Genomic DNA, 288358 nt, shown 5'->3' on the forward strand with positions numbered 1-288358 from the left:
TCAATCCCAGCTTGTTTGACTCTAATAAGCACGTGCAGATCTTCACTGAGAAACTACTAGGTGCGGTGAAAAGAAAACAGACATGCCCAAATCAAGACATATGTCAATGAGCTTAAAGCTTAGAAAACCAGCATGAAAACCAGTAACCAGGATAGGCTACAACAGATTTCAGGCCAAGAAGGGAGGATGTAAAAGGTAGCTTCTGGAGTGAAGCTTGGGAAGAGGAAAAAGTTCCCTTTTCTTACTGAAATCCTGTTCTTCCTTCCAGGCTCAACAGGGTTTGATAGGTGAGACAGGGCATTTCAGATAAATAAATAACATGAGGATAACACACAAAAAATGAAGCTCACATGTTGGTCAAATTGCAACCTCTCCAGGTTAGTGGAGATGTAAGTACGAAGAAGGAAGTATAAAGGTAAAACCATACAGATGGGATTGGGCCAAGAGTGCTAACAAGATATGCTTTGGAATTGTACTGACCTCTTCCAGATCACTGCCAAACTCCATCAACTTTTACCCTTCCATCCACAGGCCTTTTCTCCCCCTTAGACTTCGCCTCATGCAAAGGCCACCTGGTCTCCTACTCGTTTTCCAGTACTCGGGATCTCCTTGAAATACAGCTCAGGTTCTACCACTATTCCTCACCTGCAGACCTGACCTCCCACAGAGCATTCATGGTCATTCCTGACTCAGTCTCAAGCCTGTCTCCTGCTCCATCTCTCCACGTACTTAACACTTCTTAAGTTCAAGTTAGGTCTCCTCCCAAAATGGCTTTAATAATACACCATTAACTCACCTCCTCCCCTAACCCTGTTTTGCCCTCTCTATTCCCCATCTCAACAAATTAACAACGAGTGTAAGACATGACCAAGTTAGAAATCTCCTCATCAGTCAAAACCCCTACCATTCCTTTGCTCTGATTTTGAATGTAATTTTTAAAAAGATTCTATGGCCACTAATTCCTAACTGGATAGGTTTTAGAATTGGATATCATCTCTCATTAGCTTTACAGCAATGGTATAGCTGATCTCCTTTCTTCATATCCTCCTCCCAGCCCCTCGTCCGTATTTTTTGTAACGATCAAATCTAATCGTTATCGCTCCCATTTAAAACTTTTTTTTTTTAAGGTATCCCATTGGCCCTAGAAAAAAACCTAATCTTCTAAACATAGTATAGAAAACCTACCAAGAGCTGGCCTCTGTTCATATCGGTAAGTCTTGCCTCTCATTACTCTCTCCCTTGTCCCTATTCTGTCATTAAAATAAACTATTGGAAAGTTTTGTAACTCATGTGGGTTTTTTCCTGATCTCTAGACAGTCCAGACTCTGTACATGGCATGTCTCTCACTGCTTTCCGAGTTTCAGCTTATATGTTACTTCTGCCAGAAAGATAGATCTGTCTCTTCAAGTCTAAGGTACGAGCTTCTCTGTTGCTACTCTACAGCACCCTGATACACTCACCCTCACCATTCTGTATTGCAATTGCCTTTTTGTCTTTCTTGCTCATTATCGTAAAAAGTTGTAGAAGATCGCATTAAACTCCTAAAATCTCACACATGAAAAAGTGAACTTTTCCATAATAAGCCAATACTACTGAATTTACTCATTTATATATGATTTATTTTTCACACTGGTTCCTCAAATTTTTTTTTTTTTTTTTTTTTTTTTGAGACAGAGACAGACCATGAGCAGGGGAGGGGCAGAGAGAGAGGGAGACACAGAATCCGAAGCAGACTCCAGGCTCTGAGCTGTCAGCACAGAGCCCGACTCGGGGCTCAAACTCACGGACTGTGAGATCATGACCTGAGCTGAAGTCAGACGCTTAACTGACTGAGCCACCCAGGTGCCCCTGGTTCCTCCAATTCTAAAGAAAATACTAAGGGGAAAAAAACTATTTCCATGTAATTTTCTCCACTCTCTTCCTCTTACTTCCTCTGCTTATAGAAAGCAACCCTAGCTACTGGTCCCTTTGAAAACATCACAAACATGTCAGTAGGAGAAGGTGAGTTAACATAATACACAAATGAGAATCTAACAAGCAATCAAGGACTCCATGTACCATTTTCCACAAGACAATATAAACTCCATTAACATCAATTAATGGTATCTGGAAGCTTATAGTTCTCTGGATTAGGAATAAGATGGGAAAAAAATATCAGTACTTTTTCCTCTCACTACTATTCCTTACATTCTTTATTTCTCATTCATTCTTCTCTGTTGACAGTGAATTCACCTAGTAAAACTGAGCTCTTGGGTACATAATTGTATCTGAGGCTTCCATTTACCTCCAACAAGAAGATGTTTAAGTGGGACCCAAGTAGTTGGCCAGCTGTTTGACTCATCCAAAAAACATTAAGTCTTAAGACCAATACAGAAATATGAATACTGCCTTTCAGTAGCAAAGAGGTCAGTACCTGTCCCTTACTACACATTCCTGATGAAAACTAAAAAGGCAAATGCTGCTTGTGTCTAACAAGGCAGTATCTCTTTAAATTGGGCAGTAAAAGCAGAATTTTCAGATGGGCACAATTACAACCCCTTCCCATGGAAAACAGAGAGGAAATGACACAAAATAATGCAGAAATATTTGACTGGTATTCACATTCTAGCTTGTAAACAATTTCCAATTCACTTGCCTACACAGTTAGCCATCAGTCTAGATGTAAAGAATTTAAGCCCAAGAAACAGGAAGCATCAGTTCTGACACATGTGTGTTTATTTTGGTGGCTCACATCTGCAGCTTTTCCCCCTCAATGTATCCTTTCAGAGCCAAAATGGGAGAGTTACTGGGCCCACATCCATCACTGTGATTGTGATAAGCCGAACCACCCACAGCATCTTTGGAAGGAAGTTATTAGTTTTATGATGAAGAACTCCAACCCATATGGAGGCAAAGTCTAGAAGTAAAGGAAGTCTATTCAGTATGATTGACCTTATTCAGCATACCCAATGGTGTCCCAGGATTGAACTAGTCACATTCAGTTTAGAAGCAGCATATTCAAATGGATGTGTTCAGACTGATGTTCAAAGGCATCTGGTGCTCTTCTCGGAGTCCAACATCAGCAAGAGATCTTCTTGAAGTCATCTTGTGTTGATGATGAAATTACTTCCAAATAATCAGGACCTCCAATAAATAGTGAATAACACAGAAGTGGAGGGCAAAATTGCCATTACCAAATCTACAAATCTAAGGGTATAAACTTCACAACATCAGCCTTGACAACTACACTGCATGAACCCGAATCCTGTGATGGAAAAATCTCCTATATATATTGAATTCCTGGGGTCTAGAACAGGGGTTGACAAAAACTATGGCCTGCTGGGCAAATCTTGCTGACCAATAAAGTTTTTGTAAATAAAGTTTTATTGAGACACAGCCAGGACCACTCATTTATGTGTTATCTACCACTGCTTTTGTGCTACAATAAAAGAGTTAAGTAGCTATGGCAGAGATCATAGGGACTGCAAAGCCTAAAATATTATCTTGCTCTTTACATAAAAAGTTTGTAGGATCCCTGGTCTAGAAGATGGATTATTCACCAATCCTTGCTCAACAAAACCAGGTTCTGGATCAAAATTATTTTGTCTTAATTCTATAATTCTTTACTTAAAAGACCCTAGCACTTAAGGCTTTGGGTTGGCCCAAAGACAACCCAACCCTCCACTTGGAAACACTATAGGAATGGGTCCAAATGGCAACCCTACAGATCTGAACAGATGCCTATTTTTCTTCTGCCCATGAGACAGATGGTCCTCAGAGAGGGGAGAATAATTCGTCCATGAGAGAGAATTCTCTGTGCAGCACTAATTTTGGAAATTTATCCCTGATCCATCTGGCCAAAAAGGATTCCTTAGGAGTACCTTTGCTATTTGAATTTGCTTAACATTCAGGAGGGGAATCCTAAGTACCAAGGCTAGAATATCAGGTATTTTCCCTCTAAATGTCAGTAAGGCTTTCCAAGTCTGCCCTTATGAGGAGAAATCGCAAATACTTACAAGGACAGAAGATGATCGTAAGGATGAAGAACAGCTAACCACTCAGGGGCCCCATTTCAAAGAATTCATTCACTCCTCTGATAGTAAATAACCCCTCTGGTAAGGAAAGTAACACCCAGATATTGTTGCCACATGCAGAAAGGAGAAGGAGTCATATGTACTTTCTGACCCTAGATACCACAGCGCTTCTCATTCTCATTAACCACTCTAACTCATCTTTGATATTCTGACTGTGTTTTCCTAAAGAGCATTTCTTCCTGGGTAAAAACCATATATTTGGAAAGGTAGTTAACTCAGATGTGATGTTTTTTCCCCATTTCATTCCTAATTCTGCTTCACAGCATAGAGCGTTTATTGGGTCTATTGCATCCATAAATAAGGAGGAAACAAAATTAGGAACGGACAAAAAAGAAAAGTTAGGCAAGGGGGCATGATGGAAAGTAACTGTGGAGTTCTTTCCATTCAGTCTCTGTTGAAAGGCTTTTAAAGTCTGATGGACTTGAACTTCTACCATTCACTACCTAGGTAATCTCAGGGTCCTCACCTATGAAACAAATAATATCCTAGTTACATGAGGAGTTATCATAACTGAATAAAAATGAATGTAAGTCATTTAATAGTGCCTGGGTAGCAGTAAGTCCTTAATATGTACTTAGGTTTTTAATATGTATTTAACAATCTTTACTGAGCAAAGTTTCTGCTAAGAGGATAGTTGCTGTCAGAAACAGAAACAAAGGTAGACTAGGGGGAAAAAATCAGAAGGGAAAGGTATCTTTCTTGACTTTCTTCTAAGTCATAAAAGGAAAATTCTTAGAAGAAGAGATGTCATTAAATTCTATATCTATGATTCGTATCATTAGGAATATAATATAATAACAACTCCTACTTTTAAAGTGCTCTTGGGCCTAAAACATCTGTGGAGTTGCTTGTGAGCCTGATAGGCCATCCAACACTGCCTCACCCAGTCACAACATGAAGGGGATAGAAGATACTACCTCAAATGACTGGAAGTCTCCGTAGATGTTGCTATGCCATATAAAATCAATAAAGAAATAGTTACATGCCCAGAATTATTCAGGCAGAGTGGGTTGTGAAGAAAAGAGTTCCTTCTACAAAGAAAACAGCTATAACATTAGGAAAATAAGATCACTGACCCTGATATGGTAAAACACTTACTTTAAATTTAGTCTTACAAGATTTTAAGAACCTGTTTATCTGTGTAAAAAATTGTAACACCTTTTATGTGAGATCCCAACACTTGTACAAAAATGTAGGAACAGAGACAACGAACTAATAATAAACCAAGGAGCGAGAGTCGATTTTCAAGAAAACTAGTCTGGGGACAAAAAGGACAAAGGACTTTATAAATGAAAATCAATACCTGAATTGTATCTGGAAGCAAATGGGCAGCCAGGACGGACCACTGAACAAAGATACAATGACTTCTAGCTGCTGTTACTCTTCTAGAGCTCACCTCTGGGGCAACTCCCTGAAAGCCAAACAAGATTACCCGGCTACTCTCACCAGATGCTTCTCTTTTTCCAAGCTCCACGGATTTAGGTTACATCTGAGCTCACTTTCACCCGTGTTGCGAGCTAATTACAAAGAATCCAGAAATGTGGGAATGACCTGGGAATACTGTAGGCTGCTTTAACAAACCCTGGCACCATCTGCTGAAATATTAAGATGCTTGTTTAGAAAGCTGGCTGCCAGAGAAGGAGGTCACAGCGCTGACAGTGGGGACGCTCTCTTTAATAATTACTTTTTACCTCTCTTTCCGGCACATAAGCAGTGGGGCACTGAGCCAAAGGTGAACAGTCCAGAGATAAAAGACCATCTTTGCTTACCTTCTTCTCCTGGTCCAGGTGCCAGCGGGAGAGAACCTAGAGAGCCTTGGTCATCAAAGGATAAGAGATACGGTCAAAATATTGTAGCATGTTTATGTATTTCAGTGAACACCAACAGTTATTTGGGAAAATATGTAAGAATGCCATTAAAATCCTTCTCTTTTTTATAATGAGTTGGCAGAGAGACATGTAAACTGTGCATGTATTTATGGAAGGCATCATGTACATATGGTTTTATCCAGGTATAATCATCCCTCTGATACTCATGGGATTTGGGATTTCCTTTGCATGCTAGATGTTTCTCTCTCACAGGAGCAGTCAAAAACAGCCTCAGGTTTGTGGACAAAAATCAGGACAATAGAGTTCTAAGGGGCTTAGGGAAGGGAAGAAAAGAGAAAGGAAAGGAATCATACCAGTGGACAAGAAGTGAACAATAATAGCCCTGGCACTTCATAGTCTTTCAGCAAAGAATATTCATCAGTCTTTGGGTGATAATGATGACGACAACAACAACAGTAACAATGACATCCAACATCTCTTGAGCACATACCATGTACTAGGGTACTAGGTACTATGCTGAGGACTCCATCTGTTATATATTAATTCTTCTAACACTCTGAGGCAGGTACTGTTATCTCATTTTATAGGGGAAGAAAACTGATGCTTCAGGCGGTGATAACCTCACCCACGAATTCATCAGCTAGAAATGGGTAGAGCTGGCATGGAAGCCAAGCTTTCTGACTACGTGCTGTGCTGTGCTCTAGTGCCCATGGACATGGTGTCACAGAGGTCAGTTCACATCAGCAAGTATCCTCATAAGGTATGAGTGGTAATGAGGAAGACAGACATCTTACAAGAGTTCGACTACATGCTTCAGGGAGACAGTAAGTGGAGCTGAAGTCACTAGACATGTTCAAGAATCTTCACTCTTGCAGCCGCAATTACTGGGACTCAGCTGCTGTCCGCCTCTCTGCTCTCTACCAACTGGCTTCCACTCTGCAACTGGCCCAAGTCACTCACTGGCTAGACTAGACGTTAGCTGTTCTTGAGTCAGGTACCAATGGTCCAATTAGCAGAGGCCAGGTACAAAAGCCTGGGCCACAAGGGCCACACACAGCCATGATTTTGCACGAGTTACCAGAGAGGCAGACAACCGTGGAAGGAGCTGGGAACATAGCAGGGCCCAGAGAGCAACTCTGCAACCCTACTTGGATCCTGACTCACATCTTTGGCATTTACAGAGTTTAGTTATACCCAAAAAGGCACACAGGATTATTTCTTGGTCTCATTAGTCTCCGTGCAGTGAATATATAGATGAAAAAGTAGGTATGTGAAGATCTCCTACTAGTAAGTGCAGAGAGTATCAACAAAAACAGACTGGTAACCTGTGAAAGGTTTTTCTCTCTCTTCTCCACTTTGTGTTTGTTTCAATGTCCTGTTTGTCAGGATTAAAGGTGCATGGGTTCTGATTTCCACTTACCAGGAGGCTGGTCATTTTTCATCATTGTGTAGAGGGGTGGCTCCGAGTTTAGCTCAACCATCTGTCGTCCCTCACAAGCCTGAGGGATTCACAGCAGGACCAGGAGAGTCTGCCAATCCTCTCGAGCAGGCTCTCAGGGCAGTGTCGACAAGTCACTTCCCAAGCCTGTGTTGACCAGACAGGAAGAGCACATGACTAGATAAAGCCAGACGTGGGGACCTGATAGGTCATAACAAAAGCAAAGTAACCCTGCAGGAGGAAAAAACCCACCAGTGCAATATTCACTACCAAAGCCACAAGTGCTCACACTGGTCACTGCCTTCAAACTCCAAATGTCTCTCAAGCAAAGAAGCTAAAAATGGTCTTATGGTAAGACCTTTTTATGCAAACAAAAATTAATGAGGTGAACATTAACTAGCAACATAAGCTAAAAGATGAACAAACCTCTATAGTAAGCATAATCAATCCACTGGAAAGAATACTTAACTTTTAAAGGGGCAGGACATTTCAAAACTTTTTCCTAAGAAAACTAAGTTCTGAAGCCATGGATATTAAATATTATTAGAGTAGATCCCCAACTATTAACACATTTAGGATTGTAACATCCTACATTGTGCTGCTGACAACTTTTCCAAGAAAGCCTATCAGGTCTGGAGTTCACACGAGTATCTGACCAGATGTGCCTGCCATTTACCAATCTTGTTAAATTCAACAAGCCCTTCTGCCTGGCTGAGGTTTAGATTCTTACCTATCCACCCCAATCCCACCTATAAATGAGCAACATTGGCACCTGCCTTATCTATTTCCCAAGATTATGAATACTTTTATAACTTTAAAACCTTGAGGCAGGCATACAGCATTTTCATTTTTAATAGCTGGATGGACTCATATCTGTTTTACCCTAGCTTTTAATAAAATAAGGTGAATGTTGAGGTAGGCTCCAGACTCCATGTTCAAATCCAAATTTAAACCTCAGCTCTGCATATAAATCTTGGGAATTTATTTAAGGTTGTATCTCCTCAGCTATAAGAGTGGAATGCACAACAACTCATTTTATGGAATTGTGAGGGGCCTCACACAGCACTCGGCTAATGGTGGATACTTGATGAAACACTGGTTGTCTTCTAATCCCATGGCCCCTTCCAGGTAAAATTTCTCAAATTACCTGATGGCTTTGTGATACCACAATTTCCTGTAATATAGTAAGTGCATATTTATGCCATGCCCGAAATGAACACTAAACCCCATTTTTTTTCCTATTTCCCAGAAAATAACCTTCCAACTTTCAATTCTTTGTTCCAAAAGCACAAAGAATTGAAACAAAAGAAATGACAGGGAGCATGAATTTTAAAATCCTGATCCCTGTCATATAGGAAATACTACTCTTAGCAGTTACTTTATAGATCTACAATGAGTCATCTTGTATTATTACAGAAGTAAGTGGAAAACTAAGGGCAAATGAGCAAAACCCCCACATACCCAAACTTCACCTACAAATTTAAAAAAGCAAAGCTTGCAAGTATCACACCCACAAGTAGTGAAGCAACTTTTTTCTTTCATTAGGACATATCAACAACTTAATGCCAACCAAGGAAGATCAACAATGGTTTAAATGTTGCATAAAAAGAATCCTCTAGAAAATTTTAAAAATTTCATGACACGAACAAGACTATAAATTCCAAGAGTTTTCCTTTTGAGATGAATATAAACATACCTATTAAAACCCATCCAACATCCATGTCCCTGCAAACTCAGCAGTCTTACAAGGGTGGGGCTCACTACTTCCTGACCACACTGATCAACTGAGTCATTTATAAGCCTTAAAGGTACCAAGGCTCTCAATGGATAAATGCAGGAAAACACCTTGAGGCAAAGTAGTAAGCAGCCAACCCTCCATGCACAAGATCAGCCTTAAATCATTCAAAAAAGGAAAGACTGGCTGGCCATGTAGGCTGCTGAGTTCTGATCAGTGTTTGTCGTCCTTGGCAAGAGGAGCTATGAGAAATTATCAGTTTTTAGAAGGAAGTGGAACCTTAGAAAAGCTGAGATATGTAATTTTCCTTCTAGACAGATAAAGAGGGCAATGCTTCTGGCCAACTCATTCAGTGGCTTCCTTAAAACTGTACAAACATTATTTCCCTGTTCTGTTTATCTTTATATATGAATAGACACACACACACACACACACACACACACACACACACACTCCCTTCTCACAGTGACCACGGAACACTTTTCCATCAACCTCAGTCCTTCACAGGGTAACTTTACATTAAGTCGGTGTAGAGCTGTTGTGGACTCTACCTTCAGTCTTTGGTAAAAGCACCCAGAGAAATGGCTACACAGGTTCTTAACTCCATGGAGTTCAGCCATCCAAATGGTATGGAAATAACCCAGCACCAGGAGCCAGCCAACCACTGTTGCAAGGTATGCAGAGACAGGACAACTCCCAGTGCTTACATCCCAGACCTACTGAACCAACCTCTGGATCCAGCAATCTTGTGTTTTAACAAGCTCTCCAGGTCCATCTTAGGAATGTTCATATTTGAGAAACACTGTCTCAGAGTACTTCCTTCTCTAACTTTAATGTGCAACCTGTTAATGCTGCAAAAAATGCAGATTATGGTTCAGTAGGTTGGAGGGCAGAGACACAGTATGTCTGCATTTCTAACAAGTTCCCAAGTGATGTCAAGTTCCCCACTGATCCACGGACCATATTTAGAATAGTGTGACATTAGAGAACAGAGTCCAATACCTTACTCTGTGTACTGTAATAATTTATTAGCGGTCTAATCTGGGAACCAAAATTACATGATGTTGAAGGGGGAAGAGTGGTAATGGTAAGTAATCAGACACAGCCTGAGATACTGTGCATTCTAGAAGAACCCATACCTTCCATTTTTATGCACTTCAATTTAGATAGTGAGTGCTAATACAAAATGTATTTCCAAGTGTCAATTCACCTGATACTGCTCAGTTTCTAAATTACGGCCTGGTACCTGGAGGTCTGCAATTCTAATCACATAGCAAGTGCTCGTCATTAGTCAAGCCAATCACTTCTCTTTTACCCAAGTTCCTCACCTGCCAAAGGAAGGCCTTTATACCAACTAATCCACAGGCTTATGCACTCCTTACAGGTACAAAGCATGCATGACCAATAAGAAACATGAAAAACAGAAATATCCACAACTGCTCTGACATAATTTTCCACACACAGAAAGCAGGAGGACAACAGTGTATGTTAACCACCAAAAGAACAAATGTTCTCTGGTCTCTGAAGGCAGAAAAATAAACACTTAATCCAAACTAGGTTCCATTAAAACTTGTGAGCTTCCGGATTTGTTAGAGGTGCATGTCTCACAACAAAGGGAATAATTGGGGTTCCAGTCCCAAAATGGATTCCCCAGATCATACTTTAGTTACCAAATACATAATTTGGGGCACCTGAGTGGCTCAGTCAGCTAAGCATCTGACTCTTGATTTTGGCTCAGGTCCTGATCTCATGGTTGAATCCCAAACAGCATGGAGCCTGCTTGGAATTCCCTCTCCCCCTCCCTGCTCACTCGCTCTCTCTCTGACTTCTCTCTCTCCCTCTGTCTCTCCCTGCTTGCTCGCTCTCTCCCTCTCTCTGTCCCTCCCTTCTCTCTCTCTCAAAATACACTTAAAAAATTAAAAAATACAATATTTATCATTTACCCATCCATTTTATTTAGCAATAATGAAAGAAGCTAAAACTTTTTCTTTTCTTCTATCCAGGGTTTGTCTCCTCAAGCCTTGGATTTTCCTATCTATAAAAGGGGTATAATATAATGAACCTTTCAGAATTATCATGGAAATTAGCAACAACTCATATGAAATGCCCAGACTCATGACTGCGTCATGGCTGACATTGAAGAGAAGAAAGCCATTATGACAAGACAGTTTTATATGCTGAGAGTCCACAGGAGACAGAAAGATATCTGTCCATATACAATCTAGAACTCCATGCACATGTTGGAATCTAATCTCCAGTATGATGATAATTGGAGGTGGAGTCTTTGGGAGATAATCAGATCATGAGAGTAGACTCTCAGGAATAGGATTACTGTCCTCATACAAAGAGGCCAGAGAACTGGCTTGCTCTCCCTTCACTATGTGAGATCACAACAAGAAGTTGGCAGTCTGTGATATGAAGGAAGGCCCTCACCAGAACCTAACCATGCAGGCACCCTGCTCTCAGATTTCCAGCCTCCACAATGATGAGAAATACACTTGTTGTTTATAAGCCTCCTCATCTATGGTATTGTGTTAGAGCAGCCTGAACTAAGACACCATACTTAACGTCCTCATATTCTTGTATGACTCTCTCAGGACTTGGATTTAGTCAAGAAATGACATTAGTCAAGCTATAAACTCTAAGCAGGGAATATTCTATTACTTAAATTCAAAGAGGCCAGGTTATTCTTCTTACTATTAACACCATAAATATTTCCATAAAAAGGGGAAGAGCTGTGAAATCTTGTGTTTATGAATGTATACCACGCCACCTGGGACCCCTGAGAAATACAGCCAAAGACATTTCAACTTCTCCTCACATTTCTGCCTCATTCTTACTAATACACACACTATATAGACATAGGACCAGCTTATACACTGTTCAGGAGAAAAGACATTAACTGCTCATATCCCTAACATTCACATTTAGATGGCCTTTTTATCCAAGGAGAAGAGAAACAAAACGTGTAGAGCAAGTCCCTGGGAGTACAGACCTGCACTTTCTGCCTGGGCACTGTAATTCCTTTCCCATGCTTTCCCTGGAGTCACCATTTTACAATGTGGGTATTGTTTCCAACCCTGACTCTCCCTCAAAACAAGCAAGCAAACCTGAAATGTTTAAAAAACAGATATTATAAGCATTAATTTCCTGATAGAGAAAATACACTTAGGAATAAACTAGGTCTCACACCAACTCTAATTCTGAGTAGGGAACAGCTCCTCAAACTTCATTCTTCCCCTTTATCTATCCTCCAAGTATGCTGAATTGCTCATAGTGTACAAGGTGCTATGGTGGACAGAGAAGAAAAAAAACACTAAGCCAAATTACAGAAACATCCCAGCCTAAGGAATTTCCCAGTCTAGAAAGTGAGTGAAAACACGAACAAACCTATCTATATATTATGGACTTCATACATATACACCCCCTACCCCAGCTGGACTGTTTTCCAAGAGGAGATGTATTTGCAGCAGCAAACCCAAACTACCTCATGTTAGGGTAAAATCAAGTTATTTCCAACATGGCTGCCCACTATTAACCATCACAATAAACAGTGTTATTAAGACTACAGTGAGCTGTAGCCCTCACTCAACTTACTAACTGTAGTCCTTGGACAACTTACTTTACTTGTTTTTATACACACACACACACACACACACACACACACACACACACACACACACTTTTTTTAAATTTTTTAAGGTTTACTTATTTTTTGAGAGAGTGAGTGAGCAGGGGAGGGGTAGAGAGTGGGAGACAGAATCCAAAGCAGGCTCCAGGCTCTGAGCTGTCAGCACAGAGCCTGACACAGGGTTCAAACTCACGAACTGTGAGATCATGACCTGAGCTGAAGCTGGACACTTAACCGACTGAGCCACCTAGGCGCCCCAACTTCTCTGTATTTTTTGAGAGAGAGAGAGAGAGGGAGGGAGGGAGGGAGGGAGGGAGAGAGAACAAGTGGGGGAGGGGCAGAGAGAGAGAGAGAGAGAGAGAGAGAGAGAGAGAGAGAGAGGGAGGGAAGGAGGGAAAGAGAGAATCCTAAGCAGGTTCCACACTGTCAGTGCAGAGCCTGAATGGGGGGGGGGGGGGGGGGGGGGGCAATCTCATTAACCATGAGATGGTGACCTGAGCTGAAATCAAGAGTCAGACGCTTAACCAACTGAGTCACCCAGGAACCCCGAGTTTCTTCTTTAAATCTCCTTTTATTCCTCTGATAAACAGGGATTATTAGAGAACTTCTCTTGTGATGTTAAGATTGAGATACTGCATACAAAGTGTTTAGCCTGGTGCTTGGCCCAAATACGCAGTCAAATATAAGTTTTCTAGGTGAAAAATGAGGTAGGAACAGACAACCACAGGCTTCCTGGAACCTGAAAAGAATACAACAGAAAAGGAAGAGGAAAGAGTCAGAGTAGGAATAACTTGCATTCCTGTATCTTCTACGGCTCATTAACCATTATACCAAGGTGTTTCTATCTTGGCTGAAAAATCTCCCTACACTATGAAGCCCATATGGGTCTTGCCCTAGAGCCAAAGAACCAGAATCTAGCGGTGAGACTCAGGTATTAATGCCCCTAAACTAGTAAGCCCAAAAGTGAGTGTCCTGCACACCGGAGCCTGAGAACCACTGTGGAAGACAAAACATTTTATAAGTGTCACAGTTTGTTTGAAACATGTTTCAGTTAAGATCTGATGCTTTACTTTGAGACTAATAATATGCCAGCTGTCTGGTCTTCAAAATCTTAGGATCACTGTGCTAAATTCCATCAGGAAGTCTTCCTATGGGGGTTTTCACTGATTCACCAGCACAACCTCACCCCCACCCCCCCAACCCAGGGCTTCCATTCATTTGTGACAGAAAGGAGAGCGTTGTCCTCACTCCTCCGTCTGGGCATTCTGGCCAAGCTGTCGATCCATGTTTCCACATCCATTTTTTCTCACTTACCAGCATCTTTGTTTAGTCTTTAGTTATTCAAGATAATGCTACCACACTGCCTTCAAATGGATTCATAATCAAATATGAGTATTAATAAAATCTTTGTCCAATAAATATACTTCAATTCTAATGGTTGTCGTGCCATTATACACTGGTTAGGTTTCCAAAAGGTTTAACAACATAAGAAATGGTCTCAAGAAGTTTGTGTAAACAAGTTTGCCCCATCAATAATTCATATTACAATTAATCTTATTCAGAAGGGAAGAGAGGACAATGTCTTGTATTTTGCTGACATTTTCGTGTGTTCAATTCAAACCATGATAGTTTAGTAGGAGACTATAATAAAACTGAAAAATAAAGTCACCCAAAGAGATAGAAATTTCATGGAAAAATTTATTAAAATTAATAGATTAGGGGCACCTGGCTGACTCAGTCAGTGGAGCATGCGACCCTTGGTATCAGGGCCATAAGTTCAAGCCCCATGTTGGGCATAGTGCTTATTCAAAAATAATACTAGATTAATTTTTAATTCATCAGTGTTCATACCTCTACAATTATATGACAAATTCTATTGGAGGGAGGGTGTGATTAAAGAAGAAATACTCCACTTGACCTAGTAACAGATCGAAGCTGGCTGATCAGATTGCCATCTGGTCAATCAATAGCCATTTGAAAGGCTGCTCTAAAAATATCTTCATGTAAGTGTCTAAATCTCAACAAAATGTAATGATTCCTAATTAATTTATGCTAGCCAGAAGGAAACAAACTTTCACTGCATGTTTTAGATTCCCACTTACAATACAATTACCAAAACCATCCGGTATTCCCAAATTATTTCTCCAAATAAAGATGAAAAAAAACATATCCTGGTTTCTCCTCTACCTTTCTGAGAAGCCACTGTAAACTAGTCTTGGGCACTAAAGCAATCTCTAACAGCCTTTAAAATAAAGCAGAGCCCATCAACCTGCTGTAGCTCAGTATACTAGCAGTAAAATACAGCAAATATATATTTTCTTATTTACACCAAGGTAAATGGCTACAGTAAAGTAAGCAGGTGGTTGGCTACCCACTAACTCTGAGACTACCTACTCTTCTGTAAAATGGAGACAATACAGAATCCCCTGCCTCACAAGTTATTAGAGGATTCAAATGTGAAAACATATGTAAAAGCATATGGTGAATTCCAAAGCAATATGATTATTAAATACGTACACACATATACACTCTTCTATCAAAACTATAATCAAAGGCAAAAGTGCAGACACTCTACCAACAGTGAAACCCCCGATCCCTTCATTTGAGCTGCTGTGTTGGAAAGTGTCAGGTATCAAACTGGAGCCAAGGTTCTCTAAGAAGCCACTCTTTCCTCAAGATATAATAAATCAGAGGCACCAGACTGCTCTGTGAATCTCCCTCTCATACCTGCCCATGTAGATTATCCCACAAAAGCCCCAAAAAGTCAAGAGCAACAAATAAGGAGTAAAAGCAAAGGACAAATTATGGAGAAAACAGCATGATGCTGGAGGATAAACCGTCTTCAGGTTTGCATGCAGAGGATTCAGAAAGAAAGGAGTGGTAGAGCTTGTTTCTGCATACAGCCGACACAGCCCTCCTGGCTTCCACATAGCAAGGTGTTTAAGTGACTCTGATCAGCACAGCACGCTGACGATCCCATTGTACATTCGATTTGGCTCAGGATCACCCAATCGAATTTGCTAACACAGTAGACTCCAGAAGAATCACCCATTAAAAACAATCCAAATACAGACTCTAAATGTGCATAAGGCCTTTTGTGATCTCCGCTGGAGCTTATAGTATCTAACAGCTGCAACTGTGACTGTTCTAGCTAATTGCTCTCAGCAACAAAAATAAACAATCGCTCCAGGAAGAAGACTGTACCCGCCAAATATTAATGAATTTTTTAACAGTCAGAAATCTCAAATCTTGGTTTAAAAGCCCTGCTACCAGTTAAAAAAAAAAAAAAAAAAAGTCTCACAGAACAAACAGGGTTGAGGAGGCCCAGACAGAAAGTCCTTATTTTGTATTTAATCCTCCCCCGCACTCCTGCCCCCTCCCCCCCCAAAAAAGGAAAAAGGAAAGTGCCTGGTGTCTGGAAGAATTTAAGCAATCTGAGATATTTTAACTCATGTATAACTTTTTAACATATGGGGGAAAAGAGTCGTACTGATTGGAGCTATTTTTAAAGTGCAGCTCTACCATAAAAATAGACATTTACTCATAAGGATGCTTGAATAGAGAACAAGCCCAATCTACGTCTCATTGTTAAGAAAGGGGTGAAAAAAGGCTGCTGTGCTTTCTGGAGAGCCGTTTATGGTCCGCCTGTGATGTCATGGCAGGATCCAGGTGCACTCTAACAAGCATCTTTCAGCCTCCTCAATCCTTTTAAAAGTGCCCTTCTGCCATCAGCTACTTCTCTGAGCACATGCAGTAAGAAGCTAGTGTTTACTCAGACCCTTGCAAGACAGATCACTGCAATCAGAGATGCATGGAAGAAGGAAGAAAAAAATTACTCACCCACAATTAGGTTCTTCATCATCCTCTCCTCATCCGGATTCCAGAAGGAAGCATTTCCTTTTGCTAAGGAAAGAAATGGTAAAAGCAGTTGACTTATCACTGCTCTGGGACAGCTACACGTCCTCCATCCGTAAGGAGAGGTAACTACATAGTTCTCCTCTCCCCATCCAGACCCTGCTGCTTAGTTGAGGCTTACAACCAAATATCCACCTTACACAGTGGCAAGCAGGCACTGAGGCATCTCTACAATCTGAGGCTTAGAGACATCACCCCAGTGTCTGGACCTCAATTTGTCTTTAGCCTGGAGGAATGGAGTTGTAATGGGAAACCATGTAGAAACCCTGAATTTTATATACCTCCCTGGAAAAATGTCAGCGACAATCAATACAATAAAAACCAGGCAATGGCCTTCACGTGCCTTGTCTTAAACCAAAATCAGAATGCATTGGTTTATGTCTGTTAAAAAAAACACTTTCAGGGCGCCTGGGTGGCTCAGTCGGTTGAGCGTCCGACTTCGCTCAGGTCACGATCTCACGGTCCGTGGGTTCGAGCCCCGCATCAGGCTCTGTGCCGACAGCTCAGAGCCTGGAGCCTGCTTCAGATTCTGTGTCTCCCTCTCTCTCTGGCCCTCCCCCCATTCATGCTCTGTCTCTCTCTGTCTCAAAAATAAATAAATGTTAAAAAAAAAAAATTAAAAAAAAAAAAACCACTTTCTCCATATACACGTGAAGCAAAACCAAAAAAAGGAAAAACATCCTTATAAAAAAAAATGCTATTTGAATGTTTAAAATGTTTACAAGAAACATTAGATATATAATCATGACTTTAGAAGTGTCAAAGAGGGGTGCCTGGGTGGCTCAGACAGTTAAATCTGCTTCTTGATTTTGGCTCAGGTCATGATCTCATGGTTCATGAGATCAACCCCCGCGTGGGGTGGTGCGCTGACAGAGAGGAACCTGCTTGGGATTCTTTCCTTCACTCTCTGCCCCTTTCCTGCTCTTTCTCTCTCTCTCTCTCTCTCTCTCTCTCTCTCTCAAAAATAAACAAACATTAAAATAAAAGTGTCAGAGAAAAAAGTGCTCAAATATCTTTTTCAGAAGAGTCAGTTAATTCTGATTTGTGTTTTTTATACTTTGTAAATTTTCTACAGGGCTATATTACTGTGGACTTGAAATATTCCATAGGGATTAAAATAATACTGAATGCCTCATAATAAAATACATGTATTTACCTATGTTCAACTTCTAGATGCCATATATATCCTGCAGGACTTAAAAAATCTGATTCTGAAAAAGGACACAATTTGTAAAAGTTAATTTAGTGTGACTCAGTGATAGCGAAGGGCAAACATCCAAGAGTTAGAAGAGGACTGGGTTCAAGTGCCAGGTCTCCCGTTAGCAAAAGAACCTTTGAGAACTTTAACATCTCTGGGACGGACTCACACATCTGCTGAACAAGACCTCCGAAGTGTCTTCCGGCTCAAAATCTGGGGAAAAACTAGACATAAATTAAATGTTCCGCCCAGAAGCACAGAACAGCTACTGGTACAGAGCAGGTGCTCAATGTATATTTAATGAAAGAATTACCAGAAGACAAGTTTAAAAAAAAAAAATTAAAACGGAGCATCCCAACCCGTGTGCTGCCATGTCACAAAGGGGTTACAGGTGTGTCGAAATGTGGATCTCCTCAGGACTACAACCCATAAAACAAAAATGTTTGTGAAGTGTAACTTTTTAAGCATACTACCGTTACACCAAATAGAAGTCCTCCTTATTAGGATTAAGTTTCAGATCAACGTAAAGAAAGTGCTCACAGCCCTTCATTAGGAAAGACAGCACATGTGCCTCTAACACCTGATACTCAGGCTACTTCATCTTAGAAAACATGAGTAGCAGTTTACTTGAAGAAGCTTTGAAAGGGATTTCACTCACACAACATATGGGTGTAAAACAGGTACCTCTCTAAGAGTAACTTCTGAAAACCGGAACACTTTCAACATATACCTGGGTACATATGGAGAACACACAGCAGCAACCATTCTCAGAAGATGAAATTCTGCTAAAGAACAAGTAATACAGTAGCGACTGCAACGCATGGCCTGACATTTATGGCAACAGCTGCTTATCCTTTCTGATAGTAACTCGGAAATTTTTGGTTGTGAAAGTCAGCATTATTTCTTGCCATTATCAAAACCTGCAACTTCCTAAAACCTATTTTTTTTGAGAGAGAGAAGATCTGGAACATGCCTGTAAACACGTGGCAGTTTACTTTCAATGAGGTGCTCAACAGGACTTCCCAATGGGCTGCTTTTCCTTCAGCATCCAACAAATAAAAGCTCTCCGTGTTTTGGATGTCCGACCACTTGTATTTATGCGTCATAAACTTCCCTTCCCCCATCTCACCTCTGTCACTTCCCCTTTGCCCCAAGTGCAGTGCAATCCACAGAAGAAAGCCACCTTGACAACTGCACTTCATTCCAAAGGGTGGATCACTCAGAAGGTGGCTGCCAGTTTCTTCACAACTGCAAGGAAGTCCACAGTGGGGCTGGCTGCTTCTGAAATTGTCCAGGGAGGATTCTCGGAAGGAGTGCACAATGAAAATCAAAGTTAGAGATGGCATGTCTGTCCGTGATCCGTAGGTCAGAGGGTCCTTTAGAATAAAGAAACAAACCCTCCCCCATTCAAGGGACATTTAAATGGTCTGCGTTTCCTTCCTGTGGCTCTTCATTGAAAGGGAAGGTGTGGCTATTAACTGAGCTTCCAAAAAAACAGAAAGGTAAAAAGCTATCAAACTAAAACTTCATCTTGGAAAGACCTGAGGAATACTTGGATTTTATAATGTTCCCCTCATCTTCTATGAAGGGGATTCTGGAGTGATACGGGTTAAGGAAAACAAACTACAATCCAACATTAAGAGTAAAATGGGTACTATAGTCCTAGAAATAGTATAAAAACCAAAGAAGGATCACTTTACCACCTAAAATCATGGGGTTTGAAAGGTATACACTGTGAGAAATAGACTGGGTCCAGTATTCTGGGGAGATTACTGGGGAAATTTTGTGGAGGGGTGGGGGTTGTTTCTGCATACACTGAACAAAATGCTCGGAATAAATGAAGGTCTCCCTTAAAAAGAAGGCACTATCCTTCCTAGGAACTCCAAAAATCACATATTGTCTGTCATAACAAGTATTTTCAGTGTTATAATAGAAATGGGCAAAGGAATATGACCAAAGTTTTGTTGAGATAGTTTGTATTTCATTATGGACTCAGATTTCTGACTCATCTGAGATTTAACTAGTCCTGGACACAAAAAATATTTAATCAACTCACAGGCCTATACTGAATGATTTAATTACCCAGAAAATACTACCCATAGATAGAAGCTTACCCACATGTCTTTGGTCAGCGTTCTCTTCTTGACTTTCCTCCCCCAATCTCTTTCAAATCCCACTTAATCCCCCAGCTGAATTGCTACTACAGTGTGGCTTCCCATTCCCACCCAACTACCCACCCAACACACACACACACACACACACACACACACACACACACACACACACAGCACTCTTGCTCTTCTTTGTACTGTATAGCTACTTGTAGACGTGGACAAATCTTCTGGAGCACAAGACAGACTGTGTGAGAACAGAGAAGCAGATGTCATCCAAACATTTATGTCTGGCCCTCTGAGACACTGTACATGCTTGGTTGCTAGAAGGTATTTGAAAATGTTAACACCCATGTAAGTATTTCTGGGGGTTAGTATAAACTACTACATCTTAACCTACATCTTTAGGTAAACTAAAAGTAATGTTAATATTGAATCTGAGGCCCCAAGATTGTGATATGTCTTACTTCAAAGGAGAGTAACACCAGTCAGCATACTTTTAATATTCAGGGTATTTTACCATATTAATGCTTTGCACGTTGTCACCCCATATATTATATGTTTAGAGAGGTCAAGAACAACCAGCGAAATTCTTTCATCAACCCAACTCTTCAGATAAACAGTGTCTTATTGTATAAAATAACTTTTATTTTGCTTCAGAAAGGTATGGACAACTTAATGCATATGAGAGCACTTCAGATTCACTCAATAATACTGAAGTTAGATTAAAAATCACACAAATGAGCTAATAATCAAATCTGAGGAAGGAAAAGCAGAATCTAGAAGAAGGGAAAAGCTGGTTCAATTTTGCAAGTTGTAACTGGGCTTATAAAAACTACAGCAAGCTAGCTTGAGACCTGTTCTGGGCTCTCACAGCACTTAGGACATTGCGGTCGTGGCCTTGTGGCTTGTCTGTCTTCCCTTCCAGATGACAGTTTCCAAGAAGTTAACAGCCACATCTTGCTCATTTTTATAGACTGGGGTACAACACACAGTACACAGATAACCAATAAACCTGTGTTCAACAACCAAAAAATCTTGTTTATTTCTATAAGCCAGAATTCTGGAGAGGTGAATTTCAGTAACCCTACATCAACTGGCTGCCTGTATTAAAGGTGTAGATGTTTTTTAATCCTTCCAACTCAAGGGAACTGAGCCCACTTCTGGGAATTTCCAGAGAAAGAATACAAAGAATAGTAGAGAAAAATGAACCATTTGCAGCAATGACTGAGGCTACAAATGCTCTTCAAACAATAATTATGATTTTAGCAATACTGTTTTCTTCTACTGTTTGAGGTTTCAATATAGCAACAGATACAAAGGATCAAAACCAATGCCTCCTAAATATATCTTCTCCCAATAAAAGGTGTATGTATATTGTTCTGGAAGTATATTAAAATTTCAACATATTTAAGATAAATGCATTTTCTTATTTCAAGGTAACCTTTCTGAGCAGGATGTTACAAGCTTCCCCTACATTTTTGATCCTCTTAGAAAGTAAGGGTAGGACTCTTAAAGTAGGTTTATTAAAAAAAAAAACAAAAACAAAAACAAATCAGAAAAGTTAAACTGCTAACACTTTTCCTAAAATCAGACAGATTAATGAAAAATGGGGGTGCTGGGTGGTTCAGTCTGTTGAGCGTCTGTCCTTGACTTAGGTCATGATCTCACGGCTCGTGGGTTTGAGTCCCACATTGGGCTCTGTGCTGACAGCTCAGGGCCTGGAGCCTGCTTCTGCTTCTGTGTCTCCCTCTCTCTCTCTTTCAAAAATAAACATTAAAAAATAAAATAAAATAAAATGTAAAATGATGTTAAGATTAAAAATTTATGTTGGCAACCCTAACACTGAATTGTAATACTCTAGACAATTTGCAAGCATAAGGTGGAAAGGATACTAAGGAAAAAACATTTCTCCTCCAGTATACCAGTAGTCTCATCAACCTCCTTTCCTGAGAATTTTTCCACTATCTGCTCAAATATAAAAGAACTGCTGACATGCAAACCAGTCAAAATACAGATAAGCATACAGGAAGAGAGGGGTGACAGGAGGGTGTTCTGACATCACAAAATTAGAGTATTAAATTCATATAATAAAGAAGGGGGTATGGAGATTTGAGATTAATTGCATGTTGGAAGAAAAGGAATTGTCTTGTCACTCAGCTAATCTCTTGACTACTATATTGTGAATTCAGGACAATTACTCTTAGAATGGCTTTTTACAAAAAAAAAAAAAAAAAACAAAACCCAACCCTGACAGATACAATCAAATCTAAAAGAGCCATTTAGTATACTATTTAGTATACTTTGTAAGGCGGGGGGGAAGTACTTCATTATATCAAATTTTCTTAAGCTCTATAGAAGTAGACTGTTCACATAAAAGATCAGTAAGAAGAATTTATTTTCCTCCACAGATCTGGTAAGGATGTGTTACAAGAACTGAACATGTATGAACAACACAGGGTTGGTACAGTTCAAGATTTGGACACATATGCTACACACATCAGCCTTAACCTAATGAAAACTGAGCTTCTGATTTCTGAGAAGAGTCTCTTGACAATCTGGCACTAGGGCAACAAGAATAACTCTCACACACCAGAAATTAATCCCATGGGTGAATTAAACCTTGCTGGTAGAAGCAGAATAAGTTATCTTCCTTCTCTGGTTTTTCTTTAGCTCACGTAAATACGTGAGGACAATTCCCATTTGTTACAAAAAAAAAAAAAAAGGTGGTGATTATTAAATCAGAGCAACAAAATGATGTCAGCATCCAATCCAATTACCCAAATGTTACCACTGATAGTAGCATGTATTCCTATAAAAATTACTCATTAAGTAATATTTGAAAGCTATCAGAAGTGTCATTCAAAAAAATTTTTTTGCACATTCTACTTCAACTAACATGCTTTTAGAATTCTTACTTTGGATATAACACTGCTTTCAACTAAAGCTCTGAGAGAATCTCTTAACTCTAGAGAGTAAGTTTATCAGCCTGAGCACAGGAGCCCCCAAAATGTGTATAAAGACCTACTCACCACACTGTTCTTTCCCTTCAACTTTGTTTATTGATGTACTGAACATGAAAAAGTACAAAGAATCCAAACACAAAAGAAAACATGTACAGCCTCTTAAATACTCAACAGAATATATTTTCTATTCCAACAGATGTGAATTAAGTCATACTGTACAACTTCAAATAAATACCAGCCTTACATTTTATTAAGTGCTCTGATAAACACTGTAAAGTGAAGCACAATTTGCATGCCCTCTCATCAATGCCTTGGTTTGCTACAGTAGTATAGGAAAGAAGCACGTAGCTGCTGTTTTCCCGTGAGGGAAACCTTATTTTTTTTTTTTTTTAAGTATATACATGTATTTTGTTTTTTAGTTTTTTTTTTTTTTAAACGCAGAAGGTTAACTCTGACAATCTAAATGCACCTAAGGATATGAGAAAGTGCTAAGCCAATTGATTTCTGAATAGCATTGAGTGGGTCAGCATGAAAACTCGCTTATTCACTTTAGCACGCGCCTCACAGTATATGTACTGTACTATACTGAAAAATTTTATAACTACAATTTTTAAATAATAAAAAATAAAATTCAACGCAACCGCAAAGATAATGTACAACTATGTTATGCATAGCACATTGCCTGTTCTAAGGGGAAGCATGTGAGCATCTCAGTTTATACAAAAAGCAGGACGTAACTATATAGTTCTCAGTGCATCCTGATGAAGGCATTTTTGCCTTCAGCTTTTTTGAAAATTTATTATAAGCTAGATGCTAATCAGAAAATATTTTGTATTTTTTAAAATTTCTTTCATACATGGTAAAGACTTATTTTATTATTTCCCCAAATAGTGGTTTAAGCATCATACAAAGTTAAATTTCAGTAGCATACAGATATTTATGATTTTTGTATGAAAAATGTAAGGAAATTTGTTCAAAACCTATGGTTATACTCATTTTTTTTACCACAAACATATTTATAAACGAAAATGTAGCATCACCATAAACAGCTGAAGCTAGACTATCTACAGACAAAATTAGCAACAAATCTGATGCACTGTAAATTCAAGTCCTCAGGACAACGAAAGTGATTAAGCAAGACCTCAAGTAACAATGTTAATGCCATTTACAAAGGAAAAAACTGATACAAAAACATTCAAAACCTGAACATCACTTGGCATGTAAGGGAAAAAAAAAATCAAATTAGCTGAAAGGTTCATAAACACAAGGTCTTATTTACATTACACAAAGCTCAGGTGTTAGCCTTGAACGTAACTTTCAAAATACCTTCAAATATATCCAACTCAGATCACTTTTGCCGATTTGCTGCAGTACAAATCATGTGCAACATCTTTTTTCCTTAAGACAAAACAATTCTTCAAACAATACTGCAAGTACATCACTAAACACCATGAGCTCTATCTGAAGGGATTTCTTTAGGAAGAACAGATTTTTTTTTCCCCCATCTCTTGGTAATTTAAATTTCTTGCCTGCTCTTATATATTCTTTTGTAAATTTTTTTTATTTGTTTCAAAATCACAAATCAATGTGAGCCACCTATCACATAATAACCAGGATGATCAGACGCTCCACTGGTGATTACAAAAATGAAACCAGCAGTGTTTCCCCCATTGATTCTACTCCTTTCATACAAAGATCTCAAAAGTAGTTTTTCTACATCATAAATCTTTCTAAATTTTCCAACCACTGCAAATTTCCTGGTAAATTTTAAAAGCTCACTAGGTGTCATATGAAGAGATTTCTCAAAGTATTCAAGTCAAAATATTTGTTCCAGGACCAGTAAAAAGTTTCTCCAAATTTTCTTTTTTATAAAAATAGATGCTTTTTTTAAACCCACATCAAAGAGGCTCTTATCTCTTTGGCAAGGTACTGCTTTACGAAAAGTTCTCCAGTATTCTTACAATAAGCGTTTATAATGTAGCCCCCCCCTTCCCCAACCCAAATCATAATTACAAAATAAATACTGTTTTTAACTTCATAAATAAAAATGTAAACTTCAAAATACTTTTCTTAGACATAACAGTAATGCTTTAAATGTAAACCAAACACAAAGCTAATTAGGAAAAGAAATAAAAGGGGGAAAAAAAAGACACAACCAACTGAAGAATTACAACACAAAGCCTCAATATTTACTCACAGGTTCAAGGCAGTTATGTAAAAAGAAAAGAAATGTCTTCCCTTAGCTGAAACACTTTAAAAGGTCCACCTTCTTCAAAGAAGGCAATAGAATGCAATGTGACAGGTAAAAACCCTGTACCTCTTGTCCATATTCAAACATAAAAGATATTTAAGAAGTTTTAATTCAAATACTAGCAATAAAAAATCTCACATATTTCTTAGGATGCTAAGTAGTCGTTTTATCCCCATCTCAACACTGACTTACAAAGACATTTACTAATGTATAAAGTTTCTCTTAACTTGCCTTTGTTGTATAGTTTTCATATATAAATGGACTGAGGACAAGAGCTCATTAGGCTTTGTGCGTTTTGTTTGTCTTAAAGGAGACCTGCAGTACTCTGTCTCCCAGACGGTATCCATTGAGGCTAGCTATCGCCATGGCGGCCTCATCATAGTTGGTCATAGTCACAAATCCAAAACCTTTGCATTTATTGGTGTTAAAGTCACGGATGACCTTCACGTTGGTGACCGCTCCAAAAGGCCCAAACATTTGCCACAGGATACTCTCATCTGCGTCAGGAGCCAGGTTGTACACAAAAATACACCACCCTGTTCCTGGGTGCCCAGGTATATTAATTCCAGCCAAACTGGTCATTCCATCAATGGTCATTGGAGAAAACCTACTAAACAAAACAGGAAACACACATACACACGCGCGCGCACACACACGTGCACACACACACGTGCACACACACACACACACACAAATAGAAACAGAGGTTGGTTACAGCAATGGACGTTATTTCTTTTCCCTCTCCCATCCCAAGAGTTTGAGTAAACCTCCCCCCATCAAAAGATACATACAACCACTTGATGTTTCAATCAAGGCTTGCAGTGACATGCTCTTTTGACAAGGCATTAAGTTATGAAATGGCCATTATATGCTATATTGGATAATATGACCCACAATAGCAAAGAAATATATTTAGAATATATTTAGAAGTGGCTTCATGAATTGAGCAGGATTGGGGAGGGGAAGGTACCAACACATACATAAACATGCTATAACGTCGCGATGCAATACACAACAAATAATGGGGTTTTTTAAAGACCGGGGTTATCTATCCAGCAGTATAAAAATATTCCTTCAGTCAACCGTGCTTCAAAAAGCAGCTTTTCATTAGGTTGTACATGCAAAAGAAAACTGAACACAAACTTATGAAGGGGGACACTCCCAAAATCAAAGAAACTAATCAATTATGGGAAGGGATTATGAGTATCATGAACCTCTGTCATTACCTCTTTACTCCATAAGCCATATTGAGCAGATTGTCCAACCTGCAAAACACACATTTAGCAAACTTCAGTTTCTCATTTTCCCCTGGACGTTCAAAAGAGCTGGGTTTGTTATTGCCATCTTCCAAGGGGATATCTGCACATTAATTCTATGTGAAGTCTCAAAACTTTGGGTCTCAAAAGTTGAGAGAATGGGTTCCCACTGGCATTAAGACACTACTTTTCCCAATGGATAGTTTATCACTACAGTGTTTAGTGCCACATAGAGGAAATGCTGGTGGTCATCTGAGCAAACCAGAAAGGAAATGTGGAGGCTGTGGAACAGTTAATCTTTGGGCTCTCACCTACTGCCAGGTAAATTCTAAGTGCTTCACATGCACCTACATGTATTTTACACTGCTGTTAAAAAAAAGAAACAGGCCCCAAATGGAATCGCCTGTGCGGAGCCCCATGTCAGCAAACTAAGACTTGGTATCTACTAGTAGGTTTAAGGATATGAACTTTAATCAGTCAATCTGGAATTACGTGGTCAAATCTAGTGAGGTAATCTGCTGGAAAGACCCTTCCCCCAAAGGAAGGTACCTGGCCTGAAACAATCCACTCTTTGTTAAAAACCTCTCTTTTCCTGTTCCCTTCTGCCTATATAAGCCACCCGTTTTGTATATAAAAGCCTTCCATTTTGTACATCTCCTTGGAGCTCTGTCTGCTAGGTAAAATGCTACTTGATTCATGAATTGTTCAATAAAGCCAATTTCATCTTCACATTTACTCAGCTGAATTTTTTTAGCATTAATTTTCATAGCTCTGTTGGTCCCTGAATATACCAAGGCACACAGATTAAGTGACTTGCCCAAGACCACAGGGCTAGTAAATGGTGGCACCAATATTCTAGGATTTCCCTTCAATCTCCCAATTCTGAAGGACTCTCATTTCTTACAAAGTGGTGTTTTACAGGCAGAAAGAACCTTACAGACAGTATCAGCTAAGTCTGTCATTTCTCAACGTGCTCAACGAAAGACCAGAGAAAGGCAACAGACTCATTGCTCCAGCAGGCAAGAGGGCAAAGAGTTCAGACCCTGAGACTGATGCCTATTTTGATTCTGCCACAGGAACTGTAGCCCCACTCAAGGTGTAAGAAGCCAGGTAGAAACAAACCAACCAACTTGAGCTTCCCTTAATATTTTTAAAACTCAATAGTTGGGGGTGGGTAGGTACTCTTTAAAACTCCCCATCCCTTTCCTATTTCAAAACTTAAGTTGATTTTATAATACTTGATTTTTCTTGTCAGTTTTAAACGGACCACTCTCATGTTTGAATTTCCAGAATGCATACCAATTAATTATATGTGTTCAGAGGATGTAGGCATAACTTAACTCACTATAGACAGAACCACCTTCAACTGCTGCAATGTTCAATACTGTCCAAAGTAAGATCGTGAGGCAGGGGGAACAATTTTTTTTTTCCTTCTTATAACACCTATGAAAGGTTAAGTCTGAAAAATGACTCAACATTATTGTCTAACCTGTGGCCTCAAATGAGTCTAGGGCACACATGAGAAAGCAATTCCCTTTTGTTTTATAAAAGCCAAGAAAACATCTCTTTCTAGTCTTTTAGAACTGGAAAAAGAACCTTTATACATTCCTGTTCCCAATCACCCCAGGGCATTTTGTGTGTTTCGTGAAAACAGAAAGAAGTAACTGAGCTGATGCAGTGCAAAGTGTAAGGGAAGAGAACAAATCACAATGACAAAAGACCTTCATCTGTGTGTGTAGGTCCTGTCCCAATACCCTCTCAGGAGCAGGGACATGTTCATTCCCCACTGTGCCACTGTGCATAAACACAGGCCTGGATCGCTGCAGGTTTACAACTATCTGGTGATAAATAAAGCAATAAGGTTACCAATACTATCCTTAACTACTTAATCCAGAATGAAAACTATCAGGAGGGCTGCTTGGGGAGCCTATTTGTATATGCAAGGAAAAAGCACATGTGTGGAAAGAGTACATAGGTGGGAAGGCTTTGCTTTCTGCAGAGGTGATAGTCATGCCTTTATACTCCAAAAAGGGAAGGCCACCAACACCAGATATAAAGATGCATACAAATTAGTATCACCAACCCTCAAGTAATATGATACAAATAATTTCATGCAATTGCTAGAATGATCAATGAAGAATGCACTTGGCAGAGGATACCTATAGAAAAGAAGAGCATATTGAAGTCTCCTTCCAAAGTGCTGAAGGGGCCAGACGCAGAGACACCTTATTGATTCAAAGTAGTGTTATGTCGTCTCTGCCAGCCCAGGTAGGGACTGTTACGCTCTGCCACTATCAGTTCAGTATACCAACCCACAACCTGAAGTCCAGAAATGCAATCTTCTAAGCAAATTTTCAGTATTTTCAAGACAGGGTAGAAACCAAAACTGCCCCAGAAGTGAATTACAGGTTTTAGAGAATCCAAGGATTCCCCATGCAGGAGTTCTAGGCCTTTACACTAGGATCTCGGAGGGCTCTCTCAGTGGGCCTCATATTTGCCCCACCTGTGAAATCCTAGGACACACTGTGATCCTGACCACTTATTTCTTTACTTACACTTTGAGGAAAAATTCAGTCCTTTGGAACTTAAGCCAAGTTCTTGGTCAACCCCCACTGGCCCCCTCCCACCATCTCCCTCCTCCATCCTCTCCCACATCGTCCTCTCCCACATCCTCCATTCACAAGGAGAGCGAAGAGGAACATGGGATCTAAGAAACAGGACCTAGGCAATGCTGAAAACTCCAGCCTGCATGCAACAGTTGGTGCCACACACCCACTATTTCTCATGGGAGTTGGGAGTAATCAGTGGGCACTTCACGTGGGCACTGTGCACCCCAAATCTTGTTTGTAGCAGTTGGGAGACTGTAAGCTAGGCATCTTCTCTTGTAATTGCCTAGTTTACCGGTCAGTCAGACACATGACCACTATTTTACTCTCCAGAATTATACATCTTTGCTGGTATGTCCAGAGCCCAAGGGCAGACATCTTTTAATAGGTGCTCATTTAAAAACAGAAGCCTATTTTTAATGGAGACCTAACAAGTTAGTAGCCTCCAGAATGACCCAGATGGGTGTGAATAATGATTAACTACAGTCTGACAAGAAAATATTAAAATGCCCATTAAAAATATGCTTTTAACTTTAAAAGTATTCTTGGGGCACCTGGCTGGCTCAGTTGGAGGAAAATGGGACTCTTGATCTCAGGGTCTTATAAAAATTACTTACATAAATAAACTTAAAACCAATATCCTTTACTCAAATTTAACTGAGGCACTGCACCCAGTACCCTTGCTCAGTCCCCATACTTTCCTGAGGGAAGACTGAGTAGTCCTCAAAAGGGACAGTGACACTCTTCCTTTGTTCTTTAGCTTGGACATAATCCACTTTACAAATAACACATTAAGTGGATTTGGAGGATTAGATAGGGAAACCTAGCTTTAATTAAAATAACCCTTGAAGAAGATGTAGCTTCAGAAAGATTTCTATACAAATCCTCATCATCAGAGTGAGGATGACACCAGTAAGGGAAGCACAAGTAAACAAAAACAGGGAGAGCAGATTATTTCTCCTACTCTTAGTACAAAGTACATTATGAGGTTACACACAAGATAACCCAACGTGTCTCACTTTCATGAAATCAGACATGAAGTTCAAAATTACCAAGATAATTTTATGAATCTTGCTTTAAAGGCATATTTATTATTAAAATACTGGGTAAATGAAATGTATAGTAAGTCAGCATGATAATAAGACATTTAATATATTGTTTCATCTTTATTTCCTGTGTTTGACTAGTGTTTATGAGTTAATGAATGTAATAGCAGAAGCCCATGTTCATATAATTTATAAAAACATATACTGGGGATACAGGTACAAACATTTTTCTATCAGTACAAATACAACTCATACGAGGCCATGTTTTGAACAGAACCCTATATTAGATAGAGCATTCTAATTTCAAAACTAGAGGTTTTTAAGTAGAGAACAGAAAGAAGACATCTGCTTAGCTTCCAAGAAAATTGGCCGACAAGACTACAGGAAGGCCTATACAAGTAAAAGGGGAAATGTGACTTTAATTAAAGTCAGAAATAAAAATATAGAGAGATTACTAGTGGTTAAGAAAGTGACACTATGAAGTCTACAAACTGGTTCTCAAAACCTCTCCAAAGCACTTGCCCAGATCTGCTCTGAAGTTAAACCACAAGATCATCAACTTATCCCCTTGTCCAATTAGATGGCATCATCTATCCTCTACAAGAAAAAAAAAATTACTCAGGAGGACTGATACCAGTTTATTCCAAAAGGAAATCATGGTAGTGCCATCAGCACTTGCCTTAAATGCAACACGAGTGCTGATTTAAATGGCTACTTTACAAATGCATAAAGGCTTATAGAAGCAGGCACACAGGCCATTAGACTAGATCACATTCAATAAAATTAAAGCTGCTCCACAAGAAGAGAGATGAAATATTTGGCTGAAAGCTTAATTCGGACATGGTGTCCCAAAAACATACTTAAGGGGCTTGAATTATACTATGTTTCCAAATAAATAAGGATGGTTTTATTTTGAAGACTGTAGTCAATTAAATGAGCACTTGCTCACGTTAAAATAATTCTCTAACTATTCATATGGGTTAACTGGGTCATAAACGTCACAAGCCCACTTTTAAACTTAACCCTGGGGCGCCTGGGTGGCTCAGTCCGTTAAACATTCAACTTCAGCTCAGGTCATGATCTCATGGTTTGTGGGTTTGAGCCCCACATCGGGTTCTGTGCTGACAGCTCAGAGCCTGGAGCCCATTTCAGATTCTGTGCCTCCCTCTCTCTCTGCCCCTCCCCACTCATTCTCTGTCTCTCAAAAATAAACGTTTAAAAAAATTTTTTTTAATAAAAATAAACTTAACCTTTATGGCATGGGTTTTAATTTTCCTGACCTTAAAAGATATGGTGCATTTCATGAATATTAAAAATATCCTTGACTATTGTTATACTTATAACTTGTATCTTCCAATCTCTCTCAACTCCCAAGGTACTATGACAACATAAAAAACAGAAATTTTCTAAGTGTCTGCTGGAAGGTGATAAACTGAAGGCTATGAGCATTAGGACACAGACGTTAGGAAGAAAGTATTTCTGTAATGATCTAGATTTGAACAAGAGAAGAACAAAATACTAGCAAAACAAGCAAGTCCTTAATTCCACGGTCTTTATGAAGAGAAGATTCAATGTTAATTCAACTGGGGGGGGGGGGGGGTAGTCAAGGTAATGACAACCAAGTTCTTAAAATACTCAAGAAAAGCAACCAAACACACATCAGGTTAAACCTGAACCCTAGGGATAGGACTCCCGATTTCTTCTAACACTCAGTCTAGACCAAATGCTTTCACTGAGCTCAAAGACTAGTTCATAACTTATTATCTAGACAGAGATTATGGGAGGAAAAGATCATAGGGCGGTAGAGACTAGAGTCAATAAAAATCCTGGACAATAAAAATCACCCTCAATTTCTAAAACCGAGTTTTCCCTATAACAGACAATTCTCATTCCCCTTTTTTCAGAATTTCTTTTTCTAGGAGTCAGGGAAAGGAAGAATTTCAAGTTGGTAACATATGGAATAAAAAGATAAAAGCAAAGGATGGGCAGAAATATATTTAGCAAGATAATAAATTTGACCATCATAACATCCTGGAAAGCTTTACAGAACCACAAGTAAGAAGCAGAGAACATGCAGGGAGTGGGCTGGGTGGGGCTGTGAGCAGATACAGTAGTCATCAGCCTAGTCTCGGGAGTCCCCTGCATGCCTGGCCATTTCAGTAATCAGGCATTCTCCTGAAGATCCTGTCATCTCAGTCCTCTTGCCCAATCTTCCTCAGAATTCAATCTTGACTCTCAGAACAGAGTTTTACTTAATAACTGCCATAAAACAAATCGAGAGCTTAAATTGGAAAACACCAGAAATAACCAACAATTTAAAACGAAAACAGCTTTCTATTAACATCAAACATTTTATTTTATTTTCACAGGGTTGAAATCAACCTGTAAGTCTCAAAGAACCTTCCTCTCTGTAAGCTCAAAACTCTTTTCTAGGCCCCAAAGAGCTCTGAAGTCAACTGGATGGGCTGTCCAGGAAACACCTCTAAAATCCCTCAAATGTGTCTGTGCAACATTTCCAGAAAGTATTATTTGCTTTAAGATGCCACAGAGGAAACCCACAGGCAGAGCTAAAAAAAAAAAAAAATGGTTTTATGAGATTTCTTTCTCCACAAGGGCAAGCATCCAGCTGCTTCGCGCACCTCTCCCTGAAGCCATGGCCACTATCATCCACCAAAGTCAAAGGTACCAGGTGTGCTTTCTGACAATGCTTTTTTTTTTTTTTTAACCTTGCCAAGTTAAAACAGAGAGTGAAAAAAAGGCTCAATCGACTGGGTACCCAGTCATCCAGTTCCAAATGGAGCCTTTTGATAGTACCACCTCTACTCCCAGGGCAAAAGCTACCCTAAGTAGGAAGTGACCATACTGTTTATGGCAAATTTCCTTCTCACACCTCAGGTGACACAAGTATTTTTTTAAAAGCAGATATCTGACCGATTTTATCTCCACTCTTTTCAGTACTCTCAATACCCCAAAGAAAAAAAACGCATGTGATTTAAGTTCAAAAACATAACTCTTCATTAAGCTACATTTGTGATCCTATTTTTAGTAATTAACTATTCTACCCCTGCAAGGGAAGAAAGAAAACTGATATGCACTTGGGATTAAAAAGAAAAAAAATTAGCATGGGGTTAGATGGAATTATGGCTGCAGTATACCATATGGCCAAAAGGATATTAAAAAAATGTTCTGGGGAAAAAAAAAAAAAACTGGGTGACTTTGCTTATGAAACCAGAAGTTCTTTGTGCTGTGTTTAAAGTCTTAAAGTCACTGTTCTCACATGCAGATTAGAGATGTTTTTAAAATGACTCTTGATTTGATTGTTATCCCAAGTTTAAAATAAAACTTGAAAAACTGAAATATTTATGCTTGTCTACAAGATAGAATGCCTTCTTTGGGCTGAAGATGCAGAGTCATTCTATGGACTATACAGGGGTCTGAAAACTACCACCCACAGGCCAAATCCAGACTGCCATCTGTTTCTGTATAGCCCAGGAGTGAAAAATGGCTTTTACATTTTTAAAGAGTTGTTAAAAAAAAAAAAAAGTATGCAACAGAAACCATGACCCATAAAGTCTAGAGTATTTACTATGTGGTCCTTTACAGAGGAGGCTTGCCAACCCCTACAATACAAGAAATAAAATTTTAAAAGGTGAGGGGAATCCATTTGTAGAAACAATGTTTTCACATAGGTTATATATCCTTAGTGGTGTACATATTATAAAGCAAAGTAACTGAAAGAGCTTGACCTAAAAGCTGAAATACAGGAATAAAATCTTATCAAGAAAAAAACTAAAAAGGAGAAATCAGAAGTACTGGAAACAGAAACAACCCAGCATTCTGCCGGTCGGAGTTTATAACCTTGCACTATGGATGTCTGGGGCTATATGATTTGTTGCTGTTGGAGGCTATACTGTGTACTGAAGGATGGATGTTCAGCAGCATCCCTGACCTCTACCCATTAGATGCCAGTACCACACTGCACCCAAGTCATGTCCACACAAATGTCGCCAGACACTGCCAAATGTCCCCTGAGGGGCAAAATTACTCCCCAGTTGAGAATCACTAGTACAGCTTATCGTCCCTTTTTGTTACCACCTTTAATATTAGCATAAGACACTGCACCTCAAATAGGTTTTCTCTGTGCCCGTAAGAAAAAGAAAGAAAACAACAACAACAGAACAGCAAAGCAAGAGATCCTATCAATAAAAGTACTGCACAGTGAACCTGAGAGTTCTGAGTTTAGTAGCTGGGCATAAGAACCAGACCAGACTTACCTAAAACGCTGTGCCTGCTGAGCTAGTGGTCCTGGATACCTTCTGTTTGGAGACTGGTACAGCTGGGAAAGGATGGCCTGATTGGTTTTTTGGCTTGGATTATTAGCAAACTTTACAGTGATTGGCTCTGTGGCACCAGGCGGTTTCTGGCCATTTAGGCCTTTGATAGCTTCTTCTGCCTCAATTCGCTTGTCAAATCGAATAAAACCTACACCCCTTGATATGCCTATTGGTAAATTTGGGTAAGGATTTGGGAAAGAGGGAGCAGAAGGAGAAGGGAAGGAGAGAAGAAAGGATAAATTAATTTCTCCTTAAAAACACGTTTTCACCTACATATAACATCTGCCACAAAATAACAGGAGGAGGAGAGTTTTACCTTACCTCTGTAGCAATTCAGTCTAGAATCACAATTTTGTATTTTTTTAATGATGTCATCTACACAATCTGAATACCCATTATCACCTGCCTACCAATAAGCCAAGAAAAACAGCACACCAGTATGCCCATGTTCTCCCTACCTGCTGTCTTCTCTCCGCTCCCCCCCCATATGCTGACGTTCTTTAATAATGTCAACAACAACATGCTTGAGCTCCAGTTCTCTTATGCTGTTGGATAAGCAGCTCAGAAATGAAGGGCACAGTAGCTTCCTTTCTTGTAAGAAGAACAGAACCAGGCATTTGCTAAAAATGCTACAAAGCTATGCTAAAAATATATTACAGGGGTAGAAAGATATTACATCCAACTTTTTAATAATAAAATTCTACTTAATATTACATAGGACACTGGCCCTTTAAGAAAGTGTCCAAAGAGGGTTTTCTCGTTCCTGGAAACTTCCCCCACAGCTTTTAACTATTATAAGCTGAAAAAGGGATAAAAGAGGACCTACATTTTTAAATAAATAAAATAGAAATAAAGTCTCAAAGCTTTCTGGCTTTAGCAGTATTACTCCAATGGAAATGCCATTCTCTGTCTCATGTTCTTCCCACTCTGACAGACAAGAATAGGAAAGCAGAGGGATGGCCAAATACCTGTCCAGCTTCTGAAAAATGGCAGACAAAAACCCAACCCATTCCATTTAATTAGCTTAAATGGGCTAGCTGAGGTCAACCCATAGCCGGCCATCTGGAGATAAAACAGTAGCAGGGAAATACTTTTTGGGCAAGCAAATTGGTACTAGACATACCAGCTTGGGAAAGATAGCTAGACGAGTCTAGAATGAGAGGTTATTGAGACAGGTTGAGAAAATGTACTAGACCATCACGATTTACAGGAACCTTAAAAAGGAATGAAGTTCTACTTGCTTTGTAATTAATACTGTGTAAATTCAATGGCTTAGAATTTTATTCTAAGTGGATAGGCATTTCTTCCATATACACTTATGTCAGCCCATACCACTTTTCCTTGCTGATTTAGGAAAGGAATCAGTTGCACATTACCACCTGATGGCTGAATAACAAAATTGCAGGGTTTTATTTTTCATTTCAGATAAAGTGAATAATTTCACCTTGAAAGCCGTAAGTATGAAGATACAATGGTGAAATGACAGCAAATATATTCTTCACTAGCATGAAGAATTAATAACCCCCAAGAACTTAACTATTCCACGAGGAAAGCATAAGATGAGCAATGCAATAGCCTCTACACAGACTGAGTCATCTCAAGCTGAGGTCCTCAAACTTGAGCATGCACCAGAATAACCCAAAGGGCTTGATACAATGCCCATCCTCAGAGTTTTATTCATTAGGTGCTGGATGGAACCCAGAAATCTGCATTTCTAGTAAAGTTCCAGGAGGATGCTGATGCTGCAGGGGTGGGACCACACTTAAGAACCAATGACTAACCCCAGAAGGGATGAAGTAAGTCTCCTTGGGAGCCAATGTACTCAGGATGGATTTGCACCTAAGGAGATGGGCATTCTATAGCAGAAGTGAAATCTACTCTCAATTCACCAAGTCCTCATTAAGAATAATTTAAAAAGTTTGGGGCGCCTGGGTGGCACAGTCGGTTAAGCGTCCGACTTCAGCCAGGTCACGATCTCGCGGTCCGTGAGTTCGAGCCCCGCGTCGGGCTCTGGGCTGATGGCTCAGAGCCTGGAGCCTGTTTCTGATTCTGTGTCTCCCTCTCTCTCTGCCCCTCCCCCGTTCATGCTCTGTCTCTCTCTGTCCCAAAAATAAACATTGAAAAAAAAAATTAAAAAAAAAAAAAGAATAATTTAAAAAGCATAAATGATATGAACAAATAAAAGGGCATTTCTATTGCTTTAAGCCAATTTATCTGGATTGCTAAACCTCGATTTCTCTTTTCCTGGTTAGCAGTCTGTGTGATACAGCACAGAATGAAAGAACATGTAAGAAAGATTATAAAACACAGTCATCATGAAAAGACCTTATTTTTACCTTCCTTCCCTAAATTTTCTTCACAAAGCACAACCTATTAGCCATTCTCCCAAGCATATGTGTATGAAGGTAGATCTCTCTCTACCCAAAACTCTAAGTGTGGTGCCTCCTATGGATGAGCCCAATTAACAGTACAGAAGAGCGTAACATGGGCTGCTTCCACTCAAACTCACATCAACTCAACTGAGCTTCACTTGAAGAAATAAAAACTTGGCCTGATTTTATTCTGTAGTTAATCTAGTGCTTCCTTTTTTTTTTTTTTTTTTAAAGATTAGAACAGAAATGATATAGAAACTAAAACAACAACAGAACAGATCAATGAAACCAGAAGCTAGTTCTTTGAAAATATCAACAAAACTGATTAACCTCTAGCCAGACTCATTAAAACAAGAGAGAGGCTCCAATAAACAAAATGAGAAATGAAAGAGGAGAAATAACAGACACCACAGAAACACAAAGCATTATGAGGATGTCCACTGCTTACTTTAAAAAGACAACAGACGTTGTAATACATAATGAATCTCTTCCGGTGGTATTATGACAGAGAGAGAAAAGGAGAAGGAAAACCAGAAAAGTAAAAGAGAGGAAAGAAAAGGAAGAAACATGAAGAATATTAAAGAGGAAAATCTGTCTACATTTTCCCCCAAGCCTTAATGTGACTGCTTGAGTATATGGCCTTAAGGTTAATTTTCCCCCCTCCTTATCATGTTGCTCTATTTTCAATATGTTTTTAAAAAATAAACATTATTTTCATAATAGAAAATTACCATTTATTTTTAAAATCTGTAATCAAATCAGTATTGCTTTTCTTAAAGGCTTTGGCAAAAGAGCTCCCTTACCAACAAAAGTTTTAATACACCTATCAGTCCTCTCATTTCAGTTCGTCAAAAGATACACCAGGCATAAAATATTTTAACATTCAAAAAGTCAACCTTTTACACATGCCCATACAATCCAGCATGGACCTGGAAACCAGCCTGAACAGCTAGTGCGGACATGGTGTCATCCTCCCCTAGAGAACTAGTTGCATTCTGCTGTATTAAACTATGCTTTTTACAAAAAAAACAAGACAGATTAGGAAGAGTACTTTATGGAGAATGGGGGCTTTTTTCACGCAGCAGCTTAGAAATGAGGATTATTATCATCTACAAATTTATTACATGCCATAAAACAGGCTTCGAACCTGCCCCTTCAGGGTGGAAATGACTCAAGCTCGCTCACTTCACTCCACAATCTATTTTTATCCATGCATATTTATGAACAATTCCAGCAGAAAATTGCATTTTCTGGTCCACATATACCTTTGATATGTTCTAGAGGCAAGACTGCTGTACAGAAAGGCAAAATATTTCACGATCTGCCACTCAGAAAGTGTCAAAGACTGTGTAGAGCAGCTGCCGACTTACCAGTGACCTGGTCAACAAGAATACGAGAAGTAATGATGCGTCCATATTGTGAAAAAAGCTGCTCCAACTCCTTCTGGGTCATTGTTTTCGGAAGTCCACTGACATACAAATTCGCATCTCTGATAGAAGCTGAACTTGGGCGAGCATAGGAAACCTGGGAAAGGAAAATGAAATTAAGCATCTACACACACTCAGTTACCTCCCTTCAGAAACTCAACGACTGCCTAAAGTTAGTCAGCAGCTTTTCCGTATGGAGCACATAACAAACACGGATGTTAAAAATAAGTCCTGCGTTAACCATTTTACTCCTTTCTGGAGAAATGATCAAGAAATAGAAAATGCCATTCCCCCAGGAGGAGAAAAGAGATCACATTTATCCCTAGGTTTGCAGGTTTTCAAAACAAACCAGTGGTGCACATAGCACAGTACTACTTAGGGTAACAGGATGTCCTCACTGGGGCCAACCCCCTAAGCTACAGATGTAGGCTGAATCGAGTAATTCAGTTCAAGAACTCTAAATTCATCCAACACATTTTTGTGACCTGTTTTTGAGTCTCTCCCATCTCTGCAGGCGATGGTACAAAGTTTCTAAAAATTTACCATATTATCACTAAGTATGCCTTTTTGATTCATTTCAAAATAGCATTTTATCATCCCTAAACTTCCGGACATTTAAGTATGTGAACAAGCTATATCTCTAGCCATTCCTTGTCTATTGTCTTCTTGTCCACAAGTGTCTGTAACATTTATTTTCCAAAAGGTCTTAAGTCCCTTTTATTGGCTTTAACTACCATTTTATGTATCCTTTCAAAAAGCTTCTAAGATATAATGTTCAAAATTCTACAAGGATAGAAGACAAAATAAGTCTGCCTGTATTTGTTGATAATCAACATTCTTCATGTAAGCTCCATGCACTAAGGAACTACCTCTCACTCTTATCACTGTTATCCTCAGTATCTTGGCATATGATAGATGCTAGAACATTTGCTGAGTAAAACCAATCTAATAACCAGTGATCCTGTGGGCCCTGAGCAAGCTTCCTAGACCACAAGATTTAAGGGACAGTTCATGCAGTCATCGAGAGCTTGCCCAAAACATAATCGACAGCTCTTTGCCTACACCTATCTCTGCCAATTTTCAGACAGCTCTGAATCTCATATGCTATTCCTGACCACATTCCCTCTGGTTTAATTCTAAGCTTTTTTGGACTACCTAACTACAAGGTCACAATATAGCCTTCATCTTCCAGACCATTCATAAAAATGGCCAATGGGTCTAACTCATATTGATTTGCTCAGGTACTGTAACATGGTAACTTCTGCTTGCTACTTTCATCTGTAAGTATCCACCTTTAAACTAGTCCACTGCTCATTTCAAAAACAAAAGTAAACAAAACAAAACAAAAAAAAGAGGTCTTCAATTTCAACAAGCTCTTGGTATTTTCAAACATATTCTCCATGGTTTAAATTATGCCCACAGTGTTATCACCATTTCCTTTTCGGCTTTTCACAAAAAAAGTAAGCCAGATTTATATTACTTTATAAAAAGGTCTTGCTATCTTTCATCCCTGCCCCACTAGTGTTAACATTTAATACTCTTATCTTTTATTCAACAAGTTTGCTCATTAACAAGTGAAAACACACCTCTTGGTCCACAGGCTATATTTGAAGTTGCATGAACACTGTCCTATACTACAGACACAAGGAATTTGGAAGAGTGGTGGAGTGCTGAGAGATAATTATGCACGTGCACTTTTTCTCTATGCCTCACCACTTAAGAATGAAGATTGAGGAACTTAAATGTAAGTGAAAAATATGAAGGAAAATTCCAAGTGATCAACAAAATAATTCAAGTGGAACCTAGTCTTGGGATTGCTATAAACTGAAGGAGAAAAAAAAGGAAAAAAAAAAAAAAAAGCAAATGAATTACAGATACCCTCAGTAATATGAAAACAATGAATATCCCACTTCTTTTCTAAAGCCCAATTCTCAATTAACAGCTACAAATCCCACCACTTAAACTCTTGCTTTCGGAGACTGAGAACTCTCAGCAAGGCAGCTGTAGTCTGCTCAGGATCATGTGACTAAAGCATTCCCTTTAGGAAGAGCCACTTCCCACGGGCAGCAGAGTAAGCATATGTACATTCTCTCTCCCAAGGACTGATGAAGGAGGCCATGGAGGCAGACAGCCACTCCAGGAGCTCAAGCAAGGCGTGAGGCAGTATAATGGTAGTTTTAGGTGATGGCTTTCCAACCAGTGTGCCTGGGCTCGAAACTACATTCAATTCATTAAGGCTCTGGGAACTCGTGCAAATTTAAGTCTATTACCACGTGACCGTACCTCCATTGTATGATTAGGAATCTTAATAATTTCTAATGTACACAGAATTCTTCGCACAGAACCTAAAAACCTAGGTGACTATAAACATTATTTACCTCTACATGCATCTGAGAAAGACACAGACCATTAAAACTGAGAGTAACCTGAGTCCATTACTGTGTTCCAGAATAATTTACTCAGGCAGTGACATTTACTGCTCTGTGCATTTCGGAGGAGTGTGGGTGGAGTGTTTTAAAAGTTATCCTAAAATATATTTAGGAAAACGGGTTTATATTTAGTGCTTATATAAAAGCTTTGAAAACATACTTGGGTCAGTTATGTTATCTGCTTTTGTTTTTCTTCAATGTCCGGTCTCAAGTTCACACTGCTGCTTTAATTTCTAGCCTGTATTGACTAGATTTTATTTTCTGTATTCTTGATGCTCTAGCATCTGGGGCCTGGATCCTGAAGACTGCCCCTCCCAGAGATAACTACTTCTTGGAGATAGTAAATGACTCTCCTGTGAGCCTGCCTTTGATATATAAACAAACCAATCCCACAACTTTTCTCATGTATCAAATTCTCACACACCAAGCCTATATTCCCCACCCTAAATCACCCCAGGGCTGGGTGTCTGACAACTAGAAACTCCCCACCCCCAATCTAGAGCCCTCCAAAATTATTCAAGCTATCCAATGCTAAACTCAGCATACCTAACCCGCCTCACTCACCCTTTCCTTCCCACTGGGAATTTCAATAAAGGCTCTGGACCATACTCTGCCTTCATCTCTCTGCCTCCTGATCATCCTTGATGCTTCCCCATGTGGCCCTACATGTCATGGAAAACAGGGCTGTTTCCTTTTAAGTCTGAGAGAAAGAAAGAGAGGGAGGGAGGGAGGGAGGGAGGGAGGGAGGGAGAACACACAAGCGAGCAAGCAGGTGAGGGGAAGAGAGAGAGGTAGAGAAAGAATCCCAAGCAGGCTCTGTGCTGTCAGACCAGTGCCTGAGGCAGGGCTTGATCTCACAAACCCCAAGATCATGACCTGAGCCAGTCAGATGCTTAACTGAGCCAACTAGGCCCCTGTTTCTAAAGATCTGTAACTATAAACTTCTTCCTTCTAACAATAATGTCCATGTCAGCATATCCTACCATAACTGATTAAAACAAATCCAAGGTACATTTTTAGAACACAGCCACATTAAAAGGACTCCTAGAAGCAACAGTAAATCTCCTCATGAGTATTTTTTTTAGTAACTTTCTCAAAAAACTGGTTCCAGTCCCAGGACAGAGATGAACTACCACGTATAAACTCATGGTAGTAACAAATATTTCCATTTAACTTATACTTAGGGACTTACGAGACTTTACCACGTGCAAAATAGAGTGTTTTGTCTGTGGTAGGTAGAGCACACATTAGTATTTTATAGCTGGGCAAATAGTATAGACAAGGTAAGTAACATATCACTGGATCCAAACTCTGAACACGGGATCCTTGTATCCTTGTCCAATTTTCTTTCTACAATTTACTACAGTAACTTTTGTTCTTAAAGTTTGGAGGAATTAAATCAATCTGGGTCGTTTCTCACACTAACACACACACACACACACAGTGAAACTGAGCTAAGGCAGCAGAAAACAGGATGCCACCAGATATTAAAGTTATATCAAAGTTATTTTATTTCATCTTTCATTAATATGTTCTCTAAAAAGTAACTTCTAGCAAGAAAGAATGAGTGGCCACAGATTGAGACTCACTGGAGAAACTTCACATGATACTTAGGATTTTTACGTTTGTTTATTACTTTCTGAGAATGTGATTAAATGAGCAATGTATCCCCCCTCTACCCCTCATGAACTTCCAAGAAATAAAAGTGTAATGAAGGGCAACCGTCCTTCACCCAGACCAATGTGTCATGTCTTGCCCCTACACCTGTTTCTTACGATTTGCAGGCCCTTCTCCTGCTCTATCAAGGATGTCACTGTCAGTAACATCCTCCCTTCCAAGAAAAGCAAAATATTTCTTCTTCTATCTCAAAGGATTATAAACAGAATGTACTTAGATCAAAGTAGGAAGAAGACTCTGCCAGTAGGATAAATTTTGTACCTGGTAATTATCAGCAACCTTCTCCATTCTGATTTTTCTGGATGTGGAGCCTGCACTGGTGCCTTGAATAATGCTCACCTACAGGAACTCTTGGTCTATCATAAGCCTCAAAGTATTAAGTCTATTTTTACGGTCCTTCAAGGTTAATACCCCTTGGAGAAGACCCAAGAAATGGCTTTGTCTTATGGCAAATTATGTATTAGAAATACTTCAATATAATAGCCCTGCAGCATATGATCCACCGGAGTCAAAATAGATTCTTCTTTCACCAACTGCAAGCTCTTCTCCAATCTACATTCACTGGATTAACAGAATGAGTTTGGACTTTAAATTTTCACTGCCATTTAAACAGGTGAATATTTAATGCCTGAGGAGCAAGGTTATGAAATGTCAAAACTACTAAGTGAAGGATCTAATTTAAGAGGCAGCCAGAGAGTCTGCAATTTAAATATTTAAAGATGATACAGAGAGTACAACACTGAACACCAATCTACTCCAAAGATAGCAATTTAAAACTCAGGTTTATTCTGGAATTTCTCACAACCCTACAAGTGATATAATAAACAAAGACAAGCAATACTGAGATTACATGAGGGGAAGTAAGGAAAGCAGTTAGAAGTACCAGGCAAATAAATGCTCTAGCCAATGGCTTCTCAAATTGTTCTTCGTAAATGAGATCACACCGGACAAAATAGAGATAAAAATAGATTTATCAAAGTAATTAGGTCTTGAAAATGGAATAGTTTGAAACACAATATATTCCTTGTAATTAAAAACTCATTTATTCATCAGCAACTAAAACTAATTATACATTAAACATTCAAGGACAAGTAACACATATACTAAGAATAGGCTATCAAAACACAAGTTAATCAAAATACACAGAATTAAAAGGAATGAAGATATCTATGGATAAGAATTAGCACTTCATTACATGTACATAGTAGAGTTTAAAATCTCACTACATCACGTTCAATAGTAAGTCCATCAAAATGCCTTTGCCCAAAAAACACAACTGCTCTCATTTCTCTTAGACTCATCAACAAAAGATCAGTGACAGTGGACATTAATACCAACAGATTAAAGAGATAAGGTCTATAAATGAACAAAGCAATTCCTTCTTTATCAAACTAAGGACATTTGAAAAATCTCCCACTGGCAAGATCAGCATTGAACAACTTCTATCATTTGTCAATTACTGACCCAGGACTATCAACATTAAACCTGAAAATTAGATGCTTGCCACTTCAGACTTTTTTGAAAAGCTCTGTTCATTCTCTTCAGCTGGGAGGAATAGATAAGATCATGGTTGTGCCTATTTAAAATGAGAATTAATTGCTGTTCATATCAAAAAGCTGAGTCTTGATAGGGCTGTCTGAAAAGTGACACTATCACTAAATAAAAGCTCTGGTTCTGGTAGGCAGTAGCAAAGGTCCTGTGACAGCATTAAGGCTTTACAGACAGGTGGTTACACCAGAGCCTCCAAAGAGCTGAGAAGTACACAGAAGAATGTGATCTCCAATCACAATTCAGGCCAGAGACCTCAAAATGCATCCAAAAGGAGGAACTATACTTTTATCTGCTTCTAAATGCAAAACCCCACCAGGAACGAGTCTCGAAAACACATCAAGGCATATACATATCACAGTGTAAGTTTTTTAAGGGCCAGCATGTTTCACAAAGGGTGGCAAATGAGTAAACCTGAGAGAACAAAGCATACAGAAATAAGTCCATAAGAAATTAAAGATTAGCTGTAGAAAAGGTGTTAGAGTTCAAAGCAACAATCACCCCTAGCAGGAAGGCTTTAGAAAGGGGTATTATAGATTAGGGGAGTTACCTTTAATAGGTATTCCAAAACATGGAATTTAGAAAACTCCATTGGTGGAAAATACAGATGAAACCTCTGCTTTAAGTCTCATAAAGATTGTTTTAATTCAAACAACACCAGGAAACACATTTGATTGTGTTACTCTCAGCTTCAAATCCCTCAGGGACTCCTTAATGCTTTAAGATTAATTTCAAATTTCTTAGTCCTTTACGCTTAGGGCACTGACTCCCTTTCTATATAAACACTCACAACCTTCAGTAGTTTTCCAAACCTTCCTCTCTCTTACTTCCCAGTGTGAGTATAACCTGCACCTCCCACTCAACTAAATGTGAGTCACTTCAGACTCTACAATGGCATCACGAGTGCCTAACATCCACTCTCATCCACCTTCAATTGTCTGAGTTAGTACCTTTACCAGTACCCACATGCCTGGTTTCTCATCCACACTGAAGAAACCAAGATAAACTCATCTCTTATCCTCTCTTACAACTGCCTTACGTCCTTGAAATAAGAAACCTTGTCTTTATCCTATTTTGCACACCCTGGTACCTGCCACACATTACCGTAATGAAGAGGATTTATAATCACAAAGTGGAGAAACTTCATTTTGGAAATCTTATGTAAAAAGTTAAGAAGGGCCATAATCTACTTCGTAAATAAAGCAAAAATCATATATGATGGCACTCTGTTCATAGACTAGACTGTAGATGCCATTAAACATGTCAAGAATGAAGTGTCATTTCACAAACTGGGGATTCAAATCTCCAGAGGCAATAAAATCTTTGACAGAATAATATGTTGCTGGGGGGAAAGGTCTTAATATTGGAACAAAAAGGAAACAGATCATTTGGCCCAATTTCTTTTTATTTAGGAAGGAGGGAGACTGAGGCACACAAAAATGAAGTGATTTGTCCAAAGATGCAGAGCAAAAGAGTGTAGGATTCACAGGCCTTGACCCTTCATCAAGAGATTTTCCAATACACCACTGCCTGAGACACAATCTGAAATCATACAGGTTTCTAGCAAAATGACAATTATTGGGAGGATGATGAGACATATACAAGGAAAAAGATATATGCAAGAAGGTAAGAACTTTAGCTCAGCAAAAAGGTTTCTTCTATACACGTAAGAAAATCCAAAATACATCAAAATGGGTCTAGTCCATAGGACACTTACTATACTTCTTCTACTAGTATAATGCCTGAGAACTATTTAGGAGATGTCTGACAAAAAGCTAAGGGGAGAGAGGTGGGGAGAGGGGAGGACAGTTGAAGAGGAGAAAAAAAAATATCAAACTAAGAAACTTGAAACTATTGCTTTATACCAAGTTAAAACTTACCTAGAATAGAATATTTTAGGTATTAAACATGCGTTTAAAAAACATTATGTATCATTTAACAGAAAGGGAAAATAGCAACTGGGTGTATTATACTAGAGAGACTACCTAGCTTTACATCATTTCCAAGTTTTAATGCAACATTAAATAAAATTCAAAGCAGTTGACTCTTATACCCAACTTAAAATTGGACCAAAGAATAAATAATGTCCTAAGAGTTTAAGTGATCACATACGACATTATTAAAAACAATAGAAAAAAAGCACACTAGTTCTAAGTATCCTATTAAGCAACTAATCATAAACTGGACACTTGAAAAATTAGATTTCCTTTTACATACATCTTAAACTCAGCATCTGAAAACTACACTGAGCATAGTCTATTAAATACTACCCACATCTGTCTCATCCAACATTTATCAATTAAATGAGGGTCCAAGCAGACTGTCCTGACAGACATCTTTATATTTTATTGAAGTACAGTTTTATTAAAGTATCAAAGTATTTACTAAACCATCAAAGTTTTTAGCAGATCACATCTGCCCTTCTATTGTCGCTTCTGCCTGGCTACAGAACCCCGTTGGTTCAACAAGGACTCTCACGCTGGTAAAGGTAAATAGGGAACCCATGGTAAAGCATTCCTGAAATGCAACTTAAGCCAACAACGTCTTTCAAATTCCTAAGGATCTGTGCATGTAAAGAATCTAACAAAAAATAAATAAATAAATAAATAAGAAAACAAATAGAGTAAGTGGTAAATGTGGCATCCAAAGGGGGTTGAGGATTAAACTGGATCTACAATTGCAGTGGTGGTCAATCAGTCATCCCAAGGTCTAAGCAAGAATCTGCCAATCAAACTGTTCCATATTCCATTCCATACCTTCACTTAGCCCGTTAAAATTTTAGTAAGTGATTACCCTAAAGTGGCTTGGAAAAAAAAAGAAAAGAAAAGAGATGGGAGTTTCAGCTATAACCACCAGAGTTCATTCCTAACCTCTCTGCACTGGGAAGTTTTCAAGAGTGGCTAGGAAAAGCAGACTCCCTTATTTTCAACATTAAAAAATGAGAAATGAGCCTGTATTTATTTGTCCACATATCTTTAGAAGTAAGGGGTACCTGGCTGGCTCAGGTGGTAGAGCATGGGACCCTTGATCTCAGGGTCACGAGGTTCAGGCCCCACACTGGGCATGGGGCTTGCTTAAAACAAAAAGAAGAATTAAGTAATATAAATAGGCTAGAATTAAGGCAAACAGGAATTAGTGTATTACTATGTCAAAAAAAACTTAAAAGGCAAAAAAAGAATGTATTATCACTGGTGAAGTTCTGGCCGCAACAGGGCATACTATGAACTAGTGGCCAGAAACTGATACTCGTACCGGAGCCCTCCAAAGTTATGAAGCACTGAAAACACAGGGCTTGGACGTGCACAGAGCCAAGTTCAGGTCTTGGCTCTGGTGCCTTACCAGTTATATAACTAGGGAATAATTTCCTTAGGTTCTCTGAAGCCTCTATTTGTTCGTTTACAATCTGATGTAAATCAAAGTCCTCACCTCACAGGTACCTTACAAGGATTAAACGGAAAAATAAAACTATTAGCACAAAGCTGGAGAACCATAATAATGTTTCAATCATACCTTAATGATTTCATACATAGAAAATCATAACAACATAGATAATGATAGCTCCAAACACTTACTAAGCACTTACCATGTGCCAGACACTGTTCTTGGTATGTTACATACCTTAATATTCAACTGATCCTAATATCAGGGTTATAAATTGGGTGTTATCACTAGCATCCCTAATTTATGTAAGAAAAAACTCAAATTATCACTATTATCTCTGAGATCAGATAAGAGGACACAGAGGAGGCATTTGATACAAGAAGATGTATGTACTTTAACAGAAAAACAGTTCAAAGATTAAATAAGTCTTTTTCCAAATCCATTGCAGTTATTATCAAAATTAATCCTCACTAATTATTACAGTATTATAATACAATCTTCCATGTATTTTGTAAGACAATAGCAGATAAGTGTATGGGAGAGCCCAAGCCCCCGTTGAAGCCTAAGGAAAAGGCTGTTTGTCGTATAGAAGGTCAACATCCAGCAGCTTTAAATGAGCTGATAGAAAAGACCAACTTGATTTTAATATTCTTTCCCCAAAGTACTGCATATTAAATACTCCCACTTCCTTATTCCCTCTCATAAATATCTATTAGAGCCTAAAATGAGATGCAAAATGAGAAACAGAATCATCTCCGTTTTGGGGAGACAGTGGCAGAAATCATAAATGGGCTTTGGGGAATAGTGCCTATTTCAGATGAGGGGCGCATGTATGCACTGAATGTGGGATGGGTTACAAAACACCATTCAACCAGTGCCTAATGACTCAATGTGATTTCACACCAGGAAAAAATACCAAGAAGGCTATGCTAGCAGAGTACTGTGACAGTTTTTCACTTTGGACACTCACGAAATATACTAGGAGGATGTTAGACATAAAGAATAAGGAAAATATCAGTACTCAGTACTCAATATTCGGATGGGTGTAGGGCCTGTTCAACACTGCCAGAGCAGCAGACTACCTCAAAGCCACCTCCCAGGGTAACAGCACTGCAATTCACTTACAAAGCTTTTATATTATTAGGCTGTACGTTTCCTAGAGGGTTGAAACTAATTCTTATAGGTATTCCTATCTTACACCCCCACCCGCAAGTGGGTGCTCCGATTCTTACAGACTGAAAATACTCCATGGCCTCCTGCAGAGGCTATTTCTGAAGTATCTTTCAGGCAAGCTGATTAGAAGGTGTGATGCTTGTCCAAACAATCTGGCTTTTTGTGCTTCACTGGAAACAACAGAAGTTAAACTGGCTTACAGAAAAATAGATGTACTCATTCAGTTCTTAGAAAACCATTCTTCACTAGTAGCTTCTTAAGGGTTCTTTCAAGTTTCTGAAATTTGATCAGATGCAATCTCCAACAAAAGCTACACCATCAAGTTCCCTGTTAACAATTTTACGTGTAAATATAAACTTAAAATGTAATTCATGTAGTATTTGACCACCTAGTAGATCTAAAGCACTGGCAGCAGATTAAAATGCTGAGTTAGAAAAAGTTAAACCTAAAGAAGGTCACCAGAGTACCTGGTAGAGGTAAAATGGAGCTGTTTAACAATAAAAGCTAATTACCACTGGTTGGTAATGTGTAGAAAAAGAAGGTTCTCAACAAGCCAATTTTGGTGGGTTATATACCCGAGAGTTTTTGCATACTTCATCTAAGGTTTGAAATGGAAAACATAAACACACACACATCCCACTATTTCCTATCTCTGAGCATACAGAGCACATCTCCATTATCTCTTATAAGCACTACATAAAAACTTCCTCATTCAGAAATTTTAATTTTTTTTTAATCTTTATTTATTTTTGAGAGAGAGAGAGTGAGACAGAGCATGAGCAGGGGAGGGCCAGAGAGAGGGAGACAGAATCTGAAGCAGGCTCTAGGTTCTGAGCTGTCAGCACAGAGCCTGACACAGGGCTCGAACCATAAACTGTGAGAACATGACCTGAGCCGAAGTCGAATGCCTAACCGACTGCGCCATCCAGGAGCCCCCTCATTCAGAAACTTTAAATAAATGCTTATATATTTTGTGAAGTGCTCTAAAGACAAAGATGCCTGCCCTCTGAGAGCAGACCACCAAAGAGAAGAAATGGTAATGTAGAGTGAAAAATAAATGCTTTAAAAAAATGTTTTTAATGTTTAGTTTTGAGAGACAGAGCACAAGCGTGGGAGGGGGAGAGACAGGGAGACACAGAATTGGAAGCAGGCACCAGGCTCTGAGCTGGCAGCACAGAGCCCGACGTGGAGCTTGAACTCATAAACTGTGAGATCATGACCTGAGCCAAAGTCGGACGCTTAACCATACTTAGCCACCCAGGCGCCCCGAAAAATAAACACTTCTATGGCCAAATAAAAGTTGGTAAGTAATGACAGTGGTATAAGGCAGTACAGGCAGAGAATGAACCAAGGCAGGAGATAAGAATTTGGCATGCATATTCAAGGAGGAGGAGCCCAGCTGAGCCAGAATAAAATCTCTGTAGAACAAAGACAATGCTGTAGTAGGAAGCTGGGGCAGATTCTGGAGCCCTTAAATGTCATAGTGAGGCTTTTAGAACCAAGGAAGTGACAGTCTACAAAAATGTGTGTGTGTAGGTCAAATACATATACAATGTGGAGATAATTTTCCCATAAGCTAGGTGAACAGAATAGTCAAAATCAGCGTGGCAATTTAAAAGGCTATTTTAAATACCATCTACAATAAGTTTCCTTTTGTTCTGTAACTAGAAGAAAAACCGCTTCGCCACAATGTTGGTTCAGATATCCAAGTCTTCTTTGACCTACTTATATATACAGTAATGAAAATATAATGATCCTATTTCTGTGTGTACACTAAATACTCCACAGAGAAATTTCATCTTGGTACCATTTTTAAACATCTTAAATGAGTCTCATAGGTTACCATGAATCTCTGCAGAACAGGGCAGATATGTGACTGTGAACAAATGCCCAAAATTCATCCCCATAGTTCCTTTTATGAATTAGGTCTTCCTAAAAAAGAATAAATGTAAACTATGGGGCTAGGTTTAATCAAATTTGCCTACCAATCATTTTCATAGAAGGTTAATACTTGATTGAATAAATACACTTTATAGTTTCCAGATACAAGTTTCTTCCAAAAAGTACATGTCACATAAAGGCCTTTGTGCCTTTGCATGAGACATTCCTTCATGTGTAATACGTGTCTTCTTTCTCTATGTGATAAACCCTATCTTGTAAAACTCTATCACTTCTGAAACCACTGCAGGGGCCTCTCGACAGCCAGTGACATATCCATTTCCACTGTACTCTGCATTCGCTTATCATACATCAAAAAAATGGTCATATAAAGTCAGTGCTGTCTCTTCCTACTATACAATGGCATCAGGGACAAGACTATATCTTGTCATGTTTTAGCACGGCTCCAACATTTAGCAAAGTGGACCTATATGTGCTAGACATTCAAAATGCTTACAGAATTAAGTACTTACAGATATTCCCTATCCAAGACTGTATAACCAGGATTGTATCGTCCTTAAAAAACAATTTGCAATTAAACATTTTTTAATATTAAATTTGAGAGCTTTGACCTTGGGGGGGGAGAGGAAAAAACACATGTTATGATAGAAATTAGTAACTTTTATTTAGTAATTGTTTTTCATGTTTATTTATTTTGAGAGAGAAAGAGCACAAGCAGGGGAGGGGCAGACAGAGAGGGAGAGAGAAAATCCCAAGCAGGCTCCATGCTGTCAGTGCAGAGCCCAACACGGGGCTCAATCTTGTAAACCATGACAGCATGACCTAAGCCCATGCCTAACTGACTGAGCCACCCAGACACCCCAATAACCTTTAAAGCATATGTCCCTCCATACAAACTTGGAAACTAACCACTGGAATTGCTAGGATTTCACATAATGTAAAAGGCCCTAATGGCACAAGACTATTGAAGATGAAATAATCACTCTTACTAAACCTTTAATGTACTTAAAAAATTATTCCTCAAACATCCAAGGGAAAATTTCTAACAGTCTTCCTTCAAACACCTGTTGTAAATGTAAAAATAGTCTGCACCCATATCTCTTACAATTAAAACACAACAGTCAATATTTAATGTTTTCAGGCCTGATTTAATCCGATTGTCAGGAATCTAGTGTGTGTGTGCGCATGTATATACGTACACACGCATATGCACAAAAAGTTAGGAAACCACCTCACTTTCCTTCAAGGAGAGCCTGTCTTTGCTGAGCCTTAATGAGTATAAACTATACACCATTAAAAAAAAAAAAAGGCAATACCAAACATTTTGGATTGCCTATGGCATTTCTCTCTCAAATAGACTAGAAGGAAATTGTGTGAGAGACACATGTATGACATATAAGAAAGAGAGATAATAGGAATGTTATTATAAACCCTCCCCAAGGCCAAAGAAAGTCTTACCTATATATTTTTTGTGGACCTGACATAAATTATACAACTATAAAAAATTTATTCAATAGATAATTCAAAAGGAATAACCCTTGAAATATTACTGAATGTTTTATAACTTCAAACCTACCAAGGTATTTTTCTCTCAACATGATTAGACATTAGAGAATAATCACAGGGAAAGCTTTTTAAATGAACTGATTTGCAGGACTAATAGTCTCATTCAAAGACAATCCCTCATTCTCCAAATATCTATTAGACACCTGAGCTGTATATCCCCCAAACAGCTTTAACAAAAAGTAATTACTATATTCCTAAAGCCTTTTGTATGCTAGTTGTGAAGGCCTTACAAGAAAGAGGGTTTTTAAGGAACACACCAACAACCTTAACTGTACACAATGAACAGACCATATCACTGCCATTCATAGACTCCTCCAGAAATTTAAACAGGAGCAGTAAGAGGGGATAACCGCCTTTACCTCTGTTGCAGGACAAAGCATTCTCCTGCTTCAGATGTGCAGAAGCACCTCACTTTACCTTGAGAATCCAGTCCTGCGGTATTTAATTACACTGTCGGGAGCACCGAATAGTCTGGCACAGTGCCCTTTCCCTGGGTCTTGCTGATTGATAGCATCAATAACATTCACTGGCTGTAATTAAACCGCCAAATAGTACCCCCTTTGCCACTTGGTAGATCAATGTTCTTTAATACTCAAAGAACAAAGTACAAAGGTGAGAGGGGTGTTCTTAGCCTTCACCTTCACAGTTCATTTGACTTTGTGCACCAGAGCGGTCTGCAGACAACGCATATTTCACAATTCCCCCAAGACACTGGTTAATGAAGGAGAACACTATGGAAAATGCTGTAAGTTGGTGACAATTACTTATTAACCCATTTTTGCAAATCTGAGAACAGAGACATTCTAAGCCTTTTGGTGACAGTATGCACCGCTTTCACATAGCTTCGGAACAAAATTCAGTTTATAGGTCAAAAGGCTTCCAAATTAAGGTGGCATACAGTAAATAGTTTTTTTTTCTTTAAATATTTATAACATGCTATGTGGGCAAGTTCTTGTGATAGTAACGCAAATTCCCATTTATTAAAACCCGGACTAGAAAAGTTCAAACATCCAGATACTGTGGAGGGGTGGAAGAGGGGTGTGGTTGGAAGTCTATAAATAGGAGACAAATTTTTATTGCATTCTAAAAGCAACTTCCATATTCTAAGGATTCACAACCATCCTGAACCATATAATTGAACTCTCAATCTCTATACTAATATGAAATACCCATTTTAAATGAATGGGCCCCAGAAGAACGATACTGCAAATTCCCTATACTCAGAATCAAATATTAAATGACATTTATATACTTGTAACACTAAAAGTATTTAATGGCACTGAAATGCCCTGAAAATGACTACTGTGAGTGTGAGTGTGTGAGTGTGTGAGTGAGAGAGAGAGAAAGAGAGAGAGAGAGAGAGAGAGAGAGAGAGAGAGAGAGAGAGAGAGAAAGAATACTATTCAGGTAAGTCCAGCATCATATTCATTAAAAGTACATCTGTTAACCACAAGCATTCCAGATACTTTATGACAGAACCTACAAATGAAAATTTCATTAACATGTAGGTTCATTTTGAAACAAGCACCACAGACCTATCCAAGTACAAATCATTAAGGTCCACCAAACAATGGTTCTCAGGTCAGACCACCACCTATTAAGAATCACCTGTGGTAGCTGGTTAAAATACATTTTTTGGTCTCACCCTGCAGATATCAGATTCAGTAAGTTTTGGGGTCCAGAACTATGCATTTTATCAACCACCCCCCCTTAGTGATTCTTTTTTTTTTTTTTTTTTTTTTTAATTTTTTTTTTTTTTTCAACGTTTATTTATTTTTGTGACAGAGAGAGACAGAGCATGAACGGGCGAGGGGCAGAGAGAGAGGGAGACACAGAATCGGAAATAGGCTCCAGGCTCTGAGCCATCAGCCCAGAGCCCGACGCGGGGCTCGAACTCACGGACCGGGAGATCGTGACCTGGCTGAAGTCGGACGCTTAACCGACTGCGCCACCCAGGCGCCCCCCCCCTTAGTGATTCTGATGAACATTTTAATGCTTTGGCAGTCCCTTATGTAGACAGACTTTAAATAGGTAATCCTCAAACTCTGGGGATATACTTGGATTCCTAGAAAGCTCATAAAAATTACAGATGTCAAGCTCTCTTCCTGGTCACCCACCAATCCTGGTTTCCAAATGAGTAAGAATGAGTAGCTTGAAAATAAGGTATATATGAATAGAAATAACCAATAAATACAAAAATGTAAAGGTAAAACAAAGCCCATAAAAATTCATCCAAAGGTATATCCAAATATCAGCCTGGCTGGATGGGGCTCAGCTGGATTAGGGAGCTCATCAGCCTGACTGGTCTGTGGAAAAGATTTAATTCTATGAAGTCAGAGCCACTCTCAAGGACTCCAGAATCTTTCTAAGAATATGAGCAGGGTCGTTTGTGTGAAGGAAGTGGGAACAGTCGAATTTCTAAACAGTCATTTAACAAAATTGTAAAAATGAAAGCTTTTTCTGAATGATCAGTTTCCAGGACCATGCAGGTGCTGCCTTTCCTGCTGCTTGCCTGAGGGTCAGTGAGGGTCACTTCAAGACTCATTAGCAACCTCAGAACCTACGCAGGAAGGATTACACTTCCCAATTCCTGTGGGAGGAGGTAACCTTATACTAATGACCAGAAAACAGAGCATATTAGCATGATTTATTGATTTTTTTTTTCCACCATCCGCTTCTCTGTAACACAAGGTAACTACGGTAGTTTTAAATATCCAACAAAATCAAACTAACAAACTAAAACAGTGGGACTACTTACTTTGGAGTAAAAGCAGCTTTTTCATTCCTCCCCAACTAGATTTCTAAAATACCACTTTAATAGAGCAGGACATAAATCCAGGACTTGTGGCTCTTAAACCTTGATGCAGCATTCAAGGAGTTGTTCTCATTCGGGGTGGGGGGGGCACACAACTAGCAGACCGCTTGTACAGTTTTCAAAATAGAGCCCTCTCTCTCTTGCTTAATCACAAGTAGTACGTCAAGAAACTTCCAAAGTAAAACCCCCACAAGTCTGATGTCATACTCAGGGCTTAGAACTGATGCTAAGGGCAACGACAGGAAAATCAGGCAGAGATGGGAGTAAAAGAAAATGGACCACACGTGCTTTCGTAAAGAGTCCACACAAACTTAAAGAATGACAAATGCACTTTCTGTAACTTTTAAACTAGCATCTAAGACTCACAAGAACTTACCAGAAAAAGACTCCTGCATGGGTCATCTCCTACAGAACAGAGATCCAGAGCGTTACTGTAATAGTAATTCTTTTACTCTCCAGTTACCATCAAAATACTTAAACCTATGTGATCCTGCCCATCTTCTAGACAGGACCTCCAGACACTAGTTTTATTCTCAAAGTGGGTGTCTGGCTATCTCCAGCATTCATCCTGACAGACAGCAGTTTTCTGGCCACTAGGAACAGCTCCAATTTCTCACATCTAACAGAGATCTGAGCCAGAAAGTCTCAAGACAGTAAAGGACCCAAATTAAGGTTCCCAAGACAATATTCCATTTGTAGTGGTATCTATAACCTGGTTCTAAATGAAACACCTAAATGTCAAAAATATGAGGTGAAAAGAAAACAAGAAAAGCCACCAGCATCAGCCAACGTGTCCCTTGTGGTACTGTTAGTTACAAGGTGTTTGAACAAGTCCCTTAACCTGAGCTGCATCTCATTGGTCAGAGGGAGTATTTGCCTACAGGAATATTGCTTTTGCCTAAGTCCAGTCAAGTAACAGGATAAAAGTCCTATGTAACTACTATAAAAAGTAGATAGAGCAAGGAATTGAGGGACCCTTTTTCAGAAGTTAGCATATCAGTCTGTGCTGACAGCTCAGAGCCTGGAGCCTGCTTCAGATTCTGTGTCTCCCTCTCTCTCTGCTCCTCCCCCACTCACACTCTGTCTCTCTCTCAAAAATAAACAAACATTAAAAAAAACAAAATAAAAAAAAGAAGTTACCGTATCTGTCTTAACCTCTCAAGCTAGCTTGGTAGAACAGACAGAAGCCACCAACCTACCTAGTACTACTTCTCCCAAGTCACAAATAAAAAGCGACAAAAGCCCTACCCTACCCTTTAAAAGCAGTAGAAAAGATAAGCAGACAAGTGTTAACAGTGCTTTGCAGAAATGCCTTTGCTGATGCACATTTATGAAACAGGCAGAAAAGGTAGAAGCTTGAATAATAAAAGGATCTATAAACTCCCTCCTAAGAAAGTTGGGTTCAGTCAACTGCCCAGACGCTCCCCACCATCCCATCTGTGGTTCACAAGCAGGTAAGGGCAGGAAGCAAGCTGAGACAGTGCTACCAGGAACCCTCCTCCTCACCCATCACTCTGTGCAGGCTCAGCCTTTGTGCCAGCAATTGTCCAAAAATGTCTACGGAAAAGCAGTTCAGAAAATGCCAAGTTACTGCCCTCTGGGAATTTCCAACTGTCTCAATCCCACTTTGGAGGGAGCCTTGAAGGAGCAGGAGTGACACAAATAGGCCTGAGTTGGGACAATGAAGTTTTGGACTATCCTAGGCCACCTACCCACACTCTTGAGGCTACCCAAGATAAGTAACAACCTATAGTGGCTTCTTTTTGTGTGTGTAAATAAATAAATAAATAAATAAATAAATTCACAGCTCACAATGGAGTATTCTGCAAACACATGACAGGCATTATACAAATAATACCTTATTAAAAAATCTTACTCATTTCAAATAAGGGCTGTGTATACTCAGCTCAATATAGATATAAGAATTTTATTTAAATGTATTGAAGAGTTTTTGATGATCAGATGTAGCAATATACTATTAAAACTCAGCACACGGCTCTAGAAATTTCCAGACCATGGGTTAAAAATGAAGTTATAATACATTCAGTCTTTATTTTAAAAAAGGCAAAGAAATCATTTACTCAGCTTCCATTTTTGCTTCCACTCCTGCGATGTACTTTTTCCACTTTTTTTGTCCCTCCACAATCTAAAGTCTGACCAGCCAAATAATAATTTAAGTTAACATCTCCAAAGTTGTCAGTTAATTTGAGGCCTGTCCTTCAGACTATTACTCGCAAATTTTCCAAATCTAGTCAAGGTAAAAAGATAAATGATGATCTATATGCAGCAGCATTGAAATAAGGGATACCTTGGGGTGCCTGGTGGCTCAGTTGGTTAAACGTCCGACTTCGGCTCGGATCATGATCTTGCAGCCTGTGAGTTCGAGCCCCCCATCAGGCCCTGTGCTGACAGCTCAGAGCCTGGAGCCTGCTTCGGATTCTGTGTCTCCCTCCCTCCCTCTTTGCCCCTCCCCTGCTTGTTTTCTCTGTCTCTCTGTCTGTCTGTCTCTCTCTCTCTCTCTTCTCTCAAAAAAATAAACATAGAAAAGAAAGAAGGGATACCTTATAGGAGATGCTTTTACAAGTTTGTAAAGCCCACCCTTCTCCTACAAACATCTACACTTTGTACCTACACAGAAAACAAAATGAACTACATAAGCTGAAAGAATACTAGCATAGCCTGAGATGCTCAGAGATGTGGAGTCTGTACTAGAGAGACCTTCCCTTCATAACAAATACTTAAGTCCAATCCATTGTTGCTCTGCTCAAAACACTTTGGTGGTTCTCCCTCACCTACACTATAAAACCCTGGCACGGCACACCTGCCTTTAATAATCCCCAAATGCTCTCTGCTCCTTTATGCATTCCTCCCCCTGCTCACTGCTCTCCCTAATTCTAAGTGGTTCCCCTAACAGCTGCTTTCAAACTTCCCTACAAAAGCATGAACTCTCAGCATTACTGCCATTTGAAACCCACTGGTCTCAAATACCCCAGAATGATGCTGTAGATCTTTTAGCGGAGCACCTACCAGGTGGCAAGCCTAACGTCACTTCTGTTTCCACATCCATGCCCTTTCCTTCTCTAAAGCGCGGAGCTGATTTACGCATTTCCTAATGGGCACAATTAAACTTCATAAAGGAATGGGTTATAATGATAAGAATTAATCCCTTCCCCAATAATTCTGGACCAAAAAGAGGGCTAGGTGATGTGGAGAATTGTTTCCCCACACAAATTTTACTGTGGCTGCAAAAATTTTCAACAACCACAAAGAGAAAGTATTAACATGTTGTCTCTTCAGGATGGGGTGCTGCATTTCACCACTAACTAAATCATTCCATGATAACCATGAGTTGACTAAAAATCTATTAAGTAGCTACACCTTTTTGTAATATGCAATTTGGTAGACTATGGAAAGTTAAAAAAAAAAGGGGGGGGCAGATAATAAACATTCTCAAGATGAACTAGTTTTACAGATAAAATGGAAACCTGAATGATTACTGTCCAAGATCACACAGCCAGTTAAATCATGTTATCAATGTCCTGAGAGAGTAAACTTTCAGAAGTGTGGTTCTATATTCTTCCTATATTAAGGAAATAGTTCATGCTAAACAAACAAAGTCTGTGACCATGAGATGTACTGGGAAAAAGGATAGGCTAGTTAGGAAAAGGTATAAATGTAACAAGTAATTTAAAGCAACATGATGGCTTAGAATAAAGGTTTATTATCTTTACTTAATCGTTCTCTAACAAACTGAACACTTTAAGAAATGGATACTATTTGTACTTAGTATTTCAATTTTTATAAGTTTTTCCATATGCACTTAAATGGTGGTTTGGTTATTTTAATATGAGAAATTTCACATTAATGATGTCAATTAATAACTTTTAAGCAAAGGTGAAATTTAGGCTGGCCTATGTCTGAACGATGAATCAAAAACAAATTTAGGCAGTTTTTTTTCACGCTAGTAGTATTTCAAACAGAGATCCCCCACCCCCACCCCAGTGGGGCAGAGAAGGCATGGATTTGTAGGGGTATCTATCAATAATAACAAAAGACTTCTATTCCTTGAGGTTAACAGCTCCCACTTTCAGAGAAACCTAGGGACTAACAAAGCTTCCTACACCCTTTGTAGGAGGGGAAAAGCTAGGAGTGACACTGAGGGGCATGACCTCCATCACCTATTCACAGTACTTGCTGGGGGTGGAAAGCATGTAAGATCTTTTGGAAATGAAGGATTTTACTCTGCTAATATGAATTTAAGTCTGATACCATTAACCTGGGCAAAAAATACATTTTCTCTGGGTGGGGGGAGAGGGCACGAGGACTGGCTGGAACCCATAAATGTTTCATACACCAACTTAGATTTTATCAATACTAGAGACTCCCTAAAACCAAAATGAGTAGAGAATATGAAGACTGAACACACTAGTCACAACCACTGAGAACCCAAAGGATCCACAGAACAAAAGGTGCCCATGGGGACCAGGACCAGAGGGCTCTTGATGAGATCCGCCCCCCAGCATACAATTTTTGACACTGTCATGAGGAGATTCCCGTCCCCCAGGGCTCAACTGTGCGTATACTACCTTTTCATTACTTTCCCTAAGATCAGAAGTTAAAAACATCTGGTCATCATCACACTTCATTAACCATCCCAATATCAGGGACAACATGGACAGCCTTTATCATAACTGCCTCTGTGCAGCTCAGAGATGGTATGACATCACCAGTTAGGTAAGCTGCCAAAACCTCGAACCAACCAAGGAAAAAAGTGACCCTTAGGAGAAGAGAATAACCACTTTGAAACTTTAACCTATGAATGCTGCTATTTTTAATAAAAATCTTTCTAACATAAGGTGAAGATATTAAGTTTTTCTAATTTCTAAGCCACACTTTTTAAGAAGTGAAGATGGTATGAACCACTTTTTACTCTGAACGTTCAGCTATCATTCAGCATGCTCAGGAGAATTATCCACAAGACGATTTTCAAGATAAAAGACGAAAACAAACTGAACTTAGCATGCAAAAATACCAATATTTAGAGAACCCACCTATTCAGAAAAGGTACATTTTGGTGGCTCCTAAGTGTTAGGCCTTAGACTTGCTGTCACAAATTACCTGGAAAACATATTAAAAAGCAGATCCCTGCATCTCACCTCTGGACACTGATCCAGAAATTTGAGGTGGGCCCCAGAATATGTATTTCTAACCACTTTTCCTTGTGATTCTGATGCAAACAAGTTCAGGAACAACTGCTTTAGGATTTCACAGTGCCTGAGGTGCTTCACTCACTGCAAAAATACTGAATATTTGTCATGTATTCAACACACCATCCGTCTATCGTACAAAACCTTACTCGGCTAATGCTATTAGGGAGCCCCAGGAGAAACTACTAAATGAACCACCTTCCACGGCACTTGATTTCAGTTTCAATATTCCAATTACTAGGAATTCTACCAAATGCATACTAAATACTAGGTATCTTGGAAGACTTAACTTGAGCACACAAACATTTGTACACTTGCATATGACGTATGTATTAGTCTACTGCAGCCGTCTGAAGGGAGTTTTGCCACATTAAATGTAAGAGTTTTGTCTTCAAAAGCCCTGTCTTAGCTAAACTCTATGAGCACTAAGGTCTCAACTCTTTTTATTGGAGGCATGCCCAGGTAGGCAGAGGCTGAACGAGGAACTTCAGATGGGCTCCAATAGATAGGGAGGCTGCTATTCAACTAAGGTAAGTGGGAAAAGGTATGCCAGGAAGCAAGGCCTACAGGAGCATACGTGCAGAGCCTGAGACGATGATCATGTGCCAGAGAAGAGCCAGTCTGACTACTGCGGAAAGCAGTAACAACAACAGTCAACTCCAAATTCAAATCAAATGATAAGGTAAAAGATTAGGGAGATATAAGAGAAGTTTGAGAAGTAACATGAAGAAAATGCTGTTGTTGTTTTTTTTTTTGTTTTTTTTTTTAAGTTTAGTCCAATAACCACTATCAGGATAGACTGGAAGAAGGGTAAAAAGGCCAATTTATGGAATGGTATCTCAGGGAATGGAAAGGTATATACATGCAGCTTCTAAAAGGTACTTAAAACAGCAAACATGTGAGAAAAAAAAAACTGGCTCAAGATCTTGTGTAAGAACACAAAACATGTCTAATTGAAAATAAGACAAAAAACACACAAAGAACAGACAAAAATGGTGCTCTGTAGTTCTGGAAAATGGTCTGCTTTGCCTCTCAGAGAAATCTGGGCCAAACTGAGGATACCAGCTGTTATCTGATATTTTTACAGGAACCGAATGGGGGTGGGGAAAAAAGGAGCCTGCTGCTTCCCCACCACTCCCACCCCCATTTCAGAAAATCAGAAGAGAAGTAGCAGATGTCACAGTTTAAAAGCCACAAGGCATTACTGTCCTTTCTTCCGCATATTCTGCCTGGGCAGCTGGGCCCTGAAGAGAAAGCTGGGCAACGCGCAGTGAGGAAGCAGCCATCATCAATGGTCTCCTTGCAAGCCACGGAAACCACTGCAGAAGAACTTACAGCTAAAGAACTGACTCACTAAAATAAGGATGATTATTTCTGGAATGGAGAAAAGGGTATGTTCAGGAATGAGCCACCCCAACCATCCCTTCCAATTTCTTCGTAACCACAACTCAGGACGTCAACACTAAGATAAATTAGCAGCAATTCTGGAAATCAATTTAAAATGGGGAGGCCTTCAAAAATCCACAGAACAGAGAACACACAAAACAATCTGAAAATAACTGGATATCAGATTTTTTTTAACAGCATTTGATTATTACCTAATAGTAATAATGTGGGGCACCTGGGTGGCTCAGTCAGTTAAACAGCCACCTATTGATTTCAGCTTGGGTCATAAACTCACGGTTCATGGATTCAAGTTGGGCTCTGCACTGACAGTGAGGAGTCTGCTTGGGATTCTCCACACCCCCCTTGCTTTTCCCCCATGCTCACGGTCTCTCAAAAATAAAATAAAAAAAAATTTTTAAAAGAGAAACATGTAGAATTCTTGGACATCTTACATCCAAGTATATTTGGGAGCTACCCCATACAGTTCCCTTTAGATAAGACAGAGCTGGGAGGCATTCTTCCTACAGGCCAATAAAGAATGAGGTGTCAAAACTACCCAGAGCTAATGAATTACTTTAGTTAACAATTCTGAGAGAAGCAACTTTTAAGCACAAAGATGACACTGCATTTCCAGATTTCTGAAAAAATGAGCAGAATCTAGACAAGTCTGTAAGCAAGATGGATGCCACAGTCAGCCTTGACTAACTTACCCTCACCACTTCAGGCTATCGTCTGAGCTGACTTCTTAAATCAAGGGTGGGAAATAGGTTCCAACTTGAGTCAATTGACAGAGGTTGTCTGGAACACTATTTTGAAAAATATTTGGGAGCCACATCTAGACTGAGTGGAGAAAGACTGCCATGATTGATTGGCAATGTCTGCACTGGGCAGGAGAGGGGAAATTGATGGCACGTGCACTAAGCGTTTGCCAGAAGCAACATCCCTTTTATTCTGTAAAGGAAAAGAAATCTATACTGCAAACTGGATTAAATTCTTATCCAGATACAATCTACATTGGCATTTCGAAAATTCACAAAAGTGGGAAAATATCCACAAATTATTTACCATTTGTCTTGAAAAGAAAAATGTAACAGGAAAAATAACCTGTGTGGCAAGTAAGCTCATCTAGTCAGTCTCCTCAAAGTCAGAGCAGAGTCAAACTACAGCCCAAGGACTACACCCAGCCTGCCAGCTGTTTTTTATGGCCATGAGCTAAGAATGATTTTTATATGTTTCAATGACTGGGACAAAAGAAAAAGACTATTTTGTGACACATGAACAGTACATGAAATTCAAGTTTCAGCTTCCACAAATAAAATTTTATAAGATCACAGTCACATCTGTTCGTTCACATTGTCATTGGCTATGGCTGCTCTCACACAAGGGCAGAGTTGAGAAGTTGTGACAAAGACTATATGACCCACAAAGCCTAACATAGTTACTACCTGGCCCTTTAGAGAACAACTCTGCCAACCCCTGAGCTCAAAGAGCTGGCCTAAGGTTTCCCCAAGTTATATGGCAAGTAATTCACTATAAAGGAAGGAGACTTAATTCAGCAGGCTTCACAAAGTACTTAGCTAAGAAAGTTGCTGCTGCCGCCTTGTTAATAAGGAGTGATTACATGAAGTCCTCGTGAACAGGTTCCCCCGTCATGCAACAAACAAAAAATTCTGCTATGTCTCCCAGAGAAGTGTCTATGTGGGCACAAAATGAATAAAGGAAAGAACTACACGAAGACTTCAATTGTTTTTAATCTCTGTTCTGCAGGTAGGTATGAAGAAAACTGAAACATACTTTTATTGTTTTGGTTTGAAGTCTCAATCCATTCAGGGTGTTGATAGCTTTCTCTGCATCCTTAGGGTCAATGTAGTTCACAAAGCCATATCCCAAGCTCTGCCCTAATGAAAGGGAAGGAGAAAAAGGCATACATTAGTTCTACACCACTGATGCCAGCGATCCACTCTCATTTTGGCATATGGTCTTGTCATTAACACCAGCACATTTTCTCAATAGTAAAAAGAAGTCTACGTTAATTCTTCTAGAAATATACACGTGTTTTTTTTCATCTCCTGTCTACTACATTTGCAAGTTTAAACATCAGTTAGAACTCAGCAAGCTGTGCATTTAAAGTGCACACGCGCACGCACACACACCTCCAAAGCATTCCATCAAACATGTCCTGCCTGAGCCAGAGCACCCCTCAGCAAATGCAACGTTCAGCTTCAGAGACTGTGGGTGCAAGTCTCTGCCGAGCTGCTGAGTGGGTTTCACGGGCATGACTTATTCAGTTTCGTTTTCTTTACCCAAGAAATGGGAAGGCATCACACATCAACCCAGAATCTGTCAGTGTTCTGTACTTTGTACCCTGGCAAATTTACAGCCTTTACCAAATACAATTATTTCCATTTAAAAGGTGAAGAATCGTGTGTGCACATGGACATTTATTTTATAGGAGGGCCTCTTCAAATAAACTGAATCTAATTTTCTAAAAAAGATTTGATGACCTAGATAAGGAATACAGGGAAATCTGAAGATTTACACTGAGAACATCCAAGCCAGTAAGAACAATGAGAACATGTAGGAAGGGAAGAAAGTATACACAAAAATAATAAAACACAGTTACTCAAGTAAGAGCTGCTTAAAAATCTTGTTTTTCCCTATCATCTGAGCTCTCTAACTCCTGGCTCAATGATGTCCTAACTCAAAAAAAAAAAAAAAAAAAAAAAAAAAGGAAGGTATTCAAGAGGCTGGAATCAATGGAATGCACAGGTAAGTAAAGCCAATCTGAAAGGTCTCAATTTTTCAACTACGGGAAAGTTTCACAGTTTCAAAAAAATGCTACAGTAGAGTAGGTAACAACAGTGGACATAAGAAAGGTTTAGTCTATTAAAAGTTAAACCAAACGAATTGAGGGTTTCCAGGAAGATGTTCGGTAAAGGTCCAAATACTTTTTATTAAGTATCGCTTCTGTATGAATTTCACAGCAAACTAAGGGATCTTCATCCTTGATGGGGCACTTTAGGCACATATGGTTATGAATACAGGTATTTAGGACAGCCACTCCGGTTATCCAAATGTGGTTCCCTAGAGCTATATAAAAAAGAGAGAGAACACTAAATACAGTACCTAAGAACTATGAAAACTTGTAATTATATTTTGGGACCACTATCAGAATTTGGGTGTTGTACAATACCCACAACTAATATGTCAGTTTACCTCAATAAAAAAAAAAAAAATTGGGGTAATCATCGCTAAAGTATCCCTCTAATCAAATTGCATTTTTTTCCTGTTTTTAAAAAAAGAGGGTGAAGGGGGTTCCTGGGGGGCTCAGTCAGTTAAGTGTCCAACTCTTGATTTCAGCTCAGGTCATGATCTCAGTTTCCTGAGTTTAAGTGAGCCCTGCAATGGGCTTTACACAGTGCAGAACTTGCTTGAGATTCTCACTCTCTCTGCCCCTCCCCTGCTCACACTCTCTTGGTCATTCTCAAAAATAATTAATAAATAAAAAACTTAAAAAAAAAAAGGTGAGGGATGAGCTAAAACTAACTCATTATTTTTTTTCTCACAATAATCACAGAAGTTTTGTTTTACTCACAGGTCTATTTTTAAAAAGTTCCATGTGAAGCCACTGTATTTTAAGCATTCATCCTTTTACTAATTTGACATTTACCATGTGTCTATAGCATGCACAGTGCCCTCTTAGAAAATGTGCTGCAGCTCTATTGTCAAATGGGATGAACATGAAAGCTGCTCAAGGAAGCAGTTAAGATGGAAAGAACATGGGCTTTGGGAACAGACACACAGGAGTTCTAAGCTTGCCTCTGCTGTTTATTAGCTATGTGACTTTGAAGAAGGCTACTTAACTTCTCTGAGCCATTACTTCCTAAATTCTAAAATGATAGTAATTTCTATCCAAACAAGGCTGGTGAGGCAGTGATGAAAATGTTCGCTACTGTTGGAAGTAGATTATTTTAGTCAAAAGATAAAGTAAGGAAAAATAACATGTATCTACTACATGTTAAGGAGTTTCCACGTATTCTTTCAAAATTAAATCAAGAAGATGCTACAAATATAATGGGGAAAAGAAAGGCAAGCCAAACATTGTGCAGTTTTGTCACATTGCTTTTCTCTAACTAAACAGGTCAAATAATCAATTATACCAACGTTAAGAGTCTATTTCTCCTATCTCCTGACACTATCCTCACACCTGCATTTAAATAGCCTCTAATCAAAGTGCTTTTTCAACCCTGGTTGCACACTGAAATCATCTACAAAGCTTTGCGGTGGGGCGGGGGGGGGGGGGGGGGGGGGGGGGCAAACAGATGCCTAAATCCTATTCCCAAAGATTTTTACTTTATTAGTCTATTATGAAGCATTGGTAACAGACTTAAAAAACCCTGGCGATTCTAACAAGCAGCCAAGTTTGAGAATCACAGTTTTAATGTGAGAGATAATCGGGGGCTACAAATCTGGCATCTGGGAAGCCCTGAGAGCGGCCACGTGCTGAGGGGTCCAGGCGTGGAAGAAACTTTGTGGGAGGACTGTTTTTTACAGATCTGTTTTCAGGTAGAAGTGTTTCAGATGTCTTCCCTCTAAAACCTTCATCTTATCCAACACTTCAGAGAAACTGTTTCTTGGCCTGTGGGGTCACTCTCAGGCACAGCAGTACCTGCTGGAGGTGGGTCACCGGGGAAGGTAAGCCTGCCCTGCCAGTCCCTGCTTAGCTGTCTCCCAGGCTGGTTACTCCTAAGCACAAGGTAGGCACTCCCAATGTTTGCTAAATGAATGAGTGAGAAACACAGTGGTGTTACGTATTTAACCAAAGCTATTATCACCAACATCACATCAGATGGTCCATCCACTAAATGGGTCTTTGACCTGACCCCACACAGCAATCATGGCTAGCTGTAATGAGTCAGCCAAGTTTCTAGTACCTGTGAATTGACTACACTCAAAATATTTATCCCTAAATGACCTCTCCTCCACAAACAAAGTTTCTAATTTGCTCAGTGGCATTATCAGGAAGAGCACCACCCATCAATTAGAATATGTTTGAAGTAAGCAAAATTTTACTTTTATTCTAAGGAAGATAATATGAAAGGAGAGATTTGCTGCAAAAAGGCTGCATTTCTAAATCCACTATAGTAGCTGAATTAGCATGTTGGCAGTGAAGTACAAGAGAGTTAGGAACTTCAGAGATTTTCATTTTAAAATGTTAGTCAAGTCAGCAAATATTTATTGAATGCTTATAATAATTTAAAGCTTTCAAAGATGATACCAACATAGGCAAGACTCCCTCCAGTCTCATCTTTCAGCTATGTGGTATTTTACTATTTAATTTTAGCCTCACATTTATCATATGAGATACTCATTTTCCTCTCCTGTGAAGGAGACAGGAGGATATTTGAAGCTAGGCAACGTCAATCAGCTTCCTCAAATCAAAAAAGCAGGTAGGAAGTAAGGGTCAGGACTTGATTCCAGGACTCTCAAATGCTATGCTCTTCTCAGCTCAATTCACAGCTGGTTAATATATGAACCCAGACCACCTTCAATATGCATGAAGGGTAATGTTACCAGGCATTTTCTAACAGGGGTCTACCACAAAAACTGTTCTGAGACAGCTGCTCACTGTCTCAAATTCCTATACTTTATGTGCAAATATCTGTTTCTGTATATATGAATTTCAATGCTATTATTCATTCCTATGACAAAGTAAATTGCCTCTTATTTATATAGTGACTACTTTACTTCAGGTTATCCTAAGTGAGTGCAGATTTCTATAAAGTAAAAGCAACACTGAGTCAAAATCAAGAAAAATTATTTAGCCTGGATCCACTTTTTCCACTCTTGTATTCATCAGCTAGTAACTAACAGTCATAAACCACCAGGGAAGGCATGGAAACCAAGCATCATTTATCCAGATCATCCAAATCTGGTTTTCAAATCATTCTGAATTTAGAATGTGCATATTGATAAACCCAAAACCAAGAATCATTTTCTTTAAAAATAAAAATTATAAAGCTCTACATTTAAATTCCAAGTATAAAAGCAACCCAGTGTGATTAGAACTGAACACAATGACAAAGCTAAGGCTCTCCCAAAAAATCCTTCAAGACAAATAAATCCTGTCTTTCAAGGCTAAAAAACTTCTGGTAACTGGATATAAAGAATAACGTCAAAGCACTTGTCCCCAACTATCTATACAAGCTACCTGTGGTCCCAAGGCTCTTAGGGATTTTGGAACCATTAATCCAAGCCTTAGTCCTAACAGGGAAGAGAAGGATTCTAGAATTTCATTACAGAGGAAGTCATGTGAACAGTTATATGGCCTAAGACCTCCATGCATGTACTGAAAACTCTGGGTCAATACCACACTTCAGTCCATGCATTCTATACACTGTGTGTGCGAATGCCTTTTGTTTTGCATCCTCCTTTTTAACCTAACATACATGCCACAGAAGATCCCTTCTTCACAAGAGACAGAAAAATCACTTGTAAACTGCTCCCGGCATAAGGAGAACAGTTATAAACAGGCTCCTTAGAACCACAGTCAAGTGGTCTATAGCACAGAGCTGAAGCACTCCACAGGCCTCTGAATGGGACCGAGGCCCATCAAGAGCCACACGGGGATCAGAACAGGAAGAGGAAAACAGGAAGAGTCCTTTTAGTAACAAAATGCTGGTGGGAAACACAGTAAACTCCAATTTATCCCAAACTGTGCGTAATTCAAAGCAGCAGCCATTCCCTTGCCACCTACATTGCTTTTAATAGCATACTTTAATTAAAAATTTAATTGCATATTTTAATTAAAAATACACAATCTTCTGGACCCATTTAATTCAAAGGTCACTTTACTTAGTCTTTTCTATTTCAAATTACTACCAATGTGCAGAATATCAAATTACCCCCTCAGGTTTAAAGGTAAAGGTAATAGACCTCCATAATTCTTGATTATAAAACCTGGTACATTAATTTTATCCAACCAATATTAAGTGAGACCCTTCTCAACATGGAACTGTGGAAAGTAAAATTCTGCATTAAAATAAGTCATCCTACACATTTCTCACCAACATTTAGAATTCATTTGTTCAACAATTATAGAAAGTCTACTTTTTGCTAGTCCCCAGGGACAAAAAGTTCCTCTTTATAAAACCTACATCCTGCTAGGAGACAAAAGAACAAGCTCTACAGTGTATTAGAAGAAAATAAGGGCTAAGGAGAGAAAAAGGAGAGAGGAGACTGTGGGGAAGAGGGACAGGGACGCTATGTAAATGGAGTGGTCTCAGAGTGGGCCTCACCCTGAAGGTAACATCTGATCCAAGACCCAAAGGAAGTAATTCATAGTCTAACAGGAAAGCTGTGTAAATAGACCAGTTTGAGTGTAAGTTCTTCCATAGGGGTATCGCATCCTGCCAGTTCTACCAGCTAAATCTGCCCCTCCTTCCCCCTCCTCTGATTAACACAGGTCCTTGTGTACTATTCTAACCCAGATTACTGCTACAATACTATAAGCAACCACCCTTCCCCTACACTCCTGTCAATTCCCAAACCAGTTGTCCTCCACCATGATGCTGTCCAGATAATCTTTTTTTTTTTTTTAAGTTTACTTATTTTGAGAGAGAGCAAGCAAGCAGAGGAGGGGCAGAGAAAGGGAGAGAGAGAGAATCCCAAGCAGGCTCTGCACTGTTAATGCAGAGCCTGACGCAGGGCTTGAACCCGTGAACCATGAGATCATGGCCTGAGCCAAAGTCAGGAGTTGGACACTTAACCAACTGAACCACTCATGCGCCCCCAGATGGATCTTCCTCAAAGACAAATCCAATTATGCTCTGGTTTCCAAGGTCATCATCGGCTTCTTGCAAACTTCTACTTCACACATACCCTAAAATGGACATTCAGTTCCCTGCGCACATCTCTAACTGGCCAACTCCCACATATCCTTTGAGACTTTCTCTAAGACCCTTTTCCTGACACAACTTGCCCCACTCCCAATACACACTGTTCAATCCTCCTCAGTCCTTCCACAGCCCTTATATTATATACCTTTATCTTAGTACACATGGGTAGTGAGTCAATTTGGATACCTCCCCACCCGAACCCCCACTAAACTGTTGAGCAAGGGCAAGCCACACAGAAAAACCTAGCACAGATTATTAATTACATGTTCACTGAACAAATAAACGAGCTAATGAACAAAGAAACAGCTGTCTGCCTTTCACGAACTTAGGTTTAGAGGAGAGATGCCCTGCTGCCCATGTCCCTACATTGTTCCAGATGGATTACAGAACAAAGGTGCTCAAATGTTACAGTGTTCTGTCCTTACAAGGGAGCGATGTGAGATATTTTTTTAAATAGTTCATGTAAGATTTCTCATGAAAAAATTCTACAAATACCTTTTAAATGAAATCTCAATTTTAAAAAATAATGTCACCTACAGTAATTTGATAGATTTACATAAATCTGTTTCACAAATCTGTAAGTATGAATTATGGGATGTCAGCATATAATTTTGTTGAAAGTGCTTTTTCACTAATATAATTAAGTCTGCCGAGACTATTCATGTACAAGTCAAATAAAATGCAGAGTGAATTCTGTAAAAACCTGGTAGTTGAATCAACAATAAAAGGTGACTACACTGATTGATGTGTATCTATTATTTCATTTAGAGCAGTAGCAATGTTTTATGAAATAAAAAAGGACAAAAGCAGCATGAATCTTTTCTAAACCTCACAGTTAGCAGAAACAGGTCACTATGGTCCTCTCTGACAAGCAAGACTATTTACAATCTAAGGTTAAATAATGCAATAGTTTAAAAAAAAAAAAAAGGCAAATTGAAAAGATTCATTCTCCAAACACAGCCCCTATATAAAACTTCACCCTTTAATTTAAAAAAAAAAAAAAAAAGCAAATAATTTGAATTAGGAAAACAAGTTAATTCCGGGCGACGGAGGAGGGAGGAGGTGCGGGGGCGGGGAGGGTGGGGAAGGATTTTTTTTTTTTTTTTTTTTTTTTTTAAAGACCCACCTAGCCCTCCCTCCCCCAAACACACAATAAAGTTGCCAATGTGTTGTGTTTCTTCAGATGGACTTTCTGTTCTTAGGCATTGGTTATGTGTGTCTGTTCAGACAGGCTGTGCACTGCGACTCTGGCACCAAAGCAAGCAGCACCAGACTTTACAAAGGAGCTTTCTTAATATCTCAGATCTGATATGTAACAAAACCATGTGGACACCACACACATCAGGGTAAAGGTTTGAGAGGATCTTAGGAGAATGGAGGGATGCAACCCTTTCTAGTCACGTTTTTGCTCCAAATTTTAATTCCTGACTTGGCCTGAGTCTCCTCAGATACAGAATGCCAGATGCAGCAAGACCTTTCATTTAAACACTCAACTAACTCAGGTCAAATTAAACAGGTCCTCCTCACTGCCCTCTAATGAGGAAGATCAAATTGTGAGGCAGAGGACTAGTGAGATCCTATTACTACAGAACACACGCCAGCCTCCCTGAAAGCTCAGAGCATTTTTACCAGCTTCCCAAAGGACATTACCAGGGATTAGCACAAGGAAGGAGAATTCAACCTAGAAAGCTCACATAATACAGAAAACAGATGGCTCATTCGGAGACTTATCTTCCACCCAAATGCTAATAAAGCTGGCCTAAGACTAAAATGCCCCAATATTTTAAAATGGTTTTCTGGACTTCACAGATATGTTGAGATAAGACATAAGAGTTTAAATTGTAACTTTTCTGCTGAAATCCAAGTTGTAAATAGTGATCATTTGGTAAATATTACCTAAGCAGCCTAATTCTAGAGGGAGCTGTTAACATCCCTAGCACCAAGGCATCTTCCTTTCAAGTTACTTTTAATGGCCATATCTGTCCTCTGATTATGCAACTGGTAGAGCTCTATTTTCCTATGGTTCCAATCCCAGTAATTATGAATCTGCTGGCAATGCAGCGTGACCTTGCTTAAGTTGGTGAAGCCCTGGATTCTTAATACATCACAATTTCAGACAACGTTAAGAACTCCCACACGATTCAGTCTTAGGCTATCGAGAACAGCAACAGCATATTAAATTCTTGAGTACTGCACATGGGTACTAAGATGTCTTTCGTCCAAGACCAGGAAAATTAAGGAAATATGATCTTTATCCAAAGTGGGGAAAAGAAACTAATTGCTCTAGCATATACAACTTAGGATAAGATTTTACACTGGATGTTCCCCAACCAGAGACAGAGTGAGATATTGTAGCATCTCAACACCACAATAAAAACAAAAGCCATTTCTCATCACTTACTGACAGCAATTAGTTGCTGTCAAAGAAAAATCAGCAGTCCTACCTGAAATACTGGAGCGGCCCCTGGCCCCATGATGAGAACAAAAATGGGAGAAAAAAAAAAAAAAAATCTGAGCTAAGGCTCAGAAAAACTGAAAACTATTTTCAGTTTAAGATCTAGGTCTGCTGCCATATTCTCATTACTTTGTTAATTATAATTAACTCTGTACACATTTCTTGTAATTAATTTTGTACACACACAGAGGCCTGTGTTATTTGCTTTATCTTGTGCTTTCTTAAAAGGCAATGGCATTATCCGAGCAAATATCATCTGAGATGAGGGCAAAAGAACTATACATCACAAAATATTGCTGGGGCAAAGAGAGAAACCAGTTAACAACAGCAGTAGTAAAAAGGGCATCTGCTATTGCTTGCACTACCAGCTGGTATCAATCTACACACGTGCATACACACATACACACACACACACACACACACACACACACACACACACACACACATATATACTGGTAAGCAGTCCATCAAAAAGCAGTACAGCTTCTTAATCTGTTTTTCTCTCTGTGTAAGACATTATTTTTTATTCTGATATTGCAAGGAAAAAAATTAAAGGTCCTAAAGCACTATAATTAACTCAGTGCCCTTTTTGAAACTGTGTCAAAGAATCTTGCAAATCACTATGGTGAGCTCCTGTTTTGTCCGGAACAAGGGGAAACATCAGTCTACAAATTCCACCACGTCCTCCTGATTAAAAAAGAAATCTTATTAGAGAAATATTTTCTTCTTGAATACATAATAATTTGTAAAATAAATAAATAAATATAAATAATTAATAAAATAAAATCTCTCATCCACAGTTAAAGGTTCACCAACCCAACCCTTCCCATTCGAAAAGCTCAGTGAAGTCTATGGGAAAGTCTGCTCCTACTTCTCCATACTTGCTTTTATCTAAGCTTTCTAGAAGCAAACAGTACCACTGCCTAATTATAAACTGCCATCAACTTATTAGCCTTACATTATACATATTCATATTTAATTCTCACAATAAAGCTCTGTACAGATACATCTGTACCAATTTTATGATTATAAATTTAGAGGCCCAGAGATGCATATTAACTTGCTCAAAGGCACACAGCTAGCTGGTTGTTCAAAGCCAGGATTGACCTTTCTAAAGTCGGTCTTTCCAGCATACACTTAACCGCCTTTGGCGAAGTTTGGGCATAATACTGAAGCAGAGTGCTTTGCATTCAAAGTTCACAAGTTTTCAACTAGGATATTCATAATCTCCAAATATACCTGCAATTTTTTTTTGTTCCGTCGTGTAATCGATTGACTAGAATTTCACCATTCTTTCTTAATCCATCAAGATTAAAAAGAAAAAAGAAAAAAGAAAACCCTTAGAAAAAAAGAAAAAGAAAAAAAAGGAATGGCATCCTGCAGGTGCACAAACCATTTAAATCCTCAAAACAAATCCATCATTACAAAACAGATTAGAGATATCCACATTATAAAAAGATTCATTTAAAACAGGACTTGATTTGCATACTCTTTTTCCAGAAACTCAGAAAGCAATTCTTATGGCTAAAGCCAAACATGTTTGCTACTGCCAAAATTGTCTCCCACACAAGACACTTCTCTCGTCAGCAGATTGCATTAAAATGCTTTTATACGCACAGTGTGGTTTCCTAGCTAAAGAAAAGCAGGTGGGATCAATGCCACATGCTCTCTGCCCTCTTAATATCTTTGCTCAAAAATTTAAAGCAAGACAATAAACAAGGGAGATGCAGGCACCTAGTGAACATGAACACCTAATGGTTAATCACGGAGTTTCAGGCTCAACAAGGACAAACTTGCAAAAGATATATTTAGTTGACTGAAACACAGAAGAAGCTAGGAGTTTCTTGACAGAGAAATTAAGGAAATAGGCATATGGAGAAGAGCTAATGTGTAGAGAACAGAGGAGATGGTTGATCCAACGGCACAATGACTGAACAGCACGTGGGGTATGTAGAGGTAAGGAAGCCGACTGAGAGCAGGGCTGCCCCACACGAACGTCAGTAGTGGTCATACTGCAGCACCCACCCACCCACCAAGCAAGGAGGGACAATTAAGAAAGAGGAGAGAGAAACTGAGAAATGTAGGGAGGTTAACTTTGGGAGCCTGGAACAATCAGGACCTACAGATCTAGGATCAAGACCACCGAGGAAGAAGTTTTTGACAGTCCAGAAAAGGGACGTGACCCAAATCCTTTTCAGTCAAATCCCCAGAGATCTCTAAAAAAACAAAAGTTACAGGATAAAAACCCACAACCTCTTTCAAAAGGCCCTAAAACTGCCCCAGTCTGAATCAGCTAACCTCCCATCTATTCCTTATTTTCCTATTCCACAAACCTTTTGCTCATGCTACCATTTTCTGAGCCTCTGCACCTCTACTCCTACCGTAGAGAGTAAAGCATGATCAACCCTTGAGGTGCCTGGGTGGCTCAGTTGGTTAAGTGGCCAACTTCAGCTCAGGTCATATCTCACAGTTCATGAGTTCGAGCCCCACATCAGACCCTGCTGCCATCAGCGCAGAGTCTTCTTCGTTTCAGATCCTCTGCCCCCCTTTCTCTCTGCCTCTCCCCTGCTTTTGTGCACTCTCTCTCAAAAATAAATAAATATTATGAAGGAGGAGGAGGAGGAGGAGGAGGAGGAGGAGGAGCAGCAGCAGCATGATTAACCCATTCCAAGTCTCCTATCCTGAAAATTGAACTTTTGGACAAATTACTCTCTTCTTTCAGTGGGCATTCCATAATAAGGGCCAGAAATGTAATCAAAGGCAACTCCTCCTACTCAACAGCTCAGTACTTCTATGGCATAACTTCTCACCTTCATAAGAGTAACAAGAGACCAGGAACCTCCTGAACCTTAATACTCAGCACTCAACACAGAGTACCAACCCAACAGCCTCTCTAATATATTCATTCACTATGCACCTAATAGATACGGAAAACCCCACGCACCAGAGAGCAAAACCAAACATGACTACCCAGGCAACTCTTAATAATTTTCTAAGACCTCTTCTACACAGCTGTAAAATATATATACCTGAATTCCACTCCCCCCAGTTTAGCTGCTCTTATGAATGGACAGAAAGTGTTACTAATTACCACAAATGAACACAAAAGTGTTAAACCTTATTTTGAAATTTTGTGCAGCTATCACAAGGTTATACATGAATTCTGAATGCATACACGCACATACCTAAGTCCTACACGTATAAACAGTAAAACAGAAAAAAAAGAAAGGGGATAAGGCTAGATCATTTAGAAGGGGACCCTGGATAGCATCACATCATGGGGGGGGGAGGGAGGAGTTTCAAATAAAGTAAAAACATGGATCATTTCACCTTATCTATATCATTGATCAAGTATCCACAATATATGTAACAAGGCTTTCGCTCAGGGACAACTCTCCACTTCATTTTATTTCAAAAACAAAGACCATAATTAAATTAGAGATATTTTTAGCAAAGACAAAGGAAGTAAAATTCCAAAGGACATCCATTGTCCCCAACTGACACAAAGATTTAGGTATAAATAACATGTGATTTTCTTTCTCTTTGTACAGCACATTTTGTTTAGTTTATATTTAATAAAGGCAGGTTTTCAAGAGGATATGAGGAACATGTTTTTGTTTTTCCCTCGCCCTCTCAATTTAAAATAGTCACATAAAAGCACTAATTTTTATACTTAGGAACCCCCAAACAGACCAATTGTGTTTGGTCAGGTTCAGATATAAATGCTGACTATAAAGAAAACTTATTTAAATACTGCTGACACAGCTTCAAGGACCTCAAGAAAGCCCTCTCTGAAGCAGTAAGGAGAAAAGAATCCCAATACAACATAATCTGTAGAGGAAGCCAGCAGTACAATGTCAAAGTTTAAAGGCTACAGATCAGATGGGAATGATGGCTACAAATTAAGTCAACGAGGTACCAGACAAAAATATCCATTTTGTTTTTGCTAAGGGACAGCTACGAAACAGCAAACCACTCTGAGACCGTAGGGCAATTTGCCTGCCAATTAACAGATGGCTTCTAAAAAGAAATACAAATGGTCTGGCTCCCATGATTGCCACATTCATATCACACATAGCATCTCTGACAAAATAACCTAGTTTAAAAGTTGAAAAGAGGAACTATTGTAATCCTCCAAATTTAAAAGTCACATGAACACTTTACAGGGCAAATGCTTAAAAGATTTTGTTTAGACAATGCCTCATTAGCACACAAAAGTGATGTGGTACTGTCCACATCAGCATCACAGTAAATGCACCACAATACTGACCTGGAGAAGCACAGAGGCTTCTCTCTCACCACTGACTAGAAAGTGCATTGAAAATGAAATATCCAAGTCATATACTCCACAACTTAGTATATCTGACCATTGCTGCTAACTCTGGATACAATTTCCCCACGAAACAGGAAAAATCTAAACATGAAAATAATCTTCTTAGCTCACTGTCATTTTATTGTCTCAAGTATCCATGAACCTGTAAAGCAGGATGGTGGGGAAAAGAATTTTAGGGTACTTGGCTGGCCTGGTCGAAGGGCACGTGACTCTTGATCTCAGGGTCATGAGTTCAAGTCCCATGTTGAGTGCAGCGATTACTAAAAAAAATTAAAGAAATAAAAAGTACCTAAACTAATTCATTTTAAGGACTTTAAAATGATGCTTTCTTTCATCTGCTATTACAGAAGTTACTTGAATACATATCTGAAGTTTGTTCACATATCGGAGGCTCATTCTTGGGGAAAATGCTGTGTTTTTATGGCACCATATTAAATATTAAGCACCATCTGATGTGGGAAGCAACTTCTACAGACAGAACTTATAGGCTATTTGGGTCACATCATACAGCAACTCTGTAAACACATTTCAAGAGAAGGGCAAAGACAAGTGGCAAAAGTCTTCTCATTCAGAAAAATCCATCTTTTTGCCAGAAAGTGTCCCCTGAAGAAAAAGGGGGCTAAGAGCGTAAGGCCTCCCTGCTAACTAAACCCTAAGATGTAGATGTGTTAAATGATACCTCATCCGTGAATAAAGCTGGGCTAAAGGGACTCTAATGTTCACCCCCTGTGATTCTACCATCCACCTTGCCCTTGTCAAGTTAAGTTACACAAATATATTCATACCAGAACATTCCAGTCAGTCATGTTAAAGAGCCTCCTACGCTGTAAAGTGCTATACAAAACGCCAGGTATTCAATTATAAGTACACCACTCAAATGAAGATTTCACTAAACACTAGTCTTTCAGCTCATTCCAATATTCAATAGCCTTTAGTGTTAAGGAGTTTTCTTAGGTGGTTGCTGACAATTTCTTCCTTGCTATTTATAAAAAAAAGGAGGCGATTAAATAGTTATATATCATAAACTAATCTCCTTTATTTCATTAAAACTTGAAAAATCTTATGCATTGTGCCAGATCACTTACTCAGTAGTCAAACCCTATCCCCAAACAAATCCATAAATTAAGGGCTTATACTAGTTGTCCTCATGAACACCAACATTATTAAGGTATTCCACTTATATCTAGATTACCAATGTTATCATCCTCAAGCCAGAATATTTCCTAGCAAGAAAACACAGGGACACATGGGTGGTTCAGTCACTTAAGTGTCTGACTTCAGCTCAGGTCATGATCTTGCAGCTCACAAGTTCAAGTCCTGGGTCAGGCTCTGTGCTGACAGCTGAGCCTGAAGCACGTTTCAGATTCAGTGTCTCCCTCTCTCTGCCCCTCCCCCGCTAACATTCTGTCTCCCTTTCAAAACTAAATCAACATTAAAAAATACACACACACACACACACACACACACACACACACACGCACACACACACACACACACACACACACACACAGATACGAATCTCTTTAACCCAAAACCTTCTATACTGTATCTGGGTTCTTGATCTCTGCTCTTCTCTAAAAGTATTACATCTGAGACTAAAAGGAAGTAGAACTTATACAGTGTTTAAAAAATTCTATCTTCTACACACAGTTGTAAGTTACAAAGGTGTAAAAACTACAGATACCTCTGAGATCAGCTGAGATTCAGATAAAGTTTGACTCTAAACAGCATTCTTCTAAAGAAAGAGAGAGGGACACATTCTTTTTCGTAAGCCTCCAGAATATGAAAGATTAAACATACGATTAAAAATTTCAATTATGCTATTCCATGCTACTTGCACATCTTCATTTTTAGCCCTTGCACTCTTAAAACATGGAAATTAACCCAGAATTTCTTTTCCTTCCCAGCAATTCTCAAGGCTTTTGACTGAATATCCAGAAACAAAAACTAAAGGTTAATCACAGTGATAACTACATTAGCTATCAAATCTTATCAAATGATTGCCCACCAATTTAAAATCTTACATTACAGTCAGACATAATGACTTGCCTCTTGCCCCAAGACCCTGGATTCCATTATTCCTCACAGAGCTAACCTGTCCCTTTGCTTCCATTCTGTCATTTTCATCTATGTTAAAACAGGTAAAGCAAAATTCCAAAGGAAACACAAAGTGACCAGGAGCTACATGAGACTATTACCGTCCCCAAAGCAACTGTTTTCTCTGGATGTAGAATCTACAGGCTAATGAAGGTGTAATTCAAAGGCTTTCCATATCATTTCCTAAAACCTAGTGATACCCTGGCCACGCCATCCCCTTCCCAAACTCCATGCCTTGTTTCCACTTAAAGCTACTTGAACAGATATCCCATTGTAATCCTTTAAGCTTACATAAATATCTTAACAGGTTGCAGGGTGAGAACATAAAACCAACTGGATATTCTTTCAAACAATTACAGTTAACAACTCTGCATCAGTGACTAGTGAAAAAATAAAAGTAATATAAAAAAGAAAAAGATAAAAACAGTTATTTGATCTTTTCAAAGAAAACTGAAGACTGCCCCCAAACCATTGATACTGATGATATGTCCCACAGACTCCCTGGGAGAACTGATTTAACACACTATAACCAGCCTACTCAATACATTTTAAAGTAGATGAAAAGCAAACTATTAATTCCTTTCAGAGGTATGAAAAAAGCTCTCAGGAACCAGTACCAGGGTTAGGAAAAAGGATTCAGAAAACAGTGCCTTGGAGGCCACTGTGTTATTGACCCGGTGGCTCCTTAAGACTGGATTTAAAGCATCAAAATGTGGGGAAATAAAATTGTTCCCTCAGGCTCCAGTGACCTTGAATACAATGAAATGACTCAGGTTTGCCTGTTTACATGCTGCTGTGCCTCCTTTAAACCTTACTTTAAAAGGAGAATTTGACTTTCTCAGGATAAAGCCCAAAGGTCAAACAGGTTGTGGAGAGTCAAGGACATCACCGCAACTAGTCTACAAAGTAAAAAAAAATAAATAAAGAGATCACCTCAAATGCAAAAATGCAAATTTCTGTTGAGCTGGACAGGAGGTTGGGGGTGGATTACAGGACTTGTGAGCCATATACACTCCCCCTTCAAAACCAAAGCATTATGTAGAAAACAGAGTTCCAACAAAAAGTACAATGATGAGAAAAGAACTCATTAAGAGCTAAAAATAAACTCTAATTCACAATATGCATACGGATTTAACAAAAAAAGGAAAACACGATGTAAAATTGCATCTGCTAAGTTAACTGTGCCCTCGTGGAAATCGCCACCCCCCTTACACAAACTGAAATCTGTAAAGTCTGTGGTGACTGAATAAAACCAAGGCTTTAAATGTTTTCAATGAATATTCCAACAAAGAGAAAACAAAGAGATAGCAATTTTTTGTCTTCAAGTCCTCTGATCTGCTAACACTATAGGAATACTGGGCTTCTTAACATTCAAACATACAGGTCTCTGCATTTCCCTACCTGAACGTCTTATTTTATGAAATCAGAGTATTTGGTAATAGTGTTTACAACTGATATTAAAGGGGTACTAATTTTAGGGAAGAAGATGTCCATAACAGTGAAAATAAGGCTCAGTTACTTTTTATCTAACCAGTACCTCATGACTCAATTTAACAACTTGCTGACCTTCCACGCCAGTAATAGACCACTGGGGAAGCTCAGCAAGAGTACCTTCCTATTTTAAGTTAAGCTCATTCATTCTGAATAACACGCACACAATACCACACAGAGCAATAACTCCACACTCCATCACTCTACTTCATGGAGACTGATGTAGTATCATGAATCCTCTTTCTGGGCTCCCAAGTCTTGCCTTGAACTTCCTTTTCCCACTTTGTCCCACCCCTAGAAAATCAATTATCTTGTTCAAATCACCTAGAAAGTGAAGAACAAGACATTAGCTTTGGATTCTTCTTCCCATGTGATGTCTGAGAAATCATAAGACTTCAGATCTCTCTGAAGATTTTTTTCAAAAATTGTTTTACCTAAGGAAAAACAGTCTGCAACTGTCATATAAGTGAATGTGTATTAACTGGTAAGAAGGAGACAAGAGAAACAGTATGCCTGTATGCTACCCACTCTATAAGAAACTCAACTTGAGGCAAATGGCTCACATAAGGCTACATTACGTGGCTAGACTAGTAAGTGGTTAGACTAGGATATGGACTCAGTGTACCGTGCTCTTTCTAAACTAACACTTCTAAAATAGCCTCATTAGGCCAACTCCCTAGCTGGGGAGTAGCAGGCATTTTGTTTCAATGTTAATCCTGAGAACTTGATCCCAAGCTAAGCAAATAACAACCCTAGTGTACATAGGGGTTTGGTAAATCCTATTACCACTGCATTCAAGTCCATTTCACAAGGAAAGATACAAAGGAAGGCAATGAACACAGTTCAAATTGAATACTTCCATCTTGCATCCCCCCGTGCCTCACCCCCCTTGTGAAGGAGGTATACAGCATAAGAATCTTTGCTCTTATTTGGAACAATGTAGAATGATCGCCCCTCAATGAACTAAATATGATATACAACATAAGGTTGAGTAGTTGGATCACAAAAAGATCGTTTTAACTGAGATCTGTTTCTTCACAATACTTGGAAGAGCTGCCAATGCTGCTTTACAGCTTTAAAGCTCCTCAGAATACAGTTGATGACAGAAACCATCACCAATAAAAGGACATTCAAGGGTGTCAAAATATTGACACTGTAAAACTTTAAAAAGCGAAACCACGTTTTAAGGAGTAAAACATGCTAACTAAAGCCACTGCATCAAATCAAACGACACTCACAAGTAAAATGCCAGGAAATATTTTTTAAAGCTGACCTTTTTAGTTGAAAAGGCAAGCGCTGAGGGTTTCCACAGCTCTCAAAATTCAGTAGTAGCAATGCACTCCCCTGAGTCAATTAACTTAGAACAAGCTCAGAAGAAGTTGGTGAATTGTAAAGCACAGTTTTAGCTTCAATGACCAACTATTGTGTTCAGGAAATATTTAAAAAGAAATGTTCCAACAGGTGCAAAATAAAAATGCTTTGCTCTATTCATAATTTACAAAGTTAAAAAAAAAAAAGGCTATTACAAAGGTAGTGCAATGGATAAGATGATAGTGAAGTTAAGAACCATGAAAAGAAAAACAGGTTTATTTTGTAGTATATCATAAAGGGAGTCAATTTCACACCGGAAGATAGACAGGATTTTAACATTGTATGGATTACAAAAGGAAGAAGAAATCCTGTATCAGAATTTAAAAACAGCTCTTCTCCCATTGCGTTCACCATTTTCTTTCTCATCTATATTATCTGTCCATCATTAGTAGGACAGCCACTAAATAATAAATTGAAAGTGATTTCTATTCTATGCTACCAATCCCAATGCAGAAGTAAACAAAAACAAACAAACAAAAAGTGTGAAAAGATTTGCAATAGCAAATAGCACACAAGCATGCACACTTCGCTGAATTTGAAGGGGAGAACTCTTTTTATTTAAAAAAAAAATTTTTTTTTAATGTTTTCTTTATTTTTGAGACAGAGAGAGACAGAGCATGAGCAGGGGAGGGGCAGAGAGAGAGGGAGACACAGAATCTGAAGCAGGCTCCAGGCTCTGAGCTGTCAGCACAGAGCCCAACGCGGGGCTCAAACTCAGGAACTGTGATATCATGACCTGAGCGGAAGTCAGAGGCTTAACCGACTGAGCCACCCAGGCGCCCCCAAGGGGAGAACTCTTTACAGAAGAACTTCAACCACATTTTCTATTAATTTGAATGCATTAACAATGTTTGTGTTTTGTATCAAATTAATAAAGGAATCAAGTCAAAGGCACTGAACACATGCTCTTAATCTACTGACAAGACAAATACGATCATAATTCTAGAAGCCCCAATGAGGATATGGGTCAAGGAGGCATGGAATCGAAACTCCTAAGCCTCATTTGCACAACAGATTCAACCTCATTCTCCCAGTAAATATTCTTAAAAAGCTGCTGAAAAATGTGTAATCAGCTCTAGGGAGTTGCAATACTTTTCTTCATTTTCTTCTAATGGAATAAAACAAAGTGACATAAATATCAACATCAAGAAAATCAGAGAAACTGAAATCTCAATGACTGAGAAGTTAATCAGCCATGATTTTGTTTCAAACTCTTCTATATCCTCACAACAGTTATCTTTTCTTCCCAGCAACTAGCCATTTCAGGTTGCACTACCATGGGACATCCATCCCAAGAGCCTTTTCTGTTTAGGTTTGTTAACCAAGAGTTAATTTATTGTATGATAAGAGGGCCCTAGACGATATCACCCCAAATACACTAGTTTTGCCTAAGGAGTATTCCAAACAGAAGACAATTAAGAACCAACAGACACAGAAAAGAGTTCTCTACCCTATTCTTTTCTGCCTAAAAAGCAAATCACAAATTTCCCTTGGGCAGAGGTCCCCCTCCTCTGTGCCAGAAAGAGCAGAGAAACTTTCACCACCAGAGATGGAGAGTTGGCACCAAAATGAGCAAACAAACCTTGCTAAAATATAAAATAGCTCAGTACCTTCTGTTAGTTTCCCCCTTGTAAATTCCTGGTCACTTCCTCACAATTTATCATGCCTCAGAACCCAAACCCCCTTTCCTTTGTTAAAATGGTATATAAGCCCTGAGTCTAACCACTTATTTTTCTTTTTTTGTGAATACCAGTGCACGTATAATGCTAATAAAAATTGTGTGCCTCTTCTGTTAAATCTCTCCCCTCCCTGTTTCATTGAGATATAACTGACATAAAACACTGTATAATCTATCCTTTGTTAGGTTCAATCCCTGGGGGTCTGTGAATGTAACTAAGAGAACTAAGAAAAAGTGTCTCTTCCCTGATAATGGTAAAGAACCATATTTAATTCCCTAAATTTGATAAATTTTTAATTTCATCATCCTGAAATTCATCATCTACATTAATCAATGCTGACACAGAAATATGTTCTATAAAACACCTCCAGTTCAAGGTTTGAGTGGAAAAAAATGAACATAGAAGAATTTTAAAGTCTTTCCCCCAAAACTTTAAAAAAGCTTCTACAGTAATAACATCAAATTTTTAAATGACTGATTAGCCATGACCATTGGAAAAGACAAAGATGCAATTAAAAAATTAGGCTTAAATATATACTGATAAATATACATAAAGTTTCTTCAGCACCACCAAAAACAACAAAAAAATCACTTTATACAAATTTAGTCACTAAAATCTAAGAATAGCTATATTCAAACGTATTGCATTCCATAGTTAATACTTTAGGGACCACCAAAGCATCTACCTTGTAGAGCCAAGTTCTCTTGTTTTTGTGAAGACCTGAGCACACAACAGCCTTTCTGCTAAATCTCTAATTAAACAGTACCCAGAGTCTGCAAAGTGAGGTGTTTATTAAGCTACCACCAGCCAGCCACCCACTCTGCCCTCTTCAACTATCTGTCTGAAAGAATCAGAATTCTTAATCTCTTGATACTACTGACACTGAACAACTAACCTTAGGATTGTAACTGACACACACAACCACCTTTTCAAATTAATGTTCAGCAAAACAGCCTGAGGCTCACTCATTCTGATTGACTTCATCACAGTAATAAGTGCTATTAAATTTGAAGGCATGCATTAGAAAAATAAAATACCATTTATCTGTTTCAATTCTGAGAAGCTAAGACTGTACTTGTTTATGGAAAAAAAAAAAAAAAAGGAGGGAGGGGCTCCTAGGTAGCTCAGTTGGTTAAGCATTGGACTCGATTTCAGCTCATGTCACGATCTCACAGTTCTTGAGTTTGAGCCCCGCTTCCGGGGGATTCTCCCCTGGATTTCTCTGCCTCTCCCCTGCTCGTACTCTCTCAAAATAAATAAATTAAAAAAATAAAATAAGGGGCGCCTGGGTGGCTCAGTTGGTTAAGCGTCCGACTTCAGCTCAGGTCGTGATCTCACGGTCCGTGAGTTCGAGCCCCGCGTCGGGCTCTGTGCTGACAGCTCAGAGCCTGGAGCCTGCTCCGGATTCTGTGTCTCCCTCTCTCTCTGCCCCTCCCCCATTCATGCTCTGTCTCTCACTGTCTCAAAAATAAATAAATAAAATTTTTTTTAATTAAAAACTGTCAGTTATTTGATAAACAACAAACAAATAAATAGAGAAGGGAAGAATACAATGGCATTACAATGAAATTTGAAAAGCACATTATTTTGATAACAAAAACCACAATCAAAACTAACTTCAATGTTCTCAGGAAGCAACAGACATAACTCAAATCTGGCTAAGAACCTTCATGTTAAAAAAAAGATTTTACCACACAGGCCCTAAGGCGAAACAAGGTGGGAGGAGTCTGTGTTTCCACAGATGGTACTGCCTATTGAGAGGTAATCAATAGTGGCAAAGTCCCTCTTGGGTCACCTATACTTTGTATATGTTTCTTTGGGCCTTTTTTTTTTTTTTTAATGTCTATTTATTTGAGGGAGAGAGAGAGCACGTACGCATGTGAGAGAGAGAGGAGTGGGGGAAGGACAGCGAGAGAAGGAGACATAGAATCTGAAGCAGGCTCCAAGAACCGTGAGATCATGATCTGAGCCAAAGTGGGATGCTTAACTGACTGTGCCACCCAGGTGCCCCCCTTCAGGTCTTTGTTTTTCCTTTTTGTCTGAAAGATTCTAGTTCACAGCTGATGGGGTCGCCACAGGACCCACCTCAAACAATTCCTAGAATAAGAGTGAAGCCATCACACCAAGACAAAAAAGAGTACCACTCATGACCTGAGGTCTTCAACTAACTAACTTCCCTCTCTTCTATTAGAAGAAAGGAAAAGTAACAATGACAGAACAAGCTCTCTTAGAATTCTGAAAAATAATTACACATGTACACACACCCTTTCAGGGACAGGTCAGGTGTTCAGTAAAGACACAGCCTAGTGACTTTGACATCTCTAGTGACTGAATACTAGGAGTTAACGCATTAGAAACCAATGCTGGGGAGGGGGCAGCGCCTGAAACTTAGTTTACCACAGAATTAGGCACTGTGGTTGTAACAACTCTCCCATCTCCAGCCAGAGTTCAGATAAACCTGGTTAATTCTGGTTCTATCTCCCTGAAAAATGTTCAGGAAAAGAACTGGGTAACTCCCAGGTAAATGGAGCATTCCGGGCCCTACACCACAAAGATTCTGATTCAGTAGGTCTGGGCATGGTCCAGGAAGCTGCGTTTCTAGTAGTCATCCCAACGGATTCCAATGCAGGTACTCTACTGACTACTTTAAAAGGCTGATTCCCAAACTGCTTGCTTGTCCGTCAAAATCACCTGGGGAGATTTCTGACAACAGATTCCCAAGGTCTCCAGAATCTCTATTTTTAAACACTCCCTCATAGGAGGATGTGCAGCCAGATTTAGGAATCACTGGGCTATAATATCCAAATTCAAAACTACAGATTACGAAGTTTCTAGAGAAGCATGGACGTTCTTCATTTTATGTATCCCTCAGTCCTTTACTCTCAAAAATCTCTCCTTCCCCTTCTGAAGATGACACATACACCAGAAGATGCCCCTTGGTGAATGTATACAAGTTAGAGGTCTCACTATAAATTCATCAGTTAGTCCTGAAGTTAATTTTTCATGAGTTCTGGCCTCCAACAAAAGGCGAGGAGGAAATATCCCAGGAAAAAATAGAAAACCAGAATTCTGGTCCCTACTCTACTGCGTAATAGCCATGTGGTTTTGGACTAATTAGTCATTTAAACAAACCTGGGCTTCAGCTCACCTGTTATGTGAGGGAGCTGCCTAAGGTCACCTCAAGGACTTTTCTAACATTCTATTACTGATTCCTTGCATCCTAAAATCTATTTCACTCCTCTAGAAAGCAGCATCAGCAGGTGTCAAGGACTCTGAAGTGCATAAACTCAAAAGAGATGGACCGACATCAGCTAAACTATACAAGCAGCAGTGGCTTCTCATGACGAATGCCTAGAGACAGGAAATGGGATGAAGCATAAAGCTGGGCACAAAACCAAAGAAAGGGCCTGAAAAACAACATAATAAATAGAATGTAGGCCAAAAAGAAGATTACTATATTTACTACTGAAGAGGTTTCTCAATGTATTGCTCTAATCCTCATCCTATCAAAATAGTGACATTAATTTGCCAACACCAAAACAATCTAAAAATTATACACTCTTTTTTAGGACTTAGGAAAGAGGCACACACTTTCCTCCTAGACCTTTTTTTTTTTTTTTTTTTTTTTTTTTACCTGAGATACAGTTTCCTAAATTCGGCATTATTTAAATAAGGGAAGATTTAAGAAAAATGACAAAGAACAACTTAGATGTTTTTCCCAAAGAGTTATCTCATAGTTTTCTTACAACCCGAACAATTAAAGCCCGCCTCTTACAAAAACAGAATACAAAGAGCTGGCCTGGCAGCTCCCGGGGAGGTAGGATAAATGGGATAATTAGACCCAGGAACTCAAATTTAACCCTAAAAATGTGTACTGAGAAACTACAAAAATTGGCTAATGCTAAACACCACAGGGCAGAGTCCAAATCCTCACACATTCTTTCAATCTTTCTAGATGTATTAATAGTAGCTTCTTAGAAATATAGGCCCACTTTGTAAAGTACAACCATTCAAACTCCAGTTTTAGAAACCTACCATTTACTGGACTATTTTGTTCTATACAAATATTTACTAAGACACTCAGAATTAAAAACAACGTATCTGAGGTAATCTATGCTTGCAGCTAAATGAGTCAGACCCTTCCAAACACTGTTTTAACCCATACTAAGATGTCAGTGGGCTAAGTCAAAACACGGCCACTAGAAGAGTTCCTTTGTGTTCTTACCTGCCCACTCAACTTTTTAATCCATTATACAGCTCATTACCATGGATGTTCATATTTGAAACCTGCACATACTTTACTGTTATCAACAGGTTACAGAGAATTTTCAGACTGTCTGATAATTAAATGAAAGCTTTTATATGCTCAGTGTAAATCCAGTATTAAGGAGATATCCCCTAAAACAAGTTCTGTGGTCAAATAAGGCCAGAAAACTAGTTTCTTTACTGCAGGATTTTAATATGTGGTTTGTAATATGCTGATGATCTGCAGTTTGGCTCTTAAATAGGAAACTATCAAGGGAAGCATTTCTCAAACTTGTCTGTCAATGGAACATTCGTTTTAAAGAACAAGTACGGCTGTGTCTCATGAAATGAAGTTTAGATAACATCTTTTTTCCCTCATGCTCACTATGGATTTTCCTGGGTACTCCATTTGCTTACCAGAGGTTTTAAACAGAAATTTTACCATGGTGGAAAACTTAATTGGCCCCATCTTACTGAAAAGACAGGAGGGTGTTGGTGAGGGGTCAAGGAAATGGACAGCAAATACTAATGCACTTTGCCAGTATCTACCCATGTACTTCAGATCACCATGCACTACGGCTCTACCACCACTATTTATCACACTAAAGACAGGAAGGCAAAGGGTATAAAAACACACAATTCCAATTTATCCACCTGCACCATAAAACAGTTCTCGTAAAAGACTTCAGAAAAAATAACACAATTCAAGACTGACCAGAGATGAGAGATAAAAGTCTTTGAGATGTTTTCTGTAGTAGATGCTTAATACAAATAACGTAGGATTTGTTTCATACTTTCATAAATTCTCAGTATCATAACAAAAAATGCAACTTTTATATACCTAATTCATGCGTTTTTTGTTGTTTTATTTTGTTTTGTTTTTTAACGGTAGGGATGGCTACTAAGCAATCAAACCAGAAATCACATCCTTGATGTCATGGCCTTTATGCCATTTAACACATAGTCATTTATGTCAAAGAGGTTGCAAAACTCACATATAAAGATACTGTTTTGCTAAAAAAGGTAGTAATAAAACTCAGTGTCAGGACAGACAAATCTAAGAGCCAGTTGTTCTATACTGTTTCCAACTTTTCAAAAACTGTTTCTTTATAAATTTCACATATGAGGCTCAGATGGATTTTGGAAAAAGAAATGGAAAAATACTATCCATTTGATTATCAGCATTCAAAAACAAAAAAACAAATCTTCCTGATGATATCGTGGTGAACAACTAAGTAATGTAATTAGTTAAAATAGAATTACTCTGTATGGACTGATGACAACCAGATTTTACTTAAATAAGTTCTCTCTGTGAGCCTCAATTTGTATGTGAGACCAGGCCCAGATGACAGCTCTAAGAACTTACTCACCTTGGAGACAGTAAACCCTGCTGTCTTGAAAAAAGAACAGCTAAAGGTACTAATTCAGACAAAGTAAAAACTGACCTCAGAAATTCCCTAGGTGTGACCCCTTTTCTCTGCCCTCTCCCTCATTTTACCAAGGGAGACCTGAGGCCAAGAGCTGACTTGTCCACAGTTACATGACTAAAGTTCAGACTCCCAGTCCAACTCTTCACACTGCCTATAGGTATTCTTTACCCTTTTCAAATATTTAGTTTTATAGTAGGAGTTACAAGCCATGTAAAGCAATTTCATATACACCATCACCCAATTTTAACATGAGCATGAGAAAGCCTTTGTACACTTCACATATTTTCCATGTTTGAAAAAGACTCCTGCCGGAAGCATTAACTCTTGTATCCCAAGAACATGTTCCTCATTTAGGTTTTGGCTTCTTCTAAGAATTTAGTTGAATCTTACAAAATTCTAAGGATATTTTCTACTACCTAATATTCCAAATGTAGTATCAAAGGCCAAATTACCCATCCTTTCGTTTTTATCTTTAGGATAAGAGAAACACTCTTACACCACCTTTTCCTTTACTTATCAAGGAACAAAACATTAGATCCTACTGCACTCGAATTATATCAGTACAAATATTTATACATTGACAATGTGAACACTACCATTTACTCTGTCATATATATTATAAGCAGGACTATACAGACTTAAGGGAAAAGACATTTTTAAGAGGTTTCTTCCTTCTTCCAAACAGAGTATTCTTCTTAGAACTCATTGTTAAAATGCTAAATCATATAAGCTCAGGAAATAAAACTAAAGGTCAACATGACACTTTCTGTCCCATACACACATTCTTAAAACAGTTTTCAAAGATGTTATTATACAGTTCAGGGTATATGAAAGTCTAGTTATAACATATACTGCCCATAAAAAATATTTTATGCTTTAAAAGGAAAACAAAACTCTAAAACCAAAGTTTCATGCTGCTGATGTAGTCAGTAACAGAGTATCTAGACGTGTAGAACTGCATCACTGAATGACCCACTAGAAGAAAACCTATTATTTTCTCACACCTTGAAACATAATCCTTTAAAGGTGAGTAACCTATACAAAACTGCATACCTGTTATTTTGTCTCTTACAAGTTTACAGGACTCTATCTCACCGATGCTCCCAAAGAGACTCTTTAGTTCCTCCTGTGTCATGTTCTGAGGAAGGTAGTTGACTATTAAGTTGGTCTTGCTGTCCTCTGTGTTCCCAGAGTCAACCGGTGAGGAGCAGTTGTTGTTTATGGTGGTTGGACCATTGGCTGTGTTATTGCAAGTTGGCCCATTAGACAGTTGTGTTTCCATGGCAGCAATTACCTGCTAAAAACAGAGAAAATAAGAAATGTCAGAATTCATATTTCATAAACTATTAGAGATTCCAACCAAGAATGTAAATATGTGTCACTAAATACAAGTCGTTCTGCTGAAATTACAACAAAGCTTCAACAAAAAGTGCAACGCCTACACTAATTTCTACTTCATATATTAAGCTAGTCAATTTAAGTTCACAATTATACTTTCACATACATATTCCATACATGCACATAAAAGCACAATTTAAATGTTAAACATTCTCTAGAACCACATTCTGGGTCTACTCATATACCCTTACTCACCTGCAATGTCCACATACTCGAGAAAATTTAGTACCAAAGGGCATGGAATTAAACCCTGACTATATAATACATACTACAAGACAGAAGTGTTTAACATGCTATCAGAAAAACAAACCAAAAAATGGTCTTCCTCACTTTGAAGAGATTTTCAAGTTAGCCTAAGAGTTTCAATATTCTAAAACTGACAGACATCCATTAACTTAAAATCAAGGAGTAAGAGTATTTTAAAAAACATAAATTTGTCAACATGTACTGTTTTGGTTACATATTGAAAATGTTTTTGATTGACAATATCTTATACCTCTTCTGTTGGTAAGAACTAAGAAAAATATCAGATGTTAAGTGTTAGGGCATGAAAAGGATTTGTAGGATAACTTGGAAAAGAAGCTAGGCATACTTAGTGTACCTTGTAGAATCTAACAAGCCATTCTTGTCAACCTTGGCAGCTAAAGATCACCAACAAGGCAACTGATCTACAGCATCAAAATAAAATCCCCAAACAATGCAGTATGGCATTCTGCCTCAACTGTGACTTTAAAAGGGAAAAAAACAAAAACCTATCCAGTCCACCAAAACAACAATATAAAGATTTCAACTTTTGCAAACAGACCAGCCCAAGGAATTTTCATTTGAGCACATAAGCCTGTTGAAATGCAGGTAATAAAGTATCTATAAACTCCAAATACCGGATAAGTAGCAGATTTGGGGGAAATGGCCTCAAACTGTTCAGACTACTCTAAAAATCTACCATTAATAAGAAAATCTGGATCTAGTTTCCTAAAAATCAATGCTATGCTCTTTAAGCAAAAGAGTCACAAACCACGGCCCCAAATTTTCTAAAACCATCTTCCAATAGCTATCTACTTTGGACAGCCAAGATTGGGGGAAATCCAAAAATCAAAGCATCACTAAAAGAATTATCCTTTATATTTCATCCAATGCATCTCTCATCTCCACAAAGAACAACTTCTCAAAACTGACAATTCTGAAATGATGGAATGCTAGTTTTAGGGAACTTCTTTACATATAAAAGGCAAAGAATTTAAGGCAAAATTTTTTAAAAAGCAAAGTAGAGGGAAAGAGTGTTACAAGAGAAAAAAGTTATTTTTTTTTTTTTCTTAAAAAGCATATTGTGTAAGAAAAATAAAAGGGCGCAACAGTGGAGCATACAGGAAGAAATCTCTACTGCCAAGAGATGTTTATAAAAGAAGGCAGCATAGGACAGATTGAGATTGGTCAACCGACCAGATTAAGACTGGTCAGACTGGACAAGAATCAGTGCTATCATGATAAAAAATCAGAGACAAAATCCAGGCCACCTATGAAATATCAAACAAACTAACTCTCTGTGACTTCATTTCCTTTTCAAAGAAATGGGTTTTTCTACAAGTTGCATGCTACCTCTCTTGGTTAAGTGTTCTCAGGGAATACTTAAAGGCGTAAGGGAAAATAAATCTTTGGAAACCTGTAAGAAAAAAAAAATCTGAAAAAAAAAAGATATGCATTTTATTATAATTAACAAATTTATCTGAAACTGAGAAAGGAGTTTTCAAATTTCCTAATAAAGCATAACTGTTCCAGTCGGCAGAATATTAGCTGTGGGTCACTTTCCACAGCACAACTCTTGTGGAATTTACCTTTGCCCAGCATTTATGAAGACAAAAGAGTCTCAAGATTAGAGTGGCCAAAGCCAATTAAAACAAATCATTATTCAAAAGTTAGAGTATGTGTAGAAACTATGTGAACCCCAAATATGAGATTTGGACTTAACTCATTGGGATGGCATTTGAAATATAAAGTGTTCATTGACTGAAATTAGCAGGATTTAGCAAGGACAACAAACACTCCTCACTTAATTGCACATTTATTTCCATGTTCAGGTGGCAAGAATGAGCTCCTAAGCCAACATTCAAGTGAACAGCTGCAGTAGGCTGTGTGTGCTGAAAATTACAGCATCTCTCAGCTATAGGACCATCTGCTCAGAATAAAATGATACTAATGTGCTATATTTTACAAATAATGCATATTCCATTGATAGGCTCAACACAACTGTTCACAGAATGCAAACTCTTTCAACGGTTACTGGGCAAATAATTTTCAGCCAGATTTACAATTTCAACAATTTTTTTTGAGCATCAGGAATTGTAAATAACTTCAAAATTTAGTAACCAAAAAAATACATAGTAAACAGAATGTAAAGAATTACGGTAACTTAGTATTCAGACCATACCAAAACTTTTTTGTTTTGTTTTTTTTAAAAAAGCTTGTCACTCTTTTCTTTGAGTCTGCACTAAATCCTAATTTTGATTATAAAAAGTTACATACAAAAGCATGGTTCTGATGCTACATATACCACTGTGGTTAAAATTGCAATGTGCTTTAAATCCTAATGATGGCCATACCGCAATAGGTTAAATGTAAGAATAATTAATATGCCAAATGAAAAGTTCAAGTGTTTGGTATGGCCTCAGCACTCCTGCAACATGCTAAAAAAAGTAGCCTACAGAATTTAAGAAAAATCCCACAGACCCCAGTCCAAGGCTCTGCTGCCCACGAACCACTTCTAAGCAGAGAAGCCACATCACACAGTCTGACTGCCATGTTAGTTTGGAGTTGCCGTCTGCAATATGGACACAAAAAGTACCGTATGTTAGATGAGCAAGATAATGCAACAAATCAGTTTGTACAAAATTTACAGTGATTGTATTGATATTCCCAGCACGTCCATGCAGTGTGGCTTAATTGAATTTGAGGCAATTCCAATCTAATCTTTCCAAATTCATTTTAACATGTAGTTTTCTTGCACAAATTAAGCATTTTTAATTAAGAGCCTGATTTTCAAACAGCATTAACTAGTTACCTTGACATCTATCCTCAAGAACTACCTTAAACCACATCTCAAAAAAAAATTTTAGATAAAATGAAGCAAAACACTGCATGCTGTCCTGTCTTTTAAGAATGTGGGAGAAGGAAGGAAATGTGAATGAAATTTATAGTGAGAAAAGGCTGTCATGCAATTCGTAAGTGAATGCTTTGACTAAAAGTGCTTTTTCCCCAAAATATCAGAGAGGCATTAAAGGAAGCTATATTTGCCCACACTGTTACATTATACTATAAATGATCCTTAATCCTGGGACTCAAAATTAAAAGTGAATTGAAACCCTGTGAGGTTATTCTGCCACTATAGTCCAACTGATCTCTAACAGTTTCACTGAGAATTGTTCACATATACTAAAAGGCAGTAAACCAGCATCTTTCAATTGAAATAATTGGACCAATAAATAGGATTGTTTGGAGTAATGCTTATACAGGATGTCAGCTTTGTCCCTGAACGAAATCAAGTGAACATTTTTTAATATGTAAATTGTAAACGCAGCACGATTTGAAATTAGTGCTGCTATGAGGCCTCCAATATAGTTAATGAGCCATTTACCACTTATTACAACTTGCCCAAATACTAAACAGAACCACAATATTGGCACAAAAGCCAAAGTTTACATTTTAGCCATATATGCAGATCCTTTAAATGGTCAACAGAATATTCAGAAAAACTCAAGTCTCTGAAAATAGACAATGAGTAACAAAGGAGGGCCAAAAACATATTTTACTTGGGTGTCTATGAATATAAAAATTTCATCCATAGAGTTAAACCTGGCTGTACAGTGATTTACTCTTGATGTGAGTGATGACATTAATTAACATGTAACAATGGATTCCATTTTCTGGCATCTACGAAAACAGTTTAACATGCACTTTACAGGATGCCATGAAAATGTTTTACACTTCTTCCCTTCTCCCACTGTTACCAGGGAATTCAGTTGGATTCTATGTCTTTTATTTAAAAGAAAAAAAGCCTACTTATAGTTGAACTAATCTGTGAAAAAATAAAGTGCTTTTTATACCCATGAAATATTTTGACAAGAACCTAATTGTAGTTAGCCCACATGGTAGAGGTAGGACCACACCCAAAAGGTTCAACCAGGCTTAAATTTATGTCCTGAATACCCTTGGGAATTAATATCTCAACACTCTTCACTACATAAAACCATAGATTCACATTTAATGGCCTCAGTCCCTTCTATCCCATAGGAGGCGACGCTAATAAGCTAAGCTATTGACACCCCTCTTTCTGAAAGCCCCAGGGATGTGAACAATCACTTTATTGCACCAACTAGCTAGGAAGGCTGTGTATGGAAAATGATTCTACTGCACTTTTACATTTCAAGCACCCCAGACAGTTTCTCTGCTTGAGGCAGACACATACCTTTATGGGAAGTTATAAATAAGTTGCTCACATGGCCCTTACCTTTATGCTGGCCAACAATTCAGTTACTAAAAATGTAAAGCTACTTCCCCTTCACTTAAGGACAGGCGATTCTGCTCTACTCAATCTACCACAGACAACCGGCCTGCACTATTTATAGATTCTATTGGCTCTGAAACCCTTTGGAAAGGGGGAGGGGGGGGAGCCACATTCCAGTATCACAAAACCATTCATTTTAAAGCTTAAAAAATACTGTTTCAATATATGTTCACATCTTAATTTAGACATCAATTGTGCCAGTTAAGACTGCTTTTTCTCCTGTTATTCTCCATGTAATAATTTATGAAAAGGCACCTTCGCAAAGATCAATCTAGAATATTCTAAACTTTTCCCTGGGCTCCAAGAGATAGAGGAGGTGTTAGTTTGGTGGAAGCATGATTTTACGGGGGGGGGGGGGGGGGGGGGGGGGGCAAGAAGGACGACCTCTGTCTTTGCATTCACTGTTATTTCCAAAACTCCATAAAGACTTTTTTTTTTAATTGATTTTTTTTTTCCCCTTTTTACTTAAATTGCCTTCTGTGTACTTTCATTTCTAAAGTTTCTTACACTAATGGCTTTTAGGAAACCAGTATTATCGCTCCATTTCTCCTATCTGGGAACAACAGTTTTCTGGTCACGTGAGAGAAAAGAAAAACTCCCTATTTTCCAAACTTCCTAATACAAAGTTCTGAAAACTAAGGTTCATCAGTTTCTTTCCTATTTTCAACCTCTTGCAGACAGCCACCAAACAAGATAGACTTAATCAAAAACATCCTAAATATATTTTGAGAATTCTTCATTAAGTACAATGTCTGCAAGGGAAAAAAAGGGTTTCTAAGACCTAGATCCCAACTGATTTGGGGACCATACCTCAGGTTAAAGTCACAGCAGGACCACTGAAAGACCACTGCACATCCCCTGGTGAGGCCTGTCCAACTGCCTAGACTCCTCCACTGTCATAGATTTCTGTCCACCTCGGGCCCTCATGTTTCATCTGAACCACTGAATTACAACCTTCCCAAAGGTCCCTCATGAGGCTAATCCACACTAACACTACTACTTCCTAATGGATTTTCCTAAACCCTCAATAGCTCCCTGCTGTCTATCAAAGTAAGTACAAACTACTTGTGGTATCAACAGTATAAGCATCTGGGACCTTCTACAACTGCTTTTGCCAGCCAATGTATTCAAGCACCTAAGTATCTGAACCACTCCTCGTCCCTCAAACAGTCGCAGTACATGCAAAGCCATACATTCTCTGGCTTTGCTCATGCAACTCAATCTGTCTAGAAGGCCCCCAGCCATACCCACCACACATCCACATCACTGGTTGTAAGCATTTGAAAATATACCTAAAGGTAAGAACAGTTGTTTTTTTTTTTTAAAGCTGAGCATGAAAGGGCAATGACCTCCCTTAAAGGCATACAAACTTAGCTTTTTTTCTCTCTCTCACCTCAAGTATTTCAAACCAGAGATAATTATGAAAGCATATTTTCAATTTTTGGCGCACTCCATCAGCCACCCTTACCCACTACAGTCCAAGTTCTTATTAAACGGCATAAAAAGAGAAACCACCTTGATCAGTTGTGTACTTTTATTTCAAGAGTCTATCGTGCCAAACTGCCAACTACAAAAAAGCTGGAAGCCAAGACAAAAACATGGAATAAATGTGATCCAAGCCTCTGGCCAACAGGATTACAGAGATGCGGCGTCTGGAATCTGAGTGTAACTTGAGGAAAATGGCAGAAGCAGAGGTAGATGTGAGGAAAAATAAACAGACCTTCTAACACAAAGGTGCTTTAAAAAGCATCAAAACTAAGTTATGGATCTCAAATGGTTTTAATCTGATACAGACTAGAAAAGTTTAAGCAAATATAAAAGGTAACATCTCTAAAAAGAATCATGGCCAAGGTCAAGGGCAAACATTTCTCTCACACCTTGAAAGATCCAGCTTGGATAAAGTGACGTTGGTCTGGACACTTATTTGCAAACTAGCAGGTTCTCAGTAGCATAGCACCAGGGGAGAAATCAGGGTAGTGCAAAGCCTTTCCTCTGACCACAAACCTCTCTGAAGACCAAGTTACAAGGTAAGCAGAAGGCACTGGTCTCTAAAGTTTAAGAAAAGCAACTACCAAAATAAAGACAGAAACCTTGGCCCTAAAGCATTTTCTTTTGGGGAACTCCAGGCAGGGAGCTAAAGCACTCAAAATAGTGGAGTAATGAGAACTTACAGATAAGCGTGGGTAAGCAACTGATGGGGCCATCTACCTAGCAGATATATGCCCACATAATAATTTTCATCTTTACCACTAAAATGGCATTTTCAGGATCTATTCCAGCTTCAGGATATATTCCAGGATATATTCCAGCATTTCAGGATATATTTAAGCCAAGGGAAGAACTCACCCAAGCATTAAGATTATGGGGCTGATGTGTCAACTACAGGAATGAGCCATTAGTTTGTTTTCTTTAAACCTCTTTACTTTCCTTTGTGGTTCCTAAAATAATACAGGTTTGTGGTTTTAAACTTCATGTGATTTCCTCAATCCTAAAATCTCTGTCAATTCCCCACCCCACCCCCATACCTGTTAGCTGCCTCATAGGCTCTATGGATTCCTCAGCCTTGTCAAGCTCAGATTTTTGGCTTTTGGGCTAACAAGGGTCCAAGAGCTGCCAGAGACAATACACTGAACAGCTGCAGGAGTCACAGGGAGAATGTTCTTTGGCAATGAACACCAACATTTCTCTGTCTCTTGGCCCTTTATGGCTCCTACAGACAACAGAGTGTTTCCGACGCCACTCTTTCTGAGGTTTTGTAGTTCTAGAGCTGGCAGGACTAAAACCTTTGAGGTTAGAAAGGAAAGCTAATGAATGTAGGAGTCCCAAGTCCTTCCCTTCATTCTACGTCCATTTCAGGTATCCATGCTGGGCAACAGAAAAGTAAAGCTCTGGTGAAAAAGATTTGCTTAAGATTCACACACTGTTCGTTCGTTCGTTCATTCATTCATTCATTCAAACATTTGTACACAAGTCCCATGACCTACGACTGTCCTAGGTACTTGAGATACAGTAATGAAGATGAATCCTGGAGTGTACATTTGCAATAGGAGGTGTGTGCAGCAGACTGAAAATGAACATATAAAAGACAATGGTATAACAGCTATAAGGAAGTGAGGAATGGAATTAAAAAAAAAAAAAAAAAAAGGTAGAGCCAAGTAGGGATTGAGAATGAAGAGAGGGGTAGTTTCCAGCATTAAACAGTAGGCATCCTTGAGAAGGTGAACTCTGACCAAGATCTGGAAGAGATATGAATTAGCCACTGTGCTGGGCAGAATAATGGCCCACCTTGGCTGTCCACATCCTAATCCCTAAAATTGGTGAAGGTTATGTTTACATGACAAGGGGGATTTAAATTGCAGACAGAATTAAGACTGCTAATCAAATGACTCTGAGTTGGGGAGATTATCCTAGATTACCCACGTAGGGCCAGTGTAAACAGAAGAGTTGTTATAAATCGAAGAGGAAGGCTGGAAGGTCAGTGTCAGAGTAATGCAGCATGAAAAAGACTCAAATGGCTTTGAAGATGGGAGAGAGCCACCAACGTAAGAGTACGGGCAGCCTCCAAAAGCGGGAAAAGGCAAGGAAACAGATTCTCCCCTGGAGACTCCAAAAGAAATGTAGCACTGCCAACACCTTACTCATAGCCCAGTGAGACCCACTTTGGGGGAACTCTGACCTTCAGAACCAGAATAAAACAAATTTGCATTGTTGTAAGAAGCAAATTTATGATTATTTGTTAGAAATGTAATAGTAAACAAATAAATCCCCGTGGGGATGTCCAGAGAAGCACTCCAGGCAGAGACCAGCTAGGCTGAAGCTAAATGTAGTAAAAGGGATAGGAATCAATGAGGCAGTAGGGCCAGACCATAGAAGCCTTTGGAGGTATAGGGAAAAAGAAAGGTTTCTTTGACCCTCTTAGGGCCCCTGACTGGGTTTGAAAATTAGACTAGCAAAGACAGAGTAACAGGAGAAAAACATACAAATTTTATTGAACTTTTTACATGTACGTGGGAACCTTTGCAAGAAAATAAAGACTGAAAGAAGTGACTAGAGCAGGAAGCTTTTATGCCTTTTAGACAAGGAGTACTTTTGTGAAGACCTGACAAGGCAAAGGGTTAGTTGAACAAGGTTTGTCTGTACTATTTCTCAGCCCCCAATTCCCAGTCCCTGGTGCTTGGTGCTAAGAATTTCTTCCTTCCCAGGACTATGAGGATACCTTTCACAGAAGAGTTTTATGACCTCTTTCAGGGAGGAAGGGGGGGTGGTGGGCAGGGTGACCTTTCTGCTTCTGTGTTCTCAAACTCCTGCAACTTCAGACACTCAATATGCCAAGGTTCCCTATTTTCAGGGAGTGTGTCCTGAACCCCATCAGAGACCACCATAAGAAGATTTTGAGAACAACAGCATGTGGCTCTTATAAAAACAAATCACGTATGATTGTCTAGGAGGACTCAGCCACTTTGGAAGCAGGAAGACCTATCGAGAAACAACTCCCATTAACCCTGGTATAGAATGACAATGACTCAGGGTGCCTGGGTGGCTCAGTCGGTTAAGCATCTGACTCTTGATTTTAGCTCAGATCATGGTTTGTGGACTACAGCTCTGCATCCGGCTCTGTGCTGGCAGCAGAGCCCTCTCTCAAAATAAATAAAACATTAAAAAAAAAACAAAAAGAATCCACCCAGAATGGCAGTGACTCCAACCAAGGTGATACTAGAGGATATATGGTAGGTATATGGTATATGAGGATATACCCAGAAGGAAATTGTTACTAATGTGTTACTTTAATTACATTATTAAACTGTTTAAATCCATGATCAAGGAACTGGTTTGATTCTAGACGCTCACAGGCTCACCAACCACCAATGCGTTTATTAAGATGTGGGCACTAAGAATACAAGATGACTAAGCAACAGAAGGGCTTTCTATAGAAAGGGCAGGGGTGGGGTGAGGGGGAGTCTCCTTAAGGACATCCAACACATGAAAACTGAGTTTACAAATATTAAATCAAGAGTTATTCATTCTATATATGGATTCACTGCAAAAGAGTTCAGGGATTAATTCAGTATGTTAAACTAAGGAACTAAAAAATGGGAGTCACTTGTGCTATGCCCCACATCAGCAAACCAAAACTTAATTCTTAATCTGATGTAGTTTCAACCTCTCCCAGAAATGTAACCTTAAACCAGTAAATGTGGAATTGTCCGTTCGGCACTAGTGAGGTAATCCACCAAACAGACCCCTTTTATCCCCCAAAGAAGGATGAGGTAACCCACGCTTTTCCTTGTCCCTGTCACTTTCTGCTTATAAAAGACTCCCACTTTGTTCAGCTCTTTGGAGCTCCTTTCTGCCTGCTAGATGGGATGCTGCCCAATTCAGAAATAGCTGAATAAAGCCAGTAAGATCTTTGAAGTTTATTCAGCTGAATTTTTTGTTTGTTTTGATTTGGTGGCAGTACAAGATGTGTAAGCGAACTTCTGATGACACGCAGGGACTACGAGGAACACAGGAGTAGCACCTGCAAACCCCTGAGTTCTAGGTCTTTCTCACCATTCCTAAAGGCCATGGGTAAGTTCCTCTTAGTTCTGAACATCACTCCCTGCATCAAGCTCCCAAACTAACTGGCTTTTCAGTTGGGGGCAGGTCGGCTTGTACCAGCAGATGGTTCCACCAGGAACCCAAGCCCCTTCCGCTGGTTCAGTCCACAATTTCCCTTTTTGGAAACCCAGTCCAGTACACATTCTCATTTTTAAGGTCTGCTGGTTTAGACCGTTCTCCAGTTCCAGGTTGGGAACTGCTGGTGGTATATTGCAGCTGTCTCTTGGCCAATCTGCAAGAACATCCCTTGGCTACTGCCAGTGTGTTAAGGTGAACCTTTGTCCTGTTTGTATAGATAAAGGCTACTGCTAACAGGAATCTCGGGGGTTGGGGGGGGGAGACCACAAAAATTGGTGTATACAGGTGAAGCACTTGAAAGCCATTAAGAGCCCTCACCACCTAACTCAAAGACTCCTAGCTTATGTTAAGCTGGTTAAATAAATGTTTGGATTAACGGTAGGTCACCTGCTAACCTCAAGAAAATTTCCATGTAATGAGGAACACTGTAAGACATCACAAAATTCCCAACCAAGCAGCACATACCTTTCAGCTATTAGTTTGGCTCTAAGAGATCTAAAGGCTTAGATAAAAACAAAATTTAAATCAAATTTAAAAAACTAAATTATAAAGAGATCATTACATTCTAAAAAGTGAATCAAGACACATTCTAGCATACCTACTTATTTTAAGTTCTAAGAACTATTGTCCCAGAAGCTGTAAAGACCTACAAAAATGAGAAAATCTTACTAAAAATAACCTAGAATTAGGAAACCTCATTGTGTGTTATCCAGAGAACTTAGCCTGATAACCATCAAGTTGGGGGCCCCTAAATACCACAGAGCAGAAATATGGGCTGCACACACTCCATCTGAGGCAGATATGGCTGGGCAGAAATGTGGTTTGCACTCCACTGTGGCAAAGGGTCCTACCAAACTGCTGTCAGTCCCAGCAGGGAAACTCCAGTGGCCATTATGAAAAATGTTCCAATCAGTAAAATCACTTAAGAGGTGCACTTAAAAGTAAGGGCTCCCAGATTAAGCAAACAGAATGAGATACCTATTTTAACTCCTGTGCAGAAGCCTCCAAAGATTTCAAGATTCCAAAATAGCTTCATTGAAAGATTCATTGTAAAATGCTAATGACAAATTAAAGACACAATAGGTATCTATCTAAAACACAAGACCACAAGAAGAATGCCAACTCCTACTGCTCCCCTATCCTTCCTAATGCAAGTACTCATTCTAGTAATCCTGTCTCAACTGTCTTTCTACCTCTAAAAAGGTTCCAAGACCCTAAAATAAAACAAACAAAACTCTGCCAAGTTAATGGACAAATTTCAGGAAGGTTATTTTTATCAAACAACCACCACAAAAGAGGAAAAAGTCAATTAAAACTTGGACAAAATGAGAAATTCTTTCACAGGTTTTCCCAGCAAATATTAGTAAAACATTTTAGCAATCTGAGCAAGTAATCTCAATTTATCTTACCTACCAGAACAACTTAGATCCAACTTCTTTCATAACTACTGAATTTTGGACTATTACATCTGATTCACAGCAGTAATTTTAAAATAGAAGCTGTATGGGTGGCCCAGTCAGTTAAGCATCCAACTTTCACTTAGGTCATGATCTCACAGCTCGTGAGTTCAAGCCCCGCATGGGACTCTGTGCTGACAGCTCAGAGCCTGGAGCCTGCTTCGGATTCTGTGTCTCCCTCTCTCTCTGCCCCTCCCCTGCTCATGCTCACACTCGTGCGCGTGAGTGATTTAGGCTCAAAAATAAACAAACATTAAAAAAATTAAAAAAAAAAAAAAGCTATATGGTCTCTGTTTGCATCTGTCTATATATGTGTCTACACATTATACACGTGGTATTTTCTACCTCCAGATGATAGTGCCAAAAATTAATTTGTAAAAGAACTCTATTTAACTGACAAAGAAAACTACACACTTATATGAATTAAAGCATTCTTAAAATTCTCATAAATATAACAAGAAACTGACTCAATTATTTTTCAGGTTCATGGATCTAGGAAAATATTCAGTATTAAAGCTAATTGTAAGTTTCTTTAAAATAAACACATCTTTAGAGTTATCAACACTGAATATAACAGAGACATACAACTTTTATTCTACCTGGATTTGTCAAATAAGTTCATTGTTTTCTCGGTTTTAAAACCTGTCAGCAAGAGAAATAACTTGGTATGATGAAATTTTCGTAAGTAACCTAAACATAATTATTGACAACAAGTAAATTAAATAGATGTAAGCAAGATAAACATTCTTAGGTAAATTTTTTAATAGTCTCCCCAAATCTTCTTGGTAACCTGAAATCTTACAGTTTTGCTAAACTAAATTAAGTGATGAGTGGTTAATATCTAAATCATTTGTAAATATGATAAAACACAAGAACATTAATTACTAAAAATAGGCTTATCCACTTTTGGCTTCCTTTACAGAGGAACTCAAGATATTTTGGGTCTATTAGTAAACACGTTTTGTGCCATGCTGAGAAATTTACTATGAGAAACATATGTTTCCAAAAATTATAAAAAGTATTTATAAGTTTGCCAACCCACAGAATTCTAATGCTAAAAGACAATTCACAGTTGTGTACTTCTTTATTTTTACTAGAAATTAAGGCTTTTAAACATTAAAAATTCTAACATATGTAAGTAAATCTACCAGAAATAATAAGGAAAACAACTAACATATTCAAGGAAAATAGGATGCGGGTTTTGTTTGTTTCGGTTAGAAAAGGCATGAGGTTTGAAAATGGGTTTCTGGGGGCGCCTGGGTGGCGCAGTCGGTTAAGCATCCGACTTCAGCCAGGTCACGATCTCGCGGTCCGTGAGTTCGAGCCCCGCATCAGGCTCTGGGCTGATGGCTCGGAGCCTGGAGCCTGTTTCCGATTCTGTGTCTCCCTCTCTCTCTGCCCCTCCCCCGTTCATGCTCTGTCTCTCTCTGTCCCAAAAATAAATAAACGTTGAAAAAAAAAAAATTAAAAAAAATAATAAATAAATAAATAAATAAATAAATAAATAAATAAATAAAAGAAAATGGGTTTCTGTGAAGGGAAAATGAGACAAATTTGTCCCAAAGTAAAATTGGTTATTTAAAAATGGAATAAGGGAAAATAAAGGACAAATTAAATAGAAAGTCAGGAAGAGAAAAAGTGAATCCTATCTTGTTTGGATCAGTTGATTAAAATTAAATGAATTTATTATAAAGGTTATAAAATTAAGCTTTAAAACAAGTAGTGTCTTATACAAAACTAAAACTTATTTTCTTTCAACTGATAAAAAGGCAGTTTTCTTGGACTACTGGTCTTCTCCTGATAAAGAAAAACGTTATCAAAATTTCTTACCTTTTAAGCAGACTGCCTGAAAAACAAAAATTTCATGTCTTGGCACAGTAATTTTCTGTTTCAATGTCGTTTTTATCAGGTCCTTGATTATTTCTGAAAAGTCAGTCCTCCTTATTAAAAGAAAGCTAAGGTTTTTTTTTGCAATCATTTAACTTTCTGTATTTGCACTCAAAATCTTTAATCACCACTATGGTTAAATGGTTAAGTATTGTTTCAAAGTGACCTATGATCCTACGTGACCAAATGTTTTAAAACCTTTTTGATATTTTTGATAAACTCCACAAAATCAAATTCTAAATGAAGTCTTTTTGACCTCAAACTAACTTGGGATTTTTCAGAGGATCCCTGGAACATCTCAAAAGATATGGCTTCTGTCCTTATAAAAAGAGAGATGTTAAACTAATTAGACTTACATGATAAAATTACATGGGAAGCATTGTCAAGAATACAAAGCCTTTTTATGTTGTATTTGTATAGACAGGATGTTAGGACTCCCGAAATCATACGAAACTCCAAGAAATCTGATATATCTTAGTATGTTATCAGTCATAATTCCAGTTATTATTGGGGCACCTGGGTAGCTCGGTCAGTTGAGCATCTGACTTTTGATTTAGGCTCAGGTCGTGATCCCAGGGTTGTGGGAACAAAGACTCCATCGGGCTCTGCGCTAAGCATGGAGCCTGCTTAAGATATTCTCTTTCTCCCCCCGCTCCCACTCGTGCTCTCTAAAATAATTAAATAATTCCAGGTATTATCTTAAATGTTGTATATCACAAAAATAACCAAATTTCCTTGCATTCCATCATGATGGAATACTCAGATCTATAAAACATGAAATCATTTTTAAGACTTTTGTCATTTGCAGAGGTACTGTTTTACTCTGATGCTTCTGCAAAAGAATTCCTGTAAAGTGCTTCATCTTCAAGGAGATTCATGGAAAGCACTTTGACAAGTACAAGTTTCTGTTAACTTTAAGATAAAACTTAACTGGGTAAAAATCACCAGAACTAATGGGAAAACTGGATTCAAACAGAACAAGTATTAATGAAAGGTGACTCTAATTTTTATGATTTTTGTCCCAAAATATTGTTGGTTCCTTATTATTTTGATTTTGTAGATTTAAGGAAAACTTTATTTTCTTAATCTATGACTTACAGCAATTTGGTAAAGCGTACCTTTGTAAACAAAGAGAAAACGTTTATTTTTTTCTCCCTACCTAATCTCTCCAAAATTCAGAAACTTTGGAGTATCCTTTTCATGGCAGCATAGAGATTTCCATGAATTCAGTAAGAATCTGTTCCTCCTTGCACCTGAACACAAATGGAAACACTAACCAAATTACCAAAGCAATGGGTGGAACGGTATTACAGGTAAAATGTGATGAGACGAAGAGTCCTTAGAATGGCTTCTTGGTCACAGGTTTTTCAGAATCTAATAGAAGATTGCTTAAAAGTTCCAGCAAAGGAGTCTTAAAAAGAGTTCATATGGTCAACCACTCTCCTTGCTGCACTTATGTCAGGCCAAGTTAAACACAAATAATGAGTTTTACTGTAATAATCTCTGCCGGGGCAGAGGGGATAGATAGGGGTAACTATAGAGAGAAAAACTGTTTACACCTCTGTTGATATTAAATTCTAATCCCATTATTGTCTTTGAGACTATAAACATGTAGAACGGACTAGATCCTAAATTCTTCTAGTTTCCTCAAATATTTGGCTATGACTCTCCAAACCAATGTTTCAAGTCGCCCCTCCACTCTTTCTGATTTGGAATCACTAAGAACAAAGACCATCCCTAAAATCCCCTTAGAAAGAAAAGTATACCAGGTCCTCCTTACTAGCCAGATAGCAGCCAAACTTCAGGGACTGAAACCTCAGGCGCATATTTCACAGCTAAAGGCAGCTTTACCTGACATCTGTGGTCCTGTACAAACACTGGAGACCTTCAAATCAAATTGCCGAGGAAGAAAAGTAGCTGACATCAATGTAGACTGCTTCCTCCCAAGACACTGAATCAAGACTTCATACTTTAACTAAACATGAAACCCTTTCGTCTTCTCTTTTCTTTACCCTGGCATTGGGCTGGAAAGAGAACACCATCATCTCTATCTCCCAGGCCACTGCTAAGGGGGTTAAACTTTCAGACTGCTGGATTTATCAAGAAAAACTCCAATCTGCTCTAAGGACCCCCCCCCCGCCCTCGCCCAAGGCCATTTCCCAGAACCTTGGGTCCAGCTCTGCGTGAAGAAAGGGCCATAAAGGCAAGGCTAACCAGAATAAAACCACCTGTGTGGTCCAGACTCTAAAATTTTACAGGCCTCCATGGTTGTTACTTTTCCTGTCCTAGGCCACAGACTCAAATGGGAATTACCAAGAGGCATTCATGATTCAGAATTAGCTTCCTTTGGCAGATCAATGCTCCACTGGCTAGAGATAAATGTAAATGAGGCTATGGTCAGTACCTCCTCCTCAACTCTTTAAAGTATTGCAGAATCTGCTGCTAAAACAACAGGTGCCCAGCAAAAATCCTTAGACTTTCTGGCCAAAGTTGTTCTTGATAGTTAAGACAGCCCTTAATTATCTTTGAGCTCAGCAAAGAGATATCTGTGCTATAGCTAAAACCACCTACTAATCTTGGATTAACACTTCTTGGGAAGTTGAAACTCAGTGACATAAGATTATATGAGCCCCATGACTTAGAAAAATGAATCCTTCGATCCCTTGTTTGACTTAACTTGATTTTGATTGCTTTGGCTCTTGGAAACCATTGCTTCAAAGTACACTCCAAACATGGGAATTTTTCTGCTTATAATAATCATAGTAGTCTCCCTAGCATGCTATATTCTCTGAAAAGCTATAAATGCCTGTCCACAGCTGCTAAGCACCAAGAGAATGATCTCCCTAAGACAGGACCATTAAAGTAAACAAGAGAATGACCAACTTAAAAGTTGTGAACCTGAAGTAATGGTTTGTAACATCATAGCAATTAAAAGCAAAAATCATCATGGCCATGAATACCACACAGATGTTCAACAAGAAGTTCAAGAACTTCAGAGCAGTAGCTGAGAGTGGTGGTAATCATTTAATTTTCTTTCTTTCTTTCTTTTTTTTTTTTTTGAGAGAGAGCGTATGCACCAGCAGGGGAAAGGAGCAGAGATGGAGAGAGAGGGAATCTCAAGGAGGCTTCACACTCAGCTTCAAGCCCAACTCAGGGCTCAATCCCACAACCCTAGGATCATGACCTTAGTCTAAATCTGAGTTAGGATGCTCAGCTGACTGAGGCATCCAGTCACCCCGCCTTGAATTTGTATTACACTTTTCCTTTCATCACTTGAGAGTGTGATCAAAAGGGGGGGGAGGGGAGGAGGACATTGTTAAAAGAGAGAAAAAAACAGGCCCAAAATAGTGTCACTTGTGCTAAGTCCCGTATCAGGAAACCAAGACTTAATACCGAACCTAATTACAACTTCAACCTCTCCCAGGAATGTAACCTTAAACTTGCAAATCTGCAATTTCCTGGTCAGCACTAGTGAGGTAATCCACCTAATCTACCCCTTCTGTCCCCCAGAGAAATATGAGGAAATCCACTCTTTCCCTATTCCTGTCCCCTTCTGCCTATAAAAGTCTCCCATTTTATCCAGTTCTTCAGAGCCCTTTCTGTCTCCTAGATGGGATACTGCCCAATTCAGGAATCACTGAATAAAGCCAATAAGGTCTTCAAAGTTTACTCAGTTTTGTTTTTTTTGCAAACAGCAAATGAAAAAATTTTTTAAATCAGAGAAACTTAAAAGACACAACTAGTGAACACAGTACATCAGGAATTGATTCATAACCCTTGAGAGCCCCCCTTAAAGCTGTCAGAATTCAAACTAATATCTCAACATTCCTCCCAAAAGTTTAAAAACAAAACAGATGACAGTAATGAGAGTAAGTTACGCTTTGTGCAATGGAAATAGGCTTCACAATACATATTCTTCAAAAGAGCCATTTATTCACCTCCAGAACAGTGCAAGTTAAGCCAGGGGTTAACTCAATGCTGGTTATAGGCTGGAAAACACTACCTTCCAGTGATGAATCATTCCAACCTCATTCTTTCATCCTAACCTCAGTGGGCCTAATTAATTTCCATGCCATTATTTGGCTATAGAACCTAAAAAGAGATATGAGCATAATAAGAATAAAATCAACTACTCCCACAGTTTTGTAGCAGGGTTCTTGTTTGGTATAGGCAGATAAATTTGAATTGCTAAATTAAGACAGTTAACATAGTAATCAACATAGAAATTGGATTAACTTCACATTCTTCCACTAAAGTCACTGGCTAAAGGGAACCCCTCAGGGTAGTAACAAATTGTGAAAGGCTGATTGGAAATCCTCAAATTAATCCCAGTAGTTGAGGGTTTTCATTAGGTAGGTTAAAAAACACAGCTCTCCTGTAGGATACAGACACTAAAATACAGTCATATTCAAACTCCAAAAGAGAAACTATGCCTAGTCTTAAGAGGAATGAAGACAAGGAAGGTTTATGGTCACAAATATTTTTAACTCACAAGTGTTATAAAGGGCCACAATACTCCATCTGGCCACTAAGGTTAACATTTTACTCTTCACTGCCATTTAACAAGACTTATGACAGAAAGCCAGAAACTGTAGTTAGTATTTAATCCCTACTGGCTTATACCAAAATAAAGGCATCTAAAATGTCAACAAAACAAGGTACATTTCCCTAATAATGTTGGGAGGCTACAAATGTTTCTGTTGGACTTCAGAAAAACTGAAAAAAAAGAGCAGCTATCCTCGGACATAGAAATCTTGTAATTCATTACTGCACTGTGCAGAGTAGAACAAGGGTTCTCAACCTGCCCCCTGTAGGACAAAGGACGGTGGGAGCATAAACCTTGATCAATACAAAGGGCCAGCTTCCTTCCTCTCTGAAATGGAGATCATCTCACTGGTATTCGCCTATAAAATATTTTTCTTTTAAACTGATGTTTAAAGTACTGACATTCCCAAGAGATACATACTTTTGATTTAGAAACATGACTATGAATTATTTAGTATGGAAAGTTGAAGCATCTTAAAAAACAAGATTCACACTAAGAAAGATACTTTATTTCCTTTGGTCCACCTCTTCCCCCTCCTCCCTGAAAGACAGCTTTCTTTAAAAGCTACATCCCAGCTGGAAAAGGAAAAAACAAAAAACAAAAAAACACCACCTAGGTACATCTGTGGCTTCTTACGGTAATTAAACTCCTAGTTATTTATTACATTTCAAGAGGAGATTTGCGGGGTGGGAGGCTGCTAGGGTAAGAACTGACATTCAGTTAAAGTGTTATTTTTACTCCTAGTGATTCCAACTAAGAGGTGGGGGTGCTGAGGGAAAGGATCACAAAGAAATTTCTGGTTAATCTCCTGCCCAAGAATGTGTGTAAGAGCTAATACTTGAGAAGAGAACACAAAAACTATACACTACAGATCAGTTAAGGCCTTTCTTAACCTCAGACCCAGTCTGTGTATTATATCCAAAACAGACACATACGCCCAATCCCAGATCTCAGATACCTCTCCAACAGGGAAAGGAGTCAAAAGTCAAAATAACTTTCGCAAGTTATTTTAAGGTCACTAAAGTAATGCACATTAAAAAAAAAAATTTTTTTTTTAATGTTTATTTTAAAGAGAGAAAGAGACATAGAGACAGAGCATGAGCAGGGGGAAAGAAAAGAGAATGAGGGGCAGAAAAGCGAGTGAAACACAGAATCCAAAGCAGGCTCCAGGCTCTGAGCTCTCAGCACAGAGCCTGACAGGAGGCTCCAACTCACGGACGCAAGATCATGACCTGAACCAAAGTCAGATGCTTAACCAACTGAGCCACCTAAGCGCTCCAAGTAAAGCACATTTTAAATAAATGCTTAAGGATTTCTAAAAGTACACTGGTGCAAGTCCCCTCGTTGTATAAATGAACAATGAGGCAAGTATGCGAACACATACATGCATATAGAACCTATTTATGTATGTACATATATATTTCCAAGAGTTAATGAGAAGCAGTATAGATCTCCGATAGGTTGAAGTATTGAAAGGGGGTACATATGAAATCACAGGCTACATTTTAACATAGAAAAATTCTTAAGACTCAAACCACAAAGACATCTAGCCTTTAAATTATTTACACTCTAGTAAGGGGATGGGGTAAATGGGTCTGTTTTCTTTAAAAGCTTTAATTATATACATATTATTTAGTCACACAAACTCCAAGGTGCCAAGTGAATACCAATTATCGTTATTGTTAGACAAAGGAAAATATCTCTATGAAATTGTTACCATAGAGAATTGTCTATCTGTCTTTTCGGTTAAAGGTTAGGCTAAGCCATGTCTAAAAAGGCAACAAAAGGGTACACAGTTTTGTTGGGAGCTTCTTCACATGAAAAGAGAACACTGTGGACAGAAAAGTGCAATATGTAGACTTTGCCCAATCATGACTGTCCGCGCCTATGCAAGGCCTCGGAAGCAGATGCTGTGTTAAACTACATTTAGCACAGTCACAAATGGTGACTAAGGAGGAGAAGAATTTTTACTTGACATGCTGCAATTTTTAACCCCAGACCTCTAAAGACTACATTTACATATACGAGCGCCAATAGCCTAAGTGTTGCACATCAGAATTAGAGCTTGGTCTATTTTAATTTACCTTACTTTAAAAAGTACACACACACACACACACACACACACACACACACACACAGGAGTGCAAATGCCTTTCATCCTTCCCAATTCAGTCTTTTCATGCTCAGCTGCTCGGTCTCTTGGAATTTTAATATTTAAAATTAGAAACTGCTACCTCACTGTTCCTTTGGCTAAGAACTCTAAGGATGACACAAGCATCTTCCACTTTTATTCAGATTTATTATTTACAACACAAGAGAGAATGGGCATGCCGAAGCCTCAGCCATGAATGTACTCCAGAATCTAGATTGATAATGCACACACTCAGATGTGTCACATGGTGCCAGTTTCTACAACCCACAGATCAAAGAAATGATCCATACACATCCACACACAACTGTTTAGTCTCCTACCATCTTTCTCCCATCATGATTTTCGAAATGACCTGAATTTGGACATTGTTTTTCTAAGTTGGCCCTAACTTCAATTTTAAAACAATGTTTAGTTTCAAAACTAATAATAAAATTAGGCAAGGCATCCTCCTAAACTCTTCACAGGATTCAGTTATATCTTTTGCTACAGGAAAGAGGTTCAGATTATCTGACTGCCTCCTATAGTAGTTTAGTGAATCCTACTACCGACAGAAGGTAGGAAAAAGTAGGAAAGGAAAAGAGAGCGTTTATTGATTCCTTATTCCAGACAAGGCCTCAAGCTAGCTATATTACAAACAAAATCCCATTTAATCCTCTTGTGCACTATGAGCTATACACATTATCTTTAACATACAAATGAGGATTTAAAAACTTCAGGAGAACATACAGCTACTGAGAAGAGAAACTGGGATTTGAAAGCAGTGCTGAGACTCCAGCTGAACGCTCCTAACCGATGTCTCTGCTTCCAGGCTTACCCCTTCTCCAGTCCAACCTCCATTCCACAGCTACAGTGGTCTACCTAAAACAGTCAGCATCCCATGACCATTTATTTTTTCCAGGCCTTCAGTGACTCCCTGCTGCCTACAAAGCAACATCTCAGCTCTGCAGTGACACGCCCAACCTGACCCTGACCTGGTTCCCACCCAGCTCTGCCCAGAACGCCCACCACTCCACGTCACACACGGGAGGCTCTAGGAAACTGCCAGCAGTCTCTCCCATGCCCAGGCTGCTTCCCACAGCCTCACTTTACTGCCTTTCCTCTCCTAGTAATAGAAACATCCTCAGCACGCGAAAAGGAGGCACAACATCTCCAGGAAGCTTCTATAAACCACGGAGTTGGGTCAAATACTCCTGTGTGTGCCTATCAGCCCATATACTCACCTTTACCTGCTCAGCAATAAATGTAAACAGAGATCTCTAAAGAGAGCATCAGTGCTACCAAGTGCCATTAAAGATGGTGAGAGAAAAAAAAAAAAATCCCACTAATTCATGTGGCTTTACATTGCCTGCCAAGCAGGAAACCTTCCAAGATAACTCCATATATCTTGAGAGGCCAAAGTCACCTCAGGCTGTTAATAAAGGGGAAGGTCGACTTAGAGCAGGCTGTCAGGGCCCACCACCAACACACACATCCCTTTCCAGATACACCTAACTCTTGCTTATAAGCTAAAGCTTCAAGTTGAATCTGCATTTTTTTTTTAGTTCCTAGGTACAAGCTTTTGTTAAAACAACCTAAGCCTCAGGGAGGAAGTGAGAGAGGGAAAGACAGATATTGTCACCACATCCCAGTTCAAAATAAGCAAACCTCACCACCATTGTGAAAAACCAAGACCATACCAGAAGTTAATACTCCTCCTCCCAGGGTAGCCAAGGTCTGGTATATAGAATAACATTAAGAGAAGCAGATAAAAAGCCACCACCCAGGGCCAGAAAAGCAACATCCCTGGATTTACAGGACATGACAAGCACGGCGTACAGATGCACTAGAACAAAGTGCACAAAGCCTCCTCATATTCCACCCCTCATGGAGCTTCTCCAAAACACACCTGCACCCAGAGGAGTCAAAGGTTTGCAAGCCAGTCTTTAAGGATCCACAGCCAGCAATAATAATCTCTTTGGATGACCTATACTAAATACTGTGCTATCTAAGAAAAAGATAGAAGGCAAAGTCATTGCCATGGAAACTAGCACCTGTAACTTAAACATCTGAACTGAGACACGTATTTGAGGAAAATGAACCATTTTGCTTACCAGTGTTTAAAATGCTAGAGAATAATAAGAGATTGTGCAGTTTTCCGGTTTAAACATTAAACTGGACTTCTGCCTCAATATGAAAATTTGAAATTAACAAAGTTGTTCTGATTTAGGACTGCTAAGAACTTCATCACATTTATCTCTTGCCGTAACGTTTTCCCATGTAAACAAATTTCTTTAACCTTCTCAGCCCAGGAGCCTTTACATGTAAATCGCTTGGCAGTAAATATGTAGTACTTTACTGTTCACAAGACTTTCAGAAAGTACCCGCTATGTAATAGGCAATATGCTAGTCCAGTGCAGTTAGTTCTACAACCTCTTTTCAGATCAGCCTAAAAGGAAAGAAACGTTTTACCATCATTTACTACTTTAATCTCAGATGAACTTGGCGGGGGGGGGGGACAGTGAGGGAATCCTCAGGCTATTTTTGAGGTCATGAACCCTAATTTTTTTACTCTTTTTCTGAAGGCAAAAAAAAGGCAGAGATCTACAAAAGCACACTCTTTCTTAGACACATTTTAAAAGACTTCATTAACTTGATTTTGATTGCCAATCTCTGGTTGAAGCAATGGTTTAGAAATATGATTTTACTATACACCCATACCCCACCCAAGCATGCTTTTTAAAGCCATCTTAGGTTGGGCTAAAGCCCAGGATTCACAACAAACGCCTGGGGACTACAGGCCTTGGAACAGAGTTGAGGAACCAGAATACTGTTTTTCATTTTCTATTTCAAGAACATGGAAAGCAAGAAGCAGTAAGGGAATCAAGGTAGAAGCAGAAGTAGTAAATTAAAACTGGAGAAAACTTCCACTGCATAAGAACACTCATGAGAACAAATTTCACTGCCATCAGATCAAGAAAGAACAACTGCTATGCATCACTGGCCAAGATACGGTGGTATGTGGCCAAAGTAACTTAATGGCCTAAACTGAAAATGACCCATATCTTGACTTGCTAATACTAAAGACAGTTGGCTTCCTATATTAAGCACTGACCAAAATGCAAGCAAATGAATTCTCTTATTTTATCTTCAAGGCTGCCTGCCTACACATTAATCAAGACCTACTCAACATTGTCAACAGAAACAACAGCAGCCAGCTTACCATTTTTGACATCCTTCATGTATAAAGCTCATCATATACCTAATGACATGGTGAACAGAACCCAACAATGCCTCTGACCAGCAGGAAGTAAAGCTGGACCAAGGGAAGAGTGGTAGGGTGTAAGGACAGAGGGTGTCACAAGTCTTCCTGATTCAACTATTATGCATTTAAATCTGATGCCCACAGTTAATAAAACCAAAAATAAAGCTCAAAGACCACAATGGACTTTGTTTAAATAATACATGCTAAAGTGGAAAAGGGGTTACAAAATCCAACTTGAAAGGAAGAATAAGGAAACGTAAGAAAAGTCATGTGCAACCACACAAGATGATGTACTGCCTCTTGGAGGAAAGCCAAGAGATAGAGGGGACAAGCTGAAAGTCAGTGAACGCTCAAGATCTCTAGGCCAGAGTCAAAACTGGAAGCCAGAGGGCAGATTTAGTCTGCAAACGTGTAATTTTGTTTATCCAATGTATTTTTAATTAGCACTGCCCAACATTTAAAAACACCAATTTGCCAAATGTGTATGTGTGTGTAAATAAACGTATATACATGTACATATACTGTGTGTACATATGTACATATATATATATATATGTGTGTATATACATATATGCATACACACACACAAAATTCCTACCTTCTCTTAAAAGGAGAAAGATTGGCAACAGAGGCCCCATTCCCACAGACCTATTAGCCAACAAGCTGCCCTTTAAAAAACATTTTTTTTAACATTTAGTTATTATTCAGAAACAGAGAAACAGAGCATGAGCATGAGGGGCAGAGAGAGGAGGAGACACAGAATCTGAAGCAGGCTCCAGGCTCTGAGCTGTCAGCACAGAGCCCAATGTGGGGCTCGAACCCACAAACCGCAAGATCATGCCCTGAAGCGAAGTCAGACGCTTAACCGAATGAGCCACCCAGGTGCCCCAACAAGCTGCCCTTTAAATGAAGTATGTTCTCTGCAGTTCTCCCAACACCAGCTTTACTCCTTTGCCTGGTTTCTGAAAGGGCTGGATCTCAAGTAAAACAACATCATAGCTTGAAAGTAAAACATGCCAAAGGGTGTACAGCTTTTCTACCATGGTGGTAGAGAAGACCAGAGTATTGGCACATAAGTGGGAAAATAGAAACAAGATCCCTAGTACAAAATGCTTGCCACCTTCACTGTAGATATGGCACAGAGGGGGTGAATTAATATTAACTGCTTTTGGCAAGTCATTTTATCTAAACTCAGGATTTTCCATTTCAGACCTAATTGTCTATGAAATTTTCAAAGGAATAAGCGTATCAAAGAATAAAGCAAAAAAGCATCATTTCGGTGTTACTACACATCCCAATATGACCACCACATAACTTTCAAAGCACTCTGAGATCCATTTTGGCATGTTACACTACTCTAAACTGGGACTAACTAGAAAGCCATCATGTCCAAAAGAAAAAAAGAAAAGAGAAAGAGAAGAAAAAAGAGAAAGAAAAAGAAGAAGAAAAGGAAGGAAGGAAGGAAGGAAGGAAGGAAGGAAGGAAGGAAGGAAGGAAGGAAGGAAGGAAGGAAAGTATATCCTTTTCCTTCTGGAAGGTGAGGAGAAAGTTAATTCAGACCTAAATAAATATTTTAATACCAGAAAGAAGGGAAAAAGGCACACATTGAGTGTTTTATATTCGGGGGTAGGGGGAGGCAAACCCACGAAAAGATAAAAATCACTTTCATTATACCAGAAGCCCTTAAATTAATATAAACAAATGTGAAGGTCAAACTGCCTAAAAACTGTCAATAACATACCACAAATTACATTTCCAAGGCAGAACAGAGTAGGCAGGGACAAAAGTAGAAAGAAAAGAATCTTACTTAAAACTCTTCCTGCTGCCCGCAGCTTACCCAAATAGACTTATGAAAACCTGCCTCAAAACCGAAAAGAGTGGGCAGGTCCTGGGACAAAGGAGATCCCTGGGCCTGCAGGAAGTCTTCCAAAACAAGAGTAGAAAGCAAAACCCTTTCTGAAGACTGGCCAATTTACTACAGGGTGAACATGCAAATTGGGAGGTGGTTGATGGAAAGAACCACTAGAGGGTGGGCCTGAAGCAGCTATTTTGTTTCTGATCTAAGTTTTCAAAGTACTGCAAAACTGTCCCTAGGTCCATTTGGCAATATCAGAACAATTACAATTTGGTTAAAATCCTGGGTAATTAACTCACCATTCTTTCCAACTCTCTAGAAATAGAGGTCTAAACAAAGAGCAAGGGACACCATCCCCCAATGACAGAATAATGGTCACCCAAGAATCTCAACTAAGAAATCTTCCAGCATTGTAAGTTTCAGTAATTGAGGCAAAGATCAGGAGAAAACTATACTTTTCACCTCCTCTTGTTAACTGAAAACCACAGGTAAAAATAAAAAGCCAGAGGAACTCCAAAATTGAGGGTTTTATAGGGCATATTAAATTATTCTCTATCAATTGCAAATCTTTAAGGTTGCAGAGTATTACTTTAATGCTATTGATTCCCTGCTTCCCCCCCCCCCAAGAATCCATGGTAATCTTCCTTGGCGGGGGGGGGGGGGGGGGGGATCTTCATGAACTTCCAATCTAAACTCTATTAAGAGAGAAAGAGGTAGTAGTTCCTAAATGTGCACAGCATACTGCCTATTCTGCAAAACCTCACATATAACTTAGGTCAATTCTTTCTTATTCCAGGGCTGTATTACCAAACATGAACTGGGAACAGACCAGTATGTGACATTAAACAGCAGTACTGCATTAAAATAATCCTTTTACATGTTTACTAATCTAGTGTGGGAGTTTCCGAAACAAAGTGGTCCAACAATAGAGACCTTACTAAAGGGAATCTGAAATTCTCATTTTATTTTAAACATTGACAAGTATTTAGTTCTCCCTTTGACACCTGATTGTTACTAACCCTCATGTTATGTTTTCAGCCTAAATAAACTTAGGAAAATGGCTTTCCACATACTAAATACCTCCTATTTTACAACAATTTATAACCACTGAATATTATTGGTCTTTGTATTAATCACTTTCTCACGGTATTTTTTTGGTCAATTTACAACAACCTTGTAAGAGTTAATTCTAAAATATATGAATATCAGATAAGAGGTATGGTATACATCTTAGCTCATATCATTCATTATGGTGGCCCACACCAAGATTCTTACTATATTCTTAACTAAGGGCTCTGGTTACAAAAATAAGTGCACCGGATCAGTCTACATTCAAATCAAAATCATCATGTATAATATACAGTAGCTTTCAAATATAGCTACTATCTCCCATATACAAAACATAAGCACGAAATGCATCCATTTGTATTAAAAAGAAGGCTTCAGTTCAATTCCTCAGAAGAGTTAAGAGACGGCCAGGTACAGCAAGGTCAAGAAAAGACAAATCTTAGTACTGCATCGCATGTGGGGGAGATGGGGATTTTACGCTTTCACATCAACCAAAGTTAGGGCTGGGAAATGATCTCAGAGGAAACCATCCCTGTCCCAGGTGCCAGTCAAATAAGACAACTAAGGAGGATATGGAAACAGGAAAATAAAAGTAAAAGCCTAGGGGCGCCTGGGTGGCTCAGTCGGTTGAGCGGACATCCGACTTCGACCTGGGTCATGATCTTGCAGTTTGTGAGTTCAAGCCCCACATGGAGCTCTGTGCTGACAGCTCGGAGCCTGGAGCCTGCTTCGGATTCTGTGTCTCCCTCTCTCTCTGCTCCTTCCCCGCTCATGCTGTCTCTCAAAAGTGAATAAACGTTAATTTTTTTATTTTTAAAGTAAAAGCCTACATGAAGTAAAGAAGCTGGCAGCCAGTCCTAATTGTATTTCTTAGTAGTTCTGTTGATCTTCAACATATTTTAACCTCAGTAACTTCCTTTATCTATGAAGTATAGATTTTTCCCACTCTGCTTATTGTGCAGGACTATTACATGAAATAAGTTAACTAGGTAAAAGAATGGCTTATGAAAATAAGACACTAACCATCTCGAGAACAGTTTTCGGCTCCCACTTTCTCCCTCCTAACAGTACATTTCTACTTTATGCTAAGGTCAAGTCCCACAATCATGGGACCTTGGAAAATTCAAATTAACAAAGATAAACGTACACTCCTGCATTTGGACCAGGCTGGCTGTGCTTTCCTCAGTCACCAAAAAAAAAAAAAAAAAAAAAGTCATTTTCTACTTTAAACTTACCTATAACAAGCTCTCATATACTAAGTTCCAAGTACCAAATATTTAAACCACCACAGCAGATGGTATAGACTATTTGAGTAGTTTTCATAACATAAAATGTTTAAGCAGATACTGATTCAAAACACTTTCAGGCTGAAAACAAACCACTTTATTGCTAAATAGCTGACAGTGATGTTCAGGTGCCAACTGAAGAACCACTATAATAAACTGTGATTCTTAAAACCACGATTTAAGAACACTATAGATACCCTGTGAGAATTCACAAAGTACACAGTAGGTATCTGCTTGCAGCCTGGCACAGGATTTAAACAAGGTCCTAACGTGATCAACAAATGGACCAGCTCTTTGAAAGAGCTAGATGCATGAACTAAAATTAAGCCTGAAGATGATTAGTATGTACCAGACCAAGAAACCACTTTACAGAGCCAATACCTCCTGGCATAGTCTGCTGATGAAGTAATCCTACATGAATTTACTGATAAACTAGTCACAAGCCTACCAAAAAGACTTGGGTACAAGGGAAAGGCATAGCTGAAGATAGAAACCCAAAACTTCAAAGGTGAAGGTAGCATGCAGGGGACTAGGAGAGGGACAAGGAAGAAAGGCAGGAAGGAGGCCAAATGTCTTTGATAGTCTTGTACATATCTTATCAGCCTTTTATTTTCCTCCTAGCTTCTCATCTCAGCCCCTCATCCCCTCTTCCATTTGAGAGCTCAGCTGGGTCCTGAAATATGCCAAGATGCTAAATATTTGGCCAGTGAGAGAGAGAGAGAGAGAGAGAGAGCCCATTTCATTTTCTATGCATCCAACTAACTCATACCTCAAAAGGGCAGGGAGTATCTGGAATTTTGTTCCTCTGCTTGTGAAAGGTACTCTCTGGAGCATGGAATCATCCTCCTCCTAAATGATCCATTTGGGTAGAATTACCCATAACTCAAATGTTAACCTTTACTGTTCAAAAAAAATTAGCCAAAGTGAACATAAATGCTCAAAGCACCAAGGATGGAAGACAGTAAGGTCTCAGTTTACAATGCAGAGCTACTTACATGGAGTGACTACAAGCAAAACCAATTAAGTTAAACTGCAGAAACACACATAACTTCAGACGGCATGGCATGCTGTACAATTCTGGACACTACAAAGGGGCCATGCATGAACCTGAAAACAAGGAGGTTCATTACTGAAAAAAAGGCATCAGGGATCTTTTGAGATGGAGCTTTCAAAAGAGGCTTAAGTCACAACAACTAAAAGGACAGAGAAAAAAATAGATGTGTCTCAAATATCAACACATTTGAAGGACAAAGACATTCACATTCATTCTAATATGCAAATCCTATAACATTCAGGGCACTGTGCTGGATACTCAAGATGACTCAGATAAGGAGTTCCCATTTAGTGTCTAGCAAAGAACAGAACGCATGCAGAACCACAGCACAGGACACAATCTGCTAAGTGTTAGAAAGAGGGATTATATCCGGATGACAGGGAAAAAAAGAAAATCACAAAGGTTCAGGGAACAGAGAAAGGACATATGCACTAGAGGCCATCCATTATCCTATGTTCAAACAGAGGATAAGCCATGCATGGATTCAATCACTTAATAAATAAATGCCCGCCATGAGTAGCCCACAAAATAGGCACTCAGGGAGGGGAACTTAATGGGAGAAAGACATTACATAAGCAAAAGAACAAAACTATTATTTAAAAGTGCAATGCATGACATGAAAAGAAATAAGAATCTACGTGTATAAAATGGGCAAGATGATCAGAAAAGTCCTCTCTAGAGAGTGACATTGAAATTGAGACCTAAAGATAAGGAACACATTTAGTATACGTAATACGTCGTCTTTCAAGGGAGGGGATGTTGCCATGCAACGTGCCAGCGCTTGGATGGTGAGTAAGATACAACCAGTCCCCCGAGGAGTCTCATCCTAGGGTAGCAGTCATATGGAGAATGTGGAAGGCCAGTCAGTAGAATTTTACCATTATGGAACCTTAAGAACCTAGAGAGATCCTGAAACCCATCCAGCTCAACCATGCCTTTTTTCAAATAAAGGAAATGAAAGGCCAGAGATTGGCTCAGGGTCAATTAACTAGGTAGGGGCAGCAGTGGGGTGCCAACCTATCAATTCTCATTACTCCCCACTGCCCATTAGCTTTTTAATCAGAAAATTCATTTGGAAAACTGGAACTCAACAGATTATAAATGTATAAGGAACAAAACATCTGTAGGAAAAATAAGCAAACTCGGGCCTAAGTGCCAAGCAGTTCACTAGACTTTGTAGAATAATCTTCTCTGGTTCAGGCAGTATAAAAAAATGTAGTGAGTTTTTTCTAAAGGGAAATATATTCAATTTCTCTTCTAAAATTATGTGCATCTAACTTCTGGGTGTCTGAGCATCCAGGAAATGATATTTGATAATGGAGATTCTGTCAGATTTTCTTAAATGACTTTCCTTGGTAAAACGGAGTTGGCAAACCTATGAACCCTCCCCGCCCGCCCCTCCCCCCTCCCCACACACACTTTTATATTTTATTGTACTTGCCTGAGAAATACAAACATTAAGGTATAAGTGCTGGGGTGCCTGGGTTGCTCAGTTGGTTAAGCATCCGACTCTCGGTTTCAGCTCAGGTCATGATCTCGCAATTTCATGCACTGGAGCCCTGTATCAGGCTCTGCACTGGCAGCCCAGAGCTTGCTTGGATTCTCTCTCTCCCTCTCTGCCCTTCCCCTAGTCATGCTGTCTTTCTCAAAATAAATAAACTTAAAAAAAAATTTTTTTTAAAAAGGAACTGTTACAGAGAGAGGGAGGGGAATGGGAGTAGGGGAACTTAAGAAGGAGTTCACAGCAGTAAGATTCCTCAGAGCAAAAAAAAAAAAATAACTCCAGTGCTTATCAAGGAAGACATGAAGATAAATAAATGGTCACAGATTCACACAAATCAGTATTATTCAACAGCAAAATAGAGCCTATGCAAAGACCAAACTATATTATACACTGAGAATTTTGATGAATTCAATGTTGTGTCCTGCTGGACAAAAAAAGGACTCACAACGTTGTAAGTTATTATAGCTGCCCCAAGATATTAAATGTAGTCAAAAAGAAAATATTAATTTTTAATCACGTATTTTCCAAATCCTACATTATAATTTTTTACGGACAATGTGGAAAGAAATATAACAAGGAAAATGCCCTTTAGGTTGGAGCCACTATAACTCAACCCTCGCTGTCTCGCATCTGGTTAACCCAAAACTCCTACTACACACACTACTTTACTAATTGTCTGCAGCACAGAAACCCAAACTTACTCTGCCAATTAGCAGCTGCTCAAGGTCAACCTGTAAACAGGTACTTCTAAAGCCTACCATCAGATTTGGCCTGAAAGGGCACACAGTGGGAAAAACAGTGAATCACTTTATGGAACTGGGTAGAGTTGACCAGACACTAGCTCTGACTTGAAGACTTATCTCAATTTTTTCACTTAATTTATAGTTCCAAAGAACAAACAGTGACCTAAGTAATAATTCCAGATCTTTGTGTCCTGAAGGTCACCAGATGAAGTCACCCTGAAGGGGAATCCTCCCAGAATGCTGATTGATCTACTGGAAAAAGCAGACTGGCTCATCTTCACTGATGCTACACTCTATTTTGGACACTGTCTCAAGCTAGCTGAACTTGGGAGATTTTTAAGTCTTTCCAAGGACATCAGAAACGTTTGTGTCTGTACCAGAGCATTTATCTCTGTTACTGAAGAAAAAAGTCACCTTCCAGAAAAATTGCCGTGAAAGCCCACATCATGTGCATTAAAAAGAAAAGAAAAAGTAACATAGAAAAGGAAAAGTAGTTTAAAAACACAATTCTATTATACACCAGGAATGTCAAGGTGAACTTTAAGAAAATTAAAACCCTGATACCTAATTTTACCAAAATCATGTAAGCAATAAAGATCTAATTTATACTGAGACACACTACACAGTTCAAACTATTTCAGACAAGGAATTCAGAAGAATGCTTACTTCATACCAAGATTTGTAAGACATGAATGATTTAGAAATATACATGGACCTGAGCTACTAAAATGATAACAACCTCAAGGTGATTACTGACATATCAGAACAATAACAACAGGAGTTTTGACGGACAGAAAAGTTCAATATAAACCCATCTTTTAAAAATAGACAGCTATCCCTTTCAACTGATGTTGATCTGCCCTTTATCACTGGAGATAGAATATATCACTCAAAAAGTCACCTTGAAGCTAGAAAGACGCTTGGGGGAGGGGGGATTAAACTTTAGGTAAGGATAGGGCTAGCAGCCTACTAAGTCAAAAAACCAAGACATAAGTGTTCAAAAAAAGGCTATTAGCAGGAAACCTGCAGTGGCTTCAGCATATAGTCTTCAGTGCCAAGAAAAAAAAAGGATGAAAGAAAAGAAAGATTAAGAAATCTAAGCCACTGAAATTAAAAAAAAATTTTTTTTTTTCAACGTTTATTTATTTTTTTGGGACAGAGAGAGACAGAGTATGAACGGGGGAGGGGCAGAGAGAGAGGCAGACACAGAATCGGAAACAGGCTCCAGGCTCTGAGCCATCAGCCCAGAGCCCGACGTGGGGCTCAAACTCACGGACCGCGAGATCGTGACCTGGCTGAAGTCGGACGCTTAACCGACTGCGCCACCCAGGCGCCCCGAAGACACTGAAATTTTAAAATGACACCCACAGACCCAGTTTACTTTTCTACTCATAAATTTTTTCAACTCAGTATGTTGTACACCTGAAACTAACATAACATTGTATGTCAACTATATTTCAATAATAAAAATTCTTTAATAATATGGAAAATGAGGGACAGGAGGAAAAAAAATAAATTTCATCTTCTCTCACAGTTGGAAATCAACAGATTTGCTCCAAAGTTTCAAGGAATGAAGATAGAAATTACAGTCATCTTAATCATAATCACAACAGAAATATAAGCTTTTCATAGTAAAGAAACACAAAAACACACATCACACACACACAAAGAAAGTTAGGGGAAAAAAACAAATAATAAAAGATTTAAAAGTAGCAACAACATCAAAAAAGCATCACATTAAATATAGGACAAAACTAAAACCTAAATCTGTTATGTAAAGAAATTCAAATGGAGTGAACTCATCTATAAGGAGAAAAGAATCTGCTTAACTTACAAATAAAAGCCAGCAATATGCTACATACTAGAGACATTTATAAATGTATGTCAAATTTATAAAAATTTATGTTGAATTTATAAAAATTTATTTTAAAAATCTGTTACAAAAGTATTTTATAAAATATATGTCTAAATATCCCAAAAAGGTTGTAAATTTTTTAAAAGACAGGAAAGGGGCAGCTGTGTGGCTCAGTGGGTTGAGCATCTGACTTCGGCTCAGGTCATGATCTCACAGTTCATGAGTTTGAGTCCTGGTCGGCCACTCTGTGCTGACAGCTCAGAGCCTGGAGCCTGCTTCGGATTCTGTGTCTCACCTTCTCTCTGCTCCTCTCCTGTTTGTTCTCTCTGGCTCTCTCTCAAACATAAACATTTTTAAAAAATAGATAAAATAAAAAATAAAAAAGATGGAGAAAAAAGCATACCAGGAACACATAAACAACACTAACAAATTAGACACTGGATCTTAATTCAGACAGTATCAAATTGCAAACTTTGGGATAAGCTTTAAGGCATTAAATATGATTTTTTAAAAGACTACAAAATGAGGAAGTTTCTCATCAATAATAAAAATTAAATTATAAAGTCTGTGTGGTAGTAAGAATTTTAAGATGTCCCCCAATATTCCTGTCTCTCAATATCCATCCATACCTTGTGTAAATTCCTCCCATTGAAGCTGGGCAGGGGGATGGTGGGGGGGGGGGGGGAATGATGCTACCTATTTTTCTTTGGAAGTTTTTCATGTCTAATATTTTTTTTTAATTTTTTTTTCAACGTTTATTTATTTTTGGGACAGAGAGAGACAGAGCATGAACGGGGGAGGGGCAGAGAGAGAGGGAGACACAGAGTCGGAAGCAGGCTCCAGGCTCTGAGCCGTCAGCCCAGAGCCGGACGCGGGGCTCGAACTCACGGACCGCGAGATCGTGACCTGGCTGAAGTCAGACGCTCAACCGACTGCGCCACCCAGGTGCCCCATGTCTAATATATTTTAAAATGTTACATCATTAACCTATAAACAAATTTTAATGAGAAAGAAAAGTTCAAACACAGGAAAAAGACAATATATAAATGGCAAATATGAGAAAGAACATGGGCATTTGGAAAAGGAAAAAAGCACTGTTGGATGGATGAAAAAGATAATAGCTATTAGTTTAATTTAGGGTGTGCCAGGCAGTGTGCTAAACTGCTTAAGAGGCAGTATCCTCATGTGATCCTACCAACAAGGAAATGGGTCATTTTAGCCCTATTTTGCAGATGAAGAAATGAGCTTAAAAAAGATTAACTTGCCCAGAACTACAAAACTTGCAAATCCAGGTCTATCAGACTGTAAGCACATGCTCTTTGCACCACATCAATAAAGCAGTTAAAATAACCAATGCCTGGCTTCACCACAGACCAATTAAGTAAGAATCTCTTATAAGGGCCCAGACACTGGTATTCTTTTAAAGCACCCCATTTGATGCTAATGTGCAGCCAAGATTGAGAGCCTTGCAAGGCAAAGACCTTCACAATACAAGTGGAATATCAGCTGGGTCATGCAGAACAAGCAGGAGTCAAATCATCAAAGATGGAGAAGGCATCCAGCTTTTAGGGGGAAATGACAATGAAATTCAGAGGCAGAGTCAGGCAAGAAGATGGCCAGGGAAAAATCTCACCAGAGCAGTGACTAAAAAGGCAAAGAAAAGTCAAGTGGAATCTTTTTGTTGAGAGCACAAAGTATAGGCCAGGAAATTTGTACTATAAAGATTGCAGATGAGAAGGGGGAAGGGGCAGAAAATGATTTTTATAAGTTACGTGACAAAAGGGATATGCATTTTAAGAAGGTAAGGAAGGAATAACAGTCAATGGGCAGAGACTCAAATTAAAGGAAAGGACAAAGAGCAGGGCTTGCTGAGCCATCAGATGTAGTGTAGTGGTTACAAACATAAACCCTGCGGTGCCCCCCTTGCCAGCACCACCCCATTCTAAGACTTGATTTCCTCATTTAGAGAATGGGGAAAACAGGGGCGTCTGCGTGGCTCAGTTGTTTGAGTGTGCCACTCTTGATTTTGGCTCAGGTCATGATCCCAAGGTTGTGGGATTGAGCCCTGCGTTGGACTCTGCACAGAGCATGGAGCCTGTTTAAGATTCTCTCTCCCACTTCCCCTCTCTCCCCCAGCTTGTGCATGATCTAAAATTAAAAAAAAATTTTAATGGAGAAAATAATCACATCATCTTGCTCACTCACTGGAAGGAATGAGAGAGAATCCAAATAAAACAAAATCAGAGCTTCTATATTTTAATAGAACACAATATAAAGAAAATAGTACCCCAATTTTTCCCTCATCATTACAGCTGTAGATGGCCTTGACAGTTTTAAAGACACCGCAAATGTAGAGTGGAACCTTGACCTGCCTACTCAGTTTCTATTTTCAATTACTCTCCAAATCTGTCCAGTCTAGTACCCAGAGACTAGATGCAGCCATGAAAAAAAACAGATATTCTTCCTAAATGGGAAGATGGAATGTACCCTCCCATTCCAGAAGTGATTGTCATTTCACAAATGGATGGTAAAAATTTGTATTATGGGACATATTCAATTTATATTTTATATATAAATTCATATACAAAATTATATTAAATGATACTGTCAACTGATTTCTTGGGGCCAAATATTATGTAGGAAACAACTCTAGTAATAGGATTAAACTTTCAATTATTAGTCAAAATAACCCACACAACTTAAAATCTGACATCTGCCAAGTGATAAAGCTTTGCAGTCTGTACGAGTTCCTATTTAACTTTCATTTTCCCATACTTTATTTTGCCATAAGATGATTTCTTTAAATTTTTTTTTAACGTTTATTTTTGAGAAAGAGAGAGAGAGAGAGAGAGAGAGAGAGAGAGAGAGAGAGAGAGAGAGAGGGAGGGAGGGAGGGAGGGAGAAGATGCGTGGGGGAGGGGCAGAGAGAGAGGGAGACAAAGAATCTGAAGCAGGCTCCAGGCTCTGAGCTGGCAGCACAGAGCCCAGCACGGGGCTGGAACACACAAGCCATGAGATCATGACCTGAGCCGGTATCAGACACTTAACTGACTGAGCCACCCAGGAACCCCATTTTTCTTTTTATTTAAGATAAATTCAGGGCGGGGGGGCGCCTGGGTGGCTCAGTCAGTTAAGCGACTGACTTCAGCTCAGGTCATGGTCTTGCAGTTCGTGGGTTCAAGCCCGACATCAGGCTCGCTGCTATCAGCCTGTCAGCACAGAGCCTGAAGCCTGCTTCAGATTCTGTCTCCCTCGCTCTCTCAGCCTCTCCCCTGCTCGTGCTCTGTCTCTCAAAAAAATTAAAAAATAAAAAATAAATTTTTTTCATGTTTATTTTTGAGAGAAAGAGAGAGTGTGAGAAGGAAAGAGGCAGAGAGAGGAAAACACAGAATCCAAAGCAGGCTCCAGGCTCTGAGCACAGAGCCCAATGTGGGTCTCGAGCCCAAGAACGTATGATCATGACCTGAGCCAAAGTCAGATGTTTAACCGACTGAACCACCCAGGAACCCAGCCTGAAGATGATTTCCCACACACTTAGTAGGTAATCCTTTAACTAAGTAATCTTTAAACTCACTCTCTGAATGGCAAGAAACTGCTTCCTGAATAATTTGCTACATTGTATAAGCTATCACTCCAGTCATTATGATGGAAACCTGAGTCTCTCCTTCTCCAAGAAAATAAACATTCTCAAAAAGAAGGGAAATAGGGAGTCAACATAGGAAAAAAGAGTACAGCTGTAAAGAGAGTCAACTTCTCACATCTTTCAAGCCTTTTATTAAGTATACCTTACAAAAAGAGAAAAAGATACTCCAAGTTGTTTCTGAAAGAACACAGTGTTCTTTTAACCCTCTCTTGACTATACAGAGGTAGGGCCCTCAAAGCCAAGGGGGAGTGGTGGGGAAGGAATACTGCTAGAGTAAGGCAATAACATTAATTTCTAATTCCTAAAACCAACTTCCAAAGGAAAAACTGTTATAATGCTTGGATAGCCCATTAAGACACACATAAAACAGCAATTGCTGGTGAGGAGGGAAAAAAGTCTTTTCAGCAAATGAGAAATTTCTCCTAAATCATTCTTTGGCTGGAGAACCTCTCTAAAAGAAGTGAAGGGTCCTACATCTGTCCTCTTGCTTTGTACTGGAAACAAAATAGATCTAACCATTATAATGAATACCAGGAAGAGATCAGAGAGGAACTCCTGAAATTGACAAACTTCTGTGTAAAAAGGACAGGAGAAGGCACAAAAATATACTGAACTACTCTTGCTTGGATGAAAGGACAGTGGATATTTTCACCAAACCGCTGGAATCCACATTCTCAGAGATGCACACTTCCCCTTTCCCATTCTGTACTTGCACAGGTAAAGCAAAAATACCATTTTGGCTTTGGAATGGACTTTCTACCTAGGATAAATTAGAAGCATATCGGCTATACTGGGAGTTCACTCTCCAACAAAATGAGGCCAACTCTAAAAAACCTGACTGAAGGAAAGATTATATACATTTCAGACTCTATCCCATCTTCACAACTCTGTCTCAAATACCTATCTCAGCCTAAAGAAAGCTAAAAATCTCGCCGTGTTCCCTCAAAGAGGAAAGTCAAAAGGTCTGAACATCTGGTGATTACCCAGAAGAGACAGCAAAGCAACAGTTTAGCTAGATTGGGGCCAGTAACTATAAACTGGCTTGGCTAGCCACTGTAGCTAAGGGCTACAGCCCTTCATCCCAGAGCTTTGATTTTACATTTTCTGTATTAGGGTTTCACTCCTAATTTTGTCTTTAAGTTTGAGAATCAGAGACTTATTAAGAAGTTGTGACTTGCAGGGATACCTGGGTGGCTCGGTCTCCTGAGCGTCTAACTCTTGATTTCATCTCAGGTCATGATCTTGGGGTTGGGAGATTAAGAGCCCTGCATCGAGCCCCGTGCTGAACATGGAGCCTGCTTAAGATTCTCTCTCCCTCTGCCCCTTTCCCCCACTCCCGTGCGCACGCGCGCTCTATTTTAAAATAAATAAAATAAATAAACAGTTGTGACCTGCAGACATGTGCTCTGGGTTAAGTACACAAAGCAAAAGAAACAAAAAATACCACAAACCTCACATTTCTTAGCATTTCCAACACAACACAGGTTCCATGATGAACACTTGACCTCTTGTTGTTCTCCAAGTAAAGTGGGACCACAGGGTCTCAGAGCTGCACAGACACTACAGCAGACATTCAGGGAAAACACTGCCAAGACCCTCTTGACATCCTGGCAAAAGCACCGTGTCTTCTAAATATATGTTCTATATAAGTGGTTTTTAAAGCATAAGCACAGTACCTTTAAAAGCAGTTTGTAACAAAAGGTCAAACTATAAAATTGAAGAGAAGAAATCAACTGTATATCAATTGTGAAAACCCAACCTGAAAAGGCAAGAGTTGGTCAGAAGCTGTGGTACAGAGTCACAGGGGGGAAAAAAAATCACATTGGAAATGCCCAATCGCTGGGGTAGAACAAGGAGCCTTTGACCAGTTGTAAAAACCAGACAGCATTTCTCTTCTGCACTGAAGAAAGGAAAAATATATATCAGAAGTGCAGGGAAAGACTAATTTCTCGTTATCCCTGGAAGAATTAAATACCTTTGCCCCTGCTGTGGGCTGGATAGGTCACCTAAAATCCATAGGTTAGGTTCAAGTCCTATCCCCCAATGTGACTTTATCTGGCGACAGGTCCTTTAAGGAGGTAATTAAGTTTAATGGGGTCAAACAGGTAGGTCCCTAATCTAATAGGACTGGTACCCAATATGAGGAGGAAGGTTCACCAGGAGCATACACACCTAAATGTCCTCAGATGGTGACAAGGCAGCTACAAGCTGGAAAGAGGCCTTACCAGAAGCCAACCTTGTCAGCACCTTGATTGTGGACTTGTAGCCGACCCCCCCCACCACCCAACTGTGAGAAAACACACTTCTTTAGTGTAAGCAACCTAGTCTGCAGTATTGCTATGATAACCCAAGGAGACTCATACAGCCTCTAAACCAATTCCCTCAATTATCATCTCCTTCTTGACACTGCCATCCAGCCTTCGGAAACCTCTGGGATCCGAACCTCGGGTAATACATCCACTGAACTATATACACATCCTTACTTTTGAATCCACAACCATTAATTTTTCCTTCACTATCACCAACACCCACCTTTTCATCTTCCAATTCCCATGACACAACGACAAGCGTTTAGCACCATATACATTACCTCCTGTCCCCCGGCCCTGACCACAGCTCTATCACTTCTACTTTGTTCCAATCTGGCTAACTTCAACTTCCCAGGAGGATCTCGTTCAATCACTGGCTCAAACACCACCAACTGCATAATGCAGACCTACATTCAAGGACCTTTTCCATTTTTTTTAACAACTTACCACGTGTCCTTCCAACTTCTCAGGCAAAAACTCTAAAACACAAGGTCAAAATGAACTATAACCATCCCATGAATCTCTCTTGCATTTTCCCATTTCCTTGTTTTTATTCTCACTGTTGCAACAACTTAGAATGTCCTCTCTGCTCTATTTCTTCTTTCTAAATGATGGCTCGGAGAAATTACTGAAGAACACTATATAATCACAAGGGGCCGTGCAAAACTTGAACCTCCAAATGCTGCTCTGCTCTACGATTTATTTTATTCAAATAAGCTTCTGGCCCCACCAAGGCATCATGCTAGGTTCTTACCTGACAGCTGAAAGATGGTACCATCTACTAAAACAGAAATAGGAAACAGAAAGTCACAAATTCCGTAACATGTCCAGACTATTTCTGGCTTGAGAGAAGGGAGGAGAAAATCCATGAGGTTTCAACTGGCTCTAGAAAACAGGCACATGAAAACAGACTATGTACTCTTAGGGTCAATGATGTTTAACTTCCACAACACAGGAAAATCTCAACTCTGCATAAATAGGAAATGGGGGAGATCATATATAAATGAAAAGCAGAAAGTTTTCAGAGACCCTCACCTCCCCCTAGATCTTACCCTAAGCATTGTATAAAGTCTAGAGAGACAATGAGGTACCAAAAGGCCTGACTGCTCAGAGGTCAACCACTTCTCCCCTCAAACCTACTTTATTTCTAAAGCCATGACCTATATCCCAACAATAAGACTTGTAACTAATGAAGACTTTCAGATTTTCCAAATTTTCAGTGATCCCCTCCCCTAGCAATCCTCCAAAGAACATCACAAGCCTTTTCAACACCCCCCACTTTTGGGGGGGACATAACTGACTTTACGACCTACACTACACCCTTACTGATTTTCATCGTGTGGGTGACAAAAAAAAAAAAAAAAAAAAAAAACAGTAATATACAAAGGTTTCCACAAATATAATGCTTGGATGTTAATTTCATATGCTCCCCAAACAGTCTCTGGCCCACTCACTAGACTTCCACCTCCATAGCTTCATAATTGCAATTTTATCTACTTGGCATCTTCTCTCCCATAGTTCCAATTCACACACTCACTCATCACCTATCAAAACTTCACTCACCTTCAAATCCCTCCTTTTTCTTTAAAACCAGTCCACCAAGAGTTCTTCCCTGGCAACTTAGCATGCACTACATCACCCAGATGCCTTTAAGACCCCACCAATAACGACCTCACCTGTATGTGGTCGATTTTATGTGAAGACCTAACTCGGGGAAAGACTTAAAAACAGCCTTAGTGCTATTGCTCCAACCCCAATGAAAGTACAGTGGTACTCAGAGATACTCCAGTGTCACTGACTGACACACCAAGGGCATGCAAACCACTTGATGGGCTTATCTTTCTCATTCCAACTTACAGGGAAATAACACCAAGCAGAATCAGGACCAGGATACAGAAGGAAACTGGTAGTATAACATTCAAGTACTTCAGTGACTGTTTCACGTTTTCTTGTTTCTCAGAACACCAAGTGCCCAAGAGGGCTGGGCCATCAGCTTCCCATCAAAAGGGGAAAAGAACCACCCACTTTCTAAAACAGATTGACGGTTAAACACATGTACAGCAGGCCTCTTGCAGGAGAAAAGGCAAGCTGTCCTACCAGAGTTCTTAAAAGCTTCTGAGGACAACAATTTTTTTAAGAGATGAAAAGATATATTCTAACCCATACTGGATAGATAGCCCCCTTTCTCAAATTCAATGCTTAGTAAGATACTTTTTCAGTTTTAAAAATTCCTAGAATTTGAGAATTCCAAAATACCAACCTTTTTCAGATCAAATACTTACAGTAGTCAAACCAGACTAACTGCCAAAATTACACAAGGTTTGTACAATCAATCCCTACTTCTAGGGGTGCCTGGGTGGCTCGGTCAGTTGAGCGTCAGACTTTGGCTTAGGTCATTATCTCAAGGTTCATTGAGTTTGAGCCGCCATGTCAGATTCTGTGCTGACAGCTCAGAGCCTGGAGCTTGCTTTGGATTCTGTGTCTCTCTCCCTCCCTCCCTCCCTCTCTTTCTCTCTTTCTCTCTCTCTCTCTCTCTCTCTCTCTCTCTCTGTTCCTCCTCTGCTCATGCTCTGTTGCTCTCTCTCAAAAACAAGAAGAAAAAAGAAAAAAGAGAAAAGAAAAAGACAAGACCTGTATACAACACAACCTAAAAATTAACAACTATCAAAATAAACTACAGGAATAAAATGACATTATTGCTTTTTAGACATTAAAACATTTCTAAGTAATATTTTCATAGCCAAGAAGCTTAAAAAATAAATTAAGCCCCTACCTTCATAGATAAGAGTCTCAAGAGTCTCATGATTAAAGAGGGTAATTTGTTTATATTTCATATAAAGATTCTCAAAGAGTCCAAGATCCCACCAGTGACTATTTAAGACACTGAGAAGACAGAATTTAAGAACTGGACAATAATATGTCCATAGGCATTAATAGCATATAAAATGACCCCAGAAAGAATGGGACACATAAAATACAGAACATCTTACACAGAAATTTTAAATTGCCTATATTAAAATAGACTTTAAAATCTCAAGTTGGCATATTACACAGTCATTAAAAAAAAAAAAATGAGAACTTGTCATTTGTGAAAACATGGATGGACCTAGAGGGTATTATGCTAAGTGAAATAAATCAGACCGTGAAAGACAAATACTATATGATTTCACTCACATGTGGAATCTAAAAAACAAGATAAATGAACAAACAAAAAGCACAATCAGACCTATTACAGAGAACAAACTGATGGTTGCCAAAGGGGAAGGGGGGGGGGTTGGGCAAAAGGGGTGAAGGAGAGTGGGAGATACAGGCTCTCCGTTATAGAATGAATAAGTCATGGGAATAAAAGGCACAGCATAGGGAATATAGTCAATGATACTGTACTGGCGCCGTAAGGTGACAGATGGTAGCCACACTTGTGGTGAGCACAGCATAAGGTACAGGGATGCTGAATCACTATGCTGTACACCTATAACTAAAGAAACACCGTGGATCAACTACACTCAAATTTAAATCACGTTTCCATGTATTTAAGAACATTCCTTTGTTCGTTACAAAGCTGACACAAAAGCAAGAGTTGTTTAATGGCAACGGGTCTCCTCTCCGAAGGCTGATTTATTGTTATTTAGCATTTCCAGGAAAGTATTTCCAAGAGCTAAGCCATAGTTTTTAATACTGACTCCTCTTCACAACCTGTTCTGTGGCACTACCACCTTTTCACAGATTGAGGAAAAGGCTTACATGGATGTTTACATGACTTACTGGATCTCAAGATTTTTTCCCACCAGATTGTGGAATATCATAGAAAGGAAGTATACTCATCTTCATCCTTGGGTTTTCTACAGTCTTAATTTTACAAGAAACAAAATTATAAAGTGTAAAATACTTCAGCAACATAAGAAAGAAAGATGAACTATCTAGGTCCCACCACAGAAGGTGTGCCCACAACAAGACTCTGGTGTTGGAAAGGTGATCAAAGTGAAAGCACATCTCTGGTTCCAGCCTTGGTCTCCGCATTTCACTGGGTTATTACAGTTCCAGTGATTTATAAATGTGGAAGCTTATTACATATAAAAGCTCTCAGTCCCAATAAGCTCTGTGTAACTTGCTATCTACATTTTAAAAGCCTCTTCCTCACAATTACCATCCATTTGAAGAGTGATTTGACCCATACGCTGTCCTTTGAGACATTACATGAAAGGACTCTCACCTACTCAAAAATCAATCTTTTCAATTAGATGAAAACTTAATGAAAGCTGGGATCATCTTGATGAAAGCAAAATACTGCCAAAAGGCAAAAACAGTTTCACACTCTAACAGTAAACGACAAAGTTGCCAAATTATAATTCTGCTATATAGTTGTTATGGTCCAAAGATCTGTTATTTACCTCAGTAAGGCAATGATTTTTCTCTAAGCAAGTTATTCAGAGTGTACCATCCTTATAGGGAGCCATGACACCATCATCATCAAATCTATGTACAGATTTGGCTCCCTGAACAAGAAGATATTTAATCATACTTCTATACTTCAATATCTTTAAAATAAAAATATACCAAATACTAGAAAGGTATTATGAGAACAACTGCACTTTCCTATGTCCTTTGCATAGTTCGCCCTATGTCCTTTGCATAGTTCATTATCATCATGGAATACAACAAGGGGAATTAATTTAGGTTTGCTTATCCACTCAAACCCCATTCTCCTTATGGCCAATAACAAGGTTGCATTGGACAGAGAGCAAACCATAAAAGATGAGGAATGGGAAGATGGAAAGCAAAGCTGGTTGACGTGGAGTCCAACTCACAAGAAGGACATGGCAGCCAATTTAGCTAAATGGACTAAGGTTGAATTAACCTAACCTTTATGCTTCAATGTCCTGATTTGTACAATACTATCTGTCCAGCTGAGTCCTGGGCTAACAATGGGACTTCAACAGTTTAAGATTTGAGAAAAACAAACAAACAAACAATGAACCAAAATCCAGAATGAATCCCACTTTTATTTAAACCCAACAGTGAACCGTCATACTGTTTAAAAAAAAAAAAAAAAAAAAAAAAAAAGCATTTTCCAAATATGTAGCCAACAAAAGCTCTTCAAAAGAGAACAATTTTCTAAAAATCATTACATTCAATCTTAAAATATAAGCAGCCCAAAATAAACACATGATCCCGAAGTCCCCACTACATTGCTGGAGCAGTGTAAATATAAACAAAAACTAAGAAATGCCTAGGTCATCTTCATGTTATAAGGTAAATCTCATGTAATACACACTTAAATGAGCCCTGAATGCCAGGCACTGGGAACTGAAAACTGAAAATTAGGGTGCTGCCAGGGAGGAGGAGTTAATAACAGAATGAAAGATGAGAGGACATGAAAAAAAGGATATCATGTATAAGATTCAGGGTCGCCTGAGTAATGATATGTGTGAGTGAACAAAAAGTATGGGCTAAGAATTCACTGACCATGTTCAAGGGGAAAAAAATGTATCTTACTAGTTCAAAAGTGGACATTACATTTGGGAAAGAACAGAGAACTCTGAGTACCCAAAAGAGTTTGAAATCTGTTCTATAAGCCATAGGGAGCTGAAGGTTTCAGGCAAGAGTGACAGAGCCAAAGCTGTCCTTTACCTGTGGTCTCTTCCATACAAGGTTCTAACACAAATGTGTCTAAATCCTACAGGTCTATTTGTATCCATGGAGATGGTCATAAAAATCAATGCTAAAAAGGTTACAAAAGCAAAACAATATTCCAACTGATCCACAATTGAGGTCTAATACCTGGGCACAGAGAATTCCAGTATAGGTAAAACTGTGCACTCTCTGCATATGCCTTCTAATTCGAGCTCTGCCATTTCCTGTATCTTTGGGCCAGTAACTTAAACCTCCCTGGTGCTGCAGTTTCTTATCTGTAAAATGGGGGAAATTTGACTTACCTACACCTCAGAGTTCTGAGAACTTGAGAGAAACAAAGTAGCTTGCTTAGAACAGTACGTGGCACCAAAAAACAACAACAACAAAGCAAAACAAAAAGCTTCCCGATGATGCTGATACAACCACTTCTATGCCATATCCTTTTGACATCTAATGTTATTGTAACATTTCACGTAAAATGAAGGAATGCTGATTCAGGAGCTTTTGTAGAGATATGTGAGTATGGGGAGGGAGATGAGAGGGGGAGTCTGATTTTTTCTGTTCTGATCCTTTCAAACACACAAGCTAAAAGCTACATACCTAAGTGAACACTTTTCTTTTTCAATATGCCTTGTCCATTTTTTCCCTTTTCAATGGCTTAAAATGGTTCCCAGGCACACATATGTAATTAAAATTCATTACCTTAAAAGACTGCTTTAGGAAACCCCACAATGAAATCTGCTATCATCCCTTTTTTATGGATAGATATAATTACAACCTAATAGGCATCATTTAATCAAGACTTAACAATTAGGTTCTTAAATCCAAAACTTGATCATTTTCTTCCTTGAAAGGTGCACTAAACTTTCTCCCAGGTGGTGGCCATGTAAAGTGAAAGGCAGAAGAACTATTAAAACCCTTATAAAGGCCTTCTGAAGGGCTTTTTATCCAATTGTGACAGGCATAATCTGAAAGTAGAGACCCTAACACAATCTCACAGCATTTTTTTTTATTTGTTCACCTCCATCTCCAAACAACTGTTCACAAAAAGCCCAAAACCAAAAGTTGTCCCTAACTCTTACTTATCACTTCTAGACAAGAAAATATAGTCATCAGTAACAGCGTCCAACCCTTTGCCTGGTTCTAACATCAGCAAATCAGATCTCTAAAGGAGAGATGCTTGTTTCTCATCCCACAATTTGGATATAAAAAACTACAGACCCTGAGAAGTGACATGCTCTCCTAACACACTCAGGGTCAAATTGGCACTAGAACCCAGGTCTCACCCAATACAAAACAAGATTTTGTACTCTACCTCCACTCTACCATGTGGGGGTGAGGAAAACAAATATTTTTGAGGGCCTACATTTTCAAGTATAATAGCTGTGTCTGGCCTATCTAATTACAATATCTATCCACATTTCCAGCTAAATAAGATTAATTCTTAGTCACTGATGCTTAATAGTAACCCCTGCTACTCCCAGCAGCCAACACCCTAGTTTGAAAGGGATGCAGATCACTAATTAATGCATCATCTATTGAGAGGCTATAATTGCCTTACCACACCCAAGTCCCTTCTGGCTACACTAAGCTTCTTTACAGACCTAATACACCAAACAACAGACACAGTTGGGCAAGAAATCTATTAAGAATTAGAAAACCCTGAAAGGGCCCTATTTATCACTGAAAAGAGAAATCTAAGCTCTTTGGTGTTTCATTCTTTTTCCTTTTCCAAAAGCTGTGAGAGGTTTCCCCACAAATCTAAACCAAGCCCTTGTCTTTAAATTTAGTTGTTCAAGGGCTCTATAGATCAGAGGATAGGTCCGATCTGTATGCAAGATGCAAAGGATTCTAAATACTGCAGAAACAAAACTTAAAGTCCAATAATTTCTCCCAAAATAACCTCATTAACATGAGTATTTTCAGTCTTACAAAAAATTCTAATTCAAGAAAGAGAAAATAGCTACTGTTTTTGAGAGTTTACTACGGCATCCCAGTCAACCTTTTGTCAAGGGTATCCACTCTCATTCAGTAGATCAGAAACATTAAGACGTGGAGAGGCTAAGTGACTTGAATAAGGACCCCTGTTGTTTGGTGTATTCCTAACCTTGGCTGTGACAATCAAGTTCTAAACAGAAGAGAGTTCTTATTCCTTCCTTTCAATTTACCTAATACTGGCAGGTGTCCCCAGGTTGTCAGCTCCTAGGGGCCACTTCACAACCCAAGATGGTACAGCCAAGAGAGTGACTCTGCTAAACTAGAATATGCAAAGGGCAGCATGCTTCAGCCACACAGGTAAAACTGCAACCTCTCTTGTAAGTTCTCCCCTGCCTTTCCTCTCATCCAAGGGAAGTGAAGTGGACCACAGCCACATAGGCTTTCTAAAAAAAAAAAAAAAAGAAAGAAAGAAAAGAAAAGAAAAAAGAAAAAAATTTTAAGAGCCATTCAAAGGATGTAATCTTGACTAACGCAAACTAGTAGTCTAAGCAGTGTAGGAATCAAAAGCTACTTTGGACTGCATACTGCTTTCTCTGAGTGCAGGATCAGTATAGAATCGCTCTTAGTAAATGAGCCTACAAAATTATGAAACTCAACTTGTTACAGTAAAAGTTTAAAACTAAATTTTAAAATTAGTTTAAGGAAGCATACAATGACAATTCTTATTCAAATACTAATTGAGATCTATCTTCTCTCAATTTGGGTGCCTTCAAGAGCAATGTATATGCTTTTTAAAATCTCCTCAGAGGATCTCATCCTCATTTATTAAACAGAAGCCACAGGAAAACTGGCATTGACATCCTCTTCCTGCTCTTCCAAAACAAAAGCACCTCATTTGGGCTTTCCAGATCAAAAATACATTACAGGGCGCCTGGACAGCTCAGTTGGTTAAGCATCCAACTTCCACTCAGGTCATGATTTCACAATCTGAGAGTTCAAGCCCCACACTGGGCTCTCTGTTGTCAGCACAGAGTCCGCTTCAGATCCTGTCTCCTGCTCTCTGCCCTCACCAGATCACACACTCTCAAAATAAATAAACATTTAAAAAAAAAAAAAAAAAAAAAGATTAGGAAAAAAACAGATTACATACCAATAAACCTTACATACAGCCTGACCCAGTTTCAAGCCTAAATATTGTGATTTGTATACCTTTCCTTCCATTTGTACTTTGCACCTCAATTTGGAGCTGCATAACACAGACACAGTCACCCTGCAGACTTTATATCTCAAAACAGCCCTTTCCCTTTAGAGATAACCTTACCCAGAGACACCTCAAAGTATGAAATATAAAAGCCCAAAAGAAAGATAAAAGCAACACTACTGGAAACAGTCTCAAATATACATAGATATATGTTTTTTTAACTGCTGCCTTTATTTCTTTTAAACTAGGTAGAAATTTTCTCAGGTTGAAGATTTCATTTTTTTATAGTCACAAGTGATTTCCAAAATAAAAAGTGATTAATGTTCTTAATCTTGAATTTTGTTTTGAAAGGAAATAAAAGTTTTACTTTCATTCAATAAATATTCAATTCTGTGCACAAGGAATTACTAGAATATAAAAGTGTCTTCTCTGTTCTCAAGGACTTCAGAGTGTTCAGAAAAATTTCTTACAACCTGAAACTCCAAAATACCAATAATTCTCACCACCAGCACCCACCAGAAATATCTTGGCAAAGCGACATTTTAAACAGAGATCAACATGATTAAGAATGCTAGATGCCACTAGTACAGAGATCTGGTGATCAAGTAACAGCACATGAAGGTCTCAATATCAGACAACCTGATGTTAAGGAATCTATTAGCCAAATTAAAACGCAGAAAAGGTCTAAATAAGCAAATTTGAAACTTAGAAGACATTAGTGCTATCAGAATATTAAACAAATGTGGAATCATACACAAAAAATGAATGGGCACCTCCTCATCACCAGCAACCCCATCTTGCAATTTAAGAGAGAAGGGACTACTGCAGCATTTTCTTCTCCCAACAACCTGGAACGGACAAGGAGAGCCCTGCCTGGTGGTAGTCTGGAGGACATCTCACCTTCCTCCTCCTTACCCACCTAATCCTAGGACTCAATGGGGAGTGGGGGTGGTAAGTAAATGCAGTGGAAGGTTTAAAAAAGAAAAAAAAAGTAGTCCAGGTGTGTTCAACAGCTGACAAAAGAGGTTAAGATTCTATATACACCCACAGTACCATTTAGTCAACTTCTATTTAAGAAACAAACTGGGACAATGATTCCAATGTAGGAAAAAGAAGATGCCTTGGGTGAACTACTCCAAGGTGCATTTTTAGCTCATGTGACCTTCCAAAGTGCTCCAAATGTGTGTATCTAGATGTGTAGGCATGTGTGTATTTATAGAGTGTTGAGAGCACTATAAAAAAAAAAAAAAAAAAAAAACCCAACACATGAATAAATCATAAAATGTTAGTGCTACAAGGGACTTCTGAGAGCTAGTCTACGGCCTCCATTTTTAGGTAAGAAAAAGAAGAACCAAGACGTGGACCAAGTTTTTAAAACTTAACAGCACTGAGATCTTCATTGCCAGCAAAATCTCACCTTCAATTATTCTAATTCCATGCCTTTATTCTTAAATGTACACTTCCCCTGGAAAGAGGACTGTCTACTCCTCTCTATAATACAGATTTTAAATTGTCTTTTAGGACTCAAATAAGCTTTGTCCTATTTCTCCCAGGCAGGCCATTAATCCCACCCAGTGGTTCTCAAATTATGGCCTAGGAACCCTAAGGGTCCCTAAGACCTTTTCAAAGATCCAAGAAGAGAAAACAATACCTTTTTCTCATTCTCTCATAAATGTACAATAAAGCTTTCCAAAGGTTATATGATGTGTGAAATCTACATCTGCGTTCAGTCTGGTGCAATATGAGGATACAATGGACTCCTATTAAGTCACACATTAAAGAGGTGAGAAATGTGAAACCATGCCACTCTTATCACAATTTTTCTTCTAGAAAAATATATGAATCTTTCATTTTTAAAACATTTTTGTTATTTTATAGGTTTATTAATTTTTAACTAAACTATATTTTTAAACATTTGCAACTTAATTTCTAATAAATATTGACGAATATAACCTACATAAACAAGAGAGCTTTTGAGTTCTCAACTACTTTAGTATATATAAAGGGGTCCACGGGGCGCCTGGGTGGCTCACTCTGTTAAGCATCTGACTTTAGGCCCTCATCAGGCTCTGTGCTGACAGCTCAGAGCCTGGAGCCTGCTTCAATTCTGTGTGTGACTCTCTCTCTGCCCCTCCCCACTCGCACTCACTCTCTCTCTTGCTCTCAAACTTTTAAAAAAAAATTTAATAAAGGGGTCCTAAGACCAAAAAGTTTGAGAAACACTAGTCTAACTCACTGATAAATAACGTTTTTTGGTTGTTTTTTTTTTTAAAGGAATTTATGGTGAATTCCTTTGGCCCCTATGGATGAACCTCAGAAAAGCTTCCTATTGCTCTCCCTACCTTCAAAGGGATGTTCCTCCAGCCTTGGAAGGATGTAAACTACTTCTTATGCCCAATAGTTTTTTAATCACATCAACTTCCTTTGATAGTGAATTTTTATAAACCCACAATATGGGAATCATGAATATACCTTTATATTCTGGTTCCCAGAAGAGACACTTTATAAAGAAACATACATTATGTTAAGTGTTGCCTACTTAAGTTGCTTTAGAAAATGCTTGTGAATGTTACTATTATCTCCTAAAAAGAGTACCGAGGATGCCAAGAAGTGGTTTTTCATTTGGTGGATTCCATCATAGGCAGAAAATCGTGTTGTCTTCCTCCTGAAGCCGCACTCCTTCCTTCCCAGGGCTGCTTCAGTCCTGTTAGCCCCTGACCTTTACTTTAGCTTTCCTCCCCCCAGGCCAATCCTACAAAATTGCCCCCAGTCTGATTTCTCTCAAGGCTTCTACTACCCCTTTAATATGAAGGCTTCATCGTGCCCGTCACAGAAATGAAAACATTTTGGCCTGATTTCAAGGCCCTCTAGAAACCCAATTATCCTCCAATAGTCAAATTTATTTCCTCAACACGCTATCCGTGTATCATGTGCAATCCCTCTCTTTTCCTCCTAGAAAAAAAAGTCATCTTCTTCTCTATAAAACCTCCTTCAAAGCGCCACTCACATCTACCTACCTTCCCAACTACGGCAGCAGCCTTCACCAAACCCACACTCCCATACTCCACTCCTCACGTTTCCTGCCTGTGGGCTGTCAGCCAGACTTCAACAACTGGGGGACAACATCCATATGCAGATCTTCTAAACTCCCAGAGTCCTGGCACAACACAGGCACTGAACAGTTTAGATGGTAGACAATATTAAAAATTTATTAAAATGCTCTGAAAACTATAAGGAGGATTATCTTTTGATTTCGTAATTACATATTAATACTTTTGTGAATTAAAAAATATATGGGTGATGCAAAAAGATCATAACTGCTAAACCATATAAAATGAAAGCTAGAAGTCTTTAATTCTTCCTTCCAACCCATACTCCAGAGGTTAACAGTTTCATTAGCAATCTGAACACTGTCAAAGTGAAGACAAATGTATACCAGCACATAGGAAAGCAAATACTTCAGTACACACAGAGATAGATCCTTCTGTGATGCTCTTTGCACCTTGCTTTTTACACTTAAATATCAGCACATGGAGAATTCTTTCTTTACAGAGGACTATAATAGAGATACATTAACCAATTAATTAACCAATTTAATTTAACCAGTTCCCTACTGAAACATTCCAGGGTTTTGCTACTTCAAACAATGCTGGCAACAAATAACTTATACAAGAGGGCAAAAATATAAATTTAAAGATAGAAAATGCTGGTTCACAGTCTGTTTGCATTTTTAATTATGCTAATTGCTGCCAAAAAGCCCTCTAAAAACTCAGCAATTTGTGATTCCTCCAAGGCATCGCCTGCATTTTTAAAATGAAACCGAAATAATGCAACGGTGTAAAGGACAGGGGACTGGGAGAAGGAAAGAGAAGCCAGGCACCAGCAATGGGTCTAGAGCCTCCAACCACTCACTCCCTATTCATAAGACATTAAAAGCAACAGATCTTTAGCATTGGTTCTGCTTGTATAAGATCAGGGCATTGGTCAATATTGTGGGCAAGGGCCCCTCAAGCTCTAACTTTCTTTGATGCCCTTGAATTTGCTGAATGTAAGAAACACACATTAAATACGAAGACAAAATACTTACTCTCTTGTGCTGCCCAGAAATAAACAAACAAGTGCTGGGAAAGTCAAACTGCTGCACTGGGAGAGTAAATGCTCTGATAAAACCCCTGCTAGGAATTTAAAAATGGGAGTGAGATTGAGACTGGAGGAAATGGCTACCTAAGAAGAAAGATTAAAAAACCATTTCAAAAATAAACAAAAAAAGGATGATTTTAATCATTTGGGGGTTTCCTAGTTTAGGACAGGCTGCATCTCAGTAGAAAAAATACATAGCTAAACAGCTATCACGAGCAAAGACCAAAGCAACCTGATGGTGACTAATTAATAAAAAGTCACAAACATCCCTTTCAAGTTTACCATCTGAAAAAGTGTATGTTAACAGGAGATATGATTTGCTAAGCTAAATAAAAGCCTTCATTAGCAAGGAGTGACAGGATCACAACCCTGCTGCTGATAAACTGCCAACATACCCGAGGCCTTCAACGAAGGGCTGCCCATTTAACATACTGCAGCTTTAAAATGAGTTGCTCTAGAACAAACAGTTCTATGTCAGGGCATACCAGATGGAGCTGCTCTTGTACCCTGGATTGTGTGTGCATGGGGCGCAGGAGGGGAGTGGCAGGATACCCCACAGGAGTATCCAGTCTAGTAACCCTTCCTAAGGTTAACCATGATTAACCATGATTACAGCATCCGCCTTACCCCCCAACTTCTCTGCTTCCGAAAAGACTCAGTGCTGAGCAGAAAGCAGCCATTCTTCCAACATTAGGAAGAGGTTTCACACTGCTATTAAATGACTGGCCCAGCGGTCATCTCTAGAGCCTGCCTCCTTAATCCCAGCAGACACAGCCTCTTCAGACCAGTCCTGAAGCGGTGAGGTCTTTTTAATATAGCATGCTTTGAAACTGTATAAAATAGGTCATAAATACATGTAGAAGGCACAGTCTCCATCTAGTCAGAGTGGTTACAGAAGCATCACACCAGATCTTTCCCTGTGTGGTCCAAGTAAATTGTTAAACTCACCAGCTCAGAGACTACAAATAGATACAGTGAAATCTTAATTATGGGGATGGATGAAGAGACACAGCACATCATCCTAAAATATTAAATTATCTATTATCCAGCACTTAGACATTACTGTTGTATAGTAATAACTAATACCCATTTAAAAATATCAAGATGCTCAGTTTAAACATTAAAAATTTTTATTAACTCCAATTGGTAAACTTTGTACGTTAAACATGGCATCTTCATAGTAACCAGGGTACCAAGACAGAGTATACCCCCTCACACACACACACACACACACACACACACACACACACACAACTGTGTATACAGTGTTTACCTTCAGCACATGTAATTCCATAATTGTAATCTTGATTTTGATATAAGAGGACCTACTACATTCAAGGAATACAGTTGTGAGACAGGATCACGGATATCAAAGAAACAATTCAGTTGAAAACAACACTTAAAGTGTCCCAAAAGTGGAAACTAATTTAAAGAGCAATTAAGAACAGAACAGACACCCAAGGCCACCCAACCCCCTTCCCTCACCAGCCCCTTAACTCTCAACTCTGCTGTCCATAGAATACAAGAAGTACCATTAGAATTCTCCTCCCTTGAACTAAAACTGGTTTTACTTCTCTCCAACCTTCCTCAATCAAGAGTTGAGGCTGTTGCATATATATATATATATATATATATATATATATTTTTTTTTTTTTTCTAATTTTCTAATGTTTATTCAGAAAGACACAGAGCACGAGCAGGGAGGGGCAGAAAGAGAGGGAGACACAGAATCCAAAGCAAGCTCCAGGCTCTGAATTGTCATGACCCCACAGAGCCCAGTGTGGTGCTCAAACTCACAGACCACGAGATTATGACCTGAGCGGAAGTCAGATGCTTAACCGACTGGGCCACCCATATTGTATATATTTTCAAAAGCTTCATTCTGCACCTAAGGAAAAAGGGACTGAAATCTAAAAAGGAGTGACAAAAGAAGATCCAACAAGAAAAAAAAAAAATGCTATAGATCCATATTACACAATTCTGGGCGATACTAACTAAAAAGGATTCAAAGTTTTGATTGCCTTCCAAAAAAAAAAAACAAAAAACAAAAAAACAAAAAAACCACACAATATTAAAAAGAGAAATCAACTGTTTTAGCCATCAGAGTCCACCTCTCTGAGGAAACTAATGAGTTAAAAATATATTCTAATAAGTATAATACGCAGGTAAGATACTGTTTTAAGATAGCATGCCATAAATTCACTGTACTGTTCTGTGTGTGGATAAGGAAACTGAGCCACATGGAGAATTTGCTTCCTCTTCGTTTTGACTCTTGGTTTCTTGTCTTTTTCTGATTGCTTAGAGAAATCTCCCAGTCTTTACCAATCTCTTACAAACATACACAGCCCTTTAGGATGAAAGGACTGCCCAAAAACCATTCAGGTTTTTTCAATAAATGTCTTCAAGATTTCCACAAAGAAAACTACCCAAGCCTCCCGCATCCCAACAAATGCTTTAAAGACAATCCCAAATTTTAGTTTAAATATGAATGAATACAGAGAGGAAAACAGCATTGTGAAGAAATACGGAGGGTTGTCAAGATCTGGTAGAAAAAGAGTCTATAAAAGTTTATTCATAAACTAACCAATTAAATCAATGACAACTACAATTTTGAGTGAGTTAGTATAGTCCTTTAAGGCAAGCAAAAAGCTTAACAGACATTTCTCTTTAGTTTTTACCAGCTCCATCAATAACCTGGAAAAACACTATCAAAAAAATACTGATAAATTAAACTTCAAAAATCAGAACATTTTCAAAGCCATGAATCAAGAGAATAAAGGATATAGACAACACAAATCTCCCTGCTGGAGTTGGCATTCGTTGTATAGTTTTTAGTGTGAAAGCTGGCTAATTATTGTTGTCCTAAAGAGAACATTAAAATTTGTTTCTCAGCTGTTTAAAAAAAAAAAAAAAAAAAAAAAAGCCAGCTCTACAGCAGAATACAAGCAAGGCAGATCCAGGTTCCAAAGTTCACTATGAATTAACAAGCAAAACAGGGTTCAACTTAAAACCCTTTTCTAATATGCTAATGCCTATAAAATTAAAAACTAAAAAGCCTGCCTTCATGTGAGTAACCACAGGGAAAAGGTAGACAGGAAGAAAGATAAAATTAACAAAGGAACTTTCCTGACAACTCTACTTTAAGTAAGGAGCCCCAAACACTTTTCCTTCAGAGCACAAATCACAATTACAAACAATAACTTTTAGAACTTTAACACGTGTCTCCCCAAATAAACTCTTAAGTTTCACATCAGCAAGAATTGTATCACGTTTACTACTAAATCTCCATATGTAAGACAGTGTATAATGTACAATATGAATACAAATGTTTACTAAATGAACTTTTGCATAGGAAACCAAGAAACTTTACACATGGGGTAGAAAAATAATTGTTTTTTAAACTACTGCAGAGCAGAAAAGGTTGATGAATAATCAAACAAGTGAACAAGCAAGCAATCAAAAACAGCAAAATACCATTAAGATCAGGAGGCTAGGCAAAATAAATCATAAAAGTGTAAAATCTATGAAAGTGTAGGTCTAGAGAAAAGCTTCAAGTTTCAAAGAAGCCACTAATAAAAACTAGATTTTGCCAAAGAAAAATACAGTGAACATTTTCAAATATTCATGAGCTATTTAATAAACCATCACCAAATCTGCTTCATTTTGTTAGACAATAACAAACAGGAAATAATCATGAGGAATGAAAAAGAGAAAGGACGAATAATGAAAAAAATTCCTATGGCTAAATCTCCATACAACTCTGTAGGGAAACAAATAAAATAGGACACCCACAGCTTGACAACAGGTCCCTGGATCTCTTTAGGTTTCTGAATTTCTTAAAGAACTGAGGAACTATAGAAATATTTAACTCCGAAGCTTTGGTAGTCTAGGCTAACTTTAAAGAGAGGAAAAAACACAGAAATTAAAGAGAAATGGTACATATTCATTAAAGTCATAGGTTAAAATTGTACTGTCCTATAAGTTGAAATGACATAAAAAGCTATTCAGCTCTGAATTCTGAACACAGATCTTAAATTTGTTTCTCCTTGTGATGTCCTAAATCGTGGCTAAACAATAAGGAGCATCCTTGGCAAGACTGCACCTATAGGCTTCTACTCTTTGCTGTGTGTATTGCTGTGTGTATTGGCCTATGGGGCCAATTTTACACTAGAGACACCTGCTTGTAAGGTAGAGACAATTTGATTGTTTTATTTTTTTATGGCTTATACCAGCTTCACAGAACACAGATGTTTATGATCAACAAGGAGTAACCCATACACAGGGATAAGAAACCAAAGAACATGCTAACATGCAGCTACTTCAGCTTCTCAACTTTAAGATCTCACAGACTGAAAGATCCACCACTACTAACTTCTCAGCTTCGAGAGAAATAAAAATCACTGCATTATGCAGACAGATTTAGGAGACTCAAAATCACTGTAAAAAATTTTTACATCTAAGATTGATGAAATACAGCACTGGTTAAAGCGGTAATTTTTACTAATATTTTCTCGTAGTAGTTAAAATTTTAATAAGATCACCTGTCATTGTGATTTACCTAGAGATTCAGATAAAATTTTCTCAACTGACAGTAAGTTTCAAGTACTGTATTATCTTACTTTTCCTATAAATTATCTCTATTCTAGGGGCGCCTGGGTAGCTCAGTTGGTTGAGCATCCGACTTCAGCTCGGTCATGAACTCGCAGTTTCTGAGTTCGAGCCCCGCATCGGGCTCTGTGCTGGCAGCTTGGAACCTGGAGCCTGCTTAGGATTCTGTGTCCCCCTCTCTCTCTGCCCTTCCCCTGCTCATGCTCCGTCTCCCTCTGTCTCTCAAAAATAAATAAAATGTTAAAAAAAAACTTTTTTTAATTATCTCTATTCCCAACTTTGAATTCAAGTGAATCAAACAAATGTTCCCTAAGTTTTTACTACAAATAAGTAGCACACTAGATGCCAAGAGAAAAACGATAACAATAATGATGATAAAGTCCCTTTTCCAGAGAAGATCAAAAGGATTACTCTGAACCTATATTTTTCCCCATCCATTCTCCAACCAATTTTTCTGACAGTTAAGTTGGAGAAACAAGGTGAATCAAGTACAATCTTTACTGGGTGTGTATTTTGTTTGATTCAAGTTTGGACATCATACATCCTACTGAACACCTGACCTGCAACTATTTTTCTCAGAACAAAAATAGTGGTGTTTCTAAAAGCCCACCAGACTTGGAAAATATTAGTTTCAGAAACTTAACAAGCTTAATAAGGAATAACTTTTAGATTCTACACTACAATGAGCCAGGGTTACATGAATGTCACTTTCACTGGGAATAGAACATATAGTATTTCCATCTTTTTTCCTGATTTTAGCAGCATCCAAAAATAAGTTGGAGACAGTGTCTTCATTCCCTTGCTTATAGAAAATAACCAATCCATACTTCATATGCTTCCAAAAAGTAATCCTGCAAGTCAAGACTGCCAGCTGGCATCCGGAAGACACCAGCCTGTGACAGCCTGCGATGGAATCCTTCCAAAAGTCACCTAGCCATGGGCCTAAAATAGTGCAAGGTCAGAATCATGCGCCGGGGGAAACAAGTGGGCATTTTGCTGGGAGTGTTACAGGGACCAGAGTGAGGCTTTTAAAACAACAGTAACAACAGCTCTACCACTGAGGAGCCAAACATTATAGCCTGGAGATGAGATACAGTCTCTCAGCTGCCTCTTGGATCTGAAACTCTGGCCTTAGCAGTCTTAAACTACAACCAGCAGAACTATGCAAGGTAGAAAAAACATCATTTTGGAGTTCATGGAAAAGGTACTGAACAAAGAGTCACAGACCTAGGTCCTACTTCCCCACTCAGGAGGTTGAATCCGTAGGCAAACCACCTAACCTCTGAGCTTCATTCCTCATCTATAAACTGATTATCCCTAGGAAGCTGTGGTAAGTTTCTGAAAGAACAGATACACTGGGCACCATCACTGCCACTAGAAGAAATGCTCTCATCTTCTGGTTTCATGGTTCCGGGTGGTGCACCACCTTCAATTACTGCTTCTCCTGTCCTAATAGGCCAACAACTAAAACCAGGCAGCTCTTTGCTGTCCCCTCCAATACACTGTCAAATTACCCAACACAAGATTTCTTACTCTGATTGCATTCTTAAGAAGCAATAATTTAGAAGTTACTTTAGAAGTTGTACAAAAGGGAGACGAAATGTATCTCTTCATTCTTCTTCATGAGATCACCAACTATGTTGCTCACCATCAAATCAAACTTTGCCCCTTACTGTCCACAAAATAATGCCCATAAATTAGCCAAACTTTTTTAAAAGTCCAAGAAGAACAAGAATTTGTCTTTAACAGTTGGCTCCAACTGAAGGCCTGAGGCTCTCCAGAAAACCAAGGAAATGAAATAGCATATAATAGTCTGTTTGATCACCTCTCCGAAGAAAAAAAAAAAAGTAACGTAAACGCCCTTAATGCAGAAAAGCAACAGGCAGACCTGAGCCACAAAAACTGGCAAGAGAAAGCTACAATCAGCATTCTGGAGAACCCATAACCCCGCCAGATATGGTCTTAGGCATGAGGAAGACTCAAGGAAAAGGTGCACATCACTGCTGTTAAAAGCATTCCAGCTTCTGACCTGTTACCTGCTTTCTGCTACTGGAACTATACTAAGAGGAAGGAGCCGAATAAACATTATAATCTTTACGACTTTTTCTCAGGTGTTTTGAAAAATGTTATTTTTGATGCTGGTACATCATGCTGTGGAGAGACTATGGGGGGAAAAGAAAGGCTGGGGCTTCATGCAGTACACACACGCATACACACACCCTGCCTGGGATCGTTCTGGGACAAGAGCAGAATTAAGACCGTCACAGCAGCATCTCTGTCCAGCCACAACTTAAAACTTGGCAGGTTCTGCATTGCGTAAATATGCTTCACCAGTGACTGGGCTCCTGGCAAACTAGGAAATATTCATACCACAAAAGAGAATCAAAAGGAATAAAAAGGACATGGGAGGAAGTGAAGAGAAGGGAGGGACACAAAACTAAATAAATATATACCCAAAACTGACCAAGAAAAGCTACACCCTCTGGTCCCCAAAGCAATATGCAGCAACCTGGCAATATCCTTAATGTCCAGACTACAGAGTTCTGTCCCTTTTCTCAATCCCTCAAACACTACCAAACTGAGGGGCAGGGCAGGGTGGGGACCACAACATCTTCTAAATTATCATTTTCTGTCTCATCTCCTTAAGCAGACAAACCACATGGGAAGACAGGATGTTTTAAAAACCTTCTCTAAAGCACTCTCAGTATCTACCATTTACAAATAGCATCTCATGAAATAGTAAGTATTATATAACATTCCTGGCTTCTAAGCATGGTCCCAATACAAAAAACTTGAAAAATGTTATAAATCCTGGGGTGCCTGGATCAGTTAAGTGTCTGATTTTTGATTTCAGCTCAGGTTATGATCTCATGACTTGAGTTCAAGCCGCACATCAGGCTCTATGCTCACAGCATAGAGCCTGCTTGGGATTCTCTCTTTGCCTCTTCTTCTCTCCCCCTCCCCTGCTTGTTCTCTCTAAAAATGAAGAAACATAAAATTAAATTAAAAAATTTTTTTTAATCCTTTAACAAAACTAAGAAAACTTTAGATGAATTTGTTAAGGATCTAGATGCCAAGTTAACCACCAGCCAGCCCACCTATACCAAAGCCTTTATCATACAGAAGTAATCTCCATGACAATGGTTTTCAACCTTGAAGGAAATAAAACACTCTTTTTCCCAGTTCTCAATTCCCCACTCCAAACCAACAATCAAGACACTGTAAAAGCTCCTCAACCAGGTGACCCAGGGCACACCAAAATAAGCAACAAATTCATCTTAAAAAATCATATAATCATGAAACAGGATTGGTACTCTTGGTACCAGGATTTCTTTTCAAACACCTCTTAAAAATAATATACTTATGAGGGGTGCCTGGGTGGCTCAGCCAGTTAAGCCTCTGACTATTTCAGCTCAGGTCATTGTCTCATGGTGTGTGAGTTCAAGTCCCACATCAAGCTCTGTGCTGACAAGCGGAGCCTGCTTGAGATTTCTCTCTCTCTCTGCCTCTCCCGGGCTTGAGTGCTAAGACAAATGAACAAACTCAAAAAAATTTTTTTTTCAATGGGGTGCCTGGGTGGCTCAATTGGTTAAGTGTCCGGCTCTTGGTTTCAGCTCAGGTCATGATCTCACAGCTTTGTGGGTTTGAGCCCCACGTCGGGCTCTGCACTGACAGCACACAGCCTGCTTGGGAGTCTCTCTCTGCCCCTCCCCCACTCATGCTGTCTCTTTCTCAAAATAAATCAATTAATTTAAAAAAAATCACAATCTTAAAATTTTTTTAAATACTTCTATAATTTTTTTCAATAAAACTATATACAGTTAATTCAAAATTAGTTTTTTTTAAAGAAGCATATACTTTTACTCACACCCCAAGTATTAAAAAAATGAAACTTGGAGGAGCTGCAGACCGCACCAATTTTTAAAACTGCCAGCATAACATGCCTCTTATTCAGAAGAATTTCGCTAAGATGTTCAATACAGGGACATAATCCTAATTCCTCGTTATGACTGGTCTCCCTCAAGTGGCTGCCAGGAGAGCAGGGCTTTACAGGCATTGTTCTAACCTTAGATGCTACATTAATGCTGGTTGATCAAACAGATCTTTGGATCTGTTTGCCAGGCTGAACAAAAAGTTAACTAGAAATGTAAGTGCTTAAAGTCACCAAAAGGAAGGCTCTACACTGACATTTTCTACCTACTTATCATTCATCTGTATTCATCTCACTAGACATTAACACACACCAAAGATGCTCTCTGCTATTCAAATTGTGCTATTATGCTCAGAACTAGATTAATGATATCCACCATACTCATTGCAAAAAAAAAAAAAAAAAAATTACAGCATTGGTCCAACATATGTGGAGCCTCTTTCTACTTCTGCTGGTCCATCAGCCTGCTATACTGCACACGTGGGACAAAGCTTCGCTAAAGCTGTCCTGCTGTTTCTAGAGCAGAGCAGAAAAGGCTGAAGTCTGAAAAAAACAAGGGAGAGAAGAGGAGAGACAACACACATAAACCTCACACCTGGTAACCTCTCATATCAGCTCTTTTTTACAGCATTCTGAAGGGAAAATGTCTTTTCTAAGCTGACACCATCAGCAAAGCTGTTAGCAGGTGGGCCACAGGCCTCTTTTAAACAGCTCATAACATCCTATTAGTTTTCACAGCACCAAGCAACTTCTGATGACCCCAAAGCATGTGACAAATACAAGCAGGTGACCAGCAGGAAGAAATTCCTACTCCCAGTAAGGGCAGGTCTAAAATCCCAGGGAGAGGGAGAAAAGGTAAGATAAAACTGCTGGAAGGACATCTTATAATGAAAAGAGAAACTCTCTTTAGGCCAGAGATTAAAGGAGACTTCTTTAAATGAGGTAAAGGAGAGATCTGCATTTATACAGAGTGATCTAATATAATTCAAATATTTGCAAGGACAATCAAAAGCATATGAAAACTTAAGAACCCCCACTTTTGTCTTTATATTTGAGTGAACTTTTTAATTCCCATGGCTTTAGGAACCGTCACAAAATCACGACTCTAATATCCACAAAGGCCAGGCAGTAATTTATTCCTAAGTGAAACAAATTAGGCTCCACATAAAAGATGCAGTTGACAAATATTGGCTCCGTGTTGCTCCACCCTTCCAACTTTTCAAGAGACATGAAATGTGGCTCTATATCTTTATATGGTATTTCCTAGTAGTATTCACTACTTTTTTGAAAAAAACAGGTTTAGGGGCACCTGGGTGGCTCAGCCAGTTAGGCGTTTGGCTTTGGCTCAGGTTATGATCTCTCGGTTCATGAGTTCCAGCCCCACGTGGGACTCTGTGCTGACAGCTCAGAGCTGGGAGCCTGCGTCGGATTCTGTGTCTCCTTCTCGCTCTCTGGCCCTCCCCCACTTGTGTGCTTGCTCACTCTGTCTCAAAAATAATAAATGAATAAACTTAAAAAAATAAATAAAATAAAAATATGGTTTAGGCAAAATAAAACAGCTACAGACCAAATACAACCCTGGCCTGATCTGGAACCTATGGCAGAAACTATTTGTCCATGGATACTCATTTCTTCTTTTTGTCCTCTAATGTCAGCAATTCACTTGATCACAGAAGATATTCTTCAGGGAGTAAAATGTAACAAAATGCTTAAGAGTCAATACAACTGTTCAAGCCAAATGAAAAAAATTAATACAGGGACAAATGAGTAGGTTGTACCTGCCCCAGAATTGTCAGGCAAGAGGAAGAACTACTACCCCAGGGCTCAGAAGCATGGACAGGTGACTAAGAGACAGAGGGCTAGCACAGAGGTGTCAAAGAGAAGAGAGGAAGGCTGTGGGTAGATCAAGTTCCTTGCAGAGACAATGGGAGCAAAGGGATAAAAGTCAAAAGCACGGATGACCTAGTATTTGAGAAAAGTCCATGAGTCATTCACAGCTATAGGCCAGAAAGGACCCCAGAGGTTTAAACAAAATAAACCAGCCACCAGTAAGTAGCACCTCCGGGAAAGAAAGTGGTGTTGAGTAAACTCATACAGCAACAGGCCTTAACTGGGAATAGGTTATGAAAACTTGCTCGCTCTATAATAAACTCTGTATACTTAAAACGGTCTAGCTAGTTCCGCAATAAAGGCGGGTGATCCTCACATCACCAGAGGGGCCTCCAGTAGGGAAGCAGGATCAGTAAGATTTTAAAAAACTGACTTTGGAAAGTAGCTCAGAGTAAACTCAAGATCAAGTACAATCGGTTCCAGGAATATTTTACCCACCTTACCCAATTCACTGAATTTATTTTCAAATACATGGTGATTTATTTGCTTCGAGAAATACCTCTTGTACTTCTGATACACACAAATGATGCCTAAAGAATAAAAATGTGTTAAACATGCTTTAAAAACTGAACAAGTGAGCAATTTCCAATAACTTACTTGACAGGGCATCCATCAATGACTTCACTTAGGGTGGTAAGAGGGTAGTGAAACAAGCAGGAAAAAAATGTATTCCTATGTGAACTCCGTTTTGTGATGTATAGGAACAGATTCTTGATAAGAGATTAAACAAAATTCAAATCAGGAAAATAGGGACTATTTTAATTTAAATGCTTAAATTTAAAAATTTGATTTCTCATTGAAAAAAAGATGTAATATTTAAATTAAGACATTTATATTCCTGGAATGTTAGCTGGCTTAATTCTCATAATTTCACATGTAATTTTTTAACATTATTTATATTTTCAAGAAAAAAAATGCATCTTAAACTTCCCTTCCAAATCCCATCATCATAGATATATTTATACCTATTTCCATACTAAAATGTTCAAAGACACCATTCTCCCAAAAACTCCCTGCAATTTGGGAATTTTCTCTTTCTCCATGGCAGAAATATACATTATATGATGGCATGTTATGAAGAATTACTAAAAGTTATTGTTCTTAATAACACACTTGAATCCAAATATATAAAACTAATCAATGGGAACCACCTATCACTACCTTTCCAACTCAGTAAACATGGTCAATCCACTCCCAAAAATCTCGTATTTTCATAAGCTCATCTTTACCTCGTCCTTGACATGTGGAGGGTGAGGTTTTATAGTCAAGGAAGTTAAAAAAAAAAAAAAAAAAAAAAAAAAAACAAGGACATAGTAATTGAGCAAAACCAGACAAGGGAAACTTCAGACTTCCAGCTTAGCATATTGTACCTGGCTCGGCTAAATTAAGAATTTCAACTTAAGTGACAAAACCTACTGAGGCAAGACAACTCAGTAGCTAAACTGGCAGCACTGTGCTCACCAGAAGACCTTACATGTGTAATATTTGTTTACAAAATCAGAATGGATTTTAAAACAAACTATGAGAAGACAAGGAAGCTTAGAATCTGCCTTCGATGAAAGCTAAAAGCCCATATTGGTAAGGCTACTGCAGAGAAGAACTGATCCGAAAGGCTTCGCCCTGCCCTCACTAGTATATGACAACAACTCCAATTTTCAAAGTCCTATTTCCCAAATATAACCTCATTTTATCGCTCTTTAATCCTGAGGGCAAGATGGTAAAAACTATACAGAAATTTCGGTGTATGTACATTTCTCTAGGGAGAGAGCACCCACAGCTTCCTTCAGATGCTCGAAGAGATCAGAATTTGATTATTAGCTAGAAATTTCCATTTTATAGGGACTCCGTAACGAAGATACAGGAAAGCTGAGAATTCTAAAGCAACTACTGTGCCTCTTCTTGTAAGGAAATAACACTAGTCAAGAAAATGTCTAATAAAGCTTGAACTGAGTTTGACCACGGCTAAAAGCAAAATGAAATAAAAACTCATCCTGAAATGTTGATCTGCTTGATATTTATGAAAATATGGATTTTTGTGATATTCTGTTAACACAGTCTTTACGGTTGCTGAAATAATCTCCAGTAACTAACAGCCTGCAACAACAAAAATTCTACAGGAAAAGAAAAGCTAGTCATGTAGAATACAAATTCCTTTTTATGAGACAGACTCCTTTAAGTCAAGGGGAAAAGGCTGATATGAATCTATCACTATTAGATTAGGCAAAGGAAAAATATACAGATACCTCAACCTAGGAGTTCAAAACTTATCTGACCTAGAGCAAACCTTCAACATGTTTAAAAACAAAAAAAACAACATCAGAAAAAACCCTATCATTTTACTGTCTCACAATAAACAAATTTATTGAGAAAAAAATGTCAATTATTTTTCCCAAATAATTTCTAAAAGTGGGTAAGGGGGCCTTGCCTGTCAAAACTTATTTCCTATATATACATTTTTAGTCAAATTGACATAACGGAAGTCAGATATGGAAATACACACAAATACTATGTGTAAGTTTAAAGAAAGAAAAAAAGTTACTTGCAATTAATAAGGCAAACTCCAAGTTGGTTTAGTTTTAATCTCATGACACCTATTCCTATGACCTTGGTTATTTCACCTATCCTACTCCTTGCAAGAGCACCCATCCTCTTCTATATGAAGATTTATTACAAGCAAAACCTGTATGCCATCATCCAAAACTATTCAGCAACGCTCAAAAGGGAAACATACAATTAAGAGTATCAGTAAAATTGATGCATTCAAAACCTAGCCTATAACTCTGAGAAAATAACACCTTTACCAAAAATAGGTATCTAATATAGCCCAATCCCTGGACAGATAGTACTAGTATTAAAAGGGGAAATATCTATAGGAATGCACCCAGTACAGGGTTACTCAGAGAAGAGTTGTCTTTTGTTTTATACAATAAAATACAAGGCTAGAGATACAGAAAGTCATATTCTCTTAAAAAATATTTTCCCGGGATCTTGCTAAAATTAAAATTATGATATACATCATGCATGCTGAAATCTAAATGTTTGTTAGTGAAAAATGTCCTAAATATTCCATAAAACATCCATAGGATTTTACCATCCTAAATTCCTATTTTTTAGTTCAGATTCTGAAAGTTACCAATGCTACTTAAACCACAAAGCATGTATCTTTTAATACACAAAAGCCTTAAAACATAGTATTGCCTTTTAAACTAAAGCACCTTCTGTTTCTGCCTAACAAATTTATATTGCTCAAAATCAAGAAAGAAAAATCAACATTGCAAACCAATTAGTACCTAGAATCAAATAAATAGACCTTAAATGTCCTGCCCAAATCAGAAACATAGAACAATGAGTTTGGCATTAAAGTACACGACATGTAGGTTCTGTAAGTAACCAGAACCAGTGAAGACTTCCACATCTGTAGAATGAAACTGGCCAAAGCAAGTGAACATTCTGTGTGTCTAAGTGTCCTCTACATTGTTAATTCAAGAGTTGGGTGTGGCATCACCAGTGCATAAAGCCATTAAATTTCAAACAGTTCTGTAATATATTAGCATAAAGCAGCAATATTGGCAACTAAAAATATTAACAAACAAGAAAGACTTTAGCCGGAATAAGCTGCATAATCTGTGGATCCCCATGCGAAATCAAGGTACAGAGTCCCCTTGTTAAAAATTTAAGAATTTCAAGGGAGAGCGGTTAATACTGTATGGGTTATATGTCCACAAAGCAGTTCTACTTCCAAACAACTACTTGTGCTTAAAAACAAAACCAAACCTCAAATGTGGTAGTTTACCATGATTCACGGCCTGTCCAGCGGAATATGCAAAGAATAAGAAAGAGATGAGGTAGAAGGTTACGGGCTGGTTTTCCATAGGGTGACATACCACTTCACCTATATACAGCCCCCCAATACCATCAAAAAAATAATAACCTGACCAGGCTAAAGATCATGGATCTCTAGGCTCCCTTATTCCAAATAAACATTGGTGACAAAGGTGGCAAAAAGAATGTGATATGGTAACTTTAGTAAGAGTTCAAATGAGAGCAAAAGAATTGACATTACCAAGCAGACCAATCTACCAAAAAGGTTACCGGTAAAGTCAGTCTTAATAACATGCTATTTTGGAATATCCAGTTCTTTGGGCAAAAAAGAACATGAAGGGTGGTGCTCTGCCATGCTAATGCCGGAAAAGATCCCAGGTTTAAAAAAATCTATTTTTTTTCCCATCAAAGAAAAGCTGACCCCAGTTTAGAAGTCAGGGTATCCTTCGTAGCTTTGTTGTGTCCTTAAGAAAACTTGGGACTTGCTTCTAGAATGAAAGAAAGAGGTTGGGGGGAGGGGGGAGGCAGTATTTTTAAAAATTATAATCATGTTAACAAGCAAAGCATGGAAGGCTAGAATAGCAGGAAGTGGTAACAACGATTCGGCAAGAAACATCTGTCTGCATACAAAGATTGAAAAGGCTGGATTAAGGAACGGGGCAGTAGAAATGCCACCTACAGCACTGTTGTTCCATATCTCACTGGGAGATAGGTCATAACTAATAGCGCAAAACCCCAGCAGAGAAGGACTTTGCTTCTCTGGTAAAAAAGAAATAACCAGAACCAACCAACCCTCCCCCCACCCCACCCCCAAAAAAAACAAACAAAAAGGAACTCTTAACAACTCATGCATTTTTAGTCTAGAAAAAATTTTTTAGTCTAAAAATAAGGTTCAGTAGTAAAATGACAAGCCCAGCCTACACTCACCAGTTTGGCGTACCTGTTCTATTCCAGGAGCATACCCTAAAAATTCTCTTCAACCACAGGGACAGTGTGTACAGCTTAAAAGAGCTGACCTGATTCCTAAGAGTAAACACTACACAATGGAGCAAACACCTAAAGAAGGGGGGGGGGGGTGGAAGGGGAGGGGGGCTTAAATGCCTCAGGCTGTCTTTGAGGGATAAATAAAAAAACCTCATTCCCCAAAAGGTGGCAGCACAAAGTTACCCAAAAAGGAATTAAGGGGCCAGTTTTGATCACACAAACACAAAAATTCTCTCAAAAAGGAAAAAAAAAAAAAAAAAAAGGCAGAGGAATCATATAAAATTGGATATAATGTAATAATTTAATTTTTCCTGCCCCACCCTAGCTATTATCTTCTAGACAGTTTTTTTTCTTGCCCCCTCTTCCCCTTTTCTCCCCCATTTTCAAGGGAACTTTCTCTAAGTACGAACACCCTCTCCAGCAGTATTATATCAACATTCCTACAAACCTGTTATAAAGAATAACCCAAAAACAAATGCAGTAATGTTCCAGTCCATCCAGCAGAACAGTCATCATTTCTAGACCAAAAGGTCCAGATGAGAAAGTAGATCCAGAAAAGCTTTTCTACCCGCTTACCAAAATGGAGACTCTGGGTCAGCTTCCGCAAGAGCGAGCGAGCTTAGCACAAATGAAAAATTCAAAGGACTCTCGGGAAACGATTCTCGAGAAGATTGTCTTCAAGGGCAACTAACCAGTATTTCATACAAACTGATTTTCTAAGGGGATGGGGAAATCACACCCCAACTGGTATTCGAGTGGTTTTAAATGGACTTATTTGTCTCAAGTTTGGGACTGAGGTACATTTTTATGAAGACAGGATTATTATGGGTAGGTCCACCAGAAAATTAAGTTTTAAAAAACTCTTTGTCCTTGACGGAGATCTATTCATTTGGCATTGCTAAGCATCATTCCTTGGGGAGAGAATAAAAGAGAATAGATACCGAGTAACAAATTCTCCTTTCTCACATTCTCGGAAAATGTAGAAAGAGTAAGAGATGAAATTTTTACCATAAAGATGATCATTTTAAATGCACACTATTTTAAATGACCATCTGGACAACTACAACTCCATGCTCATAGCTCACATCTAGAGACGAGGTTTTGCGCTCCAGCCCTCCAGGATAACAAGTAGGCTTTTAAGACAACGCTGTGGAAAGACTGCTTGCTGGTCATTGTCAAGACCACTGGAGAGGCACCTGCTGGTGAATCGATGTTGGTCTGAGCGAGACCACCAATCGCACCAGTGCACGCACACACATCCGTGCACGGGGGCCGCAGCTGGCCAGCCCTCCTGGCAGAGCTGAAGGCGCGACTGCCGCAACCTACCGGAGCGAACCAAAGCCCCGGGTCCACCTCGCCCAGCGATTCCCGCCCAGAGCACCGCTCGCGCGCAAACCCAGGATGCCACCGCGAGCTGCGACCTCGCGCGGCTGCGCCCGGCCTCACCTAATACCGAGCAAGAGAACGAACGGCCCGCGGGATCCTCTTTGCTCTGCCCCGGCCACCCCCAGTCCCATGCCACCTCCGCACATTGCGTGGCCGCTGCAAGTCTCCAGACGCCCGGGAGCTCCAAGGACCACACGCGAGGAGGTGCCGTACCAAGTGGGCACGCCACCAGACACCATCCGGCAGAGGAACCCACCGCACACAGTCTCCCGAAAGGCGGGGTTGTCAGTTCGCCACAGGAATCTTGCCCTTTTTCTAGAAAAGCCCCCTCCCCCGCTTTCCCTCCAAAGCACTCACCTGCGTCTCGGCGCAGTTCCCCTCGCACTACACGCGGCCGTACCGGGGCACGTCCAGGCCCTGAACACGCTGCCTGGACCGACTGGCCCCGCTCGGCTCCCGCCGCCCCCAACCAGCTAGTGCCCACAGGAGGGGCGGTGCCACCTCCCGAGGCGCCCAATTCCCTCTACTCCCGCCGCAAGGGGCCGAGCTCTAGGAACTTCGCGTGCACAACCTCCGCCGCCCCCACCGGCGTTCCCGCCCGAGGCCGGACTAGGGCTTCCCACTAAGCGGAGGCCGGACTCCGCTCGGCGTCGCGGCGCCCGCACACAACCCTTAGCCTGGGCGTCCAGAACAGACCCCGGGCCAGGCGCGGCGTGCCCGTCCTCCCCGCCCCCACTCCCACGCCCCCCGCACTTGCCTGCTACGACTCGGAGCTGCAGCTACTACGGCTTGCGCCGCCAGCCGTCAGCACAGCCGCGGAGGAGTCGCTCCGGGCGGGCTCCGCGGAGAGGCGGTGGCGGCGGCGGCGGCGTCCCCAGTCCTAGCGAAGGCAAGAAGGCGGACTGGAACCCGGCGAAACCCCCGCCCTGCCCGCGTCGCGCCCGCGACCGGCCTCCTCACCCGGCCGGCAGCTGCCTCAGTGACGCCCAGGCGCCGCGGTCCCGCCGTTTGTAGCGGGGCGGGGAGGAGGGGCTTGCTTGGAAGAGCGCCAGGAGGCGGGGCCGGCGGCGAGTTCGCGGCGCCGCGGCCGCCGCCGCCGGCGCGTGCCCTGCCCGGCCGCCCGCCGGTCTGTGCCTGCGAGAAGACGCCCGGCTGCGGCTGCTCGGCTGGGTCCCTCCCGTCTTCCGATTCCGAGCAACCTCCGGGACCAGGTTCCCCTGGCAGCGCGGAAAGCGTCGCGCGCCCAGAGGCGGTAGATTCCAGGTGCAAGTTTGCAAACCCCAAGGTTCCAGGCGCTAACGGGGAGCCAGAACGACTCGCGCAGGGGTTACTTTGATGTATATGTATGTGTATCAAATACATACACATACATACATACACATACATAGCCAAGTACAGTTAAAAGGCTTTTCCTCTACTTCATAACCGAAGGGTCCTGTCCCTTGGCAGAAAACTAAAGGCTTAGCCCTGGCTGCCCCTCTATGCCTCTCTAGATGGAATCTGACGTTCAGATAAGCCCGAGTACCTGTGCGGGGTGCTATACTCTGCTTCAAACGCAAAGTAGGAAATCCTGCACTCGACTATACAAGAGCCTGTCGCTCGCCGCATCCTTCCAACGCCCCCCCTACGTTAGCCCCGAAATGGCCAACTCTTCACCGAGGGGGCGTCACATAGCTACCTAGCCTTGGCCCGCCCCCACGCCCAGCTCAATCGCCTTTCCCCAGAAAAACCTGTGTCTGTCCTCAGACTCAGCCCCGCGACTGGGAGTCAAAATCGACCCCGAGCCACGCGGTGGGAGCACGTTTTTACACCTGCTCAGCCGCTTAATTACGAGAGCACCTGTCGTGTTGTGGTTTTCATTGCAAAGGCTTCTGTTTTAACCCTTACCCCATAAAAACTACATTTAAAAGATCACCTGTCATACCTACCTGAAATCGCAAGAGGTAAGAGAAAGGAACTGAGCAGTGGGCGACTGAGTCGCCGCAAGAACGTGACCGAGGTTACAGCTTCAAGGGCATGATGCGGGTTTGATGCAGCAAGGTCCGCTAAGGGCGCCCAGCGCTCCCCGCCCCCACGCGACGGGCGGGGCGGCGGGGGGGGGGGGATGGAGAATGGAGGAAGGACTCCTCTAACCCATGGCGGGGGTGGAGGCGGCAAAATTGCCCTGTTGGGCGAAGTCAAATCAGGCATAGTAAAGTAAGGGGTTTAACCACATGGAAATAGAGACAATCCATCCCTCAGTTTGGGGAACCCAGACTGGGGACACCAGAAATAGCTAATTGATTCTATATCAGCATTTCTGTTGTCACCCTAAATCCGATTAGCAATTAAATGACCTTAATTGACTTTGTACGGGGTTACTGGGAAAACCGCTCAAAGCGCCTGCGCCTCTTTGACCTCCCTCTAAACAGTTAATTACAATATTCCCATCCCTAGCAGGCGGGATTGCTAAAAATGCCTGTTTCCAAACGTTAGGCAAAACTGGGCCTACCAAATTTGCCAATCGAAGCCTAAAACTCTTAGAATGCCCTACGCCCTACTTCCTGAAGCTGACTTCTTGAAGTTATGGGAGATCTCTCTACAGAGTTCCCCAAGTCTTCCAGTCCACTTCAACCTGCAAAACGTTGCGTTTTTCGTGGAGAACTCCAGAAGAGGTTAAAATGGGGTGCCCAAGCACTTGGTCAAACCATGGAAGGAGAACCCAGGAGTGCTTGGTGTAAGACATACTCAGGGAATGACAATAATAACTGAGCAATAGTTACTTTTTTAATCCTCCAAAAGCGACTTTTAAACACTCAACATTTTTTTTTTTTTTTTTTTTTTTTTGCAGACTTATCTGTTCAGATTCGTGACAAACCTTTCAGATGTCCCATTTAAGAAGCCATTTTGCAAAGGAAGTCTTACAGGCTCAAATAGATTTTCTACTCTACCATCTCTAAAACATGCACACTTTTTTCTTGACCTTTAGGAACTTATTTCCAATTAGGAAAATAATTTATTCGGTTACTATTGTCTTTTCTGTACTCTCCCCCCACCCTCGACTTTACGCCTGCATTTTATAGGTTGCAGTTTAGGCCTAAGAAATAAACCACCTCCATCTCCCTCCTATTCCCAATATCCAGAGGATGGGTATATATATAAACTGAGATGTGGGAAAGGGCTAAACGTTTAGAAGCTTAACCAACAGGAGTGGCACATGAGTGGGGGCGGGGAAGAACCCGTGCATTTCGGGGAGAAAGTAAGAGATTCATCTCAGCCCAGCAGTGTTAAGAGTAAATACTAAATGCTTGACTATTTCTCTCACTCTGGCCACAATAAAGCCAGATCTGCAGCTGGCAATTAGATGAGAAAATACCCAGACTCGACATCAGTTTCGCTAACCCGTATTTGAAAATGGCAAACGGGGAACGTATCCAACCTCCAATTTGCCACAGTTGTATAGCTCTCATATTAATTCTTTACAGACGTGAAATAGGTGGGTACGTAGCAACGTGCTGGGCATAAATTAAGCAACAATGGCCACGCGAGGTCCTATTCGCCGCGGAGCTCCCGTGCTGGGCACTGCCACCTTGCTATCCCCAGATCCCACCGCCCCGGAGATGGCAGAGTCCGGAGGCTAGCCCCAAGTTGGCTTTTAGACCCGGGAGGGTGGGTGGGGTGGAGAGTACCCTGGCCGTTTTTGTACCTGTCCCCCATTCTCTCCATCTCAAGCACCACACGGGCGTTCTCACGCACACTCACCCACACCCCCTCGTGCCAATAATTTAAACTTCTCTTAGGCAAAGGCAGCACCTCGTTCACCGCCACCACCTCCCTCCTCGTCCTCCCCGCCCAGCGAACACCCTCCCCCTTTCCCACATATACCCTGATTTCTCTTTTTCCGCAGTAGAAAGCCAGCTGGTTTCCCCCAAACCCTGAGAATTCACAAAAGTTAAAATGAAGCATGTGTCTGCCCAGCGTCTCACCCCCAACCATCTTTCTCCCGGCGTCAGATTAACAATAGCTATTCGAGAAGGGCGGGGGGGGGGGGGGGGCGGTAAGGAAGGGGGTGAGGGCAACGTAGCTGAGTTGGCTCCTGGGGTAACTGTGAATTCTCGGGGCTGAGAAGGGGTTCCCCCCTCGCCCCGAAGGCGAAGTCAGCCGCGTAGGACCAAGGACAGGGCTTGGAATCCACTTCCCAGCGCCGTGCACAACAAGACTCCCAGGCAGCCGCCACTCCACAGACACAGCTCCAAGGATCTTATTTACGCTTTTCTGAACAAAGGGAATCTCATATCCGGTACAGGCTTAAGAATTCGGCCCTAAATTGGCTACCTTCTTTTAAAAAATAATCACGGTAATTGGCGCCCAAGAATTAGAGCCCGCACACCTAGCAATGATGAGTTTTGACAGCTTCTACCCACCCCAGCCCCAGCCCAGCCCTAGCCCTCAGGCGGCATGTACTTTTTTCAGTCAACTACAACTAGCAGCCTGGTGCAGCATCTAAATTCCATCTGGCAATCCCATCTCCCCAGCACATGTTATCTGGTTAATGCAATTAAGTGTGGGGTTTTCGCTGGTCTAATCTGCAAGTCCAGGCTTCTGATTCCCCTCAATAGTATTAACGCCTCTCCAGTCCTTTGGTTGCTGTGCGAAAGTAGAGGCATGCATCCCCCAAAACCGAAGTTATCCCTCTCTTCCCACGAAATGAACTTCCAACCTCAATCCCGAAGCTCACTCAACATCTAGACTTCTATTGTAGCCCTGCTCTACTCTACCCACATTTACCACTTAAGTTACTGCCGCTGACATTTACGAAAATTCAGTACGTCAAGCATGCGTCCACCGTCTTTTAGTCTAGCTCTCTAGAATTAAAAAGCAGAACAGTAGCTTTGAAATGAGACAAACATGTGCAATTAACTTCATATTCTGTATTCCGCTCACTTACAGGTTTTCTGGGTTTGCCAGCGCATCGCTGCAACTAATGATTAAAGAAACCAAACCGAAACTTACCTTTCTCCCTTAAGGTTTTTGTGTATGTGTGTTTTTAAAGTAACGGTGCAGTTCTCCCAATAAGGATGAGCAAGAAGCTGCTGGATAGTTCTCTTAAGACAGCACGAAACCTAAACTGTGCTCGGCTTAAAAGAAGCAAATAAAAAGAAATGCTTTCGACCCCAAAGTCCAACGCTAAAAGAAATGGCGAAAAAAAAAAGATGAAAGGGGAGGGGAAACTTAAAAAAGAGAGTTTAAAAAGGCGGAGAGACTATCCTCCTATTGCCGTTCAACTAAACAAAAAGGGGCAAGAAAAACAAACGAAGGAACAAAGAAAAGAGACGAAAGAACGTTTTTTCAAAAAGACGATGTCTTTCTCCTTGTTGCTTTTTAGTAGGTCGCTACAGGAGTAAGCTGCTGCATCTCTAACTGAGAACAGAAATAAGGGGGGAGGACGTCTTAAAAGGGAGGTGGACTGGACCACAGATTTATAGCACCGTATCACCAACCCCTTCTCTGCCTCCGCACTGCCGTGTGTGCAGCTGCTCTGCCAGGCTCCTATCCCGGGCAGCACGCGCGGAAGTATACGCCGAGTGGCGCCACAACGTAACTTGCTCATCTCCCCAGGACTCTGATTGGCCTAGATGCTCCCATTGAGGCCGCCCGGGCGAGCTTGCTTGATATGATTGGCTAGAAGCTTGTGTCACTCTCAAGAGCTCAATGGAGTCCCGTTTCAAGGTAAGTTGTGCGGGGAGGTACACACTTAACACTGGCGGCGAAGGGAAATGCAAGAAGCAAAAAGAGATGGAAAGAGCAACGTGGGAGGGTTGGAACTGTAGTATCAGAGTTTGCGATATGGCATGATCTTCTTTCCTCTTAAATCTTTCTGCTTCCGAAAGACTCATTTTCCTTGCCACCACTGCCGCATCTATGGCACGTTTCTTTATAACATTAAACTCTGTCCGGTATGTATGAGTCATTGAGAGCTCCCTCTCTTTGATCTGAGTGAAAGGAATGAATGTACATCCATTACTTGCCCGCATGCCTTTCTCGATGTGTGTTCTAGTATTCTGTATCAGATTTAGGCAATTTTATGTCTTTCTCTATTTTAATATATGCATATTGCAGCTCTCTTGATTTTTTTTTTTTTAAAGCATCCTTTTAGGATAAGAATGAGTTCAGAAATGCTTTCAAATAAAGGTGGACGGTTTGAATTCGCTTCTATTTCATGTTAGAAAAGTGTAGGATAAACATCCTGTCAGGAAAAGAGGTACTAAGTAGAGCTAAGGTCCTTCACTTTAAGGTACATGGTGATTCAAAGAGCATCTGTATGAAAATTAGAACAAGCCACTCCTCTGTATTTGCTGGCAGTACAGTTCTTGGACCACACATGTATTGCTGACAGTAAAGATTAGTCGAACCTTTATCTAGGTTTTTTTTTTCCTCTGAGGATTTAGAAAGTTTAGCCAGAAGACCAAGTGCTGTCAGTGCTTCTGCTTTATAGATGAAGACTACTTTGTTAAACACCGTATTTTAATGACGTTCAGGAGGCTGAGGTTTTGTTCATGGTGTTTATTTCTTCCTCCAGGTGAAAGTGTGGTCCTCAGGATCGACTTGATATATAAGTAGAGACAATATTAACTTGACCTAGGTTCTTTTCCAGCCTGAATATCTTCTTTTAATCTTGACAGTGCAACTTACTAGATAGTACTTAATGTTTCTTACGCAATGTAACGTATCTTCTCTAGATGCTCATGCCTTTCTAAAAGGAATTCCTTTACCTGTTTACTGCTAGTGGCTATCTTTGAAAATTCGGAAAGAGAAGGCACAGGTAAGAGTTAGAGATTGCAGGAGGGCAGGGTGGGCTGGAGGGTAAGGGACAGATAGTCACAAAGCAGAGTGACTACAAAGTGAGGGGTGAAGTAATTCAGAGTTCCTTGAGAGTGTCCTTGAGTGTTGATAAATGATTAATGGCAAAGAACAGAAGACCTGTTTATCTCCAATATAGTCTGTATAATATGTTCAAATTCTATTACTTTGCGTGACAATAACAGGGGGTTGGAAAAGGGGGCCTGAATCTATATGTTATCTTATAATAGGCATTGTTATCTTATAAGTTATAATTATCATGTCCTAATCCCCAGCCCCACTTTTTATATAACAACAAGACTGGGGTCCTAATTTCAACTTAAAACTATTCTCTAGACCTGGGTGGAACAGGTCTAGAAAGAAGGAAAGAAGAAAGAAAAGCAATTTAAGGAAATGGAGTCAAGGGGCTGAGGGAAGGACAAATCAAGGAAAAAGACAGAAAGACTCCACCTCACCTAAAATAGAATAATCACTGTATGAATAAACAGTTGGAAAGTTGTGTTTGTTATCATCTTCCCTCAAGCCCTCCCCTTACCCCCAGGTCAGTACAGAGAAATAACTCTTAAAGTAATAAATATAATTTAAGTAAAAGTAAAACATTTTTTAATCAGACTTATCTATGAAGTGACTTGTCTTTGCTCCTGGTTAACGTGCTCTTAATATTGAGTTAGTTGCACCTATTCATGTAATATCCTTGGCACTTTGTAGAAAATCTTTACCAATAACTTACAACTACATAAGTATCTTCTAACTGGGTGGAAGATAATACTTTGTTTCATTTTTTGATGTGTGTTTATTTCCACAAGGAAGGCTTTTTGCAGATTACAGTGGTATATTTTCCCAAAGGGGGGCGGGGGAGGGCTGATATGGAATCCTGGGTGTGGTGTGGTGTGATGAAATCTAGCATGTGTGTTCTGTAGTTAAAGAAAACACTATTGGAAAATAGTAAACTTATCCATTCAAATGCAAATGCTAAATTCTGTGGATTCAGTATATAGGCTTTCTTTAGTTTGGGCAGAGAAGCAAATGATTTTCAAGATGTTGTCATCTTCAACATGTTGTGTTTCTACGCAGGTAAAATGGAGTTAAATTACTTAAGATATTGAAAATATCCTAAAATACTAGTTTACTTCCTCAATAAAACAGGTGTTTTTAAATTTAAAAACTTTTACATGGATACATATACCATAAGTTATATGTATTTTTCCAACTTTTAAAAATAAAAACTGAATACAGCCTATTTAAAATAAAGGATATCTGCATGTAGATTTCACTTTGAAATTCATGTTGTCATAGCCTGAAATACTAACATATTCTATCTTGCAACTAATAAAGACTATGTGTGTGTAAACATCACACTCCACATTAAGCAATTGTAATCAACCCCTTTTCATCCATAGTTAGGTAAAGTATTATCCACAGCCTATGAACTTGCATTAGAAAAGCATTTAAAAGATATCTGGGTTATGATTGTCATGTTAGCTCTATCTTCAAAGTCCTTGGCATTATTTTAAACTGCAGTAGAAAATGGATGGATCTAGGGGTTCACTCACTGAAAGTTTGGAGGAAAAGTTGGATGTGGAGAAAGTTGCAAAAAGAATAGTTCTCAAAGCTGAAAAAGTAATGGATTCAATAGATTATTTTGCTTAAGTTTGTATAGGAACATTCATTCATAGGAATACTAATCAGCTATTGTGGGCAATGTCTTTTAGAATAAATAACTCTCTTATACTATGTGAGGGATGTGATTTTGGCATTTCATGATGAAGGACGATGTAAACTACTATTGTGACTTTTTTTAAAAAAAGTAAATAAAGCAGTAAAGCTATTTAGATGAGTTTACAATGTTTGGCTTATGGGGGTAGTTCCAAATATTATGCCCTCTCAGATGAATAAAAATATTCTGTGTTAGTTTGTTGGGCAGTTTCAGGTGGGGGTGGGGTCTGTGGTTCATACCATCTGAAATGTGACAGTTTAATGCCTGCGTGACAAATATAGAAATTACATAGCTTGTTGATTACTCTTTTATTTACTCTTCTTAAAGAAGCATGTCGACTTTCCTTCTACAGTTTAGAAAACAGGCAAAAAGTTGTCAAGAAAATTAACACCAACTTGAGTTTAGAGCGTGGCAACCGGGCTAGAGAATGAGGCAGGAATTAGCACCATGGACAGAGACGAGCCCATCCAGAATAAAGGTTTGCAAAGTCCCCTAGTGTTTTCTGTCCCTCCCATGTAACAAACGGAAACTGCAATTCTTGGGACAGACTTTAAGGAAGACGCTGTCCTACTTCATAGAAACACATTCATGTTGAATTAGGCTGGCTTTTGCTAGGACTCGGCCTTGGTGACAAACCGCATGTATGGTTAGAGCCGCGAACTCGGGTCGCACCCTTCACTGTGTTTCTCTTCTCATACACTCCCTTGCCCTAGTGAGCCTGCATTTCATCAGTGTTCATGCAAAATAAATGCAAATCCAGGTAGTCATCGAAAAGTCTGCTAAATCTACTCCAGAGTTTTTAATCCTCGAAATTCCCAGCGGGAATCGCAACAAAACCGCCTACCCGCTCCCCCTCGCTCCCCCCCCCACCCCCAGTTCTTCCCTGGCTCCTTCCACGTACTGGCAAAGGGGCAAAGCCTTTTATCCGAAGATAAGTGACCTCCGAGAGACTATTTTGCAAAGGACCCTTTATATTGCAAACACTTTCCATCAGGGACAGTGCCAGAGGCGGCAGTGAGCAGGATCACAAACATCCTTCACTTTCTCTTTACATTTTGTCTTTAAACTACTGTTCGAGGGAAAAACTGTAAAGACAGCACACTCGGCGAGAATTCCCTTAAAACCTTAGGTTACTGCTCACACTTAAAAGATATGTGAACTGTTTAGTTAAATGTTTAAATTTTTTTCTAAAATGTAATCTAGTGTCGCGGTAAATCTTTTGAGACCAGCTTAGATTGTTCTCCCCACCGCTACACACACGCCTTTTTTTTTTTTTTTTTTTTTTCTGGGCAAAATTTGTGTGAAGTTCATTGTCCTTTAGGTGATTTGACTGCAGATATGCAGATTGAGACTAAGATGTGTTGCACGTGCCCCAGAGTGTCTCAAAAAATATATTTGCAGCTTCGGATTGACGATCATTTATGTAAAGCTTCCCACAAATGTCCTCAGATTTCTTTTCTTCCCCTCTTTTGCTCAGTAGCAACTTTTAGCAGGATAAACTCAGGTCTTTGCTGAGCATGCAAAGGGAGGTCTAGATGACCAGGAGAGGGTTAGGTAAGAAAAACTGGAGGTGAGAAAAGGCAAATCAGAGCTTTGTGTCCGTTTCTTTCAGGGATGCTAACAGCTTTCTCTAAGCTTTCTCCTGGAGCCGATACATCTCATGCAAAATTAATACAAGTAATTAAAAATACCAGTTTCCAAAGTTAAAGGAAACCATCTGTCTCAGCTGGTGGCAATCAGTCTTTCCGTCGGCCCCTTTACTGGGACCTGGGAAGAAACGGTTTCTCTGCTTCGGAGGCTCGGAGGCTCTTTCTTATATTGAAGATTTATGTTTCCACTTGTGTGCGATGCACGTTTAATTTGAAATAATAAAGCCGGGCTGAGAGACCAGTCAATCAGAGCTATCAACTGTTCTCCGTACGCTGCCCTGCCCCCACCTCCCTCTGGTTTCTAACCCTCTTTCCTTTCTTTACCCTCACCACTCTACCCTCCCCCTCCCTTTTCCTCCGTCCCCAGCTCACTCACACACTCGCACTTTCCCCCCACGTGTGTTCAGATCAAACCCTTGCCCCATAGAGCAAGTGACCGCAACGGGGCACGGTGACAAAGGCGGAGTTTGTATCAGAAGAAGACTGAGGCCCGGGGAGACACGGCGGATAGAGAAACAGCTGTCTTATCAGCCCGCTGCAGAGATGGAGATGGCTCGAGAGGTCCTCAACAGATAATCACTTGAATAGGTTTGCAATGCGCCAAACTTCACGCTTGATAAGGCCAACCCAATGTAGAGAGCAGCCCGGATCCTGCTCCATTCTGTTTTATCTGAGCTGTAAATTAAGAAATTGAAATTCAGGTGGCAAAGGCAGCAGTCTGCTGATAGACCGCTAAAGTAAACTGTCATTAAAATGCTTGCGGCAGGCAGAGAGGGGGCGCCTGGAATGGGATATTGTTTTATTTTTTAATTGGGGGGTGGGTGGGTGGTGGGGTGGCAAGCCAGGAGAGAAAAAGCCCACCGGTTTTTAAAATTATTTGGGGAGGGGAAAATGAGATTTAGCAAAGGGACACAGCATCTTGATCATGATTCTTAGTCGTAGATTCCATGCATAAACAATTTGAAAAGTATAAAGTTGTGGGAAGTTTGGTGAAAGAGGAAGGAACAATTTTAAAGCAATCTGATAGAAAATAGAATTCTGTCTTTATCAGAACACGGGGCAATGGGAGCTCTCTGATGACAGTATTAGAAACTAATTCTAAATGGAATCTAAGGTTTTCCTTTTATTGTAAGAAAAACAGATCAACCGGATACAGAGGAGTTACCATAAACTGAGGTTAACTTGACCTTTTTATTGATGTGATAGGGCCACCAGAGAGATTCCAGGGTGATTTTTAGAACAGCCTAAGAAATTATCGACCACATAAGAGAATCATCTTAGCTACTTACAGGAATAAGAGCTGTATTTCACCCACTTCCCCTTTACCCAGATTATTACTAGGAGGTAATTCAGAAAACTAAAAATATTGCACATGTGTATTTTGACACCACGTGGTTCCTACAGCACACTTTATACCTACACTCTTATGTTTGCTTTTATGGATAGGAGGCGTGAAATTCTATGCATTATTTGAATCAATGTTTCACAAAAGTTTAAAATGTATAATGACCAGAATATAGCCAGTGACCTTGCTGCCTAGATTCACTAATGACTCTGCACTGTACCTTGTTCTTTTTGTCACTGAGGAGATTGTAAATTCACTGGTGTGCATTTATGAGAGTGTATGACAGGATGCATTTCATTTTCCACAACAGCGTTTATATCTTAAGTTTTAGCAACATTTCTGAAAAGATACCTTCTGGTGATAACACAAGTTACTGCAGCTTTAGAAAATCAATCATTTTTTACTTTGTTTAACCCCAAAACTTTAATCAATGTTAGGATGCACTTAATTGATACTATTAAGGCTGCTTAAATCACAGTGGGATGTGGAAGAATTAAAAATGAATTTGTCAGGAAAAGTAGTTAGAAAAAATTAAGGTGTGAGTATACATTTCAGTACTTATTAAACTATTTAGATGTATTAGACTATTGTTTTAAACTTTGCATTTATCTGATTACTCATAGGGAGATGAGCAAATAAATATAAATAAAGGAATCTCAAACACATTTTTGTTCAATTCTTTATGCAAAAAATCCATCATATCTTCTAACCCAGAAAGCAGGTGTTATTGTTGCTAAATTCAAGTATATGGATGAATGAGTGCTGTATGTATTTCCTGAGAGAGAAATTTATGTTTATGTAAGCTAAATTTTCCCTTCTGTATCACCATTTTCCATAATGTGACATTGGTTTAAATAATGGCTGCTATATAAGCATTTTAAGAAATATTCTCTTAAATTCCAGCCTTTCAGGCACTATTATCTTCAAATAATCATACAACAAGATATTTTTCTGCTTGTTACAAATACTCAAGTAAGTTTGAACTGCCAGCCTTAATGAGTCTCTTAAGCTATGTTTAAAAATTTTTATCTTAATTAAATTGAAAATATGCATATAATGGACAGCTTAAGCTATTATTTGCAAAACAGGCAGGACTTTTTAAAGATGAGAATTTACAGAAGGGTTAAAGGGTGTACTCTCACTAAGTTTGAAATGTAATAAAATGATATTTTATAAATGTACATTATAATGTTTCACAACTAAAAGATAATTTTAAAAAGAAAATTACATTACTGAACAGAAAAGTCTTTTAGCATGAATTATAAAAATCTCTCCTAATTTTTGTCACAAATAAATATATATGGCATTATGAATGATGAAAAATAATTTAAAAATGTTTTAAATGCCAATTTTATTTTTAAAGGGATTCCCCATTAATTCTTCTCTGTGGGAAATGGGATAATAGATTTTTAAGGAAAACATTCTTTTTATGATGTATGAAGGTAAAAATATTGGAAACTTTAGAAATATGTAAAATTTGTAATATTTTTGTTCAAAACTGATTATAAATCTATTACCAAAGAAAAAACTCAGACAACTAATAGCATCCTTACACATATAATATTTATCTTCAGGTGAAGGTCAATATAACCAGTTCCTATTTCTAAGTATTTATTCCTGATCTTTGACAAAAGAACCATTTTGGTTTGATTCAAGCATCTTTTATAAGCCTATATTTGTACAATATCTCTTTACAAGTTTTTAATGGTAGAGCCTATCAAAAATTAGTCCTTTAAATAGAAATTGTAATGTTACTCTACCATGAGCTACAGCTTGGCAAATTGTTAAGAGTTTGGGTTTGTACTTCAGATATATATCAATTTGAACCTGACTCCATCACTGTTAGTCCTTAGACAATTAGCTTACTGTCTTCTAAGAGTTGATTTCCTGATCTGTACAATGGTGATAATAATGCTTAATGTAGGATTACTGTAAGGTCAAATGTAATTGTTGAGTGTAAAATATTCAAACTTCCTAGAATAGAGGAAACAGCTGATACAAGGTAACTATGATAATGGTAACAATACTGGTGACTTAGCACATTTATTTGATGAAGCAAAAATTAGAGTCCCTCCTTTTACATACTGTCTATTAAATATTTTCATTTGCTGTTATTAATATCCCAACTGATATACCCTATAGTAAATATCTTCTCACCTTTCTAATTGTAACCAAGTTTAAAAGGCCTCAAAAAACATAAAATCTTCTGTCTGCCCTCTCATGTGGCTTCAATATATTTCCCAATACAATTTCATGCGCCCATAAAAAGTTGTGGGTCTTCAAAAAGGAACTTAGTCTGAGATCCCACTTGATTGATATAATAATAAAAACACCTTAGATTTTTATAGTACCTTTTATCACAAAAAGCTCAATGCATTTTTACATATTTATCATTGTAACCAGAAGGTAAGGAAGGACATAAATTATTTTTCATTTTCAGGGGCATAACAGAGGCATTAAGAATATGAGTTACATTTCTAAGATTAATAGGAATAAAGAGCAGCTTTCCTGAATGTCAGTCTTTCTACAACGTGTTACTCACTTTGGCATTTATTATGACCATTGTTTATTTAGGCTCAAAATGTTAGTGTTTGCTATTAAGTGTAAGTTATAATTCAGCTAATTACTTGCTGAAATCAAGTTGAATCAAATACATACCATCACAGTCTAATCAAATTAAAATATTTTGATTTTATGCCAAGAGACACTTTTATTATTGAATTACATATATGCATATATTACCCATCTTTATTTACCATTCTGTGTTAACGCTAAGGCAAGAATTTAAAAGTTACTAGTCATTTATGGCCTTGGAAGAAATCAGTTTCAATCTCCTTATCACTGGCCTTTCCCCAGGCTCATTCCCTCTCTCCACATTTTTATAGGCTATAATATTTATTCAATTTACATAGGCTAACAGTACTTTCTGCTCAGTTTTCTATTTCTTAGTTTGTCTGTGTTTGATAAATCTATCAAAATAAATATCCAAAGGAATATAGAGGTAGAATATATAAAGGGCACAAGAGAATATGCTTTCTGTAATAGTTTTTGTTTGTTTTGAATGAAACAAAATGGAGAAATAATGTCCACTTAACATTGTAAATATGCTATGGTTTATAGTTTTGCAGTTCCTTCCTGGGCTAACGTCTCTGTGGATTGATACAGATTCAGCTACAGATGTGGACTCTCACTGAATAAGTACAATGGAAGGAACCAAAACTTTGCAGCCTGATAAAAGAATAAATCTTAAACTTTTTGATGTCTAACTTCATAGATTATAATGAAAAAAAGCAGACATGACTTTTATTTTAAACTTCAATGAGCATCTATCTGTATCCTAAATGGATTTTATAAATTTGGTAAGACTGAACCACACAAAGTCAAGTCCAGTCATGTGACTGCCAGACTTATAGGTGGAAGTGCAATTAGCACCAAGAAGAAACACACGTGCATACACAGAACAGCCAGAGCTGCTCTTTAATGCCACCTCACCAACCCCTTTTAATCCTTCATGTTGATGTGGCTAAAGGGGAAATCTGCTTCTCTGATTGAGCATATGTATGTGCATTTTAAGGGAATACTGAGAATACTGTTACAATAAAAATAATGTTCCGTTCCTTTGGTCACTGTCATTCTGGTATGAGAAATTAGAGAATATGGTTGTTTGAAATGTCAGTTTTTATAAACATGAGTTGGAAGATCTAACATAGATGAATGGTGTTACAGACTGTTTAAGCTGTTTGAGTAACAAATAGACATTTCCTTGAATTATTTTGACACGATTTACTGTGAAATTTCTTTTTTTCTTTTGCTGACATTTCTAGATTTCTTGTGCAGACAATAAAAAGGCAGGCCTTTCTTTTATGTCGGTGCTCATCATTTAACTCATACAGCACCGATATTTTCTAGAATACAGATATTTCCTGGATATCAAACGAATGCTAAAAGAAAGGTATGTTTCCATATTAGCCACATCAAAAGGACAAATGAAGATTTGAGCTTCTTTACAAAGTTTTATAAGAGAGGAAAATACAAACATATATTGTGGTGCTTTAGTCCTTCATTTTAAAAAATCTTTATATACATCAACCTTATTGGGCTGTGTGCATGTGTGTGTTCAGAAAAAAATGCAATGAGGTTCAGAGGAAAAAAATAAGGCTTTGGTCAAGGAGATCAGGCCAACTGTGGTGAAGGAAGTGGGCTGGAGAGCAAAGACACTGGGTTGGTTAGGTCACATCACGGAGGGCTTTGAAAGCCAGCAGAGGAAAGGACTGCCATAAAACTACTGGATACAGGTTATATCTATTGATAGGTGTAAATTTTGGACATGATAAGTGGAAAGAGATGCAAAGGTACAGAAATCAGAATCAAGACACATGGAGGGTTAAGAAGTTTTTTGTCTAAAACTCTAAGACCCCTTGGAATGAGACGGCAAGGTCAGGGGATAAACAGAGATGGGGGAAGACTGTAAGTATAGAAGAGGGGTTCACTGACGATAATGAAAATGTTTTGATGGCCAAAATATTTATAGCATGCCCTGAGAAGGTGACAGGGTTCTAAACAAATAATACTTTTAAGGAAAAAAAACAAACAAACAAAAAAACCCAAGACTGCCAGTGAGCATGAGAAACCGGGAACCAGAGCCTATACTCTGATGATCTGTGAACGCCTCTAAGACACCTCTGTACCCCAGAGGAGGCTTTAAAAACACTGCTAGGAGGAATACATTGAGCTAAGAATCCTAGGCTGGGAGAAAGGAGCATGGGTCTGAGTGTTATTTCCCCCACTAACTAGCTGATTCCCTTTCAGCAAATCACTCTGGCTTGTTATAATGATAATGAGTAACAAGTATTGAGTATGTACTACATGCCAGGCAGCATTCCAATGCTTTATATGCATTAAATCATTTAATCCTCACAATAATCCTGTCATTTTAAAGAGGAGGAAACTGAGGAAATTGAGTAATTTGCCCAATATGGCACAACTAGAAACCAACAGAGGTGTGATGTGACCCCAAGTAGTTCATTTCTCTTTCTTTTCGGTTTATTTATTTATTTTTTGCAGGGAGGGCTGAGAGAGAGGGAAAGAATCCCAAGCAGGCTCCACTGTCAGCACAGAGCCCAACACAAAGGCTTGATTTCAGTCATGACCTAAGCAGAAATCAACTGACTGAGCCTACCAGGGATCCCCCAAGTAGTTCATTTCTATGTAAAATCCAGTAATCCTAAAGAAATATAGCAGAAATTAAAGATGATAAAACACTTGCAAAAAGAACAAGAGTACAGGGAAAATGGAGACTACAACGAACATCAACAGACAAACTCTGTTTTCCTAAAATGAAATACTCATACTCAAGTCTTGACATGCCATCTATTGCTGACAAATGGAAGAGAGATAAAAGTGATATTTGGATGATTTGCTTCTTTAAAATGATTCAGATAAAATATAATAGGATTTTAAGAAACATAATATATGATGCCCTAGGAAGTCCTAGGGCAAATTAAAATTAAAATAATTTTAATTAGTTTTGTAAGTTTTAGTTTTCAGAAGTCTATTCCATAATCATAGTAAACAGAAGCCATTGAAAAGGATAGTATATATTTGTAATTTAGTGATATGTAAAGATTTTCATGAAATATTGTTGAGAGTATTCAATATCACATAAAAAATAGTCACTAGAACATTATACAGGGGTTATTTTGAGGTAGTAAGAATTGAACCTTTAGTTTTCTTAATGTTTTCTGAATTATTTGGTTTGCAAAAATTCTGAGCATGCATTCTTTTTTATAAAGCAGGAAAATGGGTAGAGCTCAAGCTTTGGCCCTGTAGTCAGCAGGTGGAAACTAGTGATGAAGACCAGTAACCTCTTAAAAGACAAGTTAGATTCCCAGAGAGAACAGATTAACAGCCCTGGACTTTATAAACAAAATAATATTCACACACAGAAACAAATCTTGAGATTTAATACGTACGAAAAATACATATATAATAGAGCAAGATGAGAAAAATTTTAAAAATTGTTCTACCAGTTTCTTAGAAGAATACAATATAAGATAATAACTATCCTGCCCACTTAGAATTGCCTAATATTAACTATACTCAGTAATATCAACTATTCCCTTTACTTAATGCCTATTTATATTATGGCCAAGGGATGTTCCTTCCATTTAATTAATCATTTCTTTTTCCCTATTATACCCTTTCCTGCAGTTGCTAGAGAATCTCATAAAACACACCTTTATTCCCAACTAGCAAAGCCCTTAAAGTGATTTGCTTGTATTTCTATGGCATATAAATAAATGAAAACCATAACACAGTAAATAATTATAATGAGATTGAACAAAAACTGGCTTCCTGACAGGTACCATTTAGTGAATTGCTGTTTCAATGCCCTAAACAGTCACCTGAGTTAATTCAATTTTCATATTGTTTAAGATTTGTCTTTAAAATCACTCTGCAGAGAATGGGAAACTGGCTCAGTCTCAACTCTACAGGGTGGTACAGTCTGAACATTCTCATTTCTTTAATTTTGCTGTTGAAAAACATTCTAATATTATGACCAAGAATCAACAAACAGTATTATTTAATTTTAAAGAAATATAATGACCAAACTCATAGTCTTGGTAGAACTGGAAAAGAAGATACTAAGACATAATACCAAATTAAGATAAATTTATTTTTTAATGTGAATTCTTTAAAGTGGCTCTGCTACTGTCTTCCAAGCTCTATAAGTTGTGAACAATATATTAACTTTTAGATATGAATTATGACCATTTTGAGAAAACGTTACTTGTCATAAACAGAGGGCATAAAGTGCCGCTGCCCTCGATCATGCACTCATTTGACTCATGGCGCAGTCTTGAATAATTTTAAACCAAACATGACTGCGGCAATCAATTTTCGTCCAATTTATTGGGCATGAGTTAAAGCCAATTAAAAAACCATTTTTGGTGCAATTCAAGGGGAAAATGTATAAACCCATGAAAAACAGATTTCAGTCCTAGACATGAGTCATCACTATTCTAAATAATGGTGTCAGCCCCAAATCAGAAAGAACAAATCCTAAAATTGCATATTCCACACTGGAAACTGCATTTCTCAGCAATGATTTTATATAGTTTTTAATATTTTTAATAAGAAATTAACCGGGAAGGAAAAGCATGCTCTTCTAACATTGTGTCATTTCTGAATATTGTTTAGCCATGAAATTAAAAAGTAGTTTACAGCATCTCCTAAGTTTCTGAATTAAGACTTAAGGTAGAAAGTCATCTGAAATTTTCTACAAAGACAGCAAGACGTTTTACCTATAAAGTATCGTTTACCTTTGACCATATCTCCTTCCACACATATATAGTAGCTCTCTTTTAAGGCCATACAATGAAATAATCCGTGTACACTCTGGATAATCTTAGGATAATCAAAGCAGCAAAACAGAAGCTTCTAGGTAGGAAATTATAGCTGTAAAATACAGCCATACATTTTTAATCTGTATATTTAAAAGGTCTTTTCAGGACTGTAGTGGTTCATAGTATTCAAGCTGACCTAGATTCTGGTTCTGCCTCTCTCCTATCTTTTTATTTATTTACTTATTTATTTTTATGTTTATTTTTGAGAGAGAGAGAGAGAGACAGACAGACAGAATGTGAGCTAGGGAGGGGCAGAGAGAGAGAGGGAGACACAGAATCCAAAGCAGGCTCCAGGCTGTGAGCTGTCAGCACAGAGCCCAATGCGGGGATGGAACCCATGAGCCACGAGATCATGACCTGAGCTGAATTTGGGCACTTAACTGACAGAGCCATCCAGGCGCCCCTCCCAAAACCTTGGTATATGATGTGAAGCACGTTGGTTGACCTCTCAAAGCCTCAGATTTCTCATTGGTAAAATGAGTACTATAAGAATAATAGCCACCCTTTATGGTTATTGCGAGCCCTAAGTGAAAAATTATTTGCCAAGGGCTTAGGAGAATGCCTGGCACAGAGTGAATCTTCAGTGAATGTTAGAATTGGTAAGAGGAAAGCCTGGTGGTTCTCACACATAGCTATGGATCAATGCCTTGACCTCCCTGGGAGGTTTTTTTCTTTTAAAGTACAGATGCCTGGTCTACATCCCAGGAGATGTTGCTCAGTAATTTTGAAGTGAAGTCTAAGCATATGTGTTTATACAACCCTCCATGGATGTTTATGACAAACCACTGATTTAAATAAAAAACAGTACAACTTCTTCAGTTGCTCAGTTAACTTGGAGTTAAAGTCTGGCTTGAACTATTTTGGTGCGGCGCTCTGTTGAGCAGATTAATTAGAATAATTGCCAAATTTGTACTTTGTGTTATGCTGAAAGGGATGTAACCAGGAGACTTTTAAAACATTTGATTTACATTCAGGGCACCTGGGTGGCTCAGGTAGGTTAAGCATTCTACTTCAGCTCAGGTCATGATCTCAGGGCAGATGAGTTTGAGCCCCGCCTTGGGCTCTGTTCTGACAGCTCAGAGCCTGGAGCCTACCTTGGATTGTGTCTCCATCGTTCTGCCCCTCCCTTGCACACTCCTTTCTCAAAAATAAATTAACATTAAAAACATTAAAAAGTAAAAGATTTGACTTACATTCATATGACTGTGAGATCACAGAGTAAACATGATTTTTCACAATTTCCTGTCACACTGAAGAAGAGACATGTAAGATGACCCTGGGAAATTGCATTGGCATGGATATATTTTAGTGTTTACTGTATAAGTTTTTATTTTTTATTTTAAAGCGAGAGAGTGTGAGCGCAAGCAGGGGAGAGGGGTGGAGGGAGGGAGGGAGGGAGGGAGAGAGAGAGAGAGAGAGAGAGAGAGAGAGAGAATCTTAAGCAGGCTCCATGTTTGCCATGGAGCCTGCTGTGTAACTGGATCCCATGACCCTGGCATCATAACCTGACCCTAAATCAAAAGTCTGATGCTCAACCAATTGAGCCACCCAGGTGTCCCTATAGCTTGTAGCTTTTATGTCTATTTAATAAATATAGGGAGATAAGATAATTTTTTCAGTTACATTTTCCTATTGAGTTACTTCATTTCTAACTGCCCTATTTCAAAATAAGCAGGCTCCTCAGTGATAGAGATCAAGGAGCACCAACATGGTTAAGAAAAGCATAATTCACCATAATTGTTCATTCACCATAATTGTTTGACAAAAATGCAGACATTTTCCTTGGGAGTAACTTTTCAATATTAACTGAAAAAAAAAGGACTCTCCTTAATATCTTCCCATTGGTGAAGATTAATTCATTAGATTAACAACCTGTCACATTGGAAGGGAAAGAGGTATTGTCCTACTAGACCTTGGGTTGTAACAACATGAGGAAAGGGTTGGCACAGCCCTAGGGGAACAGAAGGTGGCCATGTCCTAGAGGTATCAAGAGAAGGTGAAGGAGACATGAGAAAAACAATCACACAGGTTTTCACCATTTTCTGCCTAGAGCAGCTCTAAGTGCAGCTGGTATATTCTCAGACTTGTGGCTTTTACAGGCCTTGTTGGTAGGAAATCAGAGTTATTTATATGCTGGTATAACTCCACACAGGAATCCAAGAAAATTCTAATACTGTCACCCTAAAGGATTTTTTTTTTTTATTTACAGAGTTTTTAGAGAGCATGCCATTGATATACAATCTCACTGGATCTAAGAATGAAAATTGCATAGATTGGGAAAAAAACTCCTTGTCTGGGAACATTTTTATTCTGACCCCTGGAGTTTAGAAAAGACTAGAGTTTAGAAATTGCCTGAAACTTGCTGAACTATTATTATGGAACATGAAAATGAAAATCTGTATAAATAAATAAATAAATAAATAAATCCTCCCATTTTCTTTGTTTATGAATATAATGTTTTATCCAAGTCTAGCCTTAGACAGTTGGTCTCTAAAACATGGCTCTTTGAAATTGTAGAGGCGAGAACCCTTTCAGAATTTTTCATTTAACCAGCAGAGAATTGCTTTCTCACAGCTGGAAGCTTCAACAGCTGTTGATTCGGGGTACTTTCCTATTCTTCCAGGTGACAGTTCAAGGACCCTCACTGCCATTGTGACAGCCAGCAATGTATGTGGTCAGGAACATGTTCCACTACAACCCAATTCCAAAGCGACCTCTCCATACACCCCCAAGGACCAGGGCACAGATAACTCAGAGCCCCTGTGTTACCTGAATGGGAAAGATTTCTCTGTTGAGGAAAATCAACCTTTATAAGAATCTACTTTCTGACCCATGGTCAGATCACAAGGCTTATTTATATGACCATGAGGATTCTTTGAAGGATTTGATATTTGGAACCTATCGATATTCCTTCCCCCACTTTTTTTTTTTTTTTACACGTTGTGTCGGAAATGTCTCTTTCATTTAGGATGCATTTGAGTCTTAGTGGAAAGCTAAATAGCTAAGTTCATTTTTAACTTTCAGGAAGAACAAGCAAAAAGAGTATTTCAGCATAGCTGCCATTGCAGTACTATTTATTGTATCCACTAGAGGACTCCTTTCAGAATGGCTCAAAATATCTCCCCTCTCATTCTCCGTGGCCTCTGGCATTTGATGCTCAACTAACTCTTGAGTTGGGCCACTGGCTACATATCAGTGTTAGAATGAAAACATTCCCCCTACTTTACACCTCCTGCTAGTTCAATAAAGTGATGTTTAAATAACTGAACTGGCTTCAATGAACTGTATTTGCCATTTTTTCCTGCTTCTTAGCTAGATAAAATGGAGATAATTATGAAGTGGATGAGCAGGTTTAATGAAAGCCAGTTTCTTTTGGTATACTCCTGAAGCAGCAATCATCATCTGTTTGGCTTTTGAAGAGCAACAATTATAATCACTTAAACCCCCAAGGGGAACAAAAATAGAATTTACATTAGCATATAAAATATACAGCTGGATTGGGCAAGCCTATAAAATTCTGGGGAAATCATTCTAATCTGAATGCTATTCAAACTCACAAGTAAAATGAGTTCAAGAGTATTTTACATGCTTCCTTCCTATAAAATAATACATATAACAATATTGAGAGGATTTTCCTAAAAATGAACACAAGGAAATAAAAAATTGTTGCCAGGAGAGAATCCCAGGGAGAATGGGATAAACTGCATTGTCAAGATATCAGAAAGCAAAATGCATAACGCTGTTCACATGAAGTCCTAATCCGAAGTGCAGATTTTTCATGCAGTTAGGAGTTTAAGAAAAATAGGGTGGTTTTAGTCTGATCAATGATGAAACTTAATCATAAGTAAAGAAAATTTCAGATTAATAGTACCTCCCCCCTCTGTTGTAAATGTGAAAGCCACACAAAGAAAAGTGAAATCACTTAAGTTGATACCCTATTGTTATAAAGCAGAACTCTTTTCTTTCTATGATAAAACATTTTCATATCATTGCCTCTCAAATAACCTCTTTCTTACACCTCCCTTTCTAATTCTAGCCCAGATCACAGGCAGATTACAGGCAATCTCCCTCACCATTTATGGTATTTAATTACTTTTGCTTTTATGTGCCTTTCACGGTTTGCAATATACTTCTTTTTTTTTTTTTTCATTTGGTAGAACATGGAAGAATAAAAATGGAGCTTGTGCTTTATCCATTATGCTACTAGCAACAAAACACTAACATAATCAATATATTAAAGGCTTGCCTGGCTATGCACATTTGTCAAAGGCAGTGTATCTGAGAAATTACACTAATGAATCTTAAAAAATTCAGCATCCTACACAGAAAACTTGCTCTCCCTCATCTTAAGTACATATCCAAATGTAGAAACTAGAATAATATATACTGCACCTTTATATTATTTGAAGATCCACTCTTACATTTTTTAATGAAAAAAAAAAAGTCGGTGTGCGAAACTTCACCTCCACTGAGAAGCACTTCCTGAATACCCTCACGAAAGCCAACGGCAGGCAAATTGGTGATAGCTCCCTCTGTGCTCCTAAAAGCACTTTGTACATACCTCGGATAGCAATGATCTCACTCCATTATAACCATTTGTTGACATGTCTGTCTCCTACACTGACTGCAATGCTTGATAGCAAAGCCATCTTTCCCAGTGGGGTGTTCCCTGGCTCTAAAACACTGTGCCTAAAGCCTAGTAAGCATACTGTAGTGTTTGTGAAGTAACATATACCGCTAATTTGTCTTCTAAGACACACTAAAATGTTATGTTATCTATGATAACTAACCGTATTAAACACCACCTCTACCACAATATCAAATTTAATTTGATAAATTAAGCACGGAGAAATTCAAAATTCCAAAGTCTAGATTTCTATTGCGATCTTCACTCTCATCATCCTTAACAAAGGATGGTAGTGATTTTTTAGATTTATTAAATATTTAAAATGTGTCCCATGGTGAATGATTTTGATTGGAAACACCCAAAAAGCTGAGTTCTCAGTTCTTAACGGTAATGACCTCAGGTTGCATTAACTTTATATTTCTATTTCAAAAAAAAAAACCCATTAACACTGTCTTTTCAACCTCTATCAATGTCTGTCAGGTGTGGTGGTATCTAGCTTGTATTATTTTTCCCTATCCTGGAAACCCTTCATGCTCCGAAAGGCTTTGAAAATCTCTAACGTGCAACTTTCATTTGAACACAAAATGTAATAATTTCAGATTTAAAAGAACCTAAAGGGATTATTGAGGTGCAAAGCTTGAAGGATTCCAGAACCTATGCAGGAACTATCTTAAGGTCCCTCGATTCTTTTCCTAATTTAAACATAGTCCATACTTCCTAATTTTTCAAGTGGAAATACCATTTATGAAGTTACAGGGAAGCAACAGTGGAGACTCCACAGACCTATCCTAAAATACTCTTAGATTTTTAGTTAATAATAAATATAGTTAATGTTCTCAACATTTGATACAGTTCAGTTTTAGGGTGTTAATTACCCCTTAAGTTTAAAACTGAAAAGCTACTGTAATAAGTTTTCTCTTACACTTCATACTAATAAAACCATAACTTTTTGTATACGTATATTTACACTTATTTATTATCTGTATATATAGACCCGTACACTTTGATGAATTTGAGAAAAAAGAAAATTGTCTTCTTATAGTTCTATTAATTTAGTATATAATAATGTAATGTAAACTTTCAAATCAAGGATAAAATAGAGAGTTATACAACTATTTTATGAACTATAATAAAAACTGAGAATGAATTTTATTTAAAATGAGGCAAGTAACCAGAATTAGTTTCTGGGGGGTGAAAATCCAAGGGTTTGTCAAGGTTTATTCTCCAAGGTCAAAGTGAAGTCAAGCTGAGTTAGATGTGACCAACGACTAGAATATCGTGGGATTGAAACACTCAAGCCCCACAGTTTTCCTGATTCTAACATGGTTCATAAAGGTTGAAAATTATCAGACTTTTAAAAAAGCTACTGGAATTCTCATAGAAAGTGGGTTTAAACACATAGTTTAGAACTATGGAGCACCTGGCTGGCTCAGTCAGTAGGGTGTGTGACTCTTCATCTTAGGGTTGTGAGTTTGAGCCATGTTGGGTGTGGAGATTACTTAAAGATAAAAATCTTTAAAAAAGTAAAAATAGGGGTGCCTGGGTGGCTCAGTCGGTTGAGCACCCAACTTTGGCTCAGGTCATGATCTTGTGGTTCATGAGTTTGAGCCCCGCGTCAGGCTCTGTGCTGACAGCTCAGAGCCTGGAGCCTGCTTGGATTCTGTGTCTCCCTCTCTCTCTGGCCCTTCCCCTGTCAAGCTCTGTCTCTGTCTCTGTCTCTCTCTCAAAAATAAATAAACATAAAAAATAATAATAATAAAAAATAAACATGATAGGTCCAGATGATTTCATTTTATAAAAAGTGACCCAAGGGGTGCCTGGATGGCTTAGTCAGTTAAGTGTCTGACTTCAGCTCAGGTCATGATCTCACGGTCTGTGAGTCAAGCCCCACATCGGGCTCTGTGCTGACAGCTCAGAGCCTGGAGCCTGCTTTGGATTCTGTGTCTCCCTCTCTCTCTCTATCCCTCCCCTGCTCATGCTCTGTCTCCCTCTGTCTCAAAAATAAATAAACATTAAAAAAATTAAAAAAAAAAAAGTGACGCAAAACAGATTAATCAAATTTTAAAAGTTCTTCACTTGACAAGAGTATAGATTCAAATGCTCTTTTAACATGTGAGGTCTGTGCATTTTAAAGAAGCTAATTAAAAACAAACAAAAAAAGGTTTACACAAACAACTTAGGAGCCCATTTACTGCATCACATGCAGACAGTTATTCTGAGTGCTTTCATTTCTTCTCAGGTGAAAGTGAAAAATTGAGTAGTTTTCTGCTGAATGTAAATGATGTCCTTAAACATTTCTTCACTGGTACTTAAGGGGACTTGAATGGATTATCTCCATAAAATCTTAACATCTCCATTTGTACAGATTCAAGGTCATAAATAAGCAAACTGGAGCAGATACAATATCTATGTCCCAATCTTTCAGGTTCAAAAAATGTATAAATTAAAAAAGCACAATCCAAGTGTTTTCAAGGGAAATAGTTTATTTTCTACTATTTGAGAGTCTATCATCTTCCATATTTAAAAAGGAATCTTATGATAGGATCTCATTTGAAAATTCTCTTTTCTATCTCACTTTCTATCTTTATGTCTCTTTAGTTAATTAAATGAAAGCAGTTTAAAAATTCACAAAATTACAGAAGTTAATTGATTATAGGTATATCAAGGGAAACTAACTTAAAAAACACATATTATGTCAAAAAAAAAAAGACTTCAAATGATTTGCCACCTATCAAATCACATAACATTTCATTACTTAGGCAAATGCTATTATAATCAAAATTTTTAAGTCTTTAAAATGAAAAAGAGCACTTAAGTTGGTAAAATGGAAAAAAAAAAGGCACTCTGCTTATTTTAAGTCCCTGTTTAAGGAAAACTGGGTTTGCAGTTAGGTCTTCTTTTTAGTAAGTGGGCTTTGTTGGTACTTATTTGAAAATACTTTTGTCACTATAATTGATTTAATCTTCCTCTCCTTCTGTTTGTTTTTGGGGTGGGATGGAGAATACAATAAATTCTTCATAATTATTGTCCCAAGAGAGAAACAACCAGCCAAATTAGCTTAATGTAACCAAACCCAACTTGAGAAAATAATTAGGAAAGTTTCGGTAAGATTTATTTCTTCAAAACTGTTTTATCAAAGAAAGTGCCAAGATTAACAGGTAATCATTCCTATCCTCGGAATTCGTGGAGATTATGTGGGTTTTCTGTAAAGTGTCTCTTTAAATTTAGAAAATGATCTCACGTTTTCTATGATTTGATTTTCATTTTGTTTGATTTTGGACCCAAGTTTAGATAGATTTTGATTCAAATGCTCATTAAACTGTCTGACCTTCCTCTCCTTAGTTGCTAGCCATAATAAAACCTAACACCTACAGTGTTTTGAAGATTAACTGAGATAATATATGTAAAGCACTCACGTAGATGAGTGGATTCATGCCTGGATCATGGCAAGTAGACAACAAATGTTAACTATTTAAGGGAACTTCTTCACTGTTTTAGATTGTGTGCTTGATAAAAGATACACATGAAGTTTAATACTAATTAGAAGTAACAAATGAAGGTTATTTTTGAATTTTTAAAATCATAACATCACTTCAGCTATTCCTCTTTTGCTTGTTTGCTTTGCAAGCACATTTCATGTCCTAGACATGGTACGCAAAATGTGCAACAGAATGCTAGGTGACCCTGGCTACCACCCACCTACACTCCCTATGTCTATGTCATCTATTTTGGTCCTTTATTTATGATACCTATTTACATAAAGTGAGTCGATGTTATGGGAAGCAATGAATATTTCTATGAGACTACTGCTTAGTTGAAAACACTTAGAATTTGGTTCTTATGAACTTTATAAGCCTTCTGTTTTTTGTAAAATTTACTCTAATGGATTGAGATTTAGGGAAAATATCAGAACACGGCCACTGCATTTCTAATGTGCAAATGCCATATAATTAGAACACTGAGGAAAGAAATGATATTACATTCTGATATAAAGAATTCTTCATATTGAGAATATTTAGCAAATCTAAAATTGCCACAGAATTGTGGTATTAATGAGGGAAAGTGCCAGGAAAGATGGCATTAAATAATCTAAGTATGCTTATAAGATATTAAACTATAGGCACTAGTATTATCATTTAGACAACTTTCAATTACCCAGCTTATTTTAAATAATAATTTCTATGAATATCTTCAAGTGAAACATTATTTTCAGTGTGGAGATAGAAAGTGATAGTAAAGTTGAGGGCTTATATGAGATTATGACTATTGTAAAATAATTCTGACTAAAAGTGTTTTTCCCAAAATGTTAAAATAACCTAATTTTGCATATATACAGGCCATAAATATACTTGCAAATATTTGTACAGTAGTAGTAGTAAATGCTTACTTTGTTTATATTCTTCACATAAATACAGTTTAAGGTGTTTATTAGAAAAAACAAGCAGTACTAGTATAGATCAAGATTAATCACAAAATTAAATAGGTATGATAATTGAGTAGCATGGTCCAAAACAAATTATAGAGTTAAACATATTGTTGATTATCTGTAGTCCAAGAATATCAGTGCAAAAGAAAAGCAAACTTCCCAACTGAAACTCTTGCTACTACAAACATATAAAATACTAGATTCTAATTTAAACTCCTCTATGATTTTTTTTTCATAGTTTCACCAAATTGATTCTGCTTGTATCAACAAATTAGTAGTTTAGTTAGCCATTTGGTGTTTCAAATTTCTAACAGAAAACTGTTTTAAACATGGAGATTGCAAATAGCAAGACTAAAAGCAACAGTGGTGATCCAGCTGCATAAGTTGTCACTTTCCTTCCATAGTTACTGGCAAATTACATCAAGAGACAAAAAATAAGTCAGTTGTTAAAAAAAGTTATTAAACTATATGCCCAATAAAATTCAATAATTTTGTTGCAATATGGAATCAGTTTAAAAAGTTATTTCCTGTTTTTCTATGATCAGAGGAAGTTTATAATAACTTCAAAATATTTTAGAATAGATCTTGAAAAATGTAAGCATTTGCAATTATATCTGCAAACATACAAATGATAATTAAGAATGATTTCAACAAAACATGAATACAATTACTCTCACGGGGCATTTTTGTTGCCATCCCATCCTGCAAATGAGAAAGCTTAAAGAAGGCCTGCCTCATCAGAGAATGTGTGGGTCCATTCCAAAATAGGGCATCCTAGTCATCTCCATGACAACAGCCCTTGACAAATTAAAAGGCAACCAGATTCACAAACAGAAAAAGTTAAGACTACTGAGCACTGTTAGTGTTTGTTTGTTTGTTTGTTTGTTTAAGTCAGAGCTGGTCAAACAATTTAGAATTTTCCAGGAGAAAGGTTGAGCCCTTTACCAAACTCAAACTGGTTAAGTATACCACAAATATTAAGTTGGATAGCTAGTCTCAGAAAGTGAACTAGATAAGGGGGCAAAACTCAGAAATCCTTCTGTAGAATACACCTCCTATTTTAAAAACAGGAAAAAGGTTTTAGGAGAGGAGGTTGGGGAAGGACCCTTCAACAAATCTGTACTCTTTAGTGTAAAAGGAGAGAGGGCAAGGAGAAGAGACAGGAGAAGTGAGAGGTGGAGTGGTAAGCAATTCCTTTCTCCAGCTCAAACCTCTTTTTAAGACGTTACCAAATGCATTATTTTATTATCCGTTAGTGTTTAGAATTATCTAAGAATGATGGCTTCTCAAGTTGCTACCTGAGAAGGAATGAGGATGACAGCAGGAGGTCTAACAGTGCAGGTGAGGGCACGAAGATAGTTGTAGTGACTCAGGGTGACCCCCCCATTGTTCCTTTTCTCCCTTTTAAGGATTTGGATCAGGAATGACCCCGCTACTCTACTCGGCTGAGTTCAGGAAGTCAGAGCTGCAGGGTTCTTTTAAAAACCAGACAATAACCCAGGTCCCTTTTCCTTCCTCCCCAGCACCTCAACCCTGCAGACTGCCAACTCTCACCCACTTTAAATGCATCAAGCCCAAAACCATCCCAAGAGTATCAACCAGATAAATGCAGAACATGTCTATTGACCATAGTTAGAAAAACAAAAACAAAATTAGAACTTCTGTTTTTTGTTTCACCACCCCCTCTTCCCAGCCCCCAGCCCTTTGTGTGTGAGGATTCCCCTTCAAACCACCCACAGACCGAGCATACAAGAAGAAATGGTAATTTTTGGTTTAAAAGTTCACTTACCACGGCAACCTCATATTGCTTTGTCATGCTTTTTGCACTTAATTTTTCAAAACTGCTTGTGCAGGGCGCAGAACTGGGAAGGCAGGACTAAAGTATCTCTAGTAATCACAACAAAAAGGAAAGAACATTCGCCAATCAGAATTACATTTAAATGCACAAATCTCAGAGCAAGACGCGCGGTTCACACCACACGAGGGAGAAGGTGGGGGTGGAAAAAGCCAAGCTAACAAAACAAAAGGTAAAAGGGAGAGTTGAGTGGTTGGAGGGCAAATTGATCCAAGCCGTCTTTGGACTGAGGACTGGCTTAAAACCACCACCACCATCACCCCCGGCTCCCAGCACCCCAGCGATTACCCGAGTGACTGCACTTGCCTCCAGCCAGCTCAACTGCAGGACAGGAATGCCCCATCTAAGTTCACTAGCCCTGTCACAGTCTTCTACTGCCTGATGGGTTCGTTCAGGAAAACACTTCCAGAGGCATCCATCCACTTGAGGTCCGGGCTTGGCTGCTGCTGCGGGGCTGCTGCGAGCAGCTGCTAGGATCCTTGCCGTCGCGTTCCTGCCTGATTCGCGCTGCACAATAGTCCCGGCTGGGTGCACCTCATTAAGCCAGCCCGAGAGCCCCAGGAGCAGGGCAAGCAGTGTGACAGCGCTGCCCCTTTGTAATGACTGTGTGATGGATGCAACCGAAGGGTGGGGTCTGGGTGGGTCAAAACTGTTAATGACAGTATGTATCATTCTGTCTGTCCTCCAAGAGAAGGAAGCCCCCTGCCCTCCCCCTATCCTAGGTCGGTTTCTCTCTCTCTCTCTCTCTCTCTCTCTCTCTCTCTCTCTCTCTCTCTCTCTCTCTCACACACACACACACACACACACACACACTTTTCTCTCTCCCCTCCTCCCTATGACATTATCTGCAGTTAGCGTTCAAAAAAAGTATGAAAACCATCGGACCATCGGGTCATTTTTTTGTTTGTTAAATCTCAGTAGATCATGGAAACCAATTTTATCCAAACACTTAAAGAACCAGAAGATCCTAAAATCAAAAATACAGGCGGAAGAGGGGCGAGAAGAGCAGGCTGCGTGGGTGCGGAAGCGAGCAGGATATTAACTGGTGGATAGTTTGCAACTGTGCGTCAATTTCGCACCACGAACTCCGCGCGGCTCCGCGCGGCGCGGGACAGCGCTTCCCCGCCGACCGCGTTGCTCTCTGGGCCAGGGACCGTCTAGGGGGCGAACTGCAGGGCGAAGAGAGGGGAATAAAACCAATCCGAGGGGCCCGGGCTCGGGAGGTGACTGCGGGAGGGGCCCTGCACTCTGACACCCCCCCCCCCACCACCACCGCAGCCAGGCAGGGAGGAACCCAGCACTCATACCGAAAGCCCAGGCGGCCGGGGAGGGGCTGCCAGGGTGCCGGAGTTCCGGGGTCGGAGGCCGTCGAGCGAGGGGTCCTGCCCCCGGAAGGTGGGTATCCATAGAGCCAAAGCCCCCGTTCCGCTTCCCCCCGTTCGGGGCCCCTCCTGTGCCGGGAGCAGCACCCCACCCCCTTGCAGGTGCGCAGCGAAGTCATAAGCTCCGGGACTCGACCCCCTACTTCTTCCTCTCGACTGCTAACGGTCCTGATTACCCTTCCCGCCTCATTCCTTTCTCTGTCTCGCCCCCGCCGTCCCTGGAAGGCAGAAAGCACTAAAAACGCCTCTCCTTTCGACCCCCCTTTGTGGGGTCTTACTTGGGTCTTTGCTTCTCTGCCTCCTCCTTGCCTGTTGAAAGTATCCACAGACACCCCCTTTTTTTTTCTTTTCAATTTTGTTAATGGTCATAAGAATCCAGTTCATGGGGCACTGACATTGCAAGTATAGTAAAGTCTTACAGGGCTTTAATTTCCCTACATGGACAAATACATTATTTTACACTTAACTTTATGTTTCCAACTTACCATGATGCTGTACAAAGCACCTGTTCCAAACAGCCTGAGTGATTTCTCCAGAACCGTGTGGATATTTATTTGCGTTTATTAGAGTGCATGGAGCACCACGTCTCTGACACTATGTAATCCACTTCTGTATTTTCATTTTTGATGCGTTATAGCAGCTAAAAGAAAGCAATAAGAGAGAAAATAGAACATTTATGACTAATAAAACATCTCTCCTTTTTTATATTAGCTATTTATTAATCACTTAAAATTTGTGTATATAGGTTGTGCAGCCTGTTCTAGGATGTGAGGGTTCACTGAAGAAGATTATGACAGTCCTCAAAAAGCTTCTGATATGTGGGGAAGGTAAGAGAACCAGTCATTCTTAATTGTTTCTAATAAGAAACCACTCTTAGTAGATGGGAAGGAAAGATCTTGTCAGAAGACTTTCAGCATAGGAAAAGAAGAGTGTGGTGTTGGCTTTCCTCTCTTTTCAATGAATGACTTTCAACAACTTTTTACAATTCTATGATTTGAAGGTAGTACCAGACTTAGGTTCACATATTTTCTATAATTACATAAAGGGAAAAGGTTGGGGAGGAAGGAAGACCTGTTAGAATTAGTGAGAAATCTAAATAAATTGACTTATTAATATATTGACTGACAGTAACAGTGACTTAATAAAGCATTCCTAGAAGAAATCCCTAGAGATATACCTTAATGAATAATAAGAATTCTGTATAATTAACAAAATAATTATTTCTACATAAATACCTCTTAAGAGCATGAAAACTTAAACAGTTGCACTTACATTGTTTTACTAATTTGTGTAAACAGTTAAAAATAGTTGTGAGTAGAGACAGCAAATGGCTTTTGTAGTAAGTTATTAATTGTAAGTATAATATTAAAAGTTCATGTTGTTATTAAAGCTCTCCATTCCTCAAGACCTAGATGGGCATGATACTAAGTGCTTTTCTATGAACATAATATCCTGGTTAAGAACTACTATGACTTTTTTTTTTTTTTAAAGAATAGCTCATTAGCTGGCTGGGTAAGTTCCCCTCTACCCTCATGAACTTTTCAACAGTTTTGAAGGCATTCTGGAAAATAGACACTTTACTAAATTCACTTTTCTCTCATCTCCCTTTCTGTTCCTCCAACCAAGAACTTCATCATTACCAGAGAAAAAATGGAAAGAATGGGAATGCTAACTAATAGAATAAAGGTGTTTTCCTTGACACTTTAAAAAGTAGACAGAAGAAATGAAAAATAAATTTGGAAATTAGGTCTTTGACTAAACGAAAATCTTAAGATGTGATAAAAACAGCTCCAGTAAGTGTATACATTAAATGTATTAACCTTGTGAAATGTAAGATTGCACCTGGGAGAAGTTAGCACAGTTGGAGATTATTAAGGCACATCAACTCAGCATTAATGAGAACTTGAGCCTGGTGTGGAACACAGTTGTACCAAATAGGCAAGAGTCATACACCTAAATGTAAACTGAAATTTTTCTAGGAGGGAAGGATGTATCAAGCCCAAAGAAAAACTATAGATATGTTTTTTGTTGTTGTTGTTGTTGTTTTAATCATCCTGGGGCAACTGGGTGGCTCAGTCAGTTAAGTGTCAGACTTCAGCTTCAGGTCAGGGCATGATCTTACCCTTTGTGAGTTCGAGGCCTGCGTTGGGCTCTGTGCTGACCAGCTCAGAGCCTGGAGCCTGCTTTGGGTTCTGTGTCTCCCTCTCTCTCTGCCCTTCTCCCCTTGCACTCTCTCTCTCTCTCCTCTCTCTCAAAAATAAATAAAACATTTAAAAAAATTAAAAAGCAATTTAAAAAAATCTACCATCTGCAAAATGCTTATCCTACCAAGATTTTCTAGCACATTCCACAATAACCTATATGACAGTATTAGTACACTCTGAAAACAGTGTTTAATACCTGAAGAAGGTAGTATGTTCCATGTTCTATTTTTATTAACACGATTATAGGCTTGATTTATTTCAAGCCTTGCTCTTTGTGGCAGGAGAAAATAGAGGACAAAACAGTTTCTTTGGCATACATCAAGGAATACATTATAATCAATAAAAGCAAACCAAGTCTGGAAAATATATAAGCTAGGTATTAAATAAGCAATTCACCATCTGTAAATCTCCCACCAGTAGGTGAATGTTGAGAGTCATGCTAAGGCTTCAGTGACTAAGGAAATATAGTGCTTAATCCCAAGCGACCTTGACTTTCTCCTTATAGGAACTTCCCAACAAGTTTTGTGACAGGTAAGAACAAGATCACCGTGAAAGAATCCAGTATGGATTCTAAAGATTATCCTGCATGTAACCTTCTAAGAGGAGGTTCAGTGTCTCAGCATTATTCTTGTGCTTTTACGATTTCTTTGCCCATGTTAGCAGGATTTCTGGAGTCATAAAGAAATTGGTTCCAATGCTTATAAGCTGGATGACCTGGACAATTCTCTTAACCACCTTAAGCCACCCTTCTCTCTTTAGCAAAATTCAAAGGGCAAGGACCAACTCCTACTTTTGTGATGATTTAATGATACAAAGTGTGAAAACACACTGCCTGGTAAAAGCCCTATTGAAACAGATAATATAAATGGGCTCATTCAATACAAATTCTCAACTGCCTCCGTCCTTGTCTTTGATACAGAGACTGGAAATTTGAATATTTGATTTCCCAATTTTCCTTGGAACCATTAGTGGCTGTTTGAGACAGTTCTGGCATTTTTAATGTAAATACATATTTGCTGAAGGGTCATCTGGAAACACTTGTGCTTTCTTAATGAAAGAGGAATAGATACAGCTGCCACCACCTTTGGCACACCCTCCCTACCCTCTGTTTCTCACCTAGATATTGTGAACTGTCTGGAGGTAGAGCACCTATCTTGCAATTATGAAGCAGTAAGTTGAAGACCAATCCCTGAAAGATGGCGAAGAAAGAGGGGAAAACCCAGGTTCCTGATGACATGCTGGGGCTGGACTACTTATTTTTGGACTTACTGTTTTATATGGAAAAAAGCTTTATTTAAGCAATAGATAGCTGAATAGTCTGTATCTTGAAGCTTTCTTAACTGATATATTGGCTACTGTTGTGGTTTCCTGGTTCTAAATTCTGCCTTGATTATTATGACACTGGATGACAGGTTGAATTCTAGGTAAAAGATTTCTGAGACTCCACCTATAATCAGGACACTGGTACTAGATGGGATAATCTCAAATTATTGAACGAGGAGTGGGTTTGTAAGAATCATTTGAGGAAGGGTATCACAACAACAATTCTTTTGAAGAAGTTGCATAATTGTCCTATAGTAGGTTGAACTTAAAGTTTAGTCCAAAGTCCATGGGGGAGGGGAAGAAAAAAAAAAAGAGGTTAGAGAGGGAGGGAGCCAAAGCATAAGAGACTCTTAAAAACTGAGAACAAACTGAGGGTTGATGGGGGGTGGGAAGGAGGGGAGGGTGGGTGATGGGTATTGAGGAGGGCACCTTTTGGGATGAGCACTGGGTGTTGTATGGAAACCAATTGGACAATAAATTTCATTAAAAAAAAGTTTAGTCCAAATATCTTTCCTCTTTTACATTGTTTTTCTGTACTGTTGTTTTCAAACAAAAACATAGGCATAGTCACCTGGGAACGTATCAATATTTAAATATTTAGAATATTCACCTTGGAATACTATAAACATTTAATTGATGACTCCAGTTTGCTGCCATAGCCAAAACAATTTAAATGCCCCTTTCAGGATTTATGTTCAGAATCTGAATCACAGTTTTAGGGAATACCGGTAATGTTGACATATTTTTTTCTCTAAAGATTGGATTTGATTTTGGAAAATATCCAAAAAGTTGTTCACAATCAAATCTAGTAAAGTAAGTAAGCATTCACTTACAAACTGGAGAATACATATTTTTGTTGTTAAAAAACAGGTATGTACACAAGATAATCTGACCTAAAATGGGCCTAAAAATGTGTTGTAGCAATAATGGCATTGTTTAAATAAACATATGTCTTCCCAAGGGGACTGCTTTGGAGATCCACACGCTTGGTCACATGTGTTAGCTAAACTTGTCAATCTCCTAGCTATGCTCAGTGGTAATTTCTTGGAACAAACCAGATGTTTCCTTTTCACCTTTCCCCTTCCATTCTGTCATAAATTCCTTATTCTGAAACAGGCTCAGTGTTCAATGGTTTCAAAGCCATTTTTTGTAGTACTGTCACCTTACTCTAGTTGATTTTTTAAAGCACAAGTTGCAAGACAAAAGAGTGTCACCAATAACATAGTAAGATTACAAATCCAATAGAATTTCGTTTGGGCTCCAACCTGACTACTTACTGGTTGTGTGATTTGAGTGATTATTTAATCATTGAGGCCTATTTTTTCATCTGTAAAATGAAGATAAAAATAGTACCTATCTGAGGTGTTGTGAATATTAAGTAGGATAATAAATATGGGCTTTGCATGTAATGTTTGCAATATAGCAAGTGATTAACAAGCATCACTTAGGATAATACCATGTTAGGCAAATAATGAGTTTGTGAAATACTTAAGATGTAAAGAATGTTAGGCTGTTTACAGGAGATGCTACCAAGAACTGCAATTCTACTTTTAACAGTTTGGAAGGCATTCTGGAAAATATACATTTTATTAAGTTCACTCTTCTCTGATCTCCCTTTCTTCTTCCTCAACTTAGAACTACATCTACTAAGAGGGGGAAAATGTAAGGAATGGGAATGGTAACTAATGGAATAAAGGTGTTTTCCTGGACACTTTGAAATACAGATAAAATGAAAAATGAATTTATTAGTTAATTATGAGTTAATCGTGGATAGTTAACATGGAGTAATCTGAATACTTATTTTGTTTGATGCAGTGGAAAAATGTGGTGCAGTAGAAACATACCAGTCCTTGTTCCCATGTATGATTCTAGATAAATCTCTTAAACTACCTAAGTCTCATTTTCCTCAGTATAAATGGCTCATGTCTGGGGTGCATGGATGACTCAGCAGGTTGAGTGTCCCACTCTTGATTTTGGCTCAGGTTGTGATCCCAGGGTCCTGGCCTTGAGCCTTGCATTGGGCTCTGTGCTAAGCATGGAGCCTGCTTAAGATTCTCTCTCCCTCCCTGTCTCTCCCTCCCTCCCTCCCTTTTTCTCTCTCTCCCTCCCTCCCTTTTTCCCCTCCCTTTCTCCCTCTCCCTCCCTCTCTCCCCCTTTGCCCCTCTCCGCTCACTCTCGCTCTCTCTCTAAAAATATATATATAGCTAATGCATGTCTTCCAAATAGATAAGAATCCGGTAATTCTTTCCCACTTGTTAATAAGAATTAAACACTGGATGCATTTTCTAAGAACCAGGAAGGCACAATTAACTTGGAGTTTACAAGATCTCCAGAGGTATTTCATTACTCAGAGAACTAAGATGACACTAGAAGGTAGATGACTATTGATTAAGATCATGTGTGTTTATGACATATCAAGTAAGGTGATTAAACAAAAACTGGTGTCTGGCTGCAAGTTAGTTAACTCCTTGGTGCCCATCCTTCAACTATTCAATGAGAAGGTGGAATATGAATGTACTTTTCAGTTATTCAATTATTTGCTTATAGTTAATTTTAACAAAATATACAGTTTTCTTACTTGACTCAGCAAGACTCCCCCCTCACAGACCTCACTGCATTTGGCATGGAGGAGGATAGAATGTAGAAAGGGTAAAGAGATACAAGGGGAGAGAGGAAATAAAATCTTTCAAGAGTTTTTGACTATAGCTTACTATGTGTCAAGGTACAATCTCAAAAGGGAAATTATGTTTTTCAGGGAAAAGGGAAAAAAACAAAGTCCTCTAAAAGTAGATTTTAAAACTTTCATATTTTATAAGAAGAGAAATATGAATAATACAAGTTATGCTATGGAGGAAATAGTTTACTTAAAAATAAAATTAGGGGTGTTTGGGTAGTTCAGTTGGTTAAGTGTCCGACTTTGGCTCAGGTCATAATCTCACGGTTTGTGGGTTTGAGTTCCCCATCAGGCTGTATGCTGACAGCTCAGAGCCTGGATCCTGCCTCGAATTCTGTGTCTCCTTCTCTCTCTGCCGCTCCCCTGCTCACGCTCTGCTCTCAAAAATAAATAAATATTTAAAAAAATAAAAGTAAAATTAGGTACGTTGTATTTTATTATTTTTTTTAACATAGAGAAGACTCCACTTTATACCTAGTGGTTCTCAAAGAGTGATCTGCAGACAGCATCTTCATCATCTGGGAAGTTGTTAGAAATGCAAATTATTGGGCCTTTGTAGACTTACTGAATCAGAAACTCAGGTGGACTTGGGACTTTAACAAGCTGTGAGAAGTGCTTTGCTCTACAGAACGTGGCAGTGTTCTGATTCTGTACCTTGGCCTCAAGAATCCTTGTACTTTTCTCTCTTGTTATCCTGGCACTGCCATAGAAACAAGTACAAAGTAGCCTATAAAACATGAGAGATCACATGGAGGAGAGCCCAGGTGTCCTAGGTGAGGCCATCCACACCAGCCTGCAGTCATTAACAACTTATTCACATGAGCGAGCCCGACCAAGATCAGGAGAGCCTTCTACAGCACTCGCCTCTGATGCCTGAGTATAATGCGGTCAAGAGTAGAAAAACTGACCAGCCGACCTGTAGGCCCATGAGCAATAGGAAATGCTTACTGTTTTAAACCACTGAGTTTTTAGGGGCTTTGTTATGTAGCGCTATGTGAACTGATACATCCTACCCATTGTGTAGAATACTTTCCCAGTTCTTCCTTACGAACTTTAACCCTGATAGTATTTTAATGACGTCATCATGTTATTTGTGAGGTGATACTTGCTTTATAAAGATCATTTTAAAGATTGTCAAGTAATTTCAATCTACCATTGCTGTATATACCATTGCTAATTCCTACAATAACCCTGGCAATTGGGTGTCGTTATTAATCCCATTTTACAAATGAAGAAATTGAGAATAATACAGATTGAATAATTCACTCAATGCCACACAGTAAGTGGTGAAGTTGACGTTGGAACTCATGTCTTTTTAGCACCAAAGACCCTATCTTTCCACTCTGGCACACTGTAGGAACTGGAAGGATTACAAATACCTTCCAGCCCAAACCTCTTACTTTGCAAGGTAAAGAAACTAAAGAAGTGCAATGACTTGGCTAAAGTGATTCATAGTATAAGCCTCTCGATCTTTATGATGCCAAATACTCACCCTGATTGCAAAAATGGAGACCCTAGGCCATCGCAGAGTTGTTTCTAACCGGCAGAGGAATCCGTTTTAAATGAGCATAATAGGTGATTCTGCTGTAGGTGGGCTGTGCGTTGTTTGAGAAAGGCTGAGTCAAATTAGTCGTGGAGCCAGGACGTAAATCCTGGTGTGGTTCACAGTGTGGTCAGCTTTAAACTACACCAGTGATTTTCAACAGAGTAGAGAGAAGGATTCTGCCTGGTGATGCTGGGTGAGCAGGTGGTAGCTAACAGAATTGCCCTCAGGGGCTTTTTCAGCAGACTCCTTTAAGGTCAGACAAGTCCTTTCTTGCTCTCCCCAAATGGGAAAACTTGCTGTAGTAAACTACTGTTATTGGTGAATTTGTTATCTTCTCCAGTCCCCAGGTAGTGGGGGGTTCACAGTAACAAAGGTTGAGAAAGTCTGCTATACTGCGTTATGCTGCCTCAGTTATTTTATCTGGTTAAATTTACTCTCACACAATGAAATCTAATGAATAAAGGCTTCAGTGGGAATGGGGACCAGAAGTATTATGTTTCAAACACAGTATATATTGACAAATTTGGGTCCTGCTCAGATAGCTTTATACCAGTCCCTGATGGAAGCGTGTAACTTCCACCCCACTTATCTCAGGGTAAAGGCAATATATGGCTCAAGGTTTGTGAAGTTTTTAGCGTAGCATTGACTCAGTCTAAAGGTTTTACTACTTAGACCATCGTTTTCTAGTAAGAAATGGCCTGCTTTGTTCTCCATTTTCTTTGTTCGTGGTATTATTAGACCCTTATACAATTAACTGTCTGGCATGCCCTCTCAGACAACTAATTTGTCACCTGTCCTAGTGCTGGACACCTGTGTTTCAACTTCCCTGAAACAACCACCTACTTGCCTAGGTATCTGTTCATTTATTTGCTACAGAATTTACCTGCTGTGTCCTGTCTGCTCCACCCCTTTATCCCACTAATAGTCTCCCTAAAAGATGGAAACCTTTCCTTGGAATGCCTGTGCTAGGATAATGAAGCTCTTCCCTATTTCTGCATTCAGACACCCAGTCTTCTTTTGTTTTAATGCACTACAGATTCTGCCATGGCAGCCCCATCACCTACCAACCAGGTCTTTAAAAATGAATTGTAGGAGGAGGAAGGAGAAACAGGAGTTACTCGCCTGGTCCTGGAAAGACAGTGTAGTGTAGATCCAGATGACAGTGAATTTTCCTTTTTTTTTTTTTTTTAATGTTTGTTTATTTTTGAGACAGAGAGGTGCAGAAAGAGGGGGAGAGAGAGGATCTGAAGCGGGCTCTTCACGGACAGCAGAGTCTGATGCAATGTGGGGCAGGGCTTGAACTCATCAACCATGAGATCATGAACTGAGTCAAAGTTGGACACTTAACCAACTGAGGCACCCAGGTGCCCCAAAACAACACAAAACTTGGCAGGTCCCAAGTCTGAAGTTGGGTCTTACTGGGCTAAAATCAAGGTTTGGGAAGACTGTATTCCTGTGGAGGCTTTACTGAAAAATCTTATTTCCTTGGCTGATGACCCCTTTCCATCTTCAAAGCCCACCATGGTAGGTGGAGTCTTTCTCACATTGTATCACTCTGACACTGACTCTCCTGTCTCCTCCTTTCACTTAAAAGGGCTGTAATGATTACATTGGGTCCACCTGGATAGTTCAGGAAGCTCTCCCCATCTCCAGGTGATCTGATTACCAACCTTAATCCCATCTGAAACCTTAATTCCCCTTTGCCATATATATACAAATTCTGAGGGTTGGGACACAGATGTCTTGGATGGGAAAGCATTATTCTGCCTACCACATCTACATAGTGAAGAAATAAATTTCTCATAGTAAACAAGTATCTAATGACCTCTATTCTCTAGGATTCATGAAGACAAAATACAAAAAAAAAAAAAAAAATGCCAGGCTCTTTGACTTTAGGGAATTCATGTAATGTACTAAAAATTCTAAGGAGATTGAGAAAGAAATTGTTATGCAGGAGCCTATACAAATGTGTCTTTTTAAAGGCGTATGTAGTTCTGTAATTCATAGTCTGTGTTTTTTGTTTTTTTAATTTTTATTTTTTACTGTACATCCAAGTTAGCATATAGTGCAACAGTGATTTCTGGAGTAGATTCCTTAATGCCCCTTACCTGTTTAGCCCATCCCCCCTCCCACAAACCCTCCAGTAACCCTCTGTTTGTTCTCCATATTTAAGAGTCTCTTATGTTTTGTCCCCCTCCCTGTTTTCATATTATTTTTGCTTCCCTTATGTTCATCTGCTTTGTACCTTAAAGTCCTCATATGATTTGTAAGTTGAGTTGTTTTTCACCTAAAAGCATCACACCTATGTATATAAGGGGCGCCTGGGTGGCTCAATCAGTTAAGCATCTGACTTATTAAAAAAAAATTTTTAATGTTTATTTATTTTTGAGACCGCGAGAGAAAGCACGAGCAGGGGAGAGGCAGAGAGAGGGAGATATGGAATCTGAAGCAGGCTGCAGGCTCTGAGCTGTCAGCACAGAGCCCAAGTGGGGCTTGAACTCATGGAATGTGAGATCATGACCCAAGCAGAAGTCAGACCGCTTAGGGGCGCCTGGGTGGCGCAGTCGGTTAAGCGTCCGACTTCAGCCAGGTCACGATCTCGCGGTCCGTGAGTTCGAGCCCCGCATCAGGCTCTGGGCCAATGGCTCGGAGCCTGGAGCCTGTTTCCAATTCTGTGTCTCCCTCTCTCTCTCTGCCCCTCCCCCGTTCATGCTCTGTCTCCCCGTTCATGCTCTGTCTCCCCGTTCATGCTCTGTCTCTCTCTGTCCCAAAAATAAATAAACGTTGAAAAAAAAAATTTAAAAAAAGAAGTCAGACCGCTTAACTGAGTGAGCCACCCAGCTGCTCCAAGTGTCAGGCTCTTAATTTCAGCTCAGGTCATGATCTCATGGTTCCTGAGAGTGAGCCCTGCATTGGGTTCAGTGCTGACAGTGTGGAGCCTGCTTCAGATTCTCTCTCTCACTCTCTTTCTGCCCCTTTCTGCTCACTCACTCTCAGTCTCTCTCTCTCAAAATAAATAAATAAACTTAAAAAAAAAAAAGAATTTAAAGGAAACCATTTGTAAAACCCAGTCCCACCAAAGTAATGGAAATCAATTCAACTGAAATGGGTACAGGTATAAGCAGAAGGTATAAGCAGGTATAAAAGCTTGTAAAAGTAGAAGGAATTTTTTGTATCCTTATTATAAGATAATAATTGCAGTCTCAAATCTTCATCATTTCCTTTGGCTCCAACCCTGGGTTCCATCTATGCTGTTGATTTAGCAGCCGAGTCAGTGATTTAAGCACGAGGACTTATTCTGCATGCTAAATTCTGTTTACAGAATCAAAGGGTTTTCAAATGGAAACGCTTATCTGGAATTTGGAGATGAGATCTAGCCAAGTGCACAGAAAATCTTAAGTCCGAGAAATAATTAAATTACAACCCTGTTTTTATTGAGCTCAACATCAGTTTGTTAAAAAAAAAATTAAATGTCTCTGTTTTTATCTTTCCTGTTCATTTCTAAAAGAAAAATTACTTTATTGATTTTATAAATATAACACTTGTTCATTATAATGAGCTCAAGTCATGCAGAAAAGTAAAAAGAAGTTTTTAAAAAAATCACCCCAAATCCCTTTTTAACATATAATACTTGCTATTTTTGTAAGTAGAATGAATTAGAATGAAGCCAAATGAAGCTGAAATGAATTGGAATGGATTGCTAAACTTCAAATAAATGTTGTATCCAGTATAACATACGTTAATTCTTAGGAGATCCCTCTAAAGTTAGAAAGATATTATTAAAAAAACTAAAATGTTGAAATCATAGTTTTAAAACCTGCACATTTCAACTGTAGATGGCATCAATTGTTTCCCTGCTCTGAAAGATGAAGATATTAGCTTCTTTCTTTTCCCTTCTCCCACCTCTTGATCTTGTTATTTATATTTAAAAAATTTTTTTTAAATGTCTTATTTATTTTTGAGAGAGAGACACAGAGTGTGAGCAGGGGAGGGGCAGAGAGAGAGAGGGAGACACAGAATCCAAAGCAAGCTCCAGGCTCTGAGATGTCAGCCCAGAGCCTGACATGGGGCTCGGACCCACGAACCGAGAGATCGTGACCTGAGCCGACACTTAACCCACGGAGCCACCCAAGCGCCCCGATATATTATTTATATATTGTCAAGGTTTTTACATTTGTGTTCTTGCTGAAATTATTTAGACATACTTTAAATTGTTTTAACATTGGGGCGCCTGGGTGGCTTGGTCGGTTGAGTGACCGATTTCGGCTCAGGTCATGATCTCATGGTTTGTGAGTTCAAGCCTGGTGTCAGGCTCTGTGCTGACGGCTCAGAGCCTGGAGCCTGCTTCTGATTCTGTGTCTCCCTCTCTCTCTGCCCCTCCCCCACTCATGCTCCGTCTCAGAAATAAACAAACATTTAAAAAAAATTTTTTTAATAAATAAATAGTTTTAACATTCACCCAGGACCTTTTACTCCTTTCCTCTTTATTTTCCAGTCCTTTTGTAAGTCCTACTTACAATCCAAAAAATACGTGCATTTTATTTACTATCAAGTAATATGTGTTTGTCTATTTTGGGGGTTTTGTTTTCGTTTTGGCAAAGGGTGCACATGTGTTGTATTCCCCAGACCTCTTTCAGGTTTGAAAACATCTGCCTGTTCTACCTATTGCTGTTGTACACCTTGTGGACATGTGTACTTTGTATATTTTGGATGTTTATATTACTGTTTGATTATAGGTCTTTCCTTCACAGTTTCTTACATATTTTCCAATGGTTTCTGTTACCAAATGTTACTGTGAAACAATATGAGACCAGCATGGGGCATCTGGGTGGCTCAGTCGGTTAAGCATCCAACTATTGGTTTCAGCTCAGGTCATGATCTCATGGTTCGTGGGTTGGAGACCCCTGCATCGGGCTCTGCACTAACAGTGCAGCACCTGCTTGGGATTCTCTCTCTCCCCCTCTCTTTCTGCCCTTCCCCTGCTCCTGCTCTCTCTCAAAATAATTATTTAAACTTAAAAAAATATGAGACCAGCATGGGTATTTTCCTTTAATAGTGATTTATTTACTTTGCTTTTTGGGGTGCCTAAGAATTCTTTATCCTTGAGTATGGGTAGTATAACTATAGACTTAGAGATGAGTATTCCCAAAATATCTTGTAATATATGTTACTTTTCAGGCTGCAGATTAAACGTTTGCTTCATTTCAGAAAAGTTTCTTCATTAAAAAAAAATTGTATCTTTGGGTACATTGCTGTGCTCCCCTGGGTTTTCTACCTAAGAGACACAGCTCTGTCACACAGAATTTGTCAGTCTTCAACTTCTATGAGCTTTTTTCGGATTCCTTAATTTCTTCTTTTTTCATCTGCATTTACTATGATTATCTCAGGTCTTCCTTCTTTTGAAACTTTATTATTATTTAATGATTCTGTTTCAGTCTTCTACTTCCTTAGGCTTGCAATCCCTCTTTTCTTCATTCTGCTGTTTTTAAACACATTTTTGAATTTTTGTTTTATTCTTCTTCAGTTATAAATAGCAAAGCACCTGTAGAGAAATTAACTTTCATGCATTATGTTTTTTCTAGGCTTGGTTCAATATTGGTCTTTTATACATTCTGCCTACCTTCCTAATTTTTGCATCGTTGCCTTGCTATTACTTTTCGTGGCGCTTGTTCATGGGGATCTGTCCAGACCTGCATTTATTTTTTAATAATTAAAGGAATGTTTTGACGACAAGGCCACCTTAACTAAAACCAGTTTGTTTTCTCCTCTTATATAGAGTCTGATGGCTGAGAACTTAGTGTTCTAGATTCCCCACCCCCACCACCCCCCTCCCGGGATCATGAAGGCAAAGAGGGAGAACTCAAGATTATATGAACATCTAGGCTCTGCTGCCACTTGGCAGAACTCAAGATTATATGAACATCTAGGCTCTGCTGCCACTTGGCATATATTGTTCAAGGTCTTCTACCAGGTTTCATTGTTTCCATTTGTGGAGTGGTGGTATATTTCATTCTCACTGAAGTGTATACTTGGAATCGGGGTGGGTCTCTTCATTCTGAGTGTAGACCTCACTTCTTCCAGAGAGAGAGCCTATACCATCGTTCATTTTCCTTGTTTCAACTCCTTCTTGGCAATCATTACTACTTCCAAGTCAGAAGAAGAAAAAGATGAAGTTGCTACTCCTTATGGTACTTTTCCTCTTGGACAAGATCCATTTGCACTGTATTCTGGTCTTTTCTTAACCAAAGGAATGCCAAGGAGATGGAGTGACTTCTCTGATGGGTAATGATGCCTCTGACTTGGTGGATAAATCTGTCTAATTCTGGGCTTTAGCTGGTGGCACAGTTTGCTCTTACCCTAAGCCACATCATCAACTTAGACTCTTTGTATTGTAAATATAATATATATGTCTTCCTTCTTCTAATACCTTGTGCTCTCATCTTTTCCCCTTCAGAACACAGGGAGGCCCTGTGAGACCTCAGACCCCCTCAGAGACCTCAACAGTACAGCTTGCGTGGGGGTGGGGCAGGTTAGAGGTTGATGTTGGCAGACCCCTCACGCATACTGACTTCCAGAATCCTATACTTACTTCATTATTACCCCGCTTTTTGTTAATGGCCTTGGGTTATGCCCCTTCCCTTGCACATGTGATTTTTGAGGGGCCTGGTTTTTACTATTTTTATTTTGTAATTTACTTTTATTTGGTCATCTTTATGTGTAAGCTTGAAGACATTTTTTGTTTTAATTAACATATTTAACTTTTTTTTTTTGGATAGGCACGAGACAGCACAAAATGCAAAAGATATAAATGTGCCTACGGTGAAAGGTTAAGGATCCTACCTATTCCTGTCTCCCACCTGTATGGATCCTTCCCCTAGAGGGAATTACTGTCATCAGTTTCTAGTGTAAATCTCCAGAAGTGGCATTTGTGTTTAGTTTTAGTTTTTTGGTTTTTAGTTTTTTTAATAAAAATAATGTATACAGCATACACAATTTATGCTTTTAAAAAACTCATTAGATCTCAAAGGTTGTTCCATATAAAAACATATACAACTGCTGCATTATTTTTAATTGTGCATAACATTTAATTTTATACCCATACATAATTGTGTAACTTAGGCTCATGAGATAACAAGTTTTTGTTTCCCCACCTGCTCCTTTGAAATTTATTTAGTGAGTGTAACCTTCCCCCTGCCTCTAGGTGGAAATGTGGGCAGATTCCCAGGACTTTTTGCTCTCTTAGGAAAAGACAGTCACTTTGTCACAAACACAGACTAAATTCAGAAATCAGAGTGCACTGTCTCAGAGATTATTCAAATCTGGGAGGATGGGAAAGGGCAAGAAGTTTGAATCAATCCCTTTTAAACTGAATTTATCCATGCCTTCTAGGCTGGGCATATGTTTAAAGTTGACCATCTCTGGTGGGCTTTTCAGAGGTTCTCTGCTGGGTCCCACCAACTATGAGATCCTTTGACATAGACTAGGTACCTTTTCCTTCAGCAGGCTCCTTCCTATCCTGCCTCAACTTACATTTCTCTGGTAGTTCATATTTTTCATAGTCCTTCAATGACAGGTTCCCTCACCCCTGCCAGTTTCCAGAAGCTCTCTTTGGCCAAACTAAAGATGGCCCCAGCCTGGCTCTTTCTCTTCTGTCCCTAGTCTATCAATAGGGAATCACATCTTTTCCCCTGACAATCTTGGGACTGTGGGTCACTCTTACCACAGCAGAACTTTCTTGGCTTCACCATCAAGTGGTTAGTTAGCCTTTTATTTACCCTTTGAACTGCTCAGCTCCTGTGGGGTACCCTGCAGGGAACACATCTCAAGCTTTCTCACTGGCCCCAGTGAAAGCTCCTTTCTAGTATTCTGCTGAGCTACCATGGCATCTGAGACAAAAAAGAAATTTATATACACTCATCAAAATATCTTCTCATATTTTGAACCAAGTGGAAGAAAGTTAAAAGCTCTCCCCTCCCCCACCCCTGCACCCACCCAAATGACTACTATACATACAAAGCCTCACTGTTTTCAGTATGTCTGCATATCTTTTGTCAACCCAGGGAAATATGCCCAGTGGAAAGGCCACAATGGCTATACTGCCCTGGAACCAGGGCTGTTTGGAAATGACTGTTCTGTTATATAATAATGCAAAGTCTTAAGACAAACAACAACAGCCTATCTTAATCTAAAATTTTGATTTTTTGTTTAATGTGGATTGGTTTTACATTAATTTATATTAACAAAATACTATATTAAATGATTATTTATCTTGATTACTATGTTTTTGGCATCCCCTTAACTTTTTTTAAAAACAGCTTTACTGAGGGGCTCCTGGGTGGCTCAGTCAGTTAAGTGTCCAACTTAGGCTCAGGTCATAATCTCGCTGCTTGTGGGTTCGAGCCCCCCATCGGGCTCTATGCTGACAGCTCAGAGCCTGTAGCCTGCTTTGGATTCTGTGTCTCCCTCTCTCTCTGCCCCTACCCCGCTGGCACTCTGTGTGTGTGTGTGTGTGTGTGTGTGTGTGTCTCTCTCTCTCAAAAATAAATGAACATTTTTTTAAAAATTTAAAAATAGCTTTCTTGAGATATAATTCACAAATTACAGAATTTGTATATTTAAAGTATACAATTAAGTAGTTTTAGTATATTCTCAGTTTTCAACTATGACTATTTTAGAACATTTTAATTATCGCCCCCCAGAAAAAAACCCATTAGCAGTCATCCCCCATTTCTCTCCAGCCTTAGGCAATCAGGAATCTACTTTCTGTTTCGACTGATATACCCAAGAGAAATGAAAACATATGACCACCAAAAAATGTTCACTGCAGCATCATTCATCCTATTTAAAGATAGCTCCCTTAAATTTTGTATTTGACCCTGTTCCATCTTTGAGCTAAAAGAGGGAAAAATCCCTTCTTCTTTCCCTTTCCCATCAGTGCAATACTTCTCTCCAAGAAAATCACTCCACGATATCCTTCCTCTTTCCATATTTTGCGTTATTTTTATAGCTTGATCCAGCTGAGACATCCACTGGTCTTGAAACCGTCTCCACGTCGGTAATGAAGACATAGTAGTGTGGTTAGCACTCTGAGAAACAGAGTCTCGAAACAAGCCAGTTCACATCTTGCACTCTCCAGTTACAAGGGAAATTACTTAAACTCTCTGAGCTTCAATTTCCTCATCTGTAAAATGGAGATAATAGCATTATGTTCCTCATGGGGTTCCTGTAAGGTTTAAATGAATCAATTCATCTAAAGTACTTATAGTAATATCAAACACTCAAAAAGTAAATGTCAGTGGTTATTTAAAAATTTTTATTGTGATAAAAAACATATAATTTATCATCTCAACTTTTTTTAAGTGTACAGTTTACCAGTGTATATTTATGTTGTTGTGAAACACATCTCCAGAACTTTTTCACCTGGCAGAACTGAAATTCTATACCCACTCAACAACACCTCTCCTTTGCCTCCCGACCCTGATCCTTGATAACCTTGACTACTGTAGATGTCACATATAAGTGGAATCATACAGCATTTATTATTTGGGCATTGGTTTATTTCACTTATCCTTAGGGTGCGTTCGTGTTGTAGCATGGGACAGAAATTCCTTCCTTTTTAAGGATGCATAGTATTCCATTGTATGTATAAAGCACATTTTGTTTATCCATTCATTCACTGTTGCACCTTTGGGTTGCTTCTACCACTTGGCTACTGTGTGCAGTGCTGCCGTAAACATGGGGGTGCAGATATCTCTCTGAGACCCTGCTTTCAAGTCTTTTGGATATATACCCACAAGTGAAAATGCTAGATCATATGGTAGTTCTTTTTTTAATTTTTTGAGGAATTCCCAAAATTTTCCATGCTGGTTGCACCATTTTAGAATCCAAACAACAGAGTATAAGAGTTCCCACTTCTCTAAATCTCCACCACACTTGTTATTTTCTGTTTTTCCTAATGAGTGTGAGATATCTCATTGTGGTTGTGATTTGCATTTCTCTGATGATTATTGATGTTGAGCATCTTTTCATATGGCTGTTGGCCATTTGTACATCATCTTTAGGGAAATGACTATTCAAGTCTTTTGCCAATTTTTTAATTGGGTTATTTGATTTTCTGTTGTTGAGTTTTAGGAGTTCTTCATATATTCTGGATGCTGACCCCTTTTCTGATCATTGCAAATATTTTCTCTCGTTCTGTAAGTGGCTTTTTTGCCATGTTGATTGTGTTTTTTAATAGTCTGATACAGTGATTTTTTTTAATGTGCTTTGTAAATTCTACATGTAACACTCTGTCTTTGGAAGTTTATATATGTCTTAGGGGAAACTTTAATATTCACTTCCTGTAATATTTATTTGGCTGGTTCATTATCAATGAACACTTAAGTTTTTTTTTCTAATACTTTGCTACTACTAATAATTCTGTGCTTTTTTTTTTTACATGTGTCATCTTTCATTTATTCAAGCACATCTGTAGCAAAAATGTCTAGAAGTAGAACTGCTGAATAAAATGATTTATACATTAAAAATTTTGATAACATATCAATTTATACTCCTACGAGCAATTTATGAAAATACTTATTTTCTGGCACATAGGAGTGTATTACTGTCATTTTAATTTGCATATCTTTTACTACAAGGACAAGTAAAATAATTTTATAATTTAAGGTCTGTTTGATTTTCCTTTTCTTTTTTTTATGTTTATTTATTTTTGAGAGCGAGACAGAGTGCAAGTGGGGGAGGGGCAGAGAGAGAGGGAGACACCAAATCTGAAGCAGGCTCCAGGCTCCGAGCTGTCAGCACAGAGCCAGGCGCAGCGCTCGAAATCACGAACCTGTGAGATCATGACCTGAGCCAAAGTTCAATGCTTAACTGACTGAGCCACCTAGGAGCTCCTCTTTTTCCTTTTCTGTGAAATGTCTCTGTCTTTTTACCATTTGGGGAAACTTTTTTTTTTAAATTAAATGATAGGAATTAAAGATTCCTATCATTAAATTAATATATTAAAGAAATCAAATGATTGTAATATGAGTGGCAAATATTTTTCCTGAATTGCATTTCTTAGACTTGGTTTATGATATCTTTCATTATGCAGAAATATTGAGTTTATATAGTTAATTCACATTTTTAATGTATCCTTTTTTAAAACTAATTCTTGAAAAAAGGCTTTTTTCACCCTAAGAGCTTTTTTTTTAAAGCGTATTTATTTATTTTGAGATAGAGAGAACCAGTGGGGAAGGGGCAGAGAGGGGGACAGAGGATCCGAAGAGGGCTCTGTACTGACAGCAGTGAGCCCAATGTGAGGCTCAAACTCATGAACCATGAGATCATGACCTGAGTCGAAGTCATACTTAACCAACTGAGCCACCCAGACGCCCCAATGAATTTACATCAATATGAGGTATGCAGTATAGATCCAATGTTATGTTTTCTAAGTATTTATTTCCACACTATTTCCTGTATAACCCAATCTTTTTCCTAATTTGTTTTTTTTGCCCATGGTAGTTATCCCTATATAATATTTGTTTGCTCGCTTATTTATTCGCTTTCCCCAATACTGTAAGCTCTATGAAGTCAGGCTATTTAGCTTTTCTGAAAAAAGACGTGTCCCTGCTGCCTAGGATCTTGTCAAGCAAGCGTCAGTTGGCTCTAAAATGTTGAATGAATGAATGAATGTTGTAGAGAATATCTTTACATTCTGAGTTAATGGGAATGCTTTTTTGGTTTCCCCACTAAGCCTAAGGCTGTGTAGTTGATATTTAAAGTTTATTTAAATCTGTCTTCTCTATTTATTTTAAAAGATTTTAGGGGCGCCTGGGTGGCGCAGTCGGTTAAGCGTCGGACTTCAGCCAGGTCACGATCTCACGGTCCGTGAGTTCGAGCCCCGCGTCAGGCTCTGGGCTGATGGCTCAGAGCCTGGAGCCTGTTTCCGATTCTGTGTCTCCCTCTCTCTCTTCCCCTCCCCCGTTCATGCTCTGTCTCTCTCTCTGTCCCAAATAAATAAATAAACGTTGAAAAAAAAATTAAAAAAAAAAAGATTTTAAGTAATCGCTATACCCAACATGGGCTTGAATTTACAATCCCCAAATCAAGAGTCACTTGCTCTACTGACTGAGCCAGGCAGGCACCCCCCAAATCTGTCTTGTTTAACTCAATAAAAAGATTTTTAAAAAACCCTGAACTTTAAAAAAGTTTCAGTTCACTAGTTTAGTTTATTTTCATTATTATTTTTTTTTTTTTTCTGGATAGTAGGCCCAAGTAGATGGAATAGTATCAGCATTTGAGTCTTAAACATTGTGTTACTAAAGTTTAGTGTTTGGCTTTGTGTCTCGTCACCATCTCATTGCTTTTTTTTTTCTCAATACTTCTTTGTTTTGTTTCATTGATTTTTTTTTTCAACGTTTATTATTTATTTTTGGGACAGAGAGAGACAGAGCATGAACGGGGGAGGGGAAGAGAGAGAGGGAGACACAGAATCGGAAACAGGCTCCAGGCTCTGAGCCATCAGCCCAGAGCGCGACGCGGGGCTCGAACTCCCGGACCGCGAGATCGTGACCTGGCTGAAGTCGGACGCTTAACCGACTGCGCCACCCAGGCGCCCCTGTTTTGTTTCATTTTGAATGAAACACCTACACAGAGAAGTGCACAAAATACAAATGGATAGCTCAATGACTTCAGACAAACTAAAACCCCTGAGAGCATTGTCCAGGTCAAAACATGGAACATTGCCCACACTCAGAAGTACAGATTGTACCCTTTTTCTCAATCACTATTGCCCCTGCTCTGACTTCTAGCACTATAATTTAGTTGTATTTGTGTTTTTTCCATCATATGATTAAAATCATACAGTAAGTATTCTTTCACCTGCATTCTTTTAACATTATAAAATTCATACATGTTGTTACTTATAAATGTAGTTAGTCCATTTTTATTATTGTATTATGATATTTCATTGTGGGAATATACTACTACTTCCAGAATTCGTAATCCCCTCTGCTTGCACACCAAACAGGGACAATTGTAATGTGCTGTTTACTCCTTTTTTCCTTCCCCATAGAGAGTTTTCCAGCTCCTTTTCCATCACTAAACATAATTATTGCCTCTTACTTTCCTTTTATTCTTGACTTTTCAAGGCCTCTCTTTTTCCTTAGCCTTTCTGCTCTTAATCACAATGTCCTTGTTCCATTTTTTTTCCCTCCAGGAGCCCGCCCTAGCCTCCTCCTTCCCTGACCATCTAATGCAGAATATTATAACAAAGAAGAAAATACAGTAATCACAAGCTAAAGTACTATACAAATGAACTGTGAATTTTAATTTTTTAATTTGTTGAAAATATACTGTTCACAGAAATATTTTAGATTTAGAGTGGTGTTTCTTATGCTATAACTTTATATTTAAGAGACATGGGTTAGTTCTTCTTAATTCTTCAAAATTCTCATATTTAAAAAAATTATTTCTGATGATGTAACAGAATTAAAGCAATTTAAAAAATAAATGTATTTTATGTACATAAATGTATTTAGGTGTTTATATGATTCACGTAAATTGAATCATTCCCTTAGGGGGATATTTCACATTATCTTTTCATGGAAACTTAAGCTAAAAATAAGGAATTAGAATACTTTGGTTTCCTGGGTGGCTCAGTCAGTTAAGCGTCTGACTTCAGCTCAGGTCATGATCTCATGGGTTGGTGAGTTTGAGTCCTGCATCGGGCTCTTTGCTGGCTTTTTCAGAGCCTGCTTCAGATTCTGTCTCCCTCCCTCTCTGCCCCTCCCCCACTCATGTTCTGTCTTTCTTTCTCAAAAATAAACTTAATAAAATAAAATACTTTGGGTTCCATTTGGCATTTACTTCAAGAATTTGCTCAAATTTTGTGATAAATTTTGGCATTGCTATCTTATAACAGCAGGAATAATTTGAAGTGTTAATCTAAATTTAAATATTAAGGTTACATAATCCACAACAAACATCTTTATTGACCTCCTGATTAAACTAAGTATTACTCACTTTTGCTTTAAAAATGAGATTTCTGCTGACAAGTATTTGGTGAAAATTTTCATTTTCCATTTTCTGTTGTAAATGGATAGGAAACTGCCAGTCTTTTTTTTAAAATTTTTTTTTAACGTTTATTTATTTTTGAGACAGAGAGAGACAGAGCATGAATGGGGGGAGGATCAGAGAGAGAGGGAGACACAGAATCAGAAGCAGGCTCCAGGCTCTGAGCTGTCAGCACAGAGCCGACGCGGGGCTCGAACTCACGGACCGCGAGATCACGACCTGAGCCAAAGTCGGATGCTTAACCGACTGAGCCACCCAGGTGCCCCCTGCCAGTCTTATTTTGTTGGTTCCATGTTTTGAAATAATTAAACTATTTCAAAGTGTAACCTGTAGAGAGTCTGGGGTGAAGATGCTCCAGTATCTCAAATGAACAATGATGAAAATCAGCCCTCTTTTGAATATCAAATGGACTCAAAGCAATAGCTTTAACATTCACTTATAACTTAATACTTGTAAATGGTGTTTCAGAAACAAATAAAAACAAAGTTACTCACTATCCTCACATCTGCACCAAACTCAGAAGTAAATAACTTATAATACTACATTATTAAATGAGAAAACAATAGCTTTCCAGGAAGGAAGGTTAGTTTTTCAGATGTCACTGCTGGTGGTTGATGTGTTTTGAGATTATAACACAGGTAAAGTGACTTTTTCTAAGTTCTTATTGAGCCATAATATGAATCTATATAAGCTAATTTAATTCATGTTAAATATATATGTATAATTTAATTTAAAAGTTATGAAGAATTATTTTTCCTTCTCATGACTCATTCTCTTAGAACAAAAATCTCTGCAGTAAAGTGTTATAATTGTGTGTGTAACTCTATGGTTATATGCAAATATATTTTATGTAAATTTGAGTATTTTATAGGAAAACTAAGTTGTGAAATACTTAACATACATGTTCTGGTTAAAACTTCTGAGAGTGGATAAGTCACAAGAAACCTTTCTTGAGACAGCGATAGAGCTGAACAACTTTGAAGAGCTTCCACTTAAATAAACCCATTGAAAAAATGTACTTGTCTGTATTCCCTCCCGAAATTACATTCAAACCACATTCAAGGAGTTAGAGATATAATTCACAAGGACAAATAGAATGAGATGACAGGCAACATTTATAAATGTTTCAATTGCTATTCTGACTGATAAATTTGAATTCAGTTACCTAACTTAGTGAGATTGGGGGGGCAAGCACTATTTTTGGAAGAACTTCAGCAATTGGAACCACCTGAAAATTGCAATCAGTTTCCTCATAAAATAGTTTCTCATCTTTGATGGGCAGTTAAGCAGAGGTGGACCCTCCAGTTATAGTAATGCTGTTGAAGGGTACTGAAGCATTTGATGGGTATGTATGTATGTATGTTATGGACAATGTGTTGGAGCTAGGGGTGATGTGGCAAAAGGAGACTAGATGATTCCTGTAGATTTCTACCCCGTAGAATATCTGTGATTCAAATATTATACAATTCCCTCCTTATTTATAAACCTATGATAGTTTTTTTTAATGCTTATTTATTTTGAGAGAGAGAGAGAGAATGAGAGAGACAGCAGGAGTTGGGGAGGGGCAGAGAGAGAGGGAACGAAAGAGAATCTCAAGCAGGCCCCAACACGGGGCTCAATCTTACAAACCATGAGATCATGAGATCATGACCTGAGCTGAAATCAGGAGCTGGACACTCATCTGACTGAGCCACTCAGGTACCCCCACCTATGATATTTCTATATCATTACTGAAAAAATATGAACTGTCATCCTGTGGTTAATAACAACTAAAAACTTGAATTTTACAATTTTTTGAGCGTATACTCAATAGTAATTACTTATTATTTTACCTCTTAAAAAAACATCACAATCTGATGGTTGTTTAAAATAAAGAAAATAGGTCATTTATCACAAATATCTTGCATAAATGCTTGAATTGTGTTGTAGTTAGTGCCAATATCTCAGTTTATCAGCAAATGCTGGGGCTTTAGCATTAGAGAAAGATAGGCATAAAGAAAGAAAAAAATTAGAAGTCACTATTTTAAAAAGCTATAAATTGGTCTGACGTGATTTTCTGTTTAGAGTCACATAGACTTAGTTTGAATCCTGAATTTGTCATTTTCTAGCTGTATAATAGCACATTGTTTATCTCTTTGGAGCCTTGGTTTCTTTACTGATAATATGGGGAAATAAAAACAGGGAAATAGCATCTAAGCACAGGGCTGTTGTGAGTATTTAATGAGATTAAGCACGTGAAGGATTTAGCACATTGCCTTGTAAATGCTTAATAATTGTTGGCTATTAATGATATTAATGATAGAACGATGTTAACATTATAGAATGTTACCCCCCATGCATAGCAGATGTACCCTATGATAGCTGCTATGACATACAATAGTAAGCTCTAGATCTCCTAGAAAATCTCCTAGAAAATCTCTGTTGGTAGATGTTCCATGGAATTCTATGAAAGAATGGGATAACAAGCAATTTCTCATGCATCTCAGAAAAATAGCAAATAGAGATTCAACATATACAGATAATGATCACTATTTTGACATTGTCCTAGAGAGGGTGAATAAGAGGCAGCATCTGTGCTAGAAAATCTGGTCTTCTATATTCATTTGGTTATATAAGTAGCTATTGTTAGGTTATATCACTGTGTAGGGGTTCAGCTGGCATAACAAGATGCTGAAGTGTTTTAAATGTATGAGCCTGGTATTCCTGTGTGACTAAAGGCATTGTTTACTAATGACATTAAGTGTAGGGTAGCTCATTTAAAAAAATTGGTCTATTGTATAAAATGAGCCTGCTTTAAAATAAGACCATGTATTTTATTTAATCCGAAAATTAATGTTCCTGAAGAAAATACAAACCCATTTCAATGGTTACCATGCAATTCTAATAAAAATATCTGGCAAAAATGATCAGCAATTACTTACTGTTAAGCCTATTTTACTTGTACTGAATGGAGGGAGACTTTTTAAAATTTTAATTTAAGGAATATATAATAGTAGGAATCCAGAATCCTAATGTTCACAGAAAGTAATGGTTTATTAACTACAATTCATATACTCTGTGACTAGGTGTGAATTCTTTTGAGCTTTAACATAAAAAAGCAACAAGCAGTGCTAGTTTGCTTAAAAAGAAACTGACTTCTGTTATAACTGGTTGCTATAAAACATTTTTTTCAAGTTAGGTTAAAAAAAAGTAGGAATAATCTAGCAAATGGTTACAAAACGAAAAGCAAATCAATCAATACTTATATTGTTAATTTCCAGCCTCACCTCAGACATCAAGTTTTCTGATTATATATAATGTAAAAAGCATAGTCATAGAAGTAAAAGAAGAGGGAGAAATCAATTATTTCTTCATATACCATGAGAATACCTTTTTAGGCTTGCAAAGCTTAACTACTAACACATTCAGAAAGAGCATTCTTCATATAGTGGGTATAAAAATGGCCTAATTTGAAAGACAAAGTGTTGGCCATGCATACCCAGTAGGTGCTATTCAGCAAACTCTTGAGATTTCATGTTGACATAATGAAATATTGTACTATTCCTTGTAGGCTAAATTTTTCTTTACCTCCTTAAATCAATAGCCTAATAATATTTTGTCCAACTCTGACTGCATCTAAATTTGAAGTTGCTTTACTGAAAATTGCAGGTTTACAGCTCTCAAGTTACTCACCCTTTCTTTTTACCTCCCTTTCAGATCTTTCCTCCAAATCTTTTAGAACTAGTCTTTAGAATATATATAATACACATTAATAAGAATCACTTAAGCATAACTATTTTCTTTGGGTGCCAGGGAAGATGTCCATCTTTCTTAGTGTTGGCAATTGGTTTAATTTCTTCAGGCTCTTTAATAAAATAAACGTTGGTGTCCAATGTGATTATTCTTGTATTAGCTAGGTAATTTCTCTGGAGTAGGTGACAATTTAATTCAATAATAAGCTATTATGTGTGTAGGGGAAGGGCATTTTGGGCAGAATCTTGATTAGTTTTCACAAGATTCAATGTACTGTATATTTATAAACCAATATCTTAAGTTCTTGAATCTGTATTGCTAAAGGGTTCACAAATTTTAAATTCTCAGGTCCCCACCTAATGATACAGTGTTTTTTAGATTACATTTAAATATGAAAATTTTCAAATAGACACAAAAGTAGAAAGAAAAGTAAAATGAATCTCTGTGTACCACTCATCCAAATTCAACAGTTATCAAGACTACCATGATTGCTTCATAATTTTTACTTTGTAGGAATATTTTATATAAGCTTTTCTTGAAGAATAACAAACTACAGAAAAGTGCACGAACCATAAGAACATAACCCTATGAGCATCTGTATCAAGAAGCAGAACAACAGCAGATCCCCAAAAGTCTTCTTATGCTCCCTTCTAGTCATTACTCCCAACTTCAAGGGAAACTGATATTATGACCTCTATCATCATTAATTAGTTTTGCCTATTTTTGGAATTTTGTATAAATAAAATCATGTAGTATGGACTCTTTTGTGTCTGTCTTCATGTCCTCAATATTATGTTTATGAGATTCGTCCATGCTGTAGCAGCCTGCTGGAGTTTGCTCTTGTTGTATGGTATTCAGTTGTATGGATAGGCCATTATATACCCATTTTACTGTTGAACATTTGGATTGTTTCCAGTCTCTGGCTTTAAAAATATTGCTGCCATTAGCATTCTTTTACATGCCTTTTGGTGAACATATGTGAACATCTCCTTATGTATACATGTGCTGAATTATTTTTAGAATTTTAATGTTTATTTTTTAGAGAGAGAGACAGTGCGAGTTGGGGAGAGACAGAGAGAGAGAGGGAAACACAGACTCTGAAGCAGGCTCTAGGCTCTGAGTTATCAGCACAGAGCCTGATCCAGGGCTCAAACTCACACACTGTGTTATCATGACCTGAGCCAAAGTCGGACCCTTAACCGGCTGAGCCACCCAGGTGCCCCCACGTACTGAATTATTTTAAAGTAAATTCCAGAAATTGTCATTTTACCTTTGTATGTTTCAGCATACTTTGGCATGCATCTCGACAAAGTATGGACATTTTCTCACATAATAATCACTGTTGCTTGTTATCATTGGATGCCTTGTCTAATTAAAATGCATGGAAAAATACTGAAGTTGAAATATACCAAAGCTGATAGTAGTTTTCTTTAGTTCTGATGGACAGATCAAATAACTAACAAGCATTTATTAAACTCTTTTTTGCCAGATCATCTAACTCATCTGTTTGGCAGTTTTTTGTTTTTTTGTTTTTTTTTTTTTTTGCTTTTTAAATGTTCATTTTTGAGAGAGAGCACAAGCAGAGGAGGGACAGGGAGAGGGGAATGGAGGATCCTGAAGTGGGGTCTGCACTGACAGCACAGAGCCTGACATGGGGCTTGAACTCATGAACTGCGAGACCATGACCTGAGCCAGAGTCAGACGCTCAATCGACAGAGCCACCCAGGCACCTCTGGCAGTATTCTCACTCATAAACTCAATTACTGATTGGAATTTAAGGGGAGAAAATAATTCCTTTTGATAAATTGCTAGCAATGGAACTGTTTATATTAGGTATCATAAACTAATAATTCAACTCACGAACAAACTGGGCTGTGGAGCATACTTTAATGAATACTGACTTACGTGACTTTTTCCAAGTGTAAATGTTACTTCTACAGGATTTCTGACAAATGTTTAAAATAAATTATTGATAGTAATCAATATATTTTATATACCATAATGATTATATATATTATAGAAAATATATTGTGTATATTATATAAATATATTTAATAATAGATAATATAGAGGAACACTTGGGTGGCTCAGTTGGTTAAGCATCTGACTTCGGCTCAGGTCATGATCTTGTGGTTCCTGAGTTAAGCCCTGCATCAGGCTCTGCGTTGACAGCTCGGAGCCTACTTCAGATTCTGTGTCTCCCTCTCTCCCTGCCCCTCCCCCACTTGCACTCTGTCTCTTTCTCTCAAAAATAAACATTAAAAAAATTTTTTTAAAGAACAGATAATATATATTGATTAAAATTATTTAACATATAATTGAGATAGCTTTAATTAATTAGTACTTAAGACATTCAAAGAGATATCTTAACTAACATTTCCTACATCTGATTTCATTGTTTTATGAACATAATGTCAATGGAAAAAAATGATCTTTTTTGCTTGGGATATATGATAATGATTAAATAATTTAGAATACCTTTGCTGATATAATCTTGGTCCATGTTCTCAGGTTGAACCACTCCTATTTTATAGATTGATTTTTTTTGCTTGGATTTTCCTTATTACTTTATCACTCCAAACATTAAAACATGTTTTAGAACTTGCCTCAAATTCTGATTTTCTAATGCATTTGCTGTGTGATCCTGACCAAGCAATGACTTCCCTGAGGCCCAGTTTTCTTATCTAAATCATATTGTAGTAATTCCCACCTCTTTTTTTCATATTTATTTAAAAATAATTCAGGGCGCCTGGGTGGCTCAGTTGGTTGAGCGTCAGACTTCAGCTCAGGTCATGATCTCACAGTTCATGAGTTGGAGCCCCACGTCGGGCTCTGTGCTGACAGCTCAGAGTCTGCAGCCTGCTTTGGTTTCTGTGTCTCTGGCTCTCTCTGCCCCTCCCCCACTTGTGCTCTGTCTCTCTGTCTCTCAAAAATGAATAAATGTTAAAAAAATTTTTTTAAATAATTGTAATATTTATCATGAAGATTTTTCTAGAAACTCACACTAAATATAAAAATTTGTATATTAATATGCTATTTCAATAGTTTTAAGTTCTAAAATCAAAAGACTGGCATAAACACAGTAGAAACTATTTAAGCTGTCTGCTTTTGTTTTGAATCTTGTTTTCTTTTGACTTTTGGTCACTTAAAACAGTAAAACAACATCAACAAGACAATAGCTATGATTTACTGACCCTTACTGCGTACCAAGTATTCTGTTTATTAGTTCATGTAAAATGTTTGTAATCTTTACAACAATGCTGTAAGGTAGCTTAATATCAATTATAATAATTTATGCCTGTTTTACAAATGAAGAGATTGACATTCAGAGAAGTTAAATAAGTTCTACATTGTCACATAGCTGGTAAGTAGTAGAGACAAAATTCCAACTCATTTTTCTTCTCATTAGCTAGGTCAAGATTTCCTTTATACAATGTAAACTCACTTTATTCTGCTATTGCGTCTGTACAAATAGACTTGTGAGCACTATGATGTAGTTATGTTAGTTTTCAGTAAATTTTTAAAGAAATGTCAGTAAATAATGCTATTTTACCAACCTCATGGGGTGTCAGGTTGTAAAAAATTAAATATTAATGTTCTTTTTATGTCTATAAACAGAGCCATAAACAATTTAATAAATTTTCATATTATATGTGAAATTAGCATATTTTAGGAACTCATTTTTACAAGTTGATAACTTTTAAATACAGGGTACAAAATTTTTTAAATAATTAATTAAATCTTATCTAAAATTTACCCATCTATTGTGATGTGTTAAGGTGTTAACTGCATGCACAGAAGGCACTAAGCACCCTTGATTAACTGCCAGGCCACATTTTTTCGTGGAACTAACAATGTATAGAATCTGAGCATTCATTTTTAAGAAAAGTGTCATTAAAAGTTCTGTTGCGAAATGTTTGCCTCTGCAATGAGGAGCTGTGTAATGTGGCTGTTCGGAAATCACATTCCTAATGATTTATCTACCTCCTCGTCAGTTTAATATCAAATTATATTTCATCCTTCCTACCTTCTTAGAAGCCTTGAGTATAAAGAGTAAAGAATTTTTGATGGAACAATTCATAATGCCTGAGAACATTTGCCTTGTATAGTTATAGCTCTAATCTTACTTCTGATTAAAGATTGAGGTTATTAGTAAATTGAAGGTCCCTTATTTCCCAGGTGTTAAATAAAGTATTAGTGCTCTAAACCAAGTAAGGGATTACTTTGGGGGAAATCAGGTATATTTTCTAGTCCTGCTTGTGTGCTTTCTTATGGCCAATGTTTTTAAAGGTCCCAGGGGATTAGAGTGTGTGGGGGACACTGTGTGTGTGTGTGTGTGTGTGTGTGTGTGAGAGAGAGAGAGAGAGAGAGAGAGAGAGAGAGAGAGAGAGAGAGACACTATTTCTGTTTGTAGGGAGGTAAGGAGTAGGACAGAGAGGAGAAAAGCGTGTTTAGGGAAAGTAGGGAGAGGAAAAGAGAACACATCAAAGAGAGAAACTTAAAAAAATTGTTTTTTGGGGCACCTGGTTGGCTCAGTTGGTAAAGGCGGCCAACTTCAGCTCAGGTCATGATCTCGCGGTCCATGAGTTCGAGCCCCGCGTCAGGCTCTGTGCTGAGAGCTCAGAGCCTGGAGCCTGTTTCAGATTCTGTGTCTCCCTCTCTCTGACCCTCCCCCGTTCATGCTCTGTCTCTCTCTGTCTCAAAAATAAATAAACGTTAAAAAAAATTTTTTTAATTGTTTTTTAATGTTTATTTCCGAGAGAGAGAGAGAGAGAGAGAGAGAGAGAGAGAGAGAGAGAGAAACAGAGCACGCGTGGGGGAGGGGCAAAGAGCGATCAGGAGACAGAATCTAAAGCAGACTTCAGGCTCCAAGCTGTCAGCACACAGCCCAGTGTGGGGCTCCACCCCAAGAACCGTGAAATCATGACCTGAGCGGAAGTTGGAGGCTCAACCGACTGAGCCACCCAGGAGGGAGAAACTTTCAAACTGAGATTGCTAAGTATACAGGGGTATTACTTCTGAGATAATACTTTCCCACTGTTAGAAAAGAGATGCTGGAAGCTGTTGGCCAATATGTAGTGTAGGGGATTTGGATATCTGGATCTAATATCAGGTCCACTTGTAAATCAAAGATTCTAGAAATCCATAATTCTAAATGATATGAAACTGGTTAGAGGTCCTTGGATGGCAGTTATGAATTAGATCAAGTTCAAAGGGGGAGAGGTTTTTATTCTCCTTGCATGGCTACAAGAACAGTTTCAAACACATGATAATAATAGTGCTTTGTCTTATAAGATGAAAGTTTGACTCCACTTTTCGTTCTCTATTACCAACAGTAATTCAATTAAAATTTTATTTCAAGCTCATCTTCTGTCAGAAGCTTTGTCTTTGGTATGCTTGAATTCTAATATATCCTATGTAAGTCATTCAAACTAGTGAGCATCTCATTTGGCAAAAAGAATACAGTTGTTTTTTTCATAAACAGCAGTTTGGAAAACTGGGTAGAGAACAAACTGTTCACTTAGCATTGCAGTTACTTTGTTCTTTTTCTCTGTGATATGCTCTAATTTTATTACCACAAACAAATGAAAGGCGTAGGGATGGGAAGTAGGGTACAGGCCATATTCTGAACTGGCTTTCAATTGTGACTTGTTCTGATTCCATTTGTACATTCAAAAATGGCTATTTTGAAATTAAATTTGCTTGGCATATCTAGGCTATCATTTGCTTTTGTTTTGTGGAGCTATCTTCATTCTGTGGGATGATAGGATTCAGGTCTAGCTGGTCACTCTATCATTTCAGTGGGTGAAGCTTATTCTCACTGAGATTGTATTATGTTTAGGAATTCACTTTCTCTTTTAGCTGTGGATGAACATCGTTATTAACTCTAATTCTTCCTCAAGTGTTATCTTTCTGCAATTTGCATCAGTATCACTTGGGACAATTGTTAGATTCTAGCAAAAACATAGGGATCTGAATTTTAAACACATTTCCAAACAAACAGGTAATTCTTATTTAGCCTAATATTTAAAAGTCATGATCATCTGAGTTAGTCTGTGTTGCCTCTCCCCTTTCACTAGCTTTCCAAAGAAAAGTCTACTATTCTTACACCAGTCTTGCTCTCTCCTCTCAGTCCTGGGTCTTTCTTGAACCGAGGCAAATCCCCTGGTTGATCCATGAATTTTTCCCCTCGTAACCAGATGTAGAAACCAAACACGTCAAAAGAATACTGTGGTGGCTAAAATTTTACGTGCTGATTTGGCTAGGCTATGGTGCCTGGCTGTTTGGTTAAATATTAGTCTAATGTTGCAGTGAAGGTATTTTGTAGATGTACTTAACATCTACAGTTGTTGACATTAAGTAAAGGAGATTGCCCTTGATAATGTGAGTGGACTTCCTCCAGTCAGCTGGCTTAAGACCAGAACCTGACATTTCCCAGGCAAGAAGGAATTCTGTCTCAAGATGATGATATAGAAATCCTGCCTGAGCTTCCAGCCTGCTGGTCTGCCCTACAGATTTCCAATCTCAGACTAGCCAGCTCCCAGAAATGTGTAAGGCAATCCCTTAAAATTTCTTTGTATGTATGTATATGTGTGTACAATATAAAAATCAGTAAATAATCTATATCAATATCTATGTATCTATCTAATCTATCATGGTCTTGTATTGGTTCTGTTTCTTTAAGAACCCAGACAGGTACAAGTACCTCCATATGCCATGTGACTCTCGTGTTCAGGGGCTAATGTTCTCAGATCTCCTTAGTAATGCCCCCACTATGTGTCTATGTAGTCAATAGCACTAACTTCTGTCTTCAATCTTATATTACTGGTTGCTTCCCCACAGCTGGTCTCTAGGATAAGGCTTTATACTGAACAATGAATTCATACTTTTCTACCATTCAGCTCATCTAATTCCTAATTAATGTTTGTTTCCTATATTTTCTGATTCTGACTCCATTTAACAGACTAATACCGAAGCTATACATGTAGGATACAACATTATTTACATGGCTTTATCTTATTGATTGATTGAGAGAGGGAGAGAAAGTGTGCAAGCAGGAGCAAGTGAGGGAGGGGCAGAGGGAGAGTGAGAGAGAGAATCCCAAGCAGACTCCACTCCCAGTACAAAGCCTGATGCGGTGTCAATTTCACAACCAACTGATTGTGAGATCATGACCTGAGCCAAAACCAAGAGTCAGATGCTTAATTGACTGAGCCACCCAGGAGCTCTCTATGGCTCTGTCTTTGCAACCAGAGCAGTTCCCCTAGGACCCAACTCATTTTAGGGTACAGGTATCATTTTGGATCCTCTCTGTACCTCTGCTTTTTCCTCTTGTCTTTTCCTAGTTTTCCAAGCAGATCATTATGCTTTGATTCTACAGATTGGTTTGGCAACAAAAATATCCTTGCTCTCTGCCAAAATTTGGGTCAAGCTTGAAAAGTATAAGTGTAAAGAGAGAAATTATTTTTCCATCTTAGCAATTAGCCTCAGAATTCCTCTCATGGTGAGGAACTTTTTGGGTGAAAAGCTCATATGCAATAAATTGTATTTTGTTGCAAGAGTGTGGCAGTTGCCAAGGTCATATATTATAGTTGGAGGTAATATACTATAGCGGTTTAAAGAAGTTCTAGAATCAGATTGTATTGGTTCAAATCCCAGCCTACTACTTATTAGCTGTGTGAACTTGGAAAAATTACTAGACCTTTTGGTTTCTTGTCTGTAAAAAGGCTGATAATATTAATAGTTCCTAGGATTTTTCTGAGGAATAAATGGAGTGATACCTGTAAAACACATAGTACAGTGCCTGAAATATGTGAAATACTCAATAGATGGTAGCTGTTATTATTTTCATTGTCAGAAGACGGAAAGGTCCTCCACATGAGACACAGGGAAAGAGAAAGGAGGACAGGGGTTCAAGTCGATCCGGAAAAACCTGGGACTCACAACACTAAGATGGCAGAATGATTAAAACTAGTTCAGATTTAATATTTCACAGGAAATTGTTTGAATTGCTGAGATACAAGCCTTTTCCTTTCCTCCTCTTCCAAGTCAGTAAAATCTACTAAAGTCATTAATCCTCCACGCTATTAGTAGCGTGTGTTTAACACTGGTGAGGGTGTAGAGTTTCACGTCCAGATTAAACTATGCATTATAGAGATAATACACACGGTGGCAAGAAACACGGTGGCCGAAGAGTCTGAGAACCCGAGCCCGTCACTAATTTGCTGGAATTTTTGTAAGAGTTTTATATTTTGTAACAGATCAAGACAAGCTTGCTCAGGTAAAAAGCACGGGAAATCCCCAGCTGATATCTGGGTTGAATGAGTAATTTGTTTCTTTTCATATTTTTTCGGAAAATGGAACATGCCTTTGATAGTACTCTCTATCGCTCATTCTCTGAAGGGTGTCATACGCATGCCAAGACTAACACGGTCACGTTAGTTACTACTACGATGGTCACTCAAAGGTAATTTCAATCTTTACTTGCACCTGTAGAACAAAAAAGGGGCTCAAAGTTGTGTTCCCAAGCCATGCTCTCTAAAACACACGTTACTGGCCCTGGCAAGATGGCGGCGCCCGAGAAGTTACCGTTTCCGGAGAAACCAAGCCACAAAAAGTACCGGGCCGCCCTGAAGAAGGAGAAACGAAAGAAACGGCGGCAGGAACTCGCTCGACGGAGAGACTCAGGACTCTCCCAGAAGGAGGAGGAGGCTGCTTTTATTGAAGAACAACACCCAGAAGAAGAGATGCTGTCGGAGACCGAGAGGCAAAAATCACACGAGGCGTGGCTGCTTCGGGAGCAGAAGGCGCAAGAAGAATTCCGAATCAAGAAGGAAAAGGAAGAGGCAGCTAGAAAACGGCAGGAAGAACAGGAGAGAAAGTTGAAGGAAGAGTGGGAAGAGCAGCAGAGAAAGGAGAGAGGAGAGGAGGAGCAGCAGAAGCTCCAGGAGAAGAGAGAAAGGGAGGAAGCTGCGCAGAAGACGCTGGAGCAGGCTGAAAGCGAGTTGGGAAATGGTGCCACATGGCAGAACCCAGAACCACCCACGGCCTTAAGGGTAATGGAAAAAGATCGAGCTAACTGTCCGTTCTACGGTAAAACAGGAGCGTGCAGATTTGGAGACAGGTGTTTGCGTAAACACAATTTCCCGTCGTCGAGTCCCACGCTTCTGATTAAAAGCATGTTTACGACATTTGGAATGGAGCAGTGCAGACGGGATGACTATGACCCCGATGCGAGCCTCGAGTACAGTGAAGAGGAAACCTACCAGCAATTCCTGGACTTCTATGATGACGTGCTGCCCGAGTTCAGGAGCGTGGGGAAAGTGATCCAGTTCAAGGTCAGCTGCAACTTCGAACCTCACCTGAGGGGCAACGTGTACGTTCAGTATCAATCGGAAGAAGAATGCCAAGCCGCCCTTTCTCTGTTTAACGGACGATGGTACGCAGGACGGCAGCTTCGGTGCGAATTCTGCCCCGTGACCCGATGGAAAATGGCAATTTGTGGCTTATTTGAAATACAACAATGTCCAAGAGGAAAACACTGCAACTTTCTTCATGTGTTCCGAAATCCCAACAATGAGTTTTGGGAAGCTAATAGAGACATCTTCCTGTCTCCAGATCGGACTGGCTCCTCCTTTGGCAATGGCTCGGACAGGAGAGAGAGGACGGGCCACCAGGACGGATACTACTGGAGGCCCGGGAGGCGGAGAAGCCCTAGTCCATCGCATTCCTACGAGAGAAGTGGGGAAGCTGAGAGGAAAAGGAAAAGCAGTCACCGGGGGAAGAAGTCTCACAAACACACGTCAAAGAGTCGCGAGAGGCACAGTTCACGCAGTAGAGGAAGAAAAAGGGACCGCAGCCGGATCCGCGGCAGCCGCAGCCACAGTTCCTTCGGGTCCAGGAGTCCCGTCGGGAAGAGGTCAGGTAGCAGAGACAGAAGTACTCAGAGTCCCAAATCCAATTTTGTTCTTTAAAAAAAAAAAAGAAATACACCTTACACGTCTTGTAATTTCTCTGAGGGATCTTACTTCTTTGTTAAAGAAATAAATGTAGCCTTTGTAGCTAAGGACTCACCTTCTTCCCTCTCCCACTCTCATTCTTGTATTTTTGCATTACAAAAGAACAGGTCCAGAGAAGAAGGGGGTCTCATCGGAAAGAAGGAAGGAAGAGAATCTAAAAGGGGCAATGAATGACAAATTTGTCTTTAGTAGTGATAGGGAGAAAGAGAGGAAAACAGAAAACGAACATTAAAAGCTTTTTTTCCCCTTGCTATATCCAGAAAATCTAAAAGAAAAAGAAGACTGTGGAATCCAATCATTTATGTCTCTTTTCTTGAGAGGGACTGATCATCATCCATTAACACATGTTAATGTTTAATTAATTTTTGATAATGCAAGTTAATACTGAATGTGTAATGTGAGCTATATTTTACATTTTTTACACATTTACATGACAAACTAGAGTTGCTGACATGCTGAGAAGGACAGCACAAGAAAAGGCAATTATAGGCTGATAGTCCTAATAAACATATCATATATGAGATTATGCTAGCTCATAAAATGATTTAGGGCATATAACTTCTATGCATATATTCTTTGGAAGACTTGTATATGACTGGAACATTTACTCCTTGAATGTTTGCAATTCTTCATTAGTGGTATCATTTGGGCTTGGAGTTTTCAAATGTGGCAAGATTTTTTATTTGGATTAAATTTCTTCAATAGTAGTTGACTATCTAGATGATTCTATTTCTGCCTAAATCAGTTTTATAAGTTACATGTTTCTAGAAATTTTCCGTTTTTGTCTAAATACTCAAATGTTTTGGTATGAAGTTGTTCCTGATATACTTGTATATTTTTGATGTTTGCAGTGTCTCTGATAATTTCCTCAATTATATATTTTAACGCTAGCAATTTGTACTAGCTTATTGTCTCTATATAATTCTTGAATAGAACAGAATTCTCTTTCTTTCATATCACTTTCTCCAAAATGTCTACTGCTTTTTACCACGAGAATAGCATGGTGGATTAAATAAAGATGAACACAAATTCATAGAAATCCCTCAAGTGTGGGGTCTAGTTCTCTTTGCTTTGAATCTGGGATGGTCAATGACTACATTAACAAAGGGTGTAAGATATGAGAGAAGGGACCCTTTGACTATTTCTGGGCCTTGCTTTTTTTTTTTTTAAAGAGGAATTATAGTTTCCACTCTCCCCTCTCAGAACCCTGAACCCCTGTGGAAAACTTACTACTTCTCAGTGGAAGACATCACCTGGAGAGGCTCTGGGGTTCCAGGAGATACAGAAGGTTCCTGCTGAGCCTAGCCTTTCAGCCATCCTGGTCAAGGTATTAGGGAAGTGAGTGAGGCCATCTAAAACTTACTAAACCAGACTAGAAGCTCGCTGAATGTCCCAGAGTAACTGCTGATGCCATGTAGAAAAGAAAAAGTTGACAACCCAATCCTGCCTGAATTTTTGACCCACTAAATTGTGAGATATAAATAAAATGGTTACTGTTTACACACTAAGTTTTGGGGGTAGTTTGGCTCACAGGAATAGATAACCAAACAACAAAGGTCGTAAATCTGTTGTCATTTTTATTCTGCATGCCAATATATGCTACATCTTTGAGAGAAATTTTATGGACTGTTCTAGGTCTGTAGTGACATTCTGGTTTGAATAAAAGCAGTAAAACTGCATCGACCTTCATGGTAAAATAATTGAGAAATATAAATTTACTAGTTAGGGAGGAAATACATTGATAAAATAATTGCCCTAAATAAAATCATGCAGGTAGAAAAAAAAAACAACAAAAGCAAATGAGATGTGTTTATGGAGTAACACACCAGTTTTCTGGAATAGAAAAGTTTTGAAATGAAGTTCCAGGAGAGAAAAATAAAATTCTAGGTGAAGACCATGCAATTAAGGCAGCATTTTTAAAGTGTGTTACATAGTTTTGGGATACGTTTTGGGATAGTTTTGAAAAAAAAAAAAGAAAAGAGAGTTCCATAATGAAATATGTCTGAAAAAAAACACACACTAAAATGTACTTAATAAATATTTATTAAACCAATGAAACCCGTGTTAAAGTTTAATAGTTTTATGCTCTTGAGGACTTGGACTATCCTTTAATATGCTTACGCAGTTATGAATATCTAAGAGGCATAGTTGGTGAAATACTAGGCAGGGTTCCTAGGTATTTGACCACATAACAACCTCTTGATTGTTCATCAGGGAACTACTTGTGTTCCACAGAACACACTTTGGGAAATATTGCTTTAAATCTGTTGTGTTCTGATATAAACTACAAAAATTATTAAATTCTGGTTCTGGTAATAGCCAAGGATCTGGTATTGTAATAATCCTGCAGGTAACAATTGTAAACTGTGAATTAAGTTAAAAAAAATAAAACGGCACAAGGTTTAACTAAAGCAGGAAAACGTATTAAAAGAAACTTGATCCTTGAAAGAAGAGAACTGCGTTGAATGAGATCCACATTTACATAGAGTTTTCCAGGAGGACCCTTCCTAGTCCATCAGTGTTCTGCAGCTTGAGTAAAGAGATACAGAAGTATTGGCTTGTGGTGTCAAAGTGTGGAGTTCGGGGTCCTCCGAGTAGCTCAAAATTGAAAGGGGTTAATCTCATAAAAAAAGTACTCCACGGTATAGAGTCTAAATCTATATATATGTCTAAATCTATATATAATCTCTCCTCAAATCTTTGGTTAATCCCTGAACTGGGCATTCATGAGGAAAACTCTAGGCATCTGGTGGATATCAAGTCAGAAAAGCTAAATAGGGGAGCAAAGATTTCGGCTGGTGCTTACCATAAGGAAGACAGTTTGGAATTTGAGTCCCACCAAGTTAACTTTTACGCTAGAATAAAATCAAATATATTCTCAAATGAAGATAACAAAATTCAGTGTCCACAATGTGTTATCCACAGTGTCTAGTGTACAAATTTTCTAGCCATGCAAAAAGCAGGTTAAGATGACCTATAGTCTAGGAAAAAACCACAAAAAAGAAACCGATCTTAAGATAGCACGAATGCTTAGGTAAAAGTCTAATCTGTTGATTAGACATTATTATTGTGTCAGTGTTAACTTACTGATATTGATAATTGTACTGTGCTCACATAAAAATAATTATTTAAAGGTAAGTGTCATTTATACAACTTACACATTTCAGAAAATAATTCTATCCATATAGACAGAGAGAGAAAGAAAAAAGAATGAACCAAAAGTGACTAAATGCTAAGATTTAGGGAATCTGGTAAAGGGTATTGGAGAATTCTTTGTATTATTATTATGCCTTTTCTGTTACTCTTAAATTATGTCATTCATCAAAAATTATAAAAATATGATATGGTATTAGACACATATATAGTAAGGGACATGATTAACTTTGATGAGTGTGTATCATGAAAAAAAATAAAGAGAATATTGAATATCAGTAAGGGTGCCGTGAGAGGGCCAACCTTACACATTGCTAGAGGGAGTAGAAGTTGGGAAAACCCTCTGCAAAACATTTGGTGATGTAGATTAAAAGCCATTGACAATGGGTGTCCTATTTTATTCAGTAATTCCATTCTGGAAATCTGTCCTAAGAAAATAATATAAAATGTGGGCACAGCTATTTGTATAAAATATGTCAAATCCAGAATTATTTACAAGGCTAAAAATATAAAGAATTTAAATATCTTTTAATAATTAGGTGGTCGTGTATATTACGGTAAAGCCTTATGGTTGGATATTATACAATAATAAATATAGTGTTGAGATGGTAGCTGACATACTCTGACATATAGTTACTATGTATCATGAGCTCTACTAGATTTTATCTATGCCTTATCTCATGTAATTCTCACAATGTCATTCAAATGGAAATTCATGAATAGTTTATATGACTATAAGAAATATTGTATAATGTTAAATGCACAATTCAGGATACACAGTTTTATACAGTCAAATTAGAAACAAAAAAATTCTATGGAATAAAGACAGTAAGGAAAATTACCAAAGGGTAGTAAGAACTGTCTTTAGATGTTGGGATAATGGATGTATTTTATTCATTTTGTTTTGCTCTGTTTTACAGATGTTAATAGTTATGTGTTAATTTTATAATGAACTATAAGACAAAATAAAACAAAAAGTTGTAGTAAAACTTATTTTAGTAGAAGTCTATACATAGCTTTCATTTAAAATACCATAAAGGTGAAAATATTGTTGAAAGTATCAAGAGGTTAATTAAGAAATGTGTACGTGGTATTCATTTCTAATCCAAATTGATTTCTCAAGATGAGTTATTAGATATTTCTATGACAGCACCAACATGCATTATAAGATTTGTCAGAGAATATTTAATGCCTATGGTAAGCTTAAAGTTAAATAGTAGTTTTTCTTGGATTGTATTGTCACTGCATTATAGACCATATGAGCATATAATTCAAAAAACTTGTTTCTGATAAAACACAAGTAAATGGGAGCCATGGTATAATATAAATGCAGTATAAAAATTGTGTCTCAGGAATTTCAAAGAAGAATACACTAGTTATTGGACTTATAAGTTAGTAGTTTACATTTCAAAGAAATACTAATAAAAAATCTACATTTGGCATCAATACATTAAATACATTGGACGAGAATTAGAGTTTTTCAGTGGGATAACTATTGTCATATTGACTGTGACAATAATGAAAATGTTCAGTGGGTTATCTTCCAATTTAAAATAAAGATTTAGGACATCATAATATCATATTATAGTGATGGAAATATTATTTCCCAAAAATACTTACATTAAAGTTATGTCCACAAATATAACGTATCTTCCAGTTCTTTATAGCCAAAAATTATGGCTAGATTCATAAATGGTTTCTAAAATAATCTAAATATTGTATGGAGATGTTAGGCATTTTGTATCTTTTGCACAAATTCTATGGATACTTAGGCTAACTTTTATTGTGTTAGTTAAAACTAAAAGTAAAACATGTAGAAAACATATCACCAACTGATATCAACAAATGCAAAATTTGTAATGGATGTTCATGAGATTGTACTGGATGTATTTTAATGATCTAATTTTAAGAAGCATGCACATCTACTTCAAGTCATTGTCTTCAAATAAAATTTTAATGTAACTGATCTTGATTGTAAGGAATCTATGAAACTGAACAAAAATTCATGTCTGGTGAGAAGCAAATGAGTATTCAATATCTCAAAACTAAAGTAATTTGTTTCAGGAAGGAGAGAGAGAATATAATCTCCACTGAAGTTGTAGGAGGCTGTAAGGAGATACACACAAAAGAGGAGCGATATGGGCATAATTTGAAAAGACTGAAAATATTATATGTAATATTTATTTGATCAGTATTAGCCTTACAAAGTGTTAAAAAATGTCATGGGTTTATGACAATATTTGCATCACTTACAATTTATTTTTTTGATTTTTGTTTTATTCTTAGAGTTACGTAAAAGAAGTGTTTTCCCTTGAAGGTGTTAGCATCCAAACTTATCTCTAAAAACAGGCCCTCACGGACTTCATGTTTTAGAAAAAAAAAGTGATATTTTCCTATATTTATATATGAGTAACATATTTAAAACAAGGGGCAAAACATTTTCTGTGTTTTCTCCTTCCTAACAATTCAGAACTTGAGGTTCATGTGGGAAATCCTAGAATATTAGAACGGTAAAGTGATCTTAGAAATTATCCATTCTAACACTTTCATTCTACGGATGAAAAATTGAGATCCCAAAATGTTACAACTGTACAGTTAACCCCTTTGACTACCAAAGGATGTCCTCAGGAACAGTCAAGTCTTTGGCAAAGACACATCAGTAACACCCCGTCTGTCTCCCATTCTGCCCTAGAAATGGGGAGAATAGGGGGTAGAATATAATACCCATACTTCCTGGTTTTCATGAGACACTTTTATTTACATTTGCCATCTGGGTATAATATTTCCTAGCTCCCTCTTTTACACTCAGAATTGTCCATCTAACTTTAGATACCCTAGGATAATGGGTGTTTAATTTGATTAATTTGCTTATGGGATACAGTGGGGTGGACATTCCTCTTTGCTTATATTCTTGCAAATCTAAGAGGTTTTGGAAAGAGCAGGAACAAATGGTTTTGCCAGAATTGCATAAAGTGAGAAGCCCAATGTTTTGACATATTAATTTTGCTTCAGCTGGACAATTGTATATTGTATACTCGACAGACTTGGATTAATCTTACTGTAAGGCAACATTTATTTACCTCATTCCTCTTCAAGAACACTAATAGTTGGACATTCACTTATGATAAGACTGTTAATATATGTTAATTTTCTGTGTCTGTCTTCTAACTTCCCATATAAACTCTAAACAGAAGATCTGGTGAGGATTTAAGGAAAAAGGAAGTGAAAAACATTCAAGAAATGGCCTTCTATTAGGAAACAATAATTATGTTTAAATTATTACGATTTAGAGGTGAAGGCATAGGTCAATGAGCCCATGAAAATTATGTGCAAATATATTTGGGTGTTCTTAATTCTTGCACCTATAATTTGCAAAAAAAAAAGTGTTCTTTTAATAATTGTTATGTTGTCCTAATTTCCATAAGAGCTAACCAAAATTTTGATTTTGTAAGGAGAAGCTTACTATTATAAATAAGCTTCTATTCTTGGAATTTTGTTAATATGGTCATGGAATGAATTCCATTTTATTTAGTTATGTCAAATATTTGTGTTTTAAAGATGATCTCAAATATAGTTTTCAGTGTTAAATTGATGTTTCATGGTGATCATAGCGATGAATCATAGTTTCTGAGTAGACTTAACTTTATACTTTCATTTTGGCAAACAAGTGGTTTTAAGTTCACAATTATGTGAACAGATGACTCTCATTCTAATGAAGCGCAAAGAGAATATTGAAGAAAAACTCTAATTTACATATATTCATATTTTATACATATTGAATATATAGCAAAAACCCATCAAGGCTGGATGAAAAACAAAAAATTCTTCTGGCTTACACATTGCACAAATGCACATGCATCTATCAACAGCTCTTGCCCCCTTTTCCTGCCCAATCTACTCTTACTGAAAGGGTTGTGTTAAAGTGGCTACTGTTTCCTAAATGAGATAGTTATATTATAGGAGAATGAAATTGGTTGTTGTTCATTTCTCTATTAAGAATAAGGACTTGAGGCCATAATCGAAGTGAATTAATGCTGTTATTACTGTCGAGCTTGTATTATGTCTTATTATTGTATCTGAGTGAAGGGAGTGGGGGGAGGTGGGAAGCAATGCCTTTCACAAAATCATAAAAGTATAACATTACAATATATAACAAAGGAATAGGCTGAAGGGCAAAACAAAAATGAAGAAGATTCATCCACTTACACTATTTACTAAAGCTGACAATTTGTAAGGGTATTGGCATCAGTATGTGCAATTACTTATCTATTTCCACTGAACAGTGAAACTGTTCTCCCCCTAGGAAGGCTTAGAGCAAAGTGTTTCGAGGAAGGGGGTGGGGAAAAAAGACAAAGGAGCTTATCCTGAATCTATTAGCTATAATGAACAGGTACTAAGAAGCAGACACTGCCCGGAACATAAATTACAATCTAAATGAGATATTCGTATTTACATAAGCAGTTCCTCAGGCACTCTTAGCTAAGTTCACGGGAAGAAAGTCTTCCAAATGCCATTCATACCACCAGGGATAATTGCAGGACTAGAAGTATCCATGCCATTGCTGGGGAACCACGGAACAGGGTTTTAATTTTCAGTTTGACTTACATGCTGTTGTCATATCATAGAGACTACAGTTGCAGTTTTACAGCATGGTTTTTCTTGGCTTATTTTAGAATCACAGAAAGAGTAAGCTTGCAAATCTTTTAATAAGGCAATTACATTCAGACAAAGATTAGATCTCAGTGGCACAATAGATTTTTGCTATATTATTCAGTATCTTTTTGATATTCCACTGTCACTAGACAAAGCTGTGAATAGTAATGTGACAAGTCTATTCAGAAGACAACAATGAGGGTTTCCTTAATTGTGTTCACTTGTATGCCATACAAACCCTCACTTAATTTTTTTTTTCCTGTTTTGAAAAAGCAGAAAGAAAATATCATTTAGAGTCACAAAAACCACTGTTGAATCTATCTTTGAAATCTACATTTTATATTTGTAAAATGAAAATGTTGAGATATTCAATCATTTAATTTTTTATTTGGTAAAAATATCTTATGATTCAAAATGTCAGTCTTAATATAGGAATGAATTATTTGACATGAAAAAGAACAAAAATCCATAAGAATCTAAAGAATTGTTTAAAATATGTACTTTGGATGATGGGATAGGGATTTGGAAGATCCCCCTGTGGGTTTCTAATGGTTGCTAATAAGAAGAAACCTAAGGCAAATATTTGTTTTATGTATTTTCTTCAAGACTTAACCTTCCTCCCATACTTAAAATTATTTTAAGAACTTATGATGGAAATGTAAGATAGTCCTTTTTGGACTAGTAAATTTTACATTAATGTATTAGTTTATTTGAGAGAAGATCTTGTTCAAATGATCTAGTATTTTGTTAATTTTATAAATTAATGTTTATAAGTCAATTTTTTTTTGAGAGAGAGAGAGAAAGAGAGGGATCAGGGGAGGGGGAGAGGAAGAGGGAGTGAGAGAATCCCAAGCAGGCTCCATACCCAGGGTGGAGCCTGATGGCATGACCATGAAATCATGACCCGAGCCAAAACCAAGAGTCTGACACTCAACCGACTGAGCCACCCAGGTGCCCCTATAAGTTAACTTTTAAAAGATAGTGGCACTTATCTTCATTGTTCCAGATTGAGATTGTGTAGCTAAAACATCACTGAATTTGTGGAACATTGTTTGAAACTAATGACTTTGTAGAAACAATTATCCTTAAAGTTTAATTTGAGCAGGACAAATGGAAACTGTGAGTGATGAGTTCTAATCTGAATTCTGTAACTAGTGTTTTTACATCTTGGTTTCACTTAATCTTTTTTTTAAAGATTAATTTATTTATTTTGAGAGAGTATGAGCAGGGGAGGGGCAGAGAGAGAGGGAGACAGAGGATCTGAAGCAGGTTCTGTGTTGACAGCAAGAGCCCAATGCTGGGCTTGTACTCATAACTGTGAGATCATGACCTGAGCTAAAGTTGGAAGCTTAACCGACTCACCCACCCAGGCGCCCCTCACTTAATCTTTTGGTACCTGTTTCCTTAGTAGTAAAATAAGGAAATGCTTCATGTGAGCATAGGTGTTGTATGAAAGCAATGAATCATGGGAATCTGCTGATGCCAAGAGCGCACTGTTGACAATAAATTATATTAAAAAAAAAAAGAATGGAAAATTGGTGAGACAATTTCTGTAACTGTAAAAGCACTACATGAAGGCTGTACAATATCAGAAAAGCTATAGAAGATGTAGGAAGTGGGGGTTGCCTGGCTGGCTCAGTCAGAAGAACAAGTGACTCTTGATCATGAGTGACTCTTGGTCATGAGTTCAAGTCCCAGGTTAAGTGTAGAGATTACTAAAAAATAATTAAATAAACTTTAAAAACAAGATCCAGGAAGTTTCCATAGTGATAGATTTGAGAGCTTTGCATACTGAATCATGGAAGGAAGTGGTTAAGATTGTACACCAACTGTTACCCTGGAAGAGGTTTACAGGTAAAAAATAGACAAATGATTCTAAAAGGAAATGTTATTATATCTTAGAAAATAATTGCTAAATGATATGAAATAGAACCTTATTAATTTATCAAAATATTCTGAGCAATGTTTACCATTTTCATATACTTAAAAAAAGCACCCATACTGGGTGGCTTGGTCGGTTAAATATCTGATTCTTGGTTTTCACTCAGGTCATGATCTCTCAGATCATGATCTCACATCCCTGACAGTGTGGATCCTGCTTGGAATTCTCTTTCTCTCCCTCTCTGTGCCCCTCCCCTGCTTGTGTTCTTTCTCTCTGAAAACAAAAACAAAAACCATTTGATATTATTGTTGGGAGTGATTGGTAGAGCTTCCCACCTAATGAGCACTGCAAGGCATCTTGGTCTTTTTGCATACAAATTAAAGAGAATACTTAGAGTTAGTGTAATAAGTAGGAACCAAATAAACTTTTTGTAGTTAATCGAGATGTTTTCACAGGCGCTAGCTATAAAGATTAGACAAACTGGGAGCCATTATACTTTGATATTGCTACATAAACCTTGACTTCCCTGTGCTTACCAACAACTTATTATTGAAACAAAATTGGCCAACTGAGATCAGGCCATAATACTCTATTTGCATCTCATACTTCCAAGAAATATAAAGAAAATAGTACAGTACTTTATGATTATTAATATATTGAGCAAATTAATATTCAGTCCTGTTACAAGGTCCAAAACACTACTGTTAGATTCTTTTAAAGTTACTTTTTTCCCGCAGTAAAGCAATTTAAGTCATCAAAACCAGTCCCTCACAAGGCGTAAGTTTATGTTGCTGCTATTCTTTAACGCAGATTTGTCATAGACATTAAAATCCCACACAAAATGTTGGATATTTACTGTAGAAAATCTGAAATGTAATTTTTCAGCATTACATTCTACCTCTACAGATTCTAATGAATGAATAAATTCTTTATTGACTTTGGCTCAAATGGCAAGGCTATGTGACCCAGGGAATAACCAAATGTTGGCAGAACAAAAGTGAAAAATCAATAGCAATTGATTATTTAAACTCAGAATTTCAGGGTACTCAGGCAGGATTTATTCTAAGCCAAGCCCCAGTAGGAGCACTCTTTGAATCTATCTGATTTGTAAACTGTCTCCAATACTTCATCTTACCCAGTTAATTTGCAATCAGAATTGCTGTTTGAAATGTAGACATCTGATTTGTTGATGAATCTTACATAGTTCCTGCAATTTGTTTATTTTTGCTCATGTATATATTAGTGTCCACCTAGTTCATGCCATTTTTATCCTTTTGAATTCTGAACCTCCTCTTCAGATTAAAAAAAATATTATTTCAAGGACTGCTAGAAACCCTTAGGATTTAGTAGTCCTGTGGTGTTGTCAAACTGATTGTTGGAGGAGGGGAGTTCTCCATCTGATCTCCGCCAAACCAGGCTGGGATATCATTCAATTGAAAGCCAGGAGGGACTCAATTGGAAAGCACCACACCATGCTTTTTGTATATTGCACCTGCCTCTTGGGGGTTATGCTAAAAGTGGCAGCACTTTTCAGAAAGAGAAAAGCTGGCAGATGTTGGAGGTGATTAAAGGGATGATTAAAAACTGGCACATTCTCTCCATGAAAGTGTGTCTGTGTTTATTCTACTACACTTAGAACTTGGCAGATCTTGGGGAATATGGTTAGATTGGGAAAACTCTGGCAGGACCACTATTACTTACAAAGAGGTTCTCCTCCAAGATATTGGGATCAAATACTAAGCTATTCAATTTGCCAACAAAATACATAATGTCGTAAATTTAATTTTTGTATGAACTGAGCAGAAGAAACAGAAATCATTTTCACAAAATGGTTGGTGACTGTTACCAACACTAATTCTTAAAGTTAGAGATTTTGAATTCTGTGATACCATTATGCAATGTGTATGTGAATATTTAGGTTTCACATGGACACTTGATTTCATGTATAAAATAATTTAAAATTGAAAGTGTCCATATAAAATGTCTGGGCTTCTTGTAACCATGATTACACTTTTTTTTTCTAGGGAAATTTGCTATTAATATTAATCTTGACTCACTTGTCTGACTATAAAAATAAAATTGATCATTTTAATCTCTTCAGTATAGTCATTATAGAACTTTGCAACCCAGTTACCTATGAGACATTTTGTTAAGGCAAATGTTAGCCGAGTTATGTGGTCCTTCCAAGAACATCTTATAAAGAAAATAGCTTGAAACAGTTTACAGGAATCATTAGTCAGTAGCTAGTATGACATTTTCAATTATTGTGAGTATAACGACACTTATAGTGTTTGCAGACTTTATATGAACTTATGAATTGCTAACAAGTAAATTAGACATTGATTATTCACTTTATAAATAGCCCACAGAAGCAAGAACAATATAAATATAGACTGATAATACAGAGTGGGAAGCGATCTTAGAATTCAACTTTCCTACCTATTTTGAATCCCTTATTGAACTTTCTTTCTTTTTTTTTAATTTTTAATGTTTATTTTTGAAGGGGGGAGAGAGAGAGAGAGAGAGAGAGAGAGAGAGACCACAAGCAGGGGAGGGGCAGAGAGAGAGGGAGACCCAGAATTCAAAGGAAGCTCCAGGCTCTGAGCTGTCAGCACAGAACCCCATGCCAGGCTTGAAGCCACAAACCGTGAGATCATGACCTGAGATGAAGTCAGAAGCTTGACTGACTGAGCCCCCCAGGTACCCCTCAAACTTTCTTCATGAATGGTCATTTAGTCTCCTTCTTACCAGTCACATTTCCTGCCATCCCCAACCATGGAACCCATTGGACTTCTTTTTGTTGCCTACACATTTCTGTGCCTCTGATCATGCTTTTTTTCCTGTCTGGACTTCTTTCCTCCCCTGCAACTTCCAAAATATTACTTGTTTGGCAACATAAAATATGACCTTCCCTGTGAGGGACCTTTCCCAATTCTGCCAAAGCAGCTAAAAACATCTTCTGTTCCCTACCGTTGCTATGGCATTTGCCACACTGTACTGCTATTGTAACATACACACACTGACACACACACACACACACACACACACACACACACACACACTTTTGTAACTCTCACTATACTATTCTTATGGGTAGGAACAGTTAAATTCATCTACAGATTTTTAGAACCTAGCAAAAAGTACCAATGTTTTCTGAATGAATATATGAATGAATCAATAATTTTAATTGGATCAGAAAAAGTAGCCATAAAATTACATATGCAAGAATTGAAAATTAAAAATCTGAGCTCCTAAGACAAAAATGAAGTATTGACACATGTGAGCTGTTGCTGAAACAATCATAATTCTCTAATTTTCTCTTTATTTTTTTGAAGGTAGATTGGTCAATGGTAGTCCCAACTCACTGAATGAGGTCAACCTAGAGACAGGTATAGTGAAGCTACAAGTTTTCACTTTGCCCTGGAAGCGTCACAAATTGGTCAGGAAACAAATGTTAGTCTGCCTATGTCCTGTAGCATGCTGTTGAAATGCATGTCTTTTTTCATGTTTGTGCCTATCAACAAGTGATAAAATGTTTAAAATAATAAAACTTGAATTTGGGGCAAATAGCCATTGTTTGCCATTATTGTCCCATCTTTTGTTTTCATTTTGTTTTGTTTTTGGTGCCATCTTTTTTTTTAATGTTTCTTAAACATAATTTATTCATTTTTGAGAGACAGAGAGAGACAGAGTATAAGTGGGGGAAGAGCAGAGAGAGAGGGAGACCCAGAATCTGAAGCGGGCTCCAGGCTCTGAGCTGTTAGCACAGAGCCCAACACAGGGCTTGAACCCATGAACTCTGAGATCATGACCTGAGCTGAAGGCAGACGTCTAACTGATTGAGCCACCCAGGTGCCCCTTTTTGGTCCCATCTTGATAACAGGTTTAAGACTTTGCTAAAGTCAATAAATTATTATTCTTCCAATGTAACTCTAGCCGATGTAATAAGGCTAAGATTAATACAGTTGCTAAATTTCTTTCATTGTGAAGCTATTGGAATCTGTTCATTTTGTAGCTGTCATTTTAAAATAAGCATAAGTGTCCATGGAGGCATGCAAGATGGCTTGGAATGATTTACATATTCAAGGAATAGACATGAGGAAAATAAAAAATATTAATCTGAGCTATATTTACACTTCTGTTGCTCTTTATTTCCATAATTAGAGGGGATTCTCTTAAAGTTATTATCACTGTTACAGCTTTTCATGCATTTTTAACCTTGAGCGTTATGTTTTTAAGTAATGTTCTAATTTGGTTAATATTTTCACAGAATGTAATTCTTGGTTATTTTCACCGAATGCAGTTTCTCAAGGAATGTTTCAAAATACAGCATTACCCATTCAATAATTTCAAACAAGACAGTGATAAATTTGCTGTTATTTAGCTTTTCTTTTAGACAGCATTTATTTATAGATAGAGTTCTGTTCTCAGAAATCTAAGTATACATTCATATATGTACATTATATATTTTATACATTGAAATAGCAAATTCTTTCAGGTACATTAAAGTAGAAATTGTTATGTAATGAATCTCTGGGTTATGATTGAAAGGAAAAAGTAACTAAACTAAGATAAAGCACCTTTAGGATTTTTAATAATCTTTATCTCAAGAAAATATGAATGTCTTTATCATTAAATGTAAAATTTTAAAAATATTAATTGGTATAGTAATTAAATGTAATTTAGAATTCTAAGGAATGAAAGAATAACAAACTAATAAAACCAAATTTTAATAAAATACAGGTCAGCAAATAGGAAATAACAGAGTGAAAAAGATTTTCTGGGAATATCTAGAAAATCACTCACACATACAACTATATGAAGTTGCATAGGAGACATTGGAGGGCTAGTGCTAGTTGAATAAAAATTTTTAAAACCCTGAAAAACTGGATGTGTCTAAGAATTACATCAAAGTAGCATGACTTGAAGAGATGGGGTTCAGAAAGTCATAATAAAAAGGTAGCTGAAATTAATAACTGGCAAGATGTCAAGGTGTGGGGTAATTAACCTCTAGAGATATCTTTCAACTCAACCAATAGTTTTTGTTCAATACTATAAAATTTCTTGGCTTTTTTTTTTCTTGATGTCTGTGTTTTGCTAGATGTCTATGAATTCATCTAACACAATTCTGTGGAACTCAAAAGTTCTTTTAACTCTTCATGGTAAAGTCAACCAGTTTCTTCTTAAAAATAAAATGTATTATAGAGGTGTTCTTTTTTTGGAAGCAGGAGAGTTCTTGTGCTTATAATGCTTATTTTCATAGCTGCCTTAATGCTGTCTCTACTTTCCTTCTTATAATGGTCAGAAAAAAGTGCTTGGTGGGGTAAAATTTAAGCAATGATTATTTATTTGAGTTCTACAACAACCATAGCAAGATAGAGATGTGTTATTAATATTCTTAATCTTGTGGCACCTAGATTTGAGAGAGGCCAAGTGAGTTGAGTTTACCTGTCTAGTAAAAGAGGTGTTAACGCTGAATCCAAGTCAAATACTGTTACATAATATTGGCACTTATTAGGCAAGTGATCTTGCAAAAGTTATTTATCTTCTCTAAGACTCAGTTGCTGATAATTAAAATGTGTATAATAATAGCTGTGACCTGATAGAGTTGTGCAAATTATAAAATAATCTGTAATAAGCCTTAACACAATGTTTGGCACGTGCACCTGACAATCCTTGACTCTAGATCAGAGGTTGGCAACCAGAGGTCCTCAGGGCAAATCCTATCTACTGTCTATTTTTGTAAGGCATATAAACTGAGAATAGTTTTTATATTTTAGATCGCTGAAAATGATCAAAAGAGCATTATATGAAAGTCAAATTTTGTTGCTTATATATAAAGTTTTATTGGAACACAGCCATTCTCATTAGCTTATATTTTTGTCTATAGCTGTTTCATGCTGCAACAGTAGAGTTGAAGAATTATAACACAGACAATATGGCCTGAAAAGCTGAAAATTGATAGTTTGGCCTTTTATGTAAAAACTTGGTGGCCCCTGCTCTCAATACAAGTGCTAAGCTTTACAGCTCAAGCTACGTTTCAACTGTTAGATTCCAGGAACAAACTATCTATCACATCTGATTGTTAGGGCTCCAGACTAGGAGTCATTGTACATTCTTCTTTTTCCCTAACCTTCCTACTTCCAATCTGTTAACAAGGTTTGTCAGGTCCATGGCCAGATAATGCTGTGAGTCCAGTCAGTCCTCTCTTCAACCATTGCCACATGAAAGACTGAGCATACAAACGGACAATGGCCAGACCACATGTAACAACAGAACTCTGACCTACAACCTAAAGCAACCTGTCCAGGGACCTAACCCTCGTATCCACAATAAATAAATAGCCCAGGAAGCCAGCCTACTGCAACTTAGTCTTGCAGGAAGCCAGATACTATCTCTAGAGACAATCCAAGAAGATAAGCAATAACTTCCTGTAACAATCAGGCCCAAATAGCCAGTACTTCATTAACAATTGAGAGCTTCCCTAATTTTTGTTTCTGATTTCAATGTAGGACTAAGTAGAAAATGCCAAACATGTACCAATTACACACAGATATACCCTGCTTCTGGTCAGCCTGCCTATAGCCTCCCCATGCTGACAACTTCCAATCAAAGCATACCTGAGTGCCCCCCCCTTCCCCAAATAAAGCTTTCCCAACCCTCCATCTGGCTTTGAGTCTCTGCCAGAATGAAAGTGATGATGGCTGACTCCCTTGTGATAGCAAGCTCTGAGTGAGTAGCCTTTACTTTACTCACTTGGTTAGTTTTACAACAATGTAGAAGTCACACCATAGAAGCTACTAAAAGGCGCTTTTCTGTCCCTTGTCCTTTGGCTTGCCTCTCTTTCTTGCCTCCTTACACTTTGCACCCAGCAGGAAATGGCCCTTTTGAAATGTTAAATCGGATCATCTCAAGGCTGAGTTTAAAACCCTGTCATTGGACTTAGAATAAGATCCAAACACCTACCTAAGCCTAAAAGCCTTTTGCAGCATTTCCTACCTACTTTAAAAAATTTTTCAACTCTTGATTATCTCCCCTTTATTCACTTTGTTTTAGGTGTACTTAGTTTTTGTTCTTTCAACCCATCCAGCTCTGTTGTTGATTGATCTCCTAGATCTTGCAAGGCTAAAACCTTGCATTTTCAACTCTGCAAAAAGACCTTTTCCTACCACCAGATTCTAAAGTAGTTCCTCTCATCCCAGTCTCACCTCTTAACTTCTCTAATAGTATATTTTATTTTTATCAAAGCACTGAGCAGCATCTGAAAATACCTTGTTTATTTTATATCTGTTTACTATCAGTTTCCTATTCTACTAACTACTGTTTTAGAGTAGAAACTCCATCTGATATCTTGTCAATGATAGTTGTTGTATAAAAAGGAAATTTTTCTCTGTCTGTATCTGTTTTTTGCTATAGCTCTCAATTTGTAATGTTTCCTAAATGGGGAAGGGGTGGTTTGATGGACTTTCCTCAAAATCCCCGGCAACACATATAGACTTTTTTTTCCCACTGAAGATGAAACAATACTCTATTACCTTAGTTGACCTCCTTTTTCTCTTTATCTTAACCCTGCTTGTACGTATTGGCTCCCTTAGTCTTTTAATAACTCATATATTATTTATACCATTGGGATGGATGTTTCTAATATTTTATTATTGCAACGTATAATAAGTACTTTATTCTTTTGTTCATTTGTACAAGTATTTCTGCAGAGTAGTATGCATCTTTTACATTTGACAGATATTGCCAAATTGTTTGCTAAAGAGCTGTACAAATTGGTATGCTTCTCAATATCACTTGTTTCCCTGTATCTTAACCAACACTGGATATTGTCAAATTTTTCGTTTGGGACAATCTGATATGTGAAACAAGATATTACATTACTCTTTCTAATTTTTTTAATTCAACATGTGAACATATTTACTTATACGTATTGATCATTTTTGTTGTTTTTTCTGTACATTGCCAGTTCATATCAATTTTTTTTAAAAAATTGAATGTTCTTTTTCTTTTTGATTTTGTGAGCTATTTAAAAAATTCTGAAGTTGTTCCTTTTCCTCTTGTATATGTTGTAAATATTTCCAACTTGTCACTTACCTTTTTACTTTGCTTCTGGCATCTGATAGGCAAATCTATTAATTTTTTCTTTATGGCTCTTAGTTTTTCTGTCTTGTCAATGAAGAACTTCTTCAATCAAAAACTATAAAAATATTTCCCTATAGTTTCTTCCAGTAGTTTTATAGATCATTCATCCATCTATTCTTTTATCTAACTGTAAGTGATCTAAATTAAATCTTCCCTTAGATAGTCAACTATTTTAACATTATTTCATGAGTAGACAATTTTCCAATTGAAATGTTAATTTTATCTTACCCTAAATATCCGTATATATGCATGGTTATTTCTTGATTTTTAATTTTCTCTTTGAAGGAAAATTGAAGAATAGGATATATGCAAAAAGTGCACAGATTGTAAGTAAAAAGCTTGTTGACTTTTGTAAGGCAAACAGATCATTTATAACCATGAGATAGGGCAAAAAATATAATTATCACTATTTCAGAAACATCTGTTTTCTAGGTAGTTAATTTTGTCTTCAAATATTGACAACGATGTCTTTTAAAAATGTATCTTTCTTTTGTTCCTACTGTATTAAGAACGTCTCCTGAAATGTTAAAAGCAAGGCCCTCCTTGTCTTATTCCTGTTTTAAATAAGGAAAGCCTTTGATCTTTTATTATTTTAATGTGAGGCTTGCTTCAGGTTCTTGGTAGATTCTCCTCAATAAAGCAAGATTTATTTCTACTCCACATTTATGAACATTTGAAAAGACATACATAGGAATTAAATTTTTGTGAGGCAACAGGCAGAATTGTGCACTGACGTTGTCCACAGCTGATGTTGTTTAGGCTGGCTTGCTTAGACATCAGGCTAGTTGGGACAAGGATGCTTCTTCTACTTTAGCAGGAGAAAACTCACTGAAATGCAGCCACCCCATCCTTACCAGAGGAACTGCAGCATCCTACCACCCCAAAATCTTCAGTAAGACAGATGGCTGACCTTCCCAGGTAATTTCTATAAACTGCTTTGACTCCAAATCCAGAGAGCCAGGTGCTAAGCAGCTGAGTGTTCTATCCATCCACAAGTTTGACTCTCATGCTTGAATTTTAAGGAAGAGATGAGGATACGTATGTGGTAGAGGTGTAGGGGTTAAGTTGCCTTTGCTGGAACCGTCTGCATATCCTCTGAGTCAGCAGTGCCCTGGCTTGGTTGGCCTCCCTGTGACAAGTTGGAAGGATTAGGGGTGTCCATGTATGCCATCTCTTCTCTTGCTAGCCACTGAAATACCTGTTTCTCTTTCTCCCCAAAAGTGTATTCCTTAACCCATGTTGCGTGACATTGTGGAATTCATCCTGAACTCTGTGGGTACAGATGGTGCCTCAGACTGGAACCACCAGGTGGGGAAATTATATAAAATGTTTTAGCATTTATCAAGATTGTCATATTTTTTAAGGCAATCTGTTAATGATTTGAATTATATTAATAGATATTTTAATGTAGAACTTTTCCTTCTTGTGATAAACCCTAATGTCTTAGAATCCGAGGCCTGATGTGCCGATATTTGTTTGTCATAACAATTTCTATTCATGAGTAAGAGGTAGCTATAGTGTCTTTGTAAATAATAATGATTTTGATACAAAGTTGGATAAGCTTTTCATCTTTATTCCTATGTTCTGAATCTATTCTTTCTAAATTTGGTATAATTGACCAATAAAACTGGGTCTTGTGCATTTTGGGGGAAGGGTAGGTATTGACTATGCTTTCAATATCTTTTTTCATTATCGTTTAAGTTTCTTATCTCTTTTAAGACTCAAATTCTGTAGCTTAAGCCCTTCTGAGAAATTTTCTGTAACTGTCCATTTCATCTAATTCCCTCCACCCCAACTTATCGGGACAATCTCCATGTTACTGATTTTACTTTATTTTATTTATTTTTTTAATTTTTGTTTTCAACGTTTATTTATTTTTGGGACAGAGAGAGACAGAGCATGAACGGGGGAGGGGCAGAGAGAGAGGGAGACACAGAATCGGAAACAGGCTCCAGGCTCTGAGCCATCAGCCCAGAGCCCAACGCAGGGCTCGAACTCACGGACCGCGAGATCATGACCTGGCTGAAGTCGGACGCTTAACCGACTGCGCCACCCAGGCGCCCCACTGATTTTACTTTAAAAAATATCTCCTAATGTTCCTTTTCTTGCTTGTAATTTTATTTATTGATATTTTTTAATCTTTCTTTAAAAAAGATTTTCTGAAGTCTTGGTTTCTAAAGAACTAGTTTTTAAATTCTTTTTGTTTTTCTCCTATATTTTTAACTCATTAATTATTGTATTATCTTTATAAATATCAACTACTTATTATAAGTTGATTTTGTTATTGTAATTTGGCTCCTTGTATTAAATGCTTAGTTTATTTATTTTTAATTCTTTCTTGACAGCTAATAGATGCATTTAAGTCTATGATTTTTTTTTGCGAAGTGCTTCTTTGCTCACCACATAGATTTTGTCAGCAATTTCTTAATAGTCTCTATTTTCATTTTTGATTTCCTTTTTAATGTAAGTAATTTAGGTGGGTACTTTTAAATTTCAAAGACACAGATTTTATTTTAGCTGCTTTTCATCTCACATATTAAGCGACATGTTTTTTGATTCATAATATATTTCCACTTTTTCCCCAAGTCAGTACTTTCAGTAAGCTCTGTCTCATTCTCCTGAAAGTTGCATTGTATTATGTTTTATGGATGTATCATAATTTATTTAACCATTACCATATAGGTAGAGATGTAGATTCTTTAGAATTTTTGCTTTTGCAAAGAGTACTACAAAATATCCTATACTTCTATGTGCATGTGCAAGTACTTCTTCAGGAGAGCATCCCAGAATTGGAATCAGGGCCGAAACTTATATTTTAAATTAGATAGATATCATCCAATTGGGCTTTAAAAGGCTTTATTAATATACATGTACAATAATGCTATTTTACTTCATCCTAACCATCAGTAGATGTCAATTTTCTTTTTTTTTTTTTGGTGCCAATCTGATTGTAGTAAGAAGAATAATGGCCACCAAAGATGCCCATGTCAACCTGACAACCTGGCAAATTTTACTTGGATTGTGATTAAGGTATGGACCTTGAGATGGGGAGATTATCCTTATTATCCTATGTGGGTGGGCCCAATATAATTGCAAAATATCTTGGGAAGGGAAGAGTGAGGCAAAAGAGGCGGTCAGAGAAGTGCAACATGAGGACTTGAGCCACTGTTGCTGGCTTTAAAGGCAAAAGTACGAAACTGTGAGCTAGGAAATGTGGTAGCTTCTAGAAGCTGGGGAAGACCTTCGGTAGCCAGCAAGAAAAACAAGACCTTAGTCCAGGACCACAAAGTAGTGAATTCTATAAACAACCCAAATAAACAGAAAACATAGTTCCATAGAGCCTCCAGAAAAGAAGGTTGCATACCATTACCTTGACTTCAACCTGTTGAGATCCATGTTGGACTTCTGACCTATAGAACTGTCAGATAATAAATTTGTGTTGTTTTAAGCTACTAAATTGTGATAATTTGTTACAGCAGAAATAGAAAATGAATATACCCATGCTTAGGTTTTCCTTCCTACACAAGTAGTAGGTGGAGCATTTTGTTTTTAATTTACAGTGTTAGTAAATCATGATTAGGTTGAAGGTCTTATTTTTAAATTGTGTTGATATTTCTTTTGAGGACTAGCGTGCTAGTATGGGTTGTGTCCCCTGATTGTACCCTGACCGATACATTGGTATATGTAAGTGTTCTGTTTTTATCTGAAAATAATGAATATTCATTGTTCATTTGGGATAAAATGATATATTGCTATGTTGATTTATTAAATCAAACTTAGTTATTCAAATCCTTTATATCTTTACTTATTTTTTTTACTGTTTGCTTTCCATTCATTTAGCTTTGCATATGCTTATTGTCTTTCTCTTTTCATTACTTTTCCTGGAGTTTGCTATATTTCTTTATTATTTATTTATTTTTCTAGTGCTTCAAAGTTATAGTCTTTATTTCTATTCTTTTAATATTTATCCCTGATATTGTTGCCATGTATATTTAAGCGAACATCTAACGTTCATATATAACACCCTTCCGGTACATTTTGGTACCTTTGACCTCCTGAATAACATGCTAGAACACTTCCGTATTGTGTCTTTGTTTAGCCTGGAAACTTAGGCATCATCATCATTATTATATTTGTTATATAATACAGAGTATTTTAATTAGATTTATCCACTTGTCAATCACTTTCTTTTTTCTTTGTTTTTGGTGTGTTACAGATGCATTACAACTTTGAAGGTCTGAATTTCTTCTGATCCTATTTGGAATACATTGTGTTTCTTGTATTTGTGGGTTCATTATCTTTTATCAGTTTTAGAAAATTCTGTTATTGTCTCTTCAAATGGTTCCTGTCTTCTATTTTCTTTATTCTTTATTGGGAATTTGATTTGATCTATGTTAGACCTTCTCATCTTATCCTCTGGGTGTCTTGAGTCCTTTCCACATTTTCTAATCTCTTTAATCTCTATGTTGTCATTAATTGTGTTTATCAGTGTCTAATATGCTGCTTTATCCACTGATATACTGATGTCAACAATTTTATTTTACATTTCCAAAATTCTATTTGCTTATTTTAAAATCTAGTCACTCTTGCTTGCTCATTTTTCTATTTCCATTAAAAAAAACTATCTTATACAAGTTCTTTTATGGTTTATATCTGATAATTTCAATACAAGAAGTTCTTGGGTATTTAAGTTTGTGTTTATTATTGACTATTGAGTTTCATTCATAGAAACCTGTTTTCTTCTGTGTTTCCATTCCCTAGACTATAGGCTCATTTATGTTTGATCTGAATTTGTGGAAATCTTAAGGGCCAAAATTACTGATGCTTTCCCCCAGAATATATTTGCTGTTTCTTCTTCTGGAGACTAGTCACTAGAGGGTACTAGTGACTTTAAACCAGGAATGCGGTCACCTTGGTACACTTGGGAACCAAGGCCTAGTGCAATGCTGGAAACTCATCTTTCAGGTACCCCTACCTTTCATATGTTCCTAAAACATATGGTTTCTTGCTTAGTTACAGCTTTCTTTTTTCTTTTTCTCTTGGAGTTTTCTTTAATTTCCTGAAAGATCAACAAAACATTAAAACGATTACCCTGCAAACATTAAAAAAAAAAAGTTTTTTTAAATTACCCTGGATCTAAATGTTTTGTAGTGGGAAGTCCTTCAAGATATCTGTTGCTTCATATTCCCTGAAATAGAAACTACCTTCTTGAATTTCTAATACAGATTGCTTTTTATATTTTAAATCTATATAATTAAGTACATTGATATTCTGTTATTCAGCTATTTTATTACATATTTATTTTAGCAGGTATAATTTGAAAGTTTCAATTATTCTTTTTTATTGTTGCTTATCATTTATTTTTTTACTTAAGTTTTTTTTTTGTTTTTTTTTGTTTTTTTTTTTTGTTTTTTGTATTTGAGAGAGAGAGAGAGCATATGAGTGGGAGAGGGGGCAGAGGGAGTGAGAGAGTCTTTAGCAGGTTCCAGGCTCAGCACAGAGTTCCACACAGTGCTATATCCTGTGACCCTGGGATCATCGCCTGAGCCCAAATCAAGTTTATGGTTTTGTGGAAATAGGGATTGAGTCTTATGACTGGGTGGCATTTTTGTAGGATGGATTTTTCTTTTTTATGAGGAGGCTCTTTGTCTTTGTGATGGCTGTTATTTCACTTGTCTTAGGACTTACTCTGTTTTCTCTCTGGTATAGAACTAGGTAATGAATGAATCTGCCTCCTTCTCACGGTCCACTTTTCCACCTAGCTCTCACTGGGAGAGATCATGTTTATGATCATAAGCATAAACATGATCATGTTTATGATTATGATTTTTTTTCGGGTTTCTAAGGAAAAACTCACCTTTGGGGAACTACTCTTTCACATGATTTTTGGTTACTTTTGAGGTTTTTGATTTCTTAGCTCTTTTGGATTTTATGCAAGGTTCATAAAAACACACTCACACACACTCAGTAGCTCTGTCCCAAGTGCGTTGCAGAGGAGGGACCTTCCCAAACCAGGCAGGGAGAATGAACTGCGCATGCACGGGCCACAAAGCTGTAGCCTTTCTAGAGCCCTGCCAGCCCCGGGCTGCTACAGGGCTTCTGGCGTGAAGCCCTGGGGCCCCAATCTTACGTCTGCTAAAGTCCAAGGCCGCAGCAACCTGAACGCGCCATTCCAGTCTGAAATCAGAAAATAAGGTGTGTCAGGCCAGCAGAGGACCTGCGTGGGAACCCACCCGATAATACCCTGTGCTGTGAGATTTGGCTGCCTGTTTCTCCTTTTCCTGCAGACGTGAGTACAGTTCCCTCCAAAGACCACTTACCTCTCTACCTCCGTGCAAATCACAGGCCACATCACCTTCACCTGCCTAGGGTCTCTGATAGCTAAAGGAGCTGGGCCTCTCACACCTGGGTATGCACAGATCTAGGGCCATAGGGGATTGGCAGTACTCCAACCCCACTCGTGAGAGAAGGGCTCACCACAGCCTCCACAGTCCCCGGGTGCAGACCTCTCACTGACACACACCAGCCTTCCAATACAACAGCTTGATGTCTGAAGTACAAGACACTATCTCAACTACACCTGGGCGGCTATCCCAGTGAATGAAATGGAATCCCACTGACGCCTTCAGAGCACAATTTGAACCCAAGGGGAAAAAACAGCCCTTACTCCCAAGATCTGCTAACTAGTTCACAGTCTACAGTGGGTCCCTAAGGCACCTTGGGCACCCCATCTGGACACTGCTCTGGTAAGGAACAAAATGCTCAAATTAGTGCACCTCTCAGCAGTAGGGGGAATAAAAAAAGAAACACTCTCACAGAGAAATGCAAAAACCCTAGGTACTCACGCACATCCTTAGGGCTAGATGTTTCTCCTGGCAGCTGCGAGGAGTCTGCATTTCATCCTAGGAGAGCATCTCTGTCCACCAGCGTTTTCCCTGGAGAGCAGCCTCAGGGCACTACTGTCTGTTTCTGACCCAACCCATTCATTAGCACCCTGTGATGGGGGAGCTGGCTCCTTAACCCAGTGCACCCCCCCATCCCTCCCAGTCAGGAAATATTTTCTCCTTTGGACACCACCTAGGATGCTCAGGGACACGGCAGGGGCCAAGTCATGGTGGGTGGAGTCTGGGGTTTCCCAGGAAGGCAAACAGGGTGCAGTTGGAGCCCACTGGGTATGGTATGTGACTTCCTGTATGTGGGGGAGTAAGTACAGGTCCTGACGGTAGGGCAGGGAAAGGATGGGCTGGCTTGCGCCACGTGTCAAGGGTGGCTCAGAAAATAGCAGAATCTGGCCCAAGGAGAGGCTGCCACAACCATACTTCCCAGTGGAAGCCCCAGGGGTGAAATCTAGGGAGATCTATAAGGCAGTAGGGAAGTCATGGGATGAAAAACACCTGGTGCCTCGGTGCCAAAGGCTCCTTTCTCCAGAAGCGTCCGTAAGGAGTTTGGCTCACACCCGATTCATCATGCAGTCCCCAATCCTCTGGTGGACTCCTTCTGTGTCAAGAGTCACAGCGCAATGGTGTTTCACCCTAGCAGCGTGGCTGGGTGCAGGGAACATGCTCTGGATCAAATGCTGTGCACCACAGTGAACTGCACATAGGTGGGCCCCCCAACTATACCCTTCTTAGAGCCCAAAGGGCCCAGAGCAGCCAGGCAGGCTCCTGGCTTAGAATCCCGGGGCCCCAATCTGCCATCTGCCAAGATCCAAGGCCACAGCCAACCAGAATGCATTTTATACTTAAAAAAATAGCAACATTTTAGAAATATCATTCATATAGCATACCTCTCACCTATTTAAACTGTATAATCAGTGATTTTTAGTAGACTCAAAAAGTGGTGCAATCATCATCACTATCTAATTCCAGAAGAGTTTTCATATTTTGTCACCTCAAAAAGAAACGCTATATATTGGCAAACACTTTCCATTCCTCCCTCCCCTCAGCCACAAGGGATTTACTTTCTGTTTTGATAGATTAATCTATTTTGAAAATTTCATATAAAAGGAATCATACAGTGTATAGTCTTTTATGTCTGGCTTCTTATGCTTACCATAATGTTTTGAAGATTCATCTGTGTTGTGCCATGTATCAGTACTTTATTCCTTTTATGGTTGAATAATATTCAGTTACCTGGGTGTACCACATTTGTTTATCCATTCATCAGTTGATGGATGTTTGAGGTATTTCGAACTTTTGACTGTCTTGAATAATGCTGCTGTAAATATTCACGTACAAGCTTTTGTGTGGACATATATCTGTTTTCAATTCTCTTGGTGACATGCCTAGGAGAGGAATTGTTGGTCCATATAGATAACTCTATGTTTAATTTTGAGGAACTACCAAACTGTTTTACAAAGTGGCTATAATTTTGCATTCCTGCAAGGTATGTGTGTGGCTTCCAATTTCAACACATGCTTGCCAATGCTTGCTATTATACATCTTTTTGATTGTAGCCATTCTGATGGTTATGAAGTGGTGCCTCGTTATGGTTTTAATTTGCATTTGTCTGATAACTGATTTTATTGAAGATCTTTTAATGTGCCTGTTAGACTTTTTTATATCTCCTTTGAAGAAATGTCTATCTGGATTCTTGCCAGTTCTTAAATTGGGTTTTTGTCTTTTTATCATTGAGTTGTGATGTTTATATGGTCTAGATACAAATCCCTTGTTATATATATATGATTTGCATATAGCTCCCATTCTGTGGGTTGTATTTTCACCTTCTTGAGGTATTCTTTTGAGCAAAACATTTTGAGTATTCATGAAGTCCACTTATCTATTTTTCTTTGGTCTCTTATGTTTTTGATATTTTGTCTCAGAAAATATCGCCTGATCCCAAGATCACAAAGAGTTAGTCCTAAGTGTTTTTTCTAAGAGTTTTATAGTTTTAGTTCTTAAATTTAGGCCTGTGATCTATATTGCGTTAATTTTTGTATGTGGTGTGAGGTAGGGACATTTTTCTAACAATTTTCTTTAATTCTTTAGATATGGCTAAAAATTCTTTTAACGTAGTTATAATAGCCAATTTAAATTCTTTATCTAATAAGTTCATAATCTGGGCTTCCCAAGGACAGTTTATATTAATTGCTTTTCCCTCAGGTGTATTGGCCATATTTCCCTGTTTCTTTGAGTGTCTTATACTTTTTTTTGTTGGAAAGTGGACATTTAAAATAATGTAATGTGGCAATTTTGGATATTAGATTCCCCCTACCTTTGGGGTTTCTTGTTGCTATTTGTTGCCATTGTTTTGTTTGTGACTTTCCTGGAATAATGTAAAGTCTGTGTTCTTTGCTGTGTCTGACCACTGATGACTCCACTTGGTTAGCCTACTGGTCAGCTCGTGATTGGACAGAGATTTATTTAAATGCCTTATATGGATACGTCTCCCAGCCTTTGCTGAGGGGCTCTGTGTGTGTTGGGCATGTCTTGAATGTTCTTACAGGCAGCTTATAACTCTGCCTTAGCTTTAACTTTCTGATGGTCCAGAGCCTCAAGGTCAACCAGAGGTGAGAGATAAGTATGTTCTTAGGTCTTCCTGGATATGCACATAATCCTGCACATGCATGTGGCATTCATTGTACTTTCCAATAATACGTCAGAGTGTTTCAAAGCCTCCTTTGGACACTTCATTCCCCAGTTTTTCCTTTAAGCTTTTTTTGGTTGTCCTCTCATTAGCTGTAACTGATAATACTGCCTCAGGAAACTACTACATTAAACAATTGCCACATTAAGTGACATTAAACATTGTTGATTATTTTCAACAAATGCCTCGGGGATAGGTCAATTTGCACAGAGTGCCCTCTGCATCAGGTTAAATAAAGACAAATCTTGAGAATGGCGCTTTTCAGGTTGCTATTAAATAGGTCAAATAGTAACATTCTCTGGGCTTTGGGGGAAGTCCTAAACCCATTTTGCACTCTCCAGTGGTTGCTAGGCTCAAGGGTTTCACAGTTACCATCGTTGTGAAGCTGTTGGCTTTCAAGCCTACTGCAAGGCCTGGAAGAGAAGGTGGGTTGAGAGCAAGTTAAAATGCCACAAAATGTGCTTTTTAAAATAAAATTTCAGTGTTTTTCTTTTTATTTATTTATTTTTTCACATTTATTAAATATTGAGAAACAGAGACAGAGAATGAGCAGGGGAGGGGCAGAGAGAGAGGGAGACACAGAATCTGAAGCAGGCTCCAGGCTCCAGGCTGTCAGCACAGAGTCCGACTCGGGGCTCGAACTCACAAACTGCGAGATCACGACCTGAGCTGAAGTCGGACACGTAACCGACTGAGCCACCCAGGTGCCCCTCAGCTGTTTTTCTTGGAAAAACAAACACTCACTGGACTATGGCAAGTCTTAATTTCAGAGTTCTGAAAAAAGTTGGTTTTCATAAGTTTTCTACTATTCTTCCTCATTGCTTTTACAGAGTGGCAGATTTTCAGAAGTTCTAACTGCCATTCGTGAAGTGCTCTGATGTATTGAATGTGGTTCTATTTTCTAATTTGGTGTTCTGTTATACTCTTAATTTTCAAGACAATTTAAAATATGGAGTAATACAAATATTGCCATAAAGAAACATAAAAGACAACAATATACCTTGCTGTCATAGTCTTTTTATCATTGTTGTACTTTTTTGGAATTTATCAATAATACAAAATTCCCATGGTTTTATTAATTGGCTGTTTCTGTCCTGTGAAGTTTTCTGTCTTTTTTTAAAATTTTTTTTTTTTTCAACGTTTATTTATTTTTGGGACAGAGAGAGACAGAGCATGAACGGGGGAGGGGCAGAGAGACAGGGAGACACAGAATCGGAAACAGGCTCCAGGCTCTGAGCCATCAGCCCAGAGCCTGATGCGGGGCTTGAACTCACGGACTGCGAGATCGTGACCTGGCTGAAGTCGGACGCTTAACCGACTGCGCCACCCAGGCGCCCCAAGTTTTCTGTCTTAAGAAGCACTCAACGAAATTGACAACCTGGATTCATGGCTAGGAGTGCAGGCTTTGTTTTATGAAAAACATGGGTTTAATCTTTTTTTCTTATGAGTGTATGCCTTTAGAAATATTGTTAATGCCTCTGACTCTCAATCATTTCATTTATAAAATAGAAATCATAATATATACCTCATAGGGTTATGTTGAAGATTGAATGACACAATGTATATAAAGCTTTTTCCTCAATAAATGGCACCTATTACTGTTTAAAATTGAAACTGGTGGTTTGGATATAATTTCATTTGGGGAAATTAGCAGGTGGGATGTTTTATTCATTGTCAGAAATGTAACGTCCTCCCACCTCTTTCATTTGGTTACTTTGAAATTTTCCATAGTAATTTTTCTGCTGTGATTTTTTTGGTATCATTTATTTATATATTTCAGTTCTAAAGCACAGCAGAATCCTTCCTGTCATAGTGTCCCCACCAATTGTACCAATCTACTTCTTCCTGAGGTGCAGGAAACCTAGTAGAGGCTACTTTTTATCCTGACTGAGCAGAAGATTGAACACTCATAGGCTTAACACTTACGGTACCATAATAATTTTAAATGTATAACTGTCATGCTATTAATACACTCTGATGTTTCACAGAATGTTCTATATCTTTGCTAGATAAGTATATATAACCAGTCCTAGAGAGCAGTAGCATCCATGAGTCAAAATATTACTCGCTTTTGTATTTTCCAATACTAGATAACACAGTTACCCTGTAGTAGTAGATACTAAATATAACTAATAGATAAAATGAAAAGGTTATCGCTTTCCAATTTCCAGTACTACTTGCACAAATAATAAGTGATGAAAGTTAAATTCTGTAGCACTCACAGAAGTAACAAATAACAAATTTAAATTAAGTACATGTATATGCAAACGTTTATTTAAATAGTTTTCTCAAATAGAACAAAAAATATTCCACAGGATCTTGCTTTTGGGACTCATAATAAATAATTGTACATTATTTTGTTAAGCTATATTTGAAATCCTAGGTACTTGATGCGCTGATATTTGTGATAAAATTATAATTTTTGTTACTAAGAGTAACTTTGAGTTTCCCACTTACGAGGTATACTGATGGCATCTGTAGTGCTTTTTTAGGATACAAAGATATCCCCCCTCCCAAGTGAAAATTAGAGGAAGGCTAATATTTATAGAGGGACTGAATGTTCCAGATATAGTGATGAGAAATTCTTCACACATTACTTAAACTCTACCCCAGTCCTGATGAAGAGTAATTACTATTTCTTTCCTTTTTTTTTCCAGATGAGGAAATTTTTGCTTAAAGAAGTTAAATATTTTGCCAAAGGTCATACCATAAGTAGAGATAGTGCCATGATATTAACCTAGATCTACCAAATACCTAATTCCATGCCATTTTTGAAATACTTTTCTGAGAGCCATGTAAAGAATCATGCTCAAGATTAAGGAAGTAAACTAATATTTTTATGAAATCAAAAATATTAGAGAACATTTATGTAATTTTTAGGATAGCATAAGTGGTTCAAGAGTGACAGCAGTAGTATCTTTCCCAGATGTTGATAGGTAAGGGAGTAAAAATAAGGCCATGTTACTTTCCTTCATCCTTTTTCCCTCAACACCCCCCCATTTATGAATTTAATATTTTAGTTGGTTATAAAACAAAAACCCTAAATATATGTCCTATTTCTGTGATACAGAATGACTGTATATCCAAACATAACCTGTTGAACATCTGATTTAATAAGAGTCATTTCTTCATGGGGACACTAATAATTTTCATTATTTTATATTTTATTTCCTGTATAGATCCAGAGTTCTACCTGGAGTCTATTCAATGAGTTGAGCACACTTAGTACCTTCTATGTTTAATCATTTCTGTGGCCCATCCAGATCCCCTCTCCCCTCTTCTGTCTTTTGTTCTGTGCCCTGGGAGGCTGACCTCTATGAAGTACATCAACGGGATCTCCTGCTTTCTGGCTGCCTGTTGGGTTACCCAGTTGCAGTCACCATCAGGAGATTGGAGGGCTGAAGGAGAACAAGATTGGGTATTTTTTCTTCCTGATTTGTTTCCTGCCATATCGCCATAAGGTTGTTGGAATCTATCCACAACAGACCACTGCTCCTGTAGCTAGAGTTACTCTATTCAGGTTTCAGCAACTTCTCCCTTTCCATTTTTCTTCAGACCTAGGACTAATAACACCTATGGCTTGCTGGTTTCCCTTATGCCTGCCTACAGTTTTGTAAATAGATCCTTTATTATAACCTTTGAATGTGAAATCTGTTTCCTCCTTGGAGCCTGACTGAAACCCAGCTAAATACTGAGCAATGTACTCCAGACAGAACAGAGAGAGTGATTCTTAACTTAGGGGAGAGACACTACTAACAAGCAGAAAAAAAATGACATCAGAACATATGCAATGAAATATACAAATACAAATTAATATTGCCAGGTGGCCCATAATGAATGCGGGCATGGACAGGAGAAACTGGAGTTAATGAGGTTTATGGAATCTTTAAAATATAAATTTGATAGTGTAAAGCAAAGTATTTTGTAAAGTTGCCATCAGTGTAAATTCAAAGCATTTTTGTTCTCAAGGTCATGTCTCAAGACATGACTTGATGAGAATGACAGAATTGGATCATCTTGGATATAAACACAAAGCAATTGATTTCAGAATATAGTAAATGGGAACTAATCTCTCCTGAAGACTTTGAATGGTATCGTTCTCGTGGTATACCTTCATGGAATTTGACTTTTGCATGGTACAGTCTTTTGGCAGTTGATCACTGGGTGATACAGTCTTAGAGGAAATTGACCTTTGGGTGGTACAGTTCTTAGGAAATTTGATCTTGAGTGATACAGTCCTTATCTAATTTGACCTGTGTCATCATTGGATAAGCATTCAATGGGATACGTGCTATAATATTCAGCAAAGTCATAACCCATATTTGATAAAGGACTTGTGCTAGAGTTTATAAAAAACTTTTATAGTAATAAGAAGACAAACAATCCAATTTTAAAAATGGACAGAGGTTTTAAATAGACATTTCACCAAGTAGACATATGAAAAATGTTCAATATCATTAGTGAGTAGGGAAATACAAGTTAAAATCACATTGAGATACCACTATAGACCCACTATTGTGACAACTATTGTTGACAATAACAAGTGATAATGGGGTTGTGGTACAACTGGGAATCCTTACACATTGCTGATGGGAATACAAAATAATATAGCCACTATGGAAAATAATTTAGGCATTTTTAAAATAAACAGACATCATATGATTTTGCAATCCCACTTCTAATTATTTAACAACAACAAAAAATACAAATAAGTCCACACAAAGGCTTATTTGTACTCAAATGTTCATAGAAGCTTTATTCATTACAACCTCAAAATGAAAATAAGCCTAATGTCCTTCAAATGATGAATTTATAAATAAATAGTGTTATGTTCATACAATGGGATGCTATTTAGGAGTAAAAAGGAATAGACTACAAATACCTGCTTACTCATGGATGAATTTCAAAAGTATTGTGCTATGTGAGTAAATACTATAAGATTCCATTTATATAATATACTAGAAAGGGCAGACCTATAGGGACAGAAAACAACAATCAGTGGTTGCCTGGAGCTGGGGGTCATGGGAGTGATCATCCCTGAAGAGAAATAAAAGAACTTTTCTAGATGATGGAAACATTCTCATTCTTGATTGTAGTGGTGTTTACATGACTGTGTGCATTTGTCAAAACTCATCAAACTACATTTAAAAGTATTATCGTATATAATTATATCTCAAATAAAGTTGACTTTGAGAAAAAGGAAAAAAAAAGAATTTAGCAAAATGTACTGCTTGATAATAGATAGATATTCAGTTACTCTCTGAAGTTGTTAATAGTATTTTTGCTATTGGGCATATTTCAGTGTAATTCACCTTACTTGGAATTTCTAGCTCTAAAAGATATATTATTAGTTTAAATTCTTAATTGGATGTTATTGAAAGTAGAGTAAGTTAATGGAATTTGTTATTTTTTTTTTTTTTTGCTAAAGAATCTTACTTATTTGCTCTTGTGCAACAGAAATACTTTTGCATATTATGAGCGATAGATAAGGATGAAGTAGCAGAAAAATTCTGAGGAGGAAAGACTAGAGTCAAGGGTCCTTGAAAATGATAATTTCCAATTAAGGAAAACAAGCAATTCAAAGAGCTATATCCAACAAAAACCAGTTTTGTGTGAATCTAAACCAGTCAGACTAAGACGTTCCTTTTAGAGTTGCCTGGAAGCTCAGGAAGTAACTCCAAAAGGAGCTCCTTAGTTGTATCTCAGTAAAGCAGGGAATAAAAAGAAAGCTATAGAAATGACACATATTCAAGTCCATTTGTTTTTAAAGTACATTATACCCACTTCAATGGATGGAAGAAATAAGGTTTCATAAAATAAGTTCTGTAGATTTCTCAGTATTCAGTTAGTTTCCAAAGCTTAAGCTGCATGACCTTTTTCCTGTAAGATTTTCCTGTTGGCAATCTCTGTGTTCAAAAAGATGTCCTGGTGGTGCCATTGCTATTTTTTATTTTTATGTTTTTTTCTCAGATGCCTCCAATCTTTTCTGAAACAACAAATATGCCTCATGTTTGCGTATGATTGAGAGAATGACAAATACATATTTTTCTGTCATGGTTCCCTCACTTAAAGCAGTTCAAAGTGCATTTTAAAGTCCATGGTGGTTCTAGGCAGTCCTGAGAAGGGCATGTAACTGTAACCTACTGAGTCTGTTTCTGCACTTAGACTGAAACGTCTTGTAAAAAAAAAAAAAAAAAAAAAAAATCCAACTTTTGTTTTGGTTATTTCCACTAAATCAGAAACAGCTATTAATCAGTAAATTTTTGACATTATCTGTCACCATCAGTTAAATGACATAAAGAAAAACTGAATTTCATATCTCTGAGAAGTGGGTGTATTAAATGCCAGAGATTTTTTGGATGATTCATTTAAATTAAAATGGTTGAAAGCCTGCTGACAGAATCCGAAAGGAACTTGGCAGTGCGTTCCTAGTACAGACTTTGAACAGATAGGATCTTTGCAGATTTTATTAAAGGGTGTTTCCCTCCCTTTTTGCATTCTCCAGTCAATGAAACAATTGTTATAGGAGATAATAGGGATTGATCCTTAAATATGTTTGAAGGATAAAATTAAAACAAGTTAAATTAATGATATTTCTGGCTTTTTTGAAACGATTTAAATATATTAATTCATTACTTATTAGGAATTTACACAAATATTTTACCTTCCCTCAAAGAGTTTATAATTTAATAGGAAAAGTAAGACACATATGTACATCTAACATAAGGCAGAAAATAAATCAAATGAAAGAGGAATATATAAATTTCTTACTCAGATCAGAAGGGGTCATAGCTTCCTAGGGTAAAAGATCATGAAAGGCTTTCTGGCCACGCTTAGAAAACAATAATGGCAGAATAGGGAAAGGCATTCAAGTTAGAGACAGGGCTGAAGACTGAAGACGGAAATTTTGGATGTGTATGGACAACTGGGAGTAACGCGGTAAAGTGGAAACAAAGTGGGACTCTCAGGAAGTGTTGAGATTCTGGATGCATGGCGGGCTAAGGAATTTGGATTTTATTCCACAGGTAGTTGAGAAATCAGTTATCACTAATGCAGCCATTGGAGAATTCAGTATTTTTCAAAGAATTCCAATTGCCTTGTGAGAGGTGTTTAGAAGTCATTTAACAGAATTTATTATTAATTTTTCTATTTTCTCCTCTCCCTTCCCTCTGATATATTGTAATGTGTCAAAAGTAAACTTTCTAATGTTTCCAAGTTACATCTAATGGCAACTCAAATCAACATAATTATTTGCCGAACCTCCATTATGTGCAAGGTACTTTTTGCCAATTGCAAGACATTGCTCCTCAAATCTTTCTGCCCAAAATCTCAAATGCAGAGTATAAAACCTCTTATCTTCAAGGTTCTAGGGAAACTTCTGTTTTAAATTTTTGCATGTGATTTTTTTCACTGGACTCTAAACGATGTAAATACATTTTAAAATTCTTACTAAGGAATGCTTATCTAGGCCCCTAAAAAAATCTTTGAGTAAAATTGACAACAAAGATGAAACATATGTGTGATATGGCTTTGTGTACGTGCTATAGAGTACCTGTCCTTTCTGGACTTATTTTACCTAACTTGGGCACAAAGGGTAAGAAATGTCCATGCCTTTAAGAACTCTGCAGGTATGTCGAAGAGATGAAACAAGGATTTTGGAGAAAGCAGTACTGTTTTATGTTTTCAATTCAATGTGGTTAATTAACTTTTATTAAAATCTCAAAATTTAGACATTGAAGATATATCGTTTGGCAGTGATTAAATGAAAACTAGCCAGATAGAAAATAAAAGTAAGCACATAGGATTCTAGAGGAGAGAAAGTATTACTTTAGCATTTATATTTGACCTCACAGCACTAGGATAGGACTATACTTTCCATTTTAAAAGAAAATTGATTTTATTAATGTTCTTAAATATAAAATCTTAAAAATTAAAATATGACCTTAAGAGGCTTTATATTTGTTATCAGATTAAAATGTATTAATCAGATTAGTGTAACAATTTTGCAGTTTAGTTTGTAAATACAAAGACAGTTTCACTACATTCTTTTTTTCTTGTAGATCTTTGATTTTTGCCCTTCCTGTCATTCATGTGTTCCTTTACATTGTCCTAAAATTCAAATAGTATGTTTTTAACATTTATGACAAATGGGACTTGCACCTGACTTTTACTCTAGTTAAGACAATTTCCTCTAGTGATTCCCAAACATATTTAGGAAGGCGAGCTCTTTTTGGTCACTCATTATAAATTATGATATGAATCTATAATTTTACATATATATAGTCTCAGAATATTCCAAAATCCCTGAACAGTATGCAATAAAAATATTAACAATAGTTATCTTTATGTATATATATTTTATAAACATATATTGTACGTACACCATATAGTATATATTTATATATATTTATGTGTACATAAGATACATGTATCTTATGTATCTTTATTTTCTGATTTTTTTATGAATGAAATAATTTTAATAACAATCAATAAATGTATTTAAAGTAATACTTAAAATACTATCCTGCTGGACTTTGGCATTAACATATTTATTTCTGGAGATTTGATTTTGTTTGCTGTTGTTTTTGTTTTTTTAAAAAAATTTTTTTTCAACGTTTTTTATTTATTTTTGGGACAGAGAGAGACAGAGCATGAACGGGGGAGAGGCAGAGAGAGAGGGAGACACAGAATCGGAAACAGGCTCCAGGCTCTGAGCCATCAGCCCAGAGCCTGACGCGGGGCTCGAACTCGCGGACAGAGCATGAACGGGGGAGGGGCAGAGAGAGAGGGAGACACAGAATCGGAAACAGGCTCCAGGCTCCAAGCCATCAACCCAGAGCCTGACGCGGGGCTCGAACTCACGGACCGTGAGATTGTGACCTGGCTGAAGTCGGACGCTTAACCGACTGCGCCACCCAGGCGCCCCTGTTTGCTGTTGTTTTTGAAAGGGCGATTCTAGGTTGAGCCTCTCTTCTTTGTGTTTCTTGCTTTCAGTTCCCTGCTAACATGCAAAGACTTACACTGGTAGTTTTGGTTTTAAGGGTGAGAACTATCAACTGTGATGGTATAACCAACAAAACACTGTTCACAAGGGGCTTGCTATTAGTGTCTTCCTTCAGTTTTATTTTTGTTTGTAAGAACCTGGTTGCTCCAGGGCGGGTATATAGGAGAAATACAAGCCACAGTATTAGGGCTGATGTATACTACTACATCACAGGGGAGAAGGTTCTGGTGTGTACCATAAGTCTCTGTCTGCTCAGACCTTGCTTTCTTAGGCTGTCTTAGGTGACCTGACTTACAGATGCAATATATATTTCTGAATATTTTTTTCCTCTTTCTCCTATCTTTTAAGATTTAATCCTGTGCCTCTGGAACCCTAGTAAAATTCCATACTTGTTAATCTACGTTTTCTTATGGGGTAATGTATCCACTTACTTGGATGAACCTCACTTTGGGTGGAGGAAGGTCAATCATAAGCGATGATAAACATATGTCCTCCATCCTCTCCAGAGGGATTCTGGAATTCCCATTGAGGATCAGTGTTGATTTTTTGGCATCTTCATCACCCAGGAATCTACAGTCTACCTTGACTGCCTGTAAGTTACAAAAACAAAAATTATTATTTTTCCATTTCCTACATATACATATTTTGAATATGTTCTCTCCGATTATCCATCTCTCACCTGTATGACTTAAAATTTTTTTAATGTTTTTATTTTATTTTTGAGAGAGAGAGAGAGCACACCATGAGTGGGGGAGGGGCAGAGAGAGAAGAGGACACTGAATCCTAAGCAGGCTTCGAGCTGTCAGCACAGAGCCCAATGTGGGGCTCAAACCCACGAGCTGTGAGATCATGACCTGAGCCAAAGTCGGATGCTTAACAGACTGAGCCACCTAGGCACCCCTCTCCTGTATGACTCTTAATTCCACTCAGTTGAAATATTATAAAGTGTCACAGCCTATCTTTGAATATCAATTTGAAAGTAAAATAACAGAAATCACAAAGATGAGAAAAGCACAGTGTTTACAGTTGACAGATCTGGGTTTAAGTTCCCTCTCTGCTCCTTTGCTGTGTGACTATGGTCAGATCATCAAATTAATTAAAACCAGCTACAGTTAAGATTGAGATAGTACATGTAGAATATCTGATATGTTATATGGTAGTGTCATTAGAATTTATGGTTGTGAAACTATTTTAAAATTTATAAGGCGTTTTATAAATACAAAATTAGTATTCTTCTTCTGAAAACTTTTCATGTTGCCTCTCTTCAGATTCAGATGGCTGAAGCTTTCACTATGCCCAGCATTCACCAGGATCCATAATGTCTAATGTCCTTTCCTTTAGTTTTGTTTTGGGACTATTATTACTGGTTTCCCCTTTCCCTTTCTCCCCATCTCTGCACTCTCATGGAGCTCCTTGTCTGAATTACTGACTGAGCTCTTAGCATATGCTTTCATGCATTGGTATATGTATTTTAAACTTGTATCTTGTCTCTCCATCCAGCACTAGCACAGTGCTGTGCTCGCCATGACTTGCTCCTCAGTAAATGTTGACATGGAGATTTAATGGGAAATATGTGGCATATAGGCTTTGGTTCAGATACACTGGCTTTTGGTGAAGGGATCTAGAATGAACTTTTGACCAGACAAATCTGGTTTGAGTTCTGGCTCTGCCACTGACCATCTCTAGGACTTACTTAATCTCTCTCTCTTTTTTAACTCTGGAGCACAAAAATTGGATTATGGTTGGGAGAATTGATAAAGATCTGCCTTAGGACAGAACACTTTTCTTAGATATGTTAATTTGGATTCTTCTCTCTACCCTCTCCCCCACATTAGAAGATATTTCTTTTTATATTATAGTTTAATTATCTTCCATGGTAGCACAACCCTTGTCACTTGCTTCACTTTTTTCTACCCACTCATATGTCAGAGTCTATATAATTTAAAAATAGAGATGTTTCTGCTGTTTATTTTTATGCTTGGGTGTTTTGGGGCAAGTGGGTGGGAATACTGACTTCTAAATTGTCATATTTCAAAGGAATTCTTAGGAAATGTATAAAAATTATAATACAAGACAAACATTTTGGTCTGCCTACAGTAGCCACTCTTACTTGCCTACCCAGCATTCATTATCATCCTACCTTTCTAATAAGGATACCCCCCCCCCCCAATCTTCTGCCATGTTGTCCAAGTGCTTCAGGGGAAGATGGCCATGCCCTGACTCCAGGGAGTAGGTTCTGGTTGGTCTAAAATTCATCTTTCTAACTTTTTTCACAGTCACTGTTCAGGAATTAGGCCTAAGCCAAGTAGCCTAAGTCAGTGTCTTATTGAGGAAGGCACATGGAACCCAATTTGGCCAATGAAATATAAGGGTAAAGGGTTAGTTTGGAGATTCAAAGAACAAAGTTTCCTGACCTAGAAGATATCAGAGAGATCTCCCTTCCTTTAAATTTCAGGATGTGTGAAAATAGAAATGGAAATTGCCACATCCATTTTTCTGACATGAAGGAAGTTATGTGGAACATGAAATCGGTTCACTGGAAGGAAGAGTGAAGGCAATCCCAGAGAAATAGAATTTATGTACTAGATTAAGGCTATCGTGAGGTCTAGCCTACCTCTCAATTTGCACTTAAGAGAATCAAACCTTATCCTGTAAGTTTGTTTGAGTAAGGTTTTGTGTTGCATGCATCTTTAAAGCATCTTAAAGTGATATGCCATTTTAAAATTAATGTTTTCCCTAAGGATGAAAATGTGATCTAGACCAGCATCGTCCAACAGAGGTTTCAGCATTGATAGAAATGCTCTACATAAATGCTGCCCAATGAGGCAGCCACTGTCCACATGTGGCCATTGAACAATTGAAATGTGGCTGGTACAACCACTGTAGAATTAGAACTGAATTTCTGATTTTATTTAGTTTTAATTAATTTGTATTTAAATGGCCTCCTGTGGCTAGGAGCTACCATAGGAGATAGCACATATCTAGACCAATTGACCTTCAGATGATTGGGACCAATCCACAAAATCCCTCCTAAGCTTCGGTCTCCAAATGATCACTAATAGCTATTGTGAATTTTACTTTGAATTTCATTATATAATTCTAAAGCAAAACAAAGCCCAAATTTGATTACACTGAAATGTCAGTGGCATATGTGTGTATGTGTGTGCATGTGTGTATGTGTTTATGGAAAATTTTGATTTGCTCATATTTATATTTCACATAATGGGGGCTATTAGAAGAATAAACAATGCCTATCCTTTGCCACACAGCTTGAGACACTTACAAAAATGATTCTGATATGATAGCAATTCATATATTCATATATGATAGCAATATATGATACAGACCAATATCTATGTTTGTGAGTGCTAAACGACTTAGAAGAAGAAAAAATTGGCACAGTTTCTTTCACTAACTCTAATCAATATGGTTTCCTGAAGAGGATAGTAGTACTATGTAGTGACAACTTTCTCCTAAGGGAACACTATTTCAAGGCTTTCATCATCTTTTTGATTCCCCAATCGAGAGGCCTCAGGAAAACATTTTTACATTTTATTGCCTTCTTACCAGGAGAGAAACGGATTAACAGATGTATGCCTTTTCTGAATTAAATACCTTTGTTGTATAAGTAAAGCTTTTGATGAATAGTCTTACTGCATTTTGATTTACTCACTTCTTCTGAATGGCTCTCTCGTTCCCTTCAATTTTTCTCCTTTCCTCTCTCTCTTCCAACCATACTTTTCATAGACATACCTGCAGAGAACATTGTATCTTTTTCCATTAAAAGGATTCCTAACTTGGATATGGTCATCATAGCATGGAGGGAACACAATTCTTGGTTGAATTTTTCATTCTCCAGTTCTCTGCCAATTACTGTCAAAAGCAGTGGTGACTTTTTGTGAGGTGGATGCTTGTTCATTAGAAAGTGGCCTGAAACAGTGAATTCCCTTCACATAAACCATTGAACTATCATGAGATGGTAACGACTTTCTGTCATTCCCAACCTAGGTCTAATCCAAACTCCTGACCCAGAGGTGTAAAGGCTTTGTAGCTCATTAGTGATTCCCCTGGAGCCATCAAGTGCCAAGTCTCTAGTCACATGGAGTGTAAAGTATAGAAGTAGTGTGCACCTTTTCGCATTAGGAGCATTTTAATGGCAAGCATGATAGGATTTACCAAGCTAAAATGCTTAAAATAAAAAAGTAAACGTTCTTAATATTTTCTATGTGAAGCTAAGGTGATCATGTTAATATGATTCAAAAAATTTTATTGTAATTGCATTGTGTTATTGAACCCGTTTCATGAAATCTTAGGACAATAGTCCAACTCAGTGGGGCAGAAATGGATTTTCTCATTTACTCTGGTATATAAAATGTCATTTTGTAAACTAGGAAGTAGATTGAGAGGAAAGGGTTGGTTTTTCAGTCCTGGACTGAAGATCGTTTTGCTTATGTGATCAGGACAGCCAAGCCTCCTGTACCTTTTTCTGGGTTACTTAAAAAAAAATCATATTTGAATTTAAATGAGTATAAAGAGCACAATCTCTAAACTCAGTTTTCCTGTTACTAAATTAGTGGTTTAAGAATGCTCTTTCAGCTAACTAAGTCTGATCAAGATTTCAGGTTGAACTTCAGATTATGGTGCAAAATCTTACTGCTTCAGTGCAAATAATTTTATTAGTTTTTTTTCTTTCTCTTAATGCTTAGGCTTGAAACAAAACTCTATAAGATAATAGGTGGGTTATCCGGACTGACTATAATTGGTTTCAGTTTGGGGGTCTATCAAACCAAGATATTATCAATTTCATGCTTCCAAATATATCCATTATTTATGGTCCTATATATTTCTCAAATATGTATTTCTTTGTGAAACAATTTGCTTTAATTTAAGGGAATGCAGATCAATTGAATACAGTGATATATTTAACCCAAACAATATATAATATACATAATAGAAGCATTAATCATTTTATATGGAGTTAAGGACCTATTAATGATTCTATTACAGCACCCCAGTTTAGGTTTTTATTTGTTGAAAATACTTCATCAGAAAAATAAACTTCATGGCAAAGTGTGATTGAATGTGAATAATTTCTTAACTTCTTAGTTTATTTTTACTTGAAAATTAGTTATTTTAGGCTCTAGTGATTTATATGTTTACAATTATTCAATTTTAATTGAATTCAATGACAGAAAGAATATGCTCAAACAAATTAATATATTATAAATTTATGTGTAATAGTCAAGAAATAGCTCATGTTGACATGCAATTGTTGCAGCACTTTAAAATTCTTATTAACTTCTGAAGACAAATCTTTCTGAAAGTGGCAGACATCTTAACAATGATCTTCAGTTATCACATCTCCATCATAGCTAGCACTTTGTAAGCTGATATTCTCTTTGCTAACTGACCAAAGTCAATATATACTCCAATTATAGCTGGATGAACCTGACAGCTTGTATCTTCTTTCTGAAGGTTGTCTGCCTTGTTGAGTAGGCTGTACAGAAAAGCTGCCAGATCTTCATTAATACCTGGGCTGCTTTTTTATTGTTTAGAGGAAGTGGCGTTTGTCTGGTGGATCATACAAAGTGTTGTGTACTTTGTTGTCTAGGGTAACTTGGAAAATTTTTATTTTGAGTTGTATTTATTTTCCTCTAGCATTCTGAAAATTTAGCCAGTAGCCAAATATTTTTACTTTGTTGTATGTTGCACTATTTTCTTGCTGGGTTTGAATCTCTAAAGCAGTGCATTGTAGTTGTATTACACATTTACTTTCAAAAGCATTTTCAAATGTTTTTCCCCTTATGGTAATACTTGAAAGTTAAATTCAAATGATGCTGTTATCATCATTTAACCAATAAACATTTTAAATGTTATATTCAGTAGTTAATGATTTGCTGTTAATTAACCACCTGGATACTGGTGTAATTTTTCTTGATAATATATTGCTGTTAAAATGGCCATGCAATTATTCTTTTAATGAAAACCAGCCCCCTATCCAGAGATTAGATGACTAATTTTGCCCATAGTGTAAACTTAAGTGTCTTCTTATCCTCTTTAGGAGCCATATTGGTTACAGTTAGTGAGAAACGTCTTCCTGATCTTTCTCCTCTTAAGTCTTGTAGCATTTACAGACATAGATACACAATCACATTTTGCTTTGTCTTTTTGGGGGTGTTTTTATGTTTTTGTCTCCCAAGCTGTTTGGCAAGGATTAGGCATTGTTTATTCTTCCTATAGCTCTCATTAAGTGAAATATAAATATGAGCAAACAGAAAACTTTCAACACACACACACACACACACACACACACATCACTGACATTTTAGCATGATTAAATCTGAGCTTTGTTTTTAGAATTATATAATAAAATTCAAAATAAAATTCAGAATAGTTATTAGTGATTATTTGGAGACAGAAGCTTAGGAGGGATTTTGCAGAGGGGTCCAACCATCTGAAGGTCGATTGGTCTAGACCTGTGCTATCTCCTGAGGTAGCCTCCAGCCACAGGAGGCTATTTAAATATAAATTAACCAAAACTAAATAAAATTAGAAACTCAGTTACTGAGCTACCCCAGCCACATTTCAATTGCTCAGTAGTCACAAGTGGACAGTGGCTGCTTTATTGAGCAACACTGATACAGAACATTTCTATCAACGCATGAGCTCTATGAGATGGTGCTGGTCTAGACCACATTTTAATACCTAACTTTAATATTTTTAGTATTTAATATGATATATTTTTCTATGATAATAAAAATAAAAAATAATTTGGAAGTAATAGTGCCCTCAAAGGAAAAAGAAAAACACAAAAATCAAATGCATTAGAGTTTATTATAAGGCATGAGCCACAGAACCTGCCTTTAGTCACTGTGAAATCTATCCATTTCACATTTCTATAATTTAAGATACTTGAAGAATTTGAATTTTCAAAAGTTAAAAAAATTGATGAGTTTCTTTTTTTTTGCAAAAAAAATGATATTAGTAATTTGGTATTTTTTTATATCATAAATTCTAGTTTATAGGAAGAGGCATAAATATTAATGATGAGGTCTGGGATCCCTTAGCCTTTTTTTTTTTAATTAGCAATTGTACATGTCTGCGCAAGCACAAAACCCATAACACGATTTAGAAGATGAGGGCATACAAATAATTCTTTAATATCTCAGAAGGGAAATCCACTAGCACATCAGAATATTAGAACAGAGAGAGGATATTCATATCAGGTAATTTGTCAGTTTGAAATATTGTCCTGTACATTGTTCTATTAATGATGACCTAACTAAAGAAAAAGTTTAGGGATTTTGGTGGATAGGAAAAGGGCCACTATATGCTGCAACTGTTGACAGGTTTAATTTCATTTTGAGCCATTATTACAGGGAATATGTGGAAACTATCTTAGTAATCTGCCATTTTCTCAGCTTATTCATAACAGTCAAAGGAAAGATCATATCTTTATGTTTATAGTGAAAATCTTTGGAAGGCAGAAAGCAAGTCTTTTATTAAATTTTTGTCCAGTAGTTCATATTTCAGGTCTAGAAATGACTAGTTATTGTTACCATATGCCCAAGATCATCTATGACTGATATGATAAAATAACACATTTAAAAATAGATCAACAAGCACTGGGTCCATGTTGTTCTTGCCTGTCAATTTTATAATTAAACAAATGTTCCTTATTTTCTTTCGTAGGTAATTTTTTCAATGCAAGTCAGATCTATTTAAAGTAGAATGCTTGGAGGGAAAGGTGGTGTTAGGGGAGCAGGTAAGATTTTGCAAAAATATAAACGATGATATTGCTGTATAAATATTAGCAACCATGTTTATAGGAGTATGGACAAAGGAATTCTTTTACTTTCTCCTAGAGATTTCTATCCTATGCTACTCATCTCCCAAGGAGAGAACACAAGAATTTATTTACAGTAAATACATGTTTTCCTGAAGAAGTTTTTTTTTCATAAAAAATAAGCCAAAGTGAGCTACGGGAAACTGAATGTATTATTTCCCTTGTTCTAGGTGCCTGATACTTTAAGCCATGTCAGAGAATGAGTATTTTCTTATATGAATAAAAGATAATCATATTCCAAACTATCTTGGAAATGGAATCCCTTTATCCTAGGTGCCAATGCAAATGTTCCAACTTCCCATGGGCGAGGACATTTGAATGAAGAATAAGAACAGAAAAACTCTATAGGGAAACCATAAAGAATCCAAGGGGCAGGAGCATGGATTGAAAGTACAGAAGTAGGTGATGTAGCTTTTTCTCTCTTCCTCAACACTCTCCCTTCTGCAAAGGTAAATATCATCTTGCTTCAGCTCTATTTTTCAAATTATAATCAAGACTGAAACAAGTCAGGCCATTGAGACTCATTTGTTTGCTTTCTGAGCTAAGGCAAATGGATCTAATTTCATTCCGAGACAAGGCAGGTGGGCTTAATAGATAGTGTGGGGGTGGGTGAAGAGGAGGAATGGTAACTGAGGAAGACATCAGTTGTAATTTATCTTGACTTAGGAAGACTTTTCCTTTCTGTATGACATGCTGTCTACAAATGGAGAGACACTCCTGTTAAGTAATTGCTCAGATTATTAGAGTGTTGTGCTTAAAAAGGACTTCTAAGCTGCATTAGCTTGGGTTGACATCACTGGTACTCATCTTCAAGAGGTCAGTCCAAGAACCAATCCATTTAACATCTTCATCAATGGCCAAGATAATGGAAGAGAAGTAGCAGGCCTGTTAATTAACTTTAGAAAAGACATTAGGCTGCAAGGGGTGGCTTGCACATTGTAGTGCAGGGTATGAATTTTAAATGACCTTTGCCATGATCAAGCACTCCTCCTTTGCATTCAGAATCTCAAAGGCTATTTGTACAGGCATGGCTAAGAAAACAAATCAGTGAACTCTTGCTACTGTGAATCTGCATATCCTGTTTGCTACTGCACAGAATATTAGGACTGGAATAGTTTTGTCTTAAATAGAACCATCCATTTCTTACAGATGCACCCCCAAACGGCTTTTTTCTTTTCTTACATGTGTCTCTTTCCTGGAATTTCAAGGCAAAACTGTGCCGGTGTAAGGGAGGGTCAGCCACATAATTTTCGAGGCCAAATGCAATGAGAAAATGTGGGCCCTTTATTCATTAGGCAGGAACAAAAATGCCATTAAAGGTACTAAGATGTAAAGCTTTTTTCGTTCTTCCATGGCCTCTCTCTTGACTTGTCACGGTGTTGTTTACTTGCTATTTAATGTCATTCTAAGAAAAGAAAAATTAAAAATTTAAATTATTGGCACAAATTGCATCGCACATCTTTATGTTGCGTAGTGTCAGTTTTAAATGAGATTTGAGAACATTTAACTCATGTGAAATAACAAAAATTGCGCAGTTTGTATTTTGTAGCTCATACATGCATATATACTTCTCTCTTACCAGGAGAGTAGAAACCCGACATGAAACAAACTCAACTATTTGTATTTCACTCCTTGATATACACACATTCTGCCAGCAACTTCAATCTTTGGCTGACAGATGAGTCAGGAAGGACTGAAAGGAAAAGGAATTGTGAGTTGCCCTACCTTTTCCTTTCCTTCTATGTCATCGTGTTCAATGTAAGAGGTTGGCTAATAGAGAGAAGTGACATTAGCAAGAAGGATAAATAGGGTCCTTTGGCCATTTGTGTTTTTTAGAACACTATTGCCTTATCTCTGGACTTCAGTCAAGTTCTGATTTGAATGGAAAGCATCACCTCGCCTCCAGAGGCTGTCAGTGCCTCTGCTTACTCAGTCTGAGATGTAATAACACTCTTAGTAGTCACTTCGAGTCTTGATGAAGTCATGCACCAGAGTTCTGTGCTCATGGGGCGTCTGAACTCCATGAAGGGGGCAGACAGGAATGGCAGCTCTTGTCTGCTCTCTTCAGGCAAATGCTTGATTGTCCCAGTGGACTTCACTTACCATATACAATTTGAAAGATAAAGTTCTGAGGAATTTTAAGATGGTGACAGAAAAGCATTAAACGAACCTCAGGGGCCGGTGCCACTGCACAGGCTGTCCACCCATGAAGCTGGACCTGGGGAGGTCCTGGGTATGACAGGTCCTCTGCCTGTCATACCCATACTTGTGGTCCTCTCTGCCTGATCTTGTGCACAAAAGATAGCTGATCACATGTTCCTGCAAGTTTCTGGGTCCATTTCACCTCTGTAGCCAAGATGCAAGAACTTCCTTGAGTAGGCTGGGAAAGGAATTCTCAAGATAAAACTCCAGTATTTAAATATGCAGCTATACAGCAGAATTCTCAGGTTCATGCATAAAATACACACTGAATTTCATGGATTTTGTTTTTGTTTTTAAGTTAGAAGATATCCTGTACACATTTGTTGGGTTTTTGCCTCTTGCATGCAAGACTTAAAAATATTTTTGGCAAATTTGAGGCTTGGGCGTTGCCAAGGTTTGTATCCTGTTTTTAACTGTTTGCATTTAGGTACTGGAGACAGGATTCAGGCCCTACTCCTCTACCCTTGTCTCTTGGGCTTTAGTGTCAGAGAAAAATGACAAGACTTCTTTAACCCATGAATTCATAACAACCTTTGGCAAATTCTTGAATCCGTCTGACCCTTAGTTTTCTCATTCGTTAGAAGAAGATAATGCCTATCTTGCAGATATCATTTAATATGATTTAATGAGATAATAAAAGTGCCTAACAGATAGTAGTTCTGGTACACGTGCTCTACTAAATCTTTTCTGAGAGTAAGTTAATGTAGGAAATAAGTCCCTATATGCACCACAGTTGGCACTCAATTTTTACGTGAGTTTAGAAAGTTTAATTCTTAAAAAAAAACCCGTTTTTTAAAGTTTATTTATTTATTTTGAGAGAGCGAGTGCATGTGAACGGGGGAGGGGCAGACAGAGAATCCCAAGCAGGCTCCACGCCATCAGCACAGAGCCCAACGTGGGACTTGAACTCACAAACCGTGAGATCATGACCTGAGCCGAGGTCAACAGTTGGATGCTTAACCGATTGCGCCACCCAGGTGGCCCAAAAGTTTAATTCGTTTTCCCATAATTATTATTTAATCTTATTTCCTTAACTTACTGTCTTCTTACCCATCCTAAAGGTTTCCACTATAGGTGTGCTAGTGGATTTTGTGGAGAAATGTAGATGCCCACCTGCTTGCTTCATAGTAATATGCTAACATTAAAAAACCAGCTTTACTTTTATCTGCCATCAAATTTTATGCATCAGCTGTGCAAATTTTTAAAACATCAGGCAGAAAAATATAATTGGTGTGGCTCACATTTATAACTACTGCTTATTCAGCATCTCAATTAAGGTTTTACCCTTCCATTGCTTTGTAGCTCAGTGGTTTTTATTATAAAATTTGTATTTATTACAGAAAATTTAAAATACAGAAAAGAGGGACAGAGAAAGGATTGTGCATATTGAAGATAACTGACAGTCCCCCCCCTTTGGTCTTTTCTTAATGTACAATTGTAAAAATACTGTTGAGATACTACCATGTTTAAAACTTTATATCCTGCTTTTTAACATAATATTATATTGTAAGCTTTTTTAGTATTACAGTCTACATGAGCACTGAACATTTCCATGACTGCAGAGTGTACATAGATTTATTTCATGATTTCTCTATTTTCTGGCACAATTTCATTCATAGGAAATACTGTGCTGAACATCTTTTTGAATAAGGCTTTTTCTGTTTTTCAAGGTTATACCCTTAGGGCGGAGGCACAGGAGAACATTACTGGGTTAAAGCCTGGCACACGTTTTAAGTTATCTTGATACCTGTTGACAAATCACTTTCCAAAGGAGTCATACCAATTTTTATTCCTTCCAGGGATTTATCACAATGTCCCTTTCTGTCTTTGTAGTAATCTTTGCTATTTTGATAAATGGAAAGTGATGGCAATTTGTTAAATGTAGACTATTTTTATTAGTGATGATGGATATATAATTAATATATAATTTAATAAACATATTAATATAATTATATATAATTGATACATAGAGTTAGGGTACATATGTTTTGTTTTTAATATATTTATATATATTTTACATTTTAAGACATTTTATATAGTTTAATACATACATGATATATGTATTTATATATATCTAATATATATATATGTATGTTTTTTTCTCACTCTAACTCCTCCATCATGAAATACAGTGTCTCCTTCAGGACCTTTGATAGACCACTCATTCTTATAATCATGACTGCCTAGCAGGAGAGTAGGAGAAAAAGACACTGAAAAATTTTACAACGCTTGTATTATTTGTGATGTCCTCATTTTTCTAGCCACCCTTCCCTTCATAAAAATTATCCGGAAAAAAAAATGACTCTTGCCATAGTGGTATGGGCAGAACTGGCTTATTCCTGCCTCTGTCTTTTGCTTATTCTCCCGCATAAAACCTCTGACGCATCTTCCTTTTCTTACTCTCCTCATGCTCTCCAGAGGGTTGTTTCCTGCATTTACATGTTGGCAGTATGGTTTTACATTTCTCTAGCAGTCTGATCTCAAAACTCTTGGCAGGGTTTTGGCTTTTTAAAATTTATTTTATTTTATTATTATTTTTTTTAAAGGTTCAGGCTCTTTTACTGTATTAAGGAAAGCTGGGGAGAAAATGTTAGAGAAACATTGTGTTAGGATGCCAAGATCTCCTTTTCTCCCTGAAGCTAAAACACATACAGTTTCACCCTGAGGAACCCATTCTTTAGAAAACCAAGCTAAAAGGGAAGTGAAATGAAAGGCAGCCTACATTAAATTTCATTTAAGCCTATTGCTTAATTTATGTCCTGGGCCTCTTGATTTCTTTTAGGCCCTAGGCATGCAGGGTAATGTTTCTGTGGGTTTGGCCACTCCTTCGTACTTCACCCTATCTTTGGGCCTTAAATCAGAAGGTTGGGAGGGCTGATTGGTCAGGTGGGATGTTTCTTTAACAGGTGTGTCGGTTTTGATTTTTTTCTATTAAGCCTATTTAGCTTTCTCCTTTTTGATTTTAGTAATATGATGCCTTACTTCTGTTGGTCAGTTTGTAAAGTTTTGATTATTTATGTGTACATGGACTGTTGTGCCGTATTTTCTCAGTATTTGATTTTTTTATTTACTTCTCGTGCGGCCCTGGAGCAGACATGGGGATTTCCTATGAAAGCACGCCTGCTGCATACACACTCTAACCTGTGTTGTGGACCTTTGCAGATCAGGGGTGGTTCCATATTGTGAGCCATGTGGCTAAGCAGGATATAATTGCCTCATTTCTGACCCAGCAGTCGAAGATGCTGTGCTTTGCTGGAGGGAAGTGTTCACAGTGACTGCCTGTGTTGTAATTTTTTTTTTTTTGAGGATTAACAGAAGACCTGAATTTTTAGGGTTTTCCATATGGTTGCTTTCCCAGTTGCAGTAACATTGACTTGAAAAAAACCCACCTCTTCACTTTAGGGAAAAGAAAGTCTCGAGTCACTTAGTATTCCTTACACTCTGGAAGGCTGACTATAAAGGCTTACGCTTCCTGCTGCGATTGTATCCTCCTTGAAAGACACGAAGCAGCAACATGAACTTAGTTCTCTTTATCTGCACAGTGATTCTAAGTCCCAATTTCTGCAGTCTTCCCTCTCTGACTATTTAATACACTTATCGTTTCTCTGCCTGGCATTCCCCTATAGGAGAGATTGAATTTAACAAATGTACACTAAGAATGATAGCTGACACTAATTCAATGAGCAGAAGGTTAAATCCAATCATAATTCCTGAGGTAATGGAGACGGGTAGGGTATGCAGATCTCTGAAGAGTCAAAGAGATTAAATGAAACTACACAGTCCCTTTGACTATGAAGCCACTAGGAAACTGTAATAGTATTTTAAAGTAGGGTGATACCAGAGCCTAAAGATTTATTTTTTTTTAAATGAACAAAGCATCACAGTCAAGCTGATGCAATAATTTTGCAATCCCTCGAGCTGTTAGGCTCAAGTGAAGAAAGATGTTAGCTAAATACAATCTGGAATGAATACATTAATTTGCACAGTCCCTTTCCCCCCATCGTGCATAAAGTCTTGAACGGTTTTAACTCAGATGGATTCTAGTCCATGATAAAAACTGGAAAGTCTGCCTGCAAAGCTTTTAAAAATATAAATAAGTCACATTAGGGATAGAGGGGTGGGAAGGGGAGGGAGGGACGATTTGCAAAGACTTAAAAAACAAACTAAACACAACCGCTTGATGTAACGTCTGCAGATGAAAGCTGTGGACCAGCACTTCCCATGAGACTCCATGGTGGAGTGTCGCTGATGGCAGCTACTGAGAACTAACTGGAAACTTGCAGCTGGGGTGCTTGCAGGATCCTCCTCAAGCAGCCCTTCTCAGTGGGGTGGCAGGATTAGGGTGAAGGCTGAGAGGATAATGGAATCTGTGCATGCCTGGCCTGATTGCTCCTCGATCTGATCACTGGTAGCAGGGTGACAGCTGCTTTTCCATCCCTCTGAGCGGCAAGGAACAGAGCAGTATGTCAATTGCATGTATATCTTTAGCAGCCATGTATTGACCATTAAGGAGAAAGTGATTCACATTTGTATTACCCTTACTAAAGAGAATATGAAATATTTAGTCAAAGACTTGGAGGGTTTAGAGATCCCACTGTGAATTCTTGCATGATTGAGCAGAGTTCTTCTTTTAAAAAATGTATGTGATGAGTGAATGATCATAATTCTTGGGTTGGTGTGGCTGTGTAAAGATACCCAGCATTACATATGCAATTCGCATACGTACCTCAGAGGAAGACTGTCAAGTTTTAGGATGCTGTAGAGGTACATGATATTGAAATTGCATTGGATTTGTTGAAATTCAAAATGAAAGTCATGGAGCAGAAAGTATATGGGAAAGAATATTTTGTTTTCGGAAATTAAAGCTTTCTAAATTAGCAAATTACAATAGAGTATTAAGTCATTTTGAAAAATGCGTAAATGTATTAATTTTTATAGAAAAGAAACTGATTAGTAAATCTGCTAATGCATATCCCAAACATTTAAAATGTGCACACCCTTCAGGGCGCCTGGGTGGCGCAGTCGGTTAAGCGTCCGACTTCAGCCAGGTCATGATCTCGTGGTTCGTGAGTTCGAGCCCCGCGTCGGGCTCTGGGCTGATGGCTCAGAGCCTGGAGCCTGTTTCCGATTCTGTGTCTCCCTCTCTCTCTGCCCCTCCCCCGTTCATGCTCTGTCTCTCTCTGTCCCAAAAATAAATAAACGTTGAAAAAAAAAATTTAAAATGTGCACACCCTTCAACCTAGTATTTTAACATCAAGGAATAGGTGATATCTGCCTCATTTTCTCAAATAATATATCTTTTTTGTTTGTTGTTTCAATTGAAAAGTACTTCCTTTTGTTCTCTATTAAAATTATATAATATTTGGGGTGCCTGGGTGGCTCAGTCAGTTGAACGTCCAACTTCAGCTCAGGTCATGACCTTGGGGTTTGTGAGTTCAAGCCCCATCTCGGGCTCTATGCTGACAGCTCAGAGCCTGGAACCTGCTTTGGATTCTGTATCTCTCTCTCTCTCTCTCTCTCTCTCTCTCTCTTTCTGCCCTTCCTCTGCTTGTGCTTCTCTCTCTCTCTCAAAAATAAATAAACATTAAAAAAAATGTAAAAAATTATATAATGTTTGACAAATATAAAATATAAGTAATGCAGCATAACAGTAACAGTGTAACAGAGCACTAGTGAATTCACCATCCAATTAAGCCTAAACCATTACTTATATGATTGCGTTTCCTTCTTATCTTGTTCCATTTTCTCCCCCCTATAGATACCCAGTAACCTGAGTTTTATCATTTCCTTTCCTTTAAAAAAATTTATTTTTAATCTTTATTTATTTTTGAGAGAGAGAGACAGAGTGTGAGCAGGGGAGGAACAGAGAGGGAGACACAGGATCTGAAGCAGGCTCCAGTCCCCGAGCTGTCAGCACAGAGCCCGACACGGAGCTTGAACTCAGGAACCATGAGATCATGACCTGAGCCAGTCAGACGCTCAGCCGACTGAGCCACCCAGGCACCTGTATCACTTCCTTTCTAAAACGCTTTTATCACATTAGTTTATATTATTTGTAGTTTGTCTTTCAAAATTGAGTATAATTTACATATAGTAAATTTCATCCATTGTAGTGTACAATTCTGTGGGATTTGACAAATGTTTGCACCATCACAAACAAGATACGGAACAGTTCTGTCACCTCTGACTTGCCCCTTTGTAGTTGGTCCCTCTCCTACACCCAGCCCTTGGCAACCACTGATCTGTTGTTTTTGTTTTTTTTTTTTAATTTTCATTTTTAATGTTTATTAAACATTTATTAATCATATAAGAGCACGAGTGGGGGAGGGGCAGAGAGAGAGGGAGACACAGAATCAGAAGCAGGCTCCTGGATCCCAGCTGTCAGCACAGCACCCGACATGAGTCTTGAACTCACAAACCGCGAGATCATGACCTGAGCGGAAGTCGGCCGCTCAACCGACTGAGCCACCCAGGTGCCCCATGATCTATTTTCTGTCTCAATAGTTTTGCCCTTTCCAGAATGTTGTATAAGTGGAATCATAAGTGATGTGGTCTTTTGACTCTTCCTTTCATTCTGCATAATGCATTTGAGATTCATGCATATTTTTGTATGTATCAGTAGTTCATTTTGTATCATTAAATAGTATTCTGTTATAGGTATGTATTTACTATAGTTTATTGATTCACTAGCTGAAGAACATTTTGGGTTGGTTCCGTTTGTGGCAAATACAAGTGTGTCAGGTATAAGCCTTTGTACATATGTGAACATAAATTTTTATTTCACCTAAGTGAATATGTAAAAGTGAGATTTCAGGGTCACATAGCAAGCTTATGTTTAACATTATAAGAATGTAATATATAGCCAGCCTTTCCAGATGGGCCGTGGCCTTTTGCATTTTCACAAGGAATTTATCAAACTTTCAGTGGCTCTGCATCTTCCTTAGCACTTAATATTGTCATTTTCTGGGGCACCTGGGTGGCTCAGTTGGTTAAGTGTCCGACTTCGGCTCAGGTCATGATCTCACAGTTCCTGAGTTTGAGCCCCGCGTTGGATTCTGTGCTGACAGCTCAGAGCCTGGAGCCTGCTTTAGATTCTATGTCTCCCTCTCTCTGCCCCTCCCCTGCTCACACTCTGTCTCTCTCAAAAATAAGTAAACGTTAAAAAAAAATTAAATAAATTGTCATTTTCTTTTTTCTTTTCTTTTTTTTCAAATTAAGCTATTCTTTTCTTAGTGGTATCATATTGGGTTTTATTTTGCATTTCCTGAATGATGAATGATGTTAAGCATCTTTCATGTGCTTATTTGTCAGGTTAATAGATAATGACAGATAGGTAGATCGATCTACCTTCGGTGAAGTGTCCAAATTTTTTGCACTTTTAAAAAATGAGTTGTTTATTTTCTTATTGAGCTTTGAGAATTTTTATGTACAGGTACAAGTCCTTTAGTTTGTGACTTGCAAATATTTTCTTTTGGTCTGTGACTTTTCTTTTAAAATTTTTAAAAACTTTTTTTTTTTTTCTTGAGAGAAAGAGAGACAGAGCGTGAGTGGGGGAGGGGTAGAGAGAGAGAGGGAGACACAGAATCCAAAGCAGGCTCCAGGCTCTGAGCTGTCAGCACAGAGCCTGGCACAGGGCTTGAACTCATGAACCACAAGATCATGACCTGAGCTGAAGTCAGATGCTTAATCGACTGAGCCACCCAGGCACCCCATGGTTTATCATTTCATTCTCTTAATAGTGCCTTTTGAAAAGTAGAAGTTCTTAACTTTGCTAGGGCCCAATTTATCTTTTTTTTTCTTTTATGGTACATGCTGTTGGTGTTGTACTTGAGATCTTTGTTTCTTCTTTGCTTCCCTCCCTCCTTTCCTCCTTTCCTTCCTTCCTTCCTTCCTTCCTTCCTTCCTTCCTTCCTTCCTTCCTTCCTTCCTTCTTTTTTTCTTCCTTTCTCTCTCTTCATCCTTTCTTCCTTCCTTTCTTCCTTTGTTGCCTAACCCAGAGTCACAAAGATTCTTGTTCATTTTTTCTTCTAGCAGTTTTATAGTTACAGATTTTAAAATTAGGTCAGTCATCCATTTTCAATTAATTATAGTATGTTGTGTGAGGCAGGGATCAGAAATCACATTTTTTGCATATGGATAACTAATTGTTTCAGCAACGTTTGTTGAAAAGACTATTCTTTTTGCAATTGAATTGGCTTAGCATCTTTGTTGAAATTCAAGTGAACACATATGTGTGATCTACTTCTGGATTCTCTACTAAAAAATAATTTATGTGTCTACCCTTTTGCCAATACCATATCATCTTGATGCTGTAGCTTTAAAAATAAGTCTGGACCTCAAGTAATGTGCAATTGGGTAGTTCACTTAAAAAATTATCTTGGTTATTCAGTTCTTTGTCTTTCCATATAAATTATGGAATTAGCTTGTCTGTTTCTACAAGGAACTTAGTGGGATGTTGATTTAAATTAAATTGAATCTGTAGATCAATATGGTGAGAAATGACATGTTAACCATATTGAGTCTCCCACCCAGTCCATTAAAAGTGGTTTATCCATTTATTTACATCTCCTAAAATTTCTTTTATCAGTGTTATGTGGTTTTTAGCATACAGATCTTTCACGAATTTTGTTAGACTTAAAAGTATTTAATAATATTTAATGCTATTATAATTGGTATTTTTGAAATTTCAATTTCCAATTGTTCGTTGCTAGTATATAGAAATACTATTGATTTTGTATTTAGACTTTGTATCTGAAATCTTAAGTCACTTATTAATTTTAACAGCTTTTTAGACTTTTGGGTTTTTTTACAAAATCTGTACAACCTTGTTTTTCATGAATAGAGACAGTTCTATTTCTTGCTTTCCATTCTGTATTCGTTTTATTTATTATTATTACATTATTGCACTGTCTTGGATAGTGTCTTGTATGATGAATAGAAAGCTGGCATTCTTGCCTTGTTCTGAGCTTAGGAAATAAAGCTTTCAATTGTTCATTAATAAGTATGATGTTAGCTATAGAATTTTTTGTAGATGCCCTTTTATTTCTAGTTTGATGAAAATTTTTAAGAATTATGAATCAGGATCAAATTCTACTGGATTTTTCTGCATCTATTTAGATGTGCATGTGTTTTTTTTTTTTCCCATTATTCCTTTGATATGATGAATACATTGATTATTATTTTTTTTAATTTTTTTTAACATTTTATTTATTTTTGAGACAGGGAGAGACAGAGCATGAACAGGGGAGGGTCAGAGAGCGGGAGACACAGAATCTGAAACAGGCTCCAGGCTCTGAGCCATCAGCAGCACAGAGCCCGACGCGGGGCTCGAACTCACAGACCACGAGATCATGACCTGAGCTGAAGTTGGTCACTTAACCGACTGAGCCACCCAGGCGCCCCGATTAATTATTTTTTAAATGATGAACAAGCCCAGAATTATTTGAATAAACTGTATTTGGTCATGATGCATTATTATTATTATTATTTACACATTGCTTGATTTAATTTGCTAGTATTTTGTTTGTCCATGGGAATGTTGGCCTGTAGTCTCTGCCCCCCTCTTTTGGTTGTCTTTTTCTGGTTATGATATTAGGGTATTTCTGACCTCAAATATGAGATGGGAACTATTCTCTCTTTTTTTCTATTCTGGGAGAGATTGTATCAACTTTGTATTATTTCTTAAATGTTTGGGAAAATTTTCCCATTATCTATACAAGTCTGGACTGTTCTTTGTTGGAAAATTGTAATTAATAACTTAATTGTAATACCTTAATACCTTTTAATTGTAATACCTTAATTAATAGATATAGGATTATTTAGGATTATTCTTAGTATCTGTTACTTGAGTGAGTTTTCATGGTTTGTGAATTTAAATGTCTGTAGTATCTACAGTGACATCTCTTTTGAAATCTTAATATTTGTAATTTGTGTCTTCTCTCTTACTATGTCGGTCAATTTGGCTACAAGATTATCCTTTTCTTTTTTCAAAGACACAGCTATAGTTTCATTGATTTTTGTTTTTCTGTTCTCCATTTAATTGATCTCTGCTCTTTATTATATTATTCCTTCTGCTTGCTTTGGGTATGATTTTCATCTTTTTTAACTTTCTTAAGGGCATTCTTAAGTCATTTATTTGAAGCTGCTTTTCCAATATAAGCATGTTAATGCTATAAGTATCCCTTTAAATGTTGCTTTAACTACATCTCACAAATTTTGATGGTGTGTTTTTCAATTGCCTTAAATTAAAAATAATTTCTAATTTCTTTTGTGACTTCCTCTTTTATCTTTGGGCTGAAAAATGCATTGTTGCTAATGAAATATTTTGGAATTTCCAGACATATTTCTGTTACTGATTTCTAGTTTATATCTATTATGGCTAGAGAACATCTTTGTATGGTTTCAGTGGTTTTGAATTTATTAATGTTTTGTTTTATTATCTGATACATTCTTAGTGTATGTCCCTTATGCACTTGAAAAGAATGTGTAGTCTGTTATTATTGGATGGAGTGTTTTATAAATATCATTTAGGCTAATTTAATTAATTTTATTGTTTAAGTCTTCTGTACTCCTTCTGAGTGTCTGTTCACTTGTTTAATTGATTACTGGAATAGGGGCTCCTGGTTGGCTCAGCTTAGTTAAGCTTCTGACTTCGGCTCAGGTCATGATCTCATGGTTTGTGAGTTCAAGCCCCACGTCAGGCTTTGTGCTGACAGCTCAGTCCCTGGAGCCTGCTTTGGATTTTGTGTCTCTCTCTCTCTCTGTGTCCTTCTTCCACCTGTGCTCTGTCTCTCTCTCTCAAAAATAAATAAACATAAAAAAAATGATTACTGATAAAGTCTCTAACGATAATTGGGTTGGTCCATTTGTCCCTTCACTTCTGTAAGTTTTTGATTCATATATTTTCATGATTATTAAATTAATATAAAATTATGTCTAAGCTTAAGTTTTCCTAGTGAGTTGTTCTTTTTCATTTCAATAGTATTTTTCTAAAGTCTACTGTTTCTGCTATTTATATAGCCACTACAACTTTTTTGTTAGCGTTTGCAGAGTATATGCATCCATTAGTTTTCTCATCAATTATTTTATCTTATCTATGTATTTATGTTTAATGTAAGTTTCTTTTTTTTTTAATTTTTTTTTCAATGTTTATTTATTTTTGGGACAGAGAGAGACAGAGCATGAACGGGGGAGTAATGTAAGTTTCTTATAGACAGAGTTGAGCATTGCTTTTTAAATTAATCTGACAATCTTATTCTTTTCTTTAACGTTTATTTATTTATTTTTAGAGAGAGTTAGGGAGAGAGTGTGCACGGGCAAGCAGGAGTGGGTGAGCGGCAGACAGAGAGAATCCCAAGCAGGCTCCCCACTGTCACTGCAGAGCCTGATGTGGGGCTTGAACTCACGAACAGTGAGATCATGACCTGAGACAAAGTTAAGAGTCAGATGCTTAACCTACTGAGCCACACAGGAGCCCCTGACTATCTAAGTCTTTAAATTGGTTTGTGTTTTGGTGTTCTATGTAGCATTAGATATTTTTAGATGAACATACTGTCTTGCCAGTTATTTTTATTGTTCCATTTGTTTTTGACCCTCCTCTTGCATTCTTTTATATTTATTTATTTATTTATTTGTATGATGGTTTCATTTTATCAACACTATTGGCTTATTATATTTTACCTCTTAAAATATTTTTTCATAGTTGTCCTGGGGTTTACATCTTTAATTGATCATATTCCTTTTTTTTTAATGTTAAATCTTTTTTTAATGTTTATTTTTGAGAGAGAGAGTCAGAGTGCTAGCGGGGGGAGGGGCAGAGTGAGAGGGAGACACAGAATCCGAAGCAGGCTCCAGGCTCCTAGCCGAGCCTCACCGAGCCATCAGCACAGAGCCCCACGTGGGGCTCGAACTCAGAAACCGTGAGATCATGATCTGAGCCGAAGTTGGACGCTCAACCGACTGAGCCACCCAGGCACCCCTAATTAATCATATTCTATGTTCAGATATTAAACTTCTTCACATGTAGTACAAGGACCTTATAATGTTATACTTCCAATTCTTCTCTTCCATTCTTTGGGATGTTGTTATAATTTTAATTTCATATATGCTATAAACACACACACCATAAATTGCTATTATGTTTTGCTTTGACAGTCCACTATCTTTTAGATCAATTAACAATTTATTTACTTTCATTAATGTTATTTCCAGAACTATTCATTTCTTTGTGTAGATCCATGTTTCTGTCTGCTGTTATATTCCTTTTAACTGGGGAACTTCCTTGAACATTTCTTGTAGTGCAAGAAATGATTGTGGTATTAGTAGCATATATCCATCTGGTATGTCTAACTTTTGTGTGTGTTTACCAATCACTAATCAGGTTTCTGCTCATAGGATTATTTCTTCTCCTTGGAAATTGCTTACTTCTTGGGAGTCTATCAATACAGTATGTTTTATGCAGCATCTAGTGGTTTGGCAACAGAGGGATCTTTCAGAATATTTAGTCTGTCAAATCTCAAAAAGCAGAAGTCTTCAATAATATATTTTATAATGTTTCTATATTCACTCACATAGATATGCCTCCATTTTTCTAAAGTTTGCATAGTATTCGATTTTAAGGATGTAACATTTAAAATTCATACCCTTACTTAGAGGCATAAAGATTATTCCTAGTCATTAGCTATTTCACATGGCATGCAGGGAGCATCATTGTGCTTGAATTTCCATAAACTTTTATGAGTATATAGTTGTAGGATACATTTCTAAGGTGGAATTGCTGAGTGAAAGGCATTAAAAAAATTTTTTTTGAGAGAGAGACAGAGAGTGAGCAGGGGAGGGGCAGAGAGAGTGGGGGACAGAGGATCTGAAGCAGACTCTGTACTGACAGCTGACAGTCCAACGTGGGGCTCGACGTCCGGCACTCAACCGACTGAGCCACCCAGGTGCCCTGAAATGCATTTTGAAAGGTTTTGGTAGATATTTTCTGGCAAATTTAAATGTTGTTAGAAAATATAAACAGTGTTTCTAGACTTTTGTATTTGGCTAATATTTACCATTTAAACAACTGATATTTATATTCTTCTCTATTGTCAGTATTTCCCCTCCAATGACAGTAAAATCTTGTCTATATGGAACACTTTTATATGAAGGCAAGTTGTATGAAGGCAAGAACATTTTGTATGAGAGTTTAGTACCTGGATCATAGTCTTGGCTCTGCCATGCCTTTTCCTTTTGACTTTAGATAAGCTAGTTGATCTTTTTAGATCTCTCTTTGTACATAAACTATAGACTATTGAACTAGAACAGAGGTTATTAAGTTTTATTCCGAGGGTGAGAAGATAAGCCTGATTGGCAGTGCTTTGGAATCCCTTCAAGCAAGATAGCTGTGCATTTATCATATAGATATGTATTTATCAAATAGATATATTCTATAAATATAAATATAAATATAAATATAAATATAAATATAAATATAAATATATATGTATATGCTGAAAAAGTTTATTCATCTTCCAAAAAAAGTTATGCAATTAAAAGTAGTAGAATCCTTTTGTTTAGTGGATGGATTTAAAGTCACTTCTCATTTAAAAATTTTATGACTTATGATTCTGTATATTCTTCTGAATTGCTGGATTTTCTAGCATTGAATTCCAGTTGTGACTTCTAGCTTTTTGCTTCTCCATTCAATGCAAAATGCAAAAACAAATGCAGTTATTTAGACCCCCCCAAAAAAAAGAGAGAGAGAGAGAGAGCGTGAGCTTTTCTTCCTCTAATCTTTTCTCTCAGCATTATTTCACTTTTGAATTAGAAATGTTTCAGTCTCAACTACATTTTTTTTCCAGAGGAAAGTTAAACAGTTTTGATTTCTCTTAATTTAATATCCTTCGTAGTGAGCCTGAATTTAAATATAGAATACCCTGTCTTATATCTTGTCTTTCTTGATTTTCTGTAGAGTATACCCGTAGCCTGTGTATTGGTCATTTTTAACGGAATGCTTCTATCCTTGCCCTCATCAAGTTCCAAGCCCCAGCATACTCTCCTATCATCAGTGTTGAGGGCAATAGTCATATTTCTTTTGTCTGAACATTGCTTTCACCATAACATTTTTTACATTTCTGGGAAAAACTCTAATTACCTTAGGCATAAGAACAAACCTCTTGGTTTAAATCTCTTAATCAGGCTTTCCCAAAATAGCCACTGAGGCAAACTGACTCATTCTCCCATGTGCCTGATTATCCATCTCAGAATTTTTGAAATTCACTCAATTTACATCTGTGTTAAGGACTTCTGCACCTCTGCAAGTTCCACTTTTCCCACTGCTAAAAAGTAACCTTCTCCAGGAAGTTTTCTCTTACTAACTAGGGACGAAATATTCTTTTTCTCTCACAGTAGGCAATGTACTTGTACTTTGTCTATAATGAGAAAACAATGAAACTTAACTGAAATAGTTTCCAGTAAGCCTGAGTTTATAATAATTTTACCTACACTGGGCTGAAGTTTGAAAATGCTATCTCTAAAAAGAAATCTACTAGGGAAATAAGAGTAACTAAGATTGTAGGAGATACATATACTCAGATACACACACACACACACACACACACACACATGCACAGCACACCTCCTACATTTTGAAAAGTCTTTAAAATTGTAAAATCTTATTTCTACCTTAAATGGGAATCTGTTAAAATAATCAAATATATTTAAGAATATTTCAGCATATGTTCTATAATTTAAAATGATCTTCCCTCGATCTGAATAGAGCTTTACTATAGTATAGCTTATTTACTAGGGAAAAGTTTAGGTAACTTATAACAGTGGATCCTGTCTTGCACCTCCCAGGTTTCTCTTTAGGACCAAGGCACTCATTCCAAAGCTGTTAGAAACACTGATGACTGGAGGACCTCAGGTGCATCCCTCTCTAAGAATTGCCCTCAACTAAAGAAACTCATCTTGACCAAGATAATAACATCCTGTCTTTGTGGGCTGCCTGAGCCCAGCACCTGCTCTGGTGGATGTATAAAATCTTGGTCCTCCTGCCCTCATTTGGGCCGATTCTGATGAGCCATCCCACTTGTAGAGCTCACCCTAGGACTGGTGAAGGCCTTTGTTGTGACAGCGGCATTACAGCTCAACGTCTCCCTCTGCTACCTGATTCCTTTGTTCCCCTGAGGCCTGGTTCCCAAGAGACCCCTTGATAAAATTCCTGCATACTTAATCTTGACCTAGAGTCCTAACCCCCACACTTCCATGTTACTGTACAATTGTGAAAACCAGAGGGAAAAAATGGCTAATGTTTAAACAAATCTTACTGCTTCCCAGGCATTATGCTAAGAACTTCAGATTCATCAAATCACCTGATCCTTACAACAATATGAAGTGGTGGTTATCATCAGCGTCATTATCATCTTTATTTACAAATGAGGAAACTCACTTTAGAGCAATTACATAATTTTCCCAAGTCCTACAGTTACCAGGTGGTAGAGCCAGGGTTTGAAACTATGAATGCTGTATTCCAGAGATTATATTTTTAATAACTCAATCATTTTACTTCCTGAATCTTTATGACGTGTATTGAACACTAAAAGGGCATGTCTGGATAGAGAACTATTTAAGGATTGTGGCTGTGAAGACTAATGACTATATTCTGAAAATCAGATTCTGTTCCATATTTATAGTATAAGGACACATAATTTTTGGTAAGATGATTTTTTTTCTAGGTAAAAATAATCACCATCATTTTTAAGTTAAAGCACAATACATATTTAGATATTGGGTACAACTGATTTTCCATCTCTGATTCAAAATTAAAAAATGTTAAAATTAATCACACGTAAGGAAATTCAAGCCTACTTGCTGACTGATACTAATAAAGGCTGATTTTTTGTTGTTGGAATCAACCGCTGATGTGCTAATGGAATTCTGATTAATGAATTTGTCAATTGTTTGTCCCTATTGTAGACATTAACTGGCATTCTATCAATAACTGTGACATAAAAAAATACACGACCAAAATACAGATTGCTTGCTGCTTTTAAATGCATTTCCAACCAAATTAAACTAGCTGCATGACACAACTGATCTAGTCTCCTATGTAGAAATTAACTTTATTTACTTTCGAAATTCATCTGAAGACCCCTTTTTTCAATAGGTACACATAGATCTTAGTCTTATTAGAGAGCTTTCACAGAGTAGAAGGCTGTACATTAAGTTGTTTCTTTTATGTATGTGAAACAATATTGATATTTATATATGCTTTGTAATAAAAATACTTTATATTTGCATAGCACTGCTGAGTTTTCACAAATACTATTCACATAATTCTTATGACTGTGAGATAGTTGGGGTGGATGTTTTAAATATCATTTTCTAGACAGGTAAACAGGGTTTAGACTAAGTGATTTGTTCAGATGGCTGAGATAGGAGTTCATCTGACCCACAATCTTTTATACACTGACATGAACATATAAATGTGTCTCCTCTCTTAGCCATTCCTTCACTTCTGCCACCCTTCTGAGACATAATGTTTTGTTCTTCCTTTCATGGGCAAATTTCTTGAAGAAAAGAACATACGTGTGCTACATTCACTTTCGTGTTTTGCAGCCACCATTCCTGAATGCTTTGCCGTCTGAAGGGTGTCCTAACCACTATGAAAGAATGACAGTATCACAGGTCACCAGAAATCTTCCTCATACAACATCGAGTGGTGTTATCATAGATCACAGGTTTCAGACGTCATTGAAGCATCTTTCCTAAGCATACCATGTGTTTCAAGAAACATTCCTCTCTGTTTCTGGAAACTGAAAGTGATTCTCTTCTCCTCTTTTTTACCTTCATTGAATCCTTTTCCTATCCTTCAAATATAGCTGTTTACCAGAGGAATATCCTTGACTTTCATCTGTTCTTTCTGCGTATTGAATTCATCATGAGTTTTATGGTTTCATTGATCAACTCCACCTACATGAAGGGCGATATAATATAGGAATTAAGATCTTAGCTTCAAACTCAATTCTGTTTGAGTCCAAGCTCCATCATTTATTAGCTCTGTGACTTTGAGAAAC

At 38.2% G+C, this 288358-nt stretch overlaps 2 protein-coding genes across 22 annotated transcripts; one reads left to right on the forward strand and one right to left on the reverse strand.

Annotated features, from left to right (window-relative positions):
* Positions 1 to 22972: 22972 nt before the first annotated feature.
* Positions 22973 to 224177, reverse strand: ELAVL2 (ELAV like RNA binding protein 2). 21 transcript variants are annotated; one of them, XM_019816051.3, is made up of 9 exons: positions 224079 to 224177; positions 189764 to 189918; positions 187831 to 187928; positions 89322 to 89565; positions 63064 to 63167; positions 38132 to 38285; positions 34330 to 34555; positions 26374 to 26412; positions 22973 to 25757 (listed from the first exon to the last, which is right to left on the reverse strand). In XM_019816051.3, exons 3-9 carry the CDS (start codon positions 187855 to 187857, stop codon positions 25427 to 25429), a joined length of 1125 nt encoding a protein of 374 aa, XP_019671610.1. In that variant the 5' UTR covers positions 187858 to 187928; positions 189764 to 189918; positions 224079 to 224177; the 3' UTR covers positions 22973 to 25426. The 21 variants fall into 21 exon arrangements, with proteins under 21 accessions (XP_019671610.1, XP_044899697.1, XP_044899696.1 ...); XM_045043762.1 differs by lacking the exons at positions 189764 to 189918; positions 224079 to 224177 and adding an exon at positions 188203 to 188509; XM_045043761.1 differs by lacking the exons at positions 189764 to 189918; positions 224079 to 224177 and adding an exon at positions 92391 to 92481 and having other exon boundaries at positions 89322 to 89562.
* LOC111556272 (U2 small nuclear ribonucleoprotein auxiliary factor 35 kDa subunit-related protein 2-like) lies at positions 221903 to 224890 on the forward strand. Its single transcript, XM_045043752.1, has one exon. The coding sequence runs from the start codon at positions 223344 to 223346 to the stop codon at positions 224784 to 224786; it is 1443 nt and encodes a 480-aa protein (XP_044899687.1). The 5' UTR covers positions 221903 to 223343; the 3' UTR covers positions 224787 to 224890.
* Positions 224891 to 288358: the final 63468 nt, after the last annotated feature.

This window comes from Felis catus, chromosome D4 (assembly GCF_018350175.1).
Source record: "Felis catus isolate Fca126 chromosome D4, F.catus_Fca126_mat1.0, whole genome shotgun sequence".
Lineage (NCBI taxonomy): Eukaryota > Metazoa > Chordata > Mammalia > Carnivora > Felidae > Felis > Felis catus.

Bases quoted from the DNA above. Each gene is read 5' to 3' on its own strand.
- LOC111556272 (XM_045043752.1), top strand. From the start codon at position 223,344: ATGCTCTCTAAAACACACGTTACTGGCCCTGGCAAGATGGCGGCGCCC.
- ELAVL2 (XM_045043753.1), bottom strand. From the start codon at position 159,639: ATGCGGCGAGCGACAGGCTCTTGTATAGTCGAGTGCAGGATTTCCTAC. The intron at 38,286-63,063 runs GTATGTTTCAGT...TTCCTTTCCCAG, and splicing joins TTCAAACCAAAACAATAAAA to GTTTCCTATGCTCGCCCAAG. The intron at 34,556-38,131 runs GTAAGTCGGCAG...ATTTACCAATAG, and splicing joins TCTTGTTGACCAGGTCACTG to GCATATCAAGGGGTGTAGGT.